Source organism: Marmota flaviventris, chromosome 1 (assembly GCF_047511675.1).
Source record: "Marmota flaviventris isolate mMarFla1 chromosome 1, mMarFla1.hap1, whole genome shotgun sequence".
Lineage (NCBI taxonomy): Eukaryota > Metazoa > Chordata > Mammalia > Rodentia > Sciuridae > Marmota > Marmota flaviventris.
In genome coordinates this window covers 77850583-78138940 of record NC_092498.1, presented here as the reverse complement: position 1 = coordinate 78138940, position 288358 = coordinate 77850583, and the positions used below count along the sequence as shown (strand labels likewise).

The window sequence follows — 288358 nt, the reverse complement described above, 5'->3', positions numbered from 1 at the left end:
AAGACACTGTATCAGGGAAAACATAAGGTGACTATGGCCTTTGTAAAGCAGAAGCAGGTGTTATTGTGGAAACCTGTCTGCAGTGGTAAGTGACCAGCTAAGTTAAAGGCCTGGGAGGGACTGCCTCCTCATTGTTTCGCTTGGAGAGTTTTTCTAGGATATTTATTTCAAACATTAATTTCTAGAATGCTTATTTCAAATAGGGCAGAGGACTAAGAAAAAGTGACGGGTGATTCCAATAAAAAGTGATAGAAAAAGAGAGAATATAAATGTAAAGATTGTTCTAAGAACCAGCTAAGATTTAGATCAGGAAGGTAATGGAAGAGAGCTATGCCTAGCATCCTGTTCCTTGCATATAAATAAAGTGTTGGTAAATGTTTAACAAACATCTCTCTGGAAATCAAAATTCCTGATCTGTAGAGTTTGCAGATTTCCATGGAATTAAATACTCCCATTGCCAATCCAGTTACCAACATGCCCTCATTGAACACAGACTTGGGAAAGCTGTGCACACCTGAGAACTGGGACTCACTAGGAGTTGGCTCCAGTACACTTCTACTTAAAGTTAAGGACAGACACTTGGAAAACTTTCTGAAATTAACTTGAGGTCTTGTAACTTCTCTCATATAATTTAGTCTTGTGAGTGGACAAACAGTGAGCCACTTATTTGAAAAGTCTCAGAAAGACTGAGCTATTCTTCAAATAGTCTTTGGAATCAAGTAACCCAATGTTGCAGGATATGTAGAAACATTTATCATCATCACTTTTTTTCTGATCTTGAAATAATGTCAGTTTTATAATTAATATTATTCTTTCATGTAGATTTCTTGAAAGGATTTTTAAAATTTACTGAGAACCTACTCGGTCCTAACTACTATTAAAGATGAAAGCATTAAAAACATTGAAAGGCTTTGCAAGGTGTTGTGGTGCACATGTATAATCCCAGCTACTCAGGAGTCTGAGGCAGGAGGATCACAAACTCAAAGCCACCCTGAGAAACTGGAGACTCTGTCTCAAAATAGTATAAAAGGGGTTAGGGATGATAGAATGCTTTCCTGGAAAGTGCAAGTTCTGGGTTCAATTCCCTGTACTATTACTATTATAAAACAAACAAACAAACAAAAACATGCAGCTTGGTCCCTGCCTTCAGTATCTAAAAAAGTCTTCCCTTTGGTAGAGGCCCTAGAAACTCATGAGATGATTTAGCTTTTTGTAATAATAGCCATTTCCATATAACCAATAGCAACAGAGGATGAGGAGCTTAGGCCAACTCTGGGGGAAAGGAGGAGTCAAAGCAGAGAGCCTGGTAGAAAACTTAACTGAAAAGTTAACAACTTAACTGAAAAAAGTCTTTCTTCCACTTGGATAAACAGAGACAATAATCTGGCTATGAGATGTAGAAAAGTTAAGGTAGAAGCCATTTAAGAATTAGTTAACCAACAAGAAAGTAAACTAACCCAGCTGAAAGGTTATAACTATAAATTGATATTAAAGTGATCTACACAAAATAATTTTGGACAACTTTGATTTATTTAAATGAATAAAAACAAAATGTTAATTTATGAACATAATTCGGTAGGCGAATTAGTCATGCAGTACAGCATTGCCCTTCGACAGTTTATTTCCATCAGCAGAATTAATCACAGCAGAGCAGATGTAGTAGGGACAATCCAAGGTTAAAACAAATGATACAAAATAATGAACTAGAGCACAAGATGATAACCTGGAGAAAGTCATGATTTATTATTCTGCCAGAGTCTGCTGTGGATTGTGCAGCCACGTTATGCAAGCCTGTCTCCCTTTTAACCAGATATCTCTGATTGTAGTGATCTTTTACTTTGCATTAATTCTATCTGCCTTTGAAGGTAATGTAACTGTGATAAGAGCCAATTAGTTTTGCACGATCGAGAAACACAATGAAATGTGACTTACGAAAACAAAGATAAAATTAACTGTCTAAATGAGACAACAAGGCAATCTCATCTTTGCTATTTTCTTATAGTGCTAGAGTGCCATACGTTCAGCATCATAAACTGAAGGACAACTATAAGGATATTTGAGTTGGTTCAAATACATGCTGTAATGAACACAATTCTTCCAGAGTAACATTAGCTAGTAATTTAATGCTAACTTTCCACAGAACTTGAGAGCTATATCTACAGATTACATTACAAATACAAATGTCAGAGGATCAGTATGAGGAACCAACTTTTTTAAAAACTTTTCATATTTGTGAATTTAATAATGAAATAAAACGAGCAAATGGATCTTTGGATGGACATCATCTGGTTTTATTCTGCCATGAGCATTTCTCTAAACTTCAGGACATTTAAGAAAATTCCAACTGAAGGAGTGCTGCAAAAAAGGAAAAAACGTGTTAGGCCAGGTTTCACTTTTGCAGGTGTTTTGTATTTTTTATCTTATATTTTTGGTAAGACTTACATGCAACTAATAGTTCAACAACACACTCCAGTTATATTGCTTATGGTCTCATTTAATTGTGATAAAGATCAGACTACAACACTCAATTTGCTAACCTTTTTTCCATTAAAAATAATAGACAATTTTAGTCTTGATAAGGGTTATTTTTTGAGGGCTAGGAAATAAATAATGGAAGTTTGTATTTGTTTGTTTAAGTGGAGAAACTGTCACCAAAAAATGAAAACAATAAAAAAAGACTGAATTATTTGACTTCATAAAAAATATGCATGGAAAAGCAATAATGAAAGGCAAACAGCCATCTCAAATATATGAACAACATATATGATAAAGGATCTATCATTTTAGTATGGGTGGAAAAATAAATCAAACAGAACATCATTACATTGGAGAGAAAGCAACACCAACAAAGCCAGGTGTAAATAATTCAAAGAAGAAATATAAGGGCAAGATAAACTGAGGAATGGGTAGAATTCAACCTTCCAAGTAATGCAAGAAATAAAATAAAACATAGCATTGTTTGCTTATCGAAGATAAAAATGATAACAATCAAATAATGTTAGGTGGGAATAGGAAAAATATTCTTAAATTATAAAAGTTTAAATTGGTGAATCCTTTTTGAGGGAAGTTGGGATATATTCATACTTTCTTATGCAATAATTACAGAAGTAGGAATTAGTCCAAAGTAAGTAACCATGATTATGTTAAATTTTTTTGCTAAAAGGAAGTTCTTTCTAATGTTTAAAGCAGGAAAAATTTAACAAAAAGCTTGAAATATATCCATTTATTAAATAAGTTATTGTGCATCCATTCCATGACACTATAACCATTAATATTGTGTTTCCAAACATTTGTAATTTAGAATTGCCTGAGGATCTTTTGAAAATTCCAAAGCCCAGGTCATATTTCATATTAATTAAATAATAATTTCTTGTAATGGAGTATGGGCATTATTTTTCAAGCTAACCAAGTTCAATATGTTATTTGGAAACTGTTACATGAAAGTGATATAGAAAAAATGTTTATCATCATGAAAGGATATTCACAACATAATGCTTTATTTTTTTAAAATTCAAATGCAAAATGTTATTCTTGAGGATATGACAGTATTCTACAAAAATTGTGTTCTATTTGTAACCCTTACTAAAGGGACAACCTCAAGGCTATGGTGACAGCCTTGCCTTCACCAAATCTGCCTAGACCAACAGTGAGCTTCGGACCTATAGATGGTCAAATTATGAGCTGACCAGAGGCTCAGAATAGGTAAGCATCAAAATCATGGGCATCAGTCAGAATCTTGTTCCAATAAAATTGCAACTATGAATATTGAGGGAAAAGGGCAGTGAAGCCAAAACTAAAGGGATATATAAATAGAAGTCACAAGACAGAGAAGGGGCCATGAGAAAATGAAAGTAATGAAGAAGAAAACATTAGTAAACAAGAAGCTATGAAGGAGTCCAAAGAGAGTGATAGATGAAGATGCTGGGTATGGGAGAGAAACTTTGGAAAGACAGGCACAATGAGGAAAAGTACAAGAGTATCTGAAACGTGGCATTAGTTAAACTTCTCAACACTTGCTGAGGTTCTCCAGTGCTTACTTGAATTCATAAGACCTACATGAACCCAGTCTCCACGTAGCCCCATGGAACTCAGAGAACTGTCAAGATAATTATATATATGGTAAATAATTTTAGGCCACTTTCTAGGAGATCAGAAGCCAAAGATTATAACTACCAAGAGGGCAAATGATAAAGGCAGAAACCAAGAAAATACATAGATAAAAGCCACAAAGAATGAATAGAAGATGATGACACTCGAACTCGGGTTCTGTAAAATTTAATTTCCTAACAAGAGGCTTGTTTGTAAAGAAGCTCCTTCACTGGTTCTCTGTACTGGACACTTGGAACTATGTTAAAGCTGAACTTAAAAAAAAAAATAGAAGGAAATTTGTGGTCCATAAGAGAACACTCGAGTTCCAATCCTAGAACTCTGTTACTACTACGTCTGTATGTGAACAGAAAGTGTTGTTTTGGTTTTTTTTCCCCTCTCCCTGGGTCTTTCAGCTTTCCACATATACCCAGGGGGATTGAGCTACCTCTACCAGCCATACACTGTTACCACTGGAATTTTTAAAACATAAATAAATATATAAGCAGATCTAGGACTGTTAGATTAGCCAGCTATCTTAAAAACAAATATGGTTAAGTTAATGTATTTAGGTTAATATTCTATTGTTGGAGACCCAGCACACCAATGATGTCCAACCCAAGATTCAGTATCTTTAGGGATACTGGAGGGTGCTCTATAGTGAACACAAATATTGACAATCAATTCTCAGACCTTCATTTTTTTTAAATTTTTATTGTTGGTTGTTCAAAACATTACAAAGCTCTTGACATATCATATTTCACACATTTGATTCAAGTGGGTTTTGAACTCCCATTTTTACCCCGTATACAGATTGCAGAAATACATCGGTTACACATCCACTGTTTTACATATTGCCATACTAGTGACTGTTGTATTCTGCTGCCTTTTCTATCCTCTACTATCCCCCCTCCCCTCCCCTCCCATCCCATCTTCTCTCTCTACCCCATCTACTGTAAATTCATTTCTCCCCCTTGTTTTTTTTCCCTTTCCCCTCACTTCCTCTTGTATGTAATTTTGTATAACAATGAGGGTCTCCTTCCATTTTCATGCAATTACCCTTCTCTCTCCCTTTCCCTCCCACCTCTGGTCCCTGTTTAATGTTAATCTTCTTCTCATGCTCTTCCTCCCTACTCTGTTCTTAGTTGCTCTCCTTATATCAAAGGAGACATTTGGTATTTGTTTTTTAGGGATTGGCTAGCTTCACTTAGCATAATCTGCTCTAATGCCATCCATTTCCCTGCAAATTCCATGATTTTGTCATTTTTTAATGCAGAGTAATACTCCATTGTGTATAAATGCCACATTTTTTTATCCATTCATCTATGGAAGGGCATCTAGGTTGGTTCCACAGTCTAGCTATTGTGAGTTGTGCTGCTATGAACATCGATGTAGCAGTGTCCCTGTAGTATGCTCTTTTTAGGTCAGACCTTCATTTTTTTAAGTGACTTTTTTTCTGAAAACCAATGCAGCTGAATAACTAAGGTTACAATATAATGTTTGTTTTTCCTGTTCTACCTCCCTTTTCCCTAACACCCATGTCCATTTTACCAGTTACAGGCATGACTCTTACCCATCCTGAACCTAACAAAGGTTGCATTTTCCCAGATTGCATAAAGACTATGGGATGTCAAACCAAGAGCAATTCAAAATTTTGGTGTCTGAGAAGTTTCTTTAGGTATTGGTTATTGTTTTTTCCCCATGGCTTCCAGGAGGAGTGAGGTAGTTGGAAATTCTGTTTATATTTCCTATGAATGTATCAAATTTGAATGGAAAGAACAATGATGGAGGTAAGTGAGTGGGTTGTTTTTCTTATTCTCAAACTCAAAAATGAAAAATATTTTCATTAATATTTGCTTGTTTTGTTTGTTTGTTTGTTTGGTACCAGGGATTGAACCCAGGGGTACTTAACCACTGAACCACATTCCCAGCCCTATTTATATTTTATTTAGAGACAGAGTCTCGCCTCTTAAGTTGCTTAGGGCTTCATTAAGTTGCTGAGGTTGGCTTTGAACCTGAGATCCTTCTGCCTCAGCCTCCTGAGCTGCTGGGATAGGCATGTGACACCACATCCAGTTATATTTTCTAAAATATTATTGATATTTTAAATTCACGTTTTTCTTTGGATAGTTCTTCTGCTCACCATCACATATTAATAACTTCTCTATTTTTTCATTCCTACCATATTATTATTCATTTTGGACTAAAAGGGATGTGTTGTTGTTTCTTTTGTAAATACCACACTTAGAAACAATCATGAAAAAAATTCATGATCTTTTAGTTATTTCCAGTAAAATTTATCTCATTTTAGAAATAGGGCATATTTATTCATTAATACACATTCTATTAAAAAAAAACTGTACCCATCATATTAAGAGATGCACTGCTGATGAAATCTTACTGTGAACAATACATTTTGGGGGGAGTGAGTACTGAAGATTGAACCCAGAGACACTTGCCCATTAAGTCACATCCTCAGCCCTATTTTGTATTTTATTTAGAGACAGGGTCTCACTGAAATGCTTAGCACATTTCTTGTGCTGAGGCTGGCTTTGAACTCTCCATCCTCCTGCCTCAGCTTCCCTAGCCACTGATATTACAGGCGTGCACCACTGTGCCCAGGTTTGGGAATGATAAATATTACTGTTTAACAATAGCTTATGAAAAGCACAAACCAGGCACAGTGGCGCACATCTGTAATCCCAACTATTTGGGAGGTTAAAGAAAGAGAATTGCAAGTTCAAATCCAGCCTGAGCAATTTAGTGAGCCCCTGTCTCAAAATGAAAAAAAAATATTAAAAGTGTTGGGGTTATTGCTTACAGGTAGAACACTCCTGGGTTCAGTTCCCAGTACTTAAAAAGAAAGAAAGCACATATTTAGAATCTTTTGATCCTTTTTTAATATTAAATGCAATCATAACCGAATCCAAAAGATGATTTTTAAACATGTAAAGCTTTATGACTACCACCTAAATGAAACTTCAGATTATGTGCATGTTTTTTTGTTTCAAAGAGTACATATAAAGGTGTAGTCAATAAAGTCTTTAAAATAAATACTTCTAAGCATAAAAAACAGTAAATTAGAATTAAAAAGTTCAGCGGAGTAGTTATAATGGAAAGATGAGTATAAGGAGGAGAAGGAACAATACATATTTTTTGACAAAAAGCACCTATTGATGTATTTTTTAAATGTTTGATTTGAGCACCAAATCACTATAATATTAGATTCCCTTAGCCATATTCAAGAGCACTGTAACAGTTTTAATTTAAAATGTTAATATTTTAATACTGTGGAAATGGTATACTTTGTAACTATTAAACCTGTGATAAAAAATTTAAATGTTGACTTAAAATTAACAATGGGGTATCTAAATTTTTCAAAACATTTTTAGGGAGTAATAAAACAAAAATTAAAGATCCATAAAATAAAACACTTTATATGTACTATTTAGTATTTTCATAGTCATTACTTATTAAAGACATGAAAAACATTCAAAATTACATTGCTTATTAAATGACAGTTATAATAAGTTACATTGTAATTTTAAAATCTAGAAGAATATGCTAAAGTTCTAAGACTGTCATTAATATTATCATATTATATCAATTATTTAAAATGTATTAATAAAATTACAGTATAAATATTAAGATCTAAAATATTAATGGTTATCTGTGGGTGGTGGAATTATGAATAATTTGTATTCTTACTTTAGTTTATTTTTCCTAACTTTTATTCCCTGAGTACATATTATTTACACTATAGAAAAAATATTTAAAATACACCAATAAAGAATTTTTTAAAAGTTTAGACATCTATAGATTTACTAAACAAAAACAGCAAAAATGCTGAAGAATTTGATGTAGTGGTTGTAATTCTGATGCTTTAGCCACAAAGAAGGCTAAAATAAAATCTTACTTATTGATGTAAGATTAATATTGATATTCAGCTTTCTCCAGGATTCTCAGGGCATTTTTTCCTGAACAAGGAGTGCAGAACGAGGCCCCCTAGTAGCAACGGCACTACATCACTCAAAATGTGCTGCATAAGTCTTTGTGAAAAGGCCAATCAGCAAAAAATGTATTTTATAGAGGCATCTCCTGCGAGGCTCTGAATTATAACTTACCTGAACTGAAAAATATAGAAACTAAAGAACACAGAAATAGTAGGCAACTTCCATTCTACATTAAGTTTGAATTATTATTCTTCAAGGAGTTCTGAGGCTGTTTGGTGTGTATTAAATCTCAAACAAGTTACAGGTTTTTGGAGCTGAACAGTAATTGGTTTGTAAAACTGGCTTAAGCATTTCCATCTGCACACATAAAATTTTGATTAATTTTCTTTCTAGCTTTGTGGTGAGGCATAGCAATGTATTTTGACATTGAGCTCTTATCCACATTTAGAGGACTGAAAGGTCATTATCGTTTTACTCTCTGTGAAGACATTTCTCGATAATAATAGACTGTGCAAAAATAGTACCAGGTGATACTTGGCTAGCAGTCAAATGGAGCTCTGCTTTGTCTATAATTACCATTTTCAAAGGACTCAATTCCATAAACACTTGACTGAACACTTTGGTTGTGTTAGTTTCATCTTGCTTATTTTGGAAATATCCTGGCCAGAGGATTTCCTGATAATCTTATGCCAGTACACTTTCTTCATCTTACCCATTGATCCATAATTTTCCATTAATTTAAAATTTAGAAAACAAAGTTTTGTGGGGAATGTAAATAAGAACAACCTAGTAAACAAAGACAGCATTTTACTTAATCTAGCTCAGTGGGTCGATGAAATGGAAATTTGAATGCCAAAGGATATATTAAGGCAAGCCCATCAATCAGGTCTTCAATCTACACTTATTTCAAATGTATAAATTCTGGCATATTATGGGCCAAATCTAAATACTCATGAAACAGAACAGTTGAGATACATTTTGTATAGGGATAGATATATCTCCTTTAGAAGTGGGACTATGGTTGAAATAAAAGGAGCTTAGACTAAACAGTAGTGAACAATCCTAATGCACTTTAATTTTAAATGAAGGCTCATAGAGAAGAAAAGCTATACTAGAACTTGAACTTCCCACTAAACCTTTCCTCATCTACTAAAAACCCATTTTCCATTTTAATATGTGATTAATTTGCTCAAGATATTACTGAATATTGATTATTAACATGCAAAATTCTTTATAAAAGCTGAATTTTATGCTAGATTTTGCTATCTGTGCTTTTCAGCATGGTATCACTTTGTAATTGTTCAGAAAACACACCCTGCCAAACTTCTCTAGTTTATTTAAAGATTATCAGTGGCTACCAGTGACTGTGACCTTCCAGTGATACATTAGAAATAATAGACTTGCACATCCTAGTTCTAATACTAATGCTGACTTAATGTTTGATATTTGACAAGTTAATAAACACCTTAAATATTCGTTTCCATAAGATTTTAAATGGAAATATCAGTATTCACATTTTGCTGCTCAAGGAGTAAACAAGGAGTTACAAGAAAAATCCTACCACCATGTCTGACATATAATGGTTTCTCAAAAGGTATTCTGTTACATAAAATCCTGATGGTTGAAATTTGTTGAAAAATTGCCCTGGTGGGAAAATATTTATAGCAATAATAGTAAGATATCAGTTGTCAATGTGCAAACAGTATTCTTTGAATCATTGAAGTCCATTGGTTTATATCATAGATTATTTTATGTTAAACTAATTTGATGCCAAAATTGGCTTAATCATGATGAAGGTATTTATCTTGTTCACCCATTTGTTTAATGGTGCCCTTAATAACTCTCTCATTGTCAATGCTATTTATTTTAAACTTTTTAATTACCTTTGTACCTCAGTTAGCAGTATCATCAAATAAAAATTTAAGTGCTTAATAACTTAAGTGTTAAACAAATGTGGTTTGATTTGGCTAAAATTCCAAAAGCAAATGGTGAAAAGAGAATTTGCTGCCGTTGAAAGATTTAATATCAGGAAAGTTTAAATTAAATTGAAGACTTACTGCAAAATAAATTTATTAATGAAATCATCCTGAAAATTTAGGGTTAATCAGAAAGCAATTAATGAAAATTCAGTATCACTCATTCATAAGTGCAAAAAGTATTATATAATAATTTAATGCTGTTGTGACCTTTGTGTCCCCAGGCAGTGACAACTTTGGAAGCAATCAAAGCTTAAGCAATAATTGTGTTAGTAACTGGACTATTTCCCATCCATTTTTTTCTGAGACTCCAGAGTCTCTTTTCCTGGTGGTACAATTGAAGAAAAAAATTAATAGTGCGGGTCAATTGTGCTATGTAATGCTATTCTGGACATTTCCATGGATATATTGAAAGGGCAATTTAATTACAGTAAAAAGAAATAACTGTTTTTCTTTTGCAACTCCTATCTGTTGAGAACTCATAATTACAACATACCTTCATGGAAAAAAAAGCACAGATAGATTGTGGAAACCAAAGAGAGATTTGCAAACTCTTTTCCTATTACAAAGGTTCTAGCTCAATTCTAACTGGTATAGTGAGTAGATAAAAGCTTACTGTAGTAAAATCTCGGCTTATGCAGTTCAGCATCACCATGGAAACATCTCCCCCTCAGTGAAATAATGAGATGGTAATGAAAACAGCTGCCACATAATGAACCTAGGCACAAACAGAGGCCGAGTTACTCATGCCAAAAAGTGAGTGACAGAAGGGTCAAATAGATGGAGGCGGGCATGCTCAAGGAGTAACAAGAAAGCCTATCAGTGGGTGTTATGGGAAGGGGTGGGAAGAACTGCCTAAAATTATAATATTGAAACTCTCAGATTTTGACTATTGCAAATTTTGATATTGAATTTGTGGCATTCCCACGCAGAGACAATGGGGTGTAAAACTTGAGTGTTGATTATCTGAGTTCAACCTAATATTTCATATGTCTAATGCTTTAAACCAAAAATATGTGCCTTGACAATTAGCGCTCTATATTCTGCTGGGTCCTAAAGACCACATGTAGCTGGGAGCAACATTAGGATGGTAGGAGGATAATCCCTTTGGGGAGATGAGAGGATTTGAGACCTTCCCTTAAAGCACTCCTAAGTGAGTAGAAATTACACCTTTCCCTTCAAAGATGATCTGGGTCCACAGATTGGAACTGGTTGATAAATGCATAGACCAAAGGGAGTCAACAAAAAACAGCCTTTTGGAGAAATTCACATTAAAAGACATGAATCCAAAAAGTTTGGGCTGAGAGAAACAAAGTTCAGAATAAGGCAACCAGGCAAATAAGGAAACCATAATATTACAATGTGGATAATGTATGTTACAAATTATAATATATGTGTCTATATATGCAAAATTTATACTCTCATTCACTTAATATTAATTATCATATACATGCTTATATATTTATATGTGTGTGTGTCACATAAACAGAATTGATCTAAAAATCTTCCACTGTAGTTTGGATCTTGTGTGTCCTCCAAAGGCTATGTGTTGAAGTCTTGATTGCCAGCCTGTGATGCTATGGAAGATAGTGGAACCTTTAATAGTGGGAAGTTAGGTCATCAGGGAAGAGGGGTGTGTCTTTGAAGGGGACATAGGGACCTTGGTCCATCCCCCTCTCTATTTTTGCTTCCCTGACACCATGAGGTGAGTAACTTAGCTCTACCACATACTTCCCACCACCTGCCTCTTATAGGACCAAAAGCAATGAAGCCAACCAATCACAGACTAAACCTCTGAAACCATGAGCCAGATTAACACTTTCCTTCTTTAAATTAATTTATCTCAGGTATTTTGTCACAGTGACAGTAATCTAACCTAAAGAGTCACTTTTGTTGAATGAATGTTTCCGATCAGTCCAAGGGAGCCCAGAACTGTGATAGAGCTAAAGGTGGTCATAAAATCATGGATCCTGCCCAAGATATTCTGGATCTCTTATTCAGAGATAAGATGAAAAATAGTCTCAGGAAATGCTTCAAAGGATAGTGGAAGACAAATACAAATATTTTATTATAATATTAGATAAACTATGCTTATTTGATGTAGTAGTTTTACTTTGTTACTCACTGCAAATATGTGGTAAAAGAGAAAGCTATTATGGAAGTAACAATGAAGAAGGAAAATTTAATTTTGGTTTGTAAGAAAGACTTAAAAAATTTTCAAAAGATTATTGGCAATGAAAATCTTATTTATTTCTTCCCTGCATCTGTGAATCTTTTCATTAATTTGACAGAACTTTAATAAACGTTTGTTAGGATAGGCACTGTGCCTAGGGTGGATGAGTAGATCAGTGAACAAAATAGATGTGGTCTCTGTCCTCATGGTGTCATAATCTCAAGGATTGAGACCAGAGATGAAAACTGCTTTCCCAGTAAACTTGGCTATGAAACTGAAAAATGGAAATAGCTACAAACTGTGACCAAGTTAATGATTAATTAAGTGATTTAGACTAGAAAGTTCTAGCTACTTTCATAGCCTGTGAAGAAAGAGCCAATAGGGAGAAGTTAGAAATATAGGAGGTAATAAATGATATAGTAAGACCTAGAAGGAGAAAAAAGAATCTGGACTTGATAATTCTCAAATATATAAGAAAACATGGTGGTAGAAGTAGGGGAAGAGGTAGATAGTTTCTCCTGCCTGCTAGCTTCTCCTCCTGAATAGTGGCCACATGCTAGTAATCCCAACAACCCTGGAGGCTGAGAAAGGTGAGTTCAAGGCCAGCCTCAGCAACTTAGTGAGGCCCTAAGCAACTTAGTGAGACCCTGTCTCAAAACAAAAAAATAAAAAGGGCTGGGAATGAAGCTCAGTAGTAAATGCCCCTGGGTTTGACCTCCAGTACCAGTAGGAAAAAAAGAGAGTGAGTTCAGGATACCTGGGAATGACTGGAGGGCAGGAGTCCTAGGAAGCTTTAGGAGAGAACAATGAAAGTTTAGAATAGCCTGTTGGGGTGTGCAAAGCCACTCAGTGATTAAAATACACTTCAGAAAGGAATCAATTTGCTTCAGAGTTCCCTCCATCTGTGCCCTGGAGCAAATAACCACATCTCTAAGTGTCTTTGCCTATAAAATGGGGTTGTAATAGTACTTGTCATAAAGTTGTTGTGAAGATTAAATGAGATGATCCTTATAAAACACCTATCATGAGGAGTGTTCAATACACATTAGCTGTTGTTTCTGCTAATACCAATGAGAGGACTGGCAGAATATTAGAGCTTTGGGGAAAATGTATATCAACACAAGACATTTTTAAAAGGACTTTCACTATATCAAGGACCAACTTGAGATCAAGTAGTTTGTATTTGGAGTGGCTTCATTATATACAGTTAGGAAATAGTTTACAGCTGTGTCTTGCAGTCTGGCTATTAAAAAAAAAAGAAAGAAAGAAACGGTGAAATTGATACAAGGTTGAGAATTTGCAGGTAAGAGTTAAAAAAGCTTTAAGGGTGCTATTGTTGTAAGTTAGGCACATTGTAAAGAAGCAAGGGTAGTGAGCATTTAGATTAAAGTGAAGGCATTAGGAGAAAGAAAGCATCCTAGAAGTGGAAGGGAAGCAGAGAGGAAGCTAGAAGAAGCCATCTAAGAGTTGAAGAAAGTGGTTTGTGACAGTAAAGAGTAGTGACTGGTAAGAGTTTTATGAGGACCCTGTCCATTTAGAGGCTCTGTGCCTTTGAAAGCAGGTAGGTTGGGAGAGAGTTCAAAATGCTTTCAGTAAAACACACCACGAGGTCAACTTCCCAGATCCTCTGGATTGACCGGCTCTGAGATGCCACCCATCTCCTATTCAGCTGGCTTCCTTGGATGGCTTGGGGTCTTATTCCTCGGCCAGTCAGCATCAGATCCTTGACTCTCTCCATTGTACAGTCCCCATACCCTAAAGGCTTCTGCAGTGTCCTTTCCTGCAGAAAATCCTGCTCTAGTCATTGCTATCCCCCAAGGTGCTGGTCCAACCAACCCTTCATTTCACATCCCCCTCTGTAGCCCAGCCTGCTAGTCTTTTGTTGTTGTTGTTGTTATTCTCAATTGTTATAACCTTAATGGAACACCCAAACTAGTCTGTACAAATTGAAGACGCTGTGTTCTATTACAAATGTGTTGTAGGTTAAGGTTGAGTGCTTTCTACATGCCTGTTCATAGACTAGACATGGCTGTTGTCTGCTGCCAGAGATTGCTGTCACACACTAGGGAACCCCACAGGCCAACTACCAACCATTCACACCAGGGCTTTTCAGATAGTTTGAATGGGGCCCCAGAATTCACACAATGAATTGAAAAGCTGCACTTTGCAGCCCAACCCCTCACAGAAGAAGACAGGAACTGGCTCTCTGACTATAGCCCTGCCCTCTCCAACAGCAACACAGAGTCTGTATGTCATGAGAATAAGCTTCTGCCTTTTGCAAGTGGTGGCAGGAAGCAGTGCAGTTTCTTCTATGCAGTCCTTGCTCTTGTTGGGAGACAGCACATCTTCCTGGTAAAGTCTCCACTATGGTTTCAGAAAAGGTAAGGATAAGCATCAGCTTAAGTTCAAAGGCTTCACAAGGATGAATGAAGGAATAAATCAACTTAAGTATGAGACACTGAAGTTCTTGCCTCAGAGCTGATGGGTCTTCCTGTAGACCCTTGCCTTGGCCTGTCTGCTCTGGTGTACCTAGTTACCTCAGGAGATCACTATCAGTGCCCGGGGCACTATCTGCTCCCTCTGACTGGCCTTGCTTAATAACCCTTTTGTCCCAGCATCCCAGATATCATATTTGCCCAATGTCCTATTTATAGGACAGCTTAAATATGTAAAAGATAATATATTGTCCCAGTTCCCTACTTATAGGACAATCTATTTTCGTTCTTAATGATAATAAAGGACATATAAGTTCTAGATTATGATTTCCAACCTATTTTAGTGCACTCATGTCAATTTCATTGAAATATTTGCAGGATTGAAAACTTGGGATTTAGTAGGTTAAGGTAGATAGAAAGAATGCCCAAATTTACATTCTCTGTGTATCAATCAGAAAACCTCTGCTGATGACAGGTATGGGATGGCAAGACACTAGCCATCATAAAATATATCATTTTGGCAGTTGTATTTAGTAAGTTTAAAATTTGCAGGCATTACTCGCATGCACAGGAATGATTATAGAAATTATATACTCTTGACATTCCAATATATTAAACTTATTTTAAAGTTAGATCTTTCAGGTGGCAGTATAAAATAAATAAGATTTTCCTTCTCTTTCTTCTCATCGTTGGACTTCCCTTCTCTCTCCTAAGTGAGCCAAGTTTCCTAGGAATTTATCACACTGGTGTATGTATGGATTGAGGGTACGGATAGGGAATAGGTAGTCCAAAATTTGTGCTCCAGTTAGATATCTCTTGTACCATCTGATCTTCAGGTATCATAACTTGGCATTTGCAGTGTCACTTTGCTTGGCTTTGGGGCATCAGGAGGTGATATTCGCTGCTGATATCCACGATGCCCGTTATGGTGCGCGATCTCATGCATTTGGAGATTATCTCATTCTAGTTCAGACCTTTTTCAACCCCAGCTTTCACAATTCTCCTATATACCCCATATGAACTCAAGGGCAGCTCTCCGGGTTTTCCCTTCCCAAACTGGAATGTGGGTCTCTGTCAGTATGCCTTCAGGCCCCGCATCCCAGACACACTTTTAGCTGTGGCCATCAAAGTCCTATTAGCACCAAGGTTCTTGCAAAGCTTCTCTAATGGGACCGTGCTCTTCTTTGGGACCTTATTTGGGTTTCCTAGCTAATAGAGGATCTAAATCTTAGTCATGTTCTTCTCTTCTACTTAACAGCTATCTGAAATTCTATCTCTTTTGTTAGTGACAAGAGAAAAGTACTCTGACATCTAATGGTAAATTCTTCCCCTTTGATCATTTGAAATATAAACCAGAGATTTTTAAACCATAAGTTGTGACACATTAGTAGTTTTTCAATCAATTTATTTTTGTTGAAATTAAATAGAATCAAACAGAATAGAAAATACTACTCTTATCATATAGTAAATAAATGTTAAGTATTGTTCTGTAAAATTTCTGTTTTACTCATGGATGTTCATCTGTGTGTGTGTGTGTGTGTGTTACACTGATTCAAGATGTACAACATATTTATTTCTGTGGGTTACTGTCAAAAACGTTTTAAAAACTCCAGTATAAACTTTGCTCAGTTCTCCAAGCTTCAGTTCTTGGGGATCTAAAATATTTTTCATCTTTTAATTGCTCAGTTCTTGCAAATCAAAGTGCTTTGACATGTTATTAGTCTTTATCATAGATTTTCAGAAATGAGTATTAATTCTTTATTGCAGGTTCTTTCCTATCTTCTTCTCTGATATAATAAATAGCATTGGCTGATTGGGGAAAGATACTACTGATACAAAGAAAAGAAAAGTATTGGAAATGAAACCTGGTACTAAAAATTTTCATAAATTGTCCCATTCAGTGCTCTCAGAATTCATACCAACAGTTATTTCCCATGTGGGTGAAAATAACAGGATCCCACCATTCCATATAAATGCAGCTGCAATCATTTTATACAATAACTACATCCAACATTTATTGAGCATCTAGCATGTGCCAGGGATAAATAAAAAATTTCTGCTTATATTCTAACTCGGTAGGTAGAAATAACTAATAATACAGCAAGAATGTAATATAAGTCAGCACAAAATCCAAAGGACCCACAGAAGAATAATGTCAGATGCAGACTTTTAGAATGGCTACTCCATTTGAACTCTGAAGACACATTGATGTTTCACAGGCAGCAATGAGACCAAGAGTACTCCAGGCAGAAGAAATAGCAGCATGAATGCACAGTGCATGTTCAGGGTGACTAGACAGAAGTTATGCAGCAAAAGAGTAATATGATGAGACTGAAAACAAAGATGGAAGGCAGAATGATATATGGAAAGTTCTTAACACTGCCAGCAATAGTATGTATTATTAATTTTATTGTTACTTATGTGTTGATATGTGTTTATGAATTTGTACTTGCTTTTGGCAGATAGGGAGAAAAAGTTTGAAGCAAATATGTGATGTATCAATATCTTTGAAAGACAAAAGCTGGGAGATTAATGCAGTGTGTGTGTGTGTGTGTGTGTGTGTGTGTGTGTGTGTGAGAGAGAGAGAGAGAGAGAGAGAGAGAGAGAGAGAGAGAGAGAGATAACATGGAGAAAGTACATAGAATAAGGAAAGAAAATGTTGGCCACCTGGAGGTAAGGAACATCAAGGACTCCCCAGATGTTCCTGGCTTGGATAAAAGTGTAGATAGTAATTGTGGTACCCGAGATGCAGCTCATAAGAGAAAGAGCATAGAATCCTAAGTATATTTTGGCACAAAAGTAGAACTAAGGGAAGACTCTGTAAAGTTTGCCAATAGTATAAAGAAATTTACTCTAGTGTAGGCTTCCAGAAAGGGAGTAACTCCACCTACTTCATATGTTAAAATCACCTGGAAAAGTTTAAGCAATAAATGACAATAAAATGCATGCCTATCGTAAAGACATTCCTTCTCATGGGGTTCAATATGGTCTGTTTTGCTGCATCATAATGGGGCACAGTGGGAGAATATATAACTTGGGTGTAATACTGGGGTGGGGCACATGCTGGGGTGATAAACCCAGGTGACGACTGAGGAAGTCTGTGGTACCTGGAGTAGGTAGCATTAGGAAGTAGGTGGTTGTCAGTGAAGTTTGACTGTACTACCTATTGTGGTCTGAGGAAAATATCCAAAGAGCAACCAAGCATAATGATATGGGATACAGGGAAGAGTAATGTCATCTTGGCAGGCAGACTACTAATGGAAAAGTATGTCCACAGGATGCCCCTTTTATTGGGTGGCATCTTGAGAGAGAATTCTTGTGCCTAAGAAAGCAACTAGCAATGTAGAGAACTGTGGATCTATGGAAATGGAATACTACCTGTGTTTTAAGTGGGTTCCTACGTAGAGAAACAAAAGGAAAGATCCAGGCATAAAGCTGAATGTATAGTTTGGGAAGTGGTGGTTTAGATCCAAAATAGAAGTCTGTTACCAGCTGAGCAGGAAGATCATGGAGAACAGAGTTGATGAAGTACTGAGTTCAAATATCTGCCTTTGTTTCTCCACTGGGTTAGTATGTTGTATTACTTGTGGAAGTTTGAACAAATATCTTTATCTAGTACACAATATATACCAATTATGATCAGAATCTCTGTGGGTGGAGCCTGAGCATTGTGCTTTGGAACAAAAACTGTGATAAACTCAGTCTTCACCTGAGTTTATCACCCCAGCATGTGCCCCACCCCAGTCCAAGCATTCTAAGCAAAAGTTGAGAAACACTGAGAAACTAGCCTAGAGTGTTCTCAGACTTAGCTGCTCATTGCAGTCACCTGGATTTTTTAAAAATTCTGAGGCCGGGTTCTACCCCAGTAGGTTCAATTTAATGAGTCTGGGGTTTGACTGGAGAATCGCGGCTTTGAAATGCTTCCCAGATAATTCTAATATGCAGCCAAGATAGAGTCATGCATGTACCCAATAAGGTACCCACTAGCCATGTGTGGCCATTAAACACAAAAAAACATAGCTACTCTGAATTGAGAAATGCAGTGGATTTAAGATATGTACAGAATTTCAAAGACCAGCAGTGAAAATAATGATGTGAAATATTCATTAATAATTTCTATATTGATTACATGTCAAATATTTTAGATATATTAGGTTAAACAAAATATATCATTAAATGAACTTTCTTTTTTTTTACTTTTTAAAATATGGCTACTAGAAAATTTAAAATTACATATATGACTTGTAATTATTTCTATTGGATAGTGCTGGTTTAATTTCTTACATGTTTCCAGCCTAAAATCCAGATTGATTCTAAGGACTACAGTTGGGTGGAGCCTGGGGTAGTCAAGGTAGAGGAAGAGAAAGGCTACAGAAGCTGAATCACAAAACTGGACAGACTTTAGCCCCAAATGGCTTTCCCTTATATAACTCTTATTTAGTCATAAAGTTAGAGAACATCCAGGTTAATAGGAACAATAAAAGCCATCCAGCTTAACTCCTTCATTTTATAGTAGGAAATATGTATTTCATTTCATTTTGTTGTCATAAATGAAATTCTTCTTGTAAGTTATAAGGTAAAAAAAAAGCATTTGCTTTTAATAATGTTAGCATCTTGCTGGTGCAGTGGTACACACTTGCAATCCCAGCGACTTGAGAGGCTGAGGCAGTAGGATCACAAGTTCAAAGCCAGCCTTCATAAATTATCGAGGCCCTAAACAACAAGACCCTGGTCTCAAAATAAAATATAAAAACCATATGGGAATGTGACTCCATGGTTAAGCACCCCTGGCTTCAATCCTCAGTATCAAAATAACAACAACAACAACAACAATAATGGCAGCATCTTGAAACAAAACAAAGGAAACCTGTGACTGATACAGAATTCAAACTAATTTGATATGATTGCTTTCATTATAATACCTAAGGGAAAGCTGTGGGGAGGCAATCAGGTTGCCTTTCTCATAGATGTCCAAGTCTGGAATGGGGGAAGAAAGGTAGGACAATGGGGGTACAGAGAGTAGCCCAGAGAGCAGGATGGGCTCAAAGGAGTCTCAGAGGGCACTAGGGCAAGAGGAAGATTGGGACACTGTAAGTCTGAGTGGACTAGGAGGTGACAATGGAGACAGAAAAGATACTAAAAGGGGCATCAATATACTAACAGATACTAAGAAGACACTAAAGATTATTTAGGTTGGATGCAGTGATATGCATCTATAGTCCCAACTACTTGAGAGGCTGAAGCAGGAGGATCACCTGAGCCCAGGAATTCTAAGCTTGCCTAGCCAGCATAGTGAAACACTCTGTCTGTGTCTATGTCTCTGTCTCTGTCTCTGTCTCTCTCTTACACACACACACACAAATTCAAAATTTGCCTGTTTCCAAGGAAAACTAGATTTCTTCTTCTTTTTTTCCCCACAGTTCCCATAGCCTGACTAATACCATAGTATTAGAGTTTAGTGATACTGACAGTTAAATAGGCTTTTAAAAATTAAGAATTTCCCAGGTAGAACACTGACTACTAAATAAAAAAAAAATTCTGACAAAACTTAACTATAAACAGAACATGGATTTGCTATAAGGCAATAAATCTGGACAAAACTAAGCATACAATATGGTTAAGTTGTAATAGTTTTATAGCTTGGAGTTGTTGTCTGTTTTATGGCTAACAACATTGAGTTGGATACTTTGGACAAGAAGGAAAGTGTTCAATTTCCCTTCATATCCCAGAATTAGCCCTGATTGGCAGTTCAGAATCAAGGCAATAAAAGGAATATAGGAATCTAAGCTGTATTGGTAACTTTTTGTGAGCCAAGAATTTCTTTTCTAAAATTCTGTTTCTTGTACCTTGAGAAAGAAGTTTTTATTTCTCCTATCACTTCCCCATGTGAGATTGTTGATCATTTAAAACCAGTTTTATTTATGCAGAATGTAGCAAATGCAAGGTTCTTCTTTAAGGTAAGTCATTCTGTTTTTGGATTAAAAATAAATCCTCAGAAAAATGTTGAAAAGAAACTCTAACCAAGTAAAGGGAACTATATGAAGAAAAAATCAGATCGACTAAGATAATTTGTAATTGATATCCTATCCTAAACATATTACTTGTTCACAAAGCAAAACAACCCTCACTTGATCTTTCTGAAATGACCTAAATTTGACTGAAAATTTGACAATAAGGGAACTCTCTAAGATTACAAAGGGGATGTTTTCAGTCAACAAGTTTAGAATAGCTTCTTTTTAAAATTTAATTTTATTTGTTCTTTTTAGTTATACATGACAGTAGAATATATTTTATATATTTATACTAACAAGGAGTACACCTTATTCTAATTAGGATCTCAGTCTTGTAGTTGTGCATGATGTGGAGATTCACCATGGTGTATTCATATATGTACATAGGAAAGTTATGTCAGATCATTCCACTGTCTTTCCTAGAATAGCTTCTTGTAGAAGCTTAGATCCTCACTGATATATTTGGGGGTTTTAGTCTTCTCAATTTTATAAAGATTGACTACCCAGAATATTAGCCTTTCTGTTTTCTGAGTCCCAGAAACGTCTCTTCATGCAGTGAAATTTGTTAAAACCCAAAGACTATATTTACTACTTTTCTCGACTGTAAAGCAATGAGACCATCTGATATTGGACAAAGCATATAGTTAATTGCCTCCTTTTAGAAAGAAATATTTTATTGCTCCCAAATGTTATGTCTGTGAGCTTAACATATTTTTCTTCTCATATATAAACTGATTTCTTTCTTGATGATAAAACAAATCAGAGATTCTTAAGAACTAGAGTTGAGGCATAGGGAAGCAATACTAAAGAGTTTCTTATAAACTAACTTTACTAAACTTATAAACCAACTTTAAGGATTCCTTAGGAAAATGTGATAATTATGATTTGGTTGCGTGCTGAATTTCCAGCAGAGCTTTTACAATTTCTGCTTCAAATGAAATTATTACATTTTTAATTTTTATAAAGCATGCAAATATAACATTAGAAGTGGGCTTTGGCTCAAATGGGCAGCACATTATAATCATCTGTGACATTTCTAAGTATTTTTTAGTAAAACAATATCACTTTTACTTGTAATTTTTAACTATTATTTTTTATTGAGAATAATATTTATGTATTTACAGTGTGATAATTCCAATATATGTATACAATGAATAATGATCAAATTCAGGGTATTCCATTAGTGGAATTCCTGATTTTTGACTGAATATGAATGAATCCTATTTTCTCAGCTGCTCATGCAGTTAGGTATTTATATTAAATACATTCTATCCAATGAGATAAAAGTGGAAGTGAGGAGTACAACTTTGAGGAAGCATTACTAAAGCGAAGGAGTATAGTGGGTTGAATAGTGTCTCCCTGAACGGTGTATCCATCTAGAAACTGAATAGGATCATTTCAGATATAATTAAATAAAGGATCTTGAGATTGGATCATCTTGGATTTAGGGAGAACTATTCTAAATTCAATGATAAATATCTTCATGAGATAAAAGGGGCAGAGGGATGTCTGAGACAGAAAGACATACAGGAGAGATGGCTGTGTGAAGACAAAGCAGAGATTGGAGATATGTCCCCAAGCCAAGGATTCCCTGGTACTGACAGAAGGTAGACAGATTCTACAGTAGAGCTTTTGGAGGGAGCATAGATCAGTCCACACATTGACTGATTATCTATACCTTGATTCAGATTTCTGGCATACAAAACTGTGAGAGAATACATTTCTATTGTTTTAAGTCAGCAAGTTTGTGGCACAGTTACAGCAGTCCTAGGGAACTAACATAAAAGACATACTCTTTTTTTTGCTTCTCCTTCTCTTTCTCCTCCTTCTAGTAATCCTCTTACTTCTTCTTCCCCTTTTTTCCTGACTGATCTTGATGGCTGGAACACCAGAACAACAGGGGACCATAAAGGAGGCTTTTTTTTTTTTTAAATATTTATTTTTTAGTTTTCGGCGGACACAACATCTTTGTTTGTATGTGGTGCTGAGGATCGAACCTGGGCCGCACGCATGCCAGGCGAGCGCGCTACCGCTTGAGCCACATCCCCAGCCCCATAAAGGAGGCTTTGAAGTAAAAGTCAGCTACAACTAGTCATGGCAGAGTAACCCTGTTACTATGGCTTACCATTTCTAAACTTCTTATGATGAAAGAGAATTATCTTTTTTAAGCCATTTCTATTTTGAGTTTCCCTGAAACTCACATCAGAATCTCATGTTAATCAATAACTCTTGTATAATAATTATTTTATGTGGTTAGGTTGTCATTTTCCTGAGACTCAACCTGAGAGGGGATTCATCTTTGTACAGTATGCATTTTAGGCATTGATGTTAGTCATATTATTGCTACTCAATAGACATTTGTTGAATGAATGGATGGATTAAACTTTACAGTGTTCCTATCAGTGTACAGAAGATTTAGCATTTGCACTTCATCAAAAGCTAATGAAATCTAAGTTTTAATGATAGAATCTGTACTATGGTTACAGACACATAGAAGGAAGTCAAGAAAGGAGATTATAGCCATTATTGAGAGCAGGTAACAGATATACAACTTATTTTTTAAATTTTTTAAAGAGAGAGAGAGAGAGAGATTTTTTTAAATATTTATTTTTCAGTTTTCGGTGGATACAACATCTTTATTTTATTTTTATGTGGTGCTGAGGATCGAACCCAGCACCCCGTGTATGCCAGGCAAGCGCATTACTGCTTGAGCCACATCCCCAGCCCAACAACTTGATTTTTTATTCCTATTCCCCTCTCCTTTTATTTTGGCCCAGATGAAGGCCTTCTCTTCCCAATAGTGTGTCTGTGTGTTTTTAAGGAAATGTTTTAAATCTTCATGTAAACCATAACAGAAGTTCTAGAGGCCTAACAATATCACGTATCAGAAGAACTAGAAAATAAAATTCAACGGTCTCTTGTCCAAATCAGAAACTGAGATGGAGCTAGAGAAATCAAGTTATAAATTATCATACATGTGGGAACTTTAAAGGATTATGCCTATTCCTCCAATGCCAGCATATTTAGATATTTAGAAGGCTTTCAAATCCAAGTAACTATCAATGGCAAAGTGATAGAAACCATCACTGGCTCCAGAAAGAAGGAAACAAGAAAAAATGATTCATATTTCTTCTTTTTAAAATTTATAATTGACAATCTCAATGCTTCTAATAATCAGAAGGATCAGATTAATAAATTTCAAATCTGTGCCATATAAGGTAGTGAGAGTGGAGCAATAACAATAAAGCTTGCCAATAATGACATTTAAATTTGATGCTGACACAAGTCTAATACAGAATGATTTCCAGATTATCATTACTCAACATATTTAAAGTATTCTTTTTTTCAGTTCACATCCTTATATTTAAATTTCACTTTGGTTCTCAAGGACCTGTGGTCAAATGGGCATAACAAAACGAAATCAACGTCATATATATTCAAAGTCACTTGAAGTGATGGGATCAATAACAGGACAGAGGACTAATATTCTCTCATGGCTTATTCTTATTCATGTATTTATTCATTCAATATTAATTCATCTAAGGCTCTTTTCCTGAATCCAGGATTATTAAAAAGATAAATCAAATATAAATCTGTCATTCAAAACATTTATAATTCTCATAGATAAACAGAACAGAGATAGTTATCAAAATATCATGCTCTTTTTATCCCTGGTTATAGACACCCTACTTTTTTAAAATAGATGTATGATCATGTGAAATAAAGGCTACATTCTTTAGCTGCCTTGTTTGCTAGATATGGATATGTGATTCAATTCTGGCCAATGCAATATAAGTGGAAGTGGTGTATAAAATTTCATAATGGGTCTTACTGTACAAAGATTTTTTTCCCTCCCTTCTTCTAGGCTGTTTAGATTGCAGACAAAATGTCTCTAATCTGAACAACCACCTTGGACATGAAGTTGGAGCCACATACTATGGAAGGCAAAGCAACAAGGTAGAAGAACCTAGGTTGGTAATCCATGGAGCACGAAAACACTCTTACCTGCCTTCTGGACCTCATTTATATGAAAGTGAAAAAAATTTTTTTGTTTGACTTATTGTTATTTTGAATAATTTAGTAATTTTCAGTTACACATACCTGAGTTTACACCTAGCTAACACTTATATAAATTGCTTATTGAATGTGAGAATGGCCATACAGAGAGACAATGCAATGTTGAAGTTACTTAGAAAAGGAAGTTATTAGTTCTGATAAGAAGAACCAAAAAGTCTGCATAGAGACAGTTATAGTTGAAACATAAAGGATTTGGACATGTGGAAATGAGTTGAGAAAAGTCCTATGTGGGATGTGGAAAGATACTTGTGGGACATACACCTGGAAGAGCAGTGTGTTGGTCAGCTTTCTATAACTGTAATAAATTCTTGAGATGATTAACTTACAAAGAGAAAAGGTTATTTTGGTTCACAATTTTGAAGATTACAGGTCAAGATTGGATGGACTCATCACCTTGAGCCTCTGGTAGACATGTCACATGGCAGCAGTGAGGAACAGGTGGCAGGAACTACTTACCTCATGGCCAGGAAGCAAAAAAGCAGGATGAAGAGACCAGGGTCCCCTAGTCTCCTTCAAGCTCATACCCACAATGACCTAAGGATCTCCCACTAGACCCTACCTCCTAAAGTTTCTACCATCTCCCAATAGTACTATTCTGGGGACCAAGCCTGTAACACATGACCTCTGGGAGACATTCATCCAACCATAGCAGGAAGCCGGGAGCCAGATTAGTGTATGGACTCCAATAGTGACATAAGAAGTTTCAGCTTTTCTCAATAGACAGTTGGAGTAACCAAAAGCTTTTTTTATATAATCAATACTGTTTGGAAAGATTATTGAGATGTACTTTAATTACAGAACATATTTGGCCCTAGATAATAAGAATTCTTGGTAATTATAGGATAGTTCTTTCCAACCTTTTCCACATGAGTACACTTAATGGAATAATATTTGCATGTCACTCCAGATTAAATGGATGAGGCAGTTAACCGCTGAAGGCCTAAGTCTGCAAGGATTAATATGGCAGCACACCTATTACTTATTTCCTACTAGGCACACAAGTTAGGAAGCACTGCATTTCATTATAAGATAGAGGATGTTTCTATTTAGACATATGTTAATAATTTAGGAATGGACTTGAATAAAATAAGAGATTATATTTTATTATTAGGGTTAGTACCTTTGATTTCTACATAAATCATGAAGAATATCATTCAATAAAATGACAGTGCAGATGGTGATGACATTAAAATGTATACCTCTTTCTCTACACATACTATAAATATATATGCATATATGTTTTACATATGAATATTTATATATATACACATACATGCACATTATATACACATTTATATCAAGGAGAAATGCAGGAATCATTCCAGGTTTGCCAAATATAATTTTGTATTCGATTGTATAAACAATTAGACACATTTTGGAAATAGTTAATTTTCACACTCCAGTGACTAATATCCTTACCCCCTACACTGATTACCGTATGGCTCTTTCCTATTTTCCTATGTTCCTTTTGCATATAAGGGAGTATGGAGACAGGGACAGACCCTCTGAGAGCCAAAGGCATGCAACTCCATAAATCAAAGCTCCTCATGACTTTTCATACTGACCAGACTCTTTCAGATTCAGATTTGATACCATTTATTAATAAAAGTTAAGAATCAGAATAACTAATATTGCTGGTCATAGGGGCATATACCTGTAATCACAGCAACTCAGAAGGATGAGGCAGAAGTATCACAAGTTTGAGGTCAGCCTCAGCAAGTTAGTGAGGCACTGTCTCAAAATAAAAAATAAAAAATAGCTGGGCATGTAACTCAGTGGTAGAGACCATGAATTCAATCCCTAATATCCACCCACCCACATATACACACAAAGAATGACTAACATGCAGAATTCCTATCACTGGTCACTGTGTACAAGCATTGTTTTATTTCATATAAAACCACAGGGAAGTAGGTATCATTATTATCTTTTTGTTGTTGGTGGTGGTAGTGGTGATGATGGTGCTAGGGATTGAACTCGGGGCCTTGTGAATGCTAGGCAAGCACTCTAGCAACAGAGCTATATCCCCAGCCCCATTATCATCTTTATTTAAAAGAAAATCTAACTTTAGGATAAAGTTTAAAAGCTTTTTACGTTTTTCTTCTGCTAGAAATGAAAAAAGAACTGAAGTTTAGCAATTTTATGCTGTAATTGCTGGGAAGTTCTGCATATCCAATTGTGGGATCCCTTACAAAAAAATAATATACCTCAGCTGGACATGTTTAAAGGTAAGCAGTAAGAGGGAAGCCATACTTTTAATTAGGCAGCCTCAGTATTTTGGGACTTGATCATCTACTGAAATTCTAGCTTTGGTTATTTCCATCCTTGAGATGCAAAGAAACACAAATATTTTCTGTTTATGGGATAGTTTTTTTTTTTTTCAATTAAATGAATGCCTTTAAACAATCTCAGAAAATCCAGGGTCCTGGATATACTTGATATTTCTGAAAACTAGTATATTCATGGAAAAATTATTCATACTAAATTCTATTCTGCTTGAAAGAAACAGCCTTGACATAGAATCATTGCCATGATTTAAGAGGATTATATTCTTCAAAAAAAATTGGTTTAAACGTTCATCTTTATCTATTCTTTTTTGCTTTATCCTATCAACTTAATGAAACCAAGAATGACAAGATACATGGAAAACCTGCATCTCAAGCTATGATTTTATTCCAAAAATCAAATCTATTTTTAACAGATACTGAAAGCCAAGGACTAATTTTTACACAAAATTATGCATTCATGAAAAAACTGTGAATGAATCTACTGCTTGTTAAAAGAACATAAGTAAGTGATGGAGTAAACTGCCACCTAGAGTTGAGAATTGAATTCAGTTCAATATATGATATAAAAATGTGCCTATCAGTCCAAGATTCTTAATGTCTCATATTTAACATGTACATAGAAGCCTTTTTACTATAGATTCCATTTAGTCCTTCATCTATATGGTGTTCATGTCTCTCTGGATTTGGAAGTTCTAAAAGAAAAAAGTTAATTTTATAAATAAGGAAAACACAAGACTGGGAGAATTACGATGTCATTTTTACTGACTGTGTTTATAAAAACAGTCTTTGGGAAAATATTTAATATATTAAAATATGAAAATGATCCCCAAACAAATGGTCGAATTGGAATGTCTTATGTTATAAATTCCTGGAACAAAATATATTCAGCCCAACTCTTCCTGCTTTGCTTATATCCATCCTGAGGGTCAGAGGCTTCTTTGCATTTTAGTATCACTATCAAAATCTGCACGAACTATTCAGATTTAAATAAGTCATTTAGATCTGGAAAGGTGGTATTTCATTTCCTTAACTGGATTGCTCTAAAACCATATCCTTTTCCAAACCCCTATTATGGCTATGGCACTCCAAATTTGTACCTATCCACAAGTATGAAAAGGAATTGTACATCTCACCACTTGTGTGTAGCATGAACCAAGGTATAGCTGTGTGTGTGTGTGTATGTGTGTGTGTGTGTGTGTGTGTGTGTGTGTGTGTGTTTTAAGGTAGAGTCTGGCTTTTCTGGGTCAAGCTGAGAGTGTATATGAGCTGGGAATTTTGAAGTGAGCTCCTCCTCCCCTCCTCCTCCTCCTCCTCCCCTCCTCCTCCTCCTCCTCCCCTCCTCCTCCTCCTCCTCCCTCCCCTTCCTTCTCCCCCTCCCCCTGCCCCTCCTTCTCTCTTTCACTCTTCTCTCTTCTCTTTTTGGTACTGGAAATTGAACCCAGGGGTGCTTTACCACTGAGCTAACCACAGTCCTTTTTATTTCGAGATAGAATTCAAGTTGCTGAGAGTCTTGCTAAGTTGCTGCAGCTGACCTTGGGATCCTGTTGCCTTGGTCTCCTGAGTCACTGGGATTACAGGTGTAAAACATATCTTCCAGTTTAGAACAGGAGTCAGGAAGTGAGCTATTTCTAACACACTTCACCTACAAAATTCTGTGCTGTGTGTGTTATTTGACTGTCCTTTTTCAATGCTGACCATGTACCTGGTTTATCATTAAAACTCTTGGTACATGGAAAATAGGTTGTTGACTCTTTTCTGCCTCGTATTCTGACCTAATTCTTTCTCCTACAATAATACTTCCGCATTCTTATTATCCCCACCCACTTTCCCAGAACAATCTTATCCTCGTTTTCTTTTACAAAATTCTCTTTCAACATTCCCCTCCCAATCCCCTGAGGGCAAACCCGTGCTTAAGCCAGTTCTCATAGTTTCCCTCCATCTGCTCTAGGTCTCAAGGGTCTTTGCATCTCTTATAAGAGATATCTTCCCCTATGAAGCAATTGCCTTCCACTGCTTCTTTAATCAACCAGAGTGGAGATAAGCTAGGTTTCCTCCGTACTCAGTGAGGTGACTCTTGTTCTAAACTGGAAGATATGTTTCAAAATGATGTTGCCTATGTCAAGTTCTTCCTAACAATTTGAACACTACCTGTATGAAAGGCATTACTCTACATGCTTTGCACAATGTATTACTTCATCTTTCAAAAATGTCCCTTGAGAGAAGTATCATTATTATTTCCGTTCTACAGATTAGGGAACCTATGCACAAAGAATTTAAGTAACTTGTCCAAAGGAACACAGTCAATGAGTGATTGACTAGAATTTGAAACCCAAAGTTAGGCTTGAGAGCCCACAGACTCAGTGACTAGGCTATACTACTTCCAGGCTTCAGTACTTCTCTTAATTTTTTTTTTTTTTGCCTCAAAAAGTGACATTTATTCAAAGAGGGAAAAAAAATGACAAGATGTCCATCCCTTGGCTCCCTTCCCTCCTCCTTCCAGCTGTTCTTTAGCCCCAGGGATTGAACCCTGGCTGGAGCTAGGTAGCAGGATAGCCCCTTTTAGATGAGGTCAGCAACACTGAGGGGCATCTCTTCAATAGAGGTGTTGTAGAAGGTCTCCATGTCTCAAAGAGTCCTCTTGCCTTCTTTGTCACAAGGTTAATAGCCACACCCTTACAGCCAAAACTCCCACCTCAACCAATTCTGTGGATGTAGTTTTCCCTGTTGGTGGGAAGGTCATAGTTGATGACTGAAGAAACCTGCTGCACAGCAATGCCTCTGGCCTATGTCAAAAAAGATGGCAAATTCAGCCTGTAACTTGAGGATTTGATCCATCCAATACTTCCATGCTAGCCATGAATTTCAAGGCATGAGGAAATCTAAACTTATGATGTTTTGAGAAGGGCTTGAGCTCACCTTATGCTGCTGCAGTAACAAAGTCTCATGGATCCAGGCAGTTCTGCAGAATAACTGAAAAATGGTAGCAAGGATTTGGATTAGAAAGGCTGGGATTTGAATCCAGGCTCTACCACCTCTGTGACTATGTGTGGTTATGTTACAGAGCTGGAGCCTTTTGGGAAACCAAGGCAGCATAAAGACCCCTTTCAAGCCTTGATTCTTGCAATCAAGTCATAAAAATTTCAGACATGTCGCTCAGAGCAAGAGGAATGAGTTTATTAAAGGAAAAGGGAAAGGGAACACTTTCAAGGGAGAGAATGGGTTCTCTCAGAAAGGAGAGGGATAATGTGCCTCCCTTGCATTCCAGTTTTATTGGGAATCCCAGAGAAGTTTCCAGAGTCCACCTCTTGACTTTTGACTGACAATAAGATGACATCAGACTTTCAAGTATACACTGCCATGACAACTCTGGGTCACTCTGGCCCACGCTGACTGGTTCTAATTGGCTTCTTAACCACAAATTCTTACAGATTTTATGGTTAGAAGGAATTATCCTTATCTCCCCGAATTTTGAGATCTGATCTAGGAAAAGGCATGCAAAACTCTCCCTCTTCAGGGTAACTTGGGTTCCTCTTATCAACATTATTTTCAGGTCTGCATTTTTCCTGAAGTTAATAGTTAGTTTGCTGAGGAATGTGACATAGCCTGTCCACATAAGTAAGGGACAACTGTAGGTAAATTGCTTCATGAAAAAGAAGACATGTGAGGGTCAGCACAGTGGGCCCATTTTACAGAATTATTCTCTTAATGTCATGTTCCCACTATTTACATCTGTCTGTTCCCTGACAGTTATTGACCTCTCGAGTTCCTCTTTATCCTTTAGACACTGTTATGATTCAAACCCAAAGTTAAATCTTTTAAAATTTCTTTTCCTTTTCATTCCTAAATATTTGTCTCTTTAAACCCAATACTGTCTTTGGCTGCCTTCTGAGGTTCAGTGGTTGAGCCCCTCTGGATTCAATACCTGCATGCGCATGCGCTCTCTCTCTCTCTCTCTCTCTCTCTCTCTCTCTCTCACACACACACACACACACACACACACACCACAGAGTCCTTAAATATTAGTGAAAGGAAATCAATGATTAGGTTTTTCTTTAGATTTATTTCTATCTAAAGATTTAAAAACATTTTGTCTTTCATCAGCACATCTCCCAAGAAAGTTGTATTAGGTCTTCATGTTTGAGAAAGGCTTGAGATTTTCAGAGAAACTTTATTAACTGAACAACCTTTCTATGCAGCAAGTCAGCACTTTCATCTTTCAGAGTAGGTAAACAGGACATAGAAAAGCAAAATAATAATTTACCTTACGTCATGAACTAGTTCATATTTGAATTGACTTCCTGTCTGATAGGCCAAGCAATGAAAAACAAAATATCAAAATACTAATTTGTATATTGTTACACATTAGTGAGTCATCAGGGCATCCTGTGCTTCATGAATATGACTTTGCATATCATGTTCCAACTGCCTGAGCTGACCTTCCTTCCCCAGCCCTCGTATTTTTTTAAGCTAATTTCTACTTATGTTTTATAATTTAACTCCTATGTATCCTCCTCTAAGAGCTTCTGAGAATCCTGGCCTTGTCTCTTTAGAGTTGCTATCCTCTTCAGTGTTCACATAGCATTCTGTATCCCACTATGTATGTCTATCATAGGACTAACTGGACTCCATTGTGATGGACAATGGGTTCTCTGAGGAACAGAAAGCTTTCTTCTCTGTCTTTATATTCTCTAGGCATAGCACATGATATTTATTCAACAAATGCTTTTGCATGAAGAGTGCATAAATGTATAACTATATCTGTATCTATCTATCTATATCTGTTCTAGTCAGGAGAAGAGGTGCCATGATAACAAAGACAGCCTAAGTCTGCTTCTCACTTCATACATATGTCCAACACAGGTCAGAAGAAAGCTCTACTCCAATAAATCAGCCATGCAGGCTCACAAGACTCCACCATCTTGTGGTGATGCATTCTTTGAAGTAAGTACACTTCTAGAGTACCAAGGTACTAGGGAAAAAATGCAAAAGGAGTATATCTTGGAAATGAAATTTCCTATGTCAGTAGTTTCCATCCATATGTCATTGACCAGAATTATTCATGACACCTAACACAAACAATGCCTGTGATTCATATTTGATGTCCAGCACCTGTGACTCTTCAGTGACCTGCCTTTGGCTACTGGAGTACCTTTACACAAAGCCTTAGTGCCTGGAACTTACCCCTAAGTGGCTTTTAGTAATGACTGTTTTGTCAATAATTATTAGTTCATCTCCTTTGTCTGAGGTTAGGAAAACTCTGAGAAGTTACTTACCCTCCATAATTCTGTAGAATCACACCAACGCCTAGCCTCTGTAGGATTTTGGCCTGAAATTATGTTCTTTCTTGGCTTTATTTCATTCTCTTGTCTTGCTCCTATCACTTTCTGCTATAGTTTGGATCTGGAACATCCCCCAAAGGTCAATTAAAGTCTTGGCCCACAGCTTGGTGCTATTAGAAGTGCATCCTAATGGGAAGTGTTATGTCATTGAGGATGTTCCCTTGAAGGGGGTTGTCTTCTTTTTTCTCTCTCTCATTTCTGGCCATAAGATGACTAGACCTCTTCTGCCACACTCTTGTCATGATGTATTATCTCACTACAGGCCTAGAAGCAATGGGGCCAACAAATCATGAAACCTCCAAAACTGTGAGCCAAAATAAACCTTTCCCCTTTGGAAGTAGAATATCTCTCTCTCTCTCTCTCTCTCTCTCTCTCTCTCTCTCTCGGTACTGGGGACTAAACCCAGCAGTGCTTAACCAATGACTCACAACACCAGCCCCTTGTTTATATTTTTTATTTTGAGACAGGGTCTTGCTAAGTTATTCAGGGCCTCACTAAGTTGCTGAGGCTGGCTTTGAACTTGCGATCCTCCTGCTTCAGCTTCAAAAGCCTTTGGGATTATAATTGTGTGCTACGGTGCCTGGATATCTCAAATATTTTTAATGGTAACAGGAAGCTGACTAATGTACTTCTTTTCTAATTTTCCTTGAGACTACTTTCTTAATACATCATTTACATATACTTTTTAATTTAAGGACTGCATCTGGGGAACTTGACAAGACATTGCCACCTAACGAAAAGGTGGGCTGAGAAGCATAATGTATCGAGTTTCTACAAAGAGAGAACTGACACAGGTAAACTTTAGAATGTCTCTTACAACATAATGAAAAATAATTTGGTAATTAAGCTCAGGGTTACATAACATGGATCTAGCTATCTAATTTTAGCATCAAGGAATGAACAAGAAAAAGAAGAAAGACAGTATTGCATGGTGGAAGGGTCATGGAGCTGAGTGACTTCCTTGTAGATAAGACACTGAAGATTCAAGGCCACTAGACCAAAGTGCAAAGTTGGCAGAAGCCCTGGACTTGGTTTTAACTGCAGTCGTTATCTGAGCAATAATTATAGAGATGACAAGCAATATAAGGGCCTAGGTTTCATCAGAGTTTAAATAATATATACAGAGAAGTGAAAATACAAAAAATCAACTTGATGGTAATGTGGTTCTGGGTTATTTCAAAACAGGTCCTCAGTCAATAACTAAAGGTGTAGGGAATTGGGAAATAGGATATGGTCTTTTTGTGGGAAGATGGTAGTAGACGCAGGGCTGGGGCTATAGCTCAGTGGAAGAGCACTTGCCTTGCATGTGTGAGGCACTGGGTTCAGGCCTCAGCACCACATATAAAATAATTAATAAAGATATTGTGTGTCCATCTACAACTAAAAAAAATATTTGAGGATATCTCTTTTTGTATGGGTGAAACATGAATCTAATTTTGTCTTTTTCTAAAGTCTTAATATTTGAATATAATTTTAAAAAATCCATTGTTTCTCCATGTTTTAAAAATTGCCTTCTAAATTCTATATGTACACGGATCCATTTCTGAACTTGACATTCTGTTCTGTGGTCTCTCTATTCATGCATCCACAATGAACTTTTTAAATTATAGATTTATAGTATGATTCATATCATGTAAGAATAGTCACCACTTTTTAGATTTTCCTTTTTCAGTTTCCCTATTATTGTAACTTTGTTTTTCCATGTGAATGTTAGAAGTAACCTATCTTAAACAATAAAAACATCTTCAGAGTATTTTTTATTGGGACTATATTCAATGTATCTATTAAGTTACAGGGAATTTACATACTTGTGATATATAGTTCTTTCCAAAAATGGAGAATGTCTTTCTACTGCTTCTGGTCTACTTTCTGAATATAACAGTATTTAAAAGTTTTCCTATGTATGTTTAACATAATTTTTGTTAAGAATATTTGGAAATATTTTTCTATCCTTATTAAAAAGATTTTTATAAAGTTATATATATTTAAGTGGTTATTGTTCTGTGTATAAAAGCTATTGACTTTTAATACCTGCTCCTTTATGAAATTTTTTTTTTATATTAATCTTAGCATTGGTTATTTTCTGTGTCCGAAGTGTACCAATAGATAATATGTCATTAAATACAGTTTTCTTCCTTCTTTTCCAATCTTATGCTTCTATTTATTTTTTTCTTGTATGATTGCACTAATATCTTCATTCCCAATTCATTAGTAGTGAAGGTAATAGGCATCCTTTCCTTTCCTGACTTTAGTGGGAATGCTTTTAGTGATTCTCTTTCTATATATTCAATATGTTATGGAAATGTGTATCCACTGGTAGAGCTTTTTAAATACCTGTATCTATGAATCTAGGACTATGTGCAGAGTGGGACTTGAGCATCTGTTTTATAAAACATTTCAGAAGGATTTTAAGGTAAATTCTCACAGCATAACATATAAGTAAATTAATCCACTGCATAAACATTTATTGGGTCATATTTTGTATAGGACCTGTGGATATGAAGACAGCCTTCTCAACTCAAGGAACTCAGTTTAGCAGTGGGGAAACACCTACAAAGTAATGATGTATAAAGTATAATCAATATAGTGTAGACAGTGTTTCATTACTAGTATCTTTGCTCCAAATTGTATTTCTCTAGAGTTTACAGAGATTTCCTTTTTTTTAAGTAGAGCATTGTAGTTATAAGATTTATTCTTTTTAAAATAATTCAAAATTGGCCTTCACCAATAGCCTCTACTTAAAATATTATGGTGTATTATAGAAATTCTCAATTTCCTGCCCTTCTCTCTCCTCATCGTATGTGTTATTTTCAAATTGTGGCATATTGACTACGGCACATTATCTAATTCACATGCACAAGGCCCTGGGTTCGATCCCCAGCACCAAAAACCAAAACATAATTATGTTATGATCAAAGGCCAATCAGTTGTCTGTTAAGCAAAGTTATATAGATAAGTGTTTCTGAAAGCAGAGTAATTCTCTTAACTTTTGTTAAAGGATTTATACTAATATTTTTAATGGTTTATACCTGCCCCAAACTGAGTCTGAGACCTATATTCCTCCTCTCAGTGTCTATTCTTTATAATTTCTCACATGCTTTCAAAATTTTAGGAGGATAGAAAAGATTGTCCTAATGTTTGGAGTTAATGCTAGAACTTGTTGAAGAAGAGATGAGATTTTTTAACCTAAAATGAGCTGTAGAATATTTTTAAAATTTGATACATTGGGATAACTGGCCTCCATTGTAAGTCAGCTTAAAACTCGTACAGCATTTGGCTCTCAAGCCTTGCAGTCTCTTCTTTCTGTCTCTGGGGTCTGAAGTACCTTCAATTGAGATTTGCCTAAGAATCTGAAAAGGCAGAGAGGTCAAAATAAGGCACAAAAGAGCTCGAGGTTGATGCTTAGAACTAATTCTAGATACTGTACTTCAGGCATCTGAAAGATGTAAAGAGTTTAAGATTTGATTTTCTGTCTTTCTTTTTAGAGTACTGAGTCCAGCTTAAAAATAAATTGAACAGAAGTAAAAATCCAGGGTTATTAATTTGACTGGGTTATAATTTTGCAGAAATAAGCTCATCAATGAAAAAGATAGAACCTAGGTAGTAGGTAGAAATAGCCCAGTAAAGGACAATTTAAGAGTTCTCTAGCAAAAATTGTTTATATTGCCTTTTAAATACTCCATGTGCACAGCACACAGAAAAATGATTTAAATAAGTGCTATGCTCAGTTTTATAATATATTTAGTTCAAGATGAGTTATTAATTTTGACATCACTGTAAGGCATCTTATGGATAAGATAAAAAAATAGAAATAATTTCAATAAGTAGAAAGAATTACAAGTTATATATTTTTCCCCCAATCAGATCTCTCTGGGCTTAACTTTTCCTTCTTGAAGCTGAACACCTGAGACCATGTTGATTTTGCATTTTTGTTACAATACAGGGTCATGGAAATTTGAGTTCTGTCATCAGAAACTCAGGGGCCTATTTATTAATCTTATTTACCCAAACCTTTCTTTAGCTGCTGCTGCTGCCCCTGCTCCTTCTTTATTTCTTCTTCTTCTTCCCTCCCACTCTCAAAAAGGATGTCAAAATATTGCTTCAGTTTGGTAAGCAGGGCCCTCATGGCTTTCTGTGTCAGGCTTACCTATCAACCTATCTGAACATGTTTGGATTTATATAGCCAATAGGACAAGAGTTATTTGTGAAGACAAATATAGAGTTCAAGAATACAATTAGTTATAAATTATAATCTTAGAACCGATGATAGAATTTATTTCCTTGTATTGATTAACCATTTTCAATGGGAAATATAATTGCTTATATGACTTTGAGAAGCATTAATTTGCAACTAATATTACAAGTTTAAATTTAGCAAATTTATTCTTAAAATGATCTTGTTAACTTCACAACTTTAGCTTCTAAGCTCTTATCACTAGATTTACTCATTAATCTAATCTAAATGTGTTCATACACATAAGTGCTAAGCACTGCTTATTTACTTCAGCCTTGATAGGATATTTATAATGTCTACTGGCTCTGATGAGAAAGTTATTTATTTTCTAAAAACTTAAATATACCACATTTTAATTTTAAACCAAATTTTGTTTCAAAGAAACCACTATATTATTTTATTGTGAACTAAGTAGATGGAAAGTGAACTAAGACAGTGAACTAAGTCCATTGACTACACAAAGCAGTGCCTACAGGAAGAGTGTTATATTTTTAAAGAGATGTAAATCATTTCTTTTTAGAGCAATAGGTACAATCAACCAAAACTCTTACAAAGACTGACATAATATTGCTTCAGTCAGGTGAGAAGGGCCTGCAAAGCCTCCTGTGTCATGCTTATCCAAGCAATAAATTACTTTTTTAGACAAAAACCATCCTCTAAAATTGCTTTAGCTTTTTTTTTGAAGTAAAAGTACTGAATGTGTAGTATTGGAAACACTTTATTTTGCTTTTCATCAAGTGCAATTATTTTCCATTTGATAGTGGAAAATAATAATGATATTTTCCACATCACAAAAGAACAAGATAGGTTTCTTATATTTTAGTGTTTTCTCATTCATATTGAGTCCAGTTTTAATTTGTCCCAAACAAAGATTCTTCCCACCCTATAATTTAATTTCATTGGCCTCTTAACCTAGAAATTTTCCTGAAAAATAGTCCTAAAATATCTGAGAAATAGTTCCATATTTAAGTTTAATACCTGATATTATTTCCTTGAAAGATATTTCTAAAGATACATGTGATTTAAAAGTTTTGATAGAATGCTAATACTAACTTCTCATTAGATGTTCATCTTCCTTGAAATTTCATAAGCTAAGTGAATAACAAGTGCTTCCCATTTTAGTCTCTCTTGAGAAATATGCTAACAATATCACACATATACAAATAGACTAGTATGTGGAAAAAAAGTAGCAAGAAAGAAATTAAATGAAAATTAAGTGCCTTTGGGGATTAAAACTCTTAGGAAGTCTTGAAATCTAGGTTAAAAACATCAAGCAAAGACAGACTCAAATTCATAGTCAGTTGTATGTAACTACCACTAGGTTGGTGTAGTGTATGCTGAACAAATTCTGACAAATAAAACTATTTATTTAGCTTATTTTGATTCATATTAACTTTAGCCAGATTTTGTAGGCTTATAGGTCATTTAGTGAATCTGAGGAAAACTGGGAACCCTAGTCCCAGGGAGAAAATGCACTTACACACAATCACAAATTTTGCATATAATTTCAAGAAGTTTTCAGTCTCATTGAAGCCTGTTTGTCCATTAACTGCATAGAGTTTTATGTTAGCCAATATGTTGCAAATAAGAGAAAAATAACTCATGTTATCTTAGGCAAAGATGAATATCTTGGCCCTTGAGACTGGGAAGACAGTGAACTAAGTCCACTGATTACACAAAGCAGTGCCTACAAGAAGAGCTGGATCTGCAGACTTTCAATACCACCAGAAGGGGGGAAATTATATATGTGTGTATATATATTTATTTGTTCTGATTAGTTATACATAACAGCAGAATTCATTCTGACATATATTTTGTGTGTGTATATGTGTATGTGTATTTTTTATTTTTTATTTTGGTATTGCGGATTGAACTAAGGGGTGCTTATCCACTGAGCAACATCCCCAACCCTTTTATTTTTTACTTTATCAACTTGCTAAGTTGCTTAGGGCCTCATTAAACTGCTGAGTCTGACTTTGAACTTTTGATCATCTTGCCTCAGCCTCCCAAGTTGCTGGAATTACAGGTGCACACCACACTGCCTTCTCTGCTGCTCATTTCTGCTTGCCTTCATTTTTGTTGGCATAGGAATTTGATTTTCTTCTACAGAGATAACCTTTTTCTGGTATGAGAAACATACCCACCAGCAAATGGTAGAGAAAACCATGGTAGAGAAACATACCCACCAGCAAATCCTGCTTAGCAAACCTAGGAAAAACAGCTTTCCTGACATGTATATATCAAATCCAAAGGATTGTACCACAATTTATCATATCTCTGATTGTATATAAGGTATGTTGATTGTATATAAGGTGAATTTGGTGTTAACATACCTTATATAAATGTAGTTGTCTTTATGCTACCACTAGGTCATCACTGAAGACATGAATTGGGAAGAGATGTGTACCAGCATCCCACTCTATAGTATCTTCACCATACAATAGATTTAAATGACCTCAAAGTCATACATAATACTAAAAAGTAGTAAAACAATTAGGAAGTATTTTTGAGTGTTTATTGCTTTTGTCATATATATATATATATATATTTTTATAATTTCATTGTAAATTTATAAAATTTTTAATTATGGCTGTGTTGGAAAATAGTGTACCAAAATTCCAGAAATTTTAGCATTTACCCTCCGAGACAGTTCAAACCAGTCCAGCATGTCGTTTGTATGATTGCAAGATAATGTTAGTCAAGAGACACCTGTTTGAAGTTTTTAATAAGTTTTTAAAGTTTTTTTTAATAGAGCTGAGATGTAAAATCAAGGCTCTGCTTAGCCATCAAATTTTTATCTGAGACAATATACTCCATAACTATATGTAGGTAGATAGTGTCAGATACACTCAAATTTGAATGGCTTTACTTTTTTTTTTAATTTGTTTTAATTAGTTACACATGACAGTACAATGACCTTGACATATCATATGTTTGAATCAGATGGGATATCATATCTCATTTTTCTGAGTATACAGGTTGAAGAATCACATTGGTCATGCATTCACATATATACACACAGTAATAATAATGTCTTTACTTTATGATTAGATGAGTTTTAGATTATCCACCAGTTTGGATTTTCCAAATCCATTTTCTTTCTCTTTTTTTAAAAATATTTTTGTTTTAGTCATAGTTGGACTCAATACCTCCATTTTATTTATTTTTATGTGGTGCTGAGGATCAAACCCAGTGCCTTTCATGTGCTAGATGAGCTCTCTATCACTGAGCTACAACCCTAGCCCCCATTTTCTCTTAATATAGTGCAAATCATTGAGAAGGTATTTTCTCATATAGCTCCAAAATTTAATTCCCATACTTTTATAGTTTAACAGAAAAGGAAGGAAAAGCAGAATCTCTGAAAGTGTTTTCTGCTTCTTCACTGTGATTAAAATCAAACTTCCATTTTCTCATATTATGAACTCTATCAGAATTTTTTTTCACACTTGAATGATCTTTTAAAAAACTGTACTAGACAAAGTGTGACAATGAACATTAGAAATATGCTCAGATATACTGGCATTATTTAGTGGGTATGATTTTGCTAAGATATAAGACTAAAGGAAAATAATTGTGATAAATGCTGATACTTTACTTTTATGCATTTAGCATTGAATACAGAAGTGCCATCATAATTTTTTTTTTTTTAAATTTTGGTACCAGGGATTGAACCAAGGGCACTCAACCACTGAGCCAGATCTCCAGCCTTTTTTTCTTAAAAAAAAAAAAAATCATTCAGAGACAGGGTCTTGCTAAGTTACTGAGGCTGGCTTTGAACTTGAGATTCTTCTGCCTCAGCCTCCTGAGCCACTGGGATTATAGGAATGTGCCACTGCATCTGGCTATAATTGTCTTTTTAGTGATTTTTTTCTGCAACTCAAACTCTCAGGTGCTTTAAGCGACCAAAGAAATGGATAACTGAGATTAATTGATGAATTAAGTCGGAAACCTAAGAGTAATTGTGTTCTTTAGTAATTACTTTATCTTTTATGTTCAATATGGATGTGTTGCTTTTAAACAATGTGCAACTGTAAAACCTACCAGTTTTCTAGTATTTATTTTAAACTTGACTTTATTTCTTAAAATCAGCAAAAAGGCAAAGCTGTATAATTATGAGACACATTGTATCAAAATGTTTCTAAGCAATTGATTAAAAATAAAAGTGATAATGAAGCTAATAAGATAAACTGAAGTTTAGGAGAAAAAGTTATCAGACATGAGTGAACATAAATTTATATTAGTAGTCTGGAACATCAAAAATGGAAGATTTTGCAAATCAGCTCTGGATTTAACTTCTCACACATGTCTATGTGCTATAACAAAATAGGGTTGCTGATGAAGTTAGTATAAAATTGCATCTTTTGATTTGTTCTTCTTGGTAGTAAGAGTTCACAAGATACCTCTTTTTCTGCTCTTGTGGGATTTGGATGCATCCTGAGCCCATGATCATGAAGGATATTTAGGGACTAGAAACTAGCCTCAGGAGAAACATGATGGATTCATCAATGATAGAATTATCAATGTCAGAACTAGGTGAGAAGAGAGAGATAAAATTGATCTAGATAAGCAGAAAAGCATAGGCTCCTGGGGGTGGGGGAAATGAAGGAGAATAGAACCAACAAAACCCAAGTCTGGTACCCCATTCAGAAAAGGAGGCAAAATGCAAGAAATAAACTCGATACCCTAAGGTAACAGTATAGTCACAGCATGAGGCTGTGGAAACAAGGCAGGCATATACCAATCATAGTGATGTCAATGATAAACAGGCCTCAAGTGGATTTTGTGAGACTAGCTGAATGTATGTCATGTCAATGAGAAAGAAATCAGTAAATATGTGAGATTGGCAGAGGTGAAGTTTGTTTATACTGGAGTAGAACTACAGTTATATTTCTGCAAATTAGCAAAAGAAATTAGATAAAACTCTACTGGTTTCATACTTTTATCTCTTTTTATATAAGAAGGGAGGAAGTAGTTAAAACTGGAGATCTAAACTAGTTATGCAACTCTACCTCAATAGGCAAGAAATGCAGTCTACTTCACTGCACAGAAGGAAACTGAAATGATTAGGTAAGATAGCATCATCATGCCATCGAGTGACCTAGGGAGCTAATGGCTCATAGATTCCAAAGACAAAAATGAAATTTGGAACATAGAAATTTGATTATATTTTCACAGTATAGAGTTTCTGTGTAACCAAAATTTCTGATATAACCATAAAGTGAATGAAATATCCAGAAGAATGGATATAACTTTAAAATAAAGGCACCTGTTTTAAGAAGTCAACAGTCTTTCACAGATTACTATAACCCAATTAAGACCATAATAATATAGGATGTTATTTCAGGGTAGCAAAACTGCATTAAAAATAATTCTGTAATTTCTGTTTTAAGGTTAGGATAGTCAGAATGGCCACTTTCATCATGCATTTTTAAGCACAGTGTAAATCATAGTAATATTTTGCAATATGTTGTCTGTGATATTTCTCCATAAATTTCCTGCCCTAAGTAAAAAAAAATACTATAATAATAGAAAGATGAAGAACAAGGTTTGTGTTAAAATTCTATGATCATAGGATTTGAAGGGAAACCTAGATCTCATCTATTTCTCTTTCCTTTTTTGGAGACTAAATTATTCAGGCAAAAATGCAAAGAGCATAAATATCTTCTTTGGACCTCCTAGCAACTAGATGGGAAGTGAAAATAAATTTTCTTGATATGAGTTCCATAACCCTGCAATCTTTGCATTTGAATAGTTGGCCCATTTAAGGTTAAATGAATAAAATAATGTGCAAATAAATGAACAAATTCCATGTTTTTTTAAAAAAGGATTCTCTGATAAATAGTCAATCATGCACCTCTACCCAGAAGGCAGACATTTCCCTTGTAGAAACATGGAAAAAAATGGATTCCTTCATTCATCCTTCTGCTACTCCTACCAATAAAAACAAACACATCCCATTCAAAGCAGAACATTTAGCTCTCTGTTAGCAACAGAAAGAACACTTCCCCAGCAACAGGAAAACCCGAAAAGGACATCTATTTTTAAAAATAAAATGTGAAGCCCTCAGCATTTTGCTGATTTAGTGAACAAGACAGAGAATAAATCTTATCCATCCAAATTAGGTGAATGGCCTATGGATTTTAAGAACAAATAGCCTGATTTTACATACCTTTTATTTGATTATTTGCTTTGTTTTTTACACCAGATCTTTTCCTGACATTTCTGCTGATTTCTCTGTTTATGGTTATTTGCACATATGGCCATTATAAGGCAGGAGGTGTCTCATTTTAAGTGGAAAGGTGGTAATTCAAGGAGTCCATTACCATATGAAAAATAGTTCATAGCCGTCTGTGCTACTGCTCAGTAGCAGTAGCAAGGTTTTGTAAAAGGAGGTGATAAATATGCTTGAAGAAAAGTGATAGGAAAATGAACTGCAACTTTCTTATTATTGTTACGTATCACAGTTTTAAAACAGATAGAGACCTAAAGAAGCATTTGATTTTGAGCCCTGGCATTGTTCAATGATTAAAATAACAACCTATTTTATTTTATGTGTGTGTGTGTGTTTTACACATTAAGTGTTAATATGTGTCATATATGTTGGATCTCCTAAATTTACAGTTAAAAAAAACCCCGGAATCTCAACAAATGATGAATTTTCACTTCAAAGGTTTAATCCTATTTAATAGCAAAGGCAGGATCACAAAGCAAATCTTCTCAGGTTTCTATTCTTTTCATTCCCCAGCCAATATTATGAGCCATAGATGTAATATCTCTTCCATTCAGTTGTGTGTACAATCAGTACAGTTTCCAATTTAACATTTTCATTGAAAACAAAAACATCACATAGGCAAGGGTGAAGACATGCCAAATTAACTTTGTTGCAACTAATGCATTACTATTTAAAAACAATAGTACTTTTTAGAATATCCTTATTTTCTTTTTTTAACTTAGTTGTTAAGCTAGTTAAATAGGAAGCAATATATTATTTGATTTTACCCTTTGTAAAAATGGAACTAGCTGAGGTAAGCGTTAAATATGGAGATGTATTATAGAGCTTGTTTTATGAGTAGATTGCTTTTCTCATTTCCTCCTTTGGCTGAAGGCAAAAACAAGAGGACAAAGGCTAATAACAATACTTAGCATGTCAGATTAAGGACAGAGATGGTCGAAACGTTTTAGTCTTTAGTTTAATATATATACTTAAAGATGTAGTATACACATAATTCTGAGTTATACAACTCTACTTGATAAACACACACACACAGAGTCAAATAAGCTCATTCAATAAAATCATAAGGTGCTTGGGTGTACAGATAAAATGTGAAAGCAAACTGCTATGCGCTTTCCTTTATGATTTGGGCTGGTGAAACAATTCTCTATGGTATTATAATGGTGGATAGGTGACATTATGCATTTGTCAAAAAGAGTGAAGCAACTTATGCAAATAAAAAATCACATCATTTAGGAAGTAGGCAGATCTCAGGAAACAATGCAGAAGTTGACAAGACAATCTAACTGTATTATAAATATATCAAACAACCTCACTGAAGGGATTGGGGAAGAGGTGCCCAACTCAGTAACTCTGGAAATGACTAAAGTCTGTAAGATTAAAAACAAAAGTAACTGTATGTTAACAGTTGATAAATCTGTTTCCCATGAGGGTATGGGCTAACAATTCTGATACTGCTATACATGTGCATTGAAATGAAACAAGTAAATGGAGATGGCAGGAGCCAGATTTGTCACTGATGAAATAAGAATTATAGATAAGGGGAGGAAGTAGAATGATTGTTTTGGTAAATGGAATTAAGTTGGAGACATCACTATATACTAATATTTAGCTTAATATAGAGTGTTACATACAAAAATATAGATAGGTGTATATACATGGATTAGTGTATACCTATATATTATCCTTGCTTTGTCAGCTACAAAGGCTTACAAGAAATGACACCTCAAGCAGCAAGTAAAATTTCTATCCTTGTTTCTAATATCATTCTCCAATAAAAGGAACCAGGGTTTCTTAGAGAAATGGTTGATTCTAGACTTGGGGCATGATAAGTCTGGAATATTTTATATCTATTAGAAAATAAAGAAGTGCTTAAGAATGAAAATAAATGGCTCCATATTGATTGGAGTTTGTTAGAGGGACACAGGACATCTGAAAAAGTTCCAGTGACCAAAGCTGGGACAATTTGAATAATAAAATAAAATGGTATTGAATTTTAACCTAAAGTTTAAGATAAATACCTATGTGTTCATGTTTATATAAATCATTAAATAACAGAAAAGAGGCAAATCTCCAATGCAAAATAATTTCAAATAATTTATTTGTATACTCTACCCTCAAAAGGAACATAAATTCCCATTCTCTAAGTGTGGGCCACACAGAGTGTCTTCTTTTCAAGGAGAGTATAGTGTGAAAAGTGGAGAAAAGAGTAATTTCAGTGTAGAAACTTGACAAACATGACTTCAGGTGATAAAAGCTCAATACCATCATTGATAGCTTGTATCTTTTACAGGTTACCTAGGATAAGTGACTAAAGCTCTCAAGGTCTGTAAGTGTATGATAAGATCTACTGTGATGACCTTTTCCAAATATTAGATATAACACGTTCAAATTCTTGCTACAATCTGGCCCATAATTAAGTATCCATAATAAAGAATTGTTTGTAATGTGCTTTCAATCTACTTTTTAAAAATTTTTTTGTGGTTTAAAATAGTATTTGCTTTTAAGAACTATTAACTGGGGTACCATTGACCTGGTAATACATATGAAATATACCATAGACTTTTAAGTATTTGTAATATTGTCCTTTTTATTTAGCTCTTTGTATCATTGTAGAACTGTTATTGAAGAGACTTGTGAACATTGTAATTTTATAATGGCTGCATCTGCTGTTAGCAGAGCTGTATATTATTTCTGCCTGTCTGTTGGTCTTGAGTTGGCCCAGTATTTTCTCAAACTGTACCAAGCAAGAAAAAAATACCCATGTTGGGCTGTTTGAAGGTAGACTTCAGAGCACTCTTAAGTGCTCTGGAATTTCTGTTTAATATTGTTCTATAAAAGCTGCTATTGGGATAGTCTGCTCTTGTCTGTACTTTGACTACAGTCTCCTGTTTCCAATGCATTATTTCAATGTCTATTTGCTGGCTTTGACCCTGTACTTTGTTAATGAATATATGGCAGTTATTAATGTTCAGTAGAGATGGTGGATCACGCTAATAATATTATAAGAAACTGGAGCTGATAAAATATTTAAATAAAATATAATGTATTATATATTTCAAATTAGCTAGAGGATTTGTAATTATTTTACTACAAAGTAATAAATATTTTGAGATGATGGCTATGCTGATTATCCTGATTTGATCATCACACTATGTATATACATATTGAAACATCACATTGTACACTCTAAATTTGTACAATTATATCAGTTAAAAATAAAACTAACCAGGCATGGTGGTGCACACCTGTAATCCTAGCGGTTTGGGAGGCGGAAGCAGGAGGTGGAAGCAGGAGAACTGAAAGTTCAAAGCCAGCCTCAGCAACTTACTGAGACTGTCTTTCAATGAAATAAAACAAAACAAAACAAAAAAACACAAAAAAACAAAAACAAAAAAAGGAAAAAGGGCTGGGAAAAAGCTCAGTGGTTAAGTGCCTTTGGCTTTAATCCCAAGGACCAAACAAATACACACTAAAAAAAAAAAAAAAGGTTGTTACCAAAATATTTAAATGTGGCAACTGTTCGATAGGTCAAATTTGTTTAGGTAGTTAATGCTGTACATTTCCAGTTTCTCAAAAAGAAATTAGAGGCAATTTGTGACAATGTGAATATGTAGAAAAAATTGTTTTGTCTCACACTAAAAATGGACAACCTGGATATTCTGTTTGCTTGGAGGTTTAAAAATCACTGGCAGTGGACTGTTTCAAAGCATTTCACACTTGATTTTTGCTTCTTTTTGTCCTCTTTTCTTTTGCTAGACTGATTGGATATTGCTGTTGGGAAATCTAACTTCTTTCAATAACAACCACAGAGGCATCCTTATCATGTGCTTCTTAAGATAGTTTGTTTTGTTTTAAATTTCTTATTGATAACTAAAACACCCAGCATCTCAGATCTTCCTGTTCCACATTTCCTTTGTAATAACTGATATGAATAGGATGTTTTTAAGACCACATGGAATGAAATTGCAATCTGTATCAAATTAGGTGCTTACTTTGTTTTTTAAAATGCTAGCTGCTTCTGTAAGCATTCTTTTCCAACTATATAAGTCAATTTCCACAATTATGAAATAGCATACCTATTCACTTTGTTTCCTTTGCTAGAAAATTAACTTTGACTCATCCCCAACAGTATTTGTTTAAGAAGGTGGAGGGAAAGACAGCTCACAATTCCGTCACAAGCTTTCTTCTTAGTATTCTAGTGGCAGTATAACTTAAGTAATTTACTCTTTCAACATAAAGGATTGTTTCTAATTAGTTTTAACTAGCCTTTTCCATGGTGTCTTAGGAAATGATTCAGGCATCAATTTAAAATATATTTATTGAGCATCTACTCTGTGTCACACGCCATCCTATTTTAGGTACTAAGGAAATATCACTGAACAAAACAGAAAGACATGGTCTCATGGAGCTTATAATCTAGTGGAAGACAGATAATAAGAAAAATAGTAATTTGTTAGGTGTAACTACTATGAAAAAACTGAAGCAAAGAAGGGAGGCTGTTAGGGGAGAGGCAATGTTTTAAATGGAATGGTAGGGTAGGTTTCTTGGATGATACTGGTGGAAAGATTCTTCCACATAGAGATAATAGGTACATATGCTCCAGGACTGAGATTGCCTTGTTTTTATATAAGATCAGGGAGCAGGCCTGTGTAGCTGGAACAAATTGTTTAGCAGAAATAAGGCCAGAGGTAGAAATGGGGTAGGACTAGGAAGGTCAGCTAGTATAGGTTTTAAGGTCACAGGACTCTGGATGAGAAAATTGGGAAGGTATTGAATAACTGGCAATTTTAGCTTGCTCCTAGTTCTACAAACTTCTGAATATTAAAAGTATAACCATGTCATATCACAAGTTGCTACAAACCTCAAGTTGTGCCCAAACTTAATTTACCATTCTTAAAACAAGTGAAAATGCCTTACTTCTGAAAAGGGAAAGAGATGTAGAGAATAAGATTGAATACTAAGGCCAGATACCTAAATTACAGCTTTAATTCTCTAGTTGGGATCTTAAACATTAATGAGCCTTCTTCTCTGTTTTCTTATTTACAGGTTGGAAGAGTATCTTTTTCCAGGGTTCTTGTTATCTCTAGTATGTCTTGGTTTCCCATAATACCTCAGTCCAGGCTGTATTTTCCAATCTTATTTCCTATTTATGGCTTGCTCTTTCTATACCTATGATATATTTTACTGTACTACACAGTTCAGAATTTTCCTGACCCAGCAAAGTGGAAATGATGTATAAAGTATAGATTAAAACAACAAAAACTACTTCGCTAGAATTCTTGTAAAATGGAACAAAATCAGGGTTTTCTGTTTGACTGCTTGAATGAACCATTTTGTTTTCTTGGTGGGGACAAAATATAGTACAAGATTTGTAATGCCTTTACTCACTGTTCTGAGAATTTAAGAGGAACGTATTAAGTAAATTACACTTAGCACAACAGTATTATTGGTAAGTGGAGAGAAAAGATTTCAGTACTGGGAAAGAAGAAATTAAGGGTCCTAGTTTTTCAAATGCCTTTATGAGCGCTTCTACATACTTTATCCCACTTTAGCGGTAGACTGCCTAAGGTGTCAGTCTCAGAGGGTTCTATGCACACTGAGTTCCAGAGTTTAGACCCATTTAAACTGGAACTGTATAGAATGACATACGAAATTTGCTCACTCTGATACACGAAAACATTCTATAAAGATAAAGCAATAAAGCAATTAAAGGCAAACCCGCTTTAGATATATGTTAAAGATCTCCTACTTGAAGAAAACCAAGCTCTTCTGATTATGCAAGGTGCTGTCCAATCACCAAATCCCCAAGAGCAAAGCTAAAGCCGATATGCCCATATCACATCTACAACATGTAGCGCACCCTGGTAAAGAACTCACTGGGGACTGATAGAGACAAAGGAAAGTTTGTCAAAGTTTTGGAGAAAGGAACCGCGCGGGGAGCGTTTCAGACCACGCTTTAAGCCCAGACAGTGAAGGAAGCCGACTACCCCAACTTGTTCTTCGATCGCCGCCGGGCCAGGAGATGCGAGATGGAAGTTTTTCTACAGGAAATCAGTCTCCTGGTCCCCGTGACGCTGGAGATTCGCAGCGCCATCAGTCAAAGTCTGGGCTTCTGCCATTCTCGCTCCTCCCCAGGGCTGGCCAACTCAGGCGTTTGGGGAAGGACGAACGAACTCCGCGGGCAAGCATTCCAGATTCCCTGCGACCCCGAGGCAGGGGTTTCTCTCCACTCGCAGCAATCCCGAGTTGCCCGGGGCACCTAGCCGGGGGAAGTTCGCAGCCGGCGGCAAGGGGACAACCCCGCGCCCGCCTCCATTCCTCCGCGCGCCGGCGCTATGGAGACGGTCACGAGACGCCGGCGGCTCCTGCGCCCGCCAATGGGAGCGCACGTCGCGGGGATACGCGGACGTCGCTCTTCCAAGATGGCGGCGCGTCCGTCGCGAGCAGCCGGGCCGGGGGGAAGCCAGCGAAGCCGAGTAAAGCCGCCGCCTGGGAGAGGACTGAAGGAGCAGTTGCCGCCGTTGGCGGCGGCCCGGGCAGTTTTCGCTACTGCTACGGCTGTTGCCATGCGGCGAGGCTAGGGAGGACCTCACTTCCCCGGGGTGTAATAATGTTAACAGAGGTAAGCGGCGACGGCGGCCAGTGTTTACCTGTGAAATGGGGAAGGGGCCGGCGCCAGCCCGTCAGGGAACATCATTTCTCTGGCCCGCGGGCCCGACCCCCCGCCGGGGGCCTGAGGAGCTGCGGGGATCCTACAAGTGCCCCCAGAGTAGAAGCTGTGCTGACTCAACAGAGTCCCACCACCTTTGGCTGCCGGTGCCTCGCCTTTCGCAATTGCTACTTGCCAAGTCGCCCCTGGCACTGGGCTCCCGCCTGCTGTCGCTACGTCCTAACTAATCGCTCCCTTCATGGTGTCCCCTTACATACTGGTCCGTGGCAGCGTTGGCCCCTGTGCGTTGCTGCTGGTTTTCGTTGGCCCTAAGATTTGTCCGAGGTTCCTCTTCTCGGGTCCATGGGCTCCAGGCCCTCCACCTCCGAGCTCAGTCAGCATCCTGGGTTTGCCGCTCGGCTAGATCCGTTTGTTTCCCATCCCTTACTTTGATCGCTTCATGAAGTGGACGTTTTCCATTAAGCTACACTGGGATAGCTTAGTTTACCATCCCTCTTCTTTCCCCACATCCCGTCACCGTTCGCTTAAATTGTGGTAAGCGCAAAGTTCAATGTAGCATCTACCTTCTTGATTTGTGTATATGGTCCCCTTGCTACTCTGGAATGGTTTTCTCCTTGGACATGAAATGGAAGTAGGGCAACAGTGATGAGCGAATCAATTCCCCTTTTCTAATGCCTACTGTCCATTGCACAAAACAGACTTTTTGAAGAAGTAGTTTGCCTTTACTAGCAGTACTTTAAGAGGGAGAAATTGAATTGGTGCAGCTAGGTCCTTGACTGAAGTTAGCCCAGTTATGTATAGTACATGCAGGTATTACCATCACGGACTATAAAATACTGAAGTTTGTGGATTTGATAAGGTTTTTCTTAGAATCTGTACCCTTTAAGTACTGTGAGGATCCCCATATCAGGGACTATTTTAGGCATCTTTGTGGACTGAGTCTAAGATAGGAAGCAGTTTTAATGGACAATGGGAAGTAGACCTACATGCACCAAGAAGGAAATAAAAACATTTATAGATGAGTGGCTTTTATGGTGTGAAAGTGATGATAAAGGATACTTACCTTACTTTGTCCTTGGAACTTGATGAACTCGGAGAAATGCCATACTTTGGTGTTTGTATTTAATCTATGTACAAATCCTGGCATTTGATGTGTTCGGTAAATACTACTTGATTGTAACTACTTATTTTTAGAAGTTAGAAGTTCACTTTATATTTCCATATTCTACAGGTTTTTCATTTCTGTAGTAATTTCATTGTTGGAAACTGTGACTACATCATGAATTTCTGTTGTCGTTAGCAGATTAAAAAATGAAAGTTTGTAAGCTGGGCACTGCGACATATGCTTATAATCACAGCTGCTTGGGAGGATGAGGCAGGAGGATGCCAAGTTATGAACCAGCCTGAGCAACTTTTGTAAGACATTTTCTCAAAAATAGCTGGGGATGCAGCTCAGTGGCAGAGCACTTGCCTAGCATGTGCAGGCCTTGGTTTCTATCCCCATGTGACAGCAGAAAGAAAGAAAGAACACACATAAGTTCTGTGTTTACCTTTAATGTGACATTTTGATGAGAATAGTTATCCTTATAAGTTTTCATAGGTGTCTCTAATACATAATGTTTTATAAGGCCATCTTTTGATAGAACTTGGCTGAATGTTTTAAAGATTTTTTATTACTTTCACATGAAAGTGGTATCTGACTAGTAGTGGTGTCTTGATTTGTGAAAATTGGACTTCTGAAGTTTGTGTATTTACTATAATTTTGTTTGAGCAAAGTATTTTAAACAGTAATTAAATGACAGTAGCAAGATGTATGTTAGTGTTTTGTGTGTGTGCCTTCACAAGTTTGTAAGTGGCAGACTCAGGGTTTTAACCTTGGCATTTACTACAGAGCCATTCTGTTAATCACTACTCTGGATCGCCTCTTCAAAGAAAGATCTAGATTAAATTATCCTTGGGTTTCATTTACAGTTTTCAGTATTCATTTTTATGGATTAGGAAACTGAAGCCTAGAGACTCATCCAAGGTTAAAAGATTATTAGTGACATAGTTGAAACTAGAATCTCATCTTCTGGCTCTTGAGCACAGAGTGATGACCATTTTGCTCAGCCGCTATTCTTTTTCTTTTTTTAAAAAATATTTTTGGTTATGGGTGGACATGATATTTTTATTGGTGCTGAGAATTTAACCCAGTACCTTGCATGTGCTAGGTAAGCTTTCTACCAATGAGCCACAACTCCAGCCTCAGCTGCTTTTCATTTAGTAGTTTTCATCTCTTTTGATAGGTTTTAAAACATGCTACTTCCTTGTCTGAATATTGTTAGTAAACTGAAAGGTTATTGTTACTTGAAGAAGACTTTTTACTTCACCTTAGCTTTTTTCTGACCTTAAAAAAAAAGCAAAAAACAAAAAGAAAACTTCTAAGCCTTGTGAATGGTACTATTTTGAAATATTTTAGATGTAAAATTTCACTAAATATTGGTTACTAAAAAATTAGTAGTGTGGGACTTCTTTTTTACTGTATTAGTTCTAACTACTTAGATCTGCAGGTTTTAGAGGATGATTTAATTCATGTTATATCTCAAAATATACAATGATGATTTGTGGCATGAAAGATTATCCTGCCTTTATGTTAGTCATGCACAGCAAGCATTGCCTGTGCTTAGAAAATTTGAATTTGTTCCTGGTTCCTTTACATCTCAGCATTGCAGTAGTGATATTATCTACATTAACTAGATGAAAAAACAGGTTGAGAAAGTTAAAATAGTTTGTTTAGAATCATGTAACAAGTGGTGGAGCCAGGAGTGGCATTTAGGTCCTCTTACTCAAAATTATGTGCTATTTTTTGTAGCTCAGTATGGAATGTATCTATCTTTTTTTTTTGTAGCTAATATCAGTTTACTTTTTTTTTTTTTTTTCAAACCTAGGTGGGAATACTAAGTACAGTGACATGGTAACAGCAATTATAAGTGTTTATATGAAACTTCAGTTTTGCATTTTCAAAATATACCTTTAATTGAAACCTTTTCAGAAATGAGAAACCACCTGAGTTATTCATTAGAGCTCTTTTAAGTTAGGCTGAAAGGGAAAATTACTCAGTTGAGCAAACTAATATGTACATTGAACTTTGAAACCTGTGAAAGATATTAGATTAGTATGAATTGAAAACAGACCCAGTTATATAGTTCTCATTTGTAACTCTTTGGCTTCATTTTTTACTATTTATATTCTAAATGTAATTGAATTATTTATAAGACTTGCTAGTTATATTTTTGTTTTTTCATTTTTCATACAGGGATGAGGAATAAATATGTATATCTCACATAGATATGCACATATATATATATGTAAACGCATATATATGCACACAGATATATTTAATATCTTATTATAATTTTTTCCTTCTGTCTTTGTCTCTATTTGAATGTCATGCTTTTAATGTTTCTCCTATAGCATGTTGCAAAAAAATTTTCATGGTATACTTGAAATTTATTTGTTTAATATTAATCCGCTCAACCTCTGACACATCTCTGTCTCTTTTTTTAAACCAACAATAAAATCTGTGTATAAAAATTAGGACAGGAGATATTTAACTGAAACTTTGTTTTAATTAATCTGATTTTAACAGTAGAATATAATGAAATATTTATCAGTGAATTTTTGTTAGTATACTTTAAAACTTTTCTTGATGTTTTAAAAGCTATTAGGATTATGATTCTATGTATTATTGCGGAGAATGAAAGGTATAGAAGATGTATGAAAATGGAGTAAATTGGTTCTAGTGCTTTGGCATACTCTGGAGTTTTTTTTTTTTTTTTTTGGTATGCAAAAGTTTATAACAACTTTATAAGAGACAAATACTACAAACAACTCAACTGCTCAACTGTCCATCAAAAAATGAGTGGATAAATCATTGTGGTGTAGCCACACCATGGAATACTACTGTACAACAAAAAAGGAATAGACTGTTGCTAACCACACACATATACACACAAATGGATGAATTTCAAGAGCATTATTCTGTTTTTTTAATTATATTTTTTCATTTCTTTTAATATGGAATGCATCACGAATTTGCGTGTCATCCTTGCACAGGGGCCGTGCTAATCTTCTCTGTATCGTTCCAATTTTAGTATGTCTGCTGAAGCGAGCACAAGAACATTATTCTGAATAAAAGAAACCACACATGAAGGGGTACAGACTTTATGATTTTGTGCATATGAAACTGTAACAGGGAACTGGAGCTGGACATGGTGTCACATACCTGTAATCTCTGCTACTTGGAAGACTGAGGCATGAGCACACAGGTTTGAGGTTAGCCTGGGCAACTTATACTGACCCCATTTCGAAAATGGGTAAGGGGTTGCTGGAGGTTGTTGTTGCGTAAAATTAACTACCAGCCTTTTGTAACTTGTTCTTTAAAAAATACTGCATAAAATATGTAGCCAGACACTATGGAACACACCTCTAATCCCAGTGATTTGGGAGGCTGAGACAGGAGGGCTGTAAGATTGAGGCCAGCCTCAGCAATTTAGGGGAATCCTATTAAAAAGTAAAAAAAAAAAAAAAATCAAAAGGGCTGGGAATATAGCTCTGTGGTAGAGCATCCTAGGTTTAATCCCTAGTACCAAAAAATAAGTTAAAAGTTATTAGTTGTTGGTTTGTAATGTGGGGCCGTAAGTGGATGTTAAATAAAAATTGTTTTTGTTAATTTATTAGATATAACACTGATTCTCAATTTTAAGGTTAACAGATATGGTACAGATGGGAATGGCAAGAATTTAAAAACAGTCCCAGGTTAAAATAGTTGTTAGGGTGTAAAAGGTTTTGTGGTTCACATAAATTCTGAGGATATTTACCTAAGGAAAATTAAATAGTTTTCTTCTCTTTAAGACTTCTCTTGCAGAGTGTGAGTCTGTAATCCCAGTAGCTCAGGAGGATGAGGCAGGAGGATTGTGAGTTCAAAGCCAGCCTCAGTAGAAGCCAGTCACCCTGTCTCTAAGTCAGATGCACAGTGAGGTGGGGATAAGGCTCAGTGGTCAAGTGCCCCTGAGTTCAATCACTGACCCCCCTCCCCCACCAAAAAAAAAAAAAAAAGACTTCTTATCACTTTTGATGGGTGATTTTTCTCACAAAGAAGGTGATGGAATTTGGAACATGTTGCATTTATTTAACCATGGAGACTTTCTTGTTTTGGGGGGAATCCTGAGATATAGTGAGGAGGTGTGCATGTAGAAAGCATCTTTGAACTTCTAATGCTCTTTTAAAACATGAACATGTACGGGTGCACACATACGTTATGACTTGGTTTTTGAAATTATTTATGGTAGAAACATTCTTGGGATAAATCAATCCTTAAACTATATGAACTATTTCTTTAATTATTATTCATGACATTTTAAAGACTACTAATCAGAACAAGAACTCCATAGGTTCAGTGGCATTCAAAAGATGTTAAAGTTTGCAAACAATTTTATAAAGGGAGTAGAAGACCATCAGTGTTTAGAATGAGTCTGGTTTGCCATTCTTCACACATCATTGTTTAGCATCTTTTGACCAGCTAAGCTGAATATTGCTAACTAGTTTTAATAATTTTTGTATCTATATTTATTTATTTCTGGGGATTGAACTCAGGGGCACTCAACAACTGAGCCATATCCCCAGCCCTATTTTGTGTTTTATTTAGAGACAGGGTCTCACTGAGTTGCTTATGCCTTGCTAAGTTGCTGAGACTGGCTTTGAACTCACAATCCTCCTTCTTCAGCCACTTGAGCCGCTGGGATTATAGGCATTTACCCCCACGCCCAGCTGGTGATACGTACTTAGCTCTATCAACAATATTATTACAGTAGTAAGGCAACACATAAATTAACCTATATGTTAAGCATTATAAGGTATGAGTCTTTATGTACTTATTTTTGATGTGATGTTGGGGAAATCCTTTGAACTTTCTAAGCATTAGTTTCCTTCTGTGTATAATTGGGATAATAGCACCTTCCTAGCTGCTTTCACAGTGTTATGAAGATCCAGTAAGATGGAGGGTATAACTCTATAAATTATCAATCACTGTACAAACATTAGTGGTTAAAACATCAGTTCTTTTTTTTTTTTTTTTAATATACCTTGAACTAATATGAATTCAAGTCCTAGGCTTTAACTAGCTTCATTACTTACTAGGTTCTTGGTGGCTTAGCTTTGGGGGAAGGGAAGGTGGTCTTAGGCTATTGGTAAGTTTAAGGAACACAGGGAATAGGCTAAAAGAAGTGAAAGAAAAGTAAATGTACTGAGAGTAAGTCTTGCAATTACCAAACGAACAGTGTAGTTTCTTGTGTGTAGGTAAACTGATTTCAAAGAAATTCTTAAAGGATGTTCCTAAAAATGTTTTGAAAAAGGTGGCCCTTTTGAGGTGAAGCAGTCATTTGTATGTACATATTTTAAAATGTTTGTGGGAAATCTTTATTAACCCTAGAAAAATTTTGAAAGGAAAATATGCTATTTAGGATAATATTTATAAGGATTTGATTGTAAATTATGCTATAAATTGATTTGAATAGATTAATATTTTCACCAAATATGTATATGCCTACTTTGTGCTAGGCACATGATAATAAGTTCTGGTGCTAAAGTGGTGAGTCAGACCAGAAACCTGCCCTCAGAAATCTATCAGAGCTAAATTTAGCTCTGCGCCACTTTGGACATCAAAGTGAAAGCCTGGAGGTCTTTGTCAAAATAAAACAAATACGATTAAAGGATGAAAAATTAAGAGGAAGACAAGGTTCAAGGATATAATTAAAAGATAAATTTGACTTAGATTAGTTTTTACAGTTGTAGGCAAATCACCTCAGTAGTTTCTGTAACATGGAAGCCCTGAAATGAGTTTCTTATAACTGAAGAGTCTCTACTGTCTTTAATTGTTCCATGGTAATTTAATTTATAGTGAGAAGAGAGCGGGTAATGGGGAGAACAGAGAAGTTTTTTTTTTCTTTTAATTTTTATTGTTGGTTGTTCAAAACATTACATAGTTCTTGACATATCATATTTCACACTTTGATTCAAGTGGGTTATGAACTCCCATTTTTACCCTGTATACAGATTGCAGCATCACATTGGTTACACATCCACTGTTTTACATATTACTATACTAGTGTCTGTTGTATTCTGCTGCCTTTCCTATCCTCTACTATCCCCCATCCCCTCCCCTCCCATCTTCTCTCTCTACCCCATCTACTGTAATTCATTTCTCCCCCTTGTTTTTTTTTCCCCTTTCCCCTCACTTCCTCTTGTATGTAATTTTGTATAACCATGAGGGTCTCCTTCCATTTCCATGCAATTTCCCTTCTCTTTCCTTTTCCCTCCCACCTCTCACCCCTGTTTAATGTTAATCTTCTTCTCATGCTCTTCCTTCCAACTCTGTTCTTAGTTACTCTCCTTATATCAAAGAAAATATTTGGCATTTGTTTTTTAGGGATTGGCTAGCTTCACTTAGCATAATCTGTTCTAATGCCATCCATTTCCCTGCAAATTCTATGATTTTGTCATTTTTTAATGCAGAGTAATACTCCATTGTGTATAAATGCCACATTTTTTTTATCCATTCGTCTATTGAAGGGCATCTAGGTTGGTTCCACAGTCTTGTTATTGTGAATTGTGCTGCTATGAACATCGATGTAGCAGTGTCCCTGTAGCATGCTCTTTTCAGGTTTTTAGGGAATAGACCGAGAAGGGGAGTAGCTGAGTCAAATGGTGGTTCCATTCCCAGCTTTCCAAGAAATCTCCATACTGCTTTCCAAATTGGCTGTACCAATTTGCAGTCCCACCAGCAATGTACGAGAACAGAGAAGTTTTAAAAAAAAAAATTCAGTGAATCTTTTTATTTATTTATTTATTCTTAAATAACTTTATTTTATTTATTTATTTTTATGTGGTGCTGAGGATTGAACCCAGGGCCTTGCATGTGTGAGGCGAGCGCGCTACCTCTGAGTCATAACCCCGGGCCAAATCTTTTTTATTTTTATAAAAATTAAAAAAATATATATTTTTGTGCAGTGTTGGGAATTGAACCCAGGACCTCACTCTCCATTGAACTAAGCTACCCCTGCCCCTTTGAGTGGGGAAAAAAAAAAAAAGAAGCTTTAAGTCTCCTTAGAGTGGTATAGCAAATTTTACTGAGAGACTTTGCCAAATTACATTACCCTAGGGAAAGTAATATTTGATTCCCTGATCCCTCACCTCCACATATTATATGTTTGTTTATTTGCTTATTGTATGTTTTTTTCCTACTAGGGTACTTCTGAGGCTGTAGCTTAAAGTTGTATTTCACAGCCTAGAACAGAGCTTGACATTTAGTAGCTGTCACTAAGTATTTCTTAAATGAATGCATGCTAAATATTTCCTCAAGAAAATGAAGAGAGAAATGAAAAAATACTGATTGTTTATGTTAAATTTAAACTATCAACTAATTACCCTTAAATGAATGGCTACTATCTGTGTCTTATACAGTTTATATAGTGAGAATACTTGTTTGGAATTAGCTGGATCAAAAAATATTGAACTTTAATTTAATTAGGGATATGGTTATCTTAATTTTTCATATAGGGAAAAATCTGATTAGATTGTTATTGATATACTCAATTATAATTTCAAGAGTTAGATTTTTATTTTGCTTCATTTATTACTTGATATATATTATAGTTTCATGAGTACTATTAAATTTTATTCCTGATCTAGAGACACTTACAGAAAGCTTTGTTGATAATAGTACAAAATACATTTAGCTGAGTGTTTCAGTTTATAGTGTTTCATTTATAGTGAGAAGGGAGCCATCTTGAAAGTTCTCAAATATTCACTAAGGAACAATTTGGTCATGGATTTCAAAATTGGAAATTTTGGGGGAACATTTCCAAGGAGGGCAGCTGCTACCACAGTTTCTTGACTAAAATGTCTCTTAGGGTCACATTTAAAAACAGATTATTGTTGGTCATTTTTTGCCCATCTATAATTCCTTTGTATAGAGAAATAATATGTAACAGAAAAGTTCAATAAAATAAGCCTACTCTGTTTGAATGTTTAAACTAGAATCTTTATAATGTACTTCTGAAGTTAGTGTTAGTCCTGAGATCCTTTTATTCTCAATCATTTATGAAAGCCCTAAATGCTTTGCTTTTGACCTTAGCACCCTGCATTGTTGAAAAATCCTTAGTTGTTGCTCCACTAAATCCTGAATTGGTTTTGCTTCTGAAACCCTGAAACTATTTCTAGTTTCTTTATGGTTTGACACAGGATAGATACACAGTTCTTTGTATGACTTCTTTCTTTTCATGCTAGAGTTGTGTTACAGTGTGATGTATGGGCATGACTTCTTTCTTTTCATGCTAGAGTTGTGTTACAATGTGATGTGTGGAGAATGGTCATAGGATTCACCATATTTTGAGCTTGGAAGTTGTAAACTGCTATCGTATTATTTCTATGGAATAGGTATTATAAAATAAAATATCATCTCATTTCAGTTGTTACGTAAATGTTACAAAATAATAGTCTGACTTCAAAACACACTATTAAATGTTATCCATTCTTTCTACAAGCCATGTTGGATTTTGCAATTTCTTTTTGGTATCTCTTCCTGAGTTTGAAATAACTGCTTTTCTCATATTTTTTCCTTAGCTGAGAAAATCATTGGTTTAATCAGACTGCAACTATTAGTATAATATCCACCTACTTTTACATCTGATTTTTTTCTCCTGCAGTATTGCAGATAGTCTAATTGTGATAGGTCAGGAGAGGGAAATATACTAGAGGGAGATTGGAGAAAACTTGAAGGGTGGAACACAACGAAGATATATAAAGAACCAAATTGTGTACTTCATAAATCATAAAGGTTTTAGAAAACCTAATAGGCTTTGAGAGAGTCTTATGATTTATTCAAATTGTATTTTATGAACCCCAAATTCTAGAAGTTAATATCTGATAGAATATTCAATAAAGTGTTTCAATTTAAAGTGTTTCATTTATAGTGAGGGAAGCTGGAATTAGCTGGATCAAAAAATATTGAACTTGAATTTAATTAGGGATATGGTTATCTTAATGTTTCATATAGGCAAAATCTGATTAGATTGTTATTTTTATATTAATGCACAGTTTATATGACTATGAAGACAATGAGATTATGTTTGTTATGGGACTCATATCACAAATGCATATTTCTTATTTCAGTGTATAAAAACTTTTTTTTTTTTTTTTTTTGTACTGTGGATTGTGAACCCAGGGGTGCTTAAACAACTGAGCCACATCCCCAGCCCCTTTTTCTGTTTTGTTTAGAGATAGGGTCTCACTGAGTTGCTTAAGGCCTCGCTAAGTTGCTGAGGTTGGCGTTGAACTTGTGATCCTCCTGTTTCAGCCTTCCAGGCTACTGGGGTTATAGGTGTGGGCCACTGCACCCAGCTAAACTTTCGATTGAGTGAGGCTGGTGTCACATTAGTTAGGTTTGAATCTAAATTTTGTTGCTTCAAAACATTTTGGCTTTGGGGAGGTTAGTAACTTTTCTGCCTCTGTTTTCTCATCTCTGTGATTTATGAATTACTAATACTTAATCCCATAGGGTTTTTATCAGTATTAAGTAGTACATGTTAAGTACATGTATTTCTCAAATACTGTACAGTATTTCTCAAAGTAACAATAAATAATACTAGGTATTATTATTTTTCTTTTTGTATAAATAGCAAGTGATTTTCAAAATTTAGAATTTAATTTTTGATGTTTTCTGTACTCTTGTTTCATTGAGTAAGTTTAAAAATGTTACTAATTCTTTTTTGACTCAGGTGATCCCATTCTTTCATTACTTTCAATCTCAGCTTTTATTGGCTTTCTAATTATTACATTTGCAAAGTGAATACTAAAAACTTGAGTTTAGACTCAATTTTAGGAGGGATGACACCTGACTGAATATTATGAATTGATCATAATCAGAAGTTTTGATTAACCATTATATTTGTGGCGGGGGTGGGGAAAGGAGGGGAAGAGAGAGAGAGAGAGACACACACACACACACACACACCACTAAAATTTTAGTGAAGATAAAATGGGAAAATTCTTGTATACTCCCATATTATGCATTCAAAATGTTATTATTGTACAGTTTTATGACATGTAAAGTACTATAATTCTTGCTAATTTAATAAGGTTATACAGAGTAGCTCTAAATTTATAGAAAGGTCTTAGAATAATCAAATAATTGAGTATTTTACAATTTATTAAATTCTATGAAATTGTCATAGGGAACAGAAAGGTGAGGAATGTTTAATTTTTTTTTCTAATATGTACTTGGTTTGTGTTATTAATAGTACTGTGTAGTAGTTTAAGAAAAGGATTTAGGGCTGAATTATTACAAATACAATCAGTACTTATATAAATCAGAATTATGGGTATTTAAGGAGATAAGTAATTTCCAGTTCCTTTATAAAATAGCTGCTCATATTGTATTATTACATGTGGGTTCATGTAATAATACAATAAACTGTTAGACTAAAGGAGTAGGGTGTTCTAATACAGTAACATTTTACTTAGCTAGAGATTATGCTACCAAGGTTCTTTGTGTGTGAGTTTCTGTCTGTCTCTATTTTCCCCTCTACATTTAGTTTTTTCTTTCTTGTTGTTGCTTTATGTATGTTTCCCCCCCACCACCACTTCTATATTTTCTGTGTTTTAAAGGCTTGCTTATGTTGAGTTTTGTTTTTCCAGTTTTCAGTTTTCCTTCCCCTCAAATAAATTTAAAAGACCACAATAGAAAATTTCTTTTATTTTTATGTTTGCTTCATTTGTGAATTTAAAAATATTTTTCATTGCTGATTTATAAGGTTAATAAATATGATAGTTTGTTTTTTCTTAAACATACAGCCCAGTATAATTTTATTATATAACTCTTGCCTGAATTTATATTGATTAAAAAGACTAATTTTCTTTCCATTAAATCAATATTATTGAGCTTATTTTTTTCAGTTGTAAATTAAGAGCATCTTGTGTTAGTTTTAGAGTCAGGATCATTGTTCTGATATTGATGTTTTACTCTGTAGTCCTCAGGATTATGCAGGAAATTTATCTGAATCTATACTAACTCTAGAACATACCCTGAAAGTTATCTTAATACCACAGAATCTACATTGGATTCTTTAAGAATATCAAGGACTTTAAGATATTATGATCAGATTAGTTCCATTATTTCTGATAAATTAAATTTTTGAATCTTTATAAATTGATTATTCAGATGTTGTATGCAGAATTTCGTTTACCCCTTTTAAAAAACACCTATGTGATAGTGTAGTAGTTCAGAACGTGCTTAGATTTTAAGCTAAACTCAGTTCATGCTTCAGTTCTATGACAACTGTTTCTTTTTCTGTTGAATATATTTAGTAATATAACTTATGTTGTGAGAATTGGATATATGTAAAGCAGTCACAAAAGTCCTAATAGTACTTAGTAAATGCTAGCCCAAATTATTATTTTATTTGTTGCCCTTTTTCGTAAGAAATAAATGAAGGATTAGGAGATTGGTGACAGTTTAGTGTTAAGCCACACATTGAGGATCTAACATTATCTACTGTGATAGGCTTGTACAGTTTTGATTTCCCCGTGGATTATATATTATCAGGAAAAGCAAGTTAGGAGTTGTAAATATTGGGAGTGTTTGTTATTCTTAATGTTATAACAGTATATGAATGAGGGATAAACAGGGCTTTTTGTGAATATGGCCTGTTTTGTTTTGGTTTTACTCCAGTAAACTTTCATACAGGAACACTTGTGAATAGAAATCTTCCGATGTATGAATTGAATTTATTCTAATTCATTCAGATGTTAAAACAACTTAAGGTGAATTTCTATGTAATTTAACTTATTTCTTAGTATGAGATAATGGTAGAGAATGATGTTTGGAGAATCTTTAAGTACTTTAATATGGTCCAAATAGCTGGTAGACAATAGATTGTTGGCTTAGAAATGCCAAGTGCAATACTGTGTTATGTCAGAGTTATACACTATATTTTAATTTAGTGTTGTAGTGAGAAGGCATCTAAATGGAATAGGAAATTATTGAGAAACCTGGACATTCAAGAATTTTTAGGTCTCTTTTCTGTGAAAGGGTCCACGGTCTCCCTTTAGAGTGTCTTCTTTCCCTTCTAATAAACTGTGCTGTATTTTATTTATTTATTTGGGGATGAGGTGGCTGGGAATTGAACTCAGGGGCACTTGGCCACTGCTCCACATTCCCAGCCCTATTTTGTATGTATTTTATTTAGAGACAGGGTCTCACTGAGTTGCTTAGTGCCTTGCTTTTGCTGTGGCTGGCTTTGAACTCAGGATCTTCCTGCCTCAGCCTCCAGACCCAGTGGGATTAATGGTGTGCGCCATCACATCTAGACTTTGCTGTATTTTAAACTTGTTTTTGTATTTTATTTTTGATGTTTTTTGCCCTGAAAAATAATGAAATAATGTCCTTTTCCCCCTTCAATATGTTTCTGGTGTTATTTCAGAAAACATGATGAATCAAAATCATCTTCATTGTTCAGAGAGACCTTTTTAAAGAAATGATTTAAATACTACTTAAAAAATTTGTTAGATGTTTTATAAGAAGCAGAATGTTTAATATACTTAATTATCTCTAAGAATATATTCAAAATTACTAACAATAGTTATCCCATTCCTTGGTATTTATTCAGAAAAACTAAAATTAGCATACTACAGTGATGTTAATTGCGTGCAATTCACAGTAGCCAAGTTATGGAACCAACCAAGATGCCCATCAACATACAAATGTAATAAAGAAAATGTAGTGCCATCAACAGACAGATAGAATAAAGAAAGTGTAATACTCATTCACAATGGAGTCTTACCTACAGAAGAATGAAATTGTTTGTCATTTGCTGGTAAATGGATGGAACCTGAGAACATCATGCTAAGTGAAATAAGCCAGACTTAGAAAGTCATGGGTTGAATATTTTTTCTTATATGCTGGAGAGAAATAAGACATTAAGAAAAAGGGGATCTCATGAAAGTAGAAGGGAAAATAGTAGGGTAGAGGAAGAGGGTTGAGGGGGAGGGAAGGAAACTGAGAAAGGGGAGGAACTGGAGAATGAAATTAACCAAACTGTGCTATGTGCATGTATGAATGTATCATGGTGAACTCCACTTTTATGTATAACTATAATGCACGAATTACAAAAACAATAAATAGAAGGATGGCCAGTTGAGTAGAGGAAGGGTGTCAGGGTAGGGAAGAGGGGAGAGAATGGGGGGAAGTACTGGGGATTGAAATGGAGCAAATTATGTTATATGCATTTATGAATGTCAAAATGAACCCCACTATGCATTAATAAAAGGAAATAAAATCACAACATAATTTTCAACCTTTTAAAAATCTCCATATTGATCAAAATTTGGCTTTCTTTTTTAAAATTTATCTGTATATTTTGTCCTAGGTGAGGAGTATCATATCTTAGAGATCATATTTTAATTAAAAAACTTGTTTATGTTGTTTGTTTAAACTTTGATAAGATTAGACAGAGATCTCATTTTTTCATGTAGGCGTTCACACCTAATTATTTTTAAAAAATGTGGGCTCATATGAATATACAAATAAATTTATAACCTGTCTTCTTAATATATTGTAGATTTATGGAAAATTTTACTTTACAACATTCTTGTGAAAATTATAACTGAAAGATTAGTGTTATTGAACATTAAAGGAAAACTGTGCTGCATCATTAAATAGAATTCATTGCAGATATGCAAAGATGCTTCTTTATTAGAAAATATATTAACATAGCTCATTATTAATTGATAAGTAGAAGAAAAAAGAGTATTATAGTTCATGTCCATTAGGCATTTGATAAAAGTTTTTTTTTTTTTTTTCCTAATTAAGTGTATTTAATAAAAAAGGTAAATTAGGGGCTGGGGTTGTAGCTCAGTGGTAGAGCGTTTGCCTGGCATGCATGAGGCCCTGAGTTCAATCCTCAGCACCACATAAGAATAAATAAATAAAAATAAAGATATTGTGTCCATCTACAACTAAAAAATATTATAAAAAAATTTAAAAAGGTAAATTATTTATTAAAAGTGTTAAATGTCAGCAGCATGCTTTATAATCTTATATACAGCTTTTTCAAAACATTTAACTTTCCACATGTTATTTTTGTTGTTATAACTATTAAGGTAAATTGCAAACATTATGTCATTTCTTAAAATACTCCCATAAATCTTCCAAGAAACAGGATTTTTAAAATATAACTGCAAACTGGGTACAGTGATTCTAGCACTGAGGTAGGAGGATTACCCGGTGTGATGCCAGCTTCTGCAATTTAGCCAGGCCTTAAGCTGCTTGAGGAGATCCTGTTTCAAAATAAAAAGTAAAAAGGGCCAGGGATGTGACTCAGTGGTAAAGCACCCCTGGGATTAAATCTCTAGTACAAGGAAATAAAAAACAAACATATATATATAATCTGCAACATTATTGTCATACCTAATATTACCAGTAATTCTCTGTTGTCATCTAATACTCAGTGTTTACATTTTCCTGGTTTGAACCAGTATCTTCTAATCCAGTAATGTGATTATTATGTTTCTTTAATCCCAAATGTTTTCTCTGCCTTTCTTCTTCCTTTTTCTCTTCTTAATCAGTTTTCCTACTCTCTGTCCTCCTGTTTCTCCTCTTCCTCCTCTTTATTGCTGTGGGGGCTTGTCCTGTGCATTGTAGGATGCTTTAGCATTGCCCCTGGTCTCTGTGATAGCACCCTCAGCCCTGTGTTATGATTACCAAAAATCTCTCTACATTGCCATATGTCTCCTGGAGGTAGAACTTGCCCCAGTTTAAGAAACACTGAATTAAAGGTGGCATCTAATTAAAAAACAAAAAAGTCCAAAACTTATATTTTAAATTTTTTTTTATCTTGTTCAATCCTGAGTCAATTTTGTTTCCTTGGTTTTCTTGCTTATTCTTTAGGCTTATATATTTCTTTTCTCTATGTTGTTTAGTAAGTGGTAATGTGAAGAATAACTTTACTAAGATTCATTTGGATATTGTAAAAATGTAACTGTATGATTCAATGCATTGATGGATACAATTCATTGATTTTTGGTATATTCAGAGTTGTGTATTTACCATCACATGTTGTGTAATGAATTATCCCTCACCCTTTAGCCATCACTTCCCAGTTATCCCTCCCCCATACTCGGTTCTTATAATGTTTTTTTTTTTTTATATTACACATATATATTTTTTTATATTTATTTTTTAGTTATAGTTGGACACAGTACCTTTATTTCACTTATTTATTTTTATTTGGTGCTGAGTATCGAACCCAGGGTCTCACACATGTGAGGTGAGCACTCTACTGCTGAGCCACAATCCCAGCCCTATCTGGTTATATTTTATGAACTGAATTGTACAGTATGTGATCCTTTGTGACTGTTTTCTTTCTCTTAGCATGTTTTCAAGGTTCATCTGTATTGTGTCATGTGTCAGAACATCAGATTTCTTTTTATTGCTGAATAGTATTTCATTGTATGGATATATTGCATTTTGCTTATCGTCTTATCAGTTGCTGGGCATTTAGTTTATTTCCACTTTTTTTTTAAAAGTTGGACACAATACCTTTATTTTATTTGTTTATTTTTTATGTAGTGTTGAAGATTGAACCCAGTATGTGTGTACTAGGCAAGTGCTACCCTTGAGCTACAACTTGGCCCTTCCACTTTTTGATTACTATAGAATAATGCCGCTGTGAACATTTGTATAAGTTCTTATTTAGACATGTGGTTTTATATCTTTTGTATATATGCCCAGGAATGGATTGCTGGGTCATATAGTAAATCTCTGGGTTTTTGAGAAACTATGAACTTTTAAAAAATGGTTTCACTCTTTTATGTTCCCTCAACAGTATAGGAACATTCTGTTTTCTCCACATCCTGCAGAATACTTGTTATTGTCTTATAGTTGTTTTGCATTTGCATGTCCCTTATGTCTAATATTGAACACATTTTCATGTATTTATTAACCCTTTGCATATTTTCTTTAGAGAAATGTCTGTTTAAAAATGAGTTCAGTTGTAAGAGTTCTTTGTGTATTCCAAGTAGAATTCTATTATCAGATATATGATTTGCAAATATTCTCTCCCAATCTGGGCGTCAACTTTTGATTTTCTTGATGGTAACATGTGCAGCACAAAATCTGCTTTTGATATAGTTTAGTTTATCTTCTGTTTCTTGTGCTTTTGATGTTCGAAGGTAATTATTTAAATTCTATGAGCATTTTTACTAAGGGTTAGTTTCAGGTAATGGTATCAAATACCACTTATGAAAGAAAAAATAGACAAAAGGCAGACTGAAATTAAGCCATTATTGTTTTTTTCAACTTGAATTGAAAGTTTTTTCCATGCATTTTATTATCGTGTCTAGATGGTGTATATATTTATGGAAGACTCTACTGAGGATTTGAGGGTAGCAGGGGCATGGGTTTACATTGTAGTGGTGCTGGATAATTAACAACCACTATGTTCTGTAGGGTAAACTAAAACTGTAGTAATCTAAAATTCTGTAACATTGTAGTTTTTCATTGCCTGCTGTGAGTGTTCTTCATGGCCTAGAGGCGGAGGACTAGTCCTTCAAAACAGGAGACTTGGTTTTTTTTTTATTTATTTGCTTATTTTTTAGTTGTAGTTGTCAATACCTTTATTATTTATTTATTTTTATGTGGTGCTGAGGATTGAACCCAGGGCCTTGCATGCACTAGGTGAGTGCTCTATCGCTGAGCCACAATAAACATGCTGTTTCTGCCTGTGTGATCTGCTTATTTGCTGCATGATCTCATGCATTATTGGGGTGTTTGCTCATTGTCTTTTTTTCACAGTGCATTCTGACTGTCTGGAGCTTAGCCTTGGAGATCTTTATTGGCATTCTCTTTCACCAGTTTTCCAGGTCCAGGATTCACAGCTCAGATCATTGTGTGGTCCTGTTGCCTTTTTACAAGGAGCCACTTGGCCTTAGTGTTTACCTTCATCATCTCTGCCTTCTTAGTGTCATGCTTCTCACTGAAGTCTTTAAAAGTTCCATTTGCCACATAAACTGTGACATATTTTTCTTTAAACATTTTCCATATTCAAATCTGATTTAAAGATCCTGTGCATGGTAGATTATTTCCTGGTTGTTTTCACAATTTAACCAACTATTTTGTTTTACTTTTTCAAAATAGGATATTGATTTAACATTTTTTTGGTTTGATGGAGTACAAGAAATTTTGTGATTATTGGTAGAAATAAATGTAAGGATTTATTTCTTCACCTAAATCTTTTAAATAATTGTTAATTTAATATGCATAGATGATTTGGAATATGATGTAATCTTTGTAGGAAAAGTGGTATTTGCTATCTAAAAGTAGCAATATAAAAATAACTGCAGCTTATTTTCCTTTCTAATCATTAACTGGCATCCTAACACATATGTTCCACTTGCCTTTAAATAGTTATTTTTATATTGTTACTTGTAGTTTATATTTTTTGTTTTAAAAAATTATATGCTCTTGAAAAGTAAACCAGTGTAGAAATGTACTAAGTAAAAAGTGAAAGTTTTATTTACTTTTTCCAATTTAAAATAATCAGTGTCTACTTCCATATTTTTCTTTGTGTAGACACATCAGAGTTTTCATCAAATTTCAGAAAAATTACTCTTAAAGGAAGTAATATGAATTATCTTCCTCTTCCTTGATAATTTTTATTAGTGCTTAATTTTTCCAGTAGTTTTTGTTTATTGTTACACTACAGTTTTCTCCCATTCTCTCTTCTCTGTGGACAGTAGTTGCTCAGTGAATTGATTTGATTCAGAATCCAAGAGCAAATGAAACATATATGTTAGGATGCCATTATTGATCAGAAAGGAAAATAAACTGGTAAAGATGTGTCACCGGAGGTGAAGAGAGGATCTTGATTTCTAAGACATTGATTTAGATGATTGTTCAGAAGATCTGTGTTTTCTTTTACTTACCATATACTTGTTGGGAGCCACTATGTGTGCCAGATACTGTATTTGGCATCAAACATACAAAAGTGAACAAAACATGCACAGTTTATATGCTCATGAGACTTATTGCTTGTGGTAGGTATAGGAAAATAGGCAATTCCAATGTGAGATAAATGTGAATACTGGCAAGAGTCTTTAAAATGGTGAACTATGGAGTTCAATCTAGAAATGAAAGTAAAGAAGTATGGAAGTAGGTAAGAAAGGAAAAAGTACTAAAATCAAGAGCCTGCAACTCTGAATGATAGTGAAAAAATAGATGCAGTTACCCTAACTGATTTAGAATTAGAAGATTGAGGTCAGAGAATAAGTATGTAGGATAGAAAAGAATGTTTTATTGACATGTATCAGAGTTTTCTGATGAATGATTAATAGTGCTCAGGGGATCAGTGGTTTTCACAAGACTGCAGATTGGAATCACTGGGAAACTATAAATTACCAAAGTCCTTATCTTAACTTTGTTGCACATTGGAAATCCTGATGCTTGGCTTCCATCCCTAAGTAATCTGTTTTAATATTACGTAGTGTTATCTGGGTAGTGGGGTTTTTAAATGCTTTTCTGCCTCACTGCTCTTTAAGTAATTCTTTTTTTTTTTTTTTTTGAATTTTTTAATATTTATTTTTTAGTTATTGGCGGACACAACATTTTTGTATGTGGTGCTGAGGATTGAACCCGGGCCGCAGGCATGCCAGGCGAGCGCGCTACCGCTTGAGCCATATCCCCAGCCCCTAAGTAATTCTAATATATATATATATATATATATATATATATATATATACACACACACAGAAATTTTATAGGAGCATGGCCTGCATCCTGAAGTTTGGGTTCATGATAAAGAACAAACAACCTTTGTTTTGAAAGATTGGAAAGAAGCAGCTTTTTACTTGAGGCAAGATAGTGAAGTTGTTGGGGGATATGAGAGTACTTATTTTTACAGTGGAACAGAGTGAGCCTAGAGGGAAGCTTTAGGAGGAGGGAAGGAGGCAGTGGGAAGTTGGATGAAGTAGTAAAAAGCAAGAACAGTACAGCCTTAAGAGTATAGGAGAGGATTGATAACTAAATTTAGCTCTAGAGGTGACTAAGAATATCAGTGCTTAGGAGATTCAGAATTAGTCTGGAGAATTCTGATATTCATCAGTCCTGTGACAGATGATAATTGAATTGGGTGCATGGTTCTTGACATTTGGGGTCTTGATGAATTTAATTTTATAGGAGTCTTAGCCTTGTAGCCTTTTTGACAAGGGGTCTGGATTATTGGTGCACGATCCAGAGAGAAGCCCATGTTTATAAATTATTGTTCCCCAGGTCCCTTGCTAGTGGCTAGAAGCTGTTCTATCTAGCTAGGGTGAGCCTCTAAAAGTCTAAAAGTTTGGTAATTCTGCTTAATGTAGCTCATTTCACTCATAAGTGTTGCTTGGATGAGTATGCTGTGCTATCTCACAAGGGCAAAGCCTTTAGTATTTCTTTTACACTTGATGCTTTTCAGGAACAATTTTAAATTTCTCAGTCCCAGATTTGTGACCAACTATTGATAGATTTTACTTTTTTCAATGTATGAGAAATGTATAGGAAAATAGGCAATTCCAATGTGAGATAAAACAAAGGGGAGGAGGACCTTATTTATTATCTAGGCAAACTCCCCTCACTTGTGCGTTAGAATTTCATGCGTAGAGGATTGAAGTTAGTTTCAAAAAGAAACCACTTGACTTAGATATAAACTGTCAATGGACTGGAGATCTATGATTGTTATACTGATTTACATTTGGTGCAAGAAAAAATGGTTTCACTGCAACTCATTAGTGATATTTTGGCACTGTTAAACTTGGAAATATTAGAACATCAAGCATCACTATTAGCAGATTACTTCAAATTTATTTTATTTTAAAATTAAAGCTTTTAGAAGTATAGTGCTTGTAGGCTTTATGAACTACCCTAGTTATGCATGAGAAACTATGATTTTGCTTTTGAATGAGGAGTTCATTCAAAACATTTTCAAAAAAAATCCATTTTATTTTTCGTCAGAGTAAGGTAAGAAGTAAAATAGTGAATTTGGTAGCAGCTTGTTGTAGAAATAAGAAAATAGTATGCTAAGTAAAAACAAGACTTTCACATAATTATAGTATATCATAGTAACTAGTAATTAAAACCCATGTACTTTTACTAAGCAAATTATATATCATGATTAAAGCTTTTACACTTTTTAAATTAGATGATTTTGCATATAGTGACTGTATTTCACGTGTTTGAAATATGAAACTCAGAATAACTTTTTGAGGTGCAACTCCAGGTAGATAAAACCTGTGATGGGTTATGGGGAATTGAGCTACTTGAAAAGTATACTGTAATTGCTAGGTTGTGACATAACATTTTTATGTGTCTTTTGTGTTCATAGAGATATGCTTCACAATATGAAAACTGAGGAGCAATCACGCTAAATGGTGCATGTATTACTTTGCTTTTTAAAAATATTTTTTAGCTGGACACAATACCTTTATCTTACTTATTTCGTTTTATGTGGTGGTAAGGATTGAACCCAGATCCTTGCATGTGCTAGACGAGCGCTCTCCCTCTGACCCACAATCCCAGCCCATGCTTTTTTGACTAACTTTCCCCTAACCATCTGATGTTTAGGTGAATATGACTATTACTCATTTTTTTAAAACTCATTGTATTTTGTTGAAGAACTCTATCCAGCAAAACCATTGTCTTAGTCATATGAGGTTAAATTTTGCAGTTTAGTTTTATAGAGTCAGATTCAGGCTATTTGTAGGAATTCTGTTAAAATTTTTTCGTTGGCTATGACAGATACATCATTTTGTTAAAAATTTCTAGGCCATAATTATTTCTATTATACCAAATGGTATGACATTCTGATAACTCAGGTTAACATTTGTTATGTGGGAATATATCCAAAGCATTTCCCTAGGAAAAATTTGTCTTTACTTTCTTGTCTTTGCTGTAGTCCATATAAAAATAGGGTGGTAATAAGACTTTTTAGTTTTTATAGCTTAACTGATTCTAGGTGAATATGGATCAACTCTAATCATAATTATAGAATATCAATAGTTAGTAACCTTGAGTAATTTATTATAACCTTTCTTCTAGATTCTTTATTTTCTAAAACTGATTTTTCATTTATTGTTAATTGTGATTAGATTGTTTGATTTTTGTCTTTGGATATAGTTTTGACTCCTAGAGGACCATAATTTTATAACACATTAGTTGTAGAATTAACACATTAGTAGAATTAACCTTTATAGCATTATTATTGCATATAAATATTAATACTCATTATGTTCATTTTTACTTAAAAGTCATTATGAAAAGGAGTTGTGATAAACTTCTTATGATTTTATTTGTTAAACCATTACTGAGAACATTAACCAGTACATCATACTTTGTCTTTCAAATAAATTCCTATATGATACAATTCTTTAAAAATTTACTACTTCAGATACAGAACACCAGTTAATGGGAGGGACCTTAGTATCATCTGTTCTCAACCTGCTTTACAGATGAAAAAATAGAGGACTGGAAAGGTTAGCTTTGACCCAGTATTTTTTTTAAAAAAACTTTTTTTTAAAAAAAATATTGTTTTTAGGTGTAGATGGACACAATACCTTTATTTTATTTGTTTTTATTTTTATGTGGTGCCAGGTCAAACCCAGTGCCTCACGCATGCTAGGCAAGTACTCTACCACTGAGCCACAACCCTGGCCCCTTTAAAAACAAAACCCTTTTTTAAAAAAAATAATGAGTACATTTACAAAGTTGTAATTGTAAATTGGCATTGAGTACATTTACAAAGTTGTGCAACCACTACCTCTATTTATAAAACATTTTCATCACCCTTTCAAAGATCTGTTAAGCTATTTCTTCCCATTTTCCATGCCCCCACCCCCAGGAACCACCAATCTGAATTCTGTATCCATGGATTTACTTATTTTGATATTTCATATACAGAAGCCCTGCTTATCTGTGTTGAGTATGTTCCAAGACTTGTATTGGACGCCTGAAACTTCACATAGCACTGTATATACATATACACATACATACTCTGTATTTTTGCTGTACTGTTAAATCATTACTGAGAACATTAACCAGTACATCATTCTTTGCTTTTCGGACAAAGTTTAATAAGATTATTAATCTTATTGTTCCTAATATAAATTTATATTTTAAATATTATTAAGTTTATATTAGGACAGTAAGATTAATAATAGCTAATAATAAAATAGAAAAATTGTAATGAAAGTTATATGAATGTGATCTTTCAAAATATTTACTTGTACTCACCCTTCCTGTGATAATGTGAGATGATACTCAAGTGCCTATTTGATGAGAAATTGAGATGAGTGATATAGGCATTGTGTAATTGCATTGGGTTACTAAGTAAGGCTCACTTGAACACTAGCACTAGAATACTAAGACAGTCTATCTGATAACAAAGAGTGCTACTAAATGACTAAGGGGTGGGTTGTGTATACAGTATGAATACACTGCACAAAGGAATGTGTTCATGTTCTGAGTAGGATGGTATGAGATTTCATCATACTGTTGGGAATGATGCCCAATGTAAACTTTATGAACTATTTCTTTCTGGCATTTCTTATTATTATTTGCAGTCTGAGTCGGGCTCTGTGTAATCCTGTAATCCCAGTGGCTGGGAAGGCTGAGGCAGGAGGATTATGAGTTCAGAGCCAGCCTCAGCAATTTAGCGAGGCCCTAAGCAACTGAGTGAGACCCTGTCTCTAAATAAAATACAAAAAGGACTGGAGATGTGGCTCAGTGGTTAACTGCCTCTGGGTTCAATCCCCAGTAAAAACCCCTCTCTACCTACTGCCAAAAAAAATCAGTTCTGAGGATGACCTCAGAAAGGTGAAACCTTGCAAAAAAAATTACACATTAGGGAGAACTGTAAATATAATCATACCATCTATGGCCTTTTTTATCTGACTGAATTCACTTAGCATACTATTTTTTGAGGTTCATCCATGTTTTATCATCTATTAGTACTTCATTCCTATTTATGACTAAAAGTACCCCATTCTGTGTAGTTCCCAAAGTTCATCTGTTCATTCGTGGACATTTGGACTTGTTCTACCATATTGCTATTCTAAATAGTGCTGCTATGAACATGTATATTCATCTATTTGATTGCATATCTGTTTTCAGTCCTTTCTGGGTATATTCCTAAGAGTGGACTTGCTGGGCCATATGGTAATTTTGTGTCTAATGTTTTGAGGAACCATCAAACTCTTCCATGCAATGGTTGCATCAGTTCCGTACCCCCGCTTCCATCATTCTATTTGAAAAAGAAAATGCGTTAAAGATGAATGTATTTTTAAAAGATATTGATTTTTATTTGATACATCTTTTGCAATGCATTTTCCAGCCAATAATATTTGTCTTTCTTCTAATAGTTTATGGGTTTATTGAATTTGATTTTGGTTTGGTTTTTGGTGTCTTTCATTCACACTGAGTGAAGTTGTACTGTATTCTTTTCCACTCATTGTGGAACCTATGGGAATGAATTTGGAGGTCTACATAAATTTCACTCTATTTATTGGACAGGAGGGAAAAAAAAAGAAATCCCAGTTTTGAGTTTCTTTCTTTGGTGTTCATTCCCCTTTGTCTAATCCACCTCTGATTTTTTATCTTTTTTTGTTTTTAATTTTTGGATTAGCTTCTACATTTGACCTTTGACTTTTTTAGGCCTGGCTTATTTCACTTAGAATGATAGTTTTCAGTTTCTTCTATCTATTGGCGAATGCCATAAGTCATTCTTTTTTTATGTCTAATATTCCATTGTGTATAGGCACCACCTTTTCATTATCCATTCATCTGTTGAAGGGCACCTAGGTTGGTTCCATACCTTAGTTATTGTGAATTGAGCTGCTGTAAACATTGATGTATGTGGTTGTTTCATGTAGAATGCTGATTTTTAAGTCCTTTGGGTAGATACCAAGGAGTGGGATAAGTGGCTCAAATGGTAGGTCCATTCCAAGTTTTCTAAGGGATCTCCATACTGCTTTTCAGAGTGGTTGCGCCAATTTGCAGTCCCACCAGCAATGTGTGAGTGCATCATTCCCCACATCCTCATCAACATTTACTGTTACTTGTGTTCTTGATAACTGACATTCTGACTGGAATGAGATGGAATCTCAGTGTTGTTTTAATTTGCATTTCTCTAGTTGCTAGGGACATTGAAATAAATAAATACACACACACACACACACACACACACATATACATACATACATTCATACACACACCAGTAGTATCTCTTTTTCTGTGAAGTGCCTATTTATTTCCTTTGTCCATTCACTGGGTTATTTGCCTTTTTTTGGTGTTAAGTTTTTTGAGTTCTTTGTATATACTGGATATTAATCTCCTATCTGAGGAACAGGTGACAAATATTTACTCACATTCTGTTGGATCTCTCTTCACACTTCTGTATTATTTTCTTTTTAATTTGATGCTATTCCATTTATTGATTTTGTTTTTTTGGTGGGGGTGAGGTGGGGTACTGGAGATTGAACTCAGGGGCACTCGACCACTGAGACACATTCCCAGCCCTATTTTGTATTTTATTTAGAGACAGGGTCTAACTGAGTTGCTTAGCATCTTTGTTTTTACCGAGACTGGCTTTGAACTGAAGATCCTCCTGTCTCAGCCTTGTGAGCTGCTGGGATTACAGGCATGCACCAACGTGCCCCACCATGCTTGGCCCATTGATTGATTTTTTTAATTCTACTTCTTGTGCTTTAGGAGATTTATTGACAAAATTAGTTCTTCAGCTGATATATTGGAGTTTGGGGCCTACATTTTCCTCTAGCATGAGCAGAGTTTTTTGTCTAATTCTAGCTTTTTGATCCACTTTGAGTTGAATTTTGTGCAGGGTGAGAGATACATATGGATTTCCAGTTTTCTCAGCACCATTTGTTAAAAGGATGTTTTTCTCCAATGCATGTTTTTGGCGCCTTTGTCTTGTTTCAAATTATTGTCTTATTTCAAACTATTTATGTGGGTTTGTCTCTGTTTCTTCTATTCTATTCTAGTGGTCTTCATGCTTGTTTTGGTGCTACTACCATGCTGTTTTTGTTGCTGTAGCTCTATAGTATAGTTAAGGTCTGGTATTATGATGCCTCCTGCTTCACTTTTCCCAATAAGGATTGCTTTGGCAATCTTTAAACACCCCTGGTTTGAATCCTTGGTACAAAAACAAACAAACAAACAAACAAAAAAAGATCTGGTAGAACTTGGATGAGAATCCATTTTGTCCTGAGCTTTTATTTATTGGAAGGCTTTTGATGGCTGCTTCTCTGCTATCTCTGTGCTCCTGGTTTAATTTTGGTAGATCGTATGTCTCCAGGAATTTTGTCTATCTTTCAGATTTTCTATTTTATTGGAGTACAGATTTTTAAATATAGTTTCTGATGATCTTCTGGATTTGAAGTCAGTTATTATGATGCTGTTGCATTTTTTTTTTGGCTTAGAATTACTTGGTCTAATCTCTTTTATTATTCCAAATGAATTTTAAGGACTCTTTTTCTCTCTAGCTTGGTCTCTTATTTTGCCAAATGAATTTCGTAACCACTTTTTCTAGTTTTATGAAGAACGTCATTGGCATTTTGATAATAATTTCATTGAATCTGTGTAGTGCTTTTGGTAGTATGGCCATTTTGACAACATTAAATCTATTAATTTTACCTATTCAAGAACATGGGAGGTCTTTTAATCTTCTAAGATTTTATTCAATTTCTTTCTTTAATGTTCTATAGTTTTCATTGTAGAGGTCATTCACCTTTTTTGTAAGATTGATTCCCAAGTATTTTTGTTTTTTTGAGGATATTGTGAATGGAATTCTATTCCTGATTTCTTTTTCAGCAGATTCATCATTGAATTATATGAACACAACTTTGATACATAGGTGTTGATTTTGTATCATGCTAAACTTTGTTGAATTCATTTATGGGGTCTAGAAGTTTTCTGGTGTAATTTTTGGGGTATTCTAAATATAGGGTCATATTGTCAGCAAACAGATAATTTGAACTTTACTTTTCCTATTAGTATCCCTTTAATTTCCTTCTCTTGCCTAATTGCTCTGGCTAGAGTTTCAAGGACTATGTGGAATAGGAGTGGTGAAAATGGGCATCCTTGTCTTGTTTTTGTTTTTAAAGGAAATGCTTTTTTCAGTTTTTCTCCATTCAAAATAGTATTGATCTTGGGTTTGTTATATATAGCCTTTACAATGTTGAGGTAAGTTCCTTCTATCCATTTTTCTAGTGTTTTAAACGTGAATGGGTGCTGTACTTAGTCAAATTCTTTTTCTGCAACTATCCAGATAATCATGTGATTCTTGTCCTTTAGTCTAATTTATGTGGTTAATTACATTTATTGATCTGGGTATGTTGAAACACCCTTGTATCCCTTGGATGGAACCCACTTGATCATGGTATAATCCCTTTTTAACATGTTTTTGTATGTAGTTTGCCAATATCTTATTTAGGATTTTTGCATCTCTGTTCATCAAGGATATTGGTCTGAAGTTTTCTTCCTTGTTGCAGCTTTGCAGCTTTGTCTGGTTTTGGTATGAGGATGATACTGGCTTAGTAAATGACTTTGGCAGTATTCCCTCCTTTTCTGTTTCATGCAGTAATATGAAGCAGCTTGGTATTAGATTGTCTTTAAAGGTCTCATAGAGCTGGGTGTGGTGGTGCACATTTTTTTTTTTTTTAAATTTTAAAATCATTTATTTAACACGTTTGGCTAGAATATATTTAAAACTCTTACAATTCAACAATAAAAAGACTACTCTAACTTTTTATTTTTTATTTTTTTTCCAATGTGAGTTATATTTATTTATTTATTTATTTTTCTTCTTTTTTTTATTGGTTGTTCAAAACATTACAAAGCTCTTGACATATCATATTTCATACATTAGATTCAAGCGGGTTATGAACTCCCATTTTTACCCCAAATACAGATTGCAGAATCACATCGGTTACACATCCACATTTTTACATAATGCCATATTAGTAACTGTTGTATTCTGCTACCTTTCCTATCCTCTACTATTCCCCCTCCCCTCCCCTCCCATCTTCTCTCTCTACCCCATCTATTGTAATTCATTTCTCTCCTAGTTTTTTTTCCCATTCCCCTCACAACCTCTTGTATGTAATTTTGTATAACAATGAGGGTCTCCTTCCATTTCCATGCAATTTCCCTTTTCTCTCCCTTTCCCTCCCACCTCATGACTCTATTTAATGTTAATCTTTTCCTCCTGCTCTTCCTCCCTGCTCTGTTCTTAGTTGCTCTCATTATATCAAAGAAGACATTTGGCATTTGGTTTTTAGGGACTGGCTAGCTTCATTTCGCATAATCTGCTCTAATGCCATCCATTTCCCTGCAAATTCCATGATTTTGTCATTTCTTAGTGCTGTGTAATACTCCATTGTGTATAAATGCCACATTTTTTTTTATCCATTCATCTATTGAAGGGCATCTGGGTTGGTTCCACAGTCTAGCTATTATGAATTGTGCTGCTATGAACATCGATGTGGCAGTATCCCTGTAGTACGCTCTTTTAAGGTCTTCAGGGAAAAGTCTGAGAAGGGCAATAGCTGGGTCAAATGGTGGTTCCATTCCCAGCTTTCCCAGGAATCTCCATACTGCTTTCCAAATTGGCCGCACCAATTTGCAGTACCACCAGCAATATACAAGAGTACCCTTTTCCCCACATCCTCGCCAGCACTTGTTGCTGTTTGACTTCATAATGGCTGCCAATCTTACTGAAGTGAGATGGTATCTTAGGGTGGTTTTGATTTGCATTTCTCTGACTGCTAGAGATGGTGAGCATTTTTTCATGTACTTGTTGATTGATTGTATGTCCTCCTCTGAGAAGTGTCTGTTCAGGTCCTTGGCCCATTTGTTGATTGGGTTGTTTATTATCTTATTGTCTAATTTTTTGAGTTCTTTGTATACTCTGGATATTAGGGCTCTATCTGAAGTGTGAGGAGTAAAGATTTGTTCCCAGGATGTAGGCTCCCTATTTACCTCTCTTATTGTTTCTTTTGCTGAGACAAAACTTTTTAGTTTGAGTAAGTCCCATTTGTTGATTCTAGTTATTAACTTTTGTGCTATGGGTGTCCTATTGAGGAATTTGGAGCCGGACCCCACCATATGTAGATCGTAGCCAACTTTTTCTTCTATCAGGCGGCGTGTCTCTGATTTGATATCAAGCTCCTTGATCCATTTTGAATTAACTTTTGTGCATGGCGAGAGAAAGGGATTCAGTTTCATTTTGTTGCATATGGATTTCCAGTTTTCCCAGCACCATTTGTTGAAGATGCTATCCTTCCTCCATTGCATGCTTTTAGCCCCTTTATCAAATATAAGATAGTTGTAGTTTTGTGGATTGGTTTCTGTGTCCTCTATTCTGTACCATTGGTCCACCCGCCTGTTTTGGTACCAGTACCATGCTGTTTTTGTTACTATTGCTCTGTAGTATAGTTGGAAGTCTGGTATCGCTATACCGCCTGATTCACACTTCCTGCTTAGAGTTGTTTTTGCTATTCTGGGTCTTTTATTTTTCCATATGAATTTCATGATTGCTTTATCTATATCTACAAGAAATGGTGGCGCACATTTTTAATCCCTGTGGCTCAGGAGTCTGACATAGGAGGATTGCAAGTTCAGTGCCAGCTTCTGCAATTTGTTGAGACCCTAAGACCCTTAGAGAGACCCTTTCTCAAAAAATAATAATAATAATAATAAAAGGACTGTGGATGTGACTCAGTGACTAAACACCCCTGGTTTGAATCCCTGGTACCAAAAAAAAAAAAAAAAAAAGAAGATCTGGTAGAACTTGGGTGAGAATCCATTTTGTCCTGAGCTTTTATTTATTGGAAGGCTCTTGATGGCTGCTTCTGATCTTTTTAAACTATCTCTGTGCTCCTTGTTTAGTTTTGGTGGGTCATATGTCTCTATGAATTTTGCCTATCTTTCAGATATTCTATTTTATTGGAGTACAAATTTTTAAAAATAGTTTCTGATGATCTTCTGGATTTGAATTTATTTATTATCATGCTATTGCATTTTTTTTTGGCTTAGAATTACTTTGTCTAATCTGTCTCTTTTATTATTCCCAATGAATTTTAAGGAATCTTTTTTTTCCCTAGTTCTGTGAAGAATGACATTTATATTCTGATGAGGATCACATTGAATCTCTACATTGTTCTGATAATATGACCATTTTAATAATATCATTTTTGCTTATCCAAGAATATGGGAAGTCTCTCCATCTTCTTGTGTCATCTTCAGTTTCTTTCTTCAGTGATTTAGTTTTCATTGTAGAGGTGTTTCTTGTCCTTCCTTAGATTTATTCCTAGGTTTTTTGTTTGTTTGTTCGTTTTTTTTTTTTTTTTAAGGGGGATACTATTTTGAATGGGATTGTTTTCCTGATTTCTTTCTCAGCCATTCATTATTGATACATGTGAAAGCTATTCATTTTGGCATTGATTTTGAAATCTACTACTTTACCTAGTTTGTTCATTAAATATAGCAGTTTTATTGTGGACTTTTGTATCTTCTAAGTACCGGGTCATATCATCTATAGTGATAATTTGACTTCTTCCTTTATTATTTTTATCATTTTTATTTCCTTCCATTGCCTAATTGCTCTGGCTAGAATTGGTAGTACTTACTATGTATAATAGGAGTGGTAAAAGTGTATATCCTTTTCTTGTTTTAGGCTTTAAAGGAAATACTTTTAATTCTCGTCCGTTCACTATGATATTGGTTTTAGATTTACCATATATAGTCTTTGTGATGTTTTGGTAGATTCCCTCTATTACTAGTATCTCCAGTGGATTTTTTTTTTTTTTTTTTTTTTTTTAATCATGAATGGGTACTGGATTTTGTCAAAGGCTTTCTCTGCTTCTATTGAGATGACTATGTTATTTTTGTCTCTACTACTTTTTACGTGGTGAGTGAAATTTATTCAGTTGCATATGTTAAATCATCATTGTATCCCTAGAATGGAACCAATGTGGTCACAATGTACAATCTTTTTAATATGGAATCAATAAATGGGAAGGTGTCAAACTAAAAATCTTCTTCACAGTAAAGGTAACAATCAAGAATGTGAAGAGAGAGCCTAAAGAATGGAAGAAAATCTTTGCCACCTGCATCTCAGATAGAGCATCAATCTCCACTATATGTAAAGAATTAAAAAAACTTAACACCTAAAAAACAAACAAAAAAAACCCCTAAATAAACTCGTCAATAAATGGGCAAAGGAACTGAACAGGTATTTCACAGAAGAAGAAATATGAATGGTCAACAAATACATGAAAAAATGTTCAACATCCCTAGCAATTGGAGAAATGTAAATTAAAACTACACTGAGATTCCATCTCACTCCAATCAGAATATCAGTTATCAAGAACACAAGTAACAGTAAATGTTGTTGAGCATGTGGGGAAAACGATGCATTCACACATTGCTGCAAATTGGGACTGCAAATTGGTGTAACCACTCTTGAAAGCAATATGGAGATTCCTTAGAAAACTTGGAATGGACCTAACATTTGAGCCACTTATCCCACTCCTTGGTATCTACCCAAAGGACTTAAAAATCAGCATTCTACAGTGAAACAGCCACATCAGTGTTTATAGCAGCTCAATTCACAATAACTAAGGTATGGAACCAACCTAGGTGCCCTTCAACAGATGAATAGACAATGAAAAGGTGGTACATATACACAATGGAATATTACTCAGCCATAGAAAGGAATGACTTATGACTTTTGCTGTAAAATGGGTGGATTGCAGACTATCATGCTAAGTGAAATAAGCCAGTCCCATAAATCAAAGGTCCAATGTTTTCTCTGATATGTGGATGTTAACACACAAACAAGTGTGGGGGAATATAAAAGTTCAGTGATTAGACAAAGGGGAATGAAGGGAAGGGAGAGGGAATGGAAATAGGAAAGACAATAGAATGAATTGGGTATAACTTTCCTATGTTCATATATGAATACACCATCATTGAAACTCCACATTGTGTACTACCACAAGAATGGAATCTAATTAGAATAAGTTATATTCCATGTATGTATAATATGTCAAAATACACTGTACTGACATAAATATATAAAAAGAACATATCTAAAAAAAGATTCACATATGAAAAAAATGTTAATATGTTTTTGGATATGATTTTTATATATTAATTTTTATATATATTAATTTTTTATATATTAATTTTTATATCTATATTCATCAGGGATATTGGTTGGTAGTTTTCTTTCCTTGACGTGTCCTTTTCCTGTTTTTGTATGAGTATGATACTGACTTTAAAGAATGAACATTTGAAAATGTTCCACTTCTTTCTGTTTCTTGAAATAATTTGAGGAGCATTGATTTTAGCTCTTTAAAGATCTGATAGAATTTAACTAAGAATGCATCTGGTCTTGGGCTTTTCTCTATTAGAAGATTTTTTATTGTTTTCTTCTATCTCATTACTCATTATTGGTTTGTTTAGCTTTCTTTATCCTCTTGATTCAATTTTGATTAGTCATGTGACTAGAAATGTATTAATTCATTCTAGGCTTTTTAGTTAATTGGAATGTAAGTTTACAAAATGGTCCCTAAAGATTCTCTTGCTCTTTGTGGTATCTGGTGATTTCTTTCTTTTTTCATTTCTAATCAATTAATTTCTTTCTTTTGGTAGCGTGGCTAAGATTATATCAATCTTATTTTTCTTTTCAAGGAATCAAAAGATTGTTATAATTGATCCTTTGTATTGCTTTTTTATTCTTAGTTGCATTGATTTCAGCTCTGATCTTAATTATTTCCTTCCTTCTACTGGTTTAGGAATTGGTTTGTTCTTATTTTTCAAGGGCCTTGAGATGAATCATAAAGTTGTTTTTTTTTTTTTTTTTTGGTAGATTTCTAATTTTGTTGCATTCTGATTAAATCGGATGCAAGGAATTCTGTCGATTTTTTGGGGGGGTGGGTTTGTTTTGTATTTGTGAGGGCTTGCTTTGTGGCTAAGATTATATCTTATTTTTTACCTCCTATGTTTCTTCTCATATTTTCTAAAATTTGGTCAATTTTGGAGAAGGTTCCATGAACATCTGAGAAGAAAGTGAATTTGGTTTTTGTTGGATGGAATATCCTATAGATGTTGGTTAAGTCCATTTGATTATATTACTTTTTTGGGTCCAAAGAATCTTAGTTTATGTCTGGATGGCCTATTGTTGAACTCACCCAGTATTATAGTACTGGGCCATACCTGAATCTTTTAAGTCAAATAGTGTATAATTATAATTTGTATAATTAGGCATACTGATGTTTGGTACATAATATTTACCACCATTATATCTTCTTTTTGGATTGTTCCTTTTACTAGTTTGAAGTTACCTCCTATGTCTCTTCTCATTAATTTTGGCTTGAAGTCTGATTTGTTACACATAAGAGTAGCTATGCATGTTTGTCTTTTGGCTCCATTCTCATGATGGTGTACAGTTTCCAGTTTTTCACTTTCAGCCTGTGACTATCTTTACCTGTAAGGAAATTCTGTTACAAAAAACATATAGTTGAGTCTTGTTTTTTTTTTTTTAATACATTCTTCCAGTCTGTGTATTTTAATTGGAGAGCTGAGACTATGTACATTCAGTGTTGCTAGAGAGAGATGTTTATTGATTCCTGCCATTTTGATTAATTTCTTATGTTTTATTTCATCCTGTTTCTCATTTGCTTAGCTGTTCTTCAAATGAGATTTATCCATTTGCGAGCCTTGAAGTTTGTTTTTAATTTCATCTTTGTGTAGTATTTCTTTAAATATTTCTGGAGTTCCAGCTTAGTATTCATGCATTTTTTTAGTTTCTGCTTATCTTGGGAAGGATTTTATTTATTTTTCAATTCTGAAGAATAGCTTTGCTGGATATGGCAATTATGGTTGACAGTTATTTTCTTTCAGGGCTTGGAACACATCATTTCCAGACCTCCTGACTTTTAGAGTTTGTGCCGAGTAGTCAGAAACAATTCTGATTGCTTTGCCTCTAAACATGTCTTAGTGTTTTTTTCCTGAGGCTTTAAACTTCTATACTTTAAAAATTCTATACTGAACATTAAGTTTTTAAATTATGATGTGTTGTGGAGAAGTTCTTTTTTGATCTTATCTATTTGGGGTTATGAATGCATCTTGTATAAGGATGTTCATTTCATTCTCAATATTCCTTATATTCCTTTGTTGGGTTTTGTGTATTGGGTGATGTGGAGTTTTCTTCCCCTCTTATATGTGAGCCTTTTTACAACATTGCCTTCTCTTGGTAATGTGTTTTGGGATATCATTTTGTTGTAACTTTTTTAGTATGTATCTATGTGAGTTTAGTAGTATAATTTTCCTGATAATTCTTTGGTATAATTAGTATATTTTGATCCAATATGTATTGTGTTAGAGCTTCAGGAACCCACTTTCTCAGTAGGTTTCACAAGAGTGGTCCTCCTTGTAGGTCTGGCATTTGTGTTGTATACGCAGGGTATGTGGAGTCCACCCTGTATGATTATTATTCTTCACTTAAGAACTCTGTATATTTTAAAAGCGTGTGGGAGTGATCTAGATTGAGATCCTTTGTAGGTGTGGTGTACAGAATCTTTGTTTGGGGAGTGAATTTCCATACGTGAAACTTAAGAACCCCATAGCTGTTCCTACTTGGGGCCTGGTTGTAAGTTTGGGGGGTTTTGTTTTTTTATACTTTGTATTAAAGTATTATTGAAGTTTGTGTGTGGTTATTTTGTGTTGGAGCAACCTGTGCTATCTCTTTGTTGGCTTTTGGGTGTAGCTCAGCAGCAGAGTCTCAACCCTGTGAACTGGTAGCTGTATCCCACAAGATTCCAACATCTCACATTAAAGGGGAAAACAACAACAGTGAACAATATGCATTGTTAAAATAAATACCCGTGCTTACTATGACATCAGCTACACTAATTATCACAATTACCACAAAACAGGAATGACAGAGTCAGTAATTGCCAACAGCAACCATAATAAATAGCTCTGATCTAGATCTGGCATTAAACAGAAGGTGTCAACTGGGACATCCACAGTACTAATAATTACAACAACATGAACCAAGTAATTTGAAAAGATGGTAAAAATGTGGCTCACTAAGAGAAGAGAAAATTTGAAGGGAAAATAAAGGAAGATTGGAATGTTCAAAATGTGAACAGAAAACAGAAGAGGTGTATCAAGTGATGGATATAAAGGAGAAAAAAATATAATAGAAAATGACAAGATAATTTGGCTATTAGAGGAAGAAGAAATGAAAGAGAAAAGAAAAAAGTAAAGACAAAAACCAAAATAAACAAAAAGCCCTCACCCTCAAGTCAAAAAATAACAAAAAATATGAGAAAAATGAGAAAAAAGAAACTATTTATGCATTTGTATAACCCCAAATGAATCAGCACAGCAAGATTACAGAAAAAGTGGGAAAAAAAATCATAATGAAAGAATCATCTCTGCCGAAGTGGTCAAAACTGTTGGCAAGGATGATGTTTACTGCCTACATCAGACTGCCCATTTCTCCTTTTTTTCTTGGAGTGTGTACCCCTTAGAGCAAAGGCTGAGGATTGTCAAACCCTTCCTTCTCTTGTGCTGGGCATGGAATTGGAGTGGCTTTGAAGTAAAGCTGGTTGAATGAACTTTCAGCTTTCCTTTTTACCAGTATATGGTAGCTGAATGAAAAATACTATCAGTTGGAGTTTTGTGTGGCAAGAACAGATCAGTGGACTCCCAGGTTGAGGCTCCTGCAGAGTTCTAAATGAGTTTAGTCTTAATAGGCCTTAGGGACTTTATAGGGTGGTACCTGTTCTGGAGAGATTATATGAACACAAGTCTAGGGCTGTGCAGATGCCAGTCTCTGCTGGGATTCTGGATCCCAGGAGTCTCTCTAGAATTGTACTTGTAGGGTAGAAGAGCCAGCCCTCTATAGGTCTCACAGATTCTACCCCTTACAAATATAGCCTTCTTAGCCTATGTTCCTAAGTGTAATCATGCCACTTGTTCAATTTTCCACCTGTCTTGAGCTGCCAGACTCAAAGTGAGTTGCACTCCCCTCTGTATCTCTGATTTGAATCTCCCTGAATATAGTCTTTTCTATGCTGGTTTCAGTCATGTTCCACTAGGTACACCTTATGCCATATGGAGGCACTTGCTGGGATAGAATGGCAATATTTACTGTTATATCCTGTGTTCCTGAAGTAGCAGGCTACATTTGGCCTCCTTGAGATGGCTCTCTGCCTTAGCTCTTGCTTTCCAGTCAGAAATACAGAGCACTTTTCAAACGCCAGTTCACTGTGCAGCCTCTGGTTCAGCTAGGTTAAGATTACTTTTCTATTCTATGTATTTTTCCATACCAAATTTTTATGTTTCTGAGTATTATCCCTCCCATCTTAATCAAACTGGTGCCACTGCCTCTGCCACCATTGGCTTGGCTCCAATATATTCTTTTTTGTCTTTTGTTCAGTGCACCCAAATTTTGGGGTCTCTTAAGGGTCTCTGACTGATATGGAATTCCCATAAATTTCCTCTTTCACCTGCCTCTCACTGTAGTCCCATTGCTTGAATCCTGAGCCACACAGCAACTAGTCAGGCATTTTTGAAAAATCCAAGAGGGAGACAGTGTTTCAAGTGTGCTCCTTATTTATTCTGAAAGGAAGTTTTATATTTTTACAAGATACTGTATTTGCTTCAATTACTGCATTTTGGCCTTCCTGTAGCGATACATATATATATATCCCGAGATTTAACCTCTATCCTTGCACATGCTAGGCAAGTGCTGTATAAAAAAATTTTTATGTTGAAAGAGTGTCTTGCTAAGTTACCCAGTCTGGCCTTAAACTTGTGTGATCCTGCTTGGCCGATCCTCCTGCCTCAGCCTCCTGAGTTGTAGTTGGACACAATACCTTTATTTTATTTATTTTTATGTGGTGCTGAGGATTGAACGCATAGCCTCGCACGTGCTAGGTGAGTGCTCTACTGCTGAGCAACACCCCAGTCCTTTAGTGCTCTTAATAGCTAGATAGTTTATTATATGTAACCCAGGCAGAGAGTCTTAGGAATCATTTATACTCTAAATGTTTATCCTTCTTGCAGTTACATAAATTCATAAGAGACTTCCAGAGGATTTGCTTCAAGAATATATTTTTAAATTTCTTGTGTACACATACATATACTGTACACACTGTCATTCTCAGTTAATTTTTTAGCCATTTAAGCACAAATTTGATAATCCAACTTGATAATCCAACTTCACATTATGTCTTGGGCAGAGGTAGGAAAGGAAACCAGAATTTGTGTACTTCCACTTTAGTTTCAGTGTGTTGTGCATGCTTAGTGACTTAAAGAAACAAAAACAAAAAGGGTTTTTGCATTCCTGTCATTTTCCTCATAGTTAGGATTTTTTGTTAGAGGCTCTAGACTGTAAGGATCAGACATATATTTCAGTTACCTTATGTAAGAAAGGGAATCCATGGAAGCAAAATTAAATGGAAACTAAAAAAACGATTGTAACTAAAAAATGTCAACTCTTTCCACATCTTCCAGCAGCCATATAATCTCTTATGTTGGCTTTTCAGCATGTATCTACTTCATGTCTGGTCTTTCAGTTGGCTTTGTTGCTTGCTGAATTGACCTCAGAATAACTATGTCTCAATGCAGGTATCCTTTTGCAGCTTCACCTGTTCACTGACTGTAGTTTATAACTTTTCAAGTTATTCAGAGTCTAGCTCAGATTACGAATGGGGCCAGGTCTCACAGGGTATACATTATCTACCAGAAAATGTGTTGGTTGCCTTTGTGTCAGGTATACTTGGTTAGGTTGGGCATCAGGAAGGGAAAGGTAGATAGGTTGTTATTTTCAGGGCTGTGAGAGCTTGGGATAAGCATATGAAACTTGCCTTTTATAGTATGTACTGGTTTCATATTCAGTTGTTTATTGACCAGAGACTAAATTGTTAAAAGGATTTTGTTTGAATAGAAAAGACTGAATACATTTTGTTTGGTCATTCTATATTTCTTGCATCTGTGTAATAAGTTCTTTAATTGTAAGTGAATTTCAGTAATTCTCAATGGCAGAGATGTGTGCTTATTAGGAAGCTTTCTTTTTAGCCCCTTTTTGGGGTAAGATTATTTATTTCAGTGTTTATTATGAATGTTTTATGGTTCACTGTTTGGTGAATGAGTGTTTAATGTATTAGAAAAGGAAACTCGGGCTGACTTCATTCACGTACCCATGCATGTCATGGACTCTTTGAGTATTTATTGTATTCTGGGAATTTTCCTAGCCATGGGGAGGAGTTGAATATGTTATGCTGAATATGTTAAGTTGAATATGGTATGTTCCATATCCTTGCTTTGGAAATTGAGCTGTCCTTCTTAAATTTATTAGAGGTCAGATGTTCTTTGTGCCTCTGAATCCATCCCCTGTTGATGTGTGAGTCATGCCTTTACTCACCTGTACTTTGAGTTGGCTTCCTTTTTACTGGATACTTTCTTAAAGCCTGATCTCTTCCCATTCACTCTGAACCCATGGCAGTCTGGTCCTTTGCTCATTATATTGATGCTACGCTCAGTAAGAGCAACAACTGCCCTCAAGTTGTCAAATCCCTGAATATTTACTGATTTCGATTATCTTGTTGAACTGTTCTGCTTTTGGACACTGCCAATCACTAAGGGCCTGTTAAATGTTGATGCATATTAGTACTCCATTATTGTCTGCTGCTGTTTTTATGACCTACTTCATTCTTATTTTTAAGATTATTTTCTATGTAATAGTAACCAAAATTTTGTATGTCTAGCCTAGAGTATGGCCTTGAAAATGATTTGTATTGATATATCTAGTTACTTGCTGACTATCTTTACTTAAGGTCTTATATACACATCAACATATTCCATGCTGAATTCAACTCCTTCATCCACAAAACAAAAAAAAATCCTCCTCCTCTTCCAACTTGTTCTCTTTGTCTAGGATGATAGGCTCTTCACCTGTTATTACTCAAGCTTAAAAACCTACGATGGCTGCTTTCTCATGCTCCATGTAGTTAATCACAAAGATAATTGATTATATTGCCTAGATATTTCTTTAAATATGGCTCCTTTCTGCCCCTGCCTTCTTGTTTATTTCTAATCTTGCAAATAGTTGTTGGAGTGGTTTCAACTTGAGTGTCCCTTGTGATTTCTCACAATCCACCTCTTCAAAATACTTCAGTGATTTCCTTCTGGAACATTGTTTCTTCAGTACCAATTCATGTTTTTGTCTATCACTTACTTTGTTCTTCACCTGCCTATATCATGCTTATTCTTTGAGACCAATCATATGTGTCACCTCTTCTAAGATGCTTCCTTTGATTCCACGCTTTACCCATTGGTTGGGTCAGATGGTATGACCCTTCCTTATGCCTGTAATAGCTGATGCATATCTGTCACTTTATAGTTTTATAATTATGTATACACATTTCTCTTCTATAAGACTGTAAGCTTCTTGAGTCCAGGAACATTTATAAAAATATTTTTTGTTAGTTATTGATGGACTTTTATTTATTTAATTGCTTATATGTGGTGCTAAGAATCAAACCCAGTGCCTCACATATGCTAGGCAAGCGCTCTACCACTGAGCCACAACCCCAGCCCAGGAACTTTTTTTTACTTACCTTTGAAATTGCCGAGCCTGTCTACCCTAAGTACATAGATGTCAGTAAATATTCAATGAATGGATAAAAGAAACTTTTAATCTAGAAAAGGCAGATACACATAAATAACTACCATAGAATTTTAAGTAGTACAATGAGAGTAGAGAATGCAAGAAACCAATATTCTGTTGGGAAGAGGGTGAGGTACTTACAGGAGAAGGCTTACTTCATGGAAGATAAAACTTTGAGCTGGTTTTTGAAGGAAACTTGCTAGAGGTTTTTGCTAGAATGGAGAATATAAACAAGAGGACAGCCCCTACTTATGCAAAAGCCAGGTGTTTCAGAACCTTTTTCAAAGGTCATTTTGGTAGTGAGGAGGAGGGGATAATGGGAAGGCAGTCATGCAGCTGTAATGAAGGTTTAGCCTCAGTCTTTGGCAATTGGTGGGGATGCTATTTAGGGCATTTAGAGTATAAATGGACAGGCCATAATAACTGATTGGAAAAGAGTTCTAAGATGGTAGTTCCAAGAAACTCTAACATTTCAATTTAAGTAATTGAGTAGGCATTAAAATTTAAATATTGGGGCTATGTAGTGAATGTAATTTTGAGTATGAGTTTGTAGGACCCATGAGAAATGTAGGCAGAACTTTTCTGAATGTAATTGAATACAAGTTTCTGAAATAGTTTTGGAAGTCATAATTCATATAAAATAGTGAAAAGTGATAGATTAGAGACAAAATTACCCAGGGATTACATATATAGTCAGATTATAAGAAAGTAGAAATAGCCTTGGGGATAGTAAGCTTTCTTCTATTTAGGAGAGATAATCAGGTACAGTAGTATTCATTTTCCTTGGTCTTTTTTATTTCCTTTATTCTTTCCCATTTGAACAGTTTACAGAAATTTCCTATTTGCAGCCCCTGTTTGTGATTTCTTTCTTTTTTTAAAAAAAATTTTAATATTTATTTTTTTAGTTTTCGGTGGACACAACATCTTTATTTTTATTTTTATGTGGTGCTGAGGATTGAACCCAGCGCCCCACACATGCCAGGCGAGCACGCTACCGCTTGAGCCACATCCCCAGCCCTTGATTTCTTAATTATTCCTTTTTGAGGTTTTTATTATCAGAGTAAACTGGGGAAAAATAAATGCTTAAATCAGGTATGTGAACTCAAATACCTATATGAAGTGGGCATGTATATTTAGAGCTTAACTTCTAGTAATATATAGGCTGCTGTTATAAAAATATAATATTCCTTTGATTTATCTTTTATTTTCTCAACTTTGATAGTGGTGTAGGTACAGGCAAATTTCTTGAAACTCTAATCAAAATAGCTATAAGATTAGGATGATAAAAAATATTGTGGCCCATGTCTATAGTCCCAGTTACTATTGAGGTAGAGGCAGAAATTGCTTCAGCCCAGGAGTTTGAGACCAGCCTAGGCAACATGGTGAGACCCCCATCTCTTAAAAAAAATAATAACAACAAAAACCTTAGCATTGGGTAGACTGTGTAGCAAGTGTTGGTACTATGGCAACACTGGAGTGTTCATATCTCATGTTTATGGTGAGTGTTGCACTCTGCTTCATCCAGTTACTGCCTTGCTGGGGTTTGAGTCCACTTATTCCAGTTTTTTTCCCCCCCCCTGGAATGCAACATAGCAAACTGCTAATTTCTGATCACTTTCTCAATTTTTAAATTCTTTGTAACAAAGACCAGCCACATGCCCTACTGGGCTATTTTGAGGTGTACTTGAAAAGAAGACAGGTTGAATCCTTGAACTTACAAGATTGAGTAATTATGGGGTCATGAGTTGGATGGGCTAAGACCTACATCCTTAGTAACTATAATGGCATTGACTTTTTGCCACCTGCCTTTAACTCTTTACTTGTTGAGGTCTTGATCCTGGAACCTGCAATTAGTGACTTAAAACTGGGATGGTTAGAAAGGACTTTTTTCCCTATTATCCTGCATATTTAAGTACAAAATTATAAAACACAACACAAAAAAATATTTCGATATTTTGCTACAAGAATGTAATCGACATGAATAGAAATGTTTTTATCAGTTCCTTTTTCTGTTTTGTAGTACTGGGGATTGAATCCAGGGGTGCTTTACCATTGAGCTATATCCCCAGTTCATTTTATTTTTTATTTTGAGACAAGGTCTCATTAAGTTGCTGAGCCTCGCCTTCAACTTACTGATCCTCTAGCCTTAGCCTCCCAGGTTTCTGGATTATAGGCATGTACCACCATGCCTGGCAGGTTTCAGGTTCATTTAGCAAATGAACTCAGAATGTAAGTTGGTTAGGGCTGACTGAACTTGCTATCCTCCTGCCTCAGACTCCTGAGCAGCTGGGATTATAGGCATGTGTTTGTTTCTTTTAAGACAATCAGAAAATGTGTATGTATTTAACACCCTCCCTTTCTTAGGTGAACATTAGCTACCCATACTTTATTACTGTGTAGTTATTTTTAAGCAAAATAATCAGAATAAATGTGTTGGTACAAAGAAAACAATTCATTCAAAGTAAATAGAATTGGTATTTTCTGGTATAATGGACTCTTATTACCTCACATAATCAGCTCAATATAATTTGAAATTTAACTATTATTCTTTGGGAGTTTTAAGTTTTTTGCTTTCATTTACTTTTAGAGGAATAGTTATTATTTTTATATCAATCTCATTTGTAAACACATTTACAGTAGGCCTTTATCTGTCAAAGGAATATTTATAAAGATGGCAGTCTTTGTTTCTAATTATTAAAAGGTCTGCCATAAAAGAACCTGTTTTCTATTGAAAATTTATTCTTTAAAAGTTGTTTACTAAAAGTTATTAAGGCAAAAAATAGTTATCCCTAGAAGAATAGTTTCTTCTACTACTACTACTACTACTACTACTACTACTACTGTTGCTGCTGCTGCTGCTGCTATAATTATTATTATTTTTTAGCCATGACTATCTACTAGATCTTTTGTTAGTTATTCAGGAACCTTTAGTAGTTTTACAGTTTGAGACTTTGAATAATAGTTGAAAGCCTGTCAGCAGGATTGTTCTTTCCTATATAGCCCCATTGATTTTGTAAATACTCTTATTATTTTTCCCGTTTCAGTACTGTGAACTTCTGAGTTTTAAATACCGTTATATTTTCTAGTCCCTACTTCAGTGATTCCCAGTGTATGGGATATGGGAGCAGGGAGGGAGTCTGCAACCTAACCATGGTTGTTTTCTGAATAAATAATATACAATATGAATAAACCTACTAGTATTCTAAACTGTGTATAGGTATTTTGTAATTAGTTTCAAAAACAAAGAATTTGCAATAGTTGTTACCTTTTATTTTCTTTATCATTGGATGCTAGGAGCCTTAATTTTTAGCCTGTGGGAGTCTATGACCTTTATTCCCATTGCTTTAATAATAAAAAAAAAAAATTGAAAGATTAGTTTAGCAGTCACCTAAATAGATGTACATAATTCAGTCTTGGAAATGTTATGAAGTTACACCCCAAGGGAGATAATTGTTACAAAAAATGTGAGAATTCAGAGAGAGATGTGCACATATGCGTATTATTGTGGTGAACCTCAGTAGGGAGAGGAAGGAAAACTCCTCTGGTATTTGGTAGTCATGATCTTTGCTTGCTGGCCAGTTAGCTAGCTCTGAGACAAAGATAGTTGATTGAGGTGTCTATCCTTCCTATAGTGCAGCAGTCTGGCTGGGCACAATTCGGGAGCCGCTTGTCAAAAGAAACCACACACGCCAAACAAAACAGCTCCTCAGGAAAACCTTCAGAGCCCAACTGCCACCACCGGCTTCCCACAAGCCTCTCCCACCACCCCAAGCCTCTCCACCTCCCACAATCCTCCTGCTCTTGAGGCCTATTTGCTGGGTCATGTGGGCGGAGCCAAAAAAGTCCCCCAATGAGCAGCTCAGTGGTCTGAAAGGGCAGGGAAACAGCCCAATGAGCATCACCTCAGGGGAGCCAATCAGCTAGATGTTGCTGGGGCCGCTGTGAGCCAGTCATCAGCTGACAGTCTGAAAGGGCGGGGAAACAGCCCAATGAGCATCAAGCAGAGGAGCCAATCAGCTAGATGTTGCTGGGCTGTGAGCCAATCATCAGCTGGCAGTCTGAAAGTTTGCTGGGGCCCCCTTCGGCTGTGGCTCTCAACATTATAGGTTTTCTATATCTCCTGGCTCAACAACTATATTGAGAACTTGTGCCTTATTGCCAATTTTAATCATTCTCACAAGGACATATTGGAAACTTTGAATAGGGGTAAGTGGAAGAGGATCTTTGTTTTCCTGTCACTGGAGCATGAGAAAAGGGGTTTGGAGTCAGTTGACCCCATCATATGTACTGATGATTCTTGTAGGACTGTTCCATGAAAACAAAGTTGTGTTGCAGGTTGGTGTCAGGGTGTGCAGAGCCATCCACAATACCACTATTTTTGTACATTCATTCCAGGGAAGAACAAGGATCAATCCCTTTGTGTTAGTCAGTTTTTCATTTCTGTTACCAGAATGCCTGACAAGAACAACTTAGAAGAGGAAAGAAACTTTTATTTCAAAAGTTCCATCTATAGACAACTGACTCTATTGCTTTGAGCCTGAGATGAGGCAGAATATCTTGGCAGAATTCATAGTGGAGGAAAGCTGCTTATCTTATGGCAGCCTGGAAGCAAAGGGAACAAGAGAGGAGGCTCAAGGGCACACCCCCAGTGACCTCCAGCCCCACCCACCTACCTGTACTTATAGTCCATTCAAATTATTAATCAAATGAATTAATCCACTGACAAGGTTATAGCTCTCCTAACCTGATTTTTTCACTTCTGAACATTGATACATTGTCTAACACATGAGCTATTTATGGGACATTTTTAGATCCAAACCATAACATCCTTGATTTTTGTTTTGGATGGTGCAGTATTGGTATGGGTTGTGATGGTAGAACTGTGTAATGCTATCTCAAGCCATAAGGTGAGGGTGAAGAGGAGTACTTCATCTTAGGGTCCTTTTCTTTTTTACTTTCCCTCCTTTTTGTTTTCTTTCTCTTTGTCCTTTTCCATGATTTCTTTTTTCTCCTTCCTTCCTTTTCCCATTTCCTCCTTAATCTCCTTCTCTAGTTAGTAAATTAATTAATTAGAATGTTGATATTTAGTGAGCAGCTTCTAGGTACCTGGCCTTGGTTAAATTATTATATAACCTTGTATGATGGGAGTCCCATGTCAGGACAATATTCTATTGAAATTACCTGGAACAGAGCTTCCAACTTATTTTAAATGGAGGTAAGTGTGAGGAAAATAAGCTATGCTTATAATAAGTCCACTCTTCTTATGCTTACTTATTTTGGTTGTTAACTGTATATAGTTAACATGGCTAAAGTTGACATTGAAGTCATATGAACTTTAACATTCTTAGCCTTATCTGTTTGGCTGCCCTCTGTCATATAATGCATATAATATGCCAAGTAATATATTGTTAGTGTGATTGACCTAATTCACTCTAGTGAGACTCATTTTGGAGTCTAAAGTCCTTTCCATGAGTGTTCTGACAGTTTTTTCTAGCTGCTATAAAAGAGCTGTTTCTTCTTGGCCCCACTTCCATGTGAACTGGGAAAATCAAGTCCTGGCTCTGCACTCAAATTAGCTGTGTCATTATGAGCAAAGTTACTTAACCAATCTGTTAGATAGAGACTTTGAGAAATGATCTCATATGAAAATTTAGGATCAAAACAGCTTAATTTTTCAGAAGTTATACAGAAAGTTAGTGGAAAACTGAAATCTCTAATTTCTGATTCTGTATTTAGTAAAATATTATGCTGCCTTTCCTATCATAAATATATATATGAGGAGGGTCAAATGAGGTAAATGTTGGTTTGTCTTGATTGGCATAGAATATCACAAGATAAATAATTTTCACTTGCTTTCTATTGTCAGGAGGCATGTATGATCCTTTGCATTCTCATTTTTTGAGTCTAAGACCCCTAGAAGCAGAAATCAATTTTTGTCTGAACTTAAAGCCAAACCCCTATACATGAAGGATCTGAACATGGTAAGAAGTTGACATTGTTTGAAATTGGAAGTTCTTTCCATTTTTTCTTTAGGGTACAAAAGGGTAAGTTTATTTTCTAATAAAAAGTATATGCTTTATGTTCAAACTAGGACTTTATAACATAGATTTATTATAGGTAGTTTTCTTACTAGTTTCCTGGGGGACATATTAAACTTATTAATATTTTTGTAAAAGAAGGTACTCAGTTTTGACTTTAGCATTTTTATCTTACTATGGTTTTTAACTTCAGACAATTGTTAGCTGACAAATTTTAAGGTTAATTAAGGAGTCAGAATTGCCTAGAATCAAACTTTGCTCTTATTTTGTGTGACCTTTGGCAATTTAAAAAATCTTTTTGAGCCTTAGTTTCTTTATTGTTAAAGTAGGTATTGAAATAGTGATTTTTATGTTAAAACTGGCTACAGGACCATGGACTCATTTACTTCTCACAATAACATAGTGACATGAATGAGGAAAGGAAGGCATGTAGGTGAAATTTAAATTCACTCTGAAGTCTGATTTTTGAGCATTATATGCTACTGCCTTTTTATTTCTTAAGTTGTTCTCAGGAGTGAGATCTGTTATGTGGAATGCTTAGTATAATTTTGGTTTTTAGATCCTTTTACATTTTGGAATTGTGAATAAGGCTTTTACAGACCTAAAAACTAATGAAGGGAGATTTATAAATATATAGATTGCTCCTGGTTCTAAACAGTTTTGGCAGCTTGTTAAAAATGAAGGACTCACAGGCCCTACACCAGTCATACTGGATCAGAATCTGCATTTTAAAAATCTGCAGTTAAGAATCTTTAAGTTTGAAAAGGATTGCATCTGATGATCTTGAAGATTTCTTCTAACTCAATAGTTGGGAGTAATTCTTGGATTAGTCAGCATAGGCAATAATTATTGTATTTAGCAAAGGAAATGGTAGTAAAGAGTTTTTAGTGTAAACCACCTATGTAGATTTCTTTTCTTTTTAAAATTTATTTCAGAACAATTGTTTGATAAATATCTGTTTGAATTTGTGAAAGGTTTTTGACATAGTACCAAATTTTCCCAAATTTTATCATCTTTTATCATTTTAGGAAATTTTAAGTTGTGTTACATGAAATGTTTTTCTTTTTTTAAGATTTCTTTTAGTGCTCTTTGAACCTTTATTAATTTTATTTATATATTTATATATGGTGCTGAGAATTGAACCCAGTGCCTCACACATGCTAGGCAAGCCCTCTGCCACTGAGCCACAACCCCAGCCCTGAAATGTTTTTCTTAATTCATTGTACTAATAACATTGTAATATCAGCCAATTACAGATCTGAGCACACTAAGAATAACAAAATCTTTTTTGTCTTAGACAATGCAGTATTTTGATGTTTCAATGACCAGTTTAACATTTGAAGTTAATAATTCTAAGAGATTAACTGCAAAGCAAATGAGCACTTCACTTGCTTGTTTAGAAATGTTTAATTTCAGTAGTTTCTGGCATTTAAAAATTTCTCCTGAGGGATGGAAGCATAACTTAGTGGTGGCTCACTTGCCTGCCATGCTGGAAATTCTGGAAGCCCTGGGTTTGATCCTCATTCCAGGGAAAGGAAAGCGGGGCAGGGAGATGAAAATCTCTCACAGTAAGGCTAAACCACTAGCAGATGGCACATTGTAGGTTTTCGCAAATTTTGTTGAAAGAATAGGGTTGTTTTTTTTTGATGTTTTTATATTCTTTTCAAGACTTGTAATAATCTCAAAACTTGAGTTTTTAGACAAATTTATTAACTTTCCTTGTTAACTAATTGCTGTTAGTCTTCCCCATATCAACTAATCATGATTCATTCCTTTAATTATGAAAGATATTAACCTTAAGAGTAAATTATACGGTTAAAACCAAACACTTGGTAAAGAAGTAAAACTCTACTGATTAGTTGAGAAGCCCCAGTGTGTTACCCATGTCTTTTATCCCCAAAGATAGTCACTTTTTTTTTCTTTTTAAAGCCTCTGAATATATCTTTAAACTATAGTTTTTTGGTTTTGAAAAACTGACTAGTAAGCATAAATTTAACTGTAAAAGAAAAAGTAATACTGCTAATATTAGGTCATATCTCACTGGAGAAAGCTGGTTGAATCAAGTATCTGGGTCACATCTAGTTTCAGCTTTCTGGAGAGTTTATAAGATCTTTTTTTCTGGGGAAGTCAGTGGATAAGGTTTGCATGAGTCTTAGAAAGTAGTGTCTGTTTCCTACCTATGGTGGGCATCTGGCAGTACTATAGTGTGGATCCAGGTACTGTGTGTTCAACCGAAGTTTCATCAGAGGGATTGGGATGCTCTCTATTTTAAATCACTGTGCCCTACTTTAAGCTTTTAGAAGGCAGTCAGAGTAGACCACTTCTGTAGGTGGAATTGTATTCCCAGCTGATTCAAGGAGGAAAGCATGAAGGCAGAGAAGAAACTTTGTTAACAGGCATTATCATTCCTCTAGTTAGAAGATAATAGTGTCTAGAATGAGGAAAATGGATAATAAATACACAAACGAACGAGTTATGGTTGACATGGGAGGGCTGGGTGGGGAGATACAGAAACAAAGAACTCCACTGAAGGTTATAGAAGACATGATTAAATGGAAAAATATTATTTTGCTGCAGGAAGACTCAGTATTATAAATAAATTCTCCATAAATAAATCATGTCCAGTATTTTCTGTTCATAAGTCATGTAATCATTCAGAACTGCTTAGACAGGTCACTACAGTTGCCTTTTCTCCAGCACTTATCCCCATCTGATATAAGCATATATTTACTAATTTTTTCCCCTCTTTTACTTCATAAACTTAAAAAGGCATATGGTTATGTTCCAGCTGAGCTATATTTCCAGCCTTTTTTTTACAGTGTGAGTTTAGAGGGTGATATTCCTAGTATCTTGAATCGTGTCTAGCCCATAGAAAGCAATCAATAACTGGTGAATGAATGAATAAAACTCTTTCTCTTGTAATCCACAGCACCTATTGTCTGTTCCTCAGATTTTTGGTCTTCAATTTGTTTAGTTTAGTATCTTATAATGCTTTCTATTATTTTCTTTTAGTTCAGTGTCTAATTGTTTCATTCCTCTAAGACATTCTTTTCTGTGCTCCTTGATGGTAGGAGTGGGACAAATGCTTTCTTTGTATACCTCAGGGTGCTAGGCAAATGGATGTACACTTGTTGAATTGAATACATTTATTTAGTCATAATGACTTAAATTGCTAACATCCATTTTGCCCTCAACAAAAGGAGTATTTTTACTGGATAAACAGTATAATTCTGTATGAAAATTTTTTTTTTAAAGGATGGAGACTTGGAAATGTTTTGTTGAACTTTTGGTAAATTGTAGTATTGAAAGTTGGAACTTTTGCAAGTACAATTTTATGGGTCTCTGTACACAGTTTAAATGAAATAATATCATTATTTTCAATGAGATGGATTTCTTGAAATTTTAACAAAAAATTCTATAGTTATTGGGACTTAGTTTTAAAATGAAATTTTAATTCTAAATAAGTATAACTTTGTAGCCCACTTAATCTTTTATGTTCTATGAATATAAATATGCATATATTTTATAAATACTGTTATGTTTTTCATGCCAACATTTTATTCAACAGTTTGTGAAACTACTTCATGCTGTTTTTTTGTATTATCACTAATTGTTTTTTAAGTTATTGTTGATCTTCCATAAGTCTCTATCATATGTTGTTTTTAGGAGATAAATTTCCAAAAGTAAACATTTTAATGTATGCTGAAACAATGCCATAAATGTTGAAAAGTGGAAATTTAAAACTGTGTAAAAGTTTGGTTGATTCTTTTCTAATTCATATGGACAATTATTTATTTATTTATTTTTTTGTTTTATTTCAGGCCAGTCTATCCATATGGGGATGGGGAAGCCTTGGCGTCGTCCTTTTTCTAGTAACCTTTGGACCCTTTGTAATATTTTATTTGGCCTTTTATATCCTCTGCTTTGTGGGTGGGTAAGTATAATCAGTGATAATTTTACAATTCCCATGTATATCTTGTTAAAATAAAAAAAAGATGGTAAAAAGTAGGAGTATGATTTATTTGTGAATGCTGATTTTTTTTAACAAGCATTTTACCAGAATTAAAAAAAAAAAGGTAAATTTAAGATACCAAAAATATGGGTGTTATCTTCAAAAATAATATTTCAGTTTCTTTTTTTGTGATAATATGAAAAAGGATTTTAAAATTTATTTTGATGCTATTTATCCTTTTAAAATTGGATATTTCTGATTTATTATGATCTTATATAAATAAATAAATAAGAGATTATATATCAAATTTCACAATGTAAATACTGTTTCATTAGTTAGACTTCAAATATTAGTGTTTCTCATTTTCCCTAATGAATGTGGTTAGTTTGGTCTAGAAAATTCAAATACTTGATTTTACAGTTTTATCTTCATGGTTATTTGTTTTACAGTGTTTGTGTGTTCACTTAAGATAATAAACCATTCAAAGGGAAGTTTTAGCCATACTTTGTTATAACTTCATATTTAGAGCACTGGTATCATAAATGAATTGTAAGAAAACGTAAAATATATATACAAGTGAAATGTTTATTATTTAGAAACAAGGGAGCTTAGAGGAGAGGAGTATTTTGTTTAACGTGTGTGTGTGTGTGTGTGTGTGTGTGTGTGTAAGTAATTAGTTGCAGAATGAACTCTTGAGACTTCTTCTAAAAATATATTTTGGGACCTGAAATATTTGGAGGAGTTGTTTGAGTCCAGGTTTAGAGTATTTAGTTGAATGGAACAGTATATATAACAATGGTTTGAGAGACTGTATGAGATACCAAAGGGGCGGCTTCTGAATATTTATACTACCTACCACCTCTTTTAGGGTACAGGTTTGAAAGTTGTGTGTAGTTGTTTCTTATGGATATTCCCACTGATTATTGAAAAGTGAGAATTGCTTAAATTGAGCAGCTATGTGAAAGCTATGTTAAAAATGTATTTTGTGTTAGATTCAGTATTTTTATGATAATTGTCTAAGTATGGTACTGTGTACTAAAATAAAACTTATTTTAGCCAAAGGAATCAAGTAATGTAGAGTTCAGAATATCTTTTTTGGTAACAAGGATGATGAAAGACCTTAGAGATCTGCAACATAAATGGACTTTCTAAGTATAGTCCTGTTACAAATTAAAGGTATAGCATGGCTGCATAGTTTCATGGTCTGCTTTCTCTGATTGAAAGGAGATTATTTTTCTTGAGATATTTGTCTGAAAGGCAGAGATTTCTTCTAATATTACTAATAAGCTGTGGCAAGAGTGAAGGAAAAGAATTTAGCAATATTTGCCAGTATTTTGGAAAGGTGAGAAATTGCAGTTTTAGAGACAAAGGTAGGAGCCTTTGAAAGGTAGAGAATCATTTCTCTTATACTAAATGTCATATAAAATTTGGGAAACAGGGAAAGGTCATCAGTCCATTCATTCCAAAGTCATGGAAACTTTTCTTTTTTTCTCCCTTTCTGAATCTGCTGTTTTTTGAAGGAATATTTCTATAAAAACAGTTTTGGGTACTTAGAATTTCTGAAAAAATTTTTTAGATAAGATGGGTCATTGGAGGTTGAGGGAAGGGTACTAAAATATTTATATTTTTTATATATTTTTATTCTTTAGATACTGAGGGTTGAACCCAGGAGTGATCTACCACTGAGCTACATCACCAACCCCTTTTATTACTTATTTTAAGAGAGGGTCCTAAGTTTGGCAAGGTCGGCCTGGAACTTGCAGTCTTTCTATCTTAGCCTCATGAATAGCTGGGATACAAAAACGCTTTAGATACTATTTAGAGTCACATGAAGAGGTCTGAAATTCCAAGTTTATGCTAAATCATAAATTGGTTTGACTTTCTGTTCCAAACTGTGTTGATCTCATTGAAACTCACTACCATTAAAGGGTACTCTTATTTCTATTTCTACCAGCAAACCTCTGAAACTCATCTCAGGAGGATTAGTTAATTAAGCATTCCCAGATTACTCAATTATGGGCAATGAATATCATAATTTCCTAAGTCAAATCTTTCTTATTTTGGCTCTCATTATGAATAATTTTCCATTCTTTAATTTAACTCTCTGTAGTTTAAAAATCTTCTGAATTTAAAGAAAAAATTGACTTTTAAGTATCAATTTTAAGGCAAATGGTGAAATTTCATAAATTCAAAATAATTTCTTAGTTTTTGTGTGTTTTCTTGCTGTGTAAGTTTTAAAAGAGGCTTTTTTTTCTTACTTAAAATGCAAGTTTGAAATTAATGCATTTTCCTGGGGATCTTCTTTCCCCTTTTTTGCTAATAAAACTTGTTTTAAATTCTGCATTTTACCCACAAAAAAATATTGATCATGTTTTCAATTTTTTTTACAGCCATAGCTAATTCCTATTTTCAAATATATAGGAAACTTTAAGAGAGAAAAAGATGTTTTATTTTGATTTTTATCCTAGGGTACTACTTTCCATACCATACTATGGTTATTTCATGGCATTGTTGTTGGATAATGTAAGCATTGGTAGTACCTGTTTTTACTTAACCCACACAGCTGACACTGTTAATTAGGTGCTCTTTAATTTTAAACTGTTGGTTAGCTTGCCTTCCTACTGTTGCTCTGTGGGCAGAGGTTAATATTTTATCAGTCTGTTTTATGATTTTTTTTAGATTTTGGAATATGAGGTTAATTTAATATAAGTATTTTATTGTGTTTGATTTTACTCTGAATAATTAGGTAAAAGTGAAATATACAGCCAACATGAATCTTAGTAATATCATTTATAAAAGGTGGATGAAATTTACTGATAATTTTGAGGCCAGCTTCTTAAACAAAAACAGAATTCTGATATGATCTTAATCTGTGTTCACCTGCCCTCCCACTCTACTTAACGTATTTATACTTGAAGATTGGTGAATAAACAGGTAGTAACAAAAAGTGGATGACTTTGAGAATCTTATTCTTTTTGGTAGTTGAGATTGACAGTATTTAATGTTTTTACTGTCTTTCAATTATTGTAAGGTTACCAATCATTATCAGATTAAAGTTAATTTTCTTCCTTTATGGATTTCCAAGGCTTTGTCTTATTGGTAAATTTTAAATATAGGAAATAGTGATGACATTTAGTCAATATTAAATAGTGAACTAGTATTTATTTTACTGTGATCTTTTAATTGTTTTAAAAATAATTAATCTTCTGAGGATAAATTGATATTATCATAATTCTAGCCTTGTTTCAAAAGTCATAATGTGGATCATTTTTTTTCTGTATAGCACTCGTTACTGTAGGCATTGTCAAGTTATAAATATTAGTATGTTACCTTAATTAGCACTGTAGAATTGGGTCATTTAGCCATCTATTTAGATGTCATTTGTCTTTATCCTTGTTATTAGATTCCATATTTAACAAGGACTGATTTTTTCCAATTTTGAAAATGTCTGAGATTCTTTGTGATGTATGTTGGATTAAAATTTTGAAAGGAATTGTGTATTTAATATGTGATTCACAAATTGTTTGTTGCTGTTTTAAATTTCATTCAAAAGAAAATTGTCATATTTTGGGTAAATTTACAGAAGGCATTTTTGATGAATAATAAAGCTATAACATCTGAAGTATATACTTGAATAGTAGATGTGTTAATTTATAGAAGTATTGTTTTTTAATTCTTTAATTATTTTTTTTCCTCTAGGGGTTTAGTGGTTACCCTTCTGTTTGGAAAAACAAACTCAGAAAAGTACCTAGAACAGTGTGAACACTCATTTCTTCCTCCAACATCAACTGGAGTTCCTAAGGTAAATGGTGTAAAGGAATGTGAAAAATCTCAAAAAGTCCAATTCTTTGCAGTGATAATAATGTGATCATCTCTATGGCTTGGGAGATTTTCTTCTTACTCACTAATGCTTAGTAAATTCATGGGAGACTTTCTGATCATACTTAGAAAAGTATATTTTGAAAATTCACATTGGAAACTTTCTTAATGTTAGATGTCAAGTGGGAATGAAATTTTAAGGGAAAGATATAAATTGGTTAGTTTAATTTGAGTGTTTTCCTGCTATATTAACATTGAGTGTCAAAGAATCATCCATATGGTTTGTTAGAATGTTAATGAATATTATGTTTTGAATATAGTACATTAAATGGAAATCAGAGGGAAAGATTTGCATTTTTTCTTTAATTACATTGAAAAATATAATATGCAATATCTGAAATTTTAATAATTCAGCCCTAATTTTTATTATCTTGAGTAGTGCTCCTTTTCTATTTAAAATAAAAGTAGGATTTTTAAAATAAAATTGAAGTTGGGTACTATGGGTAGGTTTAAGATTTGCAGTGGTTTTAGTTCTTATTGTGGGGTGGGATGGTTTCATCTCATTGGAAGAGATACAGATGACTGTGAATCAATGCCCCAGTAACCTAACTTTACAGTCCATTATATGCTAACATGTAGGAGATGCAGAGGTAAGTAATGTGTAATATTATTACTGAAATATGAGAATTTCATTAAATCCTACTGACTTTCATATTGACAAGCTAATCTTATAACTTTTTTTATAATCTGAATCATTTTCTCATTTTCTAAAGAAATGTTAGATGTCAAGTGGGAATGAAAAAAAGAATTTGTTAACATGTATTCTTTGTTTGCGTACAAGTCTGAGTAAATGCATCTTTTGTTGGAACATTTCTTAACCATCCAGTTTACATTCATTTAAGTGGCATATAACAGAGGATAGGAAATATTTTAGGAATTAAGATCCTAAATAGTAATAAATCATAGTTAAGACAGGTTGTACCTTTATAATTCATTTTCTACTTAGTGGTATAAAAATAGTTTTGATTTTCCATTTCTAAAATATGGTTTTTAAGTACATTTTATGGAAAAATATTAGTGGTTTCATATTTTGACTTAAGGCATGTATCTATGTACTCATGCGTCACTTAACAACAGGGATATGTTCTGAGAAATGCATTGCTCTGTGATTTTGTCATTGTGTAAACATTATAAAGTGCATATATACACACCTAGATAATATAGCCTACTACAAACTTAGGCCGTGTGGTCTGTCCTGTTGCTTCTAGGCAGCAAACCTGTATAGTATGTTACCACACCGAATACTGTGGTCATTGTATCACTGTGGTGTTGTGTGTCTAAATATGTCTGCACAGAAAAAGTAATTAAGATTATGGGAAAAAAGATAAAAAATGGTACATACACCATTTGCTGGATAAGTTAGGGAGTGAATGGTGAGTGAATGTGAAGGCTTAGAACATTATTGTACACTACTGTAGATATTAACAAACACTACACTCTTAGGCTACACTAGATTTATAAAAAAATTTTTCAATAATAAATTAGACTACTGTATCTTTTTTTTTAATATTTATTTTTTAGTTGTAGTTGGACACAATACCTTTGTTTTATTTCTTTATTTTTATGTGGTGCTGAGGATCAAACCCAGGGCCTCGCACATGCAAGGTGAGCGCTCTGCTGCTGAGCCCACAACCCCAGCCCAACTGTAACTTTTTTACTTAATAAACTTTATAAATTTTTAAAATTTTTTGATTCTTTTGTAATAACACTTAGCATAAAACACAAACTTGTTGTAAAAGACACAGTCATCCTCATTAGTCTAGGCCTAAACAGAGATAGGATCGTCACTGTCATTGACTTACACCTCTACATCCTGTCTCACTAGAAGGTATTCAGGATTAGCAACACATGGAGCTGTGATCTCCTATGATGACAATGCTTTCTTCTGGAATGCCTTCTGAGAGATCTTCCTGAGTCTATTCTTGAGGAGGTTTCACTTTTTACAGAAATATGTCCATGGTGACTTCTTGGTGTGTGTATGTATCACTCTGTGTTTATTTTTTTTTATCATAGATTTTCTCATAAGCAGGTAATATACTGTGAATATTCCTTTCTACGAATATATTGGGGTCCATGTTTTCAGATTTTTTAAAGGAGCTTGTTGAGGGGTATGTGTGTGTGTTTGCAAAAGTTGCAAAAAGCCTTTACTGTGGATTTTCTGAGTTTTCTTTTTCTGTTGCTGCTTTTTTAGTTGTGTGTTGTTCAGTAGGAAATACAAAATTTTCAGCTCCATTATAATCTTGTAAGACCAGCATTGGATATTTGGTTTATCATAACTGAAACATTTTGTGGTGTATTTGTGCTTTGACTTACATTTTTAATTTTAGTCTCCCATTACCCTTTACCTTATTCCCAGGCTGCTTTTATTTCTGAAAGCTAAGGAGAAGTAGAGAAATACATTTTCTTTAGTTGCTTAAAATTATCCTTCAATAAAATCAATTTCAAAACACATTCATTTGGCAGCTGGTGTACTATTGGGGGTTTTGAAAGGGGAGGTAGAAGAGGTAGAACTGTCCAATAAAGACAGTTATTAACTTGACTCCCTGAAACAATAACTTTATAGTTTTAAAGTCTCATTAGAATATGGCAACGATATACCTGTACATTTTCAATTTTCCCACATTCTAAATAGTGTTTTCTTTTTTTTTTTTTTGCCGGGGATGGGTGTGTAACTGCGTGTTGAACTTAGGGGCACTCAACCACTGAACCACATCCCCAGGCCTATTTTGTATTGTATTTAGAGACAGGGTCTCATTGAGTTATTTAATATCTTGCTTTTGCTGAGGCTTTCTTTGAACTCACTATTCTCATATCTCAGCCTCCCTAGCTGCTGGGATTACAGATGTACATCACAGTGCCCAGCTAAATAGTGTTTTCTAATTTAATTAAATTTTTGAAGCTAATAAGAGATTTTTTTCTGTGTGCCTCGTTTTGTTATCTTGAGAAAAGTGTTTGGTTTATATTAGAGTCTCAAGAAATAATTCATTGAATCGAAGATGAAGAAGGGAAATGACAATGAGTATTCAATTTGAAGCCAACTGGAGAGATTTTAAATCACTCAATAAAATATTATGGTTTCCTTTAAGTGCTTAGAAGAAATGAAACGGGAAGCCAGGACTATTAAGATTGATAGAAGATTGACGGGTGCCAATATAATTGATGAACCTCTCCAGCAAGTGAGTTTCAGTATGTGGTATTTGAATTCCATATATTATATACTAGGTGTATTTCTTTTGAAAATACTAAGGTATACCTTTTTGCTATTGAAATAATGTTAAAAGTTTATGATAATGCTATCCTTGACATTTGTACGTAAAGATGTTGCTTGATTTACTAAGCACCTGTTATGAGGTGATTTAGTTAGTAAGAAAACTTTTCGATTGAATTTGCATTTAGAGAAAAAATTTTGTTAACATTAGATATTTCTGATATTTTTTAATCTGAAAGGTATTACTTTTCCTGATGAAGAAGCTTACTGGGTTTGGTAAATGAGATATTTTTTTTCTGTTTTACTTTTAAAAAGTATAAATACCTGGTTAGGCTGAAAAATGTTCAAAAATTAGAGTTAGGTAAAAATTTATTTACCCCAAAATATTTTTTTGTTGATGTTTTTGATTATATATTCAGTATAAATAATGTGTACTTTAAATTTTTAACATTTATTTGTAAATGAACCCATATTTTATGTAACTTGCAAAAATTATACATTGGATTGTATTATTTGCTATTTATGGGCTAAGATGGTTGGCTATATCAAATGTATTATTTTAGAACTAAGTTTAATCCTGTATCTTTTTTTAAAAATTATACCTGCAGTGGATTTCATGATATAATCTTAGAGAAACATTTTTTGAGCATTATTTTACATCTCATTTTATCAAACTGATTAAATCTCTTTGTTGTATTATAGCATTGAAAAATCTGTTTTTTCCACGAACTCTTGTCTACCGAAATTTGCACAAGTTTGGCTATAGATAATGTTTTAAGTTTTTGAAACATTGGGACAGTAGATGAGTTGAAATACCATAATAACTTTAAAATTCATGAAATGTTTTTTAGCCTGTTGATTTTTTTTTTCATAATGAAGGCAGGTACTATTATTACCACAATTTATGATACAGAGAATAGATATAAATTGGCAGGTAACTATTTTAATTTGTCATTGCTATTTTAAAAATTCTAAAATACTGTATTTTTCCAAATATTTTCTTATAGGTTATCTAGTTTTCTTTGGAGGATTTTAGACAGTGTTGATCCTAAAAGTTTATTTTTTCCCTAATATTTTTCTTACAGGTTATCCAGTTTTCCTTGAGGGATTATGTCCAGTATTGGTATTACACACTAAGTGATGATGAGTCTTTTCTTCTTGAAATTAGGCAGGCTCTTCAGAATGCTCTCATTCAGTTTGCTACTAGGTAAGGTCATTGCATTTTATTTATGCTGAAAAATTTATATATATTGTTTGCTCCAATAGGGAAAATACCTTTTAAATTGGGGTGGGTAGTTTAGTTAAAAGGTAAGTAAAACAGATTATTATTTTGCAGTAACTCCCAGATTATAGAACTGGAACCTATAAGATTTTTTTTAGGGGGTGGGAGTGGGGGTAGGTGGGAGTGCCGGAGATTGACCTCAGAGGCACTCAAACACTGAGCCACATCCCCAGTCCTATTTTGTATTTTATTTAGACAAGGGATCTCAGTGAGTAACTTGGCGCCTTGCTTTTTGCTGAGGCTGGCTTTCAACTTGTGATTCTCTTGCCTCAGCCTCCGGAGCCACTGGGATTACAGGCGTGCGCCACCATGCACAGCAACCTTTAAACTGCCCTGGACTTGAGGATTTATAGAAAGTTTGTCTTGATTAAGCTGTGCTTTCCATCTCTTTGCCAGTTTTTTTTTTTTTTGCATACATAGTCTTCTCCATAGGTTGCATTTCAGATCTTTTACCATTTATTGAAAATACCTTCTTTCTCCTCTTCCATAGATGCTCTTATTTTATCTGAGTGTTATGGAAAAAATTAGTTTTGGTATAACTGCTATACCTCACTGTAGTTTCAGTATAACTGTTCTTTAACAAGATATTGCTAGCAGAAGTCCTCTTAGAAACTTCTCTTGTGAGATATACTAAAATGCTCACTTTACAAACCCATCTGTGTACTGCTTCCATATGGCGAAAGTATTCTGTCCAGTATCCTTATACTTAAACTACTTGCTTTTTTAGTGGCAAAGTGCCATTTCGTATATATTAAAATTAATAATGACTTTTATTTTTATTTTTTAAGGCTTTTTAATTGGTAGCATTATATGAAAGGGAAAATACTTCAGAATTATTTTGTTTTGAAAGGGTTTTATATTTGAATGAGTTTGAAGACTTTTTTATTATTAAAAGATTTTACTACCCAATACACAGATTGATTTTCCTACTGTATTCTCGAGGTATACTCTTTAAAAGGTAAAAATTGTATTCTCTAGCCAACCCCTTTTCCTCAATACTTAGGTTTTTATAATACAATCTTGTGGATTCTGACAGTGCTTAAGAATAGAACTTTGTCCGATAGCTCTCACTGTTTTCTGATCTGTGTGCACAAGTATTTTTCAGCTTATGCTGCCCAGTCAGAACTTTCCACTATAACTGTGTTGACCCTAAGCTTTAGATTGGGGTAGGCAGGTAGAGGGATGGAATAGAATATATTTCTCAATCTGAGGTTATTGGGGAGCCCTGCATAAGACTTTTGGTTTGAACAATCATCTTAATTATAAAGAGAGTTTTGTACTTCTTCCTCATGATTCATAGCAAGTGTTTGTAGACTACCAGAATTATAGATGCAGACTCACTGTGGAACATGGAAAACATAATTGGTTTAATCAAAGAAGATCAGAAATCAGATTTTATCTCGTTTCATTTGCATAATGTTGAATTTTAAATTGCTTCAGAGAACTCTTCTTTATTAATTGTTTTCTATAGTAACACTGTCCTAATTTTTTTTCAAAACACTAGAAATAATAAGAGTTCCTTATTCTTGTATTTGACTCCTTAAGAGTATATTAAAATGTCAGAAATTTTAGACCTGGAAAGAGATTTGAACTAGTAATTTGAAGACTTGGGTTTGTTTTCTGACTTTACCACTTAACTGTATTTTAAACTCTTTGAACTTTAGTTTTTCTTATATAAAATAAGTATAATAATACATACCCTGTTCTGTGTTCCTCACTGGATTATTGTCAGAATCCAATTTATCTATTCTTTTCATTAATATTTTGAGCCTACTTTGTACCAGCCAGGTGCTAGTGATACTGTGTTGAATAAAACAAAGTTACTGCTCAGTGGAATGAAGTGAACATAACACATGTGAAAGTGTTGCAAAAATTGTGAAGGAATTCAGAAATTTAAGTTATTTTGCCATCCAATAACCAAAATTTCAAAAGTAGAGAAGCTGAGATCCAGAAAAGTTAAGTTTAATGTTACATGGTGCATTAGAGTTGGAATTGAAATAAGATTGTTCTTTACAGCTGGTGTTCCTTCTCTCATATATATTATGATCCAGATTGTTCATCTGTTTCCTGTTTTTTTCCCCTCTCAGTTCAATGATTTCCCTGTTTTTCATCCCATAGGCACTTTTTTCTTCTCACTTTGTGTCTTAAGCCCCCTACCTTATTTTCTATAACATTTTAACATTTCTATACTATCATGTGTAATACTTAGGTGATTATCTGGAAAGCCATGTTATTTCCATTTAGGATTAATCTGAATTTATGTATTTGCTTGGCCATTGGTCTTAAGTTTTTGGCAAACTATAAAAGCTGATAATAACTACTTTAAAGACTTTATTGAGCCTAAAAATCAATATCATGGAAATCCCTTAGCATACAACAAGACTTAATAAGTATTGTTGGTTTGTTCTTTTCCTCTGAATGACTTTCCTATGTAGGATTTTTCTATTACTGCAAAAATACCAATTTACCAGAGGCTCCATGACTGTTTCCTATGGCAATATTAAGAAAATTAGGTTTATTTACAAAATCTTTCACATCCTTCTCTAATCCTTGCTCTGTGCTTGTATACTGTATGCACTGTGGAGCATGACAGGAGGATGTTGTCACCCTTATATTCAACTTACAATTGACTTACTCAGTCAATTGATCCAACTTACAGTGTTGTATAGGGCTTTAAATCAGGGGTCTACAAATCTGAAAATGTGCACAAAACTAATGTTGTTTTTTTTTTTTTTCTCCTCAAGGAGTACTTGCAAAGGTTCAATTTTTAAATTTTTATTTATTTATTTTATAATACTGGTGATTGAACTAGTACACTGTACCTGAACTATAAACCGGCCCTTTCTGTTTTTTGAGATAGGGTCTCACTAAGTTGCCGAGGCTGGCCTCAAATTTGCAATCCTCCTATCTCAGTCTCACAAGACACTGGGATTACAGGTGTATGCTACCACACCAAGCTAGATTTGATTTTTTAAATGATCCAGTGAACCTAGAAGAGATTTAGAATCACCAAATTTGTTTATATTTATTCATCAATTTTGAGAAATAAACAATGTCAGCATAAAACTAAGTAATAAATTTTGAGTAGAAATGGGGAATAAAGGTTATACTGTTAATCTGAAGTCTTGGATTTGAACTTTAGCTCTGTTACTTATTAAGCTCTGTGACCTGAAATGGGAGAAACACATATATTCTTTAACTTTGATGATAATAACCCATATCTCCTTATAGAGCTGTTGTTAGGATTCAGTGACATCATTTGTGAAAGAATACTTCTTCGTAGTGATAACACCTTATATCAGCATTAGTACCTGTTATTTCAATAATTGTTTGGGGAAGGAAACTTTCCCTGAGTATCTTTGGATTTCTCTTTTCTGTGAAATCTGGAATCACAGACTGAAACTCTTTGGTTGAGGTGAATCCTTGATAATATATATATTTTTATTTCCCCTTCAAATGAGATATTATGATAGGACAGGAAGCTCTGGGCTATGTGTCAGAATATTTGTATTAAAATTCCGTCTGTACCATTAAGTTAGTGTACCTAGATGAAAATTTCTCAAAATCACTGTAAGACAATAACATTAGTACTTGTAGCAAATTCAGAGTTGTTGAAGGACAAATGAGATGATGTGGGATCACATCATAAACTGATAAATGACGTTTTGAACAATTTATGCCTCAGTCAATTGATCCATAATGACTGCTCAATGAATAGTAATATTGCTATTATTGTTATTATTTACTAAATATCTAGGTTATATAGACAGATCATATGACCTTATCTTAGCTTTTTTAATGTGGAAAGGGACTGGCAGAGAAGACAAAATTAAAGCACATGAAATGAAGAGGAAATAAAATACTTATGTATGTTGTAATGAAAACTATTTGTCATATAGAGATAGAGTGAACTAGAGAAACTGATGAAGGAGACCTCATTTGGGTTGAGGCTAAATATATATAGCCTTAAAGCATAGATACATTAAGATAGAAATGAAGGACATGTTATGAAAAAAAATAATACAAGCACAGTTTTAAGGTGATTTAAAAAAAAAAAAGATGATGTAATAGAAACCATAAGGAGATTCAAGTGAATAAGGAATCTTGTTTTTACTCTTCAGAGTGAAATACAATTACAAAATCTCTGCATTGCTGCTCCCTTTAACCCCAAGTTTAGCAAAAAGAAGATAGATTCTGATTCTACTATTTTTTTGTGAAGGGTTTTTTCCATGGGTGTAAGGAACACATTTGTGTTATTTAAGATTTACTCTTTCTCTTACTACCTTATGCTATAGAAATAATGAAAATAAGTGGTATATTCCTAGAATTGTCTAAAAGGCAAACACTACTTAAATAGTGTTTTTTACAATTAAGTTTTATACTTCTTTGCCATTTCATGTTCTCTGTCCTTTAAAAAACTTATGTTAAAATGGACATTACTCCAAAAGATAGTTATTGTCACATTGGTTACAGTAGAACAGAAACAATTAGAAGCCATCTAATTATTTAAAAGAAGGGGAAATAACTTGATTTTTATATCTATAGAATAGATGAGGGGATGATAATTATGTATTCATATAATTCACAAACCATAAACTTTACCCACTGAAATCAGTCTTTTAATATATTCCCAGAGTTGTGCAATATTTGTGATTTTTAACCTCACAAATCAATTGAAGAATATTTTAATGACCTCACAAAGAAACCTTATATATCCAATATCATTCACTTCTGTATCCCCCCAGGTTCTGGCTCTGGGAAACTACTTTGGTTTTCATCTCTGAATTTGTCTATTTTGGGCATTTTATATGAATAAAATGATTAATGTGGTCTTTTGAGAGTGGTTCATTTCAGCATTTTAGCATCATGTTTTTGAGGTTCATCCATGTTACAACATTATTACTTATTCTTTTTTTTTTTTTTATCCTTGAATAATCCTCCATTGTACAGGTAGACCATACTTTGTTCATTTGTTTATCAGTTGATGGATGTATGGATTGTTTCTGGAATACTGTGAATAATGCTGCTGTGAGCATTGGTGTACAAATTCTTGTGTGGACTTATGTTTTTATTTCTTTTAGGTATATACCTAGAGGTGTAACTTATGTATTATAGTGTTTAATTTTTTTAAGAAATGCAAGCTGTTTCAGAGTTGCAGCATGTTATTAACATTTTCACTTATCAATGTGTAAGGTTTTAGTTTCTCTATTCTTGTCAACATGTGGTATTGTCTGTCTGTCTGTCTCTCTCTCTCTCTCTTTTTTTAAATTATTAGAGCCATCTTTGTGGGGTGAAGTAGTATTTCATTATGGTTTTGATCTGTATTTCTCTGATAGCTAGTGATATTGAAGATCCTTTTATATACTTATTGGCCATTTGTATATCTTTAGAGAAGTTTCTTCTCAACTCCTTTTTCCATTTTTAACTTAGGTTAACTTGTCACTTTATTATTGAGTATATTACTGTCATTTTTTTTTTTTTAACTACAGGCTCATTGGACAGTCATTTGCATTTTGTCAGTAGCTGCTTTTGTGCTGTAAAATTGTAGTAGACTAGGTGTGGACAGATGATTTGGCCTGCAAAGTTGCCTAAAATTGTTATTTGTCCTGTTAAGAAAAAATTTATCAATTCCAGGAATAGACAGTTTTGGGCCATTAAAACATTTAAGAATTGGGAATGTCGCTTGGTGGTACAGTGCTTGCTTGGCATGAACAAGGCCCAATGTTTGATCCTTAGCACCACAAAAATAAATAAGTAAATAAATAAATAGATATGTAAAAACACTTAAGAAATGTATTGTTAAATTTATAGGAAATATATTGGATTGAAAATCATAAAGTAGTGTATGCTATATACTATAAAATTTTATAAAATTTGTGAGTATCTATATTTAAGAAATTAAAAGGAAGTACACTAAAATATTAATAGTGACGTTTGGATTGTGGGTTTATGGCTGAGTTTAGCTAATTCAGGAAATATGATAAGGAATTACATTTTATAAAGTTTATTACTTTTTAGCCAGAGATAGATAAAAACATCAGCAATACAGATAGTTTAAGATGCCTTTAAAAAAATTTATTGCCTCTTTCTCTTTTCTTTGTGTTCTTGTGAACATAAGAATTGTTCTTTCAACTATTCTTAAGACGTTTTGTGTTGGCAGTCACTGTCTGTTTTGTGTTGGCAGTCACTGTCTGTTTTGTGTAGGCAGCCACTGTCTGTTTTGGGGGAAGTGATCTTGAAACTAATGCTTAATATCTTGCTTTGTATATGACAGAATAGTGAATATTCAGAAATCCTTCTGGAATTCCTATTTGTGACTTCCATATTAATTTTTGGCAGAATTTTGTATACATGTTGGTTGGATCTGAATGTTTCATTTGTTAGGGAAATCTTACTAAAATTCTTGTTTATTAAAATGACTAACATCATGAGTTTAATTTTTTAGTACTTTAATATTATACCATAGAAGAATGCATCCTTAGTCCAAGATTACTTTTTTCTCTATTCCAGAGGCTTGGTTAAGACTTCCAGCTTTTGTTCTTTGTGCTTAATCCTTGAAAAGGTGACTATGCTTCATGTGTGTGCCTCTATAATTTGTTCATGATGTCCAAGTCATCAAAACACCTGAATCTTTGACTTCCTTGAAGTGTTAGAAAACAGAATGTAGAACTGGACTTAAGCAGTATGATAGTTCAGTAAATATCATTTCCTTTAATATGGTTTCTTAAATCTACATGCCTAAGTCTTTTTCTGTTTCCATCCATTTATTTATGACTTTTATAAATAAGAAGTTTTGTTTCTTTGTTTAGGTGGAATAAACAGAACACTGATTTGAAAGTCAGGAACCCTGATTTAACAAAACCTTGGTGCTACTATGTAACCTAGAACATGTAGTGTTTCAGTGTGGCTCTGTAATTATAGGAACTTGTGCTAACTATTTGAAATTTCTTTTCATTTTAAAATACTAAGATTCTCTGGTCAGGTTTGTCTTAATCTTGATTTACTTGTTTTCTGTCATATCTCCTGAAACACACACTTCACTATAGTCCACATTTTGAATACCATTTAGTGTGTTATTTTCTAAGTGTATCATTTTCTAAAGTTGTGTGGGATTGTTAATTCTGGTTAATTTGGCAGGGATCAATCTCTGATCAGTTGTTTTAGAGTAGGAGTATGTTAGTTTTTTGTCACTGTGTCCAAAATTCCAGACAAAAAGAACGGTTTATTTTGTGTTCATGGCTTCAGAGGTTCAGTACATGGTCAGCTAACTCTGTTGCTCTAGGTACAAAGTATAGCCCAGAGGAAAGCTGCTCAACTCATGGCAGCAAGAAGCAGAGAGAGTGTGAGGTGCCAGTGACAAAATATAAATCCCAAAAGTATGCCCCTAGTGAATTACTTCCTCCAGTCATACCCTTCCTGTTCTGTAGTTACCACCCAGTATAGTAGTCTTTTTAAGTTGTTAATTCATCACATGGATTAAATCTACTGGTTAAATTATAGCTCTCATAATCTGATCACTTCACCTCTGAACATTCCTACATTTTCTCACTCATAAGCTTTCTGGGGACATCTCTTATCCAAACCATAACCAAAGTCTTAAGAATAGGATAATAAAGTTTATTTGAGCCTTTTAATATATTTGGTCAGAAATTTTCCTGACTTCAAACATAAAAAGACATTTTCTAGTCAGATCTTTTCTTAATGATTAAAAATCTTCTCTATTATAAACTTAAAAAAAAATTATTAACCAACCTACTGTTATTTTTTAATAGAATAGTGAAAATACAATAAATCTGTGCTGCAGGGATACTGCCACATCGATGTTCATAGCAGCACAATTCACAATAACTAGACTGTGGAACCAACCCAGATGCCCTTCAATAGATGAATGGATTAAAAAAATGTGGCATTTATACACAATGGAGTATTATGCAGCACTAAAAAATGACAAAATCATGGAATTTGCAGGGAAATGGATGGCATTAGAGCAGATTATGCGAAATGAAGCTAGCCAGTCCCTAAAAACCAAATGCCAAATGTCTTCTTTGATATAATGAGAGCAACTAAGAACAGAGCAGGGAGGAAGAGCAGGAGGAAAAGATTAACATTAAACAGAGACATGAGGTGGGAGGGAAGGGGAGAGAAAAGGGAAATTGCATGGAAATGGAAGGAGACCCTCATTGTTATACAAAATTACATATAAGAGGTTGTGAGGGGAATGGGAAAAAAAACTAGGAGAGAAATGAATTACAGTAGATGGGGTAGAGAGAGAAGATGGGAGGGGAGGGGAGGGGGGATAGTAGAGGATAGGAAAGGTAGCAGAATACAACAGTTACTAATATGGCATTATGTAAAAATGTGGATGTGTAACTGATGTGATTCTGCAATCTGTATTTGGGGTAAAAATGGGAGTTCATAACCAACTTGAATCTAATGTATGAAATATGATATGTCAAGAGCTTTGTAATGTTTTGAACAACCAATAAAAAAAAGAAATATAAAAATAAATCTGTGCTGTTATTAAGTCTACCATCTTAAACTTTCTTGTTGGTTTTAATTATTAGTATGGATCTGTTAGAAATGAATAAAAGAGTTTTTGTTTTATTTCTTCCACTTCAGCACTGGGAGGTGCAAAAGGGGTAGATAGGGGTAGATAGATTTGTAGCCACGAAGTTATGAGACTTGTCTCCTTGTGTGGTTGCTAATATACCTCTTATTAGAGAAGAAGTTTTCATGTATTTTTGAGGGAAAAATAAGTAAATTTTACTTGGAAGAGAAGTTAGGAAGTAAAGGTAAATTTAATATAAATTTATGGAAGTTTGTGATAAAAAATCAAACTATTTTAATCAGTATTGATAACTAAATTCTAAAGTAGATGATAAAAGGGAGGACATGTGTTCTTTTTTAAAACATTTTTTAATTCTTTAGTTATAGGTGGGCACAATATCTTTATTTTATTATTATTATTATCATTTTTTTTTAATGTGGTACTGAGGATCAAACCCAGTCCCTCACGCATGCTAATTAAGTGAGTGCTGTACCACTGAGCCCCAGCCCCAGTCCTGACATGTGTTCTTGATAGATATATAGTAGCATGTATTTATGAATGAATTAAGGCAGAAGAGGAAAATTGACTTAGTAGATTTAGGATCAAACTTATAATTCTGTGCCATTAAATATTTTTGCCCAAATTCAGTTTCAGGTTGAGCTCTTAACACTGTACAAAAGTAGTCTTTTTAAGGAGTTTTGAAGGATACAAACAAGTATTTATGTATTTTAATATGTGTATTCTTTCAAACAGTGAATTATGAAGGAGAATTAGAATCTGATTCAGTGGCTCAAGATTTCAGTGGCTTCAAGAAGAAAGAATTAATTTCTTTCACAGATGAGCAACCTACTTTTCTCTCTCAACAAAATTGTCTGTTGATCAAAAAGTTCTCTAATGGAATAAAACTTTTTCTAGAACTCCCCAAAGATATTTGTTAAAATCTCCCCAGAAAAACTAGGAATTGCATTATATTAATCATTTGAACTTTTTGTTTCTTTTTTTTTTTTGCATAGAAGATAATGATCTTATATAGGAGATGAATACATATTAATTTTATGTGATTTATTATTTTGATGTTATTGATATATCTTTAACCCGCCTCCCTCCATGTGTACATGTATTTCTTTATTTCTTGATGGTTTTTAATTCCAAAAAAAGCTAATATTCTTTGTGTGTGTGTGTATACATACTCATTATGCAATATGCAGTATAGTATGCTGTTCTTACTTTTTTAAATAAGGCCTTAATGTATTGTCACTTCTGTGACAAAGTAATGTGGCTTCGGGAATATAGCATTTCTTATAGGATTGTTTCTATGAGAAAAACAGCTTTGATTTTTTTCATTTTGACATAAGGCACCTTTTCCAGGAAAGTATTCTGCCATGAATGTGAAGATTGCCTTTACTGCCAAACGGTCACCCTCTTCTCTGGTCAGGCAAGTCTACAAGATGACACTTGCATATGTATACCATGCTCATTCCCTTCTTTTGTTCATTTCTGTATCTGTTGTTCTCCCATATAAATACTACTCATTCATCAAGATTTAAATGTAGCTTCTTTAATTAAGCATCTTTAAATTAAGACACATAGCTTAATCTCTACTCGTTTCTGTGTGTGGTTCTCTTCAGCAAAATTTTAAGCAGTTTTTTTATAGTAGTACTAATTCTGTACTACTGAGGTGGAAGCTCGCTTAATAGATTCTTAGCCAGTATTCTCCTGTCTCTTTGTATGATATACTGACTGATAACCCTACCATTAAGGTTAGGTTGAATGACTTCTTGCTATTATTTCTGTCCACTTCTGTTTCCACTTTTTAGGTTTTAAGCTTATCAAAGCTGTTTTGTGTCATGCCTGTGCTCCATTTCCAAGAAAGTTTTAACAGTTAGTCCATGTTATGACTATATTCATTGGTGATTTAGAGGAGAAAGATAGTGAAGCACATTAAAAGTTGTATTTGTTTCTGAGCTTGTACATCCCACTTATGCTTTTTAATTTTAATCATATAGTTTAACTCCTAACTTAGCTTGAAGAAAGATGAGTACAGCAGGGTAGTTTCTATTCAAACTAAATTTACTTGGTTTGGAACTACTCAGAGCTAATTGAAGATTATAGTTGATTAAGTGTGCAAAAGACAATTATGAAACATTGAGAGAAAATCTTAAAAGACCTGCCTTCAGATTTGTCAGGCGCCCCCACCACCCCCGCACTGTGTGGTAGTTTGAGGTTCATTCAAGATGTGTGATGTGTTAGCACTGATCAGCAGAACCTTAATCAAAGAAACCTTCTTAGTCCTCATTGAAAGATTTATATAGGTTAGAATGAAATGTATTCAAGACTCTTTGATCAAATATTTAAATTCACCTACTAAACAATTACCAGTTTTCTATCACTCTGTGTGCTTGTGTGTGTGCTTATTGTGTTATTTAATATGATCATACATAGAAAGCCATAGGTGTCCTTAGAGGAAAAAATCCTGAGAAGTGATGTGTCTTGCAGAATTTCATAGCTAATGACTTGGTGGGTCTTTTATTCAAATCAAGGACATCTGTTGTAGTATGATGCAATTTCTGGAAATATTTGATTTTGTTGGTATATTACTAGTGGTAAGTTGTAAACCTTAGAATAGCTGGAACAAGTGAGGCAATTTGTGTAATCCCAATTTCAGTTCACATATTTGTGACATTCCTTGCCTTTTAGACATTTAAGATTAAGTAATTTGGGGGCAAAAAGAGCTTCTCAGTTCATGTGCTATTTTAGAACTTTAGGAGTACGAATGCCTGCATACCTCATGTTGTCCTCTCTAAGCACCTATTAATAGTGCTTTGGCCTTGTAAGCAGAATAGTAAATCAGTATGCATCAAGTGCTTCTAGTGTTCATATTACTTAGCACTTGGGGGTATAACTATGAATAAAACAGTCATAGTTGAATAAAACAAGATCTCCTGTCTTTGATATTTTAAAATTTAATGGTGAAAGTGTTAACTGCAGGTTGTTAGTTCTATGTAAAGTGGAAAGTATGGTGTTATTTAAATATATAACCAGAGAACCAGGACTATTTTGAGGGAATAGTGGAGAGGGTGGGTGTCAATGAAGGCTGCCATGGGTAAGTGACATTTCAGATGATCATGGAAGTATAGTTGGATTTTTCAAGTGAATGTTGGTGGGATATAAGAGAGAAAAAATATGTGGAGATGGGTAAGGTTGAACAAATTTGGTAGAGAAAATAATAGGTAAGAAGGGGCTCATTTGAGTTTGGGAAGTGGAGAAAAAACAAACAAAAAAAACAAAATTTGGGTCTATAGACAGAAAGGACTAGGGTGAACTAGATGAAGAAGAAGAAATAAGCAGGATGCAGGTGTTCATGATCTGAGAGAATGTATTCATGCTTAGCCCTGAGAATGTATTAAAAAGTTTTTAAAGATCTCATTTTGTGCATATACTTTTTACAATATAAATTTGGCTGCTCTATAGAAAATGGGATGGAGGGGGAGATAAGTGGAGTTGGGAGACCTAGAGGAAGGATAGTGGCAAGGAGTAGGATGGTGATGTTAGAGAAGGGGCGTGCAAAATTTATGGTCAGAGAAAAGTATAGTTTCTGGTTTGGTTTTGCTTTTGTGCTTCAGTTATAACTTCATAGCTTGTTTGACTTCCAGTTAGCCTTTTAATTCTTTCTTGAAATAATTTGGCAAGATACATAAGCTTCAGTGTATTACCGTAAATTTTATTTTATTTTTTTGGTCAGGTTAATTATATCACTATTTTTTTGGTCATATAAGAAATACATCTATATTTTTAAATGTAAGAAATGACAGGTTATAAATAATAATTAAATGAAAGCATCAGTAATACGTTTTGGAATAGCCCATGTGTTTTTACTAGAATTGGTGTCATGTGATGGATGGAATATTTTTTAAAAAGTGGAAGAAACGGGGCTGGGATTGTGGCTCAGCGGTAGAGCGCTCGCCTAGCACAGGCAGGACCTGGGTTCGATCCTCAGCACCACATAAAAATAAAGGCATTGTGTTGTGTTCATCTACACCTAAATAAATAAATAAATAAATAGTGGAAGAAACTTTATGAGCATAATTTAAGAATAATTGCTATTAAGAGTTTCAATAAAAAGCAATGTAGTAAATGCTATAGAAGGAAATGTAGCTATTACATAATTAAATGAGCTTTTAGTCACAGTCACATGATGTTTCTTGCATATTATACATCATAATTTAGTACTTCACAGTCTTCAAAATATTTTCTAATTTTATTAGACAAATATTATTAGAAATCTTTAGTGTATATTCTTTATTAATGGGAAACTGTACTATTGTTGTTCTTACTAATACAAAGAAGTTCCTTAGAGTTGAGATTTTTGGATTTTCAAATAGTCATTGGAAGAAAGTCAAGCAGTGGAAAATAGTGATGTTGAGTAGAGATATAGAATATTGTTTTTCCATTTTCCTACTCTCATCATGTTTCTGTATTAAAATAGAAATTAATGCTTAATATTTAAAATAATTTGAATATATTTGCATTTCTTGATGATTTTGTTCATTTTAAATGTCATTATGTCCTCTATAATGAATCAAGATGGGTTTATCTAGAGGCTTCTAAAATTGGTATATTTTATTTTGTTTGAAAAAAAATTCAGTAAATTAAATAAATAATAGTGCATCATGAAATAGAACAGATATAACTTGGAACATTATATATTCTGTTTTCTTTAATTTAATTTCTTTAATTCGTAAATTTGTTAGAATGAGCCTTATATGGATTAAATGAGCTAATGGACTATGCTCAATAAATTCTATTTCTATAAAATTTTAAAGTATTGATGACTGAGTAAATATTTATGTAAAGATTTTTGAAAGGTACTCACATAGATTTTGTCTTTTTTTTTTTTAAACGGGGGAAAAGGACTCTAGAAACAACTGCTAGTTAAAAGTTTTTTAGATTTTTATTTTGAGGCTGAATATTATTACCAAGTTTATTTATATGCCTATATGTGTGGCTCTTCAAATAATGTTAATCTTCTGTCAAAGATAATACTAAAATGCATAGTTTTTAATGTTAATTTGTTTTGCTGTTCATGTATTTAGAATTTATTCTTTGTTTATATATGCAATAAAATAGTATATGAATATTAATAACAATGTTTTTAATTGAAAATAGCCCTCCGTTTTTTCCTTAATCCCATTATCACTCATTAAAGCTTCCTTTCAAAAAGTGACTGTAATCAAGTCAACTTTTTCACTAGTACTTTATTATCCTTGTGTTGTTAATTATGATAATGAATTATTTTGTACTTTTCTGGTTTCTCACAGTGCCCAACATCTCCATGAATATGCTTCTTGTCTTTTATCTACTTGATATGTTCCTGAAATAGGGAAGTTATTTTACTACTATTTTAAGAAAAAAAACAACATTGAAAAAAATGCTTATTTAAAAATATTCTATCCAAAGAGAGATGTAATTGTATTATATTATCTTTTTCAATAAAACCTCTCACTGGTGTGCTGAATTAGCAGTGTCTTGAGTTCAGTTGTTTTGAGATTAAAGTACTAGATAACTTTATAAAATGAGTCATCACTTATTTTACAAGTATTCTAAAGGCTTTTATGTAGTACTTTAGTTAATTCTTTTAAGTACCTCATTTTTCTGTGGTGAGTTATTTCTAGTGGTTATGTTTTTAAGTGCTAGCTTATGCAAATAGAAATAAGATCAGAGGCAGGAGTTTGGATTATATAACTAAAAGAAAGAATATGGAGAATTCAGACAGGTTCAAAAGAAACCAAGAAATGTTTGTAACACTCTTTTAAAAGCAAACAAAAATATTATGTATCCCTTATGTATTCTTGTGTCTGGGTTGAGAAATTGTGTGATATACTGTGGTCAAACTCATTTCAGATTTAACTGGAAAAAAATAATTTCTTTTCATATTTTAATAAAGTAGATAGTATTTTTAAGCTTTGACACATAAAATAATTCAAATAATATTGTTAGAAGACTTAATGAAGTAAATTTGATATACTTTGGGTCTTGTAAAATGGGGACCAAATGAAAAATAATTAAAATTTCAGTATAAATTTGAAGTCTGTGATAATAATGTGTATCAGTCATTAAAATGAACTCACTTTTTTTTGGTAAAGCATTTATATATTGCTTTTATATAATTGTTTTCTAAAAGGTCAAAAGAAATAGACTGGCAACCTTATTTTACTACACGCATTGTAGATGATTTTGGCACACACCTACGAGTATTCAGAAAGGCTCAACAGAGAATAACAGAGAAAGACGATCAAGTAAAAGGTAATGTCTTTGTTCCATTTGAAAATTAGGATTTAAAACTCTGTTTTCTTTTTCATCTTCTAAATTTTATATTGTTTCTTTCCTTCTTCCAGGCACAGCAGAAGATCTTATAGATACCTTCTTCGAAGTTGAAGTTGAAATGGAGAAGGAAGTTTGCCGTGACCTAGTGTGCACTTCTCCCAAAGATGAAGAAGGTTTTCCTTTTAATATAATTCTTTTAAGTACAGTAACTGTTTAAAGACAAATTATCAGAACAAATTTAAGGGTAAAATTATTCGTGCACAGGTATAATAGTGAAGACACTGTTCATTTTAACTCTACAAGTTGTTTCTACATTTTTTCATCCATTTAAAAATTCATGTGTAGTCTTTTTTAAATATAACAGCACAAACGTTTAAAATTAAATGTTTTATTTTATGAACTATAGTAAGATTTTTATCTGTTACCCTAAAATATTTTCTAAGGAAATCATTATAAATCATTATAAACAAAATCATTATAAATGAGATCATTATAAATGATTTCAGGTGAAATTTATAAATTCAAGTGAACATGCCTTTTCTTTGTGACAGATTAGTCCAGAGACGTTTTAGTTCATTTTTTGAATTTTACAATTAAATATTTGCTAATTAGCACATTAAAAAATTAACAATATTGTCCATTTAATTTTATTCCTAGGAAGTGTCAGATAGGAACAACCATAGGGGAAAAAAATGTAATTTGTTTTCTTAATAAATAATAAATTATTTTCTTAGATTTTTGAAAACGTGCTAATCTTTTTTTCCCTTTGCCTTTCCTTTCTTCTTTCCCCCTTTTTCTTCTTCCCTTTTTACATGTATTATATAATTTAGCTTTTACTTGCCAGTTCATTCACACTATTATGAAATAATAGCTAAATCTAAGAAGTAGTAATGACATACAATATTTTACGTAAGTTGAGCTCACTTAAATCAGAATAGAAGAACGTATTCTGCATCTCTTTTGGAGAAAAATTTAATAATTCAAGTTTCTCATGTGATTCAATAAACTGTCTAAAACTGAACAGAATTAAAGAAATTTTAATTTGGTTACTGAATAGTATATGAAGAACAGTGAAGTAAATTTTAATGAATGCTGATGTGTACTAATTACTAAAAGAGTAAGTCAGTACAGCTAGGGAATGCTTATTTCTACCTTTTTGTGTGTCTTATATTAAGAGCAGTTGGAGATTTTAGGTTTTCTAATGTTATTATAGCTACCTTTTCTATTTTTAGGATTCCTAAGAGATTTGTGTGAGGTCTTATTATATTTATTGCTACCTCCTGGAGATTTCCAGAACAAGATCATGCGATACTTTGTCAGGGTAAGCGTAAACTCATACCAAATAATGAATGTAAAGAAACTTAGAACAGTAGTTCTCAAAATTTTTGGTCTCAAGACCCAGTTAAATTCTTAAAAATTTTTGAAGACCCAGAAAAGGTTTTGACTCAGATTCCCTGATAGGGTCTTGGGGACCTTTTCCCAATTCCCCCGAAGTCCCTGTCCAATGCTTTGTTAACTTCCTAAGTTAGGTGCTTGTATTTTGGGTTATAACAAGGGTAAATTCTTAAAAATTTCCAGTACTATATAGCTTTACCTAAGGTAGACAAGATAAAAAGAACATTTCTGGACAGAAACTTCAAATAGAACTGAGCAGCTAAAATTTTAATTTTCATTAAAGATGAGAACTTTCCTGTAATGAAAGTCTTTGGAGTAAAACTCTTGTGTGTAAGCATAAAGGAGTAACATTTGGCTTTGTCTTCTTGTTATGATTAAGAAATGCTACTTACTTAAGACCTTATCCAGGTTGCATGGGTAAAATTAAAATTTTGAATTTTCCTGAAAATCATAATCTTGTTAGTCTTTCCTCCCCCTTGAATTGGATTGGATTGGATTGGACTGGATACCAATTTATAAAGCATGTTTTAAAAATACATGTATGTTATTGCAATCCCAGTTTCCTCATATCATCTAGCTTGAATTCAGTGTACTTGTCAGGTATTTTAAAGATATTTAATGTGAAGTGAGTAGAAACTACTAAGTTTTGATGGAACAGTGTGATAGATTAACTATATATGGTTAGGCCAATTTTGGGGAGCAGTCATATGAAAGGTGGTAAATACTTGGCATGTCTATTACTAGATTCACATCTACCATGTCTGAACTTCTCTTCTACTTAAATTTAATTAAATGTTAAAGTTCTCTAGTCCTAGGCCCTCTTTTGCTTATTCATTCTTTGGCTTTAAATGCCATCCATATGCTAATTAGTTAAATTTATATCTTAAGACTTCCCCTTTGAGTTCCAGGGTCCTCTGACATGCTGTCCACTTAAAATCTCCCCTGGAATAACTCAGACCTTTTAAACTTACATGTCCAAAATGGAAATCATTCTTGTCTCTATATCCATTTTGCCATTTAGTCTTTTTTTATGTCCCAGTAAATGCTATGACCATCCACCAATTTTTCCAAATCCTGAGTCTTTCTAGAGGCTTATAAGGCTTGTGTGATAACATTTGTTTATTCTCTAGCCTCCATGCTGTGCAATCTCAGAGAAAACAAGAATTGGACGGTAAATTGTGGTAAAAATGGATGTTATTCAGGAACTGTTGGAATAGAGGAAGAAAGGCTTTCATATAAAACTGGACTCAATTCTGAATAACACAAGTAGGGATTTGTATCCCAGGGGCAGAATGGGGATAAGTGGATGGAAAGTTACTAAGAGATGTAGAGTAGTATGGGCAGGAGACTGTGTTTAAAAGGACTTAATAGGATTCTTGCTAAAGGTAGGTCAGGATGGTGAAATATCAAGAGCAGGGATGAAGAATTTGATCAGCTATGAAGGGTGGGAGAGTTCTGGCTAAATGTATGTGACAGGATTCTTGCTAAAACTGTGTGATACAGTAATGAATAAACATGGAAGGCCAAAGGTTGAGGCCTAATTTGGTAGAGGGTTCAGAGGAGCCTTCCAAAATTTGGTCAAGGATAATATCTTTGTCATTGGTTGTTACATTGCAGCCACATTGGCTTTCTTCCCCAAAAGGCCTCTTTCCTTTCCAGTTATAAAGCTATTGCATATGATTTTTCCCTTTGCTAAGATTGATTATTGTTAGTCTCTTAGCTAAGTAGTATTTATTTTTTTATATCTCACTTAATGTCATTTCCTCAGAGAAGCCTCCCTGACCACCCAATCTTAAACTCTCTTGTAATTCCTTATTACTGTTGGCTGTACATAGTTCTTTTTCATCATTGGATTTATCATGTTTTAAAGTAATAATTCATTTGTTGTGTTTACTTAATTGATATCTTTTTCTCAAATGAATTATAAATTCCTTTAGGTCAGGGACCTTATCTGTATGTATCATCATTGTATACCTAGTGGTTAACACTGTACATGGTATGTAACAGGCATTAAATCAGAGAATCAGTTATAATGCAACAGGAAACCCTGCCCTCTTGATGCCTGTGGTGCACGTGCTACTGCAGATTCCTGAGAAATAAACTGACACCTAAGGACTATGAATGAAGATCTGCCCTGTTACATGAGGTTATTGTTAAAAATCAGTAGGATTGTAATGAGCAAATGTGTTTCACTAAGGATTCCTCTTTTAGTCAATACTTCATTTATTTGTGCTTGAATCTGATTAAGGATAATTATAAGGCCCTGCATTCAGCAATTCACTTTTTCTTTTGTCATGATAGTCTTTATCAGTTTTCTTTTGTCAATAATTTTGTCAATGGTCACTATATTCCAAGTTTTCCCAAATTTGAGTTTTCCGAAAAGACATTTTTGTCTAGATGAAAGTTCTTTCCTTTAAATGGGTCTTTTGCATAGATTGTACAACACAGTATTTGACTGAAGTAATTGCTTTTTAATTGCTTCTACATTCTTTCTATTACTGCCTTTTCTTCATTTAAAGATTCATGGTTTCATGATTTTGTATCTTTCAGGCCTCCATAGTGACAGCTGATGCTATCTTCTAGAATTTGTGGGTCTTAAAATAAGAATTATGTGGAAATGGCTATTTACTTTAAAATATTTAGAGCTCTCACGAGGACCTGTAGAGGAATTATTGGGTCGTATAATTAGCCCCTGAATAGCCAGACCATTTTATGAGGCAAATTCAGATACCAAAGTAGTTTTCTAAGATTAACTAATTGCTTTATCTAGTAAATACAAAACTTACTCAAAATTCTTTCCAATGTATTTTTCCTCATTTTAAAAAGAAACTTTGGAAAAACATTTTGTGTGTGTGTGTGTGTGTGTGTAAATTTTCTTCTTACAAAGTACATTTTTAAATTTGAACATTTTTAGCCAGAGATATAATTAGATGGAAGAAATTAAATAAACAAGTATAATTTTTAAGAAGTTAGGGGCTAAAGATAATCTTGAAAGGAGCAATTCCTTGAAATTTGGCACCATAAAGTATCTTGAGACATTTCTAAAAATAACTGGAACATATATTAGTGCCTATGAGATATTAATTCATCACAGGGTAATAGTTATCAGAGACCTACACAATTTACAAAAGTAAATTCACATAAAATATTTCTTTAAGGAAAAATAAAGACCACCTTCTGTGAACATATGCTAAAAAATGGCCCAGATACATTAGCAATCCAGTAAAAAGAAATAAATTACTCTTTTACTTTGAAAAGTTAAATATCTTGTTAAATTTGTTGTTATTTAGCCCCCTCCAATATTCTCAAGAAATGATTTTTATAAATTTAGATATCATAGGCATTAATGGATGAAGGTTACTACTTAGGTGAAAATGGAATCAGTTCTAAATTCTTAGTTTGTTAGTTTTTTATTTCTACTCATTTATCAAATGCCTGCAATGACCTTAAAAAGACTGGAGAGATGGTAAATATTTTCAAAGATAGATAAGTCAGTAGTTTAACCAATTCTACTCATATACAGAGGATTCCTATATAGTGGTAATTTATTAGAGAAATGTAAGGTACTCAAAAACATAGAAAATATTAAATGATACATCCTACAAATACTGGGTGGCTGTGTGTTTTAAGTATGTAAAAAAAGTGTTCAGCTGAAATGGTTAGGGTTTATTTTACAGTATAATTGATTGTTCAGTAAGGCTTTAAAGGAAAGGCAGAATTTAAATAGGTTAGAACATAATTATTGCAGTTGCTTGGTTTTTCTCCCTTGAAGTAAAAAACTTGATTCTAAAATTAGTGTACATCTTTTCATTCTGTTTTATACTTTTAATATAGATGTATGAATCCACAAAAACTTTTTTCCTTATGTTTTGTCTTTTAAAAATTGACATAAATACTAATGTACCAGATACATCTATAATTCACCATTAGTGTCATTGTGGAGATGTGAACTTGATAGGTAGCTTTGTCTTCTTTATTTTAATGAGGTTGTGGGATATCACCATTTTATAACATTTCATTATTATGTTTTCACATGTGTATGTGTATCAAGTGTATCATACCTAGCTTATGTAACAGCACTGTGTCAGGAAATTTACATTATGCCTTTGAGAAATATACCTTAAATTTGTTTTTAATTTTTTTTTTTTTTTTTTTAGGAAATCCTTGCACGAGGAATTCTTCTTCCATTAATAAATCAACTCAGTGATCCTGATTATATTAATCAGTATGTCATATGGATGGTAGGTACCTTTTAAAATTGCTGCTCTGTTTTGGAAACAATTTTTTAAATGTAAAATACTATTTGGAGATGAGGGTGTTTAAGAAATAATTTATTGAAGGAATTAAAAATGTTTCTAAAGTAATTCCTGTATTTGTTATTTTATATTTTTTTGTTAAATGTGTTGGTCATTTTCTTTTTAAGAAGCTTATTGATTATTTTGCCTGATACTATGGTGCTGCTACTGCTTATTTTAAAATGGAATCTTTTAAACTGCCTATGTATACAAACAATGAGTATTTTTAACAGCTACTTCAGGTGGAGCATCCTTTGTCTAAAATGCTTGGGACTGAAAATGCTTCAGAATTTAGAATATTTTGGTATTTATAATAAAATATCTTGGGAATAGGACCCAAGTCTAAACATGAAATTCATTTGTTTCACATACACGTTATACGTAGTTTGAAGGTCATTTTATGCAATATTCTTAGCATGCCTGTGTTGTGACTGTGAACTGTCACATGAAGTTAGATGTGAAATTTTCTACTTGTGGCATAATGTCAGTACTCAAAATGTTTTGGATTTTGAATTTTTGGATTAGGGATACTAAACCTATATTTTGTTTTAAATACAACTCAATGTCTGAACTACTTAAATAGTGTGTGCTTCACATTTTATACCATATAATGGAAAATATGAATGATAGAACACTAGAATGAGAATCAGAATATTTGTATTTTAGGTCTGTTTTCCTAAGTTGCTTCATGTGCTTGTAAGTGGATAACTCAAGATTTTTCTACTCTTTCAAGCATACCAAATAGGAATTCTTCAGTTTATGAGTTCAATTTTTTTTTTTTTATTTTCTGATTGTATTTTCTGTTCCTCAGTAAAGTCATAGCAAGGAGGAGTTGTAAATGGGCTCTCTGCTGGGAATTCCTTTGGTATATACATTTAGATCTTTGATTCATTACTTGAACCCAGGATTTCTTCTCTACATTCATCTCCTTTTAACCCCATCTACTATTCTTAGGAAAGAATCACTGATTATTCTTTGATTTCCTTTGACATTGTCAAACTTGCCAGCCATTGCTTTATTATTATTGTTGCCACCACATTTGTCTCTCTCACCAGACTATGGGTTACCTGCAAAGAAAAGAAAAATTTTATTTTGTATTCCTAGCATTTTTTTTTCTGGAAGTGATAAAAGTTGATTTTCTTTTTAGTTGTCAACTATTTATTATTAGGTTCTACCAGAAGGTTTAAAAATGTGCATTTCTATATAGTTAAAATTTTAAGATGTATTTCCTTTGGTATTCTACCTAAGAGCTTATTCCAAAGTGAAAGTTAAGTCTGCAGAAATCTATATTCAAAGCCATTCATAGCAATGTTGTATATAGTCATAAAAATTTGGAAGCAACTTAAATATCCCAAACAAGGGATTAAATTAATAAATTATTTCATATCAATATAATCAAGTATTGTGCAGCCATTAAAATGATAGAATTTGCTTTTTATGAACATGAAAAATACTAATGATACCTTTTATGTGAAACAGTTAACTGAAGATGATCTCTTTTGCTGAGCATGTATTAACTCTAGTTCATTATATGGCAGAAACATTTTGTGAAGGTTTTAGCACATACTCCAAAAATATTTCAATTTACTACATTTTTACTTGTTCTTCTATGATTGGCCTGTGTATGATATATACTGTTGTATGATACTTTGGATTTTGTGTGATTTAATAGACAAGGGAACACAGTCACTGTTGTACTTTTCAGTAGATTATCAGAAAATATATTTAAAAGAGAAGAATTTATCAAGAAGGGATCTTTAGCGTCCTTTGTTGTCTTTTTAACACTCTTGACATTTATGTGAAAAGCTTTTTAGGCATAGGTATTATAAATATAAATGTTAACTGAGCTCTTATTTATTCAACTGCATTTTCATGTTAGTGTGATCTAATTGAATAGTTCATTCTTATTTGAAAGTAACATCTTAGAACTATATTAACATTATCTTATGTAAAGTGCTAGAGTCATAGAAAATGGTTGGGAATGATTTTAAAGTAATTTTTAAAAACAATATGGCCAGATTTGCATTTTTATCTTAATATATGTATATTTTATAAAGACAACAAAGTTAGGTCTTGTCTCTGTCTGGAAGTGATCAAACTTAATTTGCTAATATTGATAACTGTAACTAGACAAGAAAAATGAAAGACAGTTGTATTTTAAATGTATTCAAGTTCAATGTTCTTTTATTTTATTCTTCCTTTTATCAATGAAGTATAAGTTGTATAAAGTGAAATATTTGGATCTTAATTCTACATATTAATGAATTTTGATAAATATATACAGTCATGTAGGTATCATGAATCATAAAACAAATTTTCCATAATCCCCAAAAGTTCTTTTTTTCTGACTTCTAGCAAGTCCATCCCCTCTTTCCCCCAAACATAACCCCTCCATTCTCCATCACCATTAATTAGTTATGCCTGTTCGTGAAGTTTATATAAATGGAGTCATGCAATCTCTACTCCTTCGTGTCTGGCTTCTTATGCTTAACACACTATTATTTTGAAAATTTCCTTGCATTCATTTTTTTTTAAGTGCTCAAGAGTATTCTATTTTATGAATATACTATAAATTTACTTTTGAGTAAATCATTAGGAGTGGAGTTACGGGAACATAGGGATTATGTTAAACTTTATAAGAAATTGCCAATGGGATTGATATCAGCAGGATGATAGAATAGGAAACCCCAGATCTTATTTCTCCACAAAAATACCAATTTAACAAAATAAAAGGGTCCACACAACCTTTCTGAGAACTACAGAAACCAGTTAGGAAGTCTAAATACCCCAGGTGAGCTTGAAGCTAAGAGTAGCTGCACTGAAACAAGTCAGTAAAGCTATTTCATTTCAGCTGTGTCAGCTCATCCCCAAACATGGCATAGTTAGTGATCAGAAAGAAAAACCCAACTTGTAGCTTTTCCACTGGGAGGGAAAGGAAAGAATGGAATATATGACCAATATTCTGGCCTTTCAGGGGCTTTTCAAAGAATGTGTTTCTTTCTCTCCTGACTTGGAGTGCTGTTGGGGAGCGAGTATATTTTGATGCCTGTGGCCATAGAGAACAGAAGATAGTTTAATAACTTGTGATAGGGCCAGAGGACTTACAGTAAACAGACAGTGACAGAACTCATATAACTATTAAGTGCCAGGCTCCTGAGACTCTGTGAGAAGGAAAGAAAAGACTACAACATGTACTCTGGATTTTCAGGGTAATTCCTGAGGTGCTGATATCTTTCTCATTTTAATTGGAGCACTGTTGAAACTAGCATATCTTGGATGCCTGGGGGCTGCCAAGGACACAGGAAGGCTTATCAGGTTGTTGCAGCATGAGAGAATTTTTACTGAAGTAAACAAGGCACTAGAAGGAGCAAAGATTATAAACTCCTGGAAAAGAAACTGAGAAATTAAGTGGGAAATTACACAGAGAAGCCCAGAAGTTTGAGAGGTTCCCAGAATCTTAGCTGGGCTGATTAATGAAGTTCTTCCTCTGTGTGAAGACAGTCTGTAAAATCTAGATGGAGGTGTCTGTTTTTTTAAATTTAAAAATCACAACAAAAAGTAAGGAACACATAAAGAAACAGGGAAACACGGATAAAATAAAATAGCCAAGTAAATATCCAGGACTTGAACCCTAAAGAAACAAAAGATCTATGCATCATCTAACAAAGATTAGAAATATCATCTTAAAGAAACTGGTTGTGCTATGATACAGCATAGATATACAAGTAACAAATTGAAAAGTGATTAATAAATAAAAATGAGACTATCAACAAAGAAATATAAACAAAAAATAACAAAAATAGTAGAGCTGAAAAAATACAGGGATTAAATGAAAAAATTCACTAGGAGAGGTCAACAGCAAACTTGATTAAGTAGCATGAATCCGTGAACTTGAAGACACATTATGTGAAATTATTGAATCAGCAAAAAACAAAAATGGAAAAGAATGAAGAAAAAATGCAAAGCTTAAGGGATTTACAGGCACTGTAAAGTAAATCAATTATGTATGTTGGGATTTTCAGAATAAGCTAGAGGAGAATGAACAGAGATTATTTGAAGAAAGAATTGGCAAAAACATCCCAAATTTGAGGAAGGAAATAGACTTTCAAATTCAAATTTAGGTTGAACCTAGAGAGAGTCACCCACACAGAGAAGAATTAAATAAAATTGAATTGTCAAAAGGTCAAAGACAGAATCTTTAAAGTAGCAAGACAAAGGGACTAGCATATCAGAAAGCACTCATAAGATTATCAGCATTTTTTTTCCAGCTCTGTAGCTAAATACTATAGTTCTCCTTCATTTTTGAAGGATAGGTAAACAAAAGCTGAGGGAGTTCATCACTACTAGACTTTCCTTATAAGAATTACTGAAAGAAGTCCTTCAGATTGAAATGAAAGAATGCTAGAGAACAGAAAGAAAGCATACAAAAATACAAAGCTCTTTTGTAAATCAAATATATAGAAATGCATTATTCTGTTATATTATAATGATAGTGTGCCTACATTGCTTTAATACAGTTACAGAATTAAAAAATAAAAGCATAACATACAACTACAACTCTCAAACTATATCAATAGATATAAAATCTGAAAAGATGTAATTTGTGAGATCAATGAATAGACATGTAAAGTTAGTGCAAGTTTTGTATATTATTGAAATTGTTATCAATTTAGAATAGATTGTTAAAATTGTAAGATATTGCACCTAGGAAGCCACCAGGAAGTAGAAAACTGAAAAATTCACAGATATGTGGAAATAAGACTGCACACTGTTAAAAAAGCAATGGGTCAAAAAGCAGAACAGAGATAAATAATTTGATACAACAGAGAATTTAAATATAACTTTTAAGATACAGGAAAAACAAGTTCAGTTTTTCCTCCTATATTTTTATAACACAGAATGGTAATGAACCAAGCAGTCATTTCTTCAGAGATCACCAGCTGGGTATGCACTAATTCATTTAAATTCTGACACTATCTGCCTGGAAATAGCATCAGATCCCACACAGGTTGAGGGCTCAATAAAACAACACCCTATCCTCCTTGAAATGCCAGTCTCAAGTCTGGGTTTTGGAACTTCTGGCTAACTGGTATAAATTGGGGTTTCTATGATCACCTTTCTAGGTCAGTTAGTTTGCCAGAGCAACTTGTACAATTCAGGGAAATACTTGTTTTCACCCACTTATTATAAAGGATATTACAATGATAACATGAAAATTTAGATGGAAGAGATACATAGAGTAAGGTTTGGGAGAAAAGATGCAGAGCTTCCATGCTTTATCTGGGCATGCCACTCTCCAGGAACCTATACATGTTCAGGTATTTGGAGTTCAGTCCTTTTGGGTTTTTCTGAAACATGTTTGGTTAAATTATTAACCATTAATTTATCAGCTCGGTCTTTAGACCCTTTTTCCTCCCTAGAACTAGAGGAAAACTAGTGAGACTGAAAGTTCATCCCGAGGCTGTATAGGAGACAAGACACTATTATCACTCCTGAGATTCCAAGGAATATTAGTTGCATGTCAGGAAACTGGAATAAAGACCAAATACATATTTCACAATATCACAGTTTACAAAACTTATGGGATTCTGCAAAAGAAGTACCAAAATGAGGAAAGACTTGTACACTACAAACCACAAACAGTGTTGAAAGAAATCAAAGATGACACAAATAAATGAAAACTCATCCCTTGTTCATGTTTTGGAAGATATAATATTGTGAAGATGTCAATACTACCCAAAGCAATCTATAGATTCTGAGTAATTTCTATCAAAATTCCAATATTTTTGGCTGAAATAAGAAAAACAATCCTCTAAAGTCTATATGGTATCTCAGAGGAACCTGAATGGCCAAAACAATCATGAGGACAAAATTTCAGGAAACCTCATCCTTCTTTATTTCAAAACTTATGCTACAGTAATTAAATAGTGTGTTATTGGCATAAAAACAGACCTGTAGTCCCATTGGAACAGGATGCAGAACCCAGAAATGAACTCTCACGTATATGATAAAGTAATCTTCCATGTGGTGTTAAAGACTACCCAGTGGGAAAGAATAATCTCTTCAAAAAATGGTGCGGGGAAAATGGGGTCCTTTCGTCAACAGTTTCATTTTAGTACTTGTATAAATGTTTAATTGGAAGAAACTTTGTAATTATCATCTTGTATCCATGGTTTCTAATAAGAAGTTAACGTCTGTATCATTGATCCCTGTATGTAATGTATATTTTTTCATAGTTCTGTAATTTTAGTCTCCATTTCTTCTTCTTTTTTTTTTTCAGAATAGTCAGTATCCTAAGTGTGCTATCTTTTCCCACTTTCCCTGTTTTGCTTAGTTTAAATTTTATCTACACTTACAGTGATTTGTTATTAGGTGATGTTACAGCCCTGGTTAAATTTAACATGTAGTTGTGAGTGGGGAGATCTACACTGACCTCATTTTAAACTCATTAGCACTAATATGAATTGTTCCCTTATTCTTGCCTTGCAATCATAATTTCCTAACTGTTTTCTCTCACTCTCCTGAATAGCTCTTTGTACATCCTCCACTTTCATGTACCCACCTTTCACATCCTCACGCTTTCACTCATGCTTTTATTACTTAATGGAAAAATGGAAGTAATCAAAAGAGAACTTTCATAATGTCCTATTCTCCAAAATGCTCATTCCTTACTTCTGTGTACATATACTCTTCATTTTCTCCTATGGTTGTTGGTGATATATCCAAGCATCCTAGATAAGACAACTCTTTTTGTTTTTGGTACTGGGGAGTACTTTCACCACCGTAGGTGTTTTACCACTGAGCTACATCCCCATCCCTTTTTAATGTTTTATTTTGGGACAGGGTCTCCTTAAGTTGCTTAGGGTCTTGCTGAGTTGCTGAAGCTTGCCTTGAACTTGTAATCCTCCTTTCTCAGCCTCTGGAGTCACTGGGATTGCAGGCATGTGCCACTGTGTCTGGCATCTCCATTCTTGTGCACTGTACCTGTCATCTTCTGGATAGTTCCAATTTTATTGCTTTGTCAATTTCCCACTCTTCTGCTTCATCAAATTTTCACACTCTGTTGGCTGTCCACATTTTCTTCTCTCTCTCTATCTTCTTTTCTCTTCTCCCCCCCCCACCCCCCCACCCCCCAAAACAGTATTGAGGACTAAGCTCAGGGACACTTAACCACTGAGCAACATCCCCAGTCCTTTTTATGTTTTATTTCGAACAGGGTTTCCCTAAGTTGCTTAAGGTCTGGCTTTGAACTCCTGGTCCTCCTGCCTCAGCCCCCTGAGTTGCTGGGATTACAACATGGGCCACTGTGTCCTACTCTTCTTCTTTCTTGAACCCTGCCAATAAAGTTCTCTAGGTCAAGGAGGATGATATCCATTGTTAAACTTAATGGTCAATTCTTAGATTCCCCCTTTTATTGACTTTATTCTCTTGACATTTGACATTCTCATTTTCCTTATTATACCCTTATATCCCTAGTTTTAAACTCTATTTCAACAAAATCGACAAAGGTGCATTAAAATAAACTAGAATTCATATCTGGGGCTTATATATCTTATTATATTAACTAATAATTATATTATTATTACATAATTATATACTATATTTAAGTTTTTATAGGTGTTTCACATCTAGGATTATGGGACAAAATAAGTTTAGAACATTTCTCCCCCCACCCCCAAACAATAATGAGGATTGAACCCAGGAGTACTTTCACCACCAAGCCCTTTTTGTTTTTTATCTTGAGATAGGTTCTCACTGAGTTGCCCAGGCTGGCCTCAAACTTGTGATCCTCCTGCCTCGGTGGGACTACAGGTGTACACCACTATGCCTAGCTAAAACACTGCTTTACTTGGCTTGTTAAGACAAAATGTGTTCTTGGTTTTTGGCCTTCCTCAGTCTTTTTTGCTGTGTAAGTGTGCTAAGTAGGTTTCTGTTGTGGAACTCCTCTTTTTTCAATCCTCATGTATTTTCTTGATGATTCCTGTCCAGTTGTACGGTTTTAAATATCATATATAGGTCAATGACTTGGAAACAAATATTTCCAATTCTCCTTGAACACTTAACCTTTCATATTCAAAAGCATCCTTAATATCTACATTTTGTTGTTTAATGGCAAAGACTGAGCTCCTGATATTCTGCCTTCCTTCCAAAACCTTCCATTTTTTTTATGTTTTCTTCATCTTGTTTAATGTTGTTAAACATTGTTCAGGCCATAAATCTTGATATAATTCTTAGTTCTCTTATTTCACACTTAAATCAGATATATTTTTGTCAGCCAGTCTTTCTATACTGTCTGAGTAAAGCATTTCCCAACACAAAACATGTAACAAAGAACATTTAAAATATACTTTTCTCATACCCTCACTTTTGCTAGGCACTATTATCATGTTTTATCTGTATTATTAACTGATTTTTCTTCTGTTCTTGATTCTTCCTACATTTTTTTTATGTAATGATTGTTATATTTCAAGCCATAGAATATTACTCCTCTGTTTAAAACTTCTAGTAACATTTGATTTCCTTCAGATTAAAAGCAAAACCTTTATTAAACCTCAAGATTTGTCCCCCATTACTACTGTCTCCCCTTCTATTCTTCAGCCCTTCTGTGGTTTAGCTCCAGTGACCATGGCTTCTTTGCTATCATTAAAAACTCCGAATCTTCTTTTGTACTTGCTAGCATGTTGTATATTTTACTTATTCTGTTTTGTTTACAGTCTGACCCATTAGAACATAAGTGCCATGAATATAGGGTTTTTTGTTTGTTGTTTCCTTTTGTTATAAGCTTTGGGTATATAGCATCTGGTGCCTGGTATATAGTAGGCACTCAAATTCAGTTTATTACTTATTAAATGAAGCCCCTTCCCAACTGTTTTTAAAAAACTTTATTTTCAGATCCGTGATTCTAATTGCAACTATGAGGCCTTTATGAACATTATTAAATTGAGTGACAATATTGGAGAATTGGAAGCAGTTAGAGATAAGGCAGCAGAAGAATTACAGTATCTTAGATCTTTAGATACAGCTGGTGATGGTAAGTCATTTAAGTAAAAGAATGCTTTCTTTAAGTATTGTTATATCTTTAAATAAAACTTTACTTATCTAACTGCCACTTAATGCTACTAGCTATTTTCACCTTAACTAAATAAATTTTATTATGTTAATATTTGCTTAGAGCAGAAGCATAATTTTCTGAATATGTGACTTGTGATTACTTCAGTTATGCCTAAAGTATGGATAATAGGCATGGTTTAATTTTAATGAAGTAATTTCACTGTACATAATTTCAGATTGTTTATTTTACTAGATAAAAATTTGTTGTATTAATTGGTTATCTTGTTAAAGTAGTACATATTTAAAATATTTTGTAAACACCATTTGCCTCGCTCATAATAAATTTGTTTCCTTTTAGATATCAATACCATCAAAAATCAAATAAATAGCTTATTATTTGTAAAGAAAGTATGTGACTCAAGAATACAGCGGTTGCAGTCAGGCAAAGTAAGTATAAAGTACTTTAAAATACTTTTTAATAGTTTTTTAGTTGTCAATGGGCCTTTATTTTATTTCTTTATATATAGTGCTGAGAATTGAACCCAGGGCCTCACACATGCTAGGCAAGCACTCTACCACTGATCAACAACCCCAGCCCTATTAAGTACTTTTGAATTAATGTTTAGTTATAAATGTTTTCTAGTGATTAAAATGCTAATAAGTGACAAAAGGTCAGATTTTATTTATTTTTTTTTAGTTATACATGACAGTAGAATGTATTTTGGCAAATTATGCATACATAGAGCATAACTTATTCTAATTAGGATCCTATTCTTGTGGTATATGATGCAGAGTTGCCCTGGTTGTGTATTCAAATATAAAGCTAGGAAAATTATGTTCAATTAATTTTTCCTGTCTTTTCTATTCCCCTCTCTGCTACTTTCCCTTTGTTTTGCTTTGTCTAATCTAGTGGACTTCTATTCTTCCTTTTTCTACCCTCCCTTGTTGTGGGTTAGCATCCATATTTAAGAGAGACCACTCAGCCTTAGGTTTCTGGGGGATTGGGTTATTTCATTTAGCATATTCTTAAGAGAGAACATTCAGCCTTTGGTTTTTTGGGGATTGGTTTATTTCATTTAGCATATTCTTCAGTTCAATCCATTTATTGGCAAATGCCATAATTTTATTCTTTTTTAAGGCTGAATAATATTCTATTGTGTGTATATATCACATTTTCTTTATCCATTCGTCTGTTGAAGGGCATCTAGGTAGGTTCCATAGCTTGGCTATTGTACTTGAGCTGCTGTAAACATTGGTATAGCTGTGTTACTTTGTATGTTGATTTTAAGGTCTTTGGGTATACATTGAGGAGTGGGATAACTGGGTCAAATGGTAGTACCATTGGTACTACCATTGGAAGTACCATTCCATGTTTTCTGAGGAATCTTTATACTGTTTTCCATAGTAGTTGCACCTATTTGCAGCTCCTCCGACAATGTATGAGAGTGAAAAGGGTCTGATATTAACCAATGCAACATTCTACAGCAGGGATTTCACAACAGTTTTCTCTTGTATACTATAATATGATAAGTATTTATTAAAGCAAATCAAAGAGATTAGTTAAAATATCACTTGAACTTTCTCCCCCATACTGCTGCTGGGCCTCCATAGCTCTGTTAAGCTATGGACACCAATCTTGGTTCCACAGGGTAGGTTTTGCTACAGCTGTCAAGAATAAGCTTTAAAATTAAGACATGGCAAGTGAAATTTAGAAGAAGAGAGGGTAAAACTTCATTACTCAAGCTCAGTAACAATCGGTGATCCAGGAGAAGTATATGCTCAAATACAGGATGATAGTTATCGTTTGCCAGATTGCTTATGTCAGTATGGAAGGGGATACGATAGTCTGTTCAGCATATATATTTGAACTATCAAAATACGGTGTGAGGGGCTGGGATTGTGGCTCAGCGGTAGAGCGCTCCCCTAGCGCACGCGTGACCCGGGTTCGATTCTCAGCACCACATAAAAATTAAAGGCATTGTGTTGTGTCCTTCTACAAAAAAAAAAAAAAAAAAAGAGAGAGAGAGATTTTCTCTCTCTCTCTCTCTCTCTCTCTTTTTTTAAAAAAAGAAAAATATGGTGTGAAAGTAGGCCTAACCAGTTATGCTGTAGAGTATTATACTGACGTACAGCTGGCCCATAGACTTCTCAGTAGGTTGCTATGGGCAAGACCTATGGAGGCCAAGTGGAAGTAACTGGAGATTAATTGAATGTGGAAAGCATTGTGTACAGGAGATTCAAGATTACAGTGTGGAAAATACTGACAGCTTATGCTGTCACCTGCTACTTGTTGCCAGAACCGCTACTGGCAGTAAAGCTCTCTAAAGAAAGCTGTGGATGGAGGTTTTTCTATTTCTTACTATCTCAAATGATTCCCTGGTTAAAATCTTGAAAGCAAGGAGTTTAATGCAGAAGTACCTTGGGAAGCATATCATGGATCAGGACAGAATATGTGTATTATCAAGTGGAAGAAAGTGAAGATGCTTACAAGAAACAGTTCTCTCAGTACAATAAAGAACAGTGTGATTCAAGACATTATGGAAGATGGATAAGAAAGCTCATGGCTGCTATATAAGAGAAACCAGTCTTTTAGAAGAAGTACAAGAGAGAAGTTAAAAAGAGGTGAAACCATCCCCCCAAATCCCTTGCCCAGAAGAAAGATTGGGTAGGTTAAAAGAAGGTTGATTCTCAGAGCTTAGGAACAGGCTGCTGAGAGCTAAATAAAACAACGGTTTTCTGTGAAGATTCTTTGGGTAATGACAATAAACTTGTTGACCAAACAAATTTAAATTTAAAAAAACATAGCTTGAAACATGCAAAGGATTAAAAGTTTTATTTTATTCCTTGATTATTTATTTATTATTTATTCAAAATTTAGCATTTAGTGAATTTTGTGAATCAGGCACTATTTTAGGTGAACCGAATAAAGGTAGCTTTTTGTGGAGCTACCTTTTCATTGCATAGTCAGAAAATGAAATAAGCAAATGGATATATAACATCATGATGATATCTGCAACGAAAAAAATGTAGCAGTGTAGAATATATAAAATGAGCATTTTAGATAAATGCTGAGAGATTGGGTGATATTTGAGCACAGTCAAATCTGAATAACATGAGAGTTCATACTGTATTTTTTGTGTGCTTGATTTTGATCTTCCTAGCAAAAGTGAAAGCAAATGCAAGGGCCGTGAGACAGAAATGTCTTTAGTGAGTTATATGTGGTCGTCATGGTTAGGTGAATGAATTAAGGATTATGTGAAGAATGAAGTTATGGAACCTGAGGGCTAGATTTTATATGCATATGTTTTACTGGCAATAGTTAAGGTTTTTATTTTATTCTAATTGTGGTGGAAATCAGTCACTACATGTTCTAATTTATGAGTTAAAGTGAATTCTCTGACTTTTTATGAAGAATAACCTGTAGTGGAATTTAAGATTACTGCTTCAGACTAAGACAGAAATGTCTGTGGAGGTTATGAGATGTGCTTAGAGACTGGGTGTGGTGCTCACAGGATTTGCTAATGGACTAAATATGGGGTAAGAAAGAAAAAAAAAAAAAAAAAAAACCTCAAGGATAATTCCAAGATTTTTCCTCTGCGCAACTTCACGAATAATATATGCTATTTGCTGAGATGTAAAATTGAAGGGAAAGATGTGCAAGGAGAAACAAGTTCTGGATATTTTAATTTGATATCCTTTTAGAGATCATTTACACATGCTAATGGTTAATCTTGAGTTCAAGGGAAAGTTTAGTGATGGAGGTGACTTTATGAATCCTTGGAATTTATCAAAATTTGATTGAATGTTAAGAGACTGGATAAGATTATCTGAAAGTGAAACTAAGAGCATACCGATGATTAGTCCTAAGTCAATTCAGTGAATAAAGTTGAAGAAGAATTAAGGGATCCAGACAAAGAAGCAAAGAATAAATGGCCAGAAAGATTGAAGGACACACTGAGAGTGTGATATCTATAAAAGGTTAGGTCAGGTGTGTCAAATTATGATAACATTGAGTAAAATGAAGACTGAGAATTTGCCATTTAGGTTTACCACCATGGAAGTTACTAGTGATCTGATGAGAGCAGTTTTTGTGAAGTAGTGATGAAGCCTGATTGGAGTCTGTCCAGGGAAGAATGGAAGAAAAGAATTAAAAATAATGTTTGTAGATAGCTCTTCAGAGGAATTTTACTATAAAGAAGAGTAGAGATTTGGGGGTTTAAGCAGAGAAAATATATATTTTTTAGTTTCTTTAGTTTTTAGTATCACCATTTGGCTCTGGTTTTCTATTTTGGAAATTTGTTTTTGACTTGCTATTCTTAGAATTGGGTAATATATTTAAATTCCATACAGAATGGAAGAATTTTTTTTTAAATATTGTTCAGTTTGCTAGATGAATTTAACTTTCTGAAACATTACTAATAAAAAGATAAAGCTTGAGTCACATTGTCACTTGTGTGTATTGTTAACTATATTTTTAAACTACTGTATATATGTAAATTAGAAGAATAATGTGGTTTTATTTATGCATTTTTTCTTTAAATAGTTACCTTATCCAGTTAGTCATCTTTCAGCATCATTAGTTAAATTCTCTCTGCTCTAATGCATTTTGATATTGAATCCTCTTAAAATTTAGATACTTTGTTTGGAAGCCTATAAAAGTCAATTCTATATTGAATATCAACCTTTGTATTTTATGGGCTCAATTCATCTGATATTTTCCTTTTGAAAGTAATCTCAGAATCTCCAGTTTTATAACCATTTTACTTAGAATTTGACTTAGAATATTAAGAATAAAGTTATGCTGTATACTCTTCCCTATGCCCTGTGTGCACCATTGTTGCTGTTGCTCTAGGCTATTCATTTCAATTCTGTTGTCTGTTATTCAGCAACTCTGTGAAATGAAATACTGATTACAGAGATAGATTTATATTGCTGTTTCTTTGTTTTTTCTCTTTTCAAATTTTCTTTCTTCTTGTACTATTTATGCTAATTTAGTATCTGCAATGAATAAGGCAACCTATCAAATCTTTTCTTTAAAAATACCAGGGATAATGAGATGTGGATTTGGCGGTAGAAGCCAGTTAAGACAGTTTGCAGCAATGGTATGAATTTTAGAGGAAATGCTGCAGAATTGAAAACACAGATTCATATTTACCAGCTTTGTCACCATAGATAACCTTCCTAATCTTCATTTTTTAAAATCTGTTCAGTGAGACTGGGGACACATACCCAATAAGATTGCTGTGTACCTTAAATTAAGTAATGCGTGTAATGTCATCAGCATAGTGTCTAGCATATAGATGCTGTTTAACTTTTGGATTCATGCCTCCCGCCCCTGTATGTAGGTAATTACTTCACTCTGTGACTGTGGACAGGATACAAATTCATTGTTTATGTGGTCTGAAAAGATATACATTTTTTTCTAAAAATTATAAATTTTTTCACTGTTAGAATCAAATAGACTTTAATCAAAAATTGGAAATATTGGAGTTCATTCTTGAATACATAATCATTTCAAATATCCTCTTACTTCTTTATCCCCTAAATTGTTCATTTTCATTTGAAGTATGTAGAGAGAGAAAATACTTAAATACAATATTTTAGATTTTTTTTTATATTGGCTGAAATTAATGTTTATCATATTTTAATAAATGTTTGCTAGGTACCTCTTGAAACAACTAGGAATTTATGTTCACTAACCAGAGTATTTTATTGGGAATCAACATGAAAGGGAATGGAAAGACTTTATTTTTATTCCATTTAAATTTAATGTTAGATTTTATTTCCCTTATTTTTCTAAAGATCTTTACCCTAATGAGTGATTTGATAAAATACTAACATGTATTCACTTTTGTGTGTAGGAAATAAATACTGTGAAACTGGCAGCAAACTTTGGGAAACTTTGCACAGTCCCTCTGGACAGCATTCTTGTAGACAATGTTGCACTACAGTTTTTTATGGGTAGGTCAATTCATTTTATTTACATAATATAGCCATTGAATTTTTCTATTGTGGCAAAATGCACTTAACAGAATTTCATATCTTAATATTTTTAAGTGTACAGTTCAGTGATCTTAAATATAAAATTGATAATATACAGCCATCTCCACCATCCATCTCTAGAGCTTTTTTTTTAATCTTGTAAAAACCAAAACTTTACCCATTAGAATGATTGACTTAATTTCCTGAAGGTTCATTCATGTTGTAACATGTGTCAGAATTTTCTTCCATTTTAAGGCTGAGTTATAATTCAGTTTGTGTATGTGTGTGTGTGTGTGTGTGTGTGTATACTACACATGCACAGACACCACATTTTTACTTACCTATTCATCCATCAAGAGACTCCTGGATTGCTTTGTGTTTTATCTAGGGTGAATGATGTTGCTATGAATATGCACATACAAATAAACCTTTGAGATTCTACTTTCAGTTGTTCTGGTTATATACCCAAAAGTGGGATTGCTAGATCATACAGTAATTTTATTATGATTTTTTAAGAACCACCATACTGTTTTAATTTTAAGTGTTATTAAATTTTGAATGGCTAGTATGCTGCATAACAACCCTTTATTTTCTGAACTCTTTTTCTTTAGAAACCATGGAGATAAGATATTTATTTTGTTTTGAAGGAAAAAATGCTTATTATAACTAATGAGTATTTGTTAAACTGCTTTTTAAAAAATAAACCTAGGTGATTCTACTATGAATTTAAATCCATTGAGAATACTTTATTGAGAATGCATAATATGCATATAAGCTATTTATATATAATTTTTATTTATATGTGGATGTGGTATTTTATTTTTATACTGTCTTAATATATAATAATGTTTTATTTATATATTTTGCTAATATATAAAATTGGTTTTATCTGAAGATTTTTTAAAAATCCCTATATCTTCAGTTTTGTGATCAAAAATATAAATATGTGGTTTGCTGAATTGCCAATCTTTATATGTAGAAAAATTCATACTCTAACTAGTAATCTTTATTCAGAACAAATGTTGAATGTTGTTGAAGTAGTTTACTCCAGATGAAGTGGTAGAAATTATTATTATGTGGTAGAAATTATTCCCTAGCGATTTTATTATGAAAAATGAGATTTAAAAAATCTTTATAATATGTGTTTCCTCTAATGTTTTCTACATATCTGGTATTTAACTTATAACTTGTTTTTTCATCTTAAAGATTTGCAACACATTTTTAAATACTTGAAATTACAATCCTTTTTACTTACTTGTCATACATCTATATGGACCCCAAATTGTTTGACGTTAATGTCTGTCTTATTAATGGATTTTGTTCCGGTAGATTACATGCAGCAAACTGGAGGTCAAGCACATCTTTTCTTCTGGATGACAGTGGAAGGCTACCGGGTTACAGCCCAACAACAGCTAGAGGTTTTATTAAGTCGTCAAAGAGATGGAAAACATCAAACGAACCAAACCAAAGGTCTTTTAAGAGCAGCTGCTGTTGGAATTTATGAACAGTATTTGTCTGAAAAGGTACTACATTTTGATAAATGTTTTATTCTTTGGCAGTATCATTAATAATAATTTTTGTCATATATGCACTACTTATGCCAGGTACAATTGCCTCAGAAATGTGTCATTTAATTCCTAGAAAAATCTTCCTGTGTATTTTTATTCTGATTGTTTAAGTGAAGAATCTTTTGTTTAGAAAAACAAATTAATATGCCCAAGGTCACACTAAATAACAAAGTCAAGATTAAAGGTCACACACCCTGAAGATTCAAATACACAGATCAAAACTTAAAGGACAGAGAAAGATAAAATATGCACAAATAAAAAAGAAATAGAATGGCTATACTAATATCATACAAAATAGAATTGAAGATAAAAATTGTTATTAAAGAACATCCCATAATGATAAAGGTGTCAATCAGAATGATAAAATAGTTACAAACATTTGTCAAAGTTCCCAAATATTTTCAAAAAAAATCGATAGAATTTAAGGGAGAAAGAGTAATACCAGCAATAATAGAGACTTTAATACTGTGTTTTCAATAATTGGTAAAGAATTAGATGGAAATCATTAAGAGATTATGAGATGTTGAAAACATAAAGCAATTAGAACTAGCATATGTAGAACATTTTCCTTCATAGTAAAGTACATATTATTTTTAAGAGTACATAGAACTTTCTCAGGATAAAACATATGCTAGACAAATCTTACTTTAGAAGTATTGAGATCACAAAAAAAGTATGTCCTTTGATCAGATGAAATTAAATTAGAAGTCAACAGACGGGAATGTGGAAAATCTATAAGTATTTAAAAATTAAGCAATATATTTCTAAATAGGGTCTGGGTCAACAAGGGATAATAAGAAAGCTATAATTTCAAAATTCTTTTTAAGATCAGCACATAAACTGTGTATTTGTGTATGGCATGATGACTTGAAAAACGAGAAAGTATTTTTAGTTACAAATGAAAAGACATTGTGTGAAAATTGATGGGATGCAGTTAAAGTGGTATTTCAATGGAAATTTATAGGTTTGAAATGTCTGATTAGAAGGAAGAAAGATCTATCGTATAGTTAGATGGAAGAAATGGGTTCTGGTGTTTAGTTGCACAGTAGGGTGACTAGAGATGATGAGTATGTGTTGAATATTTTAAGAAAGGTAGAAGAAGGGATTTTAATATTTTTTAACCACAAAGTAATATTTGAGGAGATACATATGTTTAGCATGGTATGAGCATTACACAGTATATACATGTTTCTTGAAAACATGGAAACAATGAGATTTTTCAACAATGAGATTTTTCAACAATGAGATTTATGCCTGCAAGGTGGCTGTTATTCTTTCCTTTTGTAGAAAAGGTGCTCACATGTTGTCCTGTAGTTCCCTGGGTTCGGTTCTCAACACCACATAAAAATAAATAAATAAAGATACTGTGTCCAGCTCCCGCCTGCGCGGTAGACAGACCACCCCAATGGAGGAGGGGCCCAGCCGCCACCTGCCTTTGCGGTAGGCAGACCACGAAACCCGGAGAAGGGGCCCAGCGGCCTGCCTGCGTGGTACACAGACCACCCCAGCTGGAGGAGGAGCCCAGCCTCCTGCTTTTGCGGTAGGCAGACCACATGACCCTGAGAACGGGCCCAGCAGCCCGCCTGCTGATTAGAACTAGCATATTAGAAGCAATTAGAACTCCAACTGAAGGAGGAGCCCAGCCTCCCGCCTGCACGGTAGGCAGACCACCCCAACTGGAGGAGGGGCCCAGCTGCCCGCCCGTGCACTCACCTGACCGAGCTCTGTATAAACATAAGGTTTCCCCAACACCCCCCCACCTCATCAAACACCTTATGAGAAAAACTGATGGAACTCATCTTGGAAAATCCCACCAACCCTTAAAACCTACCAACCCGTGGACGTGGCTACCAGCTCGGTTCTGCGGTGGATCAGGCACCTGGTTTACATCTCAGAGAATAAGAGTAGAGAGGCCACAGGTGGAAGCTCAAGTCCTCTCACACTGACTACCACCACCACCCTGAACCCAGAGACTCAAGCTAGGAATAGACAACGCCACCAACTGGAAGAAAAGAAAACAGAGTTCTGAGAGACGTTTTTCTTTCTTTTTCTCTCTTCTCTCTCTCTCTTCATCCATTCATCCAGTCTCCTCTACCCTTCCCCCTCTGATCCTCGCAACATCAACATATGTGAAACCAAAAATTGTGCATGAAAAAGGTCTTTAATAACTGAATCACCAGAATAATATAATATAGAGGAATTGCATATGCCCCACCTCCCTCCCCCCCTTTTTATTTCTTTTCTTTTTTCTCTTATTTTCTTTTTCCCGCTCTCTTTTTTCTCTTTCTTTCCTTGTTATTTGTTTTTCTCCTTCTTACTCCCTCTATCCCACTTGCAACCCCCTAAATTTTACTATTCATAAGTAGGGTAATCTTATAAATACAGATAGGAATTTGAATCTATACATTCTTCCATAAATTACCCATCTATTTGTTAGAGCTTTCCAAAGTTACTAAGTTAGATTAACCCCATACCCTCACTCCTTTCCCCCTAAACATAACATCCTACACCTGAAATTGAATTTTCTTCAAGCTACCAGAAACGGTATGCCTTTCATGAAACTAATGACTATATTTGTAAACGATAATCGAAACCAATATTTGTAGACATAGAGTCTAGCTATAAATGTAGTAATAAGGAAAACATGTACTTAGATGATGTACTATTGATATTGAGAACTGTCAACATTGTCTTTCTCCACAAAAGGGAGACTTTGCAACTATACAAGAGCAATATAAATATATAGGGGGAAAATCAATAACACAACAGTTTCACAAAGCAGAAAGAAACTTGAGCAGTATGAAAAGACAAGGAAAGAAAGGACCACAAGCAATGCAGGTCAATGCAACTTAGAAGAGGTAATATCTGTAGCAGATGGAATGTCAGATAAAGAATTCAAAATATACATGCTTCAGATGATCTGGAGTCTCAAGGAAGACATTAGACAGCAAAATCAGACTATGAAAGATCGCTTTGACAATGAATTACATAAACAAATCCAAGAAGCAAAAGATCAACTATACAGGGAGATAGAGGTTGTAAAAAACAAACAAACAGAAATCCTAGAAATGCAGGAAGCAATAAACCAAATTAAAAACTCAAATGAGAGTACTACCAGCAGAGTAGAACACTTAGAAGATAGAACATCAGACAATGAAGACAAAGTATTTCAACTTGGAAAGAATATAGACATGTTAGCAAGACTGTTAAGAAACCATGAGCAGAACATCCAAGAAATATGGGATAACACAAAGAGACCAAACTTAAGAGTTATTGGGATACAGGAAGGTATAGAGGTCCAAACCAAAGGAATGAGCAATCTGTTCAATGAAACAATACTAGAAAACTTCCCAGACTTAAAGAATGAAACAGAATTCCAAATCCTAGAAGCCTACAGGACGCCGAATGTGCAAAATCATAAGAGATCCACACCTAGACACATTATAATGAAGATGCCCAACATACAGAATAACTAGAGAATTTTAAAAGCTACAAGAGAAAGGAAGCAGATTACATTTAAGGGTAAACCAATCAGGATAACAGCTGATCTTTCAACACAGACTCTGAAAACTAGAAGATCCTGGAACAACATATTTCAAACGCTGAAAGAAAATGGGTTCCAAGAATTGTGTATCCATCGAAATTAAGCTTCAGGATGCAAGATGCAATTAAAATCTTCCACGATAAACAAAAGTTAAAAGAATTTGCAGCTAGAAAATCAGCTCTTCAAAACATGCTTGGCAAAACATTACAGGAAGAGGAAATGGAAAATAACAATGAAAACCAACAGTGGGAGGTAGGACAGTAAAGGGAAAAAATAATCAAAGAGGAAAAACAAATCATGTTAAGTAACATAAATAAACAAATATGGCTGGAAGTACAAACCATATCTTAATAGTAACCCTAAATGTTAATGGCTTAAACTCACCAATTAAGAGACACAGTCTAGTAGAATGGATTAAAAAAAAAGATCCAACAGTATGCTGCCTACAGGAGACGCATTTGATAGGAAAAGACATACATAGACTGAAGGTAAAAGGTTGGGAAAAATCATATCACTCATATGGACCTCGGAAACAAGCAGGAGTGTCCATACTCATATCAAATAAAATAGACTTCAAGCCAAAGTTAATCAAAAGGGATAAAAAAGGACAATACATACTGCTCAAGGGAACCATACACCAACAAGACATAACAATCATAAATATATATGCCCCAAACAATGGTGCAGCTATGTTCATCAAACAAACTCTTCTCAAGTTCAAGAGTCAAATAGACCACCATACAATAATTATGGGAGACTTCAACACACCTCTCTCACCACTGGACAGATCTTCCAAACAAAAGTTGAATAAAGAAACTATAGAACTCAATAATACTATTAATAACCTAGACTTAATTGACATATATAGAATATACCACCCAACATCAAGCAGTTACACTTTTTTCTCAGCAGCACATGGATCCTTCTCAAAAACAGATCATATATTATGTCACAGGGCAACTCTTAGAAATTATAAAGGAGTAGAGATAATACCATGCATCCTATCTGATCATAATGGAATGAAACTGGAAATCAACGATAAAAGAAGGAAGGAAAAATCCTGCATCACTTGGAGAATGAACAATAGGTTACTGAATGATCAATGGGTTACAGAAAACATCGAGGAGGAAATTAAAAAATTCTTAGAGATAAATGAAAACACAGACACAACATATCAGAATCTATGGGACACAATGAAAGCAGTTCCTAAGAGGAAAATTCATTGCTTGGAGTTCATTCCTTAAAAAAAGAAAAAACCAACAAATAAATGATCTCACACTTCATCTCAAAACCCTAGAAAAAGAAGAGCAAAACAACAGCAAAAGTAGTAGATGGCAAGAAATAATTAAAATCAGAGCTGAAATCAATGAAATTGATACAAAAGAAACAATTGAAAAAAATGTCAAAACTAAAAGTTGGTTCTTTGAAAAAATAAATAAGATCTACAGACCCTTAACCATGCTAACGAAGAGAAGAAGAGAGAGAACTCAGATTACTAGCATATGGGATGAAAAAGGCAATATCACAACAGACACTTCAGAAATACAGAAGTTAATTAGAAATTATTTTGAATCCTTATACTCCAATAAAATAGAAGATTGTGAAGGCATCAATAAATTTCAGTCATATGATCTGCCCAGATTGAGTCAGGAGGATGTACACAACCTAAACAGACCAATATCAATTGAGGAAATAGAAGAAGCCATCAAAAGACTACCAACTAAGAAAAGCCCAGGACCGGATGGGTATACAGCAGAGTTTTACAAAACCTTTAAAGAAGAGCTAATACCAATACTTTTCAAGCTATTTCAGGAGATAGAAAAAGAGGGAGAATTTCCAAATTCATTCTATGAGGCCAACATCACCCTGATTCCTAAACCAGACAAAGACACTTCAAAGAAAGAAAACTACTGATCAATATCTCTAATGAACATAGATGCAAAAATCCTCAATAAAATTATGGCAAATCGGATACAGAAACATATCAAAAAGATCGTGCATCATGATCAAGTAGGATTCATCCCTGGGATGCAAGGCTGGTTCAGTATACGGAAATCAATAAATGTTATTCACCACATCAATAGACTTAAAGATAAGAACCATATGATCATCTCGATAGATGTAGAAAAAGCATTTGACAAAGTACAGCATCCCTTTATGTTCAAAACTCTAGAAAAACTAGGGATAACAGGAACATACCTCAATATTTTAAAAGCTATCTGTGCTAAGCCTCAGGCTAGCATCATTCTGAACGGAGAAAAATTGAAGGCATTCCCTCTTAAATGTGGAACAAGACAGGGATGCCCTCTCTCACCACTTCTGTTCAACATAGTTCTCGAAACACTGGCTAGAGCAACTAAACAGACGAAAGAAATTAAAGGTATAAAAATAGGAAAAGAACTTAAATTATCACTATTTGCGGTTGACATGATTCTATACCTAGCAGACCCAAAAGGGTCTACAAGGAAACTAATAGAGCTAATAAATGAATTCAGCAAAGTGGCAGGATAGAAAATCATCACGCACAAATCAAAGGCATTCCTGTATATCAGGGACAAATTTTCTGAAATGGAAATGAGGACAACCACCCCATTCACAATATCCTCAAAAAAAAAAAAAAAAACTTGGGAATCAACCTAACATAGAGATGAAAGACTTATACAATGAAAACTACAGAACCCTAAAGAGAGAAATAGAAGAAGATCTTAGAAGATGGAAAAATATGCCCTGTTCATGTATAGGCAGAACTAACATCATCAAAATGGCGATATTACCAAAAGTTCTCTATAGGTTTAATGCAATGCCAATCAAAATCCCAACGGCATTTCTTGTAGAAATAGAGAAAGCAGTCATGAAATTCATATGGAAAAATAAAAGACCCAGAATAGCAAAAACAATTCTAAGCAGGAAGTGTGAATCAGGCGGTATAGCCATACCAGAGTTCAAACTACTGAGCAATAGTAACAAAAACAGCATGGTACTGGTACCAAAACAGGCGGGGGGACCAGTGGTACAGAAGAGAGGACACAGAGACCAATCCAAAAAATTACAACTATCTTATATTTGATAAAGGTGCTAAAAGCATGCAATGGAGGAAGTATAGCATCTTCAACAAATGGTGCTGGGAAAACTGGAAATCCATATGCAACAAAATGAAACTGAATCCCTTTCTCTCGCCATGCACAAAAGTTAACTCAAAATGGATCAAGGAGCTTGATATCAAATCAGAGACTCTGCATCTGATAGAAGAAAATGTTGGCTCCAATCTACATATTGTGGTGTCGGGCTCCAAATTCCTTAATAGGACACCCATAGCACCAGAGTTAATAACAAGAATAAACAAATGGGACTTACTCAAACTAAAAAGTTTTTTCTCAGCAAGAGAAACAATAAGGTAAATAGGGAGCCTACATCCTGGGAACAAATCTTTACTCCTCACACTTCAGATAGAGCCCTAATATCCAGAGTATACAAAGAACTTAAAACATTAAACAATAAGAAAACAAATAACCCAATCAACAAATGGGCGAAGGACCTGAACAGACACTTCTTAGAGGAGGACATACAGTCAATCAACAAGTACATGAAAAAATGCTCACCATCTCTAGCAGTCAGAGAAATGCAAATCAAAACCACCCTAAGATACCATCTCACTCCAGTAAGATTGGCTGCCATTATGAAGTCAAACAACAACAAGTGCTGGCGAGGATGTGGGGAAAGGGGTACACTTATACATTGCTGGTGGGACTGCAAATTGGTGCGGCCAGTTTGGAAAGCAGTATGGAGATTCCTTGGAAAGCTGGGAATGGAACCACCATTTGACCCAGCTATTGCCCTTCTCGGACTATTCCCTGAAGACCTTAAAAGAGCGTACTATAGGGATACTGCTACATTGATGTTCATAGCAGCACAATTCACAATAGCTAGACTGTGGAACCAACCTAGATGCCCTTCAATAGATGAATGAATAAAACAAATGTGGCATTTATACACAATGGAATGTTACTCTGCACTAGAAAATGACAAAATCATGGAATTTGCAGGGAAATGGATGGCATTAGAGCAGATCATGCTAAGTGAAGCTAGCCAATCCCTAAAAAACAAATGCCAAATGTCTTCTTTGATATAAGGAGAACAAGTAAGAACAGAGCAGGGAGGAAGAGCATGAAAAGAAGATTAACAGGGATGAGAGGTGGGAGGGAAAGGGAGAGAGAAGGGAAATTGCATGGAAATGGAAGGAGACCCTCATTGTTATACAAAATTACATAGAAGAGGAAGTGAGGGGAAATGGAAAAAAAAACAAGGAGGAGAAATGAATTACAGTAGAGGGGGTAAAGAGAGTAGATTGGAGGGGAGGGGAGGGGAGGGGAGGGGAGGCAGGATAGTAGAGGATAGGAAAGGCAACAGAATACAACAGACACTAGTTTGGCAATATGTAAAACAGTGGATGTGTAACTGATGTGATTCTGCAATCTGTATAAGGGGTAAAAATGGGAGTTCATAACCCACTTGAATCAAATGTATGAAATACGATATGTCAAGAACTATGTAATGTTTTGAACGACCAATAATAAAAATGAAAAAAAAAAAGAAAAAGATATTGTGTCCTAAAAAATAAATATTAAAAAATAAATTAAAAAAAAGTATGGGGGCTGGGGATGTGGCTCAAACAGTAGCGCGGTTGGCTGACATGCGTGCGGCCCTTATTTGACCTTAGCAACACATACAAACAAAGATGTTGTGTCTGCCGAAAACTGAAAAATAAATATAAAAAAATTCTCTCTCTCTCTCTCTCTCTCTCTCCTCTGTCCTCCCCCCCTCTTTCTCTTAAAAAAAAAAAAAGTATGCAACAAGAAGAATGCCTTTTTCTAATTTGAAAATATTTTGAAACAGAGGATGATGAAAAGGATTACAGTTAACAAATTTATTTGCTATTTTTCTAAATGTACCTGATAATCTTTGAAGCTACCGAAAACTGGTAGACTTAAGTTGTTTGAGATTATATGTAGGCTATTACAGACACTCATATAGTGAACCAGATGACTCTTGTTTTGAAATAAGATAACTTGAGAATTAAAAAAAAAATGTAATCAGAAAGGGACAGACAACTTGAACAATTTCTTTTCTGAAACTAATTTATTTGGAACACTACTTTTTTTTCACAAGTTTAAATTATCTGTTTAAAACTTTTTCTGAGAAAGAGAAGTTTATCATATGTGATGACATCATTGCACTTTAAACTACTTAAAAATGGGTAGTTTGGATGTAGATAGCTTATATGATTTATTTATAGGTGCAAAGGATCTAACTGAAAAATGAGCCATGGGTGCAAAGTTTAGACCTATTTTTGAGAACTTGAAACAAATTCTGTTACATCTTAAAACCTATCATTTAAATAAAATTCCACTTATTCTAGGGCCAAATAATTTTGTTGAAAGTATATGTCACCAAATAAGATTGAGATTAAAAAATGAGCTTGAGTTGGGTTTGAATAGAGACGAGATAAAAGTCAAAGTGAATTTTACATTAGGCTGCATTCAGCTGTAACACAACAAAAAAGAAAAAGATGTCCTAAAGGCTGCAGGCAATTCACAGAGGTATTACTAGAAACAGAAAAAATAAAAATAAACTACTGCATTATGGAAAAGACAGACAATTTGTTCTTTTGTTTTGCTAAATATAGATAGTATTTTTGTTTATATGCATTCTGCTTTTATGTGTGTACATTTTTCTGCCTTATACTAAGTTTTCCAAGAATATAAAATAATGTAGCCTACAGGATTTAAATATCTTAGTGTACATACATTCTGCTTTTGTAGTCTTATGTTTCTGAATTTTAATAATTAAAAATATAATAGTTTACTATGTAAAGTTAAAGCCAGTTAGGAGTTTTTTGAAAGCTAAGTAGCTGTGTTGGAAAACACAGTCATAAACTACTATTACATTTTCTCCTGTAGAGTTTAAAAAATTAGTTCTATTAATGTTAATTGCTACTATTAACTAGTCCTCTTATAAGTAATAATTTATGTTATAGAAAAGAATATATGTTAATAGAACATTTTAGGAAAATAGTTATTTTCATACATTTATGTTAAAATAATACAGAGTTTGCATTTCTTCTGCAGTACTTTTTTGGGAGGAGAAATCCTGATTGGTTGTATCTCTAAAAGTGTTGATCACAGACCAGCTTGGGTTTACTACCAGACACTTTGAATTTACAAGGGGCATTGTGGTTATCTTTTCATCGCTATGACCAAAATACCTAACAAGGACAATTTAAGAGGAGGAAAAGCCCATGGTTTCAGAGTTCAGTCCATGCTGGACCCAGGGTGAGGCAGAGCATCATGGTGGAAGAGTGTGGTGGAGGAGCAGTGCTCTGTGCATAATGGCTAGTAAGGAGAGAGAGAGAGAGAGAGAGAGAGAGAGAGAGAGAGAGAGAGAGAGAGAGAGAGAGAGAGAAAGAGAAAGGAGCCAAAGGGAAGATGTGACCCACCTGCTCCTCATACCTATAATTAACACCCAGTTAGCCCATTCAAACTAGGATGGACTGATTAGGTTATAGCTTTTGTGATCTAATCATTTCACCTCTGACTATTTCTGCATCAACATAGGAACTTTTGGAGGACACCTCATATACAAATTACAACAGCATTAGAAGTTTTATAGCCCCTTTCCTACACATTTATAGCCTGCTGTTACTTTTTCTCCTTTTTTGATTTATCCACTGTGTTCCTTAGGTACTTTATTGGCTAGAATTAGAGAAATTATTTAAGCAACATGTTTTTGTTAGTTTCTCCAAAAGTTACCATTTTGGGCACTCATTCCTGTTTACATTCTATAGAACTAAAAATTCAGAGGTTGAAATACCAAAGCTTTAGGTATATAGCTTTTTCATCATATTTTCTTAATATTTCTGAAACTAATTTATTTGGAACCCTGCTTCTATTTTACAAGTTTAAATTATCTATGTTTAAATATGTTTTCTGAGGGAAATTTGTCATATTGTGACATCATTATGCTTCAAACTACTTAAACATGGGCAATTTAGACATGTATAGCCTATATGATTTATGGGGGCAAAGGTGGTAGACCTATTTTCATAATAAAGTTAATTTTGAAATTGAAAGGTCAGATTTTGTATTTCTAGGTAGTATTTGTCACATTATGTACTTTAAAATGAAAGTTTTGGGGACAAATTAATTTTTAAGATTTATTTTCTTCCCATATTACATTGGAATGTTGCTATAGCATTGGTATAAAAACAAATTTAGGGTAATGGTAGTCTCATTTAAAGCCCACTCAAAAAGATTCCCATAGTGTCAAATAAGTTAAATGTCTTATTCTTTTGGCATTCATAATATACATCTTGTACTATTGAATATTAAACTTTGATTTAACTCCTAATGACAGAGTTTCCTGTGTGCCAGACACTGTCCTACATGTCTTACATAGATCTCTTTTAATTCTTAAACTATAATCTTAAATAACCTTTTGAAATATTATCTCCATTTTAAGATGGAGTAGTCTAGTAAGAGATAACTTGCTCAATAAAAATGAATATTTAAACCCATGCTTATCTACGAGTCTCCTACCTTGTTCATTGAAGGGAAGGCTCTAACTGTATTTCAGATTCTTAAACATCAAAAGTATCATTTACAAACCAGTGATTTGTATCTGCCAATTACTTTCAATAATATAATTCTATTATGAATTCTATTATTAATTTGTATTTAGAAACTCCAAATATCATTATTCTTTTTCTGTTTGTTAGGCATCTCCAAGAGTTACTGTGGATGACTATTTAGTAGCAAAATTAGCGGACACTTTGAATCATGAAGATCCAACCCCTGAAATCTTTGATGACATTCAAAGAAAGGTATTGTATGTTTTATCTTTCTTGAAAAAACTTCCAGGTTAATGTAATTATTTTTTAAAAAAGTTAATGAAACATAACTAAAAAGATGAGTTATGACAACAGTATCTCGCAATTCCAAAAATATAGGCCAATATTTTGTGTTTATGTCTTTAATTCATCAACACAAAAATTCTATGTTGGGGTTGCTTCTTTTGAATCTGACTGAAGAGGCAGACTTCCTAGTTTTATAAATTGATGAATTGATGTATAAAAAGACTTTTTCATTTTAATTTGAGCCTTGAACCTTTACATTTACTCTACTTTTTTCTTAGAAAATACTGTATCCTAGTATATTATAGATAGCTTACTGTCATGTGATTGTGTTGAATAAAGTAGGACCATTTTCAGTGTAACTTAGTTCCCAGAGGGACCAGAAATCATTATTTGAGATATAGTCATATTGTTCATGTATTACAACTATGATATATTATTGCAAGACTTTATTGTAGCTTTTGGTGAAATTTTATTTCACCATATATTTGTATTAATTATTGAATATCTTGAATTATTCCAATAAGGTATATGAGTTGATGCTACGAGATGAAAGATTTTATCCTTCCTTCAGACAAAATGCACTTTATGTGCGCATGTTAGCTGAGCTGGACATGTTAAAAGATCCTAGTTTCAGAGGATCAGATGATGGGGATGGAGGTAAGATGGCACTGTATGTATGTGTATGTGTTTATCCCTGTTTATATTCTGACTACCAAAAGAATGACTTTAAAATAAAAAGAGATCTCAGGAAAATACAAAGGACAAAAATAGAATAGAGGGAGGGAGGAGGGGAGAGCTTTGGGAGGTACTAGTGAATGAAATTGACCAAATTATGCCATATATATATATATATATATGAACATACAATGAATTCCACTTTTATGTATAATTATAATACACTAATTAAAAGAAAATAATAAGGGAAAAGGGGAAAAAATAATAGAAGGGAGACCAATAGAACAAAGGAAAGGAACTAAAGAAAGAGAGGTAGGGAGGTATTTGGGAGTGTGATTGATCAAATTACTTTGTATGCATGTGCATATATGTCACAATGAATCCCACTATTATGTATAATTATATGCCAATAAAAACCATAAAAAGAATGACCTTTTAAATTAGATTAAAAATGTTTTTAAAGCCTAAATATAATTATATTTTTAAAGTTCTACAATGAATGACAAAAATTTAGTTGCTATATTGAATTAAAATGTTGAGAATTTATTATCAGACTAAAACTGCAGAAGGCTCAGCTTCTTGAAGAAGAATGTGTTCTTGTGGTTGATCACTTAGATATTTTTATGGTAGTTTCCCTTTTGCTAATAAGTTAATCAAGAAATAATATTCATGCTTTATAATGGGATTATTGGGCAGAGTAAGTGAGATAATAGTGACTCAGAGTATATCACAAACTATAAAGTGATATAAAAAAAATTGAAGGTTTTTTTCTATTGTTATTGAATTATTTTCCAAATCCTTGAATTGAATTGAATCCCATCTTTTATTGAATCTTAGTTTCTAAGTCTTCATCTGTGGAAGACATTTCAGCTGGAAGAAACCACAGTTATTTATTCTAAAGTTTCAATTTTTTCAAATGAGAATACTGAGGACTCTAAGCGTTTTATAGTGTAAGAAGCAGAATTCAAGAGTCAGATATTTAGATTTTACTTACAGTTTACTACTAATCTCTTGTAATATTGATATTGGTCTTGGAAATCAGAATCCTGTCCTTCCCCTGGTGTTGAAGATTAAACATTTGAGAAACACCTAGGTCAGCTAGAAAGCAAATTTTACTTAAGAGACAGAACAGAGATAACAGACTTCTCTAGACAGAATCTAGAACCCAGAGCTGGTGCCCACAGGAGTGGTAGTGTCTTGCTTTTTTGTAGCCCCCACCCTCTCTTACTTTTCTGCATAAGTGCCCAAAGGCAGGGAAAGAGCAGTCCAGAGAGTAATCCCTTGTGTTGGAAAGTGCGATTTCCACCCCCATCTCTACTGCAGCTGTTAACTATTGGTTGAGCAGGGAAGTGTGGTATACTGAAGTTAGCTGTTAGCGGCCCATTTCCTACTTTTTTTGATGATCAGCTACCTGTCCTTTGCCCCTCTCAGTGGTGGCCAACCATACATAATTGCTTTAAGCTTCATTTATTTTTATTTTTATTTTTTTTTTTGAGGGTTTACTTCCCAGATTTTTTTAAACTGATTAAAAAAAATGACAGTGGAATGCATTACAATTATTATTACATGTGTACACAATTTTTCATATCTCTGGTTGTATATAAAGTATTTTGACACCAATTTATGTCTTCATATATGTACTTTGGGTAATGATGTCTATCATATTCCACCATCCTTGCTAATCCCTTGTCCTCTCCCTTTCCCTCCCACCCCTCTGCCCTACCTAGAATTCATCTATTCCTCCCATGCTCCCCCTCCCTACCCCACTATGAGTCAACTTCCTTATATCAGAGGAAACTTTCAGCATTTGTTTTTTTGGGATTGGCTAACTTCATTTAGCATTATCTTCTCCAATGCCATCTATTTACCTGCAAATGCCATGATTTTATTCTCTTTTATTGCTGAAAAATTCCACTGTGAAAATATACCACATTTTTAAATCCATTCATCCACTGAAGGGCATCTAGGTTGGCTGCACAGTTTAGCTATTGAGAATTGTGCTGCTATAAACATTGATGTGGCTGAGTCCCTGTAGTATGCTGGTTTTAAATCCTTTGGGTATAGTCCGAGGAGAGGGATAGCTAGGTCAAATGGTTGTACCATTCCCAGATTTCCAAGGAATCTCCATATTGCTTTCCGTATTGGCTGCACCCATCTGCAGTCCCACCAGCAATGTATGAGTGTACCTTTTTCCCCACATCCTTGCCAACACTTATTGTTGTTTGTCTTCATCATAGCTGCCATTCTGACTGGAGTGAGATGATATCTTAGAATAGTTTTGATTTGCATTTCTCTAATTTCTTCTGTTATAAATCTGGAATGATATTGGCATCATAGTATCTTAGTGATCCATGTCACTGGATTTTAATGCAGTTATATATATATATGAAAATGTACTCTTCTGTATATAAAGCAAGAGTTTTTATAGTTTTAGTTTTACAAACTAAATCAGAAATATCATTTTTTTCTTAATAGAAAGTAGTGAGTTCTGCAAGAAAAGTGGAGAGAAAGCCCTTTAGGACACAGGTCTTCAGATTCTAACCATTTTACTTGTGATTCAGAAGTATTTTTTAAGCTCTAAATATGCACGAGTTGACAAACTTTCTGATAAACGTTCTGCTAAGTAAATGAACAATATAATAAGAAGTAAATGACAAAGATTTAATTCAGCAAATATTTTAAGAGAGTGTATTAATCAAAATTTTGGCCATTAACTTATGAATAGGCTTTATTGACAGTATCATTTGGGGATAGGTATATAATAGATTCACACTTTAAAAAAATAATGCTCGCCTAACATGCATAAGGCACTGGGTTCAATCCTCAGTACCACACAAAAATAAAGATATTGTGTCCACCTAAAACTAAAAAATAAATATTAAAAAAATGTAAAAAAAAATCTCTGTTACGGAAGCATTCTAGCATCCCCTCTCTTCTGCTTCCTACCATTCTGTTCATAGTACTGAGATTTTTTTGTAGAATATAAAGAAATCGATTTTTAAAAGTTTATATTTGAGCTTTAATAACTTTTATATTGATCAAGGATCTGATTGAGACCTTGGGTTTTTTAATTAATGTTCTTGTATAATTAGTATAATATTTTATTAACTCGGTTTGATTAATTACAGAAAATATTCTTTTTAAATAAAATATTTCTGTGGGAACTGGATAGTATAATTAAGGTATCTAGTGTATTTGTATTTCTTGTCTCAGTTGAAAAGTGTTCTTTTACAGAGATGGTATGAAATTTGCAATAGCAGCTGTATATTTGCAATATCAATTAACCATCTTAAAATTACAATTTTAAAGTTTTATTGTTTACATTAATTTTATCTATCTTAGTATTTATGGATTAGCTATACAACCCAGAGTAAAAGAAAATATTGAGTCATAATCAACTCATTGTGTTACTTTTTTAAAAAAATATTTATTTTTTAGTTGTAGCTGGATATAATATTTATTTATTTATTTAGTTAGTTATATATCAATCAGTGAATAACTCCTCACATTTGAATCATGGATTATCATTTGGAATTATTTTTTATATATCTTAATATCCTTCTAGGACATTGCTATCTAACATTCTGGGTCCTAATTGATGAGTTTTTATACATTTTATACTGAGAAATTATCCCATTTTGGAAACCACTTTGAAATGTATATAATAGGTATAATAGGAAACATTGTTATTAAAAATGGCTTTTGACTTTAGTGTCTTTTTTATTGTTCTTTTAGGCCATTGATATAACTTTCAACTAATAAATCTTCTGATTTAGTTTTCTCTATAAGATTATCAAAAATAGTCATTCTCTACATTTTTGTTTATAGTCTTATGACTTTTGAAATTAAACTTCTCAGCAGTTAATGTATATTTTAGACATTTTGAAATGTTGACTACTTTTTAAAACATTCTGAAATAATTATTTAATACAGTATTACTGTGTGCCTGGCTTAAATTGAGCCCAAAATGAATGGGCCAAGTCTTCTGTGTGATAAGAATCCTCTAATGGTTTTCTTTGCAAACTTCAACATTTTATTTTGATCAAAACTAAGTAGAGAGCTAATTAACTGAATGGCTTTCTTGAACATGCTCTCTCTTCTTTCTCCTCTCCTCCGCTTTTCCCCTTGTCCTCTTCCTTCCTTCTCCCTTTTTGTTCATGATTGCTTTCTTTAGTTAAATCAGCCTTAAATTATTTTAAATTATAGGTTGGGTATCTCATATCCAAAATACTTGGAACCAGAAGTTTTGTAGATTTTGAAATATTTTCAAAGGCTTTAAGTTGAGCATATCTAATCCAAAAATGGAAACACAGGCAGCTCCAAAGACAAAAACTTTTTGAGTGCCATTTTGAATTCACTGTTTCAGTGAATTATGGATTTGGGGCTGTGGGATTATGGATAACCTGGGGATATTTTCTGGAGATATTACTAAAGTAAGACCTCACAGTCTTCAAAAAATATTTAAATTATATTTTTTCATAATGTTGAGTAATAGTTGATTTTTTTTGTTCTAATATTTATAGACATTTATTAAATTCTTGGTTAAATATGAACCAAGATTGATTTTAGACTGTATTTCTAGATGATGATATTATTAATTGAGAAAATTGACTATCCCTTATTTTGCTCCTGAATTTTCTCTTTAAATTGATTTGTCTGTGGTGGGGAGATTTAAGAGGTTGGCCCACAAAAGAGGCCATAGGCATGTAACTTAATAAGGATGATAGTGAACATTTGTTTACTCATTTTAGTTATCACTTTCCTATAAACCAAGGGATCATCCTGGGTGCAATTTCCTGTTTGTATTTTGTGATCAAAGCTCTGAGAAACTGAGAAATATTCCTGAGCTTTTAAAGTTGTTTAAAGTTGAAGGCAATGCTTCTTTGTAGAAGTAGTACAATCTTGCCTTTTGAAGACCCATTTAGAGAACCAATTTACAAGTAATTTCTTAATGGCTAGTAAACACATTAACTTTCAACTCTGTATGAAATATTGTGTACCGTAGGTTTATTTGTGTTCTCAAAATAGATACTTCAATTGCTATTTCTTCAGATATAAAGTTAAAAGCCCTAAGGAAAAGATTATTGTTTGATATTATTTAATAATATTTAATTGACTATTCTCTACCATTTATTTTTTAAAAATTTTTCTTATTGCTTTTTAAAGAAATTCATTGCATTTTATCTTATCCTTTGGACTATTAGCTACATAATAATTTAAGAATGTAGACTTCAGGTGTTGTTGAAACAATTCTACTACCTAGATAAATGGATTTGATAGATACATTAAAAATCAGTTTATTTGTTCCTCACACTAATTTTATTTGTAGTTTTATTTATTATGTTATTGTCTATACCTGTTTTTATTTGCATACCTGCTATATTTCATACTTTTTTGTTTTTCCCTTTTTGTTTTTATTTTCTTTTTTCCCCTTATAATCATTGAAATTCCTTTATTTATTTATTTATTGCTTTACAATTCTTATTACACATATATACCACATTTTTCATATCTGTTTGTATATAAAGTAGGTTGACACTCAATTCGTGTCTTCATATGTGTACATCATCTCTAGCAATCAGAAATGCAAATCAGAACTACTCTAAGATATCATCTCACTCCAGTCAGAATGGCAGCTATGATGAAGACAAACAACAATAAGTGTTGGCGAGGATGTGGGGAAAAAGGTACACTCATACATTGCTGGTGGGACTGCAGATGGGTGCAGCCAATACGGAAAGCAATATGGAGATTCCTTGGAAATCTGGGAATGGTACAACCATTTGACCTAGCTATCCCTCTCCTTGGACTATACCCAAAGGATTTAAAACCAGCATACTACAGGGACTCAGCCACATCAATGTTTATAGCAGCACAATTCTCAATAGCTAAACTGTGCAGCCAACCTAGATGCCCTTCAGTGGATGAATGGATTTAAAAATGTGGTATATTTTCACAGTGGAATTTTTCAGCAATAAAAGAGAATAAAATCATGGCATTTGCAGGTAAATAGATGGCATTGGAGAAGATAATGCTAAATGAAGTTAGCCAATCCCAAAAAAACAAATGCTGAAAGTTTCCTCTGATATAAGGAAGTTGACTCATAGTGGGGTAGGGAGGGGGGGAGCATGGGAGGAATACATGAATTCTAGATAGAGAAGAGGGAAGGTGGGGAAAGGGAGGAGGCAGGGGATTAGCAAGGTGGAATGTGATCGACATTGTTTGTAATATTTTTTAACCCAGTGAGACTGAAGTGACAAAAGAATTCTGACATTTCCTATTGGGCTTTGATTTGCAGGGTTTTTTTTTTTATCATGCTTACTTTGTTTTGGACAACTATGTATGATACTATGAGAATAAGAATAAAAATATTTAATAATTACTGTTCTGTACATGAATGCGTTTTCATTTTTGGTCCGTTATAAGGTACATCAGGTACATGGTACATGTATGTTTTCACCAAAATGCCTGGTTGATTTGGAAATTTGGTATTTAAGAAATTAGGTGTTTGGGAAGTATACCACCAACTTTCCTTACTGTTCTCTTCATGTCTTGGCTAAGAAGACTTGCATTCTTGGTGTTTGACCTTTAGAGAAAGCAACCATTCCAAAAGCTTTTTACTGTGTACTAATTTAAAATTTCCCCATACAGAATCTTTTAATGGGTCTCCTACAGGAAGCATAAATTTGGTAAGTACTATTATGAGTACATTTATTATTAAAGTGACTTGAAAATAATGTGAAAGACTGGGTCTTTACATATGTAAATAAGTGATATATTCAAAGTCCCAAATTGTTTTTTAGTATTATTTGAACATTACTATGCTTTTAAAGAAAATATTAATGTATATGTAAGACATATAAGACATCTACAAATTAGCATTCTAAGAGTATTTTATTTTTTATTTCAAGGAATGGGATATGGTTATACCTGCATGATTGCAGTTGCATTTTATAAAGGAATTAATTTATTATTTTCCATTGTAATATTTATGCTTTGAGATCCTTTATTCTTCACATATTTAGAAAAGAAATATTAAACTATTGAGGATAATGATAAACTTCTAGATATTTCTCAAAATCTGTACCAAAACAAATTCAAATACATGTAAAAATGTTTATTTACAAAGAGTTTTATAGCAAGCGTATCTTATGCTTCAAAGTTCACATGTTTTTAGCATGTATACTGCCGATGGAATTTCATATCTTCAGGGTGAAGTATGAAGAAATGGACATTTCATTATTGTAATATATTAGCATTGCTATTAAATAACTTATTTCCCAAAATGCTGTTAGAAAGAAATATTTATGTTTTACGAGATATTCACTCCATAGTTTGGTGGATAGAGGAGAGTTGGAGCAAGGGGTGAGGGAGAAGTAAAGGATTATTTGTTTTGTTTTTTCTTCCACTTGCATTATTTTTTTTTAAAATCTTTTGTAGTAGCTAACTGGTTTAGAGGTCTGTTGTCTTGTTGTCAATAACCTATTGCATAAGTATTCTATTACTGTACAAAGTATAACCTTTAGCAAAGCACTGAAATTGTCCATAGTAATATATCAGATGTCTGCATAAGTTTTTTATCTAATAACTTTTAAGAAGTTATATCAATTGGCGTCATTACTATTTACTTTTTAGTCCAAAGTGTACAACAGACAAGGAATTGCTCCTAGAGCATGAGGGAAATGTTAGCACTGATGTTCATTTTACAGAGAAAGTTTCCAAAGGAGAGTAAGTGTTTCTTTGGTTTGAAATTTTTAGTGTTCACATTTGTAGTGTTTTTTTTTTATCATTATTATTGATTTTTAAATAAATAAATGACAGCAGAAAGCATTACAATTCTTATTACACATATACAGCACAATTTTTCATGTCTCTGTTTGTATATAAAGTATGTTGACACCAATTCGTGTCTTCTTCGTAGCGTTTGTACAAGTGTTTAAGTACTACCAAAATTTATTTTTACTTATTTCTTACTTGGAATAAATACCTTTTCAAATAAAAGAGATTTCTTTGTTTCAGTCTTAATATAAAAAAAAAATGGAAAGGAAAAGGCAACATTTGAGGGCAGTGACTTGTAGTATTTTGTTCTCATAAATCTCTTTAAGTCAGGCTTTTAAAAAAGTAGTTGAAGTCTTTCACATTGTTTTTAAAACATCAAATTTTTGTGAATAGCTGCATTTAAAAAGCAGTTTGATTATAAACAAAATTATGATAGTTTATTGCAATATACTAACCAAAGAAGATATTTAATGTATTTGATGTTTACTCATTTATCAATTGAGATTGGCAGGTAAATTTGTTCTATCATTTTTAGCAGTGCCCTTGAAATTGCTTGCTAAACCACCTGCACTCCTAGCTACTTGGGAGGTTGAGGCTGGAGGATCACTTTAGCACAGAAATTTGAGGCCAGTCTGAGAAATATGGCCAGACCCTATCTCAAGAATAGGCCAGGGAGGTGGGAGAGGTGGGATTTGTATTTTCATTTTTTGCCTTACTATTATGTTAAAATACATACCACATTTTCTTTCAAGAAATTTAAGAATCTTAAGGATTAATTTGTAAGTTGTATTTTATTTCAGCACAAGATTAATGTACTTATTTCAAAATCACTGTTGTATCCATCAGTACTTAACGTTTCGAAATCAGATGTAGTCCTATAGTTAATATACATTTTACTGATTGTAATTTTATAGTCTACTTGTTATTTACATGGGCAATATAATTAATAACTAATGTTTAAGAGACTTTTATAGTGATAAGTACATTTAGATTTTAAAATGTAGCCTACAAGGGAAGATTAATAAAGATTGTGCTATTTCTATTAACATATTTTACTATGTTTCATGTGAAAACTTAAAAATTTAAGTATGTTCTGTTTCTTTTCAAATAGTTGAAAATATATTATTAACATTTTAAATTTATTTTTTAGTTGTAGTTGGACATAATACCTTTATTTTATTTATTTATTTTTATGTGGTGCTGAGAATTGAACCCAGGGCCTTGCATGTGCTAGGCAAGTGCTCTTCCACTGAGCTAATCCTTTTATTCACATTTTATCCTGACAAATATGTAGAGCAAGTATGAGCATCATTTTACCTTTGGAAAAACTGAAATATAAGAAGTAGTAGTTAATAAGGTGAAGGTCTCTTAAGGTACCATATTTTACTGCATAATCATTGCCATTGCATAAATTCATATTCACAAATATTCTGTAAATCCTAATCTTATACCACAGTGTAGTAATGATTTTTAGTAATAAATGATTTTAAGTAATACTAGCACAATTTTTTAAAAAAGGTTCACATAGTGACCATACTGCACTTTTTTGCAAAAAAAAAAAAAAAAAAAAAATCGCATAAAACCTGCAATGATTAGGTGGTGAAATACAATATCAGTACCAGAACCTTTTGGGTGGTGTATATGTCTGTGTACTTTGATGTGGCAGTTTGTTTTTGATTTTTTAAAATTTAGACTCAAAGGCCACAGTTACAAAATACTCATTTGGATCAATCAATAATATTTGTGGAATTCTTTTTGAAAAATATAATTTTAATTCAATTACACTTTTCAAAAATAATTCAACAAAAACCTTAATCTGTGGATTCACTTCATTTAATAAGTAATCTTAATAATAATAGGTAACATTTGCTGTGTTAGGCACTTTTTAAAGTATTTTACAAATTTTAATTAATTCTTCTAGATAAACCTGTGTTATAGATATTATTATACCTAAGGAATCTAAATTTACTGATAAAATTATTTCTGAATTAAGTATTAAAAGAATACAAAGGTGGCTGTAATATATTTCAGATTTAAAGGGTAAAGTGTATCTACTTATTTTAATTTTTATTTTCTTGCCATATGTTGAATACAGTTGAAAAGTAGCAATTTACAGTATATGGACAAGCAATGAAGAAGAAACTATCTGATATTCTATATTTTCTTAATCTTGGCTTTTCTCTTTCTTGGTGTATTAAAATGGGTGTACTTATTTTATAGGGGTGTGGTAATAAAAATAATATAGAGTTTGCCTGTAAAAATATGAATATGTATATTTTATGTAGAATTCTGTAATAGTTTAAAACTAAAATTTTGTTTCCTGATTTTTTTTCCAGTCTTTAGATGACCTTTCAAGTGTATCTTCTGATGACTCAGTACAACTTCATGCTTACATTTCAGACACTGGTAAGAGACTTTGTAGAATAATTATTACTTTAAAACTTTGTTTATTATATCCCTCAAATTATTTACTTTTACAAATTATATTTTTGTTTTGTCATATTTTTAAGTCCACCACCATACCCTCTCAGCAAGTTCTTTATTAAATTCTGTGATTTCTGCTTGGTTATTTTCCTTTTTCTAAGGTGTCATTATTATCATTTGAAAATGTTTATATTCCAAGTACTTTTCATTTCTAAGAAACTCTGAAACAGGTGTTTTCCTCTTGGTACTTGAGTTTGACTGACAATTGTTTGCATAATTCTTTTTTGAGGAAATCTCAGTTCAGTAGTTTTTCATGCATGCAGAATCAGAGTAGAGAATGGGACTAAATGAAGTCTCTAGATATATGAGTTTGTAGAAGTTCAAGAAATGCCTGAATGGGGTGAGAAACTTCTAGGACTTTGTAATCAGCCACCATATATGCAGAATGGTTAGTGTACCCAGAAAAAAAAATCAATATCCATCATTACCATTAATTTATTAAATAATGCTAATGAGTATAAGATGATGCTATTTTTCTTATCTGGCCTCTTCATAGAATATAGGAATGTGTTTGACCCTTAAATATTGAATGTAAACATACTGAGCTACATCCTTCAGTTCTGTTTCATGCCTACATTTTAGATACTGAAAAGAAATTTTGTAGTTCAGTTTAGAAGACATTAATTTGCATTTTTTTAACATTTATTTTTTAGTTATAGTTGGACACAAAACCCTTATTTTATTCATTTATTTTTATGTGGTGCTGAGGATTGAACCTAGGGTCTGGCACATGTGAGGTGAGCACTCTACCTCTGAGCCACAACCCCAGCCCCTTAATTTGCATTTTTAAAGACAAATGTTTTCTTTTGTGTCTTACTGGAGCTGGACTCTTATACTGCTTTCTCTTATCTGGCACATTTCTGGGATAAACTATCTATAATTGCTGACTTAATTGTTCCTTTATATTTACATATTGTTGGTGCATAGATTACTCTGCTCTTAGAGGTCATTGATAACTTTATTGTCAATAAAAGCAGAGGTCTTACTTCTTTCCTTTCTAGCTTTTGATATTGTTCCTCTTTTTTCTTCAATGAATTTTTAATTTCTTTTGAACATCTCTACACTCTCTGTTTGCTTGTTTTCTAATCATGAGTCTTCCTGAAGGTACAAATGTTTATTATTTGTATTTTTATTTCTTAGAAACCTTAAACTTTTATGTTTAGAGGAAGACACTTATGTCCATGCTCCTAATGGTAATATTTCTCTTTTCTGAGAGTTTTGGTTTTCTAACTGCTTTGTCCAGTTGTTCATATACTCAATAAGTATTTATTAATTTCCTAAAATGGATGGAAACATTAATACTAGGCATTTTTAGTGAATTGTTATTTCTATTAGACAAACTTATATGTAGATGCTGATAAAGCAGCATAGTTAAGAGCCCAACTTTTTGACTGAATTGCTTGGGTTCAAACCTTAGCTCTGCTGCTTAATAGTTGGAAGAATGTCCTTAACTTCTCTGTACTGCAATTTTTTCATCTGTGAAGTAAAATAATAATACTTTTTAAAGAATACATTTTTAAAGACATTTGTTTACCTTACCTCATAGTATTATTATGGGGCTAATTGATTATACTTACATGGTAGACATCACATATAAATGTCCAAGAAATATTTATTTTTCCATTTGAAAACCAGAATCATTTGACTTTTTAAAATTTTTAATTTTTGTTCTTTTTAGTTATACATGACAGTAGACTATAATTTGACTTATATAAACATGGAGTACATCTTAATCTAATTAGGAGTTGTACATCATGTAGAGATGGTTGTACATCATGTAGAGATTCACTGTGGTGTGTTTATATATGTACATAGGAAAGTTACATTGGAATCATTCCACTGTCTTTACTATTCCTGTTCCCCCTCCCTTCTTTTCATTCCCCTTGGTCTAATCTATGGAACTTCTGTTCTTTCTCCCCAACTTGTTGTGTGTTAGGGTTCACATATCAGAGAGAACATTTGATCTTTGGCTTTGGGGGATTAACTTATTTCATAATACTCTCCAGATCCATTCATTTTCCAGCAAATATCATAAAGTTATTCTTTTTTATGGCTGAATAGTATTCTATTTTCTTTATCCATTCTTCTGTTGTAGGGCATCTAGTTTGGTTCTATAGCTTAGCTATAATGATTTGAGCTGCTATAAAGATTGATGTGGCTGTGTCACTGTAATATGCTGTTTTATTAAATCCTTTGGGTACATACTGAGGAATGTGGTAACTGGTCCTGACATGTTTTCAGCCACCATTGCATAAGTATTTATGGTCCAATGCTGTGTTATACAGGGGTAGTCCACTGACTCTAGTGAAAATGTTACAGTAAAAAATATTGCCTAAATTAACAATGTGGTTAGTGATGAGGTTGATTTATATTCTGGTCTACTTTCTTACCTAAATATTTATTAATAACAAATGGTTTACAGAACATGTGTTATAAGTAGCTAAGGCCTAATAAACAGGAAACCTTCTAGTTAGATCACTGTCTTCTCAAAATAAATACATGTAGCCAAATTATCTTCTTTAAAATCAAATTACATTTCTGTGTTTTGCACTTTTTTTTATAACAACTTTATTACTATTCTTTTGTGCTTGTACCTGGGTGATCTCCCCTGCCTAGCAATTTGTGACAGTCCTTTATAAAGGACTTATATTATTCTCTTCTTCCTTTTATATTTCTTGCTGTTCTACTTGGTCTTGTTAACTTATAATTGTTTGTGGCTAGCTGCCTAATTGGCCTCTGCTTTCTTTTCTGTTTTCTTCTTCCATATCTGTTTTGAACACAGCTATAAAGTCATTCCCTTGTGGCCAGGCCAACTCGGTAAAGGTGATTCTCTAACTAAATGAAAGTGGTGTGCTATTTGATCTGCATAGTTAGATCACTATCTAAGAGAAAGTTGATTGTAAGAGGTAACTACAGTTAAAGGCTCTTTGTAGAGCATGGTGACCAAAATCTTATTTCTAGGGTAGGTTTTTGTTTTGTTTTCCTTTTCTTTTTCTTGGGCAGGGTGTTAAATTAGAAATAGTAATATTAGATGAAAACAGAATGAAGAATAATTTTGAGTAGGAAGTACAAATCTTAGAAAAATATTGATGAAAGCCTAAGAGATATAAGTCCTTCTTGCCAATATAACTATCTGGATTTTATCTTATTAAAATAATTTATCAAGAAGCTATATAGAACATCTCTTCAATTTCAAAACTTGATCCCTTTTTTTTTTCATGATAATGAATCAGTGTAATCTATTTTAAGATTAATTATAGACTCCTGATCAGTAAGGTAGTCTAAACTGCTGTGAGTGATCCTGCTTCCCACATTCAGAAAAGCTGAATACAATATTATAAAAATAGCTGAAATGGGAAATCTATAGTCTATGAGACAAAAAAACAAATTCTGGAAAGTGAAGAGTCATTGAAGCCAAGGAATTTATGGTAACCAAAAGATCACTGTTTTGATGTTGATATCATTTTTATGCCTTCAAGCTTAGAAGAGGCATGATGAGACAAGGCCATAGGAAACTGAAACCATGTCCTTTGCATAAAGCCAAGAATACAAAGGATAGTATGATGGTGAAGAGGAACTAGAAAAATTGAGTTTACCTTCAAGTGGAAAGAGAAAGAAATGTCAAGATCATGGTTAGAAATGGTATCTATCACCCACAAGAAATGAAAAGCCCAGTTTGTATCCCAACATAGATGTGTCTGGATTTAACTATCTTTAAGTGATTGTATACTCCAGGATCTCAAGCCAGAGATTTAAGTACAACTGTTTATCCCTTGGTATCTGGAAGGTTTTGTTTCCAGGACCTGTGCAGATTCCAAAATCCACAGATGCTAAAGTCTCTAATATAAAATGGTGTAATATTTGCATAAAACTTAAATACATTCCTCATATATTTAAATCATCTTTTATTACTTATAATACATTATAAATACTATGTAAATACTTGTATTGGTTACAGAAAAATGATAAAGAAAAAAATCTGTACGTATTCAGTAAAAAACACTTTAAAAAATATCTTCAAGTATGGTTGGTTGGATTGAGGATGCAGAACTCATGGACACAAAGGGCCTGATGTATTAAAATAGTTTCCAAACCTCTGAAACTACCATTTACAGTGGGGACACTAGTAGATGTTAGTGCTCCATGTTCCAGGGCACTAAGAATGCCCAGAGAGAGACAACACCTATTAAAAGTGTATTTATAGAAAGCAATTTAAAGAGATGGGAAGAAATACGAACCACCATAAGGTCAACAGACCCAGCAAATGAGATAAATTTCATCCTAAGGACTTAGAGAAAGCAATCTTTTTTTAAACCACAGAGCCACATCCCCAGCCCTTTTTAAAATTTTTATTTTGAGACAGGGTCTTGCTAAGTTGCTGAGGCTAGCTTTGAACTTACGATCCTCCTGCTACAGCCTCCAGAGTTGCTGGGATTACAGGTGTGTACCATCATGCCTGACGAAGAAGGCAGTCTTAATAGACATTATGTACATTAAAATATTAATCAAGCCAGGCACACAGTGGTGCATGCCTGTGATTCCAGCTACTTGGGGGACTGAGGCAGGAGTATTACAAGTTCAAGGCCCACCTGGAATATTTAGTGAGAACATGTCTCAAAATTAAAAAAAAAAAAAAAGAAAGAAAGAAAAAGGATCAGGGTTGTAGCACAGAGGCCAAATGCTCTGGGTCTAATTCCTAGTTAATGCCCCCACCATGCTTCCTGATATTCATACAGATAAATCCTGAGGCAAGAATAAATGGTATGAAAAAAAGAACCAAATTTAGAAATCAAAAACATACAGTGATTGAAATCAAGGCCAGATGGATTAAGAAATGACCAGATACAGATGAGGGGAAGACAGTCAAGTTAACCTAGATTAAAGTAGAGAACAGAGAATATAAAGTCAAAAAGATAAGTTAAAGAACATGATTCAAAATACGTCTCTCTACCTAAGATTAGTACAAAATGGGAGCTGGTTTAGATTTTAAAGACTACATGACTCAATTGGTGTGTGACAAATCAGTAGGAAAATAATGGGTGTTTGTGTGTGTGTGTGTGTGTTGTTGTTATTTTTGTTAAATCCTCAGAATAAGTACTTGTGAATTGTTGAATATTATCAAAGAGAAAAATAATTGCCAGTAGATAAATCTTACTTATCTTATGGCTTCGACTGTTTACTTGAAAAGATTTCAATTGAAATGCAACCACATAATGAAGGCTAATGCAAAAGATTTTTATTTTATTTCTTTCTTTCTTCTCTAGTAACTTAAGAGACCTTATTTGTACCTCTGAGGTGGTGCTGTGGTAACATAATTGGCATAGATATAAGTAAGCTCTTGGATTTAAAATAGATTAAAGATCTTAGAGAATCCAAAATATACATCTCTGAGGCTGGGAGTGTCATAATAAACTTTTAGCTCATTTTGTATTCTTATCATCATTTGTAATGCCTTACACATGTTAGTATAGAGGACAGGAATCTGTTTTATCCTTTGGTAACATCCTTTTGTCTCAGTCTGTCATTTCAAATTCTTCTTCATTTCATGTTGTCTTTTTTGTTTTTGTTCTTCATCTTCCTCCTTTTTGTGTCTTTTGTTCCTCTTCATTTTGTTTTAAATGATTAGTATATGCTGACTATGACCCATATGCTGTGGCAGGCGTTTGTAATGATCATGGCAAGACATACGCATTATATGCCATCACCGTACACCGGCGCAATCTAAACAGTGAGGAAATGTGGAAAACCTATCGTCGGTATAGTGACTTCCATGACTTCCATATGAGAATTACTGAACAGGTAATGAGGTTTTTAAAGATTTTATACTTTATGTTGTTTGTTAATTCAGTTTTGATCCTAAATTTTTCTAAGGATGTTCAGATATTAATTACAGCTAATGAAAGAAAATAAGGTAAGAATTTTTTGTATTCAGCATAAAGATTAGAATGATTTTGAGCAATTAACTAATAAATTAAATGTTGAGAACTTCACACATTCTTGCCTGTTTTGTAGACTAGTGAATAAAGTATTAGTGGAAATAATACCTTAGAAAATTAAAATGAATACATATTTCTGATTTTAATAGTTTTTGTGTGTGCAAGCACTTTGTAAAAGTGTTGATTGAAGTAGGGATAGGATTGCTGTAGCATCTTTAATGCTCTTTCTTTTGGAGGCATAATTCAGAACTTTAATTATTTTATTTACTAATTTTTTTGGTATCCAGGATTCAATGCATGGGTACTTAATCACTAAGCCATGTCTCCAGCCCTTTTTATTTTTTATTTTGAAACAGTGTTGCTTAGGGCCTTGCAGTGTTGCTGAGGCTGGTTCTGAACTTGAGATCCTCCTGCCTCAGCCTCCCAAGCACCTGGCAGAACTATAATTCATCCAACAGTGTGACATTAAATCCTTAGGTCCTTTAAGTTTTTTTGAACCACAACCTAAAATAAATTTTACATTAACCAAATAATGTTTCTAATTCTTTCTCAATTTAACTGTCTTGTGCTGTTGAAGTAACTATAAGGACTCTTAAAGTAACAAACGTAAAAAAATTATTTCCCTTTTTCTTATTTTGATTAAATACTTTATCTTCTCAACATAGAAAAATATTGAAAGTCTTTTATTTATTAAGATTTTGAGGTATACAAGTAATATTGTCAATAAAAATAATAAAGATGATACCTGATAGATGAGGTGACATGGTTTCAGAAAAAAAATTTTTTTAAACATTTATTTTTTAGGTTTAGTTGAACGCAATACCTTTATTGTATTTATTTATTTTTATGTGGTGTTGAGGATGGAACCCAGCGCCTTGCAAGTGCTAGGCGAGTTCTCTACCACTGATCCACAACCCCAGCCCTCAGAAAATCTTTGTCGGTTAAGATAGTGGAAAAAAATATGGTTGGTACAATGATAATCTTATTAAAATATTTTGTAAATAGAGTTAGATACATAAATGTTACTTACAAATGATTAAAAACAGAAGGTTGGTATTGAATTCTGAAGCCCATATTAATAGAACTACTTTGAATTATACATTCATAAGGAAATAAATAACTTTGGACATGTCTGTTATTTTGTTTTGCGTTTAGTAGTACTTTTCCTTCATTTTTATCTTTATTTATTTGAAGAGGTGAAAGAATTTTCTGTCCTACATTGAAGAAGTAATTGCTTTCTTTTTCAAGTGTTAACCTATTTGATAATTATGAAAGCATTCGGCTCACATCTTTCTTCCTATCCCTACACTGTCACCAAATATGATAATTTTAAAAAACAATTCGAATGGCCAAGAGTAGTTTTATTTAGTGTAAATTTATAGGAATTTGGCCTAATGTGAAATTTTTTTCATTAAAAAATTGTAATTTTCTTTTTACTAAGAGAAACAACGTTGTCTAATTTTAAATGTTGTACACTAATACTATAAGATTTTGTTTCCATATTGCCAAATATAAGTGAAGAACATACTACAAAAAACTTTGTTAATAAGACAGTTGATGTAGAAATTTCCCTTTTCAGAACAACAGCAATAATTGGATGGAATTTATATAGGTCAGTTTTCCAAATGGCTTCATACAAGTGAAGTGGGCATGTTTTGACTTGGTGGTTCTTATGAGATTACAATAGTTGTAACTCCTTAAGTATTTAGATTGCTCACAGGGTTTAAGAAATTAAAAAATTGAGCTTGTGGGTGAAAATTAGGTTTATCCTGTTATTAAGCATCTGTAAGGTGAGCTGTTTGTCTTTTGGTTTTTCTTCAACTGTAAGTTTTTAAATTCAAATTCTATATAAAATAGTAGAAGAAAAATGCAATGACTTGTAATTTACCAGTTAACGGTATTTATATGCTTGAATATTAACATTAATTGTTTTAAAAAAACAAAATTTCAAGTCTACTGTTAAATTATTCATTGCTGTATTAGCAATCTAAACCTGATATATTTAATTTAGAAAGATAGTCATTGAGTTTAGAATGTCTATGATTTATATATATAGTATTTGAGATCTTGGTAAACCTAGACATACTGCTTTATGTGAATTCTTTTTCAGCTTATTTCTAACTTCTTTCTCATGCTTTTTAAAAATATTCTTATGATATTTTGATGAGTTCTAGAGTGAAATCTCCCATTTTTTTCTCTTAACATGTATCATAACAATATTTGAGATAATTGTCATTTATATTTTTGTTCCAGACAGATAATGCAGACGACATTTGTCTTGATAATCTAGATATTCTGTGCTATTATGACATGTATAGTTTTTTTTTTTAATATTTTAAAGTTTCTGGCATAAATTTTTATTTTAATAGATACTATCTTATTTCCTTGGTGTATTCATTTGTTAGGGCTGACATAACAGAATACCACAGAATGGCTTACTTACACAACAGGAATTTGTGTTTTTATAATTCTGGAAGCCAGGAGTCCAAGATTCAGATTTTGTCAGGTTTGTTTTCTCCTGAGGCCTCTCTCCTTGCTTTGTAGATGGCCATCTTGTTGGTATGTCTTCACATGGTTCTTTTCTCTCTGCAGTCTTTTTATGTATCCAAATTTCCTGTTACAGGACACCAGTCAGACTGGTTAATGGCCCATACCAAAGGCTCTGTTTAATTTAAGCACCTTCTTTAAAGGCTCATTCTTCAAATACAGTCACAATTTGAGAGGTTAGGTCTTAAATATATGAACTATGAAGGAATTACAGTTCAGTCCCATGGTATGTGGTAAGACCAGAATGAGCTATACATTTTATAAAATTGAATCAGTAGTTTAAGATGTGAATGAGTAACATTTCAGGAATATCTCTTAGGACACATTGAAAAGTAAATTTGCGTCCATAAAATTTGATTGCTTTTAAAATAATTTAAATTCATAAGCCAGATATTCTCTGTTCAACATTTCATATTCAGTGAAGACCCATTTCTGTTGATTTTCTGAATCGCCAAATTTATGAATATCACTACCAAATAATGTTTTCTCTGTAAATTGCCCCTAGCATTTTTTGTTTAACTTACTATAACTGTAGCAAAAGAACTACTTGAACCTTGTATGTATGTCATAAAATGATCTTGTTCACATTCTAGCACTTGTTCACATTTTAGCTCTAAGCAACCATCAGATTTTTCATAACGTTTAATAATTTATCAGAATCTTCCAGTTTGGGAATAGAAATTATGCTAAACCTCTTTTTCTCTTGTTTTTAATCTTTGCAACAGAAATCAGTTTTCTTTACAGAGATGTTAATGTTTTAAACAAAGAATTTTTTTTTTTTTAAAGTTGTTTTGTATCTCATGGGAAAAGCAGTGAGGCTGCTTAAAGTTTCAGGTCTTAGGCTGTTGGCAAGGATAGCCATAGCTGAATGGCTCTGCTCTTATACTATTTTCAGCAGCCAACATGATTAAAAACTCCTGTGTTTCAGAAATGCATACCTGATTACTATCATGGACCTTTGAAGATACTCCCAAATGTTAAGTCTATAAATGTTAGGCTAATAGTATGTACACGTATTCTTGTTGTTAATTTTATAAAGGTAAGATACATGCATATGGCTCTTAAGGCTTTTATTTATTTTATTTTTATTTATTTATTTATATATTTTAGTGTAACCTGTAGAGGTTTTTCATGTAGTTAAAGGGAAGATTATCAGTGTTTGTTATAGTTTATTAGTATAGCTGTTCTCTATATTTTGAAATTTGCCTTTTCTGCTTCTAGCAATTATGTATTGTAATAATTGATTTGTAGTCATTAATATTGAGAATATTTTTATTAGACTTTCTAACAAGCCAGGAGCTCATCACTTTGATCATTAAAACTTTTATTTGTCAATATTTTATTCACAAGTCAAAGGGTTGTTAAGGAAAATATTTTAAAATATCTTTTATTATGAAACTTTTTGAGTAATCTGAAAACTAGAATATTAAAACCCCAAATGTTTTATACTCAAATGATTCACATTTGTAATTCTTAACTGAAATTTTTTTATAATAAAAAACATGAGAACTGTGGGGAATGTTTGTGATGGTATTTTTTTATTTTCCAATTTTTGCTTAATACACAAAAATATATTCCAAAATTATCTGGTTTTCTGTTTGATATATAGAAAATCCTCCCGTGGAATTTTTTTTTTCTTTTTATAAAAAATTAAGACTATTGAATGTATTTTGTCTTATAGTTTGAAAATTTGTCAAGCATACTGAAGCTTCCTGGTAAAAAGACTTTTAATAATATGGATAGAGATTTTTTAGAAAAGAGAAAAAAGGATCTAAATGCCTATTTGCAGGTAAGTCCATGTTTATTATTTTCTGTGTTTTTAGTATAACACCATAGATTTCTTTATTAAAGAACAGAGACTGGAAGTATAACTCAGTGGTAGAGTACATGCTCATTAGTATACAGGAGACCCTGGGTTCAATTTCCAACATCAGAAAAGGAAAAAGAATATTTTTACTATAATAGTGGAATAACAACCCTTTTTTGAGTAATTTGTCAAATGTGACATGCAGGCCAGTCAGGAATGTATGAACACTATTTCTGTGCTTATTGATTAACTGAGAAGTTTTCTAAACACTCAGTATTTGGGATTTTACTTTTTAAAGTTTAGATGAGTACATGCACACATGTACCCTTTCCAAATTAAAGTATAGGTATTTTATGGCATAATAAAAAGTTAAGTGTCTCAAATTCAATACATAGTATTGAATTGTATATTAAAAGTGAATAGGTTTTAATTTTAATTATCAGTGTAAATGCCTTCCATGGCCTAGAATGATTCTAAGGCTTCTAAAATTATAGAATAATTCAAGAGAGGGTATATCATCTAAAGGGCTATTCTTTTTTTCTTTCTATCTTTATTTATTTATTTATTTATTTTGGGGGGTACCAAAGATTGAACTCGGGCACTTAACCACTGAGCCACATTCCCAGCCCTTTTTTAGTATTTTATTTAGAGACTGGGTCTCACTAAATTCTCTAGGGCCTTGCTAAGTTGCTAAGGCTGACTTGAATTTGTAATCCTCCTGCTTCAGCCTCTTATCTGTAGCGTCTTGGACATGCAATTTTCTGTTGTGGAGTGACAACAAACATGTCTCACAAGTGACTTAGCTGCTTGAGTTATGAGTACTCTCAGAAGTAATTCTGTTTTAGGCCTAGGTACCCAGATGTCAACTGTAATAATGATATCTCTTTATAGCTTTTTATACTGTTTACAAAGTTTGTGTAGTTCATAAAGTTTTCACATGTATTAGATAAAGCATCAGGCCAGATTTATTGGGTTTCATTATTTAGGTTCCCTATCCTTTAGAAAAGTAATCAGCAAACTACAGTCTGCAGAGCCCATCTAAGCCTACCATCTGTTTTCTACTAGGAGTTTTATTGGAGCATAACCACTCCTTTCATTTACTATCCAGTGTCTATGGCTGCTTTCACCAACAGCAGAGTTGACGAGTTGCAGGGGAGATTCCATGGATCACAAAACCTAAAATAATTACTATCTAGCTTTTACAGAAAAAGCTTGCTGACCTATGCCTTGGAATTTTGTGAAACTTAGCTAGTATTATACTGGATATTTTATTTGAAAGTTTTTTTTTTTTCCTGTTTCTCTCTCAAATATACTTAGCTGTGTCTGGGTTTGTTTTAACCATCATTGAAATTTCATGTTATGATGTACTAAAAATATACCAAAAACGTGAATATTTGCTACTGTTCACCTTTTTCCTCTCTTGGTTTAAAGCTGAATATCCGGTATCCTTTGTATGACTCTTATCACATGTTGTAATTTTTTTATAGTACCAAACTTTAAAAACTGTCAATTTTTTTTTTTTTTTTTAATATAGATGATAATCTTTTTTTTTTTTTAATTTTTTATTGTGGGTTGTTCAAAACATTACAAATTTCTTGACATATCATATTCCACACTTTGATTCAAGTGGGTTATGAACTCCCACCTTTACCCCATACCCAGATTGCAGAATCACATCAGTTACACATCCATTGATTTACAAATTGCCATACTAGTGTCTGTTGTGCTCTGCTGCCTTTCCCGTCCTCCACCCTCCCCCCTCCCCACCTCTCCCCTCCCCTCCCCTCCTCTCTCTCTACCTCCTCCACTGTATAACCCTGAGGGTCTCCTTCCATTACCATGCAATTACCCTTCTCTCTCCCTTTCCCTCCCACCTCTCATCCCTGTTAAATGTTAATCTTCTTCTCCTGCTCTTCGTCCCTACTCTGTTCTTAGTTACTCTCCTTATATCAAAGAAGACATTTGGCATTTATTTTTTAGGAATTGGCTAGCTTCACTTAGCATAATCTGCTCTAATGCCATCCATTTCCCTGTAAATTCTATGATTTTGTCATTTTTTAATGCAGAGTAATACTCCATTGTGTATAAATGCCACATTTTTTTTATCCATTCGTCTATTGAAGGGCATCTAGGTTGGTTCCACAGTCTTGCTATTGTGAACTGTGCTGCTATGAACATCGATGTAGCAGTGTCCCTGTAGCATGCCCTTTTTAGGTCTTTAGGGAATAGACCAAGAAGGGGAATAGCTGGGTCAAATGGTGGCTCCATTCCCAACTTTCCAAGAAATCTCCATACTGCTTTCCAAATTGGCTGCACCGATCTGCAGTCCCACCAGCAATGTACAAGTGTACCCTTTTCCCCACATCCTCGCCAGCACTTGTTGTTGTTTGACTTCTTAATGGCTGCCAATCTTACTGGAGTGAGATGGTATCTTAGGGTAGTTTTGATTTGCATTTCTCTGACAGCTAGAGATGTTGAACATTTTTTCATGTACTTGTTGATTGACTGTATGTCCTCCTCTGAGAAGTGTCTGTTCAGGTCCTTGGCCCATTTGTTGATTGGGTTGTTTGTTCTCTTATTGTCTAATTTTTTGAGTTCTTTGTATACTCTGGATATTAGGGCTCTATCTGAAGTGTGAGGAGTAAAGATTTGTTCCCAGGGTGTAGGCTCCCTATTTACCTCTCTTATTGTTTCTTTTGCTGAGAAAAAACTTTTTAGTTTGATTAAGTCCCATTTGTTGATTCTAGTTATTAACTTTTGTGCTATGGGTGTCCTATTGAGGAATTTGGAGCCCGACCCCACCGACTGTAGATCGTAGCCAACTTTTTCTTCTATCAGACGGCGCGTCTCTGATTGGATATCAAGCTCCTTGATCCATTTTGAATTCACTTTTGTGCATGGCGAGAGAAAGGGATTCAGTTTCATTTTGTTGCATATGGATTTCCAGTTTTCCCAGCACCATTTGTTGAAGATGCTATCCTTCCTCCATTGCATGTTTTTAGCCCCTTTATCAAATATAAGAAAGTTGTAGTTTTGTGGATTGGTTTCTGTGTCCTCTATTCTGTACCATTGGTCCCCCCGCCTGTTTTGGTACCAGTACCATGCTGTTTTTGTTACTATTGCTCTGTAGTATAGTTTGAAGTCTGGTATCGCTATACCGCCTGATTCACACTTCCTGCTTAGCATTGTTTTTGCTATTCTGGGTCTTTTATTTTTCCATATGAATTTCATGATTGCTTTCTCTATTTCTACAAGAAATGCCGTTGGGATTTTGATTGGCATTGCATTAAACCTATAGAGAACTTTTGGTAATATCGCCATTTTGATGATGTTAGTTCTGCCTATCCATGAACAGGGTATATTTTTCGATCTTCTAAGATCTTCTTCTATTTCTCTCTTTAGGGTTCTGTAGTTTTCATTGTATAAGTCTTTCACTGGCGAATCGGATACAAAAACATATCAAAAAAATTGTACACCATGATCAAGTAGGATTCATCCCTGGGATGCAAGGCTGGTTCAATATACGGAAATCAATAAATGTTATTCACCACATCAATAGACTTAAAAATAAGAACCATATGATCATCTCGATAGATGCGGAAAAAGCATTCGACAAAGTACAGCATCCCTTTATGTTCAAAGCTCTAGAAAAACTAGGGATAACAGGAACATACCTCAATATTGTAAAAGCAATCTATGCTAAGCCTCAGGCTAGCATCATTCTGAATGGAGAAAAACTGAAGGCATTCCCTCTAAAATCTGGAACAAGACAGGGATGCCCTCTCTCTCCACTTCTGTTCAACATAGTTCTCGAAACATTGGCCAGAGCAATTAGACAGACGAAAGAAATTAAAGGCATAAAAATAGGAAAAGAAGAACTTAAATTATCACTATTTGCAGATGATATGATTCTATACCTAGCAGACCCAAAAGGCTCTACAAAGAAACTATTAGAGCTAATAAATGAATTCAGCAAAGTGGCAGGATATAAAATCAACACGCATAAATCAAAGGCATTCCTGTATATCAGCGACAAATCCTCTGAAATGGAAATGAGGACAACCACTCCATTCAAAATATCTTCAAAAAAAAATAAAATACTTGGGAATCAACCTAAAAACTGTCAATTATTTATAAGATTTAGAAAATGACTACCTTTTTTTCAAATTCAGTGCCATGAAGTACGTCTTTTAAATGTGGTTGTACCTTATACATCTTGAGTTCATCTTGAGTTTATATAACTCAAGTATATCACAACATTTTCCATTGAAGGAACTAAGCTAGAATGTTACATTCATTGGCACTTATTATGGAAGCAATATTTTGTTTGGGACTCTTCATAATACTTGAAAGTTTTGTATGAATTTTTTTTTGGACTATTTGTTTCATAAAAATATGTTTCTACTGAGGGTTAACTCTTAGCATTATTATGTGAATAATGTAACTTTCTACTGTGTATCTTCTTAGTATAAACTGTAAGACCAGAAAATAGAATAGTAAATATATTTGTACAACTTTCACATTTCATGCACTAAAAGTTAAAATAGCAGGTGGGAAGATGATACATTATACTTAATTGTAATAGAGTTATTAGTGACTTCATTTTAACTGAGTAATTTTTTAAAATATAAAATTAAAGTTCTCTACATTCTTTTTATGAAATGAAATTATAAACAATAGTTAATTTCCATTATCTTATCAATTTAAGCTACACTTTCCCCCCCTTGTTAGTTACTGTTAACTCCTGAAATGATGAAAGCATCTCCAGCTTTGGCTCACTGTGTGTATGATTTCCTTGAGAACAAAGCCTACAGTAAAGGAAAAGGGGACTTTGCTCGTAAGGTAAGCAAATCGTTGCGTCGTTTATTTTTAGGTCTGCTTTTGTACTTTATTCTTGATAAAAGAAAATGAATTTGGATTTGTATATGTTCTAAACTTGAAAATTGTTCTAAAACTTGGCTTATTTATCTTCTATACTTTATTAAACTACTGAGATCATTTCAGAATGTTCCATTCCCCTTCCCTCCTTAAAAGACTAGGCTTTTTAAAAAAAAAAATTAAAAATTAATTGATTGGCAGAATAAATAAAAGTTAATAATTGTTAAGTAGAAGTTTGTATAGTTAGTCTAGGATGGTTGATTTTAACATCCTAATGGATGGAAACATTAAATTCCAGGGTATAGACCTTACAGTGGTAAAAAAGTATTAATGGTGCTTATTTCTGTATTTCATGATCTAAGTGATAACATTTTAAATTGGGAGGCTGAGGCAGCCTCAGCAAAAGTGAGGCTCTAAGCAGTTTAGTGAGATCCTTTCTCTAAATAAAATACAAAATAGGGTTGGGGATGTCGAGTACCCCTAGTTCAATCCCTAAAACCCCGACCAAAAAAAAAAAAAAAAAAACCAATCCAAATTTAAGTAGCTTTATTACCAATAGAAATGCATTCCACTCTTCTGTGTCTTTGATGTTCACCTTATTTTCTTTATCTCAGATCTATAAAAAGTTACAAAAATGATAAAAGAATTCCTGTATACCCTTCACCCAGCATCCTAAGTGCTGCTATTAACACTGTTATTGCTGCTGCTACTAGTAAGAACAGACATCTATTCAGAGGTTAATTATGTGCTGGACATTGTAATAGACACAATAGTATCTTATTATTCATCATTTTAAAGATATTCTACTGAATTGATAATAGCTCTTTAAGATAAAAGAAATATTATATTCAGTGCACACTTTTTTGTTTTTTAACAACCAGCAGTAGCACTTACATATGGCTAAACAGTTATATACCACTTTTTAACAAACTCATGAATGGGAGTCTAAAGATCTTTCTGAATCATTTCTGGTAATCCACAAAAATATGTTTTCATAAATCATATATTAATAATCACCAGTGTCATCTTGACCTCTTTTAATTTTTCAGAATACTTTTTATGTATATCAAGAACTTGGGGATTTTAGTTTTGTGTTTTCTTTTTGGCTAATTATAATGTTTTTCCCTTGATTTCAGTGGAAATTAAATAGCATAGTAATTAATTAAAATACTGTACATACATTTTATGAGTGCTTATTTGTAGCTTAGGAAATAATACCTTATAACTCAATGATCATACAATTTATCCTAATTTAGTATAATGTGTGAAACAATTCCTAGGAAGAGTACCTGACATGCATCCTTTTTCTGTGCACACAATATCTATCTAGTTTTGAATCATGATGTGAAGGCATTGTAAGCTATATGTAGAGATCTAAATTTAAGTTAAAATTTCATTGTATGTCCTTACAAAGAACTCAATTGAGTCTGTAATTGAGATAGTATCTGTATCAGGCTAAACGTACACTTGTGCTAGCAATCCATAATTTACTTCTGTATCTGGTAATTTGAAAGTTTAATATCTTTCTTATCAAACATCTATTTTAAGACGCATCCTATGTTTCTGAAAGTATTAGAACATTGATGTACTCTGCCTTTATGCTTATAAAATTCTGTTTCCTTCAGAGTTAGGCATTAGTCACCTGTGGAGATTTTTCCATACCCTTGCTCACCTCAGTCCCCTTCTAATACAGGTGCTTAGACTGTACTCACAAAAAATTGAGTTACATATATAGAGAAAGAAATTGATTGCATGGGTCTGGAATGGTGCACTGGTAGCTTTTTAAAAAATTATTTCTTGATTCATGGCTATAAGGTTTCCTCTCACTTTAAAAAAGTGTTCAGTGATAGGTTACCCAGGCATAGATACCTTATGAGATTGTGTTCCTTTAACCAACTTGTTAAGTTGTATTTGCTGCACTTAACATCTCTGCTGTGAAATTTGAGAATTTTAAAATTCTAAAATATGTTTGAATGTGTTCAAACAATTTTTAATTTAGGTGGTGGGTTAAAGTGAAATGCATGCCTTTTTTTTTTTTTTTTTGCTTCTAATAAAATTGTCTTCTGTGAACATTATAACCTAGAGAAGTGGCAATTTTCCCTCAAGCTATACATTTTTATTTTATTTTATTTTTTTAGTTGTTGACAGTCCTTCCTTCCTTCCTTCCTTCTTTCCTTCCTTCCTTCCTTCCTTCCTTTCCTTCCTTTCCTTCTTTCTTTCGTTTTTTAAATATGAGGTGCTGAGAATTGAACCCAGGGCCTCACTCTTTAGAATCTACATGTGTATTCTTATGACTTGGCTTATTTACAATATTAATTGCAGTTTTTAAAAAGTAGTGTTGGAAATAATGTCCTGATTGATTTGAACACACTGTTCTGGTGAACCAAAAATATGTAGTATGTAGAATTAGAAAGGCAAAAATTAGTTTCATCTTTTTAATCCTTGTATTTCTCTTTACCAGTGATAGGATTTTAAAAAATCCTCCTTCATCCTGATTTCTGTCCTTTGGTTCTACTCTGGGGTATATTCTGACAGTGTCCTTCCTAAATTGGGTTTTCCATGAAGCATATCTGTAGTATTATTGACTCAGTTTAAGCCATAGAGTATCCAGAGCTTCCAATCCTTTTACAGTTATCTTGAATTTGTTATTGTCCTAGTTATTTCACCTTTTCAAAGATTTTGTTTTAATTGAAGCCATGGAAACATAATTAGAGTGAAGAAGTTTTGTCTTCTTGCTATCATCTATTAACATTGTTATATTCCTTAAGCAATAAGGTTCATTTTTGTTACTATTATTTTGTTTTCTTCTTTCCTTCATGAGACATAATTTATTTTCCTTGACAGCTTTTATGAGACTCAGTGCTTTCTAAAATATATTATTCAGTTCTGTACAACTGGGTTTGTGTTTTTCTTTTTCTTTGTTAAAAATCTCTCAGAGACCCCTTTTATACTTTTTTTTTGGTTTATTTAGATGTCTTTCCTTTGCTTAATTAAAAGTATTTGACATTTGTACAGTCAGAATATCAGGTTTTGATTCCTGTTCCTCTGGAGAGTTTTATTTCTTTTTATATCTCTGTGTTTATATTTTCTTCTGTATATAATTTTTATATATTATCTTTAAAAGGTATGATTTACCTTTCTAATTTGTAACTTCTCTTTTTCTTTTTAATTGTCTTCAAATTTTCTTGATAAAGTCTAACTGAACATATTACATATCCTAAATATTATTTTTAAAAAAGAAATCTAAATAGTTTCTTCAGCTTTCCAATTATTCATTTTACTAGCTTGTTTTCTTTTTAGTATCTGCCCAAAATATCTGATTGTTTGATTTGTATTGTGATTAAAATATATAATGGCTGGGGCTGGATTTGTAGCTCAGTTGGTAGAGTGTTTGCCGTACATGTGAGAGTCACTGGGTTCTGATCCTCAGCACCACATTAAAAAAACAAATAAATAAAATACAGGTATTGTGTTTGTCTACAAATTTTTAAATCATAAATGTGAATGTAAAAATACATTTTTAAGACACACAGAAGACAACATATCTTTAAGATGCAATGATATAGTACAGACTGAAAATGATTGTATATTTAATGTATTACATTTCTGCATTTTTCTGGACTTCTGGGTTGAATAACATGTCTGATACAATGACGTCATGGCACAATACCTTTTTCCCTTTAGATGGACACTTTTGTAAATCCACTTCGAAATTCTATGAGGAATGTTTCAAATGCAGTTAAATCCCTTCCTGATAGTTTGGCAGAAGGAATGACTAAAATGTCAGACAACATGGGCAAAATGTCAGAAAGATTAGGTCAAGACATAAAGCAGTCATTTTTCAAGGTAAGAAGATACTCTCAGTAATGTATAAAACAAACTATTTTTAAGTCAAGTAAGATGTATTGAATTCCTTGCATAGATTTACCTTATTTTCTTTCCGAAGTACTTTAGATGTATAGTCTTGTAAATGAAAAGCAAGAAAGGAAGTTTTTTACCAGAAATGGATGCTGAAAAATCCAGTCACTCATCAGTCTTTGCTCTCATAGACTTCTAAAACCCATTTAAAACAATATGTAAAATTAATAAAGTTGCTTTTTTAATTATTTTATTTCATTATGCAAATCTATAACACTATAAATCCTGTAGCAAACAAGTAAATGTTATTCACAAATAAGCTACACTAGTATTCTCTCAGGAAACACAAAAGTTATAGTTTCTTCTGATTCATATGATGGAGAGATGACCAGATCTAAGGGAGGAAAAGTCTTTATCCACGTCAGCCTCTGGGTCTGTGCAGTACTGTGTATGTTCTTCCTAATGGCACAGAAGTTTCCCAGGAAGCGTTTTCACTACATTAGCAGATCAAGCTACTGGACCAAGTAGTTTAGTGCATTTTTAATTTATATTTTTAAAATAATCTTGATATATTCTTTAAGATTATAGTCAAAGCTATTAAAAATCATAAAGCTATTAGAATTTTCTGTTTATTGGTCAGGTTTGAATGAAGGGCAAATATACATAAGCATATATTCCTTGATATAAAAGGCAATTTCTAAAATAGTGTGGGTAAATCTTACTTTTCTATCAATTCTTATGCTTCTCATAATGCTCCAGTTTTAGGTGATGGAAAATATACCAACACTGAAATGAGTAACAGTACTATTTCTGATGCCATAATATTTGTGACTTTGTGCTAAAATCATTGAACTTTTCTAGGTTTTTTTGGTCATTACCAGAACTTCAAGGGGTTAAAATAGGTGATTATAATGTTCCTTTGATGCTGACAAATGATTTTCGACTAATACGGTTCTTTCTGTTTTCTGTCCTCTTAACTTATGTAACAATGAGTTAATTCCTTAAACCTATTAACATATTATCAAGAGCTTTTTATGGTATAAGAAGATTAGAGTTCTGTTCTCTGGCTATGCTCCTGTTTAGTTTTCCATTCACTTAACCTCTAGTAGTTTTAAATTCTTCTACAAAGTGTGGATGTTTGACTAAGAATTTCTCCTTCCAAATTCAAAAGTCAATTCATTTTTAAAGAAAAAAACCTTTGGGTAATGAAATAAACATTCTTCTATATAGGTCTCCCATTCTAAATTTTTTAAGTGCTTATATATTGTACCAAAAATCAAATCAAATGGTGGTATTTGTTTTGGTTTGTTATTATATTGTGTTCTTTCGATGCCTACTTTGTTGTGTTTACTTTTTCTTTTCTTCTTTTTTTTTTTAAATGTTAGGTGCCTCCTTTAATTGCAAAGACTGATTCAGATCCTGAACATTGTCGAGTCTCAGCTCAACTTGATGATAATGTGAGTTAATTTTATTCTTGGTAATAAATATAATAGTTGGAATTCACACTATACTTGGCAGATCTGAACTTTTTGATAAATATGTATGTATCATTCATATACACATATTGTGTTAATCTTGGTGAATTTTTAAAAACTATACATGTCCATGTAATCTTCACCGTAATTGAAATAATAAAAAATTTCCAGTACTCCAGATTGGCCCTTAAACTCTCTTGTCTTCACCGAGGATAATTTCAACCCCTAACTTTACCCTGCCTTTGTGCTTTATGTAAGAAAAACTGTAACATAGGTGCTCCTTTAAGTCTGGCTTTCTTTGCTTAACATTGCGATGTACTTCCATTTGTTTTGTATGATTGTAGTTTCTTTGTTCTTGTGGCTTTGTAGTATTTCTCTGTAAATGGAGCACAATTTGTACAATATGCATAAAACTCCTGTGAACATTCTAGTACATGTTTTAGGATTAAAAAAAACATAGCTAGCACTCATTTCTGTTAGGTCTACACCTAGGAATGAAATTTCTGGGCTAAAGGGTATACATCCTGCTCAATATTCAATATTTTGTGTTTAATTTTAGCCATTCTAATTGTTGTTTTTCATGTGGATTTACATTTGTCTGATGACTGAAATGTTGAACCTTTCTCATGTTTATCAACTACTTGGTGAACTGTCGTATGTGGGTATCCAGATCTTTTCCCCATGTCTATTACATAGCTCTCTTTTTCTTTTTAGTAGAATGCATTTTATAATCTGCTCTGTGCCTACTGCACAGTCATGAAATATCCTGTGATTTTCTTTAAAATGCTTTTTGTTTTACTGTGCTATCATTTAGATTTGCAGTTCATCTGGGATTAACTTTTACATATGGAATGAGGTAGAGGTCCTGTTGACCCAAACATCTTTTACTGAAAAGGCCTGTTCTTCCCTATATTGTATTTCTGTCTTATCAGAAATCAGATTATTATATATATTTGAATTTGTTTTTAGGCTCTGTATTCTGTTCTATTAGGCAGATTTATTTTGAAGTAATAACAATCTCCTTTAAATTTCCAATTAAATTTATTTATAATTAACTACCTTAAATTGTTGCCTTTTCAAGATTATAATGTTTTATTATGAGTTTTGCTTGTGTAATATCCATAACATCATAACTTTTTGTTTGTGGTGTTTATAGTTTACTTACTTATTAGAATTGTTGTATGGCACCAAACCTATGTGAATATGCTTTATTAGAAAATGGAGCAGTATTTATTCTGCCTTGGTAATGAAATGAGTCTCCCTTTCCCTTCTGGTTTGTTTAAGCTATTTTAAAGTTATAATAATCTTCTGTTTGTGGAATGAAAAGTACACTAAGAAAATGTTTACAACATGATAATGAGATATTCTTTTTTCTATATTTAAATTGTAACATTGATGAAAAAATAATTTGGAAGAAAATCTCATTGGTGAAAAAAATTACAAAATTACTGGCAATTCTGTGAAATCCTAAATCCTTACCTGTTTTTTACTTCCTACATAATTTTGCACATGAAAGCATTCCACTTCTTAATTTGTAATCTCATTGATTGAATACTCATAATAAAAGTGTTCTAGTTTTCTGTTGTTAAAAGCTAAAGGAAAATTCTACTAGGCTAGTGAAATGTGGCTTTATAATGTTAATTTAGATGTAGGTTGAATTGAATTTCAACTTCTTTTTCCTTAAAACACCTAAATATTCACAACTTACTAAGCCAAACACTTTATTCTGTGTTGTTTTATACTATTAAAAACAGATATTGAGAATATTTCATTCTTATGAGAAATATCATGATAAAATAAGCAAAGAGTCTAGCATTTGCTTGATCAAACTGGTACAGCCTCTATTAAAAGTTATGAGAGAGAAATCATCTTTTGTTATGCCATCATGAACCCCCCTTTGATGGATACACTTTGAGAAGTTTGTGGGGTTTTTTTTTCCCCCCCTACAGCCTTGGAATTTACTCATCATTGTAAAATTTTCTATTCTGGCAAAATGACTGCTAAAAAAATATTTTTTTTCCTAAATTAGAATGAAACATCAAATTTTGAAGGCTATCATGTAACTTGTTCTCTAATTTACTGAAATAGTACCAATTTGTAAAAGCAGCAAAAATAACCATTCATAGTGGATGTAACTCTGATACGTTTATTTCTGTTTCTTCCCATATTTTGTCAGGTGGATGACAATATTCCACTTAGGGTAATGCTGCTTCTCATGGATGAAGTATTTGACTTAAAAGAGAGAAATCAGTGGTTGCGAAGAAATATCAAAAACTTACTTCAGCAGCTTATTAGAGCTACATATGGTGATACTATAAATAGGTACATCCCTCCCATACCTTTGGAGCTTGATCTTATTTATTACTTATCTTTTAAACTTTCACTTCTAGAAATAGATTTCTCAACCTTCATGGCAGAATATCTTCTCTAGGCCTGTAAGAAGATAATTAAAGCAGTCTGTTGCTCTCAGAGATATTTATACCCAGATTAGTGTGCATGCTTTATAAAAGTTGTATTTATTTTATTCACCTTTTAAAATTTTAAGTATATTCATTTAAATTTATTTGCTTTCAGAAAAATAGTTGACCATGTTGATTGGATGACCTCACCTGAACAAGTAGCTGACTCAGTGAAACGTTTCAGGTATATCTTAAGACACGGTCACTTCTTTCAGGTAGTACAGAGTTTAGCATTGTTATCACTAATTTTTACTACTTTTATTTCTTTCCGGGCCATAAAGTTGGTTTCTGCTCATCTTTGGTGAACATAAAGAATTGTAAGCATTGTAAGAAACATTTGTCTCATGAAACTACTTATCTTTGTATTATTAAAAAGAGAATAGAAAGAATATAAAGAAAAAAAATGAGATGATTGGCTACATTTTATCACAGTACTATAACTTTAAGATAATCAATATTAGTATAGAGATTGCAATATAATAAAATACTAGTTTTAGAGATTAAGTTTTTTTCAGTTGTATTTACTAACCTTGATTTTAAGTGAAACTTCCTAAGAGAATATCTCTCTCTGGCCATGGTCTAATTTTTAATTACATATTTGAGCTTTTGAGGATAATACAAATTAAACAGCTTTGACACATTAATTTATGGGTTCATATACAAAAATATATGGAGTTCCTCCCCTTTGCCAATCATTGAGGAGTGAGAGATAAGATGAGAAAAGTAAAGATTAAGAGAAGTAGTTTTCCCAAAGGCACATATGATAGAAAATGAGAGATCTGGCTTTTTTAACGGTTTCTCCCCTTTGTACCAGAAATTGGAATATCTGCCCTGGCATGTTCATTTTGTTTCAGGGTAGAAAAATGGTGTTTCTCTGTAGCATTGATTTCTAGCCTTGGCTGTATGTTGGAAACACCCAGAGAGCTTTAACATGTACCAATGTTCGCAGGGCTGGCTGTCTTAGATAACCAAGTGGAAGGCCTGAACATTTCAGATTTTTTAAAGCTCCCAGGATTTCTAATGCAGGGATTGTTTTGGGGAGTTTCTCTCAGATCAATTCTGGATAGAGCAAGTTTCTTTCGCTTAGTTCCTGCCTTTGGACCAAACATTAGGAAACGGGAATCAAATATAATGTGAAAGTCAAGGTGAATGGGTTATTGTATGTGTGATAGGACTACTAGACTCAATCCATTTATAAGTTGTGGGCATGGGATGTAGTTTTATGTTGAATTAGTTATAAGGAGAATGGAGTGGACCAACTGAGAAAAGCTGTTAAACTCTAAGGTATCCAAATTTAAGATCTCATAAGTTTGGGGATGAATTGTTCAGTTAGCAGGTGCTCACTTTTTTTTTTTTTTCCAAAATTTTTAAATTCTAATTACTTATACATGATGGTAGAATGCATTTTGACACATCATACATAAATGGAGTATAAGTTCTCATTCTTCTGGTTGTACATGATGTAGAGTTACACAGGTCATATATATGCACATAGGGTAATAATGTCTGATTCATTCTACTATTATTCCTACCCCTTTACCCCCTCTTCTCCCTTTACTCACCTCTATCTAATTTAGAGTGCCTCCATTCTTCTCCCCGTCCCCTTATTGTGAATTAGCATCTGCATATCAGAGAAAACATTTGGCTTTGGTTCTATGGGATTGGCTTATTTCACTTACAATAATATTCTCCAGTTCCATCCATTTATTGGCAGATGCTATAATTTCATTCTTCTTTAAGGCTGAGTAATATTCCATTATATGTATATATACCATAATTTCTTTATCCATTCATCTGTTAAAGGGCAACTAGGTTGGTTCCATAGTTTAGCTATTATGAGTTGAGCTGCTATAAACATTAATATGGCTGCGTCACTGTAGTATGCTGATTTTAAATCCTTTGGGTATAAACCTAGGGTAGGATAACTGGGTCAAATGGTGGTAGTGTTTCAAGTTTTCTAAGGAATCTCCGTACTGTTTTCCATAGTGGTTGCACCAATTTTCAGTCTCACCAGAGGTTCTGACTTTTGAGTTTAAATGTCTGGTTATGTTTGTATATTCCATTTTGTTGTCTTTGTGTTTTTGAGCTACCAAAGGGCAGAATATATCTGCCATTTTTCTTTGATATCCTCTTACACCTAAAATTAAATCTTTCACTTAGTTGTTTTTAGTTGAATATCATTATAACTATATAAATTTTTAGAAATGTTTTATCTTTCCAGTCACATTTGTGTTTTCTATAGAAATTTGTAATAATTTCATTAACTTATGTCATTAGAAATGAAAATGTTTACAGAGATTTTTAATCTTCTCTAACAGAGATGCATTTTGGCCAAATGGCATTTTAGCAGAGTCTGTTCCATGCAGAGATAAAGCTATCCGAATGAGAACAAGAATTGCAGGAAAAACTAAATTACTTGCAATTATGCCAGGTGAGTGAGCATGTAATTTGTAGTTCTGAATTTTTAGAATTTATCATGCTAGATTAGCTATTTCATTTTATTATAATAACTACTATCTTAATGGTTTACTATATAATTGTGCTAGGTATTTCTTATATATTCTTAATTAACCAACAGTCCTGTGAAACAAAACACTATTAATATCATAGCTTTATATGTATGGAAACAGTCCTCAGAGAGGCTAAATAATCTTCCAGAGATTTCTAACTCCTAAGTGACAGGACTGACTCATCTTTGAGTGACTTGAAAGCGTGTGCTTTTAACCACTTCACTCTGCTGCATTGAAACATTTTGGTTATTAAATCATTAAATATGTGATGGATGAATGGCCTAATAAAAGAATATGAAATGGGGATTTTTAAGAAAAAAATGTTTGTTCCACATAGAAACAACTGATTGGTCTATTATTAATCTTCAGTGATTTAAATTTTAATCCCAAAGGGGATACATAGTAGCTCTAATTTGAGTTACTTGCTTAGGATATGGCTGTCTCTCTTAGAAGAATGTGTTCTATTTGTCTTCTCATAAGAGAGAGGCTGTATGTATAATATGAAAATTGGTTTTGTATGGCTAGAAGGAGGTTTTGCCCTTATTTTTTTATAAATATCTTTAAAAATGCCTAGATAACTTTTCTCTGTATTTTAATTATGGATGTAGAAAATGGATAAGACATATTGATAAATTCTTTACTAACAAATAGTACCAATTTCTGTGCTTATAAAACTTTAAGCTTTCTCCTATGTCAATTAAATTAGAAATTTGCCACATAACTTAATTCTTACATATATACTATTGCACTTGGTGGTGTTAAAGCAAAGGAATAACATTTTAGAAAAACAAAGAGTAACTTTTAGAATATTTTTCCATATTTTATATTTGTGCATATAGTTGTACTTAATGGTAGGACTTGTTGCATATTCATATGTTCACACAATATAACTGTATAGGATATTTCATATACTTTTATGATAACCAGATTGTGCTACAGACAGATTTAATTGTACAACTGGAAGGAATTATTTAGTAAATATTTATTGAAAGTGTATCATACCAGGCACTGTTCTTTGCATATAGCATTGCTTTCTTGAAGCTTACATTCTCTTAGGAAGATACCCCCAAAACAAATAATTAAGTAGTATAATAGTGGTAAATACTAAGAAGAAAAGTAATGCAGGGAAGGGGCATGAGTAATGTCAGGTGCATTACAGTTGTAGATAGAATGAACAAGGGAGGAGGCCTCATGGAGATGACATGGGTATGAAGATCTAAGTGAAGGTAGATAGAAAAGTATATGATTATGTCTATACATAATCTGTTGCCTGCTTTTTAGTAAACTTGCAGCATATTTGCTTTAAACTATATTATAGTCCTGGGTAAGTACAGATCTTTTGGAAGTTTCAGGTTCCTTTCTCAAGGAACAAAAATAATATTTATGCTTGGGGCTCTGATTATGAATAATTCTAGAATAATCATATATGTTGGTCCTGTACTCCACCATGTCTATAACTTCATTGGGTGAATTCCAAACTTGCTTGTCATACCGTCTTTACTTTTCCATTCTCTTCTCTACTTTTCTCTTACAGGAATTCTAAAATTCAGCATGACTTTTCTATCCCCATTTCTTGAATATGATTGTTGTTTTTACACTTACTATTCATTTGTTCATTGATGTTTTTTCCACCAAGGCTAATTCTTCATCTCTTTATATGTATCAAAAATTGTGCCCAAGTAGCAAAGTCTACTAGTTTTCATTTCCATAAAGACACATTTTCCTTATTATCTCACAATAAACATCTTTATACTTTTAATATTTTTGTGGCACTATTCCTATGCTACAGTTTTTTTTTTTTTTTTTTTTTTGAGATCATGGATTAGTGGGGGTTTTTCCTTGTGTACTGGTAAAACATTATTCACAATCTTGGATTAGTTTGTTAACTTATAGCGTTTCTGATTGCTCATTAGATATAGTAAGAATGTTTGTGTACTGTTATAGAATTTACAGATGACAGCTTATAAGGATATTGGCTATTAGAAATCCCCACTTAATAAATGAGGGAACAGAGAAAGGATATCACATGGGTATTACAGGACAGGATTGTGACTGTAATTTGCACTCTTTTGAGTTTGCATCCTTACTCTCCCTGTGCCATATTGTTTCCCAGTGTCTACTGTATAAGTGGATGGTAAGTGCATGCATACAGACATGCATAATTTTAAGTCAGTTATAAAACAGCTGAAATGCATTAACTGGATGCATGCTATTTATCAGTTACTCTATTGTGTGCTTTACATACTTCATTTAAGATCATAACTTAAGCCTTGTTTGCTTTATTTAAACAATGAATTCTGTGTATTTTCCCCTTCTTGATTTAGATGAACTGAAGCACATTATTGGAGCTGAGACAACACGGAAAGGCATTCTTCGTGTTTTTGAAATGTTTCAGCACAACCAGCTAAATAGGAGAATGGTTTATGTCTTCTTGGAAGGCTTTTTAGAAACCTTATTTCCACAGTATAAATTCCGTGAACTTTTCAACAAACTGCATTCACGGTCAAAGCAGATGCAGAAATATAAACAGAAACTTCAAACTACTCAAGCGCCTTCTTTACAAAAAAGGTGACACTCCAATCTATGAAGCTGGTGTTCATTTTGTCCAGGACTAATGGTATGGACAGATCTTCTGGGGCTTAACTCATAAACTGTTGTGTCTGCACCAGTCTTTTAGTGTCTCAAAATAGAATATTAATACATCTATAAGACTCTGGTTCTTCTCATTCTCGTCTATAATCCAGCCACTACCACGAGAGATTTCTGTGTCTTAAATGATTTGGTGCATAATTTGCAACTTTGAGAGGATACTGCCCTCATCTCATGCAAGAATGACATTGGTCTCTTCCGTTTCAAACTAATCAGCATTCTCCAGCAATGACAAAGTGCCAGAGTGTATATATGAGAGCTAAGGAAAGCACAAAACAGTGGTTCACAGATAAACTGACTAATTTGTTTTAATAGTTGGAGACTGTGCAATGTATGATTTAGATAATGATTTTGTAGGTCTTTGTCATCATTTTAGGTAAGTGTGGACTTGCCAGGTGAATGATCTTTAGAATATCTGTTTCAGATATGGGAAAAATGACAGAATGCCCTTACAGAATGAAATAACCTTATTCCCAAATTACAGTTTTGTAACATTAAAGAAAGCAGTATAAAATGAAACCAACTAGAAATAGTATTTGGTTGTATTTTATCATTCATTGGGATAGAACAAATTTTAATTGATTCATTTTTGTTTTTCTCTATGGTTCTCAGTTAAGTTTTTTTGGCGTTCTGTGTGGAAAAAGAAGCATGTGGTAGCTCTCACTTAAGTTTCAAAATGATTAGTTTTTAACAGATTACTGATTATACAGAAGGGGAATAATTTGTTGGAAGAACTGCCAAATACATTCTGTCCTTCTAAAAATTTGGAAATTAAAAGAAAACAGTACTCTATTGAAAGTTACCATATGATAATTTTAAAATTGCGTGATCTAGACATGCCTTAGGTAACTACAAAAATAGCAAATCAGAAGATTAATGAGTGTATTAGACATATGTAAACATACAAATTCCTAATTCTATTATGTGTATATATATGAAAATAAATAATGAAAACAGAACTCTACTATTTTTTAAAATATGCTTTTATTTATATTTCGCATAATGTAAAATTCTAAATAAAGCTAGTAGGCAAAACCCCTTGGTGTATACATTAAAGTCCCTAAAATAATTTTATACCAACAAAACAAAATACTTTTTTCAGTTTTGAAGCCTCTACATTTCCTAGCTTCCTCACTCTGTTTTGTCCATCTCTAAAGTCTTCATATCCCCTGTGTGCAGGATTTCTGCATAATTTTAAATACTTCATTGACTAAAGGTTTGGATGTGTCAGCTTTTTTTGTTTTAAAAATCTTTAACACTAAAACCTTAAAATAGTGAAGCTACTTATCAGACCACTGAGCCAGGATTAAAAGAATGACCGGGTGCTTAAGATAAAGGGACAGAGCATTGGTATCCCAGTTATTTGGGAGCTTTAAGATTGGAACAAGATATTAGTGTCTTGTTTTCACTTAGACCCTACTTATAAAGTGAAGCCTATTAATGGGATAAATCCTTCCTTTAAAGCTTTATAATAATCATATTTATTAATGATGCTGTGTGCGTACTTGCACTGTACACATGCTCAGCATGTGTTGCATGTCTTCAGAATTACATAAATGAAATCCCTTTCATTGCAACTTGCAAGTGTAAAAAGATGCTCAGTGGCTGTGATGGAAGAATTATTTCTTCTACTTAGTCTGTCTCCTGTCCCAGCCCCTCCCCTCACCCCAGGCTGTAAAAGTGGGATATGTGAAACCTATCTGTGGAAAGCATCAGCATGGCCATAAGTGCAATGATTTTCATACATACCCCTGCCCATTTCAAGTATATTTTTGACATGAATAAATTAAGTGTATACAGAAGAATTCATGCAAGAGCCTAGTGTGTACATGTGGGGAAAAAAAAAAAGTCTCTATATAATGTGAGGAACACTGACCATCAACCAGGGAAAGAAAGGTCATGTAGGATAGCAAATTTTCCTAACCGAGCCCTGCAAGTTAACTGCAATCATACCAAAAACTATTTGAGTAAATGGGTTTTTAAAGTAAATTTTGTTTAAAAGAGTTTATATTTCAAAAGCAGAAATGTCAAATGGTAGTCTATAAACGGTGGTGCATCTTCTCTATGCACATCTGTGTTTTACATCAGAGAGAGCCGTGGTCATGCTAAAATTAGAGATACTTTTTAAATGACTTGGTCAAGCTGTGTGTAAAATATTTAACTCATGAGTCAAGTACAGTGTACTATGTTTAATAAAGTTGTTACATTGAATGCATTTATTGCATATATGGATATATACATGAAAAGGCATTATGTCTTCTGATATTTGATTTTTGAATGTGTTTTTAAGTCAGTGGTGCCTTTAGGCAATGAACCTTCAAAATTAATCAATCTTTGTTTGGGTTTTCTGATTTTTCAGGTAACATGTAAACTACTTAGAAACCATCATAGTTTATTCACCTAAAAATTTGATTGTATGATTTAAACATAGCACTTAGATGAGCATTTCCTATAATTAGGGTGTTCTGAATAGTTGCTGAAAACAATTGTGCCATTGACCAATGGATGCACTTGGCTAGCCTTAATTTTTTTTTAAAAAAGAAACATTAAAAACTTTCCTGAATATTTCAGTTTGCTCATTTTAAGTTTGTGCAGCTGGTGTTTGAAAAAAAAAATCATACAGTTAAGTGCTACCAGAAAGTGTACCAATTTTTTAAAAAATTAAGAACAATACAAATTTCACATCTAAAATTTTAATTTTGTGCAATATTTTCATTTTATGCATGTGTATTTGAGTAATTGTAAAATAAATGAATTTTTAATGTTTTGAGATGTAGTTTAAACTGTCTTCTTAACCCAACAACTTACATTCCGTTGTTGCTGCATCCTCTTATTTAAGGACTTGTTTTAAAAGTCTTTTTGTCACTCCTTGTAAAATTCTTTTATAATTGACAAATATTGCTCATAGGAGCATGGCTCCTGTATTACAAGGGAAAATATAAAGAGCACATTTAAGGATTACAATTGTTAAAAGATACCTTGTGCATATCATTGTACAGTAAGTGTCAACTGTGTGCCTAACTGTTCTATCAATACTTTCCTTCTTATCAAAGAAGAAACAATCAGAATGTCAGTTATTTTTATTACCTAAAGAGAAGATGAAAAAATTTATTTGGTTTGCCTTATGTTCTGTCCATTAGGAAATACTAATAAAGTATTAACAAACATTTTTGTTGAATTTATTTAGTAATTTGTTACTTTAAAACTTGCTCAATAGTCCTATTTCTAATATCTGTATGTATTATATTTTTATTTTAGAAATTAAGCAAGTAAGATTCCAAGATGATAGATGACCTATTGAGTGGTTGGTTACTTAAGCCATCCAAAGTTAATTTTTCCTTTTTGGATCAAATAACTTACTATCACAACATTAAAAAAATCTTCATACTGCCCTATCATATAAAAGTATAAAGTTATTTTCCCACAGACAAAAATATACTTAGTAATTTATTAATAATTTGTAATTGTTATTTCAAATTCATATTTTTGGCTAATATTTTAGACAGTTCTATTATTCTAAAAGATATTAGCTTTAGTACTCAGCAATGTGTCTATACGTGGTTGGTCATAATATTTGTAGCTTTTGTGGAGTTGTTATATTTATGGACTGCTTACGCATCAGATATGATAACTGCTACCTCACCAGGGACTGACATAACATTTTTTAAAATGATAGTATAAGTCCCTTTAAGATATTCCTGAGGACTGGGGATACATCTCATTGGTAGAGTGCTTGCGTAGCATGCAAGAGACGCTGGATTCAGTTCTCCAGACTGCCCCCCACCAAAAAAAGAAAAAAAAAAACACAAGGAAAATGTTTTATACTTTTATGTAAGAACTGCCTAAAACCCCATAATGTTTCTACACAATTCAAATGATTATATCAAAGAAATTTTATGAGAAATCTGTTTAATGTTGCTTGCCTCATTTTTCAAACTTTAGTAACCACAGAATCTTTTAACATAAACAGCCCCAGGGATATAGTTTGAAAAAAAAAATTATTGGGGGAGAGAAACAAAACAAAAAGGAATTGTAGTCTCTTTTTAGTTAAGGAACATAAAAGAACTGAAAAAAAATGTTTTTGGAACTTTGGGGAGAAAAAAGTAGAACATAGAAAGTTAACAACTAATTATATAGCAGATATTAGAATGTAACTTGGCTGGGAGTAACAGAATAATGAACTCAGTGAGGGATGATAGAATGCATCTCATGAGAAGTGGAAAGATTTTGCTGGTAATGATCCAGAGTAGTAACTAGAAAATGCAAGGGGAAGAGAGAAATGTCATACTGTTCATAGCACTGAGCATATAGTCATAGTCATAGCTGAGATTTATTGCAGTAAAAGGATATAGAACTAGATCAAAGGGATAAAGCTTCTGGGACAAAGTTTGGGAGAAACCAGGCTCAAAGCTTCCAGTGGTTCTTTATCTTATGAAAAAATGTTGCCATCTAGAGAAACTCATTTGAGAGTTTACGTGTATTTTTTTTATTTGGAAGCAAGTCATGTAAGTACCTTCTGCCTGGCACTTACCAAAATTCCAGATTCAAAAGAAAAGTGTATGTTTGGCATAAACCATGTTTTTTTGTGTGGTTTAGACTTAGCCACTTCATCAGTTTGGGTAATTGATAGAAAAACTGCTAAACCCTGAGTTCTCAAAAACCTGAGAACAAGGGTGAACATATTTGGCAGACCTCCTTTCAGATAATTATGTTAACTCTTCTGCTCCACACCTAGAAGTGAAAACATGGCAGAAAAAATTTAGATGTAGATAAAAGGAAACAAATGATACTGGTATAGATGTAGTAATCCGAGAAAATGGCGAAATAGTGTATTTTCAATAAATTGCCATAGTTAACAGTTACATAGCACTTAATAGTCACAACAACCTTTTGAAGTATAGATACTAATTTATCTTCTCCAGTTTATAGATGGCAAAACAAAAGCATAATATGGTAAGCTGTCCAGAGCTTCAGAACTGGTAAGTGCTCAAGTTGAACTGAACCCAGGTGGTCTGGCTCTTGAATCTAAGCCGTGGTTTCTCAACAGTGACACTGTTTGGGACCACATAATTCTTTATTGTGGGAGCTTTCCTTTGTGTTATAGGATATTTAGCAGCATCCCTGGGCTCTGCCTGTTGGGTGATACCAGTAGCATTCCTCCTCCTCCCTCCTTTATAACAATCAAAAATATCTTTAGAAATTGCTAAAACAATGTCTGGTAAGGATTTCAAGTAGAGAGAAAATAGTCACCAATTGAAAACCGCTGACCAAATCTCCATCACATAATTAAGATAAAATAGGGACTGAAGATTTCAACTCTGACTCTTTTTTCCTTAAGTAAACATCTGACAAACCTGTAGCTTGCCTGGTAGTAAAAATGTAAATGGAGTCCCTTCCTTCTGGTTTAAACTTGAGTTGTAGGCCCTGGAAGTTAGCAAAACCAAGTATTTTGTCTTGACTTCATTTAATGAAGCATTTCATGGCTAGAGGAGGTTAAGTGGGTGGGATTTCCCATCCTGAAATAAACCAAGAAAAAGGGATTTTCAAGATGTTTGAAGATGAAAGGTGAATGATTGTGTGAGAATATTGTTTTATTCTCTGACCAGGTTAATTGTTAACTTAATAACATAAGTACTATTAACTCAGCAATATTTATACTCGTGAAATTTATTTTTCTTTCAAACAACTGTACTTTTAAAGCCTGAAAATTTTCTCACAGTCTTATTTGAAAGTCAACTCTCTTCTTAAATGTTTTTGTCTCTGAGTTTTCCTGTGGAAGGTGAACACTGCATCGGGATGCCCAAGTGACTCAGGTACCAAGGAGACTGTATATGCAATGCACCTTCTCTGCTCTAGGAACACGTCGTGAATCTCATTCGGCAATTAGAACTTGTACCCTTGCTGACTGTTTTCAGCTGCTCCTCCACCTTTTTCTGGGTCTTGGTCAAGTCTGGTTCTGGTTTTAAGTAGCATACAGCTACTTTCTAGATTTGTGGAAGCAGTGTTGGGAAGCTGTTTTGGGGTATCTGATTGTCTCAAGCAACATTTGTCTGTTTGTCTGCCAGTCTACTGGCATTTCAGTCAGACCAACAACTGGTTTCACATTCATAATTGCAGCCTATCCCAGTGTCTGCGGAATCTTCCATGTTTGTCTCACTTAGGCAGTCCTATGACCTCACTAAAAAAAGGTCAAGAAAAAAGTTTTTGCCTGCTAGGAAGAAAGCAGCTCCCTATGATATTTTGTATCTTCCCTCCTGCATCAGATTGGTAAGTTTTGTCCTTACTTTTTTAGCTCATGGATGAAGTTATAAAAGCAAGGTTACTATGTGCAAACTTGTTCATAAGTGGAAAATGTCTTTTTCTCTCCTTGAAGAAGAAAAGTATTTAGCTGTTTACAAATGTTTATAGTTGTAATCCTTGTATTTATACTTGGCACTCACCCAATTTATTCTAGAAATTAGGCATACAAAAAGGTCATTTATATGGACTACTTAAGATAATTAGTTCAAAAACAGATTAAGCATCAAATAGAAGAGAATACATGCAGAAGTTTAAGGAAAAAATTGAAATTTCACATGTTTTTAAAGGAAAGACCAATATATGAGTTTTCTTTTCTTTTTTATTAATGACATTTATATCAGTGAGAATGTAGTGTGATGGAAGGAGACTGCGATTTGGTGGGAAAGATTATTTTAGGCTCCTCTGGAACTTAATGACTTCCTTAGCAACCTGGAGGATGTTGAGTAGCCGGATTTTTCCCTCCTTCCTTTCCCCCCCCCCCCCCCTCTCTCTCTCTCTCTCTCTCTCTCTCTTTCATTTCAAACTAGACAATGTGGAAAAAGTGCAGTGTTAAAATATATATATGTATGTATGCAGACATATATACTGAAATAGGAAGAAATTTATCACTAATCTTCTCTGGTGTTCAGTAGGGACCCAAGAGTTGGATAAAATTCTTTTATTGTAGGTGTATGAAATTCTGAAGGTTTTTGTTGAGAGACTTGCATTCCTTTGCTTATCTCTACATAACTTACATAAGTTAGATTTTAAAATCTCTCAAATTAATGGAGCTCCTGTTTAGTTGACATAAACAGATTAAACAGGACTTACAAGAGAACTAAAATTTCAGAAAGGAAGTTCAAACAAAAAGCTCTTTGGATAAGTTTGCTGGCCCAAGTATTTAAGGAAAACCTGGTAAAGAAGGTTGGTGGTAAAAGCCATGATTTAAAATAATTGCCTGATTGCTAGGTATAAAACAACAAAGATAAACATAAAGGATTTTCAGCCTCTGCTGCCATAGTGTTTGTTGCAACAGACTTCAGCTGTCTGCCAGTGACTTCTTTCTGGGTTCTTGTCTCACAGATTCAAAGAATGAAATCCATGGACAAGGAAGAGTGGACCTAAAAGAGTAGGATTTATTCAAGTGAGAAGGAGAGAGAATGGCTCCTTCAGGGTCAGAGGGGACCTAAGAGGGGTTACTGATGAAGTGTACTATTCTAGGGTCTTGTATAGGGACAGATATTGATCAATATCTGTGTTAATCAGTTATTGGAGAAGTACCAAGGCTATTGGTCCAAATCTATGCTAACCAAGTATTGGAGGTGTTAAGACTACTGGTCAGCACTTGAGTCTGTAGCCTTCACTCAGATGTGTCCAGCCTCCCTTTTTCCACTGCCTCTGTACCAAGAAGTTGGCTGGAACATATGGAATGTTTTTACAGGTTAATTTCACGGAATAACCTGTTAATTTAAAATCTCCCTCCCTCCCTCCCTCCCTCCCCCTCTTCTCTCTCTCTCTCTCTCTCTCTCTCTCTCTCTCAGGGTGGGGGTGGGGAGAACAATACATTTCCTTAACTGGCTGTTTTACTTCTATGTAGCCTATCTTATTCAATATGTTACCAAACAACCATAAGAACAATTTAAACACCATCAGTATTTTTAAGTATGTAGTTTTTTAAATATAATTTGATATGTAAATGTAGAAAGAGTTTAGGCAATATTACTAAACAAAGGGAATACTTGGATATACTAGATGTTTATTAATTTTGAACCCACTTTATTATTGAGCTATATCCCCAGCACTTTTTCATTTTGAGTCAGAGTCTTGCCAGATTGCTAGGGTCTTGTGAAATTCCAAGGTTTAGATGATTATTAATGAATCTGCCATAAACATTGTTCGATAATAAAGAATTTGGCATTTGTGCCTGGTTCCTAGTGGATAAACTGTAAGACCCTGTAGTTTCCTGAGTAATGAGAGTGTCGTCGTTATTCATGAGACCCTTGAATCACTGAATGTGTACAAAGGAAATAAGATGATTTAGGATGGGGCTGGTCCCCAGAAAGATCAATCATGTGATTAGAGAGTTAGGGCCTGTAGCCATCTGACCTCTAAGAGGGGAGGAGGGATGGAGATTAGTTCAATTATATGGCTAATCAATTGTGCTTATGTAATGAAACCCGATAAGAAGTCTAGACAGGCAAACTCTATAGCTCTTCCTGGTTGGAGAACACATCAATGTGTCAGGAAATATCAAAGAGTAGAATTAAAACAAATGTGATTTTCAAAGATCAACAAAGTTTTTATTAGTGATTCATGAATCAGGCAGCATCTAGTCTGCAAAATAGAAAGAAACTTCAATGAGTTGGACAGTGGATAAATTTTATAGGCAAGAAAAGCAGAGGAAAGAAAGAACAGTGAATGAATAGTGGATTGATCATTTTAAGAATACTTTCCTTGTGGGATGTAAACAAAATATTCTTGGCTAAATGGGATTTGGCTGTCTAGCTGCTGACTCTTGGAAGGTCAGATCTTAAAAATGAACAGCTTAGGTTTTGGTTTGGTGATGTGGAACCTTGGCTTGAGTGACTCCATTTGGGTTCTGCTGCCTTTTCTTAACTTAATGCCTTAACTCCACTGTATGAGCACATGGAAGTTCTGTGTGGCAAAACCTTCCAAATTCTACCTAGTCATTTGACTGACCCTAATTTTTATGCCTTGTAATAAAATTATAATCATAAGTATTAGAGTTTTCCTGAGTCCTGGGACTTCCTCTCTTGAATTTTCAAACCCCTGCAGAGGTTGTGGGAGCCTCTGATTTGTAGCCTGTTGATCAAAAGTGCAGGTGGGCTAGGTACTCACAGGTGCAGCTGACAATTGAAGTAAGGGCTATTGTGTTGGAGACTGCGTCTGAACCTGTAGAGTGTTGTGCTAACTCTTGGTGGTTGGCATCAGAATTGTATTACAGTATACCAGTTGGTGTCAGAATAAACATTCATGTACAAGTCTATGGACATATGTTTTAATTCTTTTGGATAAATTCCTACGAGTGGAATTGCTAAATTATATGATAAGCATATGTTTAATCTTATGAGAGACTACAAATTATTTTCCAAAGTAGTCATAGGATTTTGTGTTTCCACCAATAATTTATGAGAGTTTCAGTTGCACTGTATTTGGTCTTTCAGTTACTGAGAAAAGAGTGTTGAAGTTTCCAACTACAAATGTCATTCTGTTTCCATTTAGTTCTGTTGGGTTTTGCATAGTGTGTTTGAAGCTTTGTTCTTAAGTGCATACATATTTAAGATTTTTATGTCTATATGATGAATTGACCTATTTATCATTGCCTATTGTTTCTCTTATACCAGGTAATATCCTTTGTTCTGAAGTCTAATTGCCTGATATTAATAAATCCAATCCACCTTTCTGGTATACAATTTTCATTCTTTTAAGCTATGTCTTTTTATTTTAGGGAATGAGCTGGCAAAATTTTCCCATAAGTGGCTAGAAAGCTTAATGTTTTAGGCTTTAAAAGTCACAAGTGGGTTTTTTTAAACATATTTTTTTCTTTTAAAAAAACATGCTGCAGGCTAAATTTAGCCTCTGGACTGTGCTGTGTTGACATTTATTTTAATCAGTTTCTTATGACAAGATATAGTTGGCTGGTTGCTTGGGGTTGGGGGGGTTCTTTTGTTTTTAAATCTCTGCCTTTTTTAATTTGGTTAAACTATTTACATTTAATTATTGAGACAGTTGAATTTAAATTTACCATTTTGCTGTTTTTTATTTGTTCCGTGTGTTCGTTATTTCCTTTTCCCTCTTCCTTTTTAAAATAAATATTCCATTTTTATCTTCTCTAGTGATTTATTAGAGAACATGAGAAAACATGCTGCTTTCTTTACAAAACAATTGGTGGTGGATTGAGGATGCAGCTCAGTGATAGAACACCTTCCCAGCATAAGCAGGGGTCTGGGTTCTGTCCCTGGCACCCCACACACAAAAAGAACAAATAATTGGTAGTGCCTCTAAAGTTTAAGATTTGCAATTTTAATTTATTGTATCTGTCTTAAAATAATATTCTGTTCCATGTATAGAATATGAATCCTTAAACACTATATTTCTTGTTCCATCTTCCTTATTATCATTGTCATACATTTTATTTTTACATATATTATAAGCTTTATAGTAAACTGTTACATATTTAATGTTAAATGTCAAAGTGATTTAAAACAAGGAAAAATGTCATATATATATATATATTCAATTTTTACTATTTCATTGCTTTTCATTGTGCAAGTCTGTGTTTCTATCTAGTAATATAATCTTGCTGAAAAAAAAATTAACATTCCTTGTGGTACATGTCTGCTGACATTAGTTTCTGTGAGTTTTTGTTGTCTACAAAAGTCTGTGTCACTTTTCTGAGCAGTATTTTTATGTGCATAGAATTCTACCTTGACTGAACTTTTTTTTCCCCAAGTATTTTAAATATGCCACTTTACAACTATAAAAAGATCAGTGGTTACCGGGAATCTGTCAGGAGGGAAGGGAGGGATGAAAAAGTAAACCCCAGCATTTTTGGAGCATTAAACTATTCTGTATGAAACAGTAGGATGTTGGGTATGTATCAAAATCCATAGAACTCCACCATACAAATACATATTATGATTTATAGGTGCTAATAATGTAATAATTACAATTGATTACTTATGATATAATACAATAAGAAATTATAACAGGTACCATACTGATGAAAACTGTTAATTATAAAAAAATTGCATGCATGGGTGGTAAGGAGGAGAGTTGGTTTGTTTTATAGAATTCTATGTATTATTTCTCAATTATTTTGTAAATGTAAAAGTGAGATTTAAACAATAAATTCCAGTTATAATTTTTTAAAAATATGCCACTTCATTACTTCCCTTGCATGGTTTTAGAAGAGAAGTCTGCTGTAATTCTTTTCTTTATTTGTATTGCATCCTCCCCCACTCCCACCTTTTTTTTTTTTTTTTTTTTTTTGCCAGCTCCCTTTCATGACCACTTGGTGTTTCTTTGGGTTACTGTAGCTTGACAGTGGCATGTTTAGGCTTTTGTGTGTTTAAGCACATGCTTCTGTGTTCCTGTTTTCATCTCGTTCAGGGTTGAGTTTCTTGTATGTGTAGGTTGTAGATTATATATATATTTTCCTGTTTTCTTACTTCTGGGACTCCATTTCCCATATGTTAGTTCTATTTATGGTGTTGTGTTCTTTTTTCTCTTTATGTTCAGTCTGGGGTTGGTTTCAATCAATTGATCTTGACATCCTCTGACTGGTTCAGAGCATTTTTGTTGGGTGGAGATTTCAGGGTAGGCCACCTCCGGATTCAGCCTTGGGTCAGGAGCCATTCCTGGTCCACTCAGCTATGGCAGTGTTTTATGGTGTAGAGCATGGCTACTCACAGATGATTCTTAGCAGGACATCACAGGCAAGGAGATTTCTGATGCAGAGATGTGATAGGCATGAACAATATCCCAAGTGTGATGGATTCCTGTCCATCACAGGTTCCAAGGGAGGGCATTAGGAAGAGCCCAGTCATCCTGTGGGAGAGGGAAATCAAAATACATTCAAACTCGTTTCCTAAAACATGGAAGTATTTATTATGTAGAAGCTCTGGGGTACCATTAAGAGTTCCTGGGAGACAGTGGCTTCCATTTAGCTAGACTTTGGGGTTTGGGGGAGAATCAGGAGAGAGTTACTCTGAGGAGGCAGAGAAAGTGAAATGACACCTACTATCATACAGTTAATGATACAGTGGGATTAGACACCAGGCCTGGGTCCTATCACAACACTATCACACGTCTCACCCAAACTGCACTTGTCTGAAGTTGGCATAGAGAAAATAGCTTTTAAGGAATTTGCTAATTAATCCCCTCTGCTGAAGGGTAATTGTGGGGAAAGACAGTCCTTTATTAGTGCTGGCGAGACCCTGTCCCTTCCTTACCACTGCTCCTGCTTGATGCTGACTTGCTGTTTCAGAATGAGGCAACATAGCGAGGGAAACATATAAAGAGTGTGACCTGGGACTCTCCTGGCTAAAGCATGCTGTGGGACCCTGGTCACTGACAATCATTCTGTGGCAGGAGTTAGCTGGAGTCTCAGTTGTTCTCACTCTAGAATTCAGAAGATTTCAGAGATTTGCAACTGACATACAGAGAGGCCCTAAGATCCCACCAAAGAAAATGTGGTAAAGGGAAGTGAGAGGGTGTCTGGAATGGAAACTTAGTGAAATAACATTGCCCTAATGATCAGAAAGAAATAATATATACAAAGGGAAGTCTCAAAGAGGGATTTTCCAAAATATCTGTAAAACCATGGAGTCATAGAATAGTTATTTGGGACCCATGAAGCCAAGGTTGTGGGCCAGAGGTGGCATCAGAATGAGTTCTCCTCGTGTCAGCTGAACACCTGTGGTGCACCAGCTGCTGGAGGACAGAGCACATCCTGGGCCTTGGCAAACACAACCATGTTCCCAGGGTGGGCAGGAAGCCGTCCAGGTCCCTGAGCCCTGGCTCTTCTCCCTGAGCCTTTTCCTTTGGGAATTATTTTCTTGTTAGCCTAAGTCATTTGTTTTTCTTGTGAGACTCTTCACCTGTTTGGAGTTAATCTCTGTAAATGATGTCCACCATTCTTTTGTGTAGCCATTTCTATCCCTTGAATTATTTTTGACCTTACAGATTACATTGAGGGATTTTCTTATATAGCTACAACAACATCAAATTAGTAAGTGATAAAGAAATTAAAGAGTCTCTTAATCCATCTGCTGATTCTTAGTGGCCACCCTCTGGTCTTTGTAGTGAAGGGGTACATTGATAGAGTCTTCAATTTACAAAATCAGTTTATTTCTCTTTAGTTATAGTCATGGAATTAAATTTACTAGGACTTGTTTTACAACTTGTAAAAAACAAGGTGCTTTTGTATTGATTGTTTAATTCTGAAGTTCAGAATGGCCTTTTAGAGTTTGATTCACAATGTTACTTTTAATTGATGACATGCCTTTTCCTGAATAACAGTAGTACCAGCCAATATTTAATGAATGCTTGACATTTGGAATATTCTGCATGTTTATCTCATGTTATCCTTAAAAGAAATCACCATGAGGTAAATAGTATTATCCCCATTCCATAGCTGCAGAGACTTAATTACAGGAGCAGGGTTCATAATCCATACAAGGTCACATAGTTGTTCTCAATCACTCTGTAATCCTTTCTCTAAATAGTACAGAAAATACCATTTGGGAGGAAAGCCAAGCTTGCAAGCAAAGAGTGGATTATGAATCACAGTGGGGACGAACGACCAGGACAGTGAAACCCATAGCCCGTGAGATATGAACATATGTGGCTGGCTGGTTCATAAATTTGGAAGCTCTGAGAACAGACCAGTGTAACCTCAAAATTGGACCAGACGTAGGGCATGTTAGACATTATTAATGCTTTATATCAATTAGTGTGCCTATTCCTGTGAAGGAAGAGGCATAGATTCAGACCATTTCCTTTTATCAATTCTTGTTCCTCTCCAATGATTTAGAAAGAAATTCAGACAACTTCTAATATTTATTGAAGATGAAACTATTAATGCACATCTATAAAGATCATACACTTAGAATGCCAGTTTCAAAAAGAAATAAGATATTCAAGTTATTATCTCAGTACTGCTTTTAATCTAGTACAGAAGGCCTATGGAAGTTCATCCTGGGATTCATGCATGCCTAGAGGACTGACATAGCAGCAGGTAGGGCTCCACATGGGGGACTGAGAAATCTCTACTGGAACACCTTCAGGGAAGGGAAGAGGGCTCAACAATGGTAGGCTAACAAGGGAAGGGGGATTTTTTTTTTTTTATCAATCATTTAGGGAACCCTCAAATCCTGTTCCTGCTTTAAATCCTAAGGTGGAGGCTATAATGAAAGAATAGGCTTCCCCCAAAACCCCACTGCCCTCCTGGGACAGAGTCCACCCACTGACCTCAAACCCAGATGATAGATGTTGCCTAAGCAGATACAGCAGCCCAGAATGTCCACCTGCTGACTGTGATACCCTTCATTGTCGCCTGTATGCCCACTGACATGAACACTGGAGTGGCCACAGATTCATGTGGCAGCCTCAGTTTATTTGCCCTGGGCCACAGAGCTTGAAGCAGCTACATTCAATGACCAGCCACGTGATGTGAGGGGCAGACTCCATGGATGTGGAGGTGGCTGCTGCCACCAAAGATGGTGGCAGTCACAAACTGCAGGAACCACATAGGCCATGAAATAGAAAGTCAGTCCAGGACACGGAGAGTACAAGGTGTCAGAAACTTGGACCAAGAATTAGAATTGGTATGGTGTTCAGAGGTTTACAGTCTAGGCATAGCAATGTGACAGTGAGGGCCTCAACAGCCATGGTGGTACCTTCCACAGGCATTAATCAGTAGGACATAGTGAACAAAAGCAGGTGAGGAAGAAGAGGCGGAAAGGTAACAGTTGGCTAAGAAAACCAGGCCTAGTAACACATGAGATGTCTCCCTGAATAATTAGGAGAAATTCATGCATCTGTAGTTTTCCCAGGATGGTGATGGAGTCAAGGAACCAATCACTAGTGGTTTATCTGCAGGCCATATGGGAAAGCCTGGTGTGCCATGGGTTTGTGTGATTGTTCCCTTTAGAGTTGTTACCTTCTTAGAATTCATGAATCATCAGGTCACATGAGGGAGAACTTTGGAGTATGAGAAGCCTGTTAGTGCTATTATGGTGAAGTCTTCGCACTTCCTAAGCTTTCTAATGAAAAGCTAAAGTTCACGATAGTAATCCTCTGACAAATTAGAAAATTATAATAAAGTTATTTTATTCTGTTCAGCTAGTCCTGGAAGAGTTCAGTTTCTGAAAGACCAAACTTTTCAACTCCATCCCCAGTGAGAAATAGTTGCTCTTGAGATTGCCAGAGATCAGAGCCTGATACTCTCTTGGGAAATCTTTCAGCAACAGGTGCTGTTTCTTTTTCTTCATTACATCAAAAGATCAAAGAAGCATGAAGTGTGCCTTAATGCGACTGAGCTGCTAATCATACACCAAAAAAATGAAGCTGTAATGGAGTTGTGAACAAATGTCCCTTTGGCACCTGTTTTTGTCATCTCAGTTTGTTTTTCTTCCCACTGTATTTTACACCCCCTAATTTAATTTGTGTCTGGCCCCCTCTCCTCCCAGCTGTCCAGTCCTGGAGAGCACAGACATACACTCCAACAGGGGTTGCTGCAGTTTAACATGGAGCAGGGACTAAGCCAAGGGCATTGGCCAAATCTTATGCAGGCTTTGAGGGTCCTCACTCACATTCCCTTATCTCACTATGGGCTGGAAACTTGAGACTTCGAGTCTGATAGAGTCTGTAAAGCTCAAAAACTCAGAAAGTTTATCCTATTCAAACAGGGCTTTCTAGAGGACTTAACAGGACTTTGTAGCCCATGCAGGGGCTTTGCAATATGAAAAGTGACTTGTTAGGGGCACCCCAGTGACATTCCTACCATACTTCTGAGCCAGGATACAATTTTGATACAGTTTCAGGGGAACATGGGCAAATCATGAAAGCCAACAAAAGAATGCAAACCCAGCTAGGAAACTAGAAAATAGGCATGTTTTATTCTGGTCCTGCACTTTCACACAATGCCATGGAGATATGATTGGACAGTGGTAGTATGCCAATGCTCCTCAACGTATGATGGGAGTTTGTGTCAGTAAACCCATCATAAGTGAAAGCAACATATACTTGACCTACTAAACAGCAACACAGTTCACCAGAGAGTGTCAGGGTTTTCCCCTGGTGGCCACATGACTGATGGGGAGCTGCAGCCTGCTGCCAGAGCCCAGCATCACGAGACAGCATATTGCTAGTCTGGGAAAAGATCCAAATTCGAAATTCAAAGTATGATTTCTACTGATGTGTCTTGTTTTTACACCATTGTAAAGTTAAACAATCCAAAGTCAGGGACCAGCTGTACTTTGGGCCGCAAAGTGAATTAAATTCTAATTCTCATTCTGTTGTTTTTTGTCAAAGGCAGATGCAAGTTGAGGGGCACGATGTTTCATCATCAGAGACAGTGCTTCTCTAGATCTGTATTTTGCTGAAGCCATCTCAGTAAAGCCATTGTTCATTACTTCTGTAACTTCCCCAGGACGATAAGGGATATTGGCAATAACATGGTATATTAATCAGGCCATAAATTTACCTCTAAGACTAAAATAATGCAAAGGCAAAGGTCTCTGGCAATCTCAAATTAAAAGCATAGCCTCCAAAGGGACAGAATAAGTGTAAAAATAATCCAGACGACATAAGAGAATTTTCTTTATGATAAAAAAATGTCATCTAAAATCAGTGGGGCAGAGAGGATATGATGACAAAAAGTGAGGTCATTTGTATCGCATCTGTATGTCATAATAAAATATATTAATAATTGTGTGTTTAAGAACCCTAAAAACACAAGAAAAAATAATGGGAGAATTCCTTTGTATCCTTGAAGTGGGAAAGATTTTCCTAATGATGATGTAAAATCCAAGAGACAGAAAATAGAGGATAAATGTATTTAAAAAGAAAAAATCTTTAGCAATGCAAATTATACTGTAAGCATACCAGAAGTAAGATGACAAATCGGGAGAAAAACTTCGCTCATATAACAACCAAACTAAAATACATATAGATCTCCCCCAAACCAATTTTAAAACAAGAACGATTTTAAACAAAGGAAGTATCTTACATATATTCTGTACCTGCCTTTCAGCTCAGTGAGGGCTCCTTCATACTTTGTCACAGGTGTCTTTCACTGGGGCAATCATTTATTTAACCAGTCTTCTATTAGTGGACATATAGTTTTGTTTCAATCTTTTGCTATTAAATCTTTTTTGAAGAGAAAAAAATTAATGTTCAAGAGCTTAGATTCTGAAGTCTCAGAGCCTGTGTATTTTGAGTTTTGCCTCTATTAGTTTCAAGCCATAGGACCTTGAGGAGGTTACTTAACCTCTCTGTTTCCTCCTCTGTGAAATGGATTTGAAGTTAATAGTACCAACCACAGGGGACTACTGTGAGGATTCAGTGTGCTGATATTTAGGTAAAGGACTTGGAATAATGTCTGGCCCAGAAAAAAATGCTATGCAAACATTAGCTATTATTATCACTACGTGCCAAACTATGGGAAACGCTGATTTTATATATTTCTACTTCTGTAATGTTTAAGACTCATATCCGAAGAGAACTTAAAGGGGGGATGCTCTTTCCTAAAGGTACAAAGTGAGTTCCAGTGGTGAGAAATAACTCTCTTGCTTTTTCTTGCCTTTTTGGTGAAGAACTGCTTAGAAATCTGCGTGTCAGGCACCAAGAGATCTAGTTAGTAAATGTGGAGCAGCTCTGGAAGCTGCATTTTAATATGCATGCTAGGGTGGTCCACCACAGCAGGACCCACATGACATTTTGAGAAAGTACTGCTTGCTATCTCCTGGCTGGGTGATACTCAAATTGTAAATATAGTGCCTTTGGGAAATGGGTCAGGTTCAAGATTCTTAAAAGTTGAGCCATAGATTAGCTCTAATAGATATTATCATAAACCAGCTCCGAGGAACAAATTTCAGTTAGATTTCAGAATTTATGAAGTTGACATTATTAAGGCATTATTGCTTTATAACTGCATTCTGAGCATGTTGCTTATTTGTGTATTGCATCCTGATTTATATGGTAGGTCTGGAGGTTAGGAACCTTGATTTCCAATGTGTCCCCTAAGTAGAGTACATATTCTCTTGACATATTCTTGTTAATATTTAATGCGATTTAGAGGCACTAAAGAAAGGAGGACATTTGAATTATAGCTTCAAGATTTCTTATTGCCCTGTAATAACATAAAAGAAAGATCACAAGCATTGCCAGTCCAATCCCAGATCATCAAGTACTAAATTGGGAAATGTTGCAAAAGTGACAAAATCCCTGAAACTCAGTTGCTTCTTTTTTTAGTATTGGGATACTAATACTTAACACCCATGTTTTTCCAGTGACTAGAGATAATGTTCATGAAGAGGATGCCGGTGTGCAGAGATAGTTGATTTAAGTTGACTTTCTGGGGGTATTCTCTTCTAGTTGTCTGATGCCCCCTCCTGGACAGTCCAAATCCTGGATTAAGAAAAGATCAGGATCTCTTGCTTCAAACTAAACACTTCAAAGGCAGTGTTTCATGAAGAGTCTGAAATCAAAGCCAGAGCCAGTCCACCTAAAAGGAAAACACAGAAGAGCGGTAGTATTTGAATGATAATATCAATCATTATGATTACTTTTTTGCTGGTATTTATATGAACAGATTTATATGCAATATTCCAGTTAATCTTCACCAGAATTCTATGGCATATAAATCTTAGTACACTTTGATTTGGCAATAGTATCTTAAATATACTAAAAACACAAAGAACAAAAGGGAAACAACAGCTAAAATGAACTTCATCAAAACAATATAACATTTGGGTTCCAAGAGCACCATCAAGAAAGTAAAAAGACAATCTATAGGGAGAACACATTTGTAAGTCATGCATTTGATAAGAGACTTGTATCCAGAATACATAAAGAACTCTCACAAATCAATAATAAAATGATAAACTACCAAATGAAAAAAGTGATCTGAATAGACATCCCTCTAAAATGACACACAGTAGCCAATAGCTTATGAAAAGATGCTCAGCATCTTTAGTCACTGGGGACTTTGGGGGAGTACAAGTCAAAACTACAGTGAGATACTGCTTCACATTCACTAGGTTCACCCCAATGAAAAAAAGAAAACAGTATAGTGAAATAGACTGCTGGTGGGAATGTGAAATGTTGCTTTGGAAAACAGTTTGGCCAGTTCTTGAGGAATGCTTTACATAAAGCTACTATAGGACTCAGCATTTCCGCTTCTAGATATATACCCAAGAAAAATGAGATCACACATCCGTACACAATACACTATGTTCATAGTGGTGCTATTTATAATAGCCTAAGGATGAAAACAACACAAAGGCCCACCGACTGATGAATAGATATCCAAAATGTAGCATATTCATACAATGAAATATTATTCAGCAATAGCAAAGATACAGTATACAACATGGATAAATCTCAAAAATATGCAAGTGAAAGAAGATAATCACAAAGGTCACATAATGCATGATTCTATTTATATGAAATCTCCCAGAGAAATCTATATATAGAGAAAGTAAATCAAGTGTTTTCCAGGAGCTAGTGGGGGAGAGGGAGCTGGGTAGTGACTAACTAATAGATATGTAGTTCCTATGGGGGGTGGGGTGGGGGGTGATGGAAATATTCTAGAATTAGAGTGATGATTACACAATTCCTTAAATACACTAAAAACTACTGAATGTTATTCTTTAAATGTGTGTATTTTTATGTGAGGTATAATTCAATTAAACTGTTAAAGTTTTTAAAAATCATCTGAGATGTAGGTATTGTTTCTGTTTAATAAATGAAGTGCTTGAGGCTTGCCAAAGGCCACATGTGCCAGTGAGGAAGCCAAGATTCAAAAGCAGTCTGCCACCTCCAAAGCCTGGATTCCTGAGCTTAATGTTCTAATATTATGAGGCCTTTCTGAGCTTGAGAGATAACTTTAAATATCTTTTAACAAGGGACACCTGTGGTCTTAGACATGCTAGGAGCCTGGCTAGAAAAAAAAAATGATTATCCTGATTCACCATTTCATTGAGAAGTTATCTTGGGATGCTGAAGTTTTTCATTGGTTGCTCAGACTTTGATGAGGCAGACTGATATGTAGGGCACAGAAAGCTCTGGTCCCTTGCAGAAAACATTTACTGGGATGTGTTGAAACCAGATGCTCTGAAACTTTGGTGTGTTTGGGGATGACCTCATGATTTTGTTGAACTTGCAAATATCTAGGCTCCAATCCAGACATGGTGAATCAAAACTGAACACCATTGCCTGGTGATTTTTATCAGCTAGGTGGGATAAAGGCACAGAATCTAGAAGCAACCAGGGTGGCATTAACTAAGGAGCTCCAATTCCCACTCCAAAGGAGCTCCTAGAGAGCAGTGGGCTGGTGTATATCAGAAGCTGGACCCTAGCCATTGTCTGCAGTGTTCCATGGGCCCTGCTCCAAGTTCAGAACCACAGTACTGGCCTCAGGAGCAGTGCTTAAAATCTCAGGGGATCCAATACGTGTTTTGACTATATTGGTTAAAAATAATTTGTCCTTCAAAATAACTCAAATAATCAAGAAAAACATGAAGGTTTTAAATATAATTTATCCCAAATCTTCTACCAGAGAAAATCATTAATTTATACTTTAAACAAACACAATCACAAATATAATTCTGAGCCTACAGATAGGGTAGAGATAGTCTTATACAATTTTGCATAAATGGGGTAAAGAATCCTACATACATAATATTTTGTAAAACTGTCTTTAGGATTTCCATGTTTCAGGAGAAAATACTTTTTTTAAAAAAAAAAAAGAATAATCTGGCTTTGGTTTTCTAAAGTTTCATGACGATCACCATTTTTTTTAATTCTTTTTTTATTATTAGTTGTTCAAAACATTACAAAGCTCTTGACATATCATATTTCATACATTTGATTCAAGCAGATTTTTTTTAATATGAAGCATTAAAAACCACCCCATCTTAAAGTTCATATCCCAACTCAAAGCATCACAAAATTTTCATTGATGGTTACATTATTACCCTTTTCCCCTGTTCACTTAAAGACAATTTTTTTAAAAATACTATAGATAAACAGTGAATTCACACCTTGAATTTCAACCAGTGCTGAAAATATTAAGGTCAAAAAATTTTAGAGGCGTGAATGTATACAGATCCTTGGAAATAAAGATTGTGTTTCAGAGTTTATAAATTTTAGGTTAATTTTTTATGTGAAAGGGCAGAATATTAGTTTTTGTTCCTAAGTCTTCTTGTAATTCTAAAAATCTATTGGGGCAAGAAGAAATGTGCAAGCTTTTCTATTTGTAACAAATATACACTGAAAACACACCCAATAAATGATCACTAACAGAAATGCTAGAATTTTTCAAAACTTTCAAAACCAAACTGTGTCTGGGTCATTGTCTTTACTACCACCAGGGGATTTTTTTTTTCTCACTTTTATGCTTGGGTATGTCTCCATGAGCTTGAAATTCTTGATTCTGAGAACAAGAGGTAAATTGATCCAAAAAAGGAATGAGGTAGAAGAAATTTTGTTCTGAAAATGTTTAGCTTTGAAATGTGTCCTAAAAATATTAGTTGTTCCTCAAAAGAAATGCTTAACTTGACCTGTAGAAAAAACAAGGAGAAAGAGCAGATCTGTTCTATTTGTGGTTAAACGGATTAACTTTCTGTAAGGATTACGGAAACAGCTTGAACCAACTAAAAGAAACCTCTAATGCTCAATGGTAGGACTTTTAAATATAAAGACATATATTTGATACTTCTTCTCCACATTTAACTACTTTTTCCTATTGTGGGTATGAATCCATATTCTTTTTTTAGAGGTGTATTCCTCCCTCTAGAAAATACTAAAATTCTTTTGGGATATCCATAAATAAGCAAAGAACATTTTTAATTCCAAGGAGCTTTGCACATAATATAACTTGTCTGCTTGTTACCGCCTCCACCCTTGTAATTTGAGAGCCTGATAAAAGTGAAAATTAAACTTTCTAAAAACAGCATAGAAACACCGATCACTCATTAAAACCTTTTCCCTTTAGGTGCCCCGGGGGACCATATTGGCCCACAAGGTCTGCTAACACATTGCATGCAGGGGTTCAATTTTTTCGCTGAGCCTGATGCCATGCCTGGGGGTTGGGGTTGGTTCTTAATTTTTGAAGGGTTAATATTAGTAGCTCGTCTATTTTATCATATTCTTTTAGCAATTTTAACCAATTATCACATGTAGGTAGTGACAGAGCAAAGAAACTAAAGAGAGAAAACATTGAAAAATAGAAGTGTAAATTGACACCAAAAGTGCTGGCATGCTTTCTTTCCTACCAAAGAACAGTGTCAAATGAGTTAAGAGGGCCTGCTCTTGTGGACCCACAATTGAATAAAAAGTCCTGCCTCTGCAGAAGGAATGCTGAGGTTTTCCTTTGAATGTGGCACCTCCATGTCAACAGGCTTGAGATTAGGACTCTCAGCATCATCCTCCCTCACACAGCTGAGAATGCTAGGATAATTGGGTCAGAAGCTCAAATAAGAATATCAGGATTTGTGAATGCCCATTTTTCAGAGAGAAATTCTTTTCAGAAACTTGTCAGGCTGAGTTTATATGATCCTCGAAGACAGTCAAAAGCATAGACTGATGAATTACATTTAGAAGGACCAGGGGCCTCGTGCATGTTATTCCACTGGGGATTTCCCTTCCGTTCTGAGATTATGGGTAAAGGTAGTTAAATAGGTTAAGGAAGTGTGTATTAAGAGGATCAGGAAATGTTTGGATATAGCTTTAGGAGGCTGAATGGGATCCTCAACCTTGCACTTCTGGGTACTGGAGGGTCAGTGACTTCAGAGTTGCAGAAGCCTGAGGAGAGTATAGGAATCAGAGGAGCAAAGGCTGGCATTTGAGAACCACTAGACCACCTTGAAAGTGATGCCTCCTGAAGAGAATATCATTAGGTAGTAACCATTTCAGACCTTTAGATTTATTAAAATGGAAGATTTTTCAGAGGGTACCTAATAGAGTGCATTTTCACTTTCAAATATGTAGTATAGTTGGGTATCATGGAAAACTATGTATTAAGATGACATTTTAAAATAAATTTGCAGTCCTGGCTCTCATTTTTGTGACCAGAAAATCTAATCTCTGTGTCTCACTCTATAAGGAATTAGTGTAAAAACAGATGAGAATGGTATTTCAAGTTACAAAATTTGATACAATTCATGATCATCAATGTCATGATAGCTCCCTAAATCTGAGAGAGTAAAATCTTTATAGTTTTCAGCCTTCCTCAGATATTTCAGCAGTGCAATTCATTATGAAATTTTAATATGAGATGGGATCTTGATATGCAGGGTGCACAGCTGGTTTGTACCAATCAGGACATATCCATTGCTAAAATAGTGAAATATTCATTCTAGTTGGCAAGCAATCTGTATTCCAAATCTCTGAGATTTTAAAGCCAGTATGTTGATATACACTTAAGTTAAAAAAGTGTAGATTCCAGGCTTTAATGTTCATAAGCAGGTACAGAATAATGTGTTTTTTTTTTCTTTTCCTTATCTACATGAAAATTTGGAGCAACTTTTGAACATTCTGAGGAATGTGGAACAATTTTTTTGTAGTGTCAGATTCCCTGGCCTCCCTGTTCCCATACTATAGTCTATTAGTGTTTCTCAATCACTATAATGACCAAAAACATCTCTAAGAATTTCTAGAATATTCCGCAAATATCTCTTCCCTGAGAAACACTGGATTTTCGTGTGTTGTTATATAATATCTTCTGTGTTAGCCCATTGAGACAACTTGAGTCAAAACATTTGGCTTTAGTTCCTCTACTTGAAATACATAATAAAAAACGCTATCTTATTACTATATAAACAATACCAAGCAAATAAAAACTGAAGGGTAAGTGGCAGGCAAGAGTACTTAGTGTGAGGGCATGCTGAAATAAAAACATCAAGAACAATGATCTTCCCATAATAATAACTGTAGTAAAATAATCTGTAAGGAATTACTTTGTGTCAGGCTCTGTGCTTATTTTACAATTTTAAATTTTACACAATCTCTTAGCAACCTAATCTAGGAAAGGTATTGCTTTCCCCAGAGAACCCTGTCTCCTGGGTATTCCTTGCCTGAGCAAAATACCACTTTTTTTCCTAACTGCCCCTAAATTATATGTATGTATGTGTGTATGTGTGTGTATATATATGTGTGTGTGTGTGTGTGTGTGTGTGTGTGTATACTTAAGGGAGCAGTTTTTTGTTGTTTTTGTTTTTGTTTTTGTTTGCTATATCCCCATGCCAGCTTGTAGAAAATTGAGTCAGCAAAACTCACATTTGAATTCATTATTCAAATAATTATTATTCAGAGAAGAAGAAGTGAGGGAAAGAGAATAAGTTGGGGAAGAAGGAAGCAAGTACTGGGAAGTATACTACAGACCTCATGCTTCAGCTGCAGGGGAGAAGAGAAGCTGAGGAGCAGAGGAGAGACCCCAAGGGAAATGCCACTGAGACCTTTTGAGTCCTGATGAAAGGGTGACTACTGCCTGGGCAGTCCAGCCCTTGAATGCCTGGCCCTTCAGGGTGAATCCAGATAAAATGGAGTCAGTCTCACATGGACCCATAACAGAAGCTCCCTCAGTGCCCATTTCAGGAACAGGACAGGTAACAGGTCCTCGCTCTTCACCTGAACAGATAAGGGCTCAATTTTATTGGCATCAAGTCCATCTTGATGGAAAGTCACTGACAACTCAAGTGGGTGTCCCTCTATGGAAGCGTATTAATTCCGATCTGAGGCAGTCTAGAAGTGGGCTCATCCAGCAGTGGGATCATATGTCAGCTTTCCACTTTCAGATAGGCTGCCATCTGCCCAGATTCCTTCCTTCCTTTCTTTTTCTGTAGAATAAAACAGTCATATGAAATATATTCCAACATCATAATTTTTTTTCCTATTTCCTATTATACAACTGCCTCAGACCATGAAGGTATAAAATTCAACTGTTTAGTCAGCTGTTCCATCACTTCTAAGAATCGCTGCCAGTTTCTCAGCTAGATAGATTAGTTCTCATGTATTCCTTCTCCGGATCTTCCACTCAGATCCAAGTTTTATGTTCCCTCATTTGCCATATTTCTTCCCCCTCAATCATGTTTTGGACTTTATAGTATTCTTGGTTGCAAAGAGTAGTAAAAACATGGCTTAAAAGTAGAAATTAAATGTGTTGAAAAAGTATGTCACGATGGACTAAATCTATGGGAAAGCTGGGAAACAATGTGAACAGGCACAAAGTTCTGCCCCAGGATGATCTCACTGGGTTATCACTTCCTGGAGCACACTACACCTCTCTGGTACAGCTGGCTCTATTATCCCTACCCAGCCCTCCACCCGCTACCTCAGTGAAGACCTCAACCATTCCTTTGGTGATGATTTCTCATCATTATTCTTTGCTGAAAATCATAAAAAGTAAACAGAGCTTGCATTCCAGAAGTAAACACCTTTATAACTGAATTCAGTTTATTTCAATCCTGTCTCTGAAGTCTTGATTTTTCAAATAATGAATCTTAAACATTATCCAATAGCAAGCTTAATTATTATGTGATCTGAGTTTCCCTGTTGGGGTTTCTCTATAAACAACTAATGTTTTTCCCCCCATTGGTTTTATTTCAATGTTAATCAAATGTAATCAGATAATTGGAATTGTCTACCAGATGACTTGGCATGTTTTCTGGCAACTAAATGAATAAATTCATTGAGCATGCATAGCTTGAAATTTTCTGGTGATAGTGTTTTATTGATTTGCTCTTTTGTAATTAAATCAAATAAGCTAACATTTCTAGGTACCCAAGCTGAGAGAAAATGACTTCAACATTTATTGGACTGAATTTGTTATTTTGTGAAATTGTGCTGATGGACATACTGAACCATGCAAGATGAGATATGAAATGTAATAAACCTCACATATTACCCATAGAACAAAATCTACTTTTATCTAAGCTGTCCAGATTTTTTTTTAGCACCAACAGAGAAGGAAAAGGCCCGAGTAATGGTGTCTTATGTTACCCATGTAAGAGTGACTACAGCTAGGAAAAAAAATGAATTATTTTCAGCCTAGAGGGTCTTTCCCCCAAGGAACCCCAAAACTCTTGACTACATTTTACATATGTTTTCAATGTATTTATTTTTATAAAAACAGTAGAAGTCAATCAAAAATTTAATTTTGGAAATGGGATCTATAAGGCACACATGAACAAAACATTGACTGACTTTTTAATCCTTCTTCCAGCGTTTAAGATGTTATGTTGAACGAGTCAAAATATTTCATAAACACTATTGAGTCTTCATTGAGACTGAGTTAGGGGTTTTATAAAGGAAGAAAACAGAACACAGAGGATCATGTGAATGGCTAGTATTCACAAAGTTAATTTACAGAATCAATGACTAGATTATTTTGCGTTTCATAGCATGTAAGGAAACAGTTCCTAGGAGGCCCTTTGCCATAACCACAGGGCTGTTCACTACCTTGCTCCTGCTAAAATTGCATATGGGACATTGCATCTAAATAAACCTAGAAACATAGTCTCCTTTTTCTAACCAAGAAAAAAAGAGCAGGACTTAAAGAATAATATGTTGAAACTGGCTGCCATTTAGCCATGAAGCATTTATAGATGGTGTTATTGCAAGAGTGGTGACCCTGTCCTGGGGCAAAATGGCAGGAGGTTGTCTTTTTTTCTGGATGGTGGCACCTGCAAACAAAAACAGGGCCAGTTTCTGGGAGCATTCATCATTCTTTATGAACATTGCTAAATGAGCCCCTCTGGGAAGTCTATTTAGCTCTTAGAGATGCCTCCAAAAATCCAGAGGAACCCTTTGGAAGCAGGTTTTCTCAAACCTTTGAAGAGCTTTGAGAGCTCCCTGCATTTCCCAGTCTGAGGTGTTTTCAGGACTTGGCAGTAATGAAGCTAAGGGATTCAGATCCATTACAGACTCACTGGAGTGTGTGGCTCTTGAACTTGTAAAGATCAGGTGCTCCTTTTAATATGCCTGACATTGTAATCCTAGTTGAAAGGTACAGATTGGGGGATGACCTGTGATTTTTTAAGTTTCTTTTTGATCTCCAAGTCCCCCTCATTTGCACGGCCACATGTACATTCCAGCACAGCAACACCCTGCACCTTCCCTAGAGGGCGGCCCATCTGCTCCCCTCCAGCCACCACTTTGAAGTGCAATAAAGGGCTTTGCTTCACAGGACACCCCCATCACTCACCCTCCCACTCTCCACCTATCCATCCCTGTCAAAAGAGAGGGAGACATATGCGTGTTGATTTTATATCTGCCACTTTGCTGAATTCATTTACTAGCTCTAGAAGTTTCTTGGTAGAACCTTTTGGGTCTGCTAGGTATAGGATCATGTCATCCACAAATAGTGATAATTTAAGTTCTTCTTTTCCTATCTTTATGCCTTTAATTTCTTTCGTCTGTCTAATTGCTCTGGCCAGTGTTTCGAGAACTATGTTGAACAGAAGTGGTGAGAGAGGGCATCCCTGTCTTGTTCCAGATTTTAGAGGGAATGCCTTCAATTTTTCTGCGTTCAGAATGATGCTAGCCTGAGGCTCAGCATAGATAGCTTTTACAATATTGAGGTATGTTCCTGTTATGAACTACTGTTTACTTATGAAATAATTTAAAAATAAATTTAATAAATTTTCAAAAAAAAAAAAAAAGAGGGAGACAGACAGACCGACAGACAGACAGACAGACTGGGTAGCCTTCACATTTTGATTTTCTGAATATTTTTTTGTGACCAATAGGAATGATGCAATGAGCAAATATTAGTGACATTTTAAAACTGGGCCTCTGTCCTATGCAGTTGTTTATAAGTACAAACAATTGCCACATTATGGTCCAAAACAGAATATTTCTTGGAAGTTTTCCTTTGAGTTGTAAGAACACTATTCTGAGATTCATATGGACTCACTCATAATTTTCAAGTTATTTTAATTATTTACCAAGTCATTTATACTCATTCACCCAATAGTCAGTCATATATCTATTGTTCTGAGTATGTCTTTTTAGAAGAATGATCAACAATAACTAATGGCTTGATTTAGGTATTACTTAATAGCAATTATTTAAAAATAGAACAAATACAATCTTGGTTTCTCTACTTCACTGTAACAACTGGAAAATAAAACCCACAAACCGATTTTTAAAATAAATATTTCCTTAATTTAATCAATATAATTTCAGAATGAAGAGCCTAGAAGAATACTAAAGGTCTTTGTGTCTTAGGGCCTCCAACATTACTTTGCATTTTAATGCACATTCAGACTGAGAGAGGAACTGGATGGAAACTTGCGACATTTTGTTAGTTTGAGACAGGATTTTGCACTGCTAAGAGATGTGATCTTATCAATAAATAAGGCTAATGATTACTCATTAGACTAAATGAGAACCTTCTTCACCAGCAGGAATTCCTACTGCTCCTGGAAATAAGGAAATGTTGAAAATCAGACCTTTTTCTGGGACCTGCACATGAGCCAAGTCCTTAGGGCTCCCCTCTCTCCCCTTCCCTTGTCCTGGCAATTCTGATTCCCCACAACACAGGGTTTTCAACAACAGTATTTGTCACATCTCCAGGACAGTTTATCATCTTTTGTTGCCTACCAGCTATTTTGAGCAAATGAACACATTCATGCTTCATGAAGAGCTTTTAATGAAGGATGGGTGACTAGACCCTCTTCATGGAAATCATACCAACATTTAAGACTTTTCACAAATTTATTTAGTTGAGTTTAATTACTCAGAAAATTTTATATAACATATTTAAAACCCTTCTTGATTTTTCTATTTTTCTTTGATTTGATTGTTTTCACCAGGATCAATTCTCTTCAATGGAATATTTATATAGAAATTCAATTGATTGTTTTGTTTTTGTCCATAATCAGTTTTTTAAAACCCATTGCCATTACAGGGTGAATTTTGCAATTATTTCTTCATTTTTTTAAATGATGAAAATATTCTAACTACCAGAAAAGTTGAAGGCAGGTTAAAATGAATGTTCATATACTCCTTTCTAAATTTATTAAATTTTATCAGGCTTCCTTTGGCTCTAGAACATATTTCCCTTTTCCAAAATCATTGAGAGTAGAATGTAAAATTATGGTATTTTATTCCTATATATTTCAGCATGACTAAGAAAAATTATCCTTGAAAATTGTATTGGGTTCATAGTTAAGATGGGGGAAATGATTTGATTAAAATAATTTATTAGCATACACTAAAAGAAGGCACTCTTGATTTTCCCAATTGTTCCCAAAATGTCCTTTGTAGTTTTTTTTTTGTTGTTGTTGTTGTTTTTTTAATTCTAAGATCCAGTCAGCTTCAAGCCTTACATATGGCTATGATTTCTCTGGTAGAAATAAAATATTTTTCCTTCATTACGACTCAAATAACTAATCACACTCAAGAGAAAAAGTACCCTGTAGCCTGAAATACACAAAGTAATTGAGCCACACTGTATGTTTCTGATCGCTAAACAAAAACAAAACAAAGTAAATTTGAAAATTTACCATAAATTTGGTGTCCTTAGCAAAAGCAAATTTATCCTTGATCTTTGTTAGTATGAATCTTGGTGCATTTTCTGTTGCTATAATAGAGTACCTAAGCCTGGGTAATTTATAATGAAAAGAAGTTTATTTTGGCTCATGATTGTGGATGCTGCAAAGTACAAGACATGGTGTTGGCTTCTACTAAGCTTCTGGTGAAGGCCTCATGCTGCTTCAACTCATGGTGAAGAGTGGAAAGAAAGGAGAAAAAAGAGGGCTGAACTCCACAATAGCTAACCCTTTCTTGCATTAATTCATTCTTGAGAACTCTATGACCTAAACACCTCCCATCAGGCCCCACCTCTCTATACCACTTTATTGAAGAATAAGATTTCTATATGCAAACTTTCTGGGAACACACTCAAATCTTAGCAGTAGGTTTATCATGAGAGAAAGTTACTGTATTTCTACCTTGAGTAGACTAATGTAAATTTGGTAACCTTGATTTTTTTTTTAATGAATTTTGATATTTTTATGATGGGCTAATCTTATTCTTTTTTGCATGGCCTTTAACTACTTGTGTCTCCAAAGTTTTCTTTGGGCCCTCTAGAGTCATTCTCAATCTAGAACCGTCTCACCCCTTTCCTGTTCTTCACGATGGTGACTCCTTTGAAGAGTCCAGGCACATTGTCCTGCAGATCAACCCACACTATGTATTTCACTGTGATAAACACCTGTGATAAAATTATTACTCTCTCTGATGTAAACGTTATTCCAAATTTAGCTGTGTATCACTTCCAAAGCCCGCTCCCGTGTCCTGTGACCAGGACCTGGTTAATGTTTGAGTTCTTCTTTGCTTTCAGGTATCGTAATGTTCCAGACTCATTCTATCTTGGGAATCAATTTTTTCTCCAAACAGCTCTGGTTCCTTTCAACACAGAGTGTACTTAGAAATCAAGATCTAGGCCTTTTCAATGGGCTGAGCTAAAATAATTTCTAAAAAAAATCAATCATATTGACATTAAATTCAATAACATGGGGATTTTTTCCTGTTTTGCCCATTCCATTTTATATCTCCTTTTTCCTACAGTGAGACTACTAGTTCTTAACAATGTCACTCTATTTATTCATTTATTCCAAATTATAATATATCACATTTTCAGAATTACAATATCAATAGCAGAAGACCTATTAAGTAAAGTTGAAGATTATTCTGCAATTCTTTTTGTTTTCAGAATATATCCACAGTACTATGTTCTAATTGCATGAATTATTTTTCTCTGTGTGATTGTATATTATATATGGCTAGGATAATATGTTTCTGATTATATATTTTAATGTTAGGGTTTAATTTTCCCATCATTTCTGATTTAAATTTATTTATATAATACATAAAACATTTACTTAAAATAATAGTCTAAACTAAAAATTAAGTTATCTTCAGAAAAGTTGTGTTCTAATGCCTCTTTCCTCTAGCCTTTTCTCACCCATTCCTATTCGTAACAGTTTTTTTACTTTCTAGTCTATCTTTCTGATGTTTCTTATGAGCAAAAACATATTTTCTTATACTTTTTATTTATCTTATACAAAAAGTAAAATACAATGTGTAATCTTTTGAACTTAGTGTTTTTATGTAACAATATAACCTGGAAATAACCTAATTGGTGCATAGAACCAGTTTGATTAGTTTCATAAAATTCAATTTTATTGTTATAAATGGATTTTTCTATTAATTTGAAGTCAGTATATTTTACTGTGCACAGCCAATGTCAATTATTTTTTATATTTGCTCAGGTCAGTTTTTTAAGAAAAATATTTTGTCATCCAGATATTATTTTGTCAGTTTGTCATCAAAACCGAAATTTTTTAGTTAAGTTGCACATTTTTTATTACAGTAGTAATTTTGGCATTTTAAAGCACTAGTAGCATTTTTGTTATTTCTTTTAGAAACATTATAGATTTAATAATTGACCTGTGATTTGCATTTATTTCTCCTGTAACTCATGAGACATCAAACAGAATCCCTTGTGATTACTCTGTTGCTCAGGATTAAATGGCAAGTCAGTTTCACATTCTTCACATCACTGTGGTGATGGTGGTTGTTGACCACACTGCTGGCTGAGCAAAGAGTCAGTGTCAGGCCTAAGACTGGGGAAAGCCCTGGTTCTAAATAGCCAGATCAATAGTGGTGTCAAATTGTCTGTCTGATCCTCAGACCACTGCATGGATTGTCCGTGCTGCTTCATTCCACAGATTAATCTCCTCTGATCTGAAACAGGGAAGATTCACGAGTTGCTTTTGACATTTTATCAGACCTATTATCACTATAAATTGAAGTTTCTCTAGTGAATTATTAGAAAAAGAAAACTGTCAGAATAATTTGGGGACTTGGTGGCTGTAGCTTTCCAGCCTTAAAAGATACTTAAGAGCGGATCCCAGCAGCTGTTATTTGTTTGTCTCTGTGACAGTGTCATTGTGGCCTTTCACCTGCTGCCTTGGTTTAAGTCTGAAAATGCTTCTCTTTGGCAATGAAGACTTATTGGTCGGATCCAACAGACCCTAGGGGAAAACTCACTTATGCCTTCGTTGCAATTCTTCCCGATTTGTTCTTTCTCTGTGATGCTCAGAAATTTCCCACCCTCTCTACAGATAACAATTGGAGCAATGGAAAATGTTGGAATCAATCTGATGGGGATGGGTGGGAGGTGAGATGAACAGAGAAGTGAAGTAACCTGGGGGCTGATTTTCCTCTCTCCTTGCTCCTCAGAGAGACATTTCCATAATTTTAGAGTCAGGAGATGGTACTTCTTCCTCTGGCTCTGCCACTTCCTCACCATTTTATCTCAGGTTCCTTTGAACTATCTATACCTGTCATCTGTATAATGAAGGAGGTGATACTTCCCTCTCCCCCAGATGAAGGTTGCTGTATGCATCTAAATAAAATGATAGAAAATTAATAAGCAGAGTTTAAAGACCTATGTCAACAAATAGAAGACTTTAAAAAAAATATTGCTGTAGCAATATAGAAATAAGAGACCATTGTATATTTCCTGCATCTTGTGCTATCATGACAATTTTTGTTTGGTGGTCATGGGAGTTTGGCACGTGATGATACTTGGGAAGTGATTATGAGCTTTGCAGTTTGTAGGATGTAATGTCTTAGTTTATTCAACTCACCATTTATTTAAAATGTGGAAGTATCTAAGGATTCCCTTTTTTCCAAGGCTAGAAAATCCACATTGTCTCAGATTCCTCTGGAACTCCAGAAATCACTGTGTGCTGTAATGAGTGAGTTAGGAGGGATGTGTTGGGTGAGGCACTTAGAAGATGCCATGTGGGATCTGGGGTGTAGCTCAGTCAGAGAGCACTTGCCTAGCACTTGTGCATCCTGGGTTTGATTCCCAGCACCACCAAAATTTGAAAAAAGAGTCTATTTGCCCTAAGAAAACAGATGGAGCTAGAGCCAGAGGTGGCATTTTTTACTATTATTGAGACTCTCTATTAGGCTAGTGCACAAGTTTACTTCAGGTTAAAAAAATGAACTTAAATTAAGTTTTTAATAACTAAAGGAGGAAGTACTGCAATATTGATGCCCTTAATACCACTGAACACTACAGTTAATAGGGCTAAGATGGTAAATTTTATATTATGTTTATTTTACAATTACAGTTTTAAAAAAATAATGGAGGAAGGAGGGAAAAAATTTTCCTTTTAAGGAAAAAAGAGTTAATTGAATAAATAGAACAATATGTGACAAAAGATAGCCCCAAAGGGATTTCTGCCAGTCAGGCTGAGTGATAAGCACTCTGGTTGGACTGTTAGTTCTCCAATCTGGTCATTAATCCCTGTGCCTTGACAATTGGCCGGTGACACCTGCCATCTTGCAGACCACTTTGCAGCAGGATATCTGAATTATATTCACTCCACCGAAACTTCTCCAGGCCAGATGTGTGAAGACTTCTCGGTCCTCTGGATGAAAGGCGTCCTTTATCTTCTTGATTTATGACAGCTTTCCATTTGATGATCAAACAGAGTTACTGACAATTCTGTTACAGATGTCTTAGAGACCCTCGGAAGAATATTTATGTCACAAAAGCTGTGGCCCTCAGTTTTGCTGCAGTGTGCCACAGCACAGGTCTGAGAGTCCTGAGAATTCTTTTCCATGGGGGAACAATTATTTACACTACTGTTCTTTTTCCCTTCGTTCTTTTAAGATTGGGTTTCTGTAGGATAATACCTGAAATGATAGTCACTTGGGCTGAAATGCCACAGGTGATAGAATGAGCCATGCAGGTAACTCAGCCTTGTCATGTCCTGGGACTCCTCTATTGTCACACTCACTGGAATTAGGAAAGATTTTCTGTTTTACCTATTTTTCCCAATAAGGAAGTTTGGGAGATATAATTCTTGTGATGTAAGAAACAAATGACTACATGGTATTTAAAAATCTGCAATATTTTGTAGAAGAAAGACAATAAAAGAAAGATTTTCTTTAAAATGAGAATAGTTGTTAGAGGACTTTTCTTGATGTGATAATCTGGTGAATGAGAGTCCATGCTGTCATCATGGAGCATGCAGCTTTCATAGATTGAAGTTATTGGAGCCTTCAAAGAAATGCTTGTTTAAAAATAACACAACTGGCTATTTCTACTTGACTTTCCTTCCTGGCTATAAGAACAGCACCTTAAAAACATGACTTGTTGTCATAGTCTGAGACACCAAATCACACAGCCCATGCAGCAGATGACTGGAAGACACTTGGTTTGATTTTGGATAAGGACATAGATCAGTGAATGTTTAGTTCTAGCTGAGAGAGAGAAGGTGGTTACAGTGCTGGTAACTCTAAAGAATGAATGCAATCTCTCAGGCAAAGAAAACAGACACTCTTGCAAGAACACCTTTCTTACCCATTGTCAGGTGCCTGGAAAGATGCTATTTTTTTTCTACTATAGTTAAAGACCTTGTGACAAAATATTACTGGAAGGAATTAAGCCATTTTTTCAAAGTGTGGGACTAGCTGTTTTAAAAATCACTTAGGGTATTGTTGAAAGGCAAACTTGGTACCAACTCACCCCGAATCAGAACTTTTGGAATCTGCATTCAAACTAGTCTCCAGGTCACTATTTTTCTCCACTAAAGCCTAAAATCACTGTTTTATGTGTTATTAGTGCTTGTAACCCAACTGAGCTTCTACTGAGGGCAAACGTTGACGGGGGGAGGCATTTAAAAGGAAAAGGATGTGGGGGCAAGACCCAAGGGGAAAAAGAAAAAGAGGGAGGGACTGACTGAAAATAAGCTGGTAGCAGAGATACTTGTCCTATTTCACACTTGAATTTGACATTTGGAAAGGTCTTGATGGTATTTCAGAGTTTGCAGTACAAGGGAGTTGAAGAAAAAGTGAAAATTCAAACTATAACAAACTGGAAGGAACAGAGTGGATATCCTACTCAACTGGGATGTGCTAGCTTGTACCTCATGCAAACTATATCCCAAAGTGAAAGATGACTTACAACTTCATTAAGAATTTTTTTTACATGTCAAAAAAATGAACTTAAATGGGAAGAAAATAAAAATGCAATTTATCAAAACTATGACATAAAAGTATGAATAGACTCTAATGTGGGTTCTAAACCTACTATATGCCAGGAACTTGCACATTATCTAATTATATAATTTAATCCTCAAGACTGCCCTATGCTTGAGGTTCTCATTTTTAAGGCCATAGTGGAGAAATGCTTGCTTTTTGGCTTTTCTTGATGTGATAATTGGTGAATGAGAGTCCATGCTGTCATCATGGAGCATGCAGCTTTCATAGATGGTGGAGATGACAGCCGCTCATCAAGATCTATGTCATCTACTTCCCGCTGGCTCACAGCTGGGCTGTATTTCCCTGAAGCTCTGCAGCAGGGTCACCCTTGCAGAGTTTACCAAATGGCAGTGGAAATAAGTGCTCCACTCCTGGGCCTGACCTAAAAGGTCCTCCTATGAATACTCCTCTCTTTTCTTTCCATCTTCTTGCTGACTGGAATGGACACTTGCTAGAGTAACTTTGGAGCCCAGGAGTATAGGGCCCAGGAACTGTAAAGTAGCTGACCTGGGTAAGCAATGAAGTACTTCTTTCAGACTTGAACCATGACACATTTAGACTATTGTTCCAATGTTTATTCTGTCATAACTCATGTTCCTGTGAAGAAATAATATAACACCTCCCAAACCCAGGGACAAATGACTAAATGAAGATAAGAAGATTTATAATAAGAAACATACCCAGTAAGTAAATGTACAGAGCTATATTTGCCTATAGAATGTTTAAAGAATTATGAATTAAAATGTGAAATGTGCTTATAAGATCATGGGGACCATCACATATTCATCCCAATAACCAAACTTGCCATGCAGAAGAATATAGAGGATCTTACACACATGGTGTTGAGCAAAAGAGGCCAGATATGAAATAGTGCATTTATTTCAAGATTTGCAATGGCTACATTTGACAGACAGATCTTTTCGTTTTTCATCAGCAAAGGGGTCATTGGCTAGATTTCAGCTATACTTGCTGTTTGTGATCATTGTCACTTGCAAAATTGTGAAAAGGAGAACTGCATGAAGAGGACTTGCCCAATGCCTGTGTAGTCAGCAAAGGCCTTCTATAATATTGCTAGTTCAAAATTCTGGGTGGATGGAAATTTTATAAATCTCTCAAGCTTTAGACAGGAATAAAGATATGTCTGGGCTCAGCATGTCCTAGAAGTTCTCTCTTCTGTGCTTGTTTTCTTGTCCATTACTAACAAATATGTCCCCTACAAAAGTGGTGGGACTAGAGGGTATCTACTGGTTGCCACACTGGGAATTTTGCTATTTAACTTTTTCAACTCTAGGTATTGGCTACTTAGTAATAACATTGATGGATTAGATTTTCTAAGTATGCATTAAAAAGTGGATATAAAAGTGTATTTAAGAGAAAAAAAACAGTTACATTCATAGGGGACACACACACGTATACATATTAACACTTATTTTTATAAGTCCCTCAAACATTGTTAACTTTGGTCAATTTGGAGAAAAATCAATAGGAGCAATTACATAAGTTGTCACAGAAGCAAAAAAGGTTAATCACTGAGATTTTTACTTTTAGTTGTGTGGATTGGTTCCAAGTACACAGTATATACATCAGCCTCTTGTCCACACATTGATTTTAGCACTTTCACTATTGTGAATAATTCTCCTATGAAAATTTGCATACAAGATTTTGTATGAATGTATATTTTCAGTTACCTTGAGTATATACCTAGGAAGGGAATTGTTGGGTTTGAGTTTTTGTGGAACTGACAAATTATTTTGTAAAGCAGCTGTACCCTTTGACATTCCCATCAGTAATGTATGAGGGTTTCCAGTTTCTCCACTTTTGCCAACTCTGTGTCTTGCAGCTCAGTAGGTATGAAGTAGCATCTCACTATGGTTTTGATTTACATTTCTTCATGACTAAGAATGTTGGGCTGGGTGTGGTGGCACATGCCTGTAATTCCAGCCCTCAGGAGGAGTTCAAAGTCAGCCTTAGCAAAAGTGAGGTGCTAAACAATTCAGTGAGACCCTGTCTTTAAATAAAATACAAAATAGGGCTGGGGATGTGGTTCAGTGGTCAAGTGCCCCTGAGTTCAATCCCAACCCCCCCCCCCCCCCCAAAATGTCAGATATCTTTTCATGTGCTTACTGATCATTTGCATATCTTTGGAGAAACCTCTATTCAAAACTTTGCCTGTGTAAACATTGTGTTATTTGCATTTTTATTGTTGAGTTTTAGAGTTCCTTGTATATTCTAGATACTAGACCCTTATCAGGTATGTGTTGTGTGAATATTTTCTCCCATTCTGTGAGTAGTCTTTTCCACTTTCTTGATAGTGCCCTTTGAAGTACTTATTTTTTTGTTTTCTAGGACTGGGATTGAGCCCAGGGGCACTTTACTACAGAGCTACATCCCTGAGCTGTTTTACTTTTAATTTTGAGACAGGGTCTCAGTAAGTTGCTATGGCTGGCCTTGAACTTGTGATCTTCCTGCTTTAGCTTCCTAAGTAGCTAGGATTATAGGCATGTGCTGCACACACCTAGCTCAAAAGTACTTTAATTTTGATGAAGTTTATTATTTATATTTTCTATTTTCCCTTGTTATAACTAAAAAGTCACTAATTCAAAGTCACTAAGATTAATACCTATATTTTCTTCTAAGAGTTTTGTAGTTGTAGCTCTTATATTTACTTATTTTTTGACCCATTTCAAAATAATATTGTATAAGGGTCCAAATTTATTCTTTTTTTAAAAATTTATTATTATTATTATTATTATTATTAATTTGTTTTATTTAGTTGTACATGACAGCAGAATGTATTTCAATTTATTGTACACAAATGGAGCACAACATTTCAATTCTCTGGTTGTACACAGTATAGAGATGAATCACTAAGGTAACGATGTCCATCTCATTCCACCATCTTTCCTACCCTCCAAACCCCTCTCCACACTCCCAGTTGCCCAATCCAACCAAATTTATTCTTTTTATTGTGGATTATAATTGTCTCAGCACACTTTTTGAAAATATTCCTTTTTATCTCCATCAAATTTTGGGGGGATCCTTGTCAAAAATCAATTGACCATAAATTTATGGAGTCTCAATTCTGTTCCTGGGGTGTGTATGTTTGTATTTATGCCTTCACCATGTAGTGTTCACTGCAACTCTGTAGTAAGTTTTAAATTGACAAGCGTAAAATTTCTAGTTCTTCTTTTTCAACACACTATTCTGGCTATTCTGGTACCTTTTATGTCCATATAAATTTTAGGATAAGTTTGTCAATCTCTGAAAAAAAAAAATCAGTTGAAATGTTGACAGGTATAGATCAATTTAGACAGCATTATCTTAATCAATTTGGAAGGCCTTAACACTATCTTCCAGAACATAGACTTGAATTATTTTCTTATTAACTTAGGTCTTCTTTAGTGTCTTTCAATGATGTACTATAGTTTTCCATCTAGCTGTTCTTTTGTTAAATACTAAGGATTTTTATTGGTTTTGATGTATTATATGTGGAATTGTTTTCTTAATTTAGTTTTTGGATCACTCATTGCTAGTAAGCAATTTTGTCCAAGAATGAACTTTCGTTTTGACTGAAAACAGTCCTTCCGAATTTATTTAAATATGGCTTCACAGAAAAGATGAACTTTGTGGTGTGAAGAATTTAGAGGGAACACCAACACCACATAAGTGCTTTTTTGTCACTACTCAAGACTTGAATTCAGACTTCTGAAATTGAGTTTAATCTCTTTAGAGGAGATAAAGTTTATATACACATTTTTGTAGGCATTGATCAATAAGATATTTGTGCTATTCCATAATAACAGAAGCTCACAAAAGCAATCATTTCTAAAATGAGCATTTTTGAACACACCTTATTCTTCAGACTTGAATCACTGTCATTCCTATGTTTGTCTGGATAGAATGTCACAAGGTATAAATTGCTTCTGTAAAATATATCCAGGCTATCCCCTGAGGATAGGTTCATGTCCACAGGATACTATACCATATTGTGTGCCTCATGAATTCTTACAGTTTTCAAATATGCCTATAACATGCCTTAGATCAGCAAAAACAATTTTGCTAATCCAACTCCATCCTCTCACTAACCAATTAATGAATTTTTAAATTCCTGTAATTTCCAAGGATGAAGCAGGAGAATTTGTGATATGTCCATTTATCGTGCTATATGGGAAGAGATTTGCTGAAATTTTCCTTACAGCGTGGCAGGGTCTAACCACAACTGTAAACTACAGTTCATCAGCTTGACCTGTGTTGGGATTAACAGCGAGGGGAGCCAGCCCGCCTTCCTCTACCTGCCCACTTGGAGGTTATAGCTGTATAGCTGTTTAGCAGCACTGCCCTCTAGTGAGTGAACTTGGAAAACAGGTTCTAGTAGGAACCTGTTTTGTGTGACTGTTGTCTCCACAGATTTCCATCACAGGTTCTTATAGCCCCATTACTCAGTTTTCATCCTAAAAAAACGAGAACCTTTCCAGAGTTCTAATTATCATGGCCTCACCCCCTCTTCCTCAACCCCAGTGATTTTTTTCTTAGATTTCTAAAACCTCAAGGTGTTTCACAAAATATGTGTACAACATCAACTCTAACTTTTTCTGCACTATGCTTTGTGACAGCAGGAAATAGACCAAAGGGAAGAAGGTAGGAAAATCAATGAAGATTGTCAGATTTGGATTTTGTTTGTTTATTTGCTTTTTTTTTTTTCCTGAGTATCTTTTTATTTCTCCTTAATTTAGTTTGAGAGACATTGCCTTTTCTTTTCTTAATGCTTGTGCCTCTTGCTCATTTTCCTGTCCCTCTGATTCATTGGGTAGGAGTGCAGGTGTTTAGTTAGCCACGCAGGTTGTTTAGGGTTGGGGGTTGCGCTAGCAAACTGCAAATCAGCAGATGCAGTGTTGGATGGGTGGTTTTCTCCTTTTGTTGCATACCTGTTTGGGATTCTAGTATGTCTCAGGTTTTATAATTTAAATTGATACATTTAAATTTGTGCTCCAAATGAAAACGTTGAATGTGTTGAAAGCAAAATGAACACATCTTAAGCAGAAAGGGATCCTTAAGTTATTGTGACCTTTCCCTCTTCCAGTGAATTAGCTGCTGTAGAGGCCATGGGTACCTATAAGAGGCAATGGCACCTTAGGTTTAAAGCCAGAAGGGTAGGGCATTCCCATTTCTGCTTTTTTCTTGCTCTATGCTCTTTAGGCATCATTAACCTGTTTGAACTTCACAGGATTGTCATGAGGATGAATGAGATGTCGTACGCACATACACGGATGTATATACATATACACACAAATTAGCACGTCCTGTGTTTAGTTAAGTATTACTTCTTATTGTTGCAAATTCTACTTTGTATTCCTTACATGTTCCAGGTTATAGTTATTTTTCTTCTATTTATTTAAAAAATATATCATTTTTCTGATCATTTATATCTTATTTTTTCTAGATTTGTCAAAGTATAATTAATAAATAAAATTTCATACATTTAAGGTGACATTTAATAAAGATATATATTGTGAACTGATTACTACAAGCTAATTAACATATCTATCACCCCACACAGTTGTTTGTGCTGGAACTACACAAACAAACTGAGGGATATTCAGTAAGAGGGATCTTACTGAATATCAAGTGCACAATATGTGTTAGAATCTAGAGTCACCATGTGACCATGTGTACATTAGAACTCCAGAACTTATTCTTCACAGTTGGAAATTTGATCAACATCTTAATTTCTCCCCCACTTCCACTTCTGGTGACCACCATTCTGCTGTCTGTTTCTATGAGTTTGACTTCTCTAGATTGCACATATAAGTGAGATTATGCCATATTTGTCCTTAAGGTCATGTTTATTTCACTTAAGGCCTGTTGTCCTCTAGGACTATCCATGTTGTCCCAAATTTCAGGCTTTCCTTCTTTAAAGCTGTATAATATTCCCTTGTGTATATATACCACACTTTTTTTTTTAAATCTAATCATAGGCTGAGAGACATCTAGGTTGTCTTGACTACTGTAAATAATGCTGAAATGAGCATAATTGGATAAATATCTCTTGGAAATAGCCATTATATTTCTTTGCATGTATATGCAGCAGTGGGGATGCTGGGTCATATGGTAGCTCTATTTTGAATATTTAAGGAAACTCCTTATTGTTTTCATAATGGCTATACTAACATACATTCCTACCAATAATGTTTAAATGGTTCCTTCTTTGTCCTGTGGACACTTGTTCTTTTAATTTTTGGAAATATCCATTCTAACGAGTGAGAGATGATAGCTCATTGTGGTTTTGATTTGCATGTTCCTAATGATTGGTGATGTTGAGCACCCTTTCCTATACCTGCTGGCCACAATTTGTCATTGACGAGGGTCCCACCACCAACGGGCCACAGAGCCACTGTTTTAGCCAGGAGAGTCCCAGGCCACACTCTTTATATGTTTCCCTCTCTGTGTTGCCTCATTCTGAAACAGCAAGTCAGCATCAAGCAGGAGCAGTGGTAAGGAAGGGACAGGGTCTCGCCAGCACTAATAAAGGATTGTCTTTCCCCACAATTACCCTTCAGCAGAGGGGATTAGTTAGCAAATTCCTTAAAAGCTATTTTCTCTGCGCCAACTTCAGACAAGTGCAGTTTGGGTGAGACGTGTAATAGTGTTGTGATAGGACTCAGGCCTGGTGTCTAATCCCAGTGTATCATTAACTGTATGATAGTAGGTGTCATTTCACTTTCTCTGCCTCCTCAGAGTAACTCTCTCCTGATTCTCCCCCAAAGTCTAGCTAAATGGAAGCCACCGTCTCCTACAAGCTTATATGGGTACACAGAGCTTCTGCAAAATGTTGATTCTGTATTTTAGGCCATGAGTGTGACAATGTTCTTAATCTCCCTTTCATGAAGAAGAAGAAGGAGAGACATACAGAGGGGCCCTAAGAATTCTTTGAAACAGAACGTGGTAAAGGGAAGTGACAGGGTGACTGGAATAGAAACTTAGTGAAATAACATTGCCCTAATGATCAGAAAGAAATAAAAGGGAAGTCTCAAAGAGGGATTTTTCAAAATATCTATAAAACTGTGGAGTCATAGAATGGTTATTTGGGACCCATGAAGCCAAGGTTGTGACCCAGAGGTGGCACCAGAATGAGTTCTCCTTGTGTCAGCACCAGTCCTTTCATCTCCTTTCCCCAATTTCAAGGAGTTCAGCTCTCGACTCACTTGCCCACACCTTGCAACCGAAGGCTGGGACCTGGTAGTTTTTCTAGGCATTTCTTTCTTCCACCATTCAATCAGTTCCTGCAACTTATTAATGCTACAGGAATCTGTCCTCTCCTGTGGTGCACCAGCCACTAGAGGACAGAGCACATCCTGGGCCTTGGCAAACACAGCCCTATGTGTGTTCCCAGGGTGGACAGGAGGCCGTGTAGGTCCCTGGGCCCTGGCTCTCCTCCCTGTGCCTTTTTCTTTGGGAGTTATTTTCTTGTTAGCCTAAGTCATTTGTTTTTCATGAGAGACTCTTCACCTTTTGGACTTAAGCAGTCCACCATTCTTTTGTAGACCCATTTCCATCTCCTGAATTATTATTATTATTTTTTAATTTTTTTTGTAGTTGTAGATGGACAGAATGCCTTTATTTTATTTGTTAATTTTTATGTGGTGCTGAGAATCGAACCCAGTGCCTCATGCATGCTAGGCAAGTGCTTTGCCACTGAGCTACAGCCCCAGCCCCTCCTAAATTATTTTTGACCTTACAAATTACACTGGGGGATCTTCCTATGTAGGTAAAGGAAATAATCAAAACAAACAAACAAATAAACAAACAAAAAAACTAAAACCTGGGCCCCAATAGACCGAAGTGAAAAGGGGAAATTAAAATGATAAAACAAAGAAGAGTGCTTCTACACTTTCTCTCCTGTTCTCTGGTGCTGCCTCTTTCTTGGTCTCTTTCCTATTCATCTCCTTTCCCCATCTACTTTCAAGTAGCAGAATGAAAAAATAAAATAAAATAAATTTCCCATTGGCATGTTTGAAACATCTTTTTGCCAAGTTAACTTTACCTGTTTGCTTTATTCCATTTTCCCATAGTATTTCCCAGTTCTTAAACTTTATTGAATAGGCCCACTTCACAAGCCATGGATGGGATTTATTTTTATCTGGATCAGAAATTGAGGGGTGCAGACTGAGTACGTAGCACAATGGTGATAACACTTGTATAGTATTTGTGAGGCCCAGGGTTGAATTCCCAGCACCATAATAAAAAAGAAATGATAGTTTCCTCCATGATCTACTTGAGGGATTAAAGCTTCAATAAGTTAATAAATACCAAGTTATCTTTTATTTAAAAGTTAAGTTTCATTTTATTTGTTTATTTACTCAATGGTGTATATTGAGAATCATTTCTAGGGCTGCTGTTCATGGTTGTGTGGGTTATGTACTGTACAATCCCACTTAAATAAAACATCGTCTTTGTTAATATGGAGATTACAGTCTTGGAGGAGATTGTATTACCAATGACCTTTCTGGATATTTCAGACTCCTCAAGTTCAGCTCTCGACTCACTTGCCCACACCTTACAACTGAAGGCTGGGACCAGGTAGTTTTTGTAGGCATTTCTTTTCTTCCACCATTCAGTCAGTTCCTGCAACTTATTGAGGCCACAGCAATCTGTCCTCTCTGTCTTGCCACTGCCCATGTGCTTATCCGGTTCATGCACTGTGTATGGGAACCTGGGCAAGGGGATGAAGAGGGCTGAAGACCACTACTAAGCCCTGCCCCTGGGTAGGTAGAAGGGTAATCTCTATTTTTACAAATGGTCTCTTTTTTAAGCTATGTGCCTTTAGGATTGCGTTGCTCATAGAAGTTCCTCAAAATTGACTGTACAGAGGAGTAACTTGGTGGCTTCTAATTGATACATTGGTTCTTAACCAGTAGCAGCTAATCTGTTTTTGGTTTGGTTCATTACATCCTAACTGTTCTCCCTGCTTACTTCTTACTTCCAATTCAACCTTCCACACAAGCAGTCAGGGTGATATTTATAATGCTCAAAAATGATAATTGTGTGACTTACCTAAAATATTTCTTTTATGACTTATTACCCCCAGAATAAAATGAAACTTGCTTTGCAAGGATATAACACAAACCTTTTTATGGTGTCAGTTCCAATACAATTTGAACTCTCTTTTATACCCAGCTGTCCAGTCTTGTGGCTCTCCTTGAAGTCTTTTTCTGAGAACTCCATGTTGTCTGTGCCTCTTTCCTTTTATAGTTTATTCTACCTGCCTCTTGAAGAGTTTATGTTTTATTCATTTAGCTCATTTATCTTTTAAGATATTATTTACAAATGGCTTTATCCCTAGCATTAATCTTGCATTGTAGCTGAATTCCTATGCCCTCTTTGGAACATCATGAGTGCTCAAGAAATGTATATTAAATCAGCACACTGACTCTATGTTAGAAATGTTACAAAACCTACTCTTGCTTCTTCGGAGATCCTTCCACAGAAAGAAGGTCACATCATTGTTCCAATGGAAACAATTGTGAGACAAATTACCAGACTAACCAAATGACAGTCTTTGGTGATTATGTGCAAGGTGGATATAGGCAAGGATAGACTCCCCAGCAGACTGGCTGAATATTTGCTTAGAGAACTAGGAAGTAAGGAACACAAATAAATGGAGCAAAATATGGATTTTTTTTCGATGTTTCAGGAAATGAATTTCATTATTATCATGGTAAGATTCTAAAATGGTTGAAATTGCTTTTTGTTACTTTAGGGTTTAGGTAACTAAAAAAAAATACTGTTTGGTAAGAAATGTGGTGGGTGGTTGTGGGGTGGGAAGTATAATCTTTTTAGGCTCAGAGTTTCTAAAAATCTTTATCCAGTCCTGGGAGGGTACTGCATCAAATATTTGTTAGGGTGTAATTTCCTGGCTTCCAACTATCTTCTGTCAGTGTCTGAGGTCATAGGGCAGGGCAAATTTCATGCTTCTGGAATGATTTTTAAAGAAGGTAGAGCTTGAGAGGACAGGCAGTACATTTCCTTCCATTAAGGCAGAAATTTTGCTTTAAGCTTTGGCATTTGCTGGTGACTGTTGGACACTAAGTGATTGGTGGGGACGAAAAAGGACTCCCATCTGGTTACTTCCTTTCAGCTATACTCGCTCTCTGGAGGTCAGTATGATGGGCCTTCTTCCCACACATCCCTCTGTCAGCAAGTTTCTCCATCCTAACTTCCTTCCGTCACTCAACACTGCCCTGGAGTCACCTTTTAACCTGATTTTACCTTTGTAAAGCATTTCATGGGTGGCCTTACCGTAAGATTTATTAAGGCCCAGAAGTCTCTAGCCTTCATTGAATGGATTTCTGTTACTTGAAAAAAGAAAAAGTCTGAATTAAGACAAATTGTGAGATCAGAAGAAAATAACAAGGAGAGTTTCCAGACTGAATTATGACATAAATAAAAAATGGAGATGTTTAACTTACGAGAACAGAGGAGAATTTAACCACACAGACAGAAGGAAAACAGGGAGAGACAGCTTGTTAAATTCAATCATCTGCTCTTTATCAACTTGAATATCTTCATCTTGCCTTTTATTGACAGAGATGTTTCTCCGGTGAAATCATTTCAGTGACTAAGAGAAGTGGGGTGATTGTCCCCACTGGCCTTATCTGGGAGGAGCCCCTCTGGGTCACCATTGTTTGCACCACTTTGTTGGAGTGATGCAAGAATCAAGCAGGAGCCATTACAGTGCTGGCCCCAGACCTCCCCCGGGCCTTGTTCTAGACAGTATTTCTTTTTAGGCCAAGGTGTGGCTCGCTGCTTTATACCCTCTACCAAATGAAACCTTCCTTAAGTGTTACTACATGTTAATAAACAAGAGTCAGTGAAACCTACTTAAAAAGAATGACGGGTTTATGAGAGAAACCTTTTGAAAGAAGAATATTTTCCCCTGTGGGCCAAAGCTTAAGCAGAAAAACAAAGAACTCTTTCAAGGACTTAAAACATGATGGAGGAGGAATTCTGACTTTGTAACTATAAAAATAATGGTACCTTTAGCTCCAACCTGTCTTGCTCCAGGGATTTGTAAATACATGTTGTAAGCACAGGGAGCCCTTCCAATCTTGTACCTTGGTGCTGAAGCGGGAGTGACACTCGCCTCCACTTGTATCCTCAGAAATTGAGGCCATCAAAATCTAAGCCGATTGTCCGGTGCCACCAAGAACTGATGGCTTCTGTGCTGCAGGAACATCCTCTGCCATCAGGACTTGTAGCCTTCTGTTCCGTTATTTTCTTTTCTCTTTCCTCTCCTCCCACTTTATGTTCTGTTGGTTGGTATCCCTTTCCAATGAGTTGGGCCAGTGTCTGTGAGTGTCCAGGAGGCAAAGGGTCTTCCCCTTACATCAACCAGCTTTGCATCAGTGAGCTCGTGCCATTTGTTGTTATTTCAATGGACACTATTAGCAAAACTCATCTTGAAAATAACATCCTTCCATGTATTTTTTTTGGTGGGGTGAGTGGGTACCAGGCATTGAACTCAGGGGCACATAACCACTGAGCCACCTCCCCAACCCTATTTTCTATTTTATTTAGAGACAGGGTCTCACTGAGTTGTTTAGCGCCTTGCTGTTGCTGAGGCTGGCTTTGAAATCGTTATACTCCTGCCTCAGCCTCCTGAGCTCTTGGGGTTACAGGTGTGCACTGCTGCGCCCGTCTCTTCCAAGCCCTTCTATTTCTATAAGTATTCTTCTAAAATTTGAAAGTGTACATTTAAAAAAATCTCCAGTGTTTGGCATTTTTCTAAAGAAATTGTATCTAAATAGTTCTCCCTATACTTAGTCACTTTGCTGTAAAAATGTGCATTTGTTCACTTATTAATTTTGTTTCCTGATGGTTGTTTCTTTGAACTTTCTTTTGGCATTGTAAAGAATGTTGTAGAAGAGATAAAACAAAACAAAACAAAACAAACAAGCAACAACAACAAAACAACCTTTTTTTCTAAGATTTTAAAACCATTAAATCTTTAAGATTTAAAATAATTAAAATTTCTTAAGGTTAAAAAATCTAATTCTTTAAGTTTGAAAAAAACTATTTAAGGATTGAAATCTTATGATTAGTTAATCTTTCCCAATTGAAAAATTTTAAGGAAATTGGGGTTGTGGCTCATGGTAGAGAGCTTGCGTAGCACATGTGAGGCACCGGGTTCGATCCTTGGCACCACATAAAAAGCAAATAAATTAAAGGCATTATGTCCATCTACAACTAAAAATTTTTTTTTAATTAAGAAAATTTTTAAGTAGTTTTAATGGAAATAAGTGTCATTTTAAGTAGGTAGTCTAATACTATTTTGAAATATAGTAATATGCTTTCTTTTAGGCACATTCCTATAGAAAACCTCCTTAAATTCAACCAAGCACCCCACTGCTTCGGGAAGATTAAGTTTTAGAAATACTTAAGAGTAAGAAAGAATCAATGTTCAGCCTTGACAAGACAGAAAAGAACCAAAAATAAGTCCCTGAGAAAACAGTTGTAGAAGTTAAAGCTTCCGGATCTGAGAAAACAACTTGAGTGTATTTTTGAAAGATTTTGTAAATAAGAATCAAATCAGAAAACATGTTCACACAAAGACTTGAACACAAATATCCATAGCAGTACTGTTTTAGCTAAAGGAAGAAACAAAAAAGATCATTAACAGATTTATGGAGAAACAAAATGTGGTAGGTCCATACAATAGAATGTTATTTATCTATGAAAAAGAATAAAGTACTGGCCCAAGCTACAACATGAGTGGAACTTGAAATCATCATGCTAAGAAAAAGAAGCTAGACACAGAAGGTCAAGATTATATACTTCTCTATAAAGATGAAATGTCCAGAATAGGTAAATCTTTAGATAGAGTACAGATTTTACTTTGCTATGGGCTTTGGGGAGGTGGGCATGGGGAATGAGTAAGGCATTTCTGTAGGAAAGAAGAAAAGGTTCTAGAAATAATGGAAATGGTTGTCCAATGATGTGAATATACGGAAAACCCACTAAATCATACACTTTAAAAGGGTGGATTTTTATTGTATATAACCTATATTTAATGATAATAATAAAAATAACAACAACAACAACAAAAAAAAGCAAAAATCACAACAAATTTGAAAAGAGAACAGATGAAGAGTTAGGTGAGGGGCCTCAATGGCCTCCTGGCCCTGGAGGATGCATGTTCCGCACCCTTGGAGCGAGGGTTCAGCTTTGAGAGATTGCTCCTCTCTTCACTGTGGTGGAGAGCTCATTCCTTGGAGAGGCCTGAGACCACTCAGTCTCACTTGTATCTTACCGCAGGAAAGGCTCTTGCTATTCTTCAAGGCTTTTCTCAGGGTGGCCAACAACTATGCCCCAACCTTTCAAAGACCTGGACATGTGGAAGTGACCACCTTTAAATTAGAAACATGAAAGGAACAAAATAAAGTGTGTAGGTCTATAAACACCCAGAGAAGATGGAAGGAGCATGGGAAGGAAAGTCCTAAGTGTTGGAGGGGCCTAATGTTCTCTGCTTCATATCTGCTCTCTCCTCTGAGGCGTGGAGCATGATGGGTCTTATGCCCAGGCTGTGACTGTAACTGACGTCTGCTGGAGACCATTCTCATGACAAGGTGCTGCTCCTGTGGTTGGCTGTGGGGGTGCTCTGTGCTAAGGGCTCTTGGCTTTTCCCTTCTTTGCCAACTGCTCTGTTACTGGTTCTCTGAGACCATTAGTACTTTGTCTTTAGCCTTCAAACTCTGCAGTTGTGTGGTCTAGTGGAAGAGGAAGGGATTAGGAAGCAGAAACATTGATTGTAAAATTATTATCATCTGTGTGACCAAAACTGGAGCCTCCCAATCACAGTGTTATGAATATGTCACAGTGGTGCTTTAAATTATTGATTTCTCCTACCCTTGAGGTATCTCAGAGATCTGGGTAACAATAGTGCCCAGGCACAGCACCTGTGGCTGCTGGCAGGCTTGTCCAGGGTACCTCAGAGGGAAGATCTAGCCCAATGAGGCCCACAGAATCCCAGTGATGGGCACAGTCATCTACGTCAATATCCATGGCTCCTGAACACATTGCCACCAAGACATCCTCAGCAAATAGGGACAGGCAAAATCATGCCTACTGTGTCAAGTGGCTGATGGCCTGCAGGCCGGGAGGGGTCATGTTTCCAATATTCAGAAATCTGCCCAAGTGAGGGTGGTATGGAGTGAGGATTCTAGCTAGGGAATCCAGAGGGCACCAGTCCAAGTGGTCCTCCAAAATAACTCTCCTCATGTGTGTGATACTTCTGTCCCATTTTGGCCGATGGGCCATTTTAATAGGAGTCAAGTTCACTGCAAGATGATTCATCTAATAGATGTACCTTTTAAAAAATGAGAACTTCCTCTTTATCTGAAAATTCTATTAGATTCAAAGTCAATTTGCATTATTTGGATGACATTTAATACTATACTTGCCCTTGAGAGAAAGGAAGGACTGTACCAGGGGATGTAACTCAGTGGTATAGAGCTAGAGAATGAGCTTAGCTTGTGTTCGGCCCTGGGTTCAACCCCCAGCACTACAAATCAATCAATCATTCAATTAATCAATGAAAAAACCTCTACCCAAACCATTGATTTCTGTGTGCCCTAATGTTGAAAGTGATGTGAGGAGAGAGAAAGTTCCAGGTTCCTGATCCTTAGTTTTCTCATCTGCAAAATAAATATAACAATTCAGAACTAATTTAGGCTAAACCTCAAGGGTGACTCTGTTTTCCCTGCTATGCCCTAAAATAATTAGTAGTTCTTTTTATAAGATATAAATAAAGGTTTAGAAATCCAAGAGAAAACATCCTGTGGAATGATATTTTTCCCCAACAAACTCCCTTTTTTTTACTACTCAAGATAAAATTAATTAATATTGGACATTGTCCATAGGGGTTCCAAGCATTCTGCGGGAGATTTTCTCCCCTCCGTTTCACATGATGAACCCAAGTGAAAATCTTCTGCCGGCCCCCACACCTAGTCTTGGGAGACCAACTTCAAGTCACCCACAGCTCCAGGTACATTGTAGAAAGCCATCCGTGAAATGCATGAGGACCTTTCTCGGCATGCCAGCAAGGGGATAGGTCTGGCACTGGGAAATTCCTCTGGCACTCCACCGAGACAGATGCTCCAATTCACGTGACCTTCCCCTCTGCTCTGCTAGAAAGGTCCTGGGCAGCAGCACTGAGACAGGAGTAACCCATTAGGAACTGCGCAGCCTACCTGCCCCCACCTTTAACCTGTTTTGGTGCAGAACTTTCTATCAAAAGCCTTTGATGTTTTCCGATATAATAAAACAGATGCTGCCATTCTGACAGGAATGAGATGAAATCTTAGAGTGGTTTTGGTTTGCTTTTCTCTAATTGCTAGATATGATGAACATTTTTTCATATATTTGTTGATTGATGTATATCATCTTCTGAGAAGTGTCTGTTCAGATCCTTGGCCCATTTATTGATGGGTTATTTGGTTTTTTGGTGTTTAATTTTTTGAGTTCTTCATATACCCTAGAACTTAGTGCTCTATCTGATGTGTGAGGGGTAAAGATTTGCTCCCAAGATGTAGGCTCTCTATTCACCTCACAGATTGTTTCTTTTGCTGAGAAGAAACTTTTTAGTTTGAGTCCATCCTATTTATTGATTCTTGATTTTAATTCTTGTGCCAAAGGAATCTTATTAAGGAAGTTGGGCCTAATCCCACATGATGGAGATTAGGGTCTACTTTTTCTTCTATTAGATTCAGGGTCTCTGGTTTTATTTCTAAGTCCTTGATCCATTTTGAGTTGTTTTGTGCATAGTGAGAGATAGGGGTTTAATTTCATTTTTGTTGCATATGGATTTCCAGTTTTCCCAGCACCATTTGTTGAAGAGGCTATCTTTTCTCCAATGCATGTTTTTGGCATCTTTGTCTAATATAAGATAATACAATAAGTGTTGGCGAGGATGTGGGGAAAAAAGATACACTTATACACTGTTGGGACTGCAAACTGGTGCAGCCAATATGGAAAGCAGTATAGAGATTTCTTGGAAAAATTGGGAATGGAACCACCATTTGACCCACCTATCCCTCTCCTCAGTCTATATGCAAAGGACTTAAAAACAGCATACTACAGGGACACAGCCACATCAATGTTTATAGCAGCACAATTCACAATAGCTAAACTGTGGAACCAACCTAGATGCCCTTCAGTAGATAAATGGATTAAAAATAATGTGGCATATATACACAATGGAATATTACTCAGCAATAAAAGAGAATAAATGCAGGTAAATGGATGGAGTTAGAGAAGATGATACTAAGTGAAGTAGCCAATCCCAAATAACCAAATGCCGAAAGTTTTCTCTTGATATAAGGAGGGTGATTTATAGTGAGGTAGGGAGAGGGAGCATGGGAGGAACAGATGGACTCTAGATAGGGCAGAGGGGAGGGAGGGGAAGGAAGGGGGTATGGGGTTAGAAATGATGGTGAAATATGATGGACATTATTATCCAAAGTACATGTATGAAGACATGAATTGGTGTGAACATATTTTGTATACAACCAGAGAAATGAAAATCATGCTCTATATGTGTAATATAAATTGTAATGCATTCTGCTGTCATAAAAAAAAAAAAAAAGCAGATGCAGGCTCCTTTCTTTGTTAGAAGCTGGACCTGACCTGTCTGGTCAGCTTGCCTGTCCTGCCTCTACTTTGACACTACTTTCTGTGTTCTGTGGTTATTTTGCTCTTCTATTTTTCTTAGCTTTTATTTCTTAGCCAGTCCATTCCACCAGAGGGGATCCCCACTCCCTCACCCGCCAAGACATGGCAGATATTTCGTGATCTGTTCTCTGCTATCTTCCAGGGTGAGTGCCTCCTTCCTTTGTGCTCAAATTAATCTACCATGGGGCAGATGGGTCCTCCTATATACATGTTGCTTTCTCATTCAAGACTCCTTAGATGAGCTTGGTAAAGCTCTCAGGACCCAGGACCAAATGCTGCAACCAGCAGAAACTTTCCACCCCTCCCTTTGTTTTATATAAATTATCACTTGGGAGTGGAATAGCCGGCCCACGCCTTGGGGTATGGTGCATTCTGTGACGTCAAATCCATTCATCAAATCCATTCTTTCCAACACAAAAGGAAGATTGTGACGGGGCACAGAGCTAGGAAACCCCACCCTGAGAGGACACACACACACACAGGAACACTCAGAGACCAACAATCTTGTTGGGAACATTGCATGGTTATTATGGGGATCAAATGTGGCGGTCTAAACATGTGCTGGGAGAGACCTGCCCTTCCCATGTGCCTTAGGACCTTCCTACCATGAACTCAGAGGAGAAAGGCGGTTTCAGAACACAACAAAGAGCATATTTTCCTACTTAAAAATGGCTTTCTTTTTTGAGCAGGATGGCTGCTGTCAGGAACTATCATCAGATCAGAGAGAAGTGTCACAGACCTCAGGGCACCCATTCTGCAGACACAGCATAAAAAAGCCACATTCCCTGTGCTCCTCTTTGTACCCTGCAGGTGCTCTCAGCTGCTCTAGAACCATGCAGTAGACACAAGGAGTCAGCGTTGGGAGTTTGGGGGGAAAGGCTTTCAGTGGAGCAAAGAGAGTTTTTGAAAATGTAAGCGCAGGCTTGAGGTCTTGAAACCACATACTGAGGTCTGCTTGGTCTCTCAGACTACCTGGGATCATTCTTCCAAATGATCTCAGTATAAATAAATATCCAGGGCCAGCAGGGGTGAGTGAGGGTGGGCATGAATTTGGGGACAGCAGGCGATGCTTCCTTGAGCTCTGAGGTAAGGAAAGTAAAGCTTTGATCACTCTCTTGGTACCAGAAAGAGAACTGTATGATGAGAGAACAATGAATCGTCTAGCTGATTCATCTTTCATAATTGTAGATATCACACTTGGTCCAGTCAGAGAGAGAGAGAGAGAGAAAAGTGAAGACAGCTGAGAAATAAATTAGGAAGGAAGAGGAACGTATGGAGCCCCCATTCTGTGCTGGACACTGGGACCCAGATAACTGTTTAATGTTTCATTTCATGATCACCATAGTCCACCAGGAAGGCATCATTATTCTCCTTTTCGAAGAAGGAAACAGAGACCCGTGAAGGTTTGGTGACTGACTATAATAGATATCCTTGGATGCTAATCCCACCCGATCCCACCTCTCTCTTTTCCCCCTCATTATTCTCCACTGCAGAGACTGCAGAAGCTAATGGGCCCCCTTCTCTGCCTCCCTTCTAGTCAGAGAGGGCTTTGGGACAGTGTTTGTCTGGGAGACAGGTGGAAGGGCGAGGATAACCTTAGGGGACATTTTGCCATCTCTTCCCTTCCTGTCCTGAAGCTGCCTGTTCATCTTCAACACCTGTGATGGTGAGCAGCCTGCCCTCAGAAGTCCCCGGAGGTGCTGTTCGTTGGCCCATGTCATTTATTCCAGCCCTCCTCTGGATCCAGCTCAGCTCTCATGTCTTTTCCATGAAAGATTTTCTACTCCTCCAGAAGCAGTGATTGTTCCCTCTCCCGCATTTTCACCTGCCAGCAGCACCTCCTTCACGGTTCTCACTGCAACCTTGCAATGAAGTTATGGGTCTCTGTGTTTGTTTCTTCTCTGATGTCATTTAAGATCATCTAGGCAGGAAGGCTGTGCCTATTTATATCCCACAGAAGGGCCTAGCATAGTGCCTGCCATACAGTAGCACTCAATAAATATTATTAGTTAAATAAAATAAGTCTAAGGCCGGATTTGGTTTGGGGGACCACTAGGAAGAGGTCAGGAGAATTCTACCCACTGGTCCTGGCACAGTGAAGCCCATTGAATGCCAGGCCTGTCTCCTTCGAGATTTGGGTTTTATGAGATAATTTACCTTTTCTTCCCCCCAAGCTACTATTTTTAAGGTATGATGTGACTTAAAGCTAAAAGTCCACTGTGTTTCTTGATACATGCCACCCCCACCCCACCAAGGCCATCTGACTCTAAAGCCCAGCATGCCACACAGATAACACCATTAAGCATGCATGTTTCATTCAGCCAGTACCGAGAGACCTACAAGTGCCTGGTGAGTTAACCGAGTGGGCATTAAGGTATTGTCAGAGAAGGGGCCAAGTCCCCAGGACACACCAAACCCTAAGCAGAGCAAGGGTTCAATGCAAGGGAGGAAGATGTGGCTTTTTCTCACAGCAGCAGAACACTGGTTTCAATTTATCAAAACTTATGGAGACAGGCCAGTGTGGGCATCTGAGAACTGGCTAGGGTGACCTCTGTTTTCAATAAGGTCGTGGTTCTGGGTTTGAATGGTTGGTTTGTAAGTCAGAAGTGGGGAATCTCAAAGTGTTCCACGATACCTGTGGCCGCCCATGAGGCAGAGTGGTTGGGGAAAGCAGCCAATTCATGTCCACCGGCAACCGCTTGGAATTCCTGCCAAGTTGCAGATCTTTGGAGCGTGTCTAGAGACCTGTGGTTCAAAGTACAGTAGTTCTTGCCACATAAATTCACTTATCAAAGTAGCTGGAGAGTGAACTGGAAAATGAATTCCGAGATTCATTTGGGCCAGGCAGTGAATAACCATGCCAGATTGAGAAAGAGGTAGAATTGTTGAGAAAGGAAAGGTTATAAGAAAGAAAAGGTTATGGACTGAATGGGCAACCCCCACACCCCGCAAATTTATGCGTGGAAACCTTAACATCTCATGTGACTATATTAAACATACAGCCATTAAGGAGGTGATTAAGTCCTAAGGTGGCGGGGGGCTACTCTGATAAGATTAGTACCCTTATAAGAAGAGGAAGTGTTTGTCTCTGTCTCTATGACACACCTGGGGCATGGCTGTCTGAAAGCCAGGAAGAGATTACTTGGTCAGGGAGGTTTAAAGGTTTTAAGCAGCATCAAGGGATTCTAGATTATGTTTGGGAGCCATTTTTTTTTTTTCCTCCACAAATAGGCTCCAAGAGAAAACATTAAAAAAACTTTCAGACCGTTTTCCCTCCACAGCCCCATGCTATACTGCTTTGGAAATATAAATGGTCTTTAATTACGATCCGTGTCTTCTTTCATCTGCAAGTTTGCTTAGGGCACATCTCATACCCCGAAGCAGCAGAGAGCTGATACACTGGGATGGGGAGGGGGGGGTCTTACACAGCAGGTTTTTGAAATAATGGTATAACTGTTATGTTATATTTACTATTTTATATTTTTATATTTATATTTACTGTTATGAAAATTTACTATTTTCTTTAACATGATATACATTTAGAAAACAATAATATCTGTGAATTAAGAGGTCTGGTAGACTAGTTATTTTTAATTACATGTTAAAATAAATATGTAACTATTAAACATAGAGTGAATCCTTGCCACCCAAGCTTAACTTGGGATTCTAACACACTTTGGGACATAGTATAAAAGCCTGAAGGAACTTAAGTTGAAAACTCAGATGTGCAATGTTTATAGCAGGTCAATTCACAATAACTAACCTATGGAACCAACCTATGTGCAATTCAACAGATAAATGGATAAAGAAAATGTGGTATGTGTATATATATATATATTACTCAGCCTTAAAGAAGAATGAAATTATGGTATTTGCTGGTAAATGGATGGAACTAGAAAATATCATGTTAAGTGAAATAAGCCAATCTCAAAGAACCAAAGGACAAATGTTTTGTCTGATATGCATATGCTAATTCACACTAAGGGGGAGGGGCTAGGGAAGAACAGAGGTACTTTGGATTAGGCAGAGAGGAGTGAAGGAAGGGGAAGGGATATGGGGGTAGGAATGATAGTAGAATGAATCAGACATTATTATCCTATATTTGTATATGATTACATGACTAGTGTAACTCTACATCATGTACAGCCAGAAGGATGAGAAGTTATACTCCGTCTATGTATGATGTGATAAAATGCATCCTATTGTCATGAATAACTAGAACAAATTTTAAAAAGAGAAAAAAAGAAAAGAAAACCCAGATGGGTAAAGCTGCTATTTACAGAATGACATTTCTGGGTGTTTTTGATGACCCCATGAGAAAGTCCTAACTATTCATTTGACTTTATGTTAACAGCAACAATGAAGCCTTACATTTGTGATTTCCTCTGAAGTTCAAAGGAGTTTCAACTATGGGCACATTTTCTTTTTATATTCCAATGGACTTGATTAAATGCCTTGTTTCTTCCGTGCAATTTCAGTCTAGGGTCCATTTGCTCATATCCATCATTTATTAATGTTTTGCATTACTTTTCTCATCTAGAAATAGACATGGTACAGTGATTGACTTTCTAACTATCCCAAAGGAATTCTCTGTTGAATTCTTTAGATGATCTTGCCTTTCTTACTTGTTATAGGTAACTGGTGGCCAACTAGCTCCAAATCCTCACAGGCTGCATCCTTTACATCCCCTGCTGGGCTGAAGGTCTGAGTTTCAGTTCCACACTTAAACACCTCTGGTCAGACTTTTTGCATATGGAAAAGCCTCTCAACACCTGATTTAGTTCATTTTCACCCCAACAGTTCTAAGCTGCTTATTTCCCATATAAACTTAAGTACTTTCTTTCACGCTCATTGACTCCTGTAGTTCATACTTTCCAGTGTCCTTTGCTAGGTCCCATGTGTCCTAATTCATCCCAGTCTGTAAAGGATCCATTGTCACCATCACATCTTCTGTAATCCCTGATTCTGAACATCGTTTCATGTCCCATAATGCCATCTCACTTGGTACCCCTCATGGCTTTGATTGCACACCCACACTGTCATACATGGAACTCTCGGTGTATACATGTGTAAATAAGGGGTACAAGGCTTGTTTTCTCTGATGTAAGAAAGCCTTTGGGGAAAGGTTTATGTGAGAGAGGCAACTAAAGTATGGGTCTTGAATTGTCAGCGACAGAGACGATCCCTCTCTTAGGAGCTCTGAGTGTGAAGGTGTCAATTTGAGACTGCCCAGTTGCTATGGTGACACCCTGTTCAATAGGAGATTCTGTGCCAGCTACAGAGCTATTCAGTTCTTGACCTTGAGGTTCAGACACCAGCTGCTGGTGACGGGGTAGAAAGTTATGGGTGCAAGCTGATAATATAATAATTGGGCTGCTCATACTGAGGACCTTGATTTTGCTTACTTTGAAGAAACTTTCTCACAATAAATCCTTTTGATGTTTCTACCTATATAATAAATGTGCTGAGCTTGTTATGGTTCACTACCTCCCTACCAAGGAGTAGCCGACATCCAAGACCTAGCTTTTTCTCTTTTTGTGTGTCTGTTTGGCTTTTCTCCTTTCTCTCACTGTTGGGTCCAGGAACCTGAATTATCGGCTATGTAGGACATGACAGGCCTGAAGGTGTATGAACCTCCTCTAGAAATGCCTAGCACACTAGTGTGGCAAATAGCAGCATTCAGCAAGTGTTTTCTTTAATAAATAAGTGAACATCCGAGTGTCCTAAGTGATTCTCTGTGTTTTAGAAGAGCATTTGAGATCTATCCACTATATAGATGCAATACCTTTTAAATACAAATAAATTAAAATGATTTTATGTGAATAACCTAGGTTTGGGGCCAGCCTTTGGAATTTTGGAAATTTCAGCCACAGAAATTGTTACAGAAAGGGCTATGGCAATTCTGGGCTCTGTGACCTGTTTTGTAGTCTCACAGACTTGCCTAAAGCCACAATCTTTAAAGTCCCTGCACCAGCATCAGTATTTCCTGAAAATATTTAGAATGCAAATTCTCAGGCCCCATCCAAGACCTAGTACATCAAAAAGTCTGAAGGTGGAGTCCAGCAATCTGCATTTCAACTGCTGCCCAGATGGTTCTGATGCACACCCAGGTGTGAGGACCACTGGCTGAGAGGAAGTCCCAGGAGGGCCGTGTTCAGCTCTCTCTGGGAGTGATTGATTCAATGACTCAGCAACATTTTTAGGGCCCAGCCTCCCTCCCATTTCTTGGCTCTGCCATCCTGAGTGTCTTGACCTCTCTTGCCGCAGCTACCAAATAGGGCTTTTACAATTACCGAACAAGCTCTTAACCGGCATTCCAGTAAGAGGGGCTCACAGCTTGGCTTGTAGTTACACTTGCTCATTCTCAGTGTGTCGATCAACTGATGACAAATTAGGAGCCTGCCTTTGCCTTCCCATCCTCATTTGGTTCACTGTGAGAAGCCTAGAAGCCGGTGCTCACAACAGCTTGACTCATGAACGATGGTGCATACATCGGAGCACAGAGTGCTGCAGTGGAGGGGCTGATGGGAGAGGCGTTGACTGGGGAAGGCTATGTAGGACTAACGCCCCGGGTTAAAGAAATGTTCCTTGACTCCTGTTGGCCGGGATGCCCTGTCTTCCTATTTCCCCTGTTTGTCAAATGCGATGACATCCTAGAGCTGGTTTACAGTACCTGATGCGGGTTCACTTGTGGAAGATGCACTTCTCCTTTCTTGATGCTGGCAGGTCCCCAGCTTGGGTACAGTGTTTGTTCTCTTCCATGTCAGTCCGGTCTGCCAAAGCTATTCATGGTGGTTTTATTTGCTCAGCAGTGACTCATGGAGGATGGGGCTGGTGATGAAGTTCTTTCCACTACACTGTGAAGGTTAGTCTGGTGGTGGGTTTCTGAGAAAGTTCTTCATTTTTAGCAAGAGATGCTGAAAATGGCATCTGGACTTTGGTGTGTGAGGATGTGGTACTTGGAGAGAAGCAGCTTTCTGGGCACCACAAGGGCATCTCAGGCTAACACACCCAGGATGGCAGAGCCAAAGAACAGGAGGGAGGCTGGGCCCTGATAGTGTTGCTGAGTCATTGAATCAATTACTCCCAGTGCTGCCTTGTATCAGGACTTTTGTTACAGGAGACAGTCAACGCCCTTCTGCCTAGAATTCATTAAATATTAAGTGTTTATCATTGCTGTTCTGATCCCTTTCATTTCTCTTGAAAAAATGAAAGGGACAGATGTGATGATTTTAAATTTCTTCCAATCCTAATAATTGATGATTCTTTGCTCAAAGTGTCTGTTTGTGTGTGCGTGTGTGGGGGCAGGGTGTGTTCAAGATGAGCCAAGAATTAGCAGGAGTGGGATCTGGAAGGGCAAGTAGTGCTTGAGTTAGGGTCAAGTTTGTCTCAGCCCAGGAGGTAGTATCAAGTTGCGGCTGTGGGGTTAATAGCATGAATTCCTAGGGAAGAGCTGAAGTTTGATTCCTAGGGCCCAGCAACATCAGGAGTCCACAGGAAGAGCCCGACATTGACGATAAGAGCTAAGAACTAGCTGGGCATGGTGGTGCACACCTACAATTTTAGCAACTGTGGAGGCTAAGGCAGGAGGACTTCAAGTTCAAAGCCAGCCTCAGCAATTTAGCAAGGCCCTGAGAAATTTAATGAGATTCTGTCTTGAAATAAAATTTTAAAAAGGGCTGGGGATCTAGCTCAGTGGTTGAATGCCCCTGGGTTCAATACCAGGTACCAAAATACAAAAACGAATACTTCCCCCACCCCCTAAGAACTGGGTATAGGCAAGAAGGAAAATTGTGACAAATCATCTGTTTACCAGCCATCAGAGCTCTTGTATGTGTTTAGCAAAGGATCCTCTCATGGTACCAAGCATGGATGCTACATTAGCATGGAGAATTAAAGGGCCCGCGGTCTCCTCAGGGGCATGACCAGGATCCTTTGTGGTCCAGACTTACTGAATTCCCTCTCTGGCCAGGTATCCTGCTCTTTCAGACTCTACTAACCTCATGCAGCACCTTTTCTTTCTCTTTCAGCTGCATCTTTACTGATAATTTTCTATGCTCACACATTTCAGGCTCACTCATTATTGAATAAATATAAGTTCATTTTCTAAACTTTTTAGGTATTCTGACTTTTGGAAAACAGATGTGAGTTAGCTACAAAATGTTTAAAAGGAAGGAGGAAGGAAGGAATTCAGGAGAGGGAGGAAGGGAGGGAGGGAAAGAAAGGGACATTTTACATTGCTTTCCGTCATTTTTGAGTCAACACTGCCACCTAGTGGTAAAGTAATTCATTAATTTTTTTATTGAATTGGCCATTTCATGTCTAGGATTTTCAAGTGGTAAATTTTGAGCAAGAAGAGACTTTAATAATGATTCATTTAAAATGTATTATTTTGAACATGAGGAAATTAGGTCGTTAAGTCATATGACAACCAGAGTCTTTAAAGGCCCATACAACTAATCACTGTGCTACCAGTATGGTTCCTGATCTACAAACCACTTTTTTTTTTTCTTTCTTTACTATTCTAGAAATTCTCAACTATTAACTCTTAAGATTTTGTTTGCCCACTCACTTATTCTCCCTTAAGTTTTAAAGAAATTCTTATCCAATTTAGCTATTTCCTAAAGGAAATTGAGGAATGAAACAAACAAACAAACAAAAATCCCCCAAAAAAACCCAAATAACAAAACTGGTTTCAAATGAACCAAAATTATATTATCTCTTCCAGTTTTAACATTGTTTGATTTGCCTCTTTTTCTAAGTCTTTCTCAATGGCTTATAAGTCTATGTGCATTTCTTTCTCTCTTGTGTATGTTTAAATATGATAAAAATTTTTTGATACATTCTGTACCAATATTTGTTCACCTTTGGGCAGGACTGGGTGGAGCCTGAGATTCTAAATTTTCATTAAGCTTTCCAAAGACACTAAAGCTGCTGCTTGCAGATCGTAGAGCTTTATTGAACAATGATTGCATTCTTAATAACCCCAAATCTTTCTTTAGAATGGATCAGAAAACTGGGTTCTCTCTGGGCAGATGTGATGCATAAAGGAAAATTCATTTGTCCTAAGGGGCATTTTGACAGAAGTGGCTAATTCTCCTTTTGGCCACAGTGGGGTCATGCCAGCAAAAGAAAGGGCTGCTGCCTGCAGTGCTTAACACGACAAGGTCAGGGAGCTTCCCTGCACTCCATCATGGCCACTGGCTCTCAGGGGAGTTTGTGATAATCGTGACTGGTGAATGTCCTCCCAGTGGTGGTGCTCAGATCCACAGTTGTGTTAAAGTTCTAAGTTTGGTTGCATATTGGAATAACCAGGGAGCTTAAAAACACTCCAAGTTCCGTGTCTTGTCCCTGGAGTTTAAAAGCTCCCCAGGTGATTCTAATGTGTACTGAGTCTGAGAATCACTGTGAGTCCAAAGGCACGTAACAGACTACAGGATGCCAACATGTCCCTCCTCTCCTGCCTGCTCACCAGTTCAGTCTGACACTGGGCTGGAGAAGGGAGTCAGTTCTAATGTGCCCTGGATATTGATCATCCTCTCAGTGCCCCACCTAGCTACATGACAACAGGATGGGCATGTCCAGTCCCTTCTCGAGGTCCCCAGGGCTTGGTGCACAGCATAACATGTTTCACCCCCAGCTCTCCTCCAGGTCAGCTGAGGCCATGTGATAAGGCTGCTTCAGCCTGAGGAGAGAGAGTTCTGGCTTTTGTAAGGTCATAGCCTGGATCCAGTTCATTCCCCAGGAGTTACAGTATGAATCAGATGATCTGATTGTCCTCATGAGGCCTGTAGAATCAGAAATGTTATCCAAGTTTTTGCTTTAGAACTTTTCAAATGGGATCCTGGGAGCTCTGATGTAGACCTGAAATGACTTTTGATGTTGAAAGTAACTTCACTAGGACTAATTTTTTAAAAGTTGCTTCTGCCACTTCTCTCTAAAGTTTTGGGATCTCTAGGCTATAAATAGTAAGAAGAGAATATGATAAAAATTCCAGTTAGAGACGGGATTGATAATGTGCAATTGTAGTTAAAGAGCTAAAGAAAAATGCCTCATTCTCTGATGTTATCTTTTTCCACTTAGATATTTACTAAGGGAGAGATGGAGGGAGGGAGGGAGAGAAAAAGATAAAGAGAGAGAGAGAGAGAGAGAGAGAGAGAGAGAGAGAGAGAGAGAGAGAGAGAAAGTTAGGATTGTAGATAGAATATTGTTCTCTTATCATCTTGACCCTTCTCTGTACTTGGCCCTGTTCATCAAACCTCCCTGAAACTGTTTCCTTTCTGCCTTTATGACATCATTTCCTCTTGGATTTCCTTTTCAGCTGCCCTCACATGGTGTCCTATTCCCTCTCGGATGTGGAAGGCCCTCCCCTGGGGGTGAGGCTGCTCTACAGGCCTCACCTCCTGCTGCTCATCACTATGCAGATGGATCCAACCCCACTGTGCACAGCCCTGGTTTTCCTTCTGAGCATGGCACCCAGGAGACATACAAGTGATAGATCTTATGATTTTGAGGGAGGGGGTGAGGAAGGGATACATAAACTCCCCAATTCCCACGGACACCCAAAGAAAAGGTTTTCCTCTTTTTTTTTTAGCTCCATTGCCACTATTTTAAGTCAGTTCTTCTCTGCCCCCCAACCTGCATACCAGCATGGAGTTCTGAGAAGGGTCCCTGGCCCCAGTCATGTCCCTTCAGTCCTTCCTTCTTCCCCAGTGATAAACCTGTTGCAGTCACTGGATCCTCAGAGTTGCTCCTGGCCAACTTCCCGAGCTGCCACCATGAAGGGCAAACACCCAGACACAGGACATGAGGGCTGTGGTGATTTGTCCCTTATTTCAGTCTTGAGCCTTATTTCTCTCTAAAGCAATGATACTGCCTTCATCTCCCTAGCAATCCTCTGCATGAACCATTTCCTTTTTCCTTCCAGGGTTTACATGCTCTTGGAAGAGACTTCTATTCTTTGCCTGATAAACTCAGTCTCATCATTCTAGGGACACTTCAAACTCCAAAGTCTGTTAAATAACCCTTCTGCCCTCATTGCCTACCTCTTTAAAAGGACTTAGCTCATCCAGTTTGGCTTACTTGCTCATCCACCTCCAACGTATCACGGAAACTTCATCATACAATTTATAAGAAGATCCTTACATTGAAAGTAGGAAAAAAATAAATGTAATATAAATTTTTAATATTTCCAGTTTCAAGATTGTTCTAGAAATAAAAATAGTATTTATCAAATAATAGTTACTATTCCGAATACTTTATATGTATTAACTCTTTTAAACCTCATTGCAGCTCCTTAGAGCTGGGTGCATTATCCCCATTTCATAGATGAGGAAACTGGGAGCAGATGGGTCCAATAAATTCCCAAGGTCACACATCAAGCCAAGGCTGATGGGCTCTTGAATTCATGCTCATAACCTTGATGCCTCACTGCTTTTTTTTTTATAGTATCAGAACAATTTTGTGTTTTGTTTAAAAAAAGAATTCTTTGAAAATGTTGCAGAAAACCACATGCAAGTCATACAGAGAGCAAATTTATTTATTTAGAATCCTCTTCATGTTTTCGTTGCCAACAATTAAGACTTCCCTCTCAAAAGAAAAATTTCTCTGAGATGGGAGGGGGCGGAGAAGAAGAGAAGATTTCTGTTGGTTCTATAACAGTGGAAAATGGCCTACTAGCAATTTGGGAATGTGGGAAAAATGGTGGAAGGATGGCAGTGACCAGGAGGTCCCTTTCATCCTAAAGACATCTTGGAACTGTGTGAGATCCTGGAACTATGTCACTGATTCATATTGGTTTCTGTGGACAGGGACCCCAATGACTGAGTTAAATTTTCTACCAATATGGTCTAATAGGAGCTTGTGAAGGAGTTAAATGACTTACAGGAAATAAACAGTTGCACAATTTCTTGCACACACAGTTCAGGTTTCGAAGTTATTTTAACACCCTCCCTCCATCCCTTAGAGAGTTGTTTTTCGCTAAATATGTCCACTTTCTACAACTGCTCATTGCAAAAACCGTTGCTAATTGAGGAGAACCTTGAATCTGTTCTAGTCTCAAAGTAAGCAAAGTTATCCTGGGGCAGCAATTTTCATCTGACTTCTAGTCTTAGAATGAGAGGGGAAGAAGGTTATGAACATGCATTTGCCAACAAAAATACCAGGTAAAGCATAATCAGAACTGTTTAAAGGAACCCAATTTAGAGAGATTTAGTTTGTCTCTTGAAAACCTCCTGAAGTCCAAGAATTACAAAAGGCTTTTGGTAAAGAGTGGATCTCAGGTGAAATCAAAACTTTTTGGTTGTGGTTGTCTGTGTTTAGCAGTAAAATTTTACTGTGTTCGTTTTAACTAGAGTAAACATCTCTTTTAAGAAGTTTGAAAGTGTGTCATGCACTCCATAGTCACTATTTAAATAGTCACTGTGCCCCTGACTGAGACTCTAAAACCGTGATTAAAGTATCTGGCAGAAAGCCAGTGGGTCTGAGATGGTAACTATGGGCTGAGTCAGATGCTTGTCACTTCACTATGGTCATCTATGCTCTTTAGCCTGAGTTTCCAGTTCTCTATAATTAAGAGGGAATTCCTATTAATACTTCAGAGTCGGATTTGTCTAATGTTTTATTTTGTAAGCATATTTTTAGCCTCAATGAGAGTTTTCCATGTCTATTTGTTCAACAAACAAATGAATGTTTCAAAAATACAACAAACATGTACTGAATGCTAAAGTGGGCCACTTATGAATGACATAAAGATAAATAAGATAGGGTTCCCATCCTCTAAGAACTTTAGACTGTGGTGGCAGAGACAGGAAGGTCCACTGGCAACTCCTAGTCATGAGGGAGACAGACACTGCTGGTTCTGTTCCCACAGCCACTCTTTCCATCTTCCTGGCTAATATGGCCATGGGGGGGTGGGGGGGGGAGAGAGAGAGAACAAAAATGAAATAGAACAGAAAAACTGCCACAATATTATTTTTAAAAAGTTAGGCTCCACTCAGGATGAATCGTTACAAGTTTAAGCCAATCATGTAATTCTATTCCCCTCAGCCATGATTGGTTGATTGGTTGGAATGGCCATGGGATCATTCCTGGCCAAAGAGACAAAAGATAGAACTTCTGGGGGAATTCCTAGAACAGATTCCTCTCTAATGGAAAATGAAGGCTGAGTGGGTGGAATGCCTCTCCTCTTCCTGCCTTTGTGGAGATGATGGCAGGAGTGCAGGGGCAGTATTTCTAACTCACTGGAGATGTCCAGAGGCAGATAAAAAAAGTATTCTTGAAAACACCGTAAGAAAACTGAACCAACCATGTCACCAACTTCCTCCAGAATTCTTGTTCTGTGAGGCAATAGTGATAATAATCTTATTGTTCCAGGCACGTTTAATCATCCATTAAATTGCCAGTACCAACTGGGTGTGGTGGTATATGCCTGTAATCCCAGTGGCTCTGCAGCCTGAGGCAGGAGGATGGCGAGTTCAAACCCAGCCTTAGCAGAAGCGAGGCACTAAGCAACTCAGTGAGACCCTGTCTCTAAATAAAATACAAAATAGGGCTGGGGATGTGGTTCAGTGGCCAAGTGCCCCTGAGTTCAATCCATGGTCCCCCCCGCAAAACAAAAACAAAAACAAAAACACCAATTACTAGTACCAGAAAAAAAAAATGTTAATGGATAGCTATTTCAATAAAGTTAGGCACAAATTCTTAAAGATGCAGAGTAGAGAGAGGTGATTTGGCCAGAGGAAATCAGGGAGGATGTTTTAGATTTCGTGAACTTTGAGCTGGGTTTTAAAGAACAAGTGGAAAGCTCACTAGGTAGAAAAAGCAGGGAAGAACATCCAGGTAGAGGAAGGGTATGTGGAATGGCTCAGAGGCAGGAGGAGGGCCATGGCCTCTCTGGACTTGTATGTGGGTTTAGATGCCAGAATCTTTTAGATGCTCGGTAGAATAGATTTGTGATGTTTGTGGGCTTAATGTTCATTTATATGTGGCTTTTGAAGGTCTTAAATTAGGCATATAGTCGGAAACGTGCAATTACTTGTAATTTGTTCAAGACTTGAATGTACACTTTGGTGGCTTTGAGTTTTTAAAGTGGAGTGGATGATAGGGCAGTGGGCAAGGGAAAGGCAGGGCACACAGTGCAGTCTCCAAGATCTCTGTGGTTTTTTCCCCCTTTATAACTTGGTAACTTTCATGAAGTATTAGACATTTGGTTCTTGTGTTGGTCCAGGTCATCTGAGAAGCAGATGCCAAGACAGAATCAAACATGCAAGGATTAAGCATGCAGAGATGTCATTAGGGGACCCGTCTTGTGGAGGAGATGGAGAGGGCGCAGGGTGAGTCCATCAGGCTGGGATGCCCTGTGATGTAGAGACCAGGAGAGTGGAGGATGCATTGGTTGGAAGTGCCCTCAGCCACTGTGCAGGCTAAGAAAGGCTCTGAGGGGCCTTGGGGAAGTCTCCCAGCCCAGGATGCTGCAGTCAGAGAAGTCCCCTGTTACCCAGGAGTGGGTCTGCCTCAGTGTCCCTGTCCCCCTTAGAGCAGCCATTGGGAAACACAACCTCAGCACAACATGGCAATGGATTTCAGGGCTCTGCTGCTGGGGCCTGTCATTCTACTCCCTGAGGTTGGAGGTTTGCAAAGATATTCTGTTTCATTCCAAAAACTTGTCCCGGGGTTGGGGTGGGGGACTACTAGAACTGGTAATAGAAGTATAAAAAATAAAATACTTTATATGCATTTTATAGGTAAAGTTCTTAATCTTTTTTGGGGGGTCACAGAACTCCTTTAGAATTTGATTTCAGCAATATTCTCTCAGAAAAATGTACATACCCAAAAGCACCCTGGTCTAGCATGACGCCTTGGCCTCATCTCAAGTTCTGAAACCTCCAGCTTTTCCACAGCTGGCTCCCCAGTGTCTGCTGCAGCAGCCCCACAGCATTCCACACACTGACATCTGGACGCCTTCTGCCAAGGGCTTGTCCTGCTTCCCGGACAGACTCATGAAGCTGCAGGCTCATGTGCACTTGGAAGACACCTTGGCTGAGAGTCCGTATGTCTTGCCTCTCAGGGCCTCTATGGGTTCACCACCCACACTCAAAACTATCTCTGAGTCCTCCCTTCTTATTAATTCCTAGAATCCCTGGAGAATGAGGTTGCTTCTGTGTTCAGACCTTGACCATGGTCTTGGCCACTCGGTCAGCTGCAGCCTCTTCCCATCTTTCTCATTCCCTGAGCCCTTCATCTGAAATTTGAGTTGATAACCTAGACTGTGATCTTGATTTCATCCTTAACACTTAAGGGCAGATATCCTCTTTTTATGTTCCCCTGGACCCTATGCTCACATAACTACAATAATCAAATATATAATACACACACTGTCCCCCCCAAGTAGTGAAAATCCATATGCAGTTGATTCTTTTTTATCCACAGAGGTGTGCTCTATACAGCTGCTGTACACACTGAATTAGCAAATATAAAACCATTGCTGCCAGGTGTGGTGGTGCACACCAGTAATCCCAGCAGCTCTGGAGGAGGCTGAGGCAGGAGGATCATGAGTTCCAAGCCAGCCTCAGCAACAGCAAGGCGGTAAGCAATTCAGTGAGCCCCTATCTCTAAATAAAATACAAAATTGGGCTGGGAATGTGGCTCAGGGGTTGAGTGCCCCTGCGTTCAATTCCTGGTATCCCCCTACCAAAAAAAAAGTAAAATAAAATAAAAATAAAAACAACATAAAAACCTTTGCTGCTGCAGGAAGTGCATCCACATACAAACCTATCTTACATAGATTATAATTTTAAATACTAAAACCAACTCATCTGAGCAGATTCTCTTTTCTTTCTTTCTTTTCTTTTTTTTTTTTTTTAAGGAAAAGTAGAGTTCAGAAGTGTTACATGATTTGCCCACGGCTCCAGTAACAGGCGCCAGAGATGGAATTCAAAGCTGTCCAATTGGCCAGCGCAGGAGCTTGAGAACTGCTCTGCCCCTGCCCCTGCCCCTGCCCCTGCCCCTGTGGTCTCCACCCTCTGCTCTTTGCAGTACCAGAGCTGAAGCCAGAGGCCAGGCCTCGCCTGGTTGCACCTCAGATGGGAATGTGCTTGTTGGAACATCTCCCCCCCATTTTTTTTTTTTTTTTGCCATTCAATTTATGTCTGCAAATGACCACTAAAACATGCAAGTATTCATGTTGGTGTTACAAATAAAATAAATAAGAATCCCTAGAAAAATCTGTAAATAGGAATCCATAGACAATAAAAATTCATTGTATTAGGTTAAAAAAATCAAAATTTCCAACAGGGTATATGGTGAAACGTGTGTCTTTCCTTCTCTACCTTCCAATACCCCAATTCTCCCAGCCCTTTGCCCTCCAAGAACTGCCCTTATGGATCTCTTATTTTTCCTTCAGAGGTAACTTCTACAGCATCTTAGACTAAGTGAGTGGTTAAGAACAGAGGGTTTGAATCTCTAGCAATTAGAGAAATGCAAATCAAAACTACCCTAGAATTTCATCTCACTCCAGTCAGATTGGCAGCTATTAAGAACAAAAAACAACAATAAGTGTTGGCGAGGATGTGGGGAAAAAGGCACACTTGTACATTGCTCATGGGACTGCAAATTGGTGCAGCCAATATGGAAAGCAGTATGGAGATTCCTTGGAAAACTGAGAATGGAACCACCATTTGACCCAGCTATCCCACTCCTTGGTCTATACCCAAAGGACTTAAAAAAAGCATACTACAGGGACACAGCCACATCAATGTTTGTGGAACCAACCTATATTCCCTTCAGTAGATGAATGGATAAAGAAAATGTGATACACACACACACACACACACACAAACACACACACAATGGAATATTACTCAGCAATAAAAGAGAATGAAATCATGGTTGGAGGTAAATGGATGGAGTTGGAGAAATAATGCTAAGTGAAGTTAGCCAATCCCCCCAAAACAAATGCTGAATGTTTTCTCTGATATATGAAGGCTGATTCATAGTGGGGTTGGGAGGAGGAGCATGGGAGAATTAAATGAACTCTCCATAGGGCAGAGGTGTGGGAGGGGAAGGGAGGGGGCATGGGGATAGAAAAGACAGTGGAATGAGATGGACATCATTACTCTAAGTACATGTATGAAGACACAAATGGTGTGAATATACTTTGTGTACAACCAGAGATATGAAAAATTGTGCTCTGTATGTGTAATATGAATTGTAATGAATTTTGCTGTCATATATAACAAAGTAGAATAAGAAATAAATTTAAAAAAAGAATAGGGGGTTTGAGTTTGAACAGATCTAGCTTTAAAAGAACATGTAAGCATGGGGAGGTTATTCAAACCCTCTAAGCCTCAGTTTGCATAGCTCTAAATTGGAGGCAATACTCTTGCCTTCTATGTGGGCTGAGAGGATTGGACAATGAATCACGGGGAGTGCTTGTCAGTCTTCTAGGTCTTCCAGTCTTCTAGTGCTTCCCAGTCTTCTGGGTCTACACTGTGGCTCTGACTTCCCTATCCCATGGTCTTTAACTCACTGACATGTCCTCATCCTTGGGTCCAATTTCACAGAAGGATTTGGCTGGAGAGAGTGCTTGAACGATTGTGGCTTTTCTGGGCATACCACACCACCATGTCTAGTTAGAGGACTAAAGAAGGGTGGCAAAGATTTTTTTTTTTTAAAGGACTTGTACAAATCAGGTCTTGGCTTTAGCTGTAGCTAAATACAGAGAGTTATAGGATGATAGGAACTAAAGGAGAAGAGAGAGGCACTTCCTGATGCAAAGAAATATGGTAGCATTACCTCTCCCAGCACCAGCACCAATGTTGCACCCAGTGGTCTTTCCTTCCATGTACAAGTCTGTCCCCAGTGGAGAAACCAGTTTCCTCCCAGGAAAACGAAGTGTTCTTCCTCTCTGAATAGGTTTTAAGAATTTGACCTACTTGAAAGGATTTAGGTGAAACTGATTCCCTTGAAAGAATTAAATAGTTTTATCTCCTAGCAAGAACAACTATTTTCCCATTATTTTCAATTTTTCTCACTTTCCTAGATGTGTGACCATTGGCAGAGCCTGTAGGATGAATTTAGCTGACAAGCTACCATTCATATAAGGAAAGTCAAGGTTGTATCTGACTCAGATCTTTTCTACAATCAGCTAGCATATAAATACAATTAAAAAAATAAAATAGAAGATCGTCATGGGAAAATTAATCTATATTTGAATCATTTAACTTTTTATGTTCTGGTTGTTTCTATAAGAGCTAAGAATAGTGATATTTTCCTGCTTTGGCTCTCTTTCAGATTGAATTCCTATTCTATATCTATGGACTTCAAAGAGAAAAAGACAATATTTATAGGAAGTTTTTGTTTTGAGAAGGTCTCCAGAGACTTACCTGCCTTTTTTTGTTTTTGATACTGGGGATTGAACCCAGGGCCTTGTGTATGCAAGGCAAGCACTCTACCTACTGAGATATATCCTCAGCCTTTACCTACCTTTTTAAAGAAAATGAAAACCCTTCTCTTCTCTCACCTGTGCAGGTACAGCTGTCATTGTAAATATAAACTTAGATTTCTCACAGTCTTGTTTTTAAATCTAGGAACAGACTTATCTTCATGATTCTTGTGCTTTTCCTGTATGTTTAAACTTTTTGTTTAAAAAGAATGTAATCTCAAAATATGTATCCCCAATATATTTGAGTTAAAGTAAAATTCATTCTGGTGTTTGGATGAGAAATTCTTCGTTTCCACCTCTGAAGTCCCAACTTGGGAGCTATTCTTGGAAGGGTGGGAGCCTTTTTGCTACTGGACTCTGCAGAATCGCTGACTGCAAACCTTACCATGGGACCCACACTGCCTACCTCCACATGGAGGTGTGAGCTAGAGCTAATCATTAGATCCTGCCCGCAATCTCATTTCTGGCCTGGAGAAGTTAAAACAAACAAACAATTCTTTCTTGGCAGTCTGCAAGCTGTATTATAATTATTCAAAAATATTTTCTCTTTGCAGATCTCAGTGAGATGAACTGGGAAATTCTCACCTGATCATTTAGCTCCATTTATAACTTAGAAAATGAAAAACTGTTTCATTTTAGATGAAACACTGTTTATTTCTCCATGTCTCATGGCAGTTTTTCATAATTTGTGTCCCTCACTGTGTTGCTCGCCGCGTGTCTGTGGCCAATTTCTCCCTTTTTATAGGGACTCCAGTCTTATTGGAAGAGTATCCACCTTCCTCCAGGATGACATCATCTCAACTAATTACCTCTGCAATGACTCTGTTTCCAAATAAGCCCCTGTGGATTGGTGGTCCTTCCCTACCTGTGCCAAATGATGACTTCTTCTAATAGTGTAAAACCAAGCTGGGATGAATACAAGGAAAGGAGAAATACGGTTCTTGTTCTTGGGATACTCATTGGTTAGCAAAAACACACATGGAATTATTTACAGCAATATAGAAATGATAAATATGGTCTTGGTTTAGATAACTGATTCTTGCCTTGTTTTTTGGCTCTAGCACACATGTAAATTGAATCACATGATACGTACTCATCATCAGTGTAAGCAGGATTCTTTAGGAAGTAGATACAATTCCTCCCCTTTCTCGCCTGGTCAAGAAAAAATTTGAATGTGAATAAGTGGATCGGCATGCTCATATTTAAATGATGTCTTAGGACTTGTCCCATTTATTTTAAAATGCCAATTACTGAACAACTTTAGTACTTTATCATTAGTAATGAATTATGACACTTCACAACTCACTGCTTACACAGGTTAGAAGTTGAAAAGTATTGATTTGTACAAAAATTGCTACTGGGGTTCTCAATGCTACCCTTCAGTTTCTCCGTAACACCTGAACAGCAGCCTGACCATGTGGCTAGCTTTGTTCTGTTTTTATTTTAGGGGGGGGGGGAGTGTTCTACTGGGAATTGAACCCAAGGGCACTCTACAACTGAAGTACACCCACAACCTTCTCTTATTCTTTATTTTGAGACAGGTTTTCACTAAATTGCTGAGGCTGACCTTGAACTTGCCATTCTCCTGCCTCAGCCCCTGGAGTTACTGGGATTATGGGTGTGAGTCACTGTACCTGCTTGCTTTGTCCTTTTAAATAATAATAAGAGGTGGTGGCATGTGCCACACCCCAGAGGAAGCCTTCAGAGCTATGTAGTGACTTTGCACCCTGGCTTCTCTCCCTTTGCCTAGACTCTCTACCTTTGCCCTGGAGTCTAGGTCTCCTCAGAGCTTCCCAAGGTCTGTGGTTCCTTCCAATTACCTGGTGGGCAAGGAGAGAAGAAAAGGGGTCATGATAGCTGTGGGGACTCTTTTTTAATTCAGGAGTTGGCAAGGGGAACAGTTTGGCCCAGAAGAGACTCTATTGGTCCCTCAAATGGCCCCACCCTCATGTCAGGAATAGGTGCTGCTGGCCTGGTCCCACTGCATGAGTCCTGCTGGCTTTCTAGGCCTGTGGCAGAGGCTGTGGGCCAGGGGGCCACGGGTGTCTGTTGCACCTTCCTTGGTGGGGGTGGTGGCCCATGAGGGGTGGGGAGGAGGAGGAGCGCAGCTGAGTTCTTCTAATGCCAGCCCTGTTTCCCTACCACTCAACATGACAAGCAGGGGGAGGGAACCATGTGCAGAATTTCTCTACATTTCTGGGTAGAAAGGCAGGAAGAAGACAAAACAGTGAGAACCTGAGCAGAAGCTTGGGGTCATGCTCTCTTTGAGAGGAGACATCCCCAGTGGAGTCCCAGTGACCGAGGGACCGGCTCTCCCAGCTGCTTTGGTTTTGAGTTGGAATCCCACTATTTCTCCAATCTGTATGGATCTGTTTTTATCAAATTCTTCAATTCCTATCCTTTTGGGGAGCTGCAGGACATGCGTCATTATTTCCATTTACTGTGGGGGGAACAGAGACTCCGCCAGGATTTGGAACTTGCCCAAGTGGTCAGGAAGAGCTGGATTTCATCCCCAGGTCTGCGGGGCTTCAAGCCTGCGCCCTTCCTTGTGAGCCACACTACCTCCCTGTGGACAAGGCTTGTCTCTGCAGAAAGGAGAACATCACTCTGCCTGGAGGAGTGAGCAGGGCTTCCTGGAGAACCAAGAACGTTTGTCCTGTTTTGAAGGATGGGTAGGAGTTCAGAGGCAGAAGGAAGGACGTAGAAAGAAGACATGCCAAGTTGAGGAAATGACACAAGAAAAGTTTTAGGGTTGGAAGAAATGGCACATTCAAAGATCCTGGGTAATCAGTGTGGTGGAGCTTAGAAGCAGAATGTGATGAAGAAATGAAATTAGAAAATCAGGCGAGTCATCTTGTGAAGAGGCTTGGAAAACCTGAGGTGGTCATTCTTCTTTGTCTGTGTGTGATGTCCCCTTGGAGATCTGCCTGAGAACTTCTGAGAAGTAGTGCAAACCAGTTCTGGGAGGGGTGGCAGGTTTGGTGAAGAGTCTCTTATATTCCCTGGACTATCTCTGTGTAACTATGGAATATGATTTGTGCTCTGCTGGAATGAAAGTCATGATTACTGAGTTCTAAACAACCTCTTGGTGATGTTGAGTCAAGTGTGTGTGTATGTGCACGCTCCTGTGAGGGGGAGGGTAGGGAGTGCTGATAGATGTGAAGGGTGAGGTACTATATAGTAAATAAAACTAAGTTCTTGGACATGCCTGTTTGATTTGCTCTAGAGCCATGGTTTGCAAATGGACTTTTGATGGCCATTCATGAGGTGCCCCTTTTTGTGCAGGGGTGTCCCAGGGATTGAACTCAGGGACACTCAACCACTGAGCCAAATCCTCAGCTCTATATTTTTTTTCTTTATTTTATTTAGAGACAGGGTCTCACTGAGTTGCTTAGTACCTCACTAGTGCTGAGGCTGGCATTGAACTCATGATCTACCTGCCTCAGCCTCCCCAGCTGCTGGGATTACAGGTATGTGCCCCTGCGCCTGCCCTTATCCCAAGTCTTCTATAGTATATTTTCATAGGAAATGCACTTGCTCAAATATTTTGATAACACCCCTTAAAAAGCATAACTTCTACAGTAGAATACCAAGTACACATAATTTTTTCAATTAAAATGGAAATATTAAAGAAAGAAATTGCAATCTGACTGCTGAGCATACAGTTCCTCCTCCACTGGGTGCTGTTCCCTCTCTCCTGTTCCCATACCCAGTATGATTGATTCTCCTCTGGTATTTGGGCATACAATTTAACACATTTAAAATGCTGCCTTAAGGCATTTGTTCATTTTCCACTCCTTTTGGCTAGCATTCTTTGAGAATCTATCCTTTCCTAGCTATTGTGGTAGTCACTGGGTATTAAAAAAAAATCAGTCTGATTTTAAAAGAGTTTGGTCAATGGACTGCTTCTGTGGAGAACAGCTTCAGTATCATGCACATTATTTTAAGATGTTTATGGTTGTGTATGTGCAAGGCTGCATCCTGCATGGTTAGTGGGAAAATATGTATCCTGCAGGGAACAGAGACTGCTTTAGAGTTTTAGCTCTACTACTTAAGTCTAGGAAAAGGGACTTTCAATTAGAGCTTGGTTTTCTAATCTGCAAAATGGGGATAATTGTATTTACCACTTAGATTCAATAAAATAATAATTACTAACATTACTGAAGTCTTAGGATGTTCTAGGTATGGTTCTAAGTACTTCATATATGAAGTTATGAACTGCATAACTCCAGGAAGCCACTCGGAGATATTATTATGCCTATATTAGTAGAGAAAGAAATAGAGGAAGTCAGTTAAGGTGCATGGTCCAAGGTCACGGTGAAGCCAGGATATGTGCCCAGGCAGGCTGGCTCCAGAGCCAGAGCTTGTGCCTCTTGCACTTAATGTGTTGCCTAGCACAACTTTGGCACTTGGTCTACACAGGGTAAGGTATATACTTTGCATGAATGCAAAAGAAAATGTGAGGCTTCTTGTTCAAAAAATGAGAAAAAAGTATCCTTAAAGGCAATAAAGCATAAAACTTTTACTTTGCTTTCACCATAAATAGTATTTATTTTGTGTTTTTTTTAATTTATACAAGACAGTAGAGTGCATTTTGATATTATACATACATAGAATATAACTTCCCATTCTTGGTTGCACATGATGTGGAGTTACACTGGTTGTGTATTCATACATGAACTTAGGAAAGTTATGTCTGATTCATTCTACTGTCTTTTCCATTCTCATCCTCCCTCTCTTGGCTTCATTCCCCTTTGTCTAATCCAATGAACTTCTATTATTTCCTCTTATTGTGTGTAGCATCTACATATCAGAGAGAACATTTTATGGCTGAGTAATATTCCATTGTGTATATACCCACATATTCTTAATCCATTTATCTGTTGAAGGGCACTGGGTAAATTCCATAGCTTAGCTATTGTGAATTGAGCTGCTATAAACATTTATGTGGCTGCATCACTGCAGTATGCTGATTTTTTAAAAGTATTTTTTGGTTGTAGTTGACACAATACCTTTATTTTATTTATTTTTATGTGGTACTGAGGATCGAACCCAGGGCTTCACACATGCTAGGCAAGCACTCTACCGCTGAGCCACAACCCCAGCCCTGTAGCATGCTGATTTTAAGTCCTTTGGGTATATGCTGAGGAGGGGGATAGCTAGGTCAAATGGTGGTTCCATTCCAAGTTTTCTGAGGAATCTCCATCCCGCTTTCGTGACAGTTGCACTAATTTGCAGTCCCACCAGCAATGTATGAGTGTATGATGTAGTATTTTTAATTTGATATAAATATGCCCTGGCAACCCATATATAAGACACTTACAGAAACTTTAATTGAGCAATAAAGTTATCATATGTGGTATTTTTAAACTCAATGTAAGTTCTTATAGGTGTCCTATGTCTGGGATACTGGGACATAACGGGTTAACATTTCACTGTCTGAGTGCAGAACTTCAGAGGTGCTGGGGCATGTGGGCAGCACAGCCCTACTGAGATCCCTTCTCAGTCCATCCCAGTTTATCACTGTACACAGCCCTAACCCCTGTGATGGTGACCCCCGCCCCCAGGGGCTGCATCCTTGAGGCTCACTTGGTGTCTGACTGGGGTGTGGGAGCTGATCAGGGAGGGTGAGAGGGTGGCCCGCAGACTCACTTGCCCAACACCTGGTGGTGCTGCCAAGTGCCAGCCTGGAACCTGCGCTCGGGTTTGGGGAAGGGGGTTGGGACTGTGGGTGCTCCGAGATAGATCCTCCTTTTCTGGGTGGACAGGATGGTGGAATGCAGGCCCCGCTCTGTGGTCTCAACCCAGTGGCCCTATCAGAAGGCAGCAGCAGTGGTGCAGGAGTGAGGATGGAGAACCTGATCACCTGATTGGTCCAGAGCTTTGGGGGTTGGGTCAGCTGGCTGAGAACCTGTCACCAGGGGTGGGAAGATGATGAAGCAGGACTGCCTGGGAGCTCAGGGGCCTCTTGCCCTGTGCATAGGCAAAGCTGAACTTATTAGGAAATTCAAGAGATGGATTCAGGAGCAATAAAACCTGGTGTGGAGGCGGGTGGAGGATCTAAGGTGGGGGTGCTGTGTGGCTACATTGGTCCCACTAGGGAAGCCTGTTCTCAGTCTAGGGATGAACGTCATCTGCTCGCCAATAGACACAAAGGGAACTTTGAAGTTCTCAGCTTTTTTTTTTTTTTTAAGTTGAGATGAACACACAGTATCTTTATTTATTTTTATGTGGTGCTGAGGATCGAGCCCAATGCCCCACTATGTGAGGCAAGTGCTTTACCCCTGAGCTACAGCCCCAGCCCAGTTCTCAGCTTTTAATAGGTATTGAGAATTTCTTTCCTTATTCTGGCCTGAATAAAGCAAAAAAATATCCTCTTTGGACAAAGATAATATTGCAAATCAGGACACGCTTTTGTTTTGTAATTATTATTTGTTTTTCGTTATGAGCGATAAGGACAAAGTGCTATGAAAGAACTAAATACCTGTGAATCTTTTAAATATTTTTTTAATTTTCTTCTTGAGGACTGTCTGTAGACTTAAATCTCACATGCCCACAAGGTCAATATGGTCTAATTCTAGGGAAATGAGATCCATTTCTACTGAGGGAGACCGCATTTACTTTTGATGTGGATATATAATACTTACCACATGTGGCCACAAGGCAAACCCAAATCCTCCATCACAGGGGACATGGCTGTGACATTAAACAAACAGCAGGTGATGAGATTGAGTAAAACCACGGTGGGGAGTCCTCGCTTCTGAGGCTTCCACTCAATAACCCATTCAAGTGTACAAGTCACTTAAAGGTGCTCTCTGGGGACTGTATTGACACAAGCAATGAGATGTACTCTAGCCCTCTTCCCAGTGTTTTCCTCACCTTGAATATGCTGTGCATGCTGCTTCTTGCAAAGTCAGGACAATATTATGCTCTCACAGCTTTCAAGGGTATGTGGCTCTGTGGTGTAGATGACATTCATTGATCTTGCTCTTGTTTTTTTTCTTTCCATACCTTTTATCATCAATAGAGCCAAAAGAACAGAAATGGTGCCTGGCTGTATGTTCTATTTGAAATTTCCAAACAAGGGTGTTTTGAAATGGCTAGATGCTGAATGGCACCAATAATGATAATCTTAGCATAAATAAAGCTCATTCTCCCAACTCTCAGGTGTATCTAGGATTTAGCAGAAGTTCTTTCCAAAAGTTTTTTTTTTTTTTTATTCTGCATGAAAAAGGGGGATAAAGGGTATGATTTTTTTCTGGTCTTTCAGTGTAGTGTATTAAGATCTAGTGTGTTAAGAAGGTCATCTTTGTTTGTATTAATCTTATTTCTTTTCTTTTATTCTCAAGGTAGCTTCATTTTATCTCATCATCCCTTATTTTTCATTATTCCTTTATTTTCCTCCACATGACTTTTCATCGCCTGATTCATTTTATATTTCCTTGCTTGCTTGATTTTTGTCTTTCATCTCTAATAAAGTATAAGTTTCATAGTCACAAGGACCCTGTCGTCTCCTTCTCTACTACTTGCCTAGCACCTTGCACAGTGACTGGCAGGTAGTGACGATGACATCAATAGCCAGCATTTATCAGATGAATGCCTGACGATGTTCTAAAGCTCTTGATAATAATATGACCTAATCCTCACCACAGCTCTTAGAGATAAATATATTTTAATTTCCATTTTACAAATGAGAAAACTGAAACTTAGAAAAATGAAGCAAATTTCTTCCAAATCATATATTTGGGAATTGGGAGAGTCATGTTCAAACCTAGGCCATGTGGTTGCAGTGTCTGCACCTGCCCGTTAGGAGCTTAGCTCGCTCCACATGAGGGACAGGAACATTGTCTTGTTTCCTGCTGTGCCCAAAGTACATACTAGGCTCTCAATAAATATATTTTTTTGAGTATATGAACATTCAGTCCAGGAGTGGTGTCCTGGCAGAGAAGGTAGTGGCCATCAAGGACAGAGACAAGGTCCAGGCAAGTGAAAGGTACTGGCTCCTTCTTCAGCAGGGTTAGCTGGGATCTGTTGTTCTTAAGGGTAATGTGGAGGCTACTCTTGGTCCTCCCACCCCTTATTCCTCTTCTCTCCACCCTTCTCTCACCCATGGATGCAACTCTAGGGGCTGGGGTCACTCTGGATTCACAGAGGTCAGCTCTGAGAGTGGTAGGGCAGATCTGTCCAGGTGTCCGTGTAACTGATCCCTTTGATGTGGAGCTGTGTCAGTGGTGTCTACAGACGGGCCTGGCCTGGGTGGTTCAGCCTGCAGTGTCCTGGATCTCATCAGAGGCCCCCATAAGTTGCTTGGCCCTAGAACTATGGACTCTATTGACTCATGTTAGATTTGCTTGATATTCTTTGTAAGTAGCTGCCTCTGGAGGCTAGTGTTTGACTTCCCTTTTCTTGTCAAACTTAAAGTGCTCCAAGATGTGTGTGTGTGTGTGTGGGGGGGGGTGTGTATGGGTGTATATGTACATGTATTCAATTATTGTGATTGGGCCCAGAAAACATTTGGATCAGCCTTAGAAGTTAAGTATAAATCATTCAGTTTCTTTTGTTCTCACTTGTCATCACACAGCTGTTAAGTGGTAAGTCAGTCTAAGGCAGCTTTGGAAAAGAACCCTAACTCTGTGTGTGTGTGTGTGTGCACGTGCATGTGTGCAGGTTAGTGAACCTGGGAGAGAGGGAGAGGGAAGGAAGGGAGTTACAGCTGCAAGTTCAGATTTCAAGTATCAGAACACAAGGGGTTTCTTCAGTTGGGACTGATAAACTTTGCAGCCCATTAACGCACGCAGTGAGGGTCATTGCACTTTGCATATTTGGAGGTAACATATACCACCCCCACCTGGACACAAAGGCTGCCTTGGGAATGAGCTGGCTAACCACATTTGAGGGAATGCCTTTCAACTAAGAAGGAAATGAGCAGAATAAAGGGTTCTTTATTCGTGGGCACCCAACAAGCTCAATCTTGCTTCTGTTACTAAGGAATTGGTTTTAGCATCAAGGTATGACATAAAACCATAAAACTGAACAAAGAAATAGAATTGCTGATTAACAATTAAGTGCTGATAAATACGAGGGATGCCTGGGGACTATTTCAGACTTTTGCACAACATGGGAAGTATGTTATAGCATAATACTCCTTCTTCTTTGGCAGGCAAATATCTTATTTCTTATCAAGTATTCTCATATAGGAGTTTGTGAGCTCTTATTTTGTAATAAGGAATAAGGAAATGTGATTCATGTTTTTAGTTTATCAGTTTTGTTGGTTTTTAAACTATCTTCCTCCTGGAAGATGCAATAAGTTGGAAAGAGATTTGTGCTATGGATGCAGAGAAGTAGGGTGGGAAAAAGAAGAAATGTGGCAACGTACAACGCGATGGTCAGGTCAGGCCTGCCGAGGGGAGGATTTAGGATCAAGCGTTTGAGAGAGGCAAGGAGTTAGATATGCGGCTATCTGGGAAGGCATTTCAGGGAAGGGCAAAGCCAATGCAAAGGCCAGGGCGTAAGCACACCCAGCACATGTGGTACAGTGAGTGAGTAGTGGGATTTTAGGAGAGAGCCGAAGGCAAGATCTCTTAGATCCTTAAAAGACTTTGACTTTTATTCTGGAAGAAGAGGGAGGCCTTGCATGTCTTTGAGCTTAGGGATGACTTGATCAGACTTGTTTAGAAGCTGAAGTCTGATTGTACTCTGGACAGGCAATAAGAGAAGTAGAGATACCTATATGAAGGCTATCGTTGTAATGTAGGTGTCTTAGTTCAGTATTGCCGTGTAACGAGTTATCCCAAACCTAGTAGACTGAAGCAACAAACACCAAGTCACATTTCTGTGGGTCAAGAAGTTGGCCATGGCTTAGCTGTGTCCTGTGGTCATAGCCAAGGCTACAGCCATTCAGGCTTGATTAGGGGAGGATTCACTTCCAAGCTCACTCACGTGGAAGCCAGTTCCTTGTGGGTTGGCTAGAGTCTTGGGTTTCTTCCTAGAATCTGGTTAGAGACCATCATTCCTAGCCACAAGGACCTTTCCAAGGGGTGGCTTACAACACGGCAGCTTATGTTAGGAGAACAAGCAAGCAAGCAGGGGTGGGGGAGTGTCCGAGTCAGAGGCAGAACACAGTCTTTTAAAACCTAATCTCAGAAGTGATCTCCCAATAGTTTGCTATGTTTATTTGTTAGAAACCAGTCATTATATCCCACAAATACTCATGGGGAAGGGATTGCACAAGGATGTGAATACCAGGAGGAGGTGATCATTGTAAGCAATTTTAAAAGTTGCCTAACATACTTGGCAGTAGAAATGGCGAGGAGAGACAAAACACATTAAAAATATGGGAATCATAATCCATGATCTCTTACTCTGTAGATGATTTAAAAACACCTTATATAATATCTGTGGCTTAGATTTTTCTACTTTAAATTGAAAATCTACTCATCTCCTTCTCTATAAACAGTTCGGACTTGAAGAGTTTAAATAACTAGCCCAAGTTTGCATAGTTAGTCAGTGATTTTGATAGGGAGCAAGTATTTAAATGCCAGCAGTCTGATTCTACTACCTACTGCTCTTAATCTCCAGAGGATGCCAGAGAGCATAAAATGGCTGGAACTGTTCTTAAAGATGCAAAGTGCTCTACAGATACAAGTGTATCATGATTAACTGTGTGAACATGAGAATAAAAACAGCTTGGTTTTAAAGAATGTTCATTCTAAAACATGATGCCCATGTTCATTTTGCGGTGTGGAAAAATGGAGCAGTTCTGGGGAAAAGATGGAGCCCTTTTGTCCATCTGTGTGTTTCCATTGTGGTAGAATCAGAAACCATTCCTGCCGTAGTGATCCGCTTCTACAAAGTATGGCAACACTTAGATGCTGCTTGGAATAAAACCACATGGATTTTGACCTAATGCTCAATAACTAAGTCTGGAGAAGAAAGCAGAGTTTAGGAACAGATGACTTGTGTGGAGATGGTTCTGTTTTTAACCAAGAAAGCATGTGACTCTCTCAAAAGCTTCAGGCCTCACAGGACCCTGTAATTGAATGAAATCTGGGTTGAAGTGAGTTCTACAAAGGTCTAGGGAGTTCATAGTTGAAGCTTATGGACTGAGCTAGACTAGCTTGTGGCACTATGAATAGAAGCACATGAGACTGCAAAATCACACTGAGAATAAAACAAGGCAAAAGCCTTGGTGGCACTTGGCTGATGCAGATGGTTATATTTATTCTGATATTAATATAGAAATTCTTGCTTCCTCATGAGGAGTTTTTTTTTGCATGGTGGCTCTTTTACCCTAACTTTATTTTATACTAGTTATAGCATTATATTTTAAAGAAGTTTCTTGGTACCACATAGTCAAGATTACTATTTTTTTTCCTACACTAATAATCTCTGTCGTTTACTTGGAGTATTTAGATCATTTATGTTTAATGCAATTGGTAGTATAGTTAGTTTGCCATTTGTTTTTTATGTGTAGCATTTATTTTCTGTTTCTATGAATTTGACTACTTTATATGCCTCCTGTAAGTGGTGTCATATAGAATTTATCTTTTTGTCATTTTGTGGCTGTCAATTTGAGACACTGCTTTCAATTCTCTTATATTCATACCAGAAGTGGGATTGCTGAATCATATCTATTTTTAATATTCTGAGGAAACACTGTACTGTTTCATAGCAGTTGCACCATTTTACAGCTCCACCAACAATGCATACACAGGATCCCAACTTCTCCACTTGCCTGTCAACACTTGTTACTTTCTCTCTTTGTTTTCCCAGTAGCTGTCCTAATGGCTTTGAGATGATAGCTCACTGTGGTTTTAATTTGCATTTCTCTCATGATCAGTGCTGTGAACATCTTTTCTTATGCTTATTGGCTATTTATATGTTATCTTTAAAGAAAGGACTCTATTTGAATCCTTTTCCTATTTTTTAAAATTAGGTTATTTGATTTTTTTTTTGTTTAGTTGTAAGAGTCCTGTGCATTTTCTAGATATTGACTCCTTGTCAGATACATGATTTTCAAATATTCTGTGTTATGCTGCAGGTTGCTTTTTTAACAACTTTTTTGAGTCCTTTGCTGACTAAAAGCTTTTAAGTTTGATGTAGCCCATTTGTCTATTTTTGCTTTTGTTTCCTGTGAACACTTGTTTATTCTTTCACTTAGCACTTTTAGATCCTGTTTTTTTTTTTCTTCTGGCTTATGGAGTTTCTAAACAGATGTCTGGTATTCTTATCCTTGTTTTTCCTGTACTTAATGTGACTTTTTGCCCCATAGTCTTTTTTGAAAAGAGATTCTTTCTTCACTTCTGTCTTTAAACAATTTGTATCATGTTGTCCTTCAGCCAAACCACCTTTAGTAGTTTTTTTTTCTTTGTATTTTTCCTTTTGGGATTTGCTGAGCATCTTAAACAGCTATATACTGTATTTTGTTCTTATTTTTAGTTATTTGCAGAGGAAGGATAATTCCAGACCTTGTCATTCCCTAATGGAAGTGAGTTTTCCATAACTGTATTGAAAACTTGTCTCCCATAGACTTTGTGCACCTCTAGGACAGAGACCTGGTAATGGAAGTCAACATAGGAGCTCTGAAAAAGTTAAATTAATGAATGAAACCTGGAATTGGGTTGAACTACATAAAATGGACATTTTTGATGATTTTTAATCTATATAATTTATATGATGCAACTTTATATTTCTAATTTGGATTAGTTAAGAAAAGCAGAATCTGTAGAGGTAGTTACACTTTTAGGGTTAGATCTAACCAAGGGTGGATTTGTGTGTGTGTGTGTGTGTGTGTGTGTGTGTGTGTTAAATATGTCTGGAACTATCATCTGAAAGTCCAAAAACACCTATGTTGACTTCATTTTTCAAGTAGAACATTCTAGGTCTATCTTTGTGACTTTAGGTTTTTAGATATTTTCTTTGGAGAGGAAGTGTACAGTTCTCTTTCTCTTCTGGGGTGTACAGTTCATCAAAGAAGCATATGCTCATTCCTCATTGCCTCAATGGACTTGTGTTCAAAGACAAGAGGTTTATAGGAGAAGACTTTAACCTTGTCCTTGTTGGGTGATCCAGCACAGTGACCTGGTTTCTATGACCTGGTCTGGGATCTTTAATAGGATTGGGGTTGAACTCTTTGTAAGGAAAACAAAGATCTGCTGATTGTTGATATGTGGTTGTGAGAGCCAGAAGTGACACAGGATTTGGGAACCTATGATAGAAGGTGACAGAACAGTACTGTTGTCTCTCAAGGCTTTATGCACAAAAGGAGAGTAAAGCTTAGTAAGTACCTTAATCGGATGATGAAGAAAAAGTTAAAGTTACTGTATTCACAGTAATTATCTGTTGTGTTTTAGTTTTATTCTTTCATAATTTTAGAACACATTACATAAATTTAGAAAAAAAAGTGTTTTATAGGTGACCAGATTGAAATGAATTTCATTTAGCATAGCATACTTGCTTGGGAAAATTATTCTGTCGACTTCCCTCAAAAGATATAAACGAGGTGACCCACGACCCAGTGGGCTTGGCATCCTTGCTTTTTGGAATGCAAATCGCCCTTGCATGTTGGCAGCAGTGTTTACTATATAAAGTTGGGTAGATGGTTGTTATGGGTTGGATTTGGCTCCCTTAAATTTATACATTGAAGCCCAAAACTCTAAGACTTCAGAATGTGACGCTTATTTAGAGAGATGATAGTTACAAAATTAATAAAATTTATGCAAGGTCATTAGGGTAGGCCCCAATCCACTGTGACAAGTTCCTACAAGATGAGGGGACTTGAACAAAGGGATACGCATAGAGGGAAGACAATGTGAAGAGACAGGAGAAGAAGGCTATCTGCAAGCCAAGGAGAAAGGCCTACAACAGATCTGAACTTACAGCTTCCAGAAGGAACTAACTCTGACAACACCTTGTCTCTGACTTCTGCTTTCCAGAACTGTGAGACAATTGTTGTTGTTTGTGGTACTTTGTTATAGCAGAAATAGAGAACTAATAAAAGCATTTTTGCAAAATCACATGATATAGACTAACTGGTGGTTGGAAGAAGAAGCATGTTAAAGAGCAGGGGCCCCCAAGCAAACTTCTGGAAACTGTTAGAGTATTTTATAAGGTGGGTAATCGGTTCTTTTCTTTATCTGTTTTGTGGATGAATACAAATCCACCCAGACTGAAAAGAATAAGGAAAGTGATTAGCACCAGTCACAGGTTCACCAAGGGCTCCTTAATTTATGCTTATCTGATGGGGAGGAATTTTGAAGAAGTACAATGAAGCCTGAATTTTTTGTGTCAGTTGTGAAGAGATTGTATAACTTCAAAAAAGATTATTTAGGGTGCCTGATTGAGAAGAACATACGAACACTAAATTTTATCCCTGGCCCTTGAGAAACTTTATGTCATATTGCAACAGAATTATTTTTATACTCCACAACTCTGAAGGATTATGAGAAGTATGGAGCATGCTTAAATCCTATTATTTAGTGAAGTGTTTAGGGCTTCTAATTTCTCTCTCCACTTCTCTGATGCTTTTTCTTCCTATCTCCTACAAATTGTGTGGGTGACAGTGCAATTTTTTTTTTCATCCCTGACTCATTCTTTTACTTACTTGCTCTTCTGATTATAATGAAAGGTTTTATTGTAGTTAAAATGGCAACCATCCTGATGGACAAAACAGATTGATGTCCAAATGTTACCTCCCAAATAGTGAGAATGTATTAATGGTGGAGATAAAAAAGCCTCAAGACACTGAGTAAGTGAGTCGTGGCTGCGAGGGGCTTGGGCCTGTCGTCAGTCTGTTCCCATTGATGTCATTCCCAATTCTCTGACCATTGTATAATTTAAAATTCACTTGGTCAGTGTTTCTCAGCTTGATTACAACGGTTCCCAGGCTGTGAGGAGTTAAGCCAAAGAAGTTTTTATTAATTTTCCTTCTCCCTAAAGACTTTAGGCTTGCTGTTTCAAAGAAAGCTAGAGACCACAATGAGCCAACTATTTGGTGAGAAGTTTCTCCTCTGGGAGAGAGCTGTTAGCTGAGATTCCAGCCTTTCAAATGTCAAATGTTACTCATTCCTGCTTTGGCTCTGGTGAGTATGTGTAGTCCTTCTCTTTTATTTTAATTTGAGAATGTTTGCTTCCACTGGTAGCTCAGGGAACTTTTACTCACTGTTTGAAATCTAACCCTGGAACACAAAAGTATGACTAATCCTACTTACTGGAATTTCAGTGTTTTCATCAAGGCTGCAGTTTCTATTTCCAATTTTATATAATAAGGGGCAGAATCCCAACTGGCAAACATACTCCTTTTCTTTTTTGGTTGATGTGCATCAAAATATCTGTGTTATCAAAGGGGAAGTTTCACGATGGCATTTTTTTTTCAGTTGAAAGGAAACTTGTCTTCAAGATAATTTGGAGAGAAGATAGTTCATAAATCAGAGCCTGGCCAAGATAGTCACTCAATGGAGCACTTCTGAATCTTTCAGCTGCTTTCCATCTTCCGTAGAGAAAGGATATTAGGTTATCTCCAAGAGGAATAGTATATACAGTGGAGTCACAGCCAATGGAAAGATTTGAGAGCAACTGACAAATATTCATGCCATGACAGTGAGTTGGTTAGGCAATCACTGTGGTGCCATGGAAGGATGAAAGAGATCAGTTAACCCAAACCAAGTTTCTGTGTTCTTCTATGGAAATCTTTTATTACTTTCTTATGTCGTTAGAGTTCCAAATATGGATTTCTGGAATGCTGTTGAGAAACTCTGATGAGGAAGTTCTAGTGGAATTGGGTTCAGACTCACTCACCAGACAATTCTTTTAAGGCAAGATCTGACAGGCTTAAAGGGGAATATAGATATTCATTTGGAATATCTTAAAAGAGAACTCCAAACCCTGCTGCTCAAAACTTTCATTTGGAGAATTAAAAACATAGACAATTAAAGTCCATTTCCAGAGTTTCTGGTTCAGTGGATCAATGTATTTACTTTTTTTTTTCCTTCAGATTATTCTGGGCATAGTCATGACTGGGGATTTCCGGTTCCAACGCCTGTTTATAACTTCGACAACAAAGAAATTCTTCTGAATTATTGGATCAAATGCGTAGGATTTGTTGAGTTTGGCATGTAAAGGCAAAATGTTTTGCTTTTTGTTTATGATCTATAAAACAACTCTAAATCTGTTATTTGGCTTCTTTACCTTCTCACTGGTTGGCATGCTTTTGGGTCAATTGATAAGCATTCAGCTGGAATCTTTCTTGGAAATACAATGTCCTAAACCTGGACAATACATTCATTTTCTCTATACCTACTGATACACAGTCTTAGGGAGCCCAGACCTCCATTCTTATATAAGCTTCATAGGTGAGTTTGAAGAGCTAGTAAGTTTTGAGAATAACTGAGTTAGACTAATAAGGTATTTATTGGCATTGGATACTAATTGAAGTGTAATTGCCTACACATAAATCATGCTAATTTAATTACAATTGTTACCACTATTCATTTCACTAGTTTATGATTAGACTTTGTATTTGATCAACAAATATTTAGTAATGTTCACGAGTCCTACTAAGAGAGGGGGCAGGAGAGAACTTTAACGCCTGGAGTATATAAAAACTTTCAGATAGAGCTTGAAGTGAATCTTGAAGTATGGGTTGGATCTGTATGGGTAGTGGAAGTAGGGTGCAGAGCCTTCCAGGTGAGGAGGCAAAATTAATGAAGGGAGTAAGATGGGAGCTAGAATTCCATGCTCATAAGATAATGTTTTAATAGTAATGGAATCTAAAATTGTCCAGAGTGGATTGGGTCTGGGAAGTGGGTTGAAGTTATAGGAAATCAGAAACTATAACAACATTTTTGTGTGTGCACAGGCAAGGTAACAACTTATCTTGGTAGGATGTGTAGACGTTTAGGAGGCAGGACTGTGGTGGTAAGAACAGTGAGGGAAGTGAACTTGATCTTGGGTCTTGGGTAGTACCTGGGGAATAGTGGGGGACATATTGGGTGTATAGAAGTAGCCTAAGTGAAAACTCTTACCTCTGCAGATTATTCAGAAATTTTCTGTTTATGGACAGGCACTGGAAATATGGTACTGAATAGTTAGACACAATCTTGGGTCTTGTGGAGGTGCACCTCAAAATGAAATCTCAATTTATGAAAAAAGGGATTATAGAATACAAAGCAACCCATACGTTCATCAACTCTATGCCGTATGTGGGAATAGTGTGAAATTTGCTAAGAATCAAAGGCTTAGACTTTATTAGATTCCATATTGAGCTTCTTCATGTCCTTAAACACAAATATGGAACTGAAAGGTGACAACTCTGAACAGCATAGACATGGAGTTTAGCTCCTAAGGCCAAAGGACTATGTGATAGTGTTATTATTTATTTACTTTTATTTTTAACAGTCCAGGGACTTTTTATCAGAAGACCTATCCATTTTTTTTCTTGTAATTTTCTTCCATTCTTTTTGGAAATTCCCAGAGATTGTAATTTTCTTAAGATCAGGAATTTCTTAGTTTAAATCTTTCTCCAATCATATGTTACAAAATGGCTTCAATTATTACTATGAATGATACTAGGACAAAGATAATTTGTCTCTCATACTTTCAAAAGCAATTATGGCATACCTTCAAATACAATTCACACATTAATGACTTTTTCCTTAATGAACAATAAAAGCTTCTGTTTCATTATAAAAATCTTTTGACTAAGTGGCAGTTGGAGATTGGACTTTGTGCTAATACTTAAGTTAATTGCATCTCATGTTAATATTGTCTTAGTGTGGGCAATTAAGTAGGATTATGACTGGTTACAGTGTGTTTTCCTAAGTCTTCTGTGAACTCCTGCAATTCCTTCTTCCTCAGGTGTCTGATCTTCCACAGAGGAGGAGGTGCTAGGGGAATTTTTGGTAGTATTCATCTTGATTTAGACATCATCATCATCTCTCCTTGAAGGCAGAGCCACTGGAAATGTCAGTTGCTTTCTGAAAGATTCATTTCCACGCCCGTCTTTCTACCACACCATTCAACTCCAGGCTGCAGAAGCCCTGCATATTATTTGCCAAACCCAAAGATAGAACTTGAAGGACTCAATGGAGAGGGTTTGGACACTATTACTCATGTGCTTCTTGGGACAGATGGAGGGCCACACTGCCTATGAGCAGGAGGAGTGCATGGGATAGGTTGCATGACAACTGTGCAGATGGGTTTCTTTAGATGTTTCATGAATACCTTCTTTTACTGTGTAGCCAAGGCTGTTCTGCTTTGATCCCCACTTAAAGATTGGAGTTGAGGGAAGCAGCCAGTTTCCCTTCTCCTTACCTTCCTTATCACTTTCTTTGAAGTCCTTGTTATCTCACCCAGGAACAGGCCTCCATAGGCACTGCGGGGTATTTACCCCAACACCCACAGTTTGGCCCACATTGTCAACTGGAATTCAAACATAAGATTAGAAGGAAAACGCTGTTTACCAGTCCTCAAGCATGTCTGACCTAAAATGTACAGCAGTGTTCCCTTTAATCTGAAGAATAATCTCATCAACTTCAAAAAATACTTTGATATTTTCAAAATGAAATGACAAATTTTCAGCAGCGAGAAACTCTGAAGGATAAAGTATCTCTGAAAATAATTTCATGTATTTCATTTTTTTCTTTCTGAGTGGAATGCTTAAAAGCTGGATAGCACTGCATTAGGATGTTAATTCATGTTTTGGGTTTGGTTTCATAGCTCAACATCTGGTATTTATTATGGGTTCACCTGAGGTTTAGTTTATGTTTTTAATGATATGGTTCCTTGTTTGGAAGATCATTTGAGAGATTGATTCTTCACACCAAGTTCTCTTTTCCCTGGGCAGTTCTCTTATCGTCAGATAATTGGCCTTTTTCCTTCCAGTGCCAGAAACTCCCAGCAGATGTCATTGTAAGGCAGATTTGTTTAGCAAAGCTTTTTTTTTTTAGAATAGCAAATAGAGTTGCACATAATCGTGATGTGCATATAGGGTGCTGGATTTAATTCATTCTAGTCTCCCCAGGGTGGGGATTGTTATAAAGACATAAAGAGACTCCTGGGACTCCTTCTTGACATGCCATAATGTGGGAGAATAGCTGCCCTCAATATAAATGAAGAGAACAAAGAACTGAGGTCTTGCTCCCGAGCATTTCCTGGGCTACTCCTAGGCCTGCTCAGATCAACACAAGGCATGGGACTGTGCTCTGAATGGAACAAGAAGAGGCTTGGGAGGAGATAGCTGCATAGACACATGGGGACCACATGAGGGAGATGGGATTTCCAATGAGACAGCTCTGCTGATTCTAGACCCCCTGGCTCTTAGTACTGCAGGGAAAATATAAATGAGCATCCAAATGTGTGTCCTTACCTCACCCAAAGGAGCACGTATAGCTGGTCCTTGTCTGACAAAGAAGGAAAGCTACATTGGAACTCCCTAGCTTATTTTATGGATATCAAATTCAGGTAAAAAAGACAGCCTCTCAGCCTCGGTCCCTCCACAACCCCTTGCCCCAGCAAAGGCCTGGACATTTATTTGCTACAAATATAAATGAAAGTCAAAGTAAATTCTCATGAGTTTCCATGTAGACCTATGTTGATACATTTTTGTCTCCTGGGAAGATCTCATTCTGTTACTTTATAGCATTGTAGGAGCTCATCATTTTTCCATTGCTTAATTTGATTTTTTAAAATGATTGTCCTCTGGGGAAGTCTCATCCCCAAAACCAGAACTATACTTTGTATGATAGAGGGTTAATCAAAGCATTAAATTGCTTGGGAATTTTTAATACAATGTATCTTGAGAATTTTTGATACAATATGTCTCTATGCTATAAAACTGCAGGCTCTTGGCCCAAGAGCACAGTCCATCAAATGTGGTGGGGTCAGCATGAAGAGCCTGGCAGGAAGACATTTGCTTACTTGCAATAGGACAGCTAGAACAGATCATTTAAAATCTAGACCTATACACCTCTCCTAGGCATTTCAAATGAATGCAGTTTACCCCCAAGCATTAGTTCTTGTAAAGGAATGGTGCAACCAGTTTGAGAAGATAATGTAAAGAAATATTTATCCGAATAAGCAGAGTCTGCAGTCAATAGGTCAAATGGAAAAAGTAGATTCCAACTGTTATTCTCTATCAGAAAAAAATTAATTAGAGTGGGCATATGTAATTCCTGTTTCAATGAAAGCAACAATTTTTCTGAAAGGATATGAAGAATCACTTCCATGTAACTTAGAGACATTTCCATCACTGAATTTAAGCATCTGGGGAGAATTCCCCATGCAACTCTAGGCGCATGTGAGACTGGGATTGATCTTTGAGCTTCGCAGCCATGTGCCAAGATTCTGACAATTCCCTTTTTGTTAGCGGGATATTGTTTTGGGAGTGAAATCTTATATAACCTTGGCAGAGAGTACCCCCATTTTCTGCTTCTGGGTGAGTGACTGGAGCTGAGCTGTTGGTGTTCCTGGACTTTGTTCCAATTTCAGGATACAATGACTTTAGACAGCTCGGGGTGGGAAGAAAGAACACAAGCTTTCAAAATGTTATTTTGAAAAAAAAAATTAAAAACTTTATTTTAATAGTCAGGGGGCTTGAGGTACTGGGAAGAGTGCTGGACTTGGTGTTGGGATTTGGGGTTCTTGCCCCACTTCTGTCCCCTGGGATCTTGACTGTGATGTGGTAAGCCACCTGTTGGTGAAATGAGTGATGTTTGAGCCATTAGAACAGGAAGCCCCGTGTTGGGAACTCCTAGTGGAACCCCCTGGGTGAGACAACTCCCACCCTGAAGTTGGCACCCTGACTTAGCTCACAGCTCAAGTTCAAGCACAGCCTCCCAGAGATGGGTATGGCCTGCCAAATGCCAATCAACCTGTTTACTGCAAGACCCCAGCTACACTGAGAAACAAAAACAGAAACAAGACTCCTCCCTCTGAAACCTTATCCCTGCCTTTGATGTACTACTCCCCCTTAAATAAAGAATTGGGGCCTTTTTCAGTGTTCAGTTACAGTTCCCTCAGGACTGGAAGACCCATCAGACGCTCCACTTTTTAAATCTTATCTTTGGCTTTGTCTTATTTCTTACTGATTATTTCAGACTTTCTATTTTCCCAGGCAGCTCACCACACCTCCTGAGGAGGAACCTGCTCTGTCTGTCAGAGTGCTGGCCATCCCCACCACTGTGACATTTTAATCTAAGTCTTCTTTCTTCAAGAACAGAATTTTAAAACTCTATTGAGAAAACTTTAACCCTACTTGCATTTTCTTTCTCAGGAATTCTCACCTCACCAGGATTTTTTTTTGTTTGTTTGTTTTTGGTACCAGGGATTGAACCCAGAGGCATTTAACCACCACATTTCCAGCTCTATTTTCATTTTTTATTTTGATACAGGGTCTTGCTAAGTAGCTTAGGGCTTCACTAAGTTGCTGAGGCTGGCCTTGAACTTTCGATCTTCCTATCTCAACTTCAGAGCCACTGGGATTACAGGTGTGCACCATTGTGCCTGCCTCACCAGGGTTTTTGATGTTTGTTTTGGAGAAAAATATTAAAATAAAATAACATCTAAAATCAGTGTATATGCTACATTTTGGATACTCTGATTCTATTTGTATGTTTGTAATCCACTTTGTTTATGAAGAAAGTAGGGGTAAAGCCTGCCTTAATTTTTAGACTGTGGTCTACAAACTGCATAGCTCAGGCAATAAGAAAGCCCCTAGCAGTATAAATTTTGAGTCTGTTTTTTCTTAATCTCTTAGAGATCCTCTGTTTAGATTGGATAGGACTTTTGCCATGGGGTTTTAATATGGTTGAAAAGATGCCACAGTCTGTAGCTGACCAGGCTGCTCTGTCTCCCAAGGAAGGCTTAATAGATTCTTACTTTTAAGCTTAAAATACTATACTTTTAAGAAAGGAGCAAGCAGTACATTCTCAGGGCTCAATATAGTGGAGGCTCAAGATGAAACTATGTATGTTTTTCTTTTGACCTTCAGGGTGGGAAGCAGTTTGGTACCAACTTCCACCACCAATACAATTCCTGCTACATTCAGTTAGAAAAGGAGAAAATTAGTCTTCAACAGTAGCAGGCACCATCAGAGCTACAGTAACCATGACAGATACTCACCTGTAGGTGTTGGGCTTGCTGAGCGCCGTACGTGGACATCATTGTGTTTAATTCTCACAAGGTCCCATGAGGCTCATCTGATGATGAACCACTTTCTAGAGATGAGGAAATTGAAGCTGTAAGAGATTAATCTGCTCAAAACCTTCTAAAACCACCAATCTTTTTATCTTTTTGAAGTATGTAATCTACATTTTCCCCAAACACTCTTAAATTATCTTTCTCTTGCCTTCTTTCATGCCTCCTCCCTCTCTCTATTTTTTGCTTGGTTCTTTTCTTTTGAATGGCTCCAGCCGTGAAGTCAGATTAGGTCCTCTGATTTTCATGGAACTTTATGCAGAATTTTATTATGAAGACAGTTTAGAAATAGAATAGCACAAGCAATTCTTTAACATACACGATTTAATATGACCCAGTATGTGAATTTGAGCACCAATTGAGCATCATCATTTTATCCTATTGACTAGGGTTTGAGTAGAGTTTTACTCTATTAGAAGAAAATTCCACATGGGAAAATTCACATTGACTTAAAAAAAATGAAGTAGTCGTTAATTATTAATTTTGCAAATTTTTTTTTAATGTGGCATTCCCTTAACCCATTTGCTCTTAGAATTTTAAAGTTTGGTGGAAAAGGAAAATGCATCT

At 35.4% G+C, this 288358-nt stretch overlaps 1 protein-coding gene, 2 non-coding genes and 1 pseudogene across 4 annotated transcripts; 3 read left to right on the top strand and 1 right to left on the bottom strand.

The window, feature by feature from the left end:
* Positions 1-49223: 49223 nt before the first annotated feature.
* Snx13 (sorting nexin 13) lies at positions 49224-198500 on the top strand. 2 transcript variants are annotated; one of them, XM_027932728.2, is made up of 26 exons: positions 49224-49429; positions 99161-99273; positions 102991-103093; positions 106257-106346; positions 107464-107585; positions 122390-122511; positions 122604-122705; positions 123765-123853; positions 128085-128168; positions 137115-137253; positions 137632-137720; positions 143135-143234; positions 144585-144778; positions 156139-156243; positions 156801-156933; positions 163603-163640; positions 167067-167136; positions 172874-173013; positions 177379-177486; positions 182236-182346; positions 186067-186228; positions 187626-187697; positions 189892-190037; positions 190290-190358; positions 192493-192605; positions 195009-198500. In XM_027932728.2, exons 1-26 carry the CDS (start codon positions 49418-49420, stop codon positions 195254-195256), a joined length of 2874 nt encoding a protein of 957 aa, XP_027788529.1. In that variant the 5' UTR covers positions 49224-49417; the 3' UTR covers positions 195257-198500. The 2 variants fall into 2 exon arrangements, with proteins under 2 accessions (XP_027788529.1, XP_071469764.1); XM_071613663.1 differs by having other exon boundaries at positions 172841-173013.
* Positions 53528-53631, bottom strand: LOC114090549 (U6 spliceosomal RNA). The gene has a single exon (XR_003582378.1). It is a non-coding gene; the product is annotated as a U6 spliceosomal RNA (small nuclear RNA).
* On the top strand, positions 64413-64485 carry Trnaa-ggc (transfer RNA alanine (anticodon GGC)). Its single transcript has one exon. It is a non-coding gene; the product is annotated as a tRNA-Ala (tRNA).
* On the top strand, positions 138709-139947 carry LOC139702797 (large ribosomal subunit protein uL18-like; annotated as a pseudogene).
* Positions 198501-288358: the final 89858 nt, after the last annotated feature.

What these genes read in the sequence shown, in the direction of transcription:
- Snx13 (XM_071613663.1), top strand. An exon ending in TTGATGAACCTCTCCAGCAA is followed by an intron (nt 106,347 to 107,463) that starts GTGAGTTTCAGT and finishes TTTTTCTTACAG; the next exon opens with GTTATCCAGTTTTCCTTGAG. An exon ending in TGCACTACAGTTTTTTATGG is followed by an intron (nt 143,235 to 144,584) that starts GTAGGTCAATTC and finishes TTGTTCCGGTAG; the next exon opens with ATTACATGCAGCAAACTGGA.